At 42.5% G+C, this 288,358-nt stretch overlaps 2 protein-coding genes and 1 pseudogene across 15 annotated transcripts; 2 read left to right on the plus strand and 1 right to left on the minus strand.

Moving 5' to 3' along the window:
- Nucleotides 1-43,929: 43,929 nt before the first annotated feature.
- On the plus strand, nt 43,930-44,391 carry Gm8282 (annotated as a pseudogene).
- Nucleotides 44,392-61,079: 16,688 nt separating this feature from the next.
- Mrap2 (melanocortin 2 receptor accessory protein 2) lies at nt 61,080-100,895 on the plus strand. 11 transcript variants are annotated; one of them, XM_006511175.3, is made up of 7 exons: nt 61,080-61,241; nt 61,375-61,519; nt 61,821-62,001; nt 71,557-71,679; nt 86,369-86,502; nt 92,638-92,737; nt 99,285-100,895. In XM_006511175.3, the coding sequence occupies exons 5-7, from the start codon at nt 86,370-86,372 to the stop codon at nt 99,673-99,675; spliced, it is 624 nt and encodes a 207-aa protein (XP_006511238.1). In that variant the 5' UTR covers nt 61,080-61,241; nt 61,375-61,519; nt 61,821-62,001; nt 71,557-71,679; nt 86,369; the 3' UTR covers nt 99,676-100,895. The 11 variants fall into 11 exon arrangements, with proteins under 11 accessions (XP_006511238.1, XP_006511237.1, XP_006511239.1 ...); XM_006511174.3 differs by lacking the exon at nt 71,557-71,679; XM_006511176.3 differs by lacking the exon at nt 61,821-62,001.
- Nucleotides 100,896-106,416: 5,521 nt separating this feature from the next.
- On the minus strand, nt 106,417-172,380 carry Cep162 (centrosomal protein 162). 4 transcript variants are annotated; one of them, NM_199316.2, is made up of 27 exons: nt 172,107-172,376; nt 170,776-170,892; nt 165,219-165,342; nt 163,460-163,606; nt 162,993-163,176; nt 161,122-161,189; nt 156,659-156,777; nt 155,198-155,228; nt 154,677-154,793; nt 148,823-149,014; nt 148,222-148,303; nt 143,998-144,271; nt 142,523-142,784; nt 138,888-139,018; nt 137,942-138,169; nt 137,295-137,435; nt 135,349-135,461; nt 133,912-134,017; nt 129,696-129,822; nt 128,501-128,664; nt 127,641-127,745; nt 123,687-123,899; nt 120,485-121,128; nt 118,542-118,683; nt 116,825-116,923; nt 110,417-110,551; nt 108,807-109,766 (listed from the first exon to the last, which is right to left on the minus strand). In NM_199316.2, the coding sequence occupies exons 2-27, from the start codon at nt 170,830-170,832 to the stop codon at nt 109,560-109,562; spliced, it is 4,212 nt and encodes a 1,403-aa protein (NP_955020.2). In that variant the 5' UTR covers nt 170,833-170,892; nt 172,107-172,376; the 3' UTR covers nt 108,807-109,559. The 4 variants fall into 4 exon arrangements, with proteins under 4 accessions (XP_030100298.1, XP_006511326.1, NP_955020.2 ...); XM_030244438.1 differs by lacking the exon at nt 156,659-156,777 and having other exon boundaries at nt 106,417-109,766; nt 172,107-172,372; XM_006511264.1 differs by lacking the exons at nt 108,807-109,766; nt 110,417-110,551; nt 116,825-116,923; ... (4 more) ...; nt 128,501-128,664; nt 129,696-129,822 and having other exon boundaries at nt 133,912-133,979; nt 172,107-172,380.
- Nucleotides 172,381-288,358: the final 115,978 nt, after the last annotated feature.

Here is a 288,358-nt window from a genome sequence, read left to right on the forward strand (position 1 = left end):
AGGATGGCTCCCTACCCTGGGCAAACAGAAATGACAGTTTCCTTCAAACAGGAAAGACATCATCATATGCACAAGGCCTTCCAGAGATGTGGTGTAGCATTCCTGTGGGAGCAGGGTTCAGGCTAAACAGTCTCCTCTTGCTCCTCTTGTCTGGAATATTTAATAATAACAGCTAGTATTGGTGTAATACTTTTTGATTAGGAAAATAGTTTTCAACAGGCCTTCAGCAGCAGGCAGATGGGCAGGCGCTGGCAAGCAACTGTCTAACAGCAAAGGTAGGCAGACAACTGTGCTACTAACTGGATGACATCTTCAACCTACCAAGGAGGGTTTTCCTCTGTGTGTGTGTGTGTACTGAGCTCTTCCTCCTTTAAGAAGCTAATATGCTAATAAGTAAAACACATAAAGTTGATTGTTCTAAATCTGGCCATACCTGTACGTATGTATGTATGTGTATATGTGTATATGCATGTGTGTATATATATATATATACTCACATATACATACACATACATATATATCCAATATAATATATATTGGATAAACTCAGGTGAGTACAAATATTACCATGAACACTTTTTAATATTTGAAGTATTTACTAATATTTTTTCTTAATGTACATAAAAGTGGCCTGAATGTTATTTTCTTTCTTTTATCACCCCAACCCGATTTTGATACCAAAGTCATATCAGCCACATGACATGTATTTTGGGGTGTGCAATTGTCTACTTCTATTTATGATATAGTTCTTCCAACAGAGATCTACTTGTTCCTTCAGTAGCTAGTGGCTATCACCTAAATAACTTTTATCAATATTTTTTAAAACTTGATTCATTTTCTTTAATATTTTAAAGTCTGTCTGGTTTTGTGTTTTCCACTTTTGAGTCAGTTTTGCTAGGTATTATTTATTTAGAAAATTATTTGCTTCATCTAACTTTTCTAATGAACTGAGGGAAATTATTAAAAGTATTTTTTTTTTATTTTTTAGGACCAAGAATGTAACTCAGTAGTAGAGTTCTTACCTAACAAGGCAAAAGGCCCTGGTTCAACCCCCAGAATGACAGACACACATGTGTGCATACACACACAGACAGAGCAGTTGTGTTGTTGCTCCTTTTATGTCTGTTTGCTGATGTTTTGGCTGTAGTATGGCCTCCACGCAGCTGAGGCCATTTTGACCCATTCTCTCTCTTTTTAAAAAATCATTATTTTATTATTCTTTGATCGTTTTTTACAACCCAGTCGTTTTCCCCCTCCCAGTTCACCCTCTGACAGTTCCTCATTCCATTCCTCCTTCCACCTTGTCCCACCCCCCCAAGTCTCCCAAGAGGATATTGCCACCCTACCCCCTCTCTACCAGACCTCCCCACTCCCTGGGGCCTCAAGTCTCTTGAGGGTTAGGTCTGCCACAACAGGCAGGCCTCTGCTGTCTATGTGTCAGAGATCTTATATCAGCTGGTGTATGCTGCCTGGTTGGTGGCTCAGTGTCTGAAAGGATCTCGGGGGTCCAGGTTAGTTGAGATTGCTGGTCTTCCTATGGGGTCGCCCTCCTCCTCAGCTTCTTCCAGTCTTTCCCTAATTCAACTACAGGAGTTCCCAGCTTCTGTCTATTGGTTGGGTGTAAGTATCTGCATCTGGCTCTTTCTGCTGCTTGTTGGGCCTCTCGGAGGGCCACCATGCTCAGCTCCTGTCTGTAAACACACCATAACATCAGTAATAGTGTCAGGCCTTGGAGCCTCCCCTTGAGCTGGATCCCAATTTAGCTTTAAGAAGCTAACATTCAAAAAAAGCAAACAATGGCCGAGAAGCACTTAAAGAAATGTGCAAAGTCCTTAGTCATCAGGGAAATGCAAATCAAAATGACTTTGAGATTCTACCGTACACCAATCAGAATGGCTAAGATCAAAAACTCAGGTGACAGCATGTGTTGTCCAGAATGTGGGGAAGGAGGAACACTCCTCCATTGCTGGTGGGATTGCAAACTGGTACAACCACTCTGGAAATCAATCTGGAGGTTCCTCAGAAAATTGGAAATAGATCTACCAGGAGACCCAGCTATATCACTCTTGGGCGTATACCCAAAGATACCCCACCATGCCACAGGGGAACATGCTCCATTATGTTCATAGCGGCCTTATCTGTGATAGCAAGAAGCTGGAAACAACCCAGATGTCCCACAACAGAAGGATGGGTACAACAGAAGGATGGGTACAGAAAATGTGGTACATTTACACAATGGAGTACTACTCAGCTATTAAGAATTTGACCTGCCCTCTTTCCCATCTGCACTGATATCTTTCAAGGTTTAGCTACGTTAGTGGTTTTTGAAGACTGGATCTCTGGCTTTGTCAGTACTTTTCAGTTTTACTCTTTCCTTTGCTGTTATTCTCTACTGTGGCTGCTCAAAGGACTCCTGTTCTCCCAGAGAAGGATAGAAGAGGGAGAAAGAATGTATAATATATTTGAATTAAGATTAAGTTAAGGAAGCTGGCCAGTGGTGACACACGCCTTTAATCCCAGCACTTGGGCAGCAAAGGCAGGTGGATTTCTGAATTCAAGGCCAGCCTGGTCTACAGAGTGAGTTCCAGGACAGCCAGGGCTACACAGAGAAACCCTGTCTTGAAAAACAAAAACAAAAACAAACAAACAACAACAACAACAGATTAAGCTAAGGAAAACAGGCTGTCGCTCCCTCTGAGAAGGGCTAAACTCAAGCTGTTTTGTTATTTTTTCGATTTTTTTTTTCTCATTTTAGTTTACTTTCTCTGTGTGGGCTTTTTGCCTGTGTGTATTTCAGTGTGCTGTGTCCATATGGTATCCACAGAGGCCAGAAGAGGGTGTCAGATCCCCTGGGACTGGAGTTAGAGGTCACTGTGAGCTGCCCTATGGGTGCTGAGGGTCAAACCCCGATCCTCTGGAAGAACATCCAGTGCTCTAAACCTCTGAGCCGTCTCTCCTACCCCTCAAGAGGATGGTTTTCAATTTTCTTTTGTGCTGTTTGGAAAGCCCTATAAGCTATGTTCTAGGGGAATGTCTTAAGAAAATATTGCTTTTTTATTGCATAGCAAATTTCTATGCAACATCAGGGGCAAGAGGAAAAGGACTTTCTGTTTTCTTTAAATGCTCTGACTTACCTTGTGGATGCTACATCACAAGGGGCAGAGCAGGTGAAGGAGAAGAGAAGAAAGCTGAGTCATTTCTGTAGTAAATCACTTTTGGAAGGTAGAGGGGCTCATTTTGCATCTACCACACTCCCTAACTGTTCCCTAACAAGCCATTACGTGCTGTTGGCACATCTCACACAAGTGAGAGCAGGGTTTCTCGGGCTCCAGCGTCTGCAAAGCACAAGCAGACTGGAAGGACTTAGGAGAGTGTCTTGTCTTTACCATCACCCACCAATTTGTTCCCTTTAGTGACCAAACTCTGAGCTGGTGTCTCTATCCCTGTGTTAACCTCTCTGTTTTAATCAAGAATAAGGTTAAAATGGGTGATACACCTGTATGAAAATGTCTTTGTGAAGTCCATGCTCATGTACAATACCAATTCTACTTTAAAAGAAGCCCCTGGGCCAACCGGGCACATAAATAAGTAGAGCAACAGTTTAGGTGCAAGATAATAAATATTATAATAAATAAATACCCACAAAGAGGGCTGTGGGGGTAAAGCAGAACTGCACTCAGCATGTCTGCCAAGACCCCTGCAGGAGGAGTCGAAGCTTGGCTTATGAGGCAAATGGAAAACTTTCAGAACGTGCTGGAATGGGTGAGGGAAGCTTGGCCAGAAGGGAAAGATCCTGGTTACATTTCTGTGACGGTAGTGAGGCCAGGCCCATGCATGAACCAGAGTTCTCATTTGTGAGAACACTCCGCGGCAGGAGAGGATGGGAAGGAACGCCATGGTGAGTATTTTAATTAGAGGTCAGTGGTGCTCTTCAGCATAAAGATGCACAGCCAATTCTTAGCTCTTACCTCCATGCAAAGTCTCCTAGCATCCCTCAGCCAGACCTGTTGCCAGCAGTAGCACCTGCTCTCTCCTCTGCCTGGCCTCTTGCCCACCTGTGCTCACAAAGCAGCGATTTTGATTTCTCTCCACATCCAAACCATTTCCTTGGCTGACCTTTCCTCTTCATCATTTCTAGACAGGAACCCCAACTGGGATAGAGCAGGAGGCTGGAGATGGAGCTGGGCTGAGTGAGTCAGAAAAAGGACAGGCTCCAGGGCAGAGGTCCTCAGCCTCCTCAATGCTGCAGCCCTTCAGTGCAGTTCCTTATGTTGTGGTGACCTCCAAACACAAAATTATTTCCATTGCTACTTCCTAACTGTACTTTTGTTACTGTTATGAGTCTTACTGTAAATATCCATGTGTTTTTCAGAATTGTCTTAGATGACTCCTGTAAAAGAGCCATTCAGTTCTCAAGAGCCGAGGTTGAGAACCACAACTCTAGGACATGAAAGCTTGCTAGCTGATTAGCTCAGCGACCTGCCAGATGCTGAGTGCTTCAAAGCAGGAAGCCTACACATTCTACTGAAGGAACGTCCTATTTCAAAAGTAGCTTCTAGGCTAGAGTACCGTAGGACAAGAAAAACCCTATGCATATGGTGAGACCAGCTCCTTCAGTCTCTGTGACTCTGAGGCACTTTGGCTGCAGTGGCAGACAAGTGAAGTCGTCTCAAAAAGCACCGGAGAGCTGAATGAAGCCTGCGCTGCAAGCCATTTATCACCTATGCCCCACTAGTCCCCACAGCTGCACTGTACTACCAATGCAATTCTCACTCTATGTGCAGGTGAATAGATGCCTCGAGAGGCTGCCTGGGCTTCTGTGCTCAGGTGAGGCTAGCAGTCAGAACTCACAGCAGATCCTTGGGCTTGAGAGCCCACACTGCTTCCCCTGCCCACGGCTGTGACTCCTGAGCAACTAAGGGAAGCCTTAGAGGACTGAGGGAGATGCAGGAAAGCCGGCCCTCTAAGGTCTGCCCCACCTACTAATGGGCTCCGTCAGGGGCAAATGCCTTTGAAATTAAAACTTACTCTCCAAGCTGTTTGAAGTCAGTCTCTCTGGCTTCCCAGTTCCTGGGCCCTGTGACATTAGGACGTGTATTTGGCCTGCCCTGAGGATGCCCTAACTGTTCTCATCTGGAAGGCAGAGAGTGACTGTGAGAGCCACCTGTCTGGCAGGAGAGGCTTCTGAAGGTAGTGAGGAAACAGTTCTCTGAGTCGGGGAAGGTGGGATGGGGCGGGAGGTCAGTTTAGATTATGAGCATTGAAAAATATTTCTAGCAGGGTTAATATTTGAGATGACCTTTGTCAGAATGAAGGGTTTTGATTGTCAGAGCTTCGGGAAAACTGTGGAGCCCAGAGGGGTCTGGTGAACGTGGTGCTGTGAATGAAGAATCTCTCTCCCCCCTCTCCTCTCTCTCCCCTCTCTCCTCTCTGTGTCTGTCTCTCTCCTCTCTCTTCTCTTTCTCTCTCTGTCTCTGTCTCTCTCTGTGTCTCTCTGTCTCTGTCTCTGCCTGCCTGTCTGTCTCTCCCTTCCTTTCATCCTCCCTGTCCTACCTGCAGTCTTTCACTGATTGCGTTCTTCTAGATAAACCTAATTCAGACCCCAGCTGTTTCCCAGAGCTTTGAGATAACAAATCAGCCACATTCCGTAGTACACTTTTGCTTCACATCTTGTAGACTTAAGCAATTCCTTAATTTGGGGGTGGGAGGGGCAACAAATAGAATTAAGAGTATCTATGTTTGTTTCTTTCCACTGGGGAACTTTACAGCAAGGACATCAAGAGATTAGAAGTACAGGTTGGGATATGTAGCTCAGTGGACACACTGCCTCCCGGGACGCACAATGTCCTGAGCTCAACCTTAGTACATGTGTGTGACCTTAGCACTTGTGATGTGGAAGCAGGAAGGCCAGAATTTAAAGGTCATCTTCAGTGACCCAGCCAGCTGCATCCAGATAATCGGTTTCAGAAAAGAAGAGTCAACAACAGATTCGGCAGCACCGGTACACAAGAATCCGGAAATGAGATTTTTTTTTTTCCCCTCTGAAGTTGACACTAACAAGCACAGGCACAGATGTACCTCTGCCCTGAGACTTAGTCATGTGTCGTGGAAGAATGAGATGGCATTTCAGAAGGAAGCAGGGATCTTGCTGTGTGCCAGGGTAACAGCGGGCTGGATCCTGTGGTGAGATGTTCACAGCAGGGTTTGGTGAGGGAATAGGGAAAGGTGGAGAGTAAGAGATGGCCATTGTCATCATTGTCATCTGTCAAGGTCAGGACTCTTAAAAGTTCAACCTCACTCTGTCTCCCAGACAACCCTCACCCCCCACACATACCCATAAATCTATCTCTCTCTCTCTCTCTGTTTGTATGTGTGAGTCTCTCTCTCTCTCTCACACACACACTTACACAGACACATTCACAGTTTTTAATTTCCAGGACTGAGTCAGTACATCTCTCTCCCTGCTTCAGCTCTGGCCTTTCTATTCCTCTATAATTGCTTTACTCAAACTGTCTCTGTGATTTGCAAGAGAATTCAGTGATATGCCAGTGGACTATCATTGGTTCTTTCAGAAGATTAAATTGCAACAGTCATGCTTGGGCATTCATATCTGCCTTTGCAAGTTCTGATCAGAATGGGTAAGTCCTCCCTCCTCCCAAAAGACCTGCAGACAAGCTTATCCCATCTGCCTGGTCCTGCTCACCCTTACTATAGCACACCATAGTGCAACCTGTCTTTGTGTGGACATGACATTAGGGGGTGAGGGGCGTATGCATGCTAACCTTTGGGAATAGGCTCTACTCCTTCTACTCCTTCTGTAAACAAACAAAATGCTTTTAAATCCTATCAACAGTATAAATAAAAGTCACACGATACACAGAAGTAGAAATGGATAAACAATTTTCACTCAGAGATGAGCATGTTTAAGATGACAGTGATAATTTCTAACATATGTCCTATATTAGATACTCATATACATTTAATTTTGTGCAGTAATATTACAAGACTTACTCCATGTGGTGTTACAACATATAAGATGATTCTTTTATAATTTATAAAGTGTCTATTTTAAATGTTTACTTAAATTTATTTTAGAGTATTGATGTGAAATAATTTTTAAAAACTTTTTATTGAATCTTCGTGAATTTCACATCATATACCTCACCTGATCCCACTCATCTCTCCATCCCTTCATTTCTTCCCTCTCTTCTTGCAACCTCCGTCCCCCCAAAAAAAGAAAAAGAAAATCTCAGTGTGGAAGCTGTAGTATGTCACAGTGTGTCCTACAGCATGCCCTGTGTCTACTCATCTTTAGTTGCAAATGTTCATTGCAATGAGTCATTGGTCATGGGTACAATGCTCTCGTCTGGGCTCTATATGCAGTCGCATATGTGATATTTCACCACACATATGTACAAAATATGAAATGTTTGAAGGGGTGATTTTTAGTATATATGAATAAGGAGAACGTGATGTTATATTTATTAACATGAAATAAATTGAATAAACTGATAGATGTATCATCACCTTACCTATTTACCATTTTTGTTTTGAAAACAGTTGAAACTTACTCTGAACAATTTGTGTGTGTGTGTGCGCGCGCGCGTACGCATGCGTGTGCATGCACGCGCGCTCAGGGGTCTATGTGTATGAGTACACACAGGCATATGTGCATGTCCACATATACTCTCATAAAGGCCAAAGGTCAACAGTGGGTGTAATTCTCAATTGCTCTTCATCTCAATTTTGTCATCCATTGGCCCCCACTTAACCGAGAACTTGCCATTCTGGCGAGACTGTTTGGCCAGGGAGCCCTGGGAACTGCCCATCTCTGCTCTCCTAGTGCTGTGGTTCTAGGCATGCACTGCCACACTCAGCTTTCACATGGTGCTAGGGATCCAAACTCAGGTCAGAATGTATGTGATGCTGGCGCTAGCTTTGCCCACCACCCTGTGTGGTCCATATATTAAAAGCCAACTCATCCTACCCGCCGTTGGGCACTCTGACCATCACCCGAGCCTTCTCCCCATGCCTGGCCTCTGGAGATCAGCACTCTATTCTCTGCTCTATGTTTTGTTTGACATTCTCTATATAAGTAAGTACAGATGTGTGCATGTCTGGCTTATTTCTATTATGATAATGTTCTCTGCCCCTCTCCACATTGTCACAAGTGACAGAATTTCATCCAATGTGTATAACTACTTATTGTTTGCAGCCACTTATTTACAGTGGGCACCGAGTTGGATTGTGTAATTCAGCAGTTATGAATGATGCGGAGATGAGCCTAAGAGTCAAGAAATCTCTTCAGTAACAAGATGTCAAACCTTTTAGGTACATGCTAAGCTGTGGGATTGCTGGATCCTAGGGCAGGTTTATTCTCAGTCTTGAGGACTTTCCACAATGGCTGAAGTAGTTGGCAGCCAGCTAATAGTATAGATCCTCACCCTCTGGCAGCTATGAGACAGTAACTCCTTGGAGTTTTAATCCCTATTTCTAATGTGCTTGTCTTTTGGGGAACTTTTTAAAATCTCTTGGTCATTTGTATATATTCTTTTGAAAATGTTCTACTGAGAGTCCTGTCCATTTTTTTTTTTACATTGAGGTAATTTTTTGTTTGTTTGTTTGTTTGTTTGTTTTCAAGACAGGGTTGCTCTGTATAGCCCTGGATGTCCTGGAACTTATTCTGTAGACCAGGATGGCCTCGAACTCAGAAATACGACTGCCTCTGCCTCCCATGTGCTGGGATTAAAGGTGTATGGCACCACTGTCCAGCTTGAGTTAATTTTTTTAAAAACAGTTTAGACCTTAAATGTCCCCCCAAAGGCATGGAGTAAAGGCTTGGTCTCCAAGTCAGCACCATTTAGAGGCAGTGAAACCTGAATGTGACACCCATTAGGCACCTGCATTAGTCAGGGTTTTTTTGCCTGCACAAATACTGCAAGTCGGGGAGGAAAGGGTTTATTCACTTCCACATTGCTGTTCATCACCAAAGGAAGTCAGGACAGGAACTCACACAGGGCAGGAACTTGGAGTCAGGAGCTGATGCAGAGGCCATGGAGGGGTGCTGCTTACTGGCTTGCTTCCCCTGACTTGTTCAACTTGCTTTCTTATAGAACCCCAGGACTACCAGCCCAGGGATGGCACCACCAACAATGCCCTTCCTCCTTGATTACTAATTGAGAAATGTCTTACAGTTGGATCTCATGGAGACATTTCCTCAAGGGAGGCTCCTTTCTCTGTGGTAACTCCAGTTTGTGTAAAGTTGACACACAAAACCAGCCAGTATAGCACCCTAATGGGAGGTGTGCAGGTCATGGAAGCCTTGTCCCCAAGACTTGTGGGACACACCCTTCCCCTCCTTATTTTGGATCCTATCTCTGTGTGAGAGATTTTTCTCTACTACACACTACAACTAGGGTGTGTGGCTCCAGGTCTAAGCAGTAGGGCCAATTAATTAGGGATTAAAACCTCAGAAATCAGGGGGAATATGAACCCTTGTCTTTCTCATCTGATTGTCTTCATCACAGTGTCAGAACGCTGACTATCACACTTGCTATTGACTTACTCTGGCGCCTTGTTTATCTTCCTTATTAACATAAGGATTCATGGCTTAGAAACACTTCTTCCAGTCTTCACTCTCTTGCTCCCTTTGCTAAATAAAGTCTTTTTATTCTGATGCAATTCCGTTTGCTTAGTTTTTTCTTGTTTTCTATACTTTAGGAATCAACTCAAAAAATAAAACAAAACAAATTTTTGGTTGGAACCCCTGCTCCTCCCCTGCACAAGCTAAGAAACTCGTTTACTCTTCCCTCCCCTTCCTACTCCCCCCCCAAAAGAAAACTCGAGGCTAACATGTCATTTCTCCTGTTCTCCATGTTTCTGATTACCCACCCATGAGTGTCTGCCTATGGGGCCTTAGCTTCTTTACCTTATATGGGCATAATCCCAGCCCCTAGCTCATACATCATCACCCTGCACCCCAGACCCATAAAAACCCCTTGGCTTTAGCCCTGGCATGTGACTTCCCCGACCTCCACCTGTGAGATCAGTGAAGTTACCTGAGAGCTGCCTTTAAATAAACCTACCTTTTAACTTCTGATTTGACTTCAGTTGCTTCCTTTCCTCAGCAGAGAAACCTATCAACAAACAAACAACAACAGAAGAAAAGGAAGACAGAGAGAATTGCCTTGGACCAATGTCACATAATTTCTCTTTGTTTTCTTATAGCAAATGATGGTTTCTGGTCTGTGAAGCCTTTAGTTCATTTGGAGTGAATGTTTTTAATATAGTGATGGTAATAAGGTTGCAGTTTCATTCCCAGTGTATGAATATTGAGCCCCCCCAGCTCTGCTTATTGAAGTAACTGCCCTTTTGTTGCAAAGTGGTGACCAATCCTTCTGCTGAGATATCCCTTCTTCTTTGGGATTCTAACATACAGTGAAGACCAGATGAGGCATCTAAAATTATGAACTGAACCACTATTGAATTCTTGGTTGTTCCCCTGGGAGACAGGCATTTCAGGGCTAGCCATACCACAGTCTGCCAGCCACTCTAACAAATTCCCAATATATAGAGTTGTTCTATATGTTCTGTTCTGCTAGAGAACCATGACTAATATATACTGGACATCACAACTCCCCACAGTTTGATTTCTCATGAATGCTGAAGTGCATGATAACTGGCAAAACAGCATTTTCTAACTTACAAGAAGAAAAAAATCCTCACCAAAATACAAATGAGACGAAGAAGTAGTAGAAGCCATGTTCCCACTTTTAAGATTATAAGACGACGGCAAAGGATGATGCAGTTTGCCATGTTGGGTCTTATGTGGATGAACATTTTCAGATAATTTTAAATATGTTATGGCCAATTATTATTACTATTATTATTACCATTATTATTGAGAGGGGAAACATGGTCAAACTGAATTATGTGAAAAATTAATTAAAAGATATGTATATTGAACAACTAGCAATATACATGAAGAATAAGTGAGCACTTGGATTCTTTACTTAAAGGAACAAATTTTGCTACATACTTGTTAAATGATAAGTGACAAAGAGACTTTCAGCATGCACTGTGTCAGGAGCCATGTCTAGTTAGGTACATCATTCCTGACATGACACTGGGTTGCCTGCAGCCTACGCGTGGTCCCCTCCCACATACCTTTTGTTCTGCCCATCTTGACCTTCTGCATCTGATCTTCCCAGACTCTGCTTTGGTCCATGGTATGGCCCATCATGCCTTGAGGAAGTAGCATGAGGTAGAAGAAAGAAAGGAGGCTCATGGCTACTTCTCCCTACATGGGTGACCTTAAGGAAGGGTCTGAAGCTGTCTGGGTTATTATTGAGAGCTATGCCAGGGAGTCTTAGGACAGCGATTAGAATCGTACCTGCACATAGCAATGTCCTTATGAATGTCCATTTAATTCATAGATAAATTAGCAGAGCCCAGCTGGCTGACTTTTAGAAGCCTTTCAGACCCAGGCAGGGTAGGTGGGAGTCCAAGGCTGTAGCCTCTCTGCCAGGAACTGACTATGCCAGTGAGCAGCCCCTGGAACTGAATGGCAACCTGTCAGCTTCATCCTTGCCTACCGAGTCTAGCCTGCCTGCATCTTGACACAGTAAGCCTTCCTAGAAAACAATGTCTTCCACATCTGCATGAACAAAACAGCTACCTTACAAACAATTATTTGGCAATTGGTAGGCTAAAAATAAATTATCCTCCCGAGGGCAATATTAACAAAAACAAAACTGAGAAAGGTTAAACAAAAACAAAAAAAGGTAATACTGGGACTAAACGTCTCTGAATTACACTGTAAGTCATGTACTGCTGGGTAATTTACCCCGCCTAAGGTGACTAAAACGAATCCTTGCAGCCTCTTATACCCTCTCCTCAGGCACTGTGAGGGCCGTGTGACTGGGCTGTCTGTTGTTGGCCTATAATCTTGGGCTGTATAAGAGATGCAGGTGATCATTACACGTTTGAGCTGGTCACATTATCTCAGCAGACATTTCAGATCGTTTCTAATTCGGTTAATTGCAAACCTTTCTCTTTCCCCTCGAAGCGACAGAACCTGGAGTACAGAGGTGCTTAATTTCTTATGGGACGTTAATGAGGAGAATGTGCCTCTTCAGAGCAAGGAATAAAGGAACAATCATCTTATATAAGCACCAGCAGCCCAGGGAATCGCCAGAATTATTGTGCCCTAGAGATAGGACCCAGCCACTGCTGGGGGGGGGGGGATCAATAAGTCTCATATGTGGTTTTTCAATTTATTTTGTGCACCACTGACTCAAAAGTTACTAAGAATGGGCAACCATTAGCAAGACTGGGAAAGGATTACTGCATTTGCCAATGGATGGTGTACTGAGCAGTCCGCACATCTAAGCAACTGACTCTGCCTCTCTTCCTGGTGGAGTAACTACACAGAAGGCATTCAGTAATTTGTATATGGAGGGGCATGCTGCTGAGAGGAGTCTCTGGGGGCAGAGCAAAGAACCAATGCGTTTACCAACCAGGAGCATGGGTGGCTGGATTAGCAGAGCTATCAGGGTCAGAGTTTGGACTCTGGCAAGCTCTGATGGACACTCATCCAGTGTCCAACATCGTTTACTTATTGGCAAGCATCGCTTGGAGTGTTAGGGCAAGCCTGATGATCTTAGAGGGAGTGGTCATGATACAGTTGGGACCTCATGAATACGAGTGTTAGAACCTGATGATCTTAGAGGGAGTGGTCATGATACAGTTGGGACCTCATGAATACGAGTGTTAGAAACTGATGATCTTAGAGGGAGTGGTCATGATACAGTTGGGACCTCATGAATACGAGTGTTAGAACCTGATGATCTTAGAGGGAGTGGTCATGATACAGTTGGGATCCCAGGAACACAAGTATTAGAAAAGCTGACAGCAATGACAATCCTACTTTGTATGACATCATCTTGACAATGTGTCCTTCTAAGGAGCTCACTTGTATACTACAGAGAGGACACACATGCACTGAACACATGAGGAAGCCAGTAACTATTAGCAGCACTCCACCGCAGAACTGCACTGAAGGCCTTCACACAGCACCTCAGCTTCTACTTTTGATTTTTAAAAAAATGAGGCTTTTAGCTCAATATAACAATGAAACTACTGTACTGAAGAAACAAACATAACTGTAGCCCTCTTCAAAGCTATAGAATGGTACTCGTTACCATAAAGAGACTCGTTTCCTAACACAAGTACATCTCGTGGGCACAATAACAGGATGCTTCTTCAGTCATAGTGAATAGACACAGAGCAGAGGTTCACACAGCAGGACTGCCCACACATAAGGCTTCTCATCTGAATGATGAAGGATGCTGATTAGAGACAGCAGAAATGTCAAGAGAATTTCCTTGGCCGCTTTAGATGTCAAGAGTCCAGATACAATGCGTATTGGATCAAAGAGAGTGCTTTAGGCTACGTTGCATGTGTTGAACTTTAACTCACATGCCTTTTACTCTACAACTTTTGCACAACATTTAAAGTTTAGATACACACATACTTGAAACCACAATAGGGGCTTAAATGTGCTAAAAATTCATCTTACAATAGTTGTTTACAAAGACTCTGACGGAGGCAGAGGTGTTTCAAGAACCTTGACTTAGAAAGCAAATTTTGAAACAACCAGAGGCCTGACAGAAATCAAAAGAAAACATAAACAACTCCCCCACCACCCCCCGGTTCCACCACGTGCGTGGATACAGCTTACTCTAACTAGATCCAGTGTTCCAAGAAGTACCTAATCCAGAGAGACAGCAGATCTTAGAAAACATGGCTGACCACCTGAGCGGCCGAGGCTGGGCTCCAGGACAAATGGCCTTTAACCCCTCCTTGGAGAGCCGTTGGCTGAGGAGATGAGAGGGAAGGCAGAGCTGTTGCCGCTGTTGATTTGTATTTTAGATGCCTTCTGTGATTGGCAGCTCTTGATTTAAGGCACACTTTGATGATCCAACCCTGTGTCCCTTTGCTGAGTTTGTGGTCCAAGCAGTGTGAGCCAGAGCTTTCCAGACCTGTGTCTGCCCATTCTTAGAAGCCATGTCAGGCATCACCTTTCATAAAGTTCCGACGCAAAGCCCTGTAGCTCTCCCAATGCTCCTGCAGTGAGCATTTGTAAACTCTTCATCTCTGCAACTGCTCCTTTTAATCTATGAGATAGATAGACAACAGCTAGCCCGGCTTTACCTCCCTCAAGGGCTCACTGGGAGCTCAGATAAAGGACATGAGTCCAGATGACTGCAGGTTTCCCTCTTCCCAGTTCTCACTGGGAGGGTCCCAGAGAGTGATGTTCGCACCAGTCACTGTCTGTCCCTGTGATCCAGAGCCAGTCAGTGGGTGTGTCATGTGCACACAGCTCCTATTGGAAATGGAGATCACTTTGCCTTCCCAGGGCTCCAGGGGAGCCTAGTTACTAAATAATAAAAGAGGAAAAGTCATTTACATTTTCAGTTACAGGCAGTACTGGGGATTTTCAGAGTGTGTGTCTTCTCGCAGAAGTGGTAGGAGCCATAGTTCACTAAATTAAGGTGCTATCAGGCTGCTGTTTATTTTCTTCAGTCACCTTGGCAGACAGTAGAAAACAAGAAATCTCATTCAACTCCTCTCCTTCCCCCACAGTCCTGCTCCAAATAGCTTGGCAGCAAAGGAGAGGTTCATTTCCTTTGTTGCGCAGGAAGGGAGGTAGCCTGAAGATTAAACTGCGAGTCAGTTTGACAAAAAGACACCACCAGACTGACTACATCATTAGTTATCATTAGATACTATGTTCTTATATTTACACAGCCCCTGTATCTTATGGAACTCCAGCTAAATTATCTGCTTCATGTGAGACTTCCTTCCGAGTCTTCTGTCTCTCTGGACCTCCCATGTTATTCTATACATGCCATTTACATATGTATCTAAGCTATGGACACTTATGACCTAACTATCTTCAGGAAAGGACCTGTTGCCTCAGCTACAGGAGTCTTGTCAAGCTTACCACTAGAGGGCAGCCCCTACCAGAGGGCAGCTGGCTCCTCTCCCTGGGTGACTGCACCCAGGGGCTGACTGACTGGCTAAGCATTACTGTCCACGTGTTCCAGTCCCACAGGAAGTAACCCTGTGTGGTCCTGATTTCTTTTCCTCATAACCAAGGATGTTCCTTGGCTGTCTGACACCACTCTCTTGGAGCCTGCCTCCTAGTTGAATCAGACTATGTAGCCTTGGGAGGCCTAAAACTCACTATGTGGCCCAGGCTGGCCTGGAACCCACAGAGATACCCTTTGCTCTGGCTCTAAAGTGCCGGGATCAAAGATGACTAGCATCATATCTGGTGATATTTCTATTTTCTATTATTGCAGACACATCAAAGTATTACTTCTATTCTAGTTTTTGAGTGTTACATGAACAGTTCTCCTCATTGCTAAATAGCCTTTAAAAATCACCTTTTTAATTTTTTTAACTAGGCTGGTAGAATAAATAGGGCTTTTCATGTGCAAAGCCCTATGTTCAAATCACATTATTATAAGTAAATAAATTTGAAAGTAAATTGATGTAACCACTTCATACAGTGTTTACAAAAATGTAATAGAAAGCTACCCATAATCTTCTATAAAACAGTTGATTTCATGTGTGTGTGTGTGTGTATGTGTTATTAGACGCGTTCTCACGACCGGCCAGGAAGAACACCACAGACCAGAATCTTCTGCGGCAAAACTTTATTGCTTACATCTTCAGGAGCCAGAGTGCAAGAAGCAAGAGAGCAAGAAGCAAGAGAGAGAGAAGCAAGAGAGAGAGAGAACGAAACCCCGTCCCTATTAAAGAGAATTCTCCTTCGCCTAGGACGTGTCACTCCCTGATTGGCTGCAGCCCATCGGCCGAGTTGACGTCACGGGGAAGGCAGAGCACATGGAGTGAAGAACCACCCTCGGCACATGCGCAGATTATTTGTTTACCACTTAGAACACAGCTGTCAGCGCCATCTTGTAACGGCGAATGTGGGCGCGGCTCCCAACATCTCCCCCTTTTCTTTTAATAAGAGCAAATAGGCCACCCATATTAATGAGAGTGGAGATAGAGGTCAAATCCCCAGTGTGTAGGTAAAGGAGCCATGTACAGGATTAGCTCTTAGGCTCACAGGCTTTTACCCAGAGCAACCCTGACCTGTTCCCGTGTCGTTTTGCCTGGGGGAAGGGAACTAGGACACTGAACCTTCATGAAAGATGACATGTCTCCCTAGAATAGGCTCATATATGCCGCAGAGCCTTTCCATTGCAGTGCTTAGCCGTGCAACTCTCTCGGGCTGCTGAAGCACACTCACTCTATCCCGTGCAATGAGACTAGCCTCATGGGATATAAGAGCTGAGTGGCCAGCGACCTATTGCCTAAGCATAGATAACCATATATCAGGGGAAGCTCCATGTTCTAGTCCTGCAAGCGCCTGGGCAATAACCACCTTGTCTCTCCTAGTTTGGGCCTTAAGCTTACAGACCAATCAAAGAAGCAACACTAATCCACAGCAAAGTGTATCTCCAAATAATATTAATCCCACCCATTTTTTAAAGAAAGAAAATGCTGAGGAGATCCAATTGGGTAATCCTTTGGTCAGGGACAGGTCCAAGCGCGTGGAGTTGACCTGAAGTCTCAATTCCCGAAGGATCTGTTCAAATTCAGCCGTCCAATTCTGTAACATATACTGAAAAAGACTTTTTGACAAATTAGCTGCCCTAGTAAATTTAACATACTGAATGGAAATAACACACAATCCCGGAAACTTTTGTTCACATCCCAGCTGAGTTATTTGTCATAATACATCTAGTTGTATCTGGACAAGATCTATGAGTTGATTAACCAGCATGAGACCTCTCTGTATCTTGACATTAGCTGAGGCCTGTTCATCTATGACTGTAGTCACTGAGGCTGACAAAGTGTTAATGGTGTCAGTCGTCTGGACCTGTCCAGACAGAGCCAAGGCTGTCTGAATCAAGGCCAAACCCAGTTCCCAGTTAGTGGTAAAAAAGCAGGAGAATACTTGAGCATTATACATCACCGTCATTGGGAGTGGAAATGTCGACATTATCCCCCAACGCTGCTCTCTTTTTATTATTGACGCCCTGGACATCACCAAGACGAGGGACATCAGTATTCCCTTGGTCAGTCTGGATTTTTCGGGTGAGTCTTTCTGGTAACCAAAATGGGTTGTCTTCATTCTGTGGGAAAACACAGATAGCTCCCCTGGATCTTATCAAAATAGGATCCGGGCCATACCATTTATTATCAAGGACATTTTTCCATTTAACCATCTCATTGGGCCTATCTGGCTCTGAACAATGACGTTCAGCCGCAGTATGGCCATGAGCATCAATATTTAAAAAATTGAGTGTAAAGAGTGCCATAGACACCGACACTCTTGGTGCTCGGGGTACAGTCTCCTCAAAAGTTCCCCTCTTCTGTTTTATAAGATAGGCTTTGAGGGTGCGATGCGCACGCTCAACAATACCCTGTCCTTGAGGGTTGTATGGAAGTCCAGTCAGGTGGGTCACGTCCATCTGACGGCAGAACTGTTGGAATTTTTGAGACGTATAAGCTGGTCCATTATCAGTCTTAAGGAGTCTGGGTTTCCCCCAAGCACTCCATGCCTCAAGGCAATGTTGAATCACATGTGAGGCTTTTTCTCCGGTTAACGGAGAAGCAAACATGATGCCAGAACATGTGTCAATGGACACATGGAGATATTGAAGTTTTCCAAAGGAAGAAACATGTGTAACATCCATTTGCCAGACCTGTAGAGGTCGAATACCGCGTGGGTTAATTCCCACATGAGGAACTGGCAAGAACTCACAGCAGCTTTGACATTGAGTAACAATGTCACGGGCTTCTTTTCTTGTCAAGGAGAAACGACTGCGTAATGTTTCAGCCGTCACATGAAAATTGTTATGAAAATTTCTTGCAGCCTCTACCGGGGATGATAGGGCAGCAGCCACCACTTTAGTGGCCTTATCTGCCAAATCATTTCCCAGAGCCATGGGGCCAGGTAGGCCTGAATGGGCTCTAACATGAGTAATATAAACAGGAAACCTTCTAGATAACAAAACTAATTGTATCTGCTGAAAAATATTGGCAACTCTACTGGAAGGCTTAATCACTCCAGCCACTTCTAAAAGATTTACTGCATTAACCACATAACAGGAATCTGACACAATATTAAGGGGTTCTAAAAAGGTTTTTAAAACTTCTAAGACCACTAAACATTCTACCACTTGAGGTGAATTTTTATTATACTGTTTGGATACCACTTTACCATTAGCCACATAGGCACCTATGCCAGTTTTTGATCCATCAGTATATACCACAATCCCATTTTTAAGTGGGTTTCTTACTGTTATTTGTGGAAACACAACAGATTGATTTTGGGCAAACTGTAAGATTGGATGTTTTGGATAATGGTTATCTATTTTTCCTGAAAAGGAGGTAACTAAAACTGCCCAATCATTAGATGTGGCTGCCAAGGTTTGAACCTGTGCAGCGGTATAAGGTACAATTAAAAGATATGGACTTTGCCCAAAGTGGGTGATTGCTGCTTTTAGGCCTTTAAGGGCAAGCTGTGCAATTGCATCAGGATACCAATCTATTATTTTAGCTGGGGATACGTTTGGATGGATCCACAACAATGGCCCATTCTGCCACAAAACTGCAGTTGGCAATTGTGCTGTCTTAAAGACACACAAACTGAAAGGTTGCGAATCCTCAATACGTTGTAATTGTGCATTCTGTAAGGCATTTTCCACTTTTTGTAAGGCCTGGTTAGCAGCTAGAGTAAGAGTCCTAGGGGAGGAGATATGAGGATCTCCTTCTAAAATACCAAACAAAGGCCTTAACTCAGCGGAAGGAATCTTTAAAAAAGGTCTGAGCCAATTAATATCTCCCAACAGCTTTTGAAAATCATTTAAGGTATGGAGGTGATCTCTTCTTATCTCTACCTTTTGGGGCACAATCTTATCTGGGGACACCACAGAGCCCAAGAATTGTCCTGTATCAGAAATTTGGACCTTTTCTGTGGCTATCTGTAAACCCCACTGACTTAAAGTTTTAAGTAGAAAAGGATATGCCTTTTGTAGCATGGTAAGGTCTTTATGGCACAGGAGGATGTCATCCATGTAAAGGAGCAAAATTAAAGAGGGGAATTGTTTCCTCACTGGCAAAAGAGCTTCTTGCACATAAAGTTGGCACATTGTAGGACTATTGGACATTCCCTGTGGTAAGACCTTCCATTGATACCTCTTATCAGGTTCCATGTGATTAATAGAGGGGATGGTAAAGGCAAATCTGGGCCTATCCCTTGGACACAAAGGTATAGAAAAGAAACAATCTTTAATATCTATAATAATTAAATTCCAGCCACGTGGTAAGGCGGAAAGTACAGGGAGACCCCTCTGTACTGGGCCAAATAAGTTCATTTGCTCATTAATGGCTCTGAGGTCATGGAGTAGTCTCCACTTTCCTGACTTTTTCTTAATTACAAAAATTGGAGTATTCCAAGGTGAGGTAGATGGCTCAATATGGCCTAATTTTAATTGTTCCTCTACCAGTTGAATCACAGCTTCCAGTTTTTCAGAGGATAGGTGCCATTGAGGAACCCACACTGGGTCCCCTGTTTTCCATGGTATGGGTCGTGCTGCCCCAATGGCCGCTATGGAAAACCCAGACCCTGTCTGTCTTGGTTTCCATTAGGTGAGATGGGCTCTATCCTTCCCTGTTCTTGATGTCCTAACCCTTTTCCTTCTTTATAACCCATCTTTGCCATGATATTTTTTGCTTTAGCTGAATACCCTCCCGATGGGGCGTTTTCATTGGACAAAATAAGGCCCAAATGCTGCATAATATCCCTTCCCCAGAGGTTAACCGGGAGTGGGAGCACATAAGGTATGAATTTCCCTTGCTGTCCTTCAGAGGATTCCCACGTCAAGGCAACGGAGCTTATAGTGGGACATGATTGATATCCTAGGCCCTGTAATGAATGAGATGACTCTGTGGTGGGCCATGCTTTGGGCCACCAATGTGTAGAAATTATACTTTTATCTGCTCCGGTATCAAGGATGCCTTCAAACTCTTTTCTGTTGATCTTAAGGCAGAGCTTAGGTCTATTATTCAAAGATACAACCAAATAGGCAGAATCATTTCCTGAGGAGCCCATTTTCTTTATCTCAGGTCCTGCAGATTTTTCCCTGGTATTATCAGGGAGGAGCAGCAGCTGAGCTATCCTATCTCCTTTACTAATAGAAAAAACGCCTTTAGGGCTTGAGCACAGGACCTGTATTTCAGGGGAATGTTGACAATCCATAACTCCAGGGTGGACTACTAAGCCCTGCAAGGTGAGTGAACCCCGGCCGAGAATAAGGCCCATGGTTCCCGGGGGCAAGGATGGTATAGGCTCCACTGGCACCGGCTGAATACTCATTTGAGGCATTAATAGGAAGTCGGAGGCGGCACGCAGGTCCACCCTTGTGGGTCTTCCTGGGTCGCCTCTCTGACTGCTTCCTGGGTCCTGACAAACCGGTTCCCATATCTTTGAGGGCCCTGGGACCGAGGGCCCGATGACCCGTTTTTTGGCACATCAGTTGATTGACTATCAGGTGGGGGAAGGACTCTGCCTTTTATATCCCTCACAGAGCGACACTGGTCAGCTCTATGATAACCCTTGCCACACTTAGAGCAAAGAGTGAGAGTCCCTCCCTGTTTATCTGGAGCTCTGCAATCTTTCTTAAAATGCCCAGGCTTTCCGCAGTTAAAACATGTCCTCTGATTATTTCTGCCCATGGAGCGGTTCTGAGATTGGAGGATGGCGGCCGCTAAGCCTGCATTGGTGAGAGGTCCCCCAAGCTCTCGACAGACCCTGAGCCAGTCTTGTAAGCCTTTGTTCTTTCTTGGGGCTATGGCCGCTCGGCACTCCTTTGTGGCTTGCTCATAGATTAGCTGTTCTATCAGAGGCGCAGCTTGCTCTGACTCTCCAAAAATACGCTCTGCTGCCTCTATCATTCTGGCCACAAAATCTGAGAAGGATTCCTGAGGTCCCTGGATTATCTTTGTTAACTGACCAGTGGTTTCACCTGCTCGAGAGAGCGCCTTCCAGGCCCTAATAGCCGTGGAAGAAATCTGGGCATAAGCTCCCCAATGGTAGTTTGTCTGATCAGCAGAATAAGCTCCCTGACCCGTTAACAAGTCAAAAGTCCAATCTCTCTGCTCTGGAGTCAAAGCAGCTGCGTTTGCTCGGGCCTGCGCTTGTGCAGCTTCGTGCCAAAGCGCTCTCCATTCCATATATTTGCCCATACTAGGGAGAGCGGCTTTTACAACCGTTTGCCAGTCGGCAGGAGTTAGTGCCATGCCGGCGAGCCTGTCTAACTGCACCAAGGTAAAATTAGCATTGGTTCCGTATTTACGGACCGACTCGGCAATTTCTTTAATTTGTAAGTATTCTACCGGAGCGTGGACACGCCCACCCTCGGCTCCTTCAAAGACCGGAAATGCCTGTTGTATTTTCCTTTGTTCCTCTCTGGGAATGAATGAGTCTGCGCACTGCCTCTCTGCGCACTGCCTCTCTGCGCATCTCTCTGCGCATTGCTGACGCACTATGCAGGGCGGGGGCTCCGCATAGGGCGGACCTTGAAGCCGACTGCCCTGAGGTTGAACAGTACGCTGGCTTTCGCCAGCCGCTTTTGGCTTTTTTCTTGACCAATTAGCTGGCTGGTAATGGGCTGCTTCTTCCTCCCAGTCTGTTTCCTCAGAGGAGAATTCTTCATCTGCTTCAGAACTACTAAGAGCTGGCTTCCTGAGCTCATCTAGTGACGAGTATCTCCTAGAGACCTCCGCTAATCGATCTTTTTTCTTTTCTTTTTTCTTTTCCTTCCTTCTAATCTCTCCCCAGGTATTCTTACCTGACCTAAACTTTTCCTCGGGTTCAAGACCCTTGGAAAGGCCTGTATACTTATTTTGTGTACCATATTTTCTCTTTGCTCCTACTCTCTCTCCCCGCTTTACTTCTGATAGCTTGTCCTGAATTTCCTCTAGAATTTTCAGCCCTATCTTAATCACTTGATAACATGTGAAAAGGAGCAAAAGGGCTTCTAACACTAGAAAAAATTCAAGGCCAAACATATTCCACTTTACTTCTGATAGACTGTCTTGAATTTCCTTAGAAAGTTCAAGATCAGACTTACCTCGTAAAGCTGTACTCACTGGTACTCTCGTTCCCCAGCTGAAAAGTTCTGAATTCATACAGTTGAATCCTTCTTAACAGTCTGCTTTACGGGAACCTTTATTACCGCGACCCGCAGTTCTGGTTCTGGAATGAGGGATCTTCCTTGCGCCAGTCCCGAGTTTTTTCTCGTCCCGGAATTCGGCACCAATTGTTATTAGACGCGTTCTCACGACCGGCCAGGAAGAACACCACAGACCAGAATCTTCTGCGGCAAAACTTTATTGCTTACATCTTCAGGAGCCAGAGTGCAAGAAGCAAGAGAGCAAGAAGCAAGAGAGAGAGAAGCAAGAGAGAGAGAGAACGAAACCCCGTCCCTATTAAAGAGAATTCTCCTTCGCCTAGGACGTGTCACTCCCTGATTGGCTGCAGCCCATCGGCCGAGTTGACGTCACGGGGAAGGCAGAGCACATGGAGTGAAGAACCACCCTCGGCACATGCGCAGATTATTTGTTTACCACTTAGAACACAGCTGTCAGCGCCATCTTGTAACGGCGAATGTGGGCGCGGCTCCCAACATGTATGTGTTGACCTCAAGTCTGTTTTGTTCCTACCGAATATTTTTTATGATTGTAATCACAATGTTTGAGGGGTGTCCTTTTCACATTCCTTAACAATTACTTATTTTTGGCAGACAGTCGGCCACCGTCCGGACCAGAGGACAGGTGTCCGCCTGGCTTGGGAGGCGGCCTCAGCCTCAGCAGCAGCAGTCACCATCTTGGTTCTGGGACTCAGCAGAACTTAGGAAATTAGTCTGAACAGGTTAGAGGGTGCGCCAGAGAACCAGACAGCTTCTGGGACAGGCGGAAGCACAGAGCCGCTGAGGCAGTACCCTTTGCAGGCTGCAGACAGCCGGCCACCATCCGGACCAGAGGACAGGTGTCCGCCTGGCTCGGGAGGCGGCCTCAGCCTCAGGAGCAGCGGTCGCCATCTTGGTTCCAGGACTCCCTGGAGCTTAGGAATTTAGTCTGCACAGGTGAGAGTCTGCACCACAGAAGCTGACAGCTTCTGGGAACTGCCAAAGCAACACAGCTTCTGAGAAAGGCCCTGTTTTGGGCCTTCTTCTTCAACCAGGAGGAGGTCCAAAAACAAGATATCTGCGCACCTTCCCTGTAAGAGAGCTTGCCAGCAGAGAGTGCTCTGAGCACTGAAACTCAGAGGAGAGAATCTGTCTCCCAGGTCTGCTGAGAGACGGTAACAGAATCACCAGAAGAACAATCTCTAAACAGAGTCAACTATAACTACTAACTCCAGAGATTACCAGATGGCGAAAGGTAAACGTAGGAATCCTACTAACAGGAACCAAGACCACTCACCATCATCAGAACCCAGCACTCCCACTTCGCCCAGTCCAGGGCACCCCAACACACCCGAGAACCTAGACCTAGATTTAAAAGCATATCTCATGATGATGGTAGAGGACATCAAGAAGGACTTTAATAAATCACTTAAAGAAATACAGGAGAACACTGCTAAAGAGTTACAAGTCCTTAAAGAAAAACAGGAAAACACAATCAAACAGGTAGAAGTCCTTACAGAAAAAGAGGAAAAAACATACAAACAGGTGATGGAAATGAACAAAACCATACTAGACCTAAAAAGGGAAGTAGAAACAATAAAGAAAACTCAAAGTGAGGCAACACTGGAGATAGAAACCCTAGGAAAGAAATCTGGAACCATAGATTTGAGCATCAGCAACAGAATACAAGAGATGGAAGAGAGAATCTCAGGTGCAGAAGATTCCATAGAGAACATCGGCACAACAATCAAAGAAAATGGAAAATGCAAAAAGATCCTAACTCAAAATATCCAGGAAATCCAGGACACAATGAGAAGACCAAACCTACGGATAATAGGAGTGGATGAGAATGAAGATTTTCAACTCAAAGGACCAGCAAACATCTTCAACAAGATTATTGAAGAAAACTTCCCAAATATAAAGAAAGAGATACCTATGAACATACAAGAAGCCTACAGAACTCCAAATAGACTGGACCAGAAAAGAAATTCCTCCCGACACATAATAATCAGAACAACAAATGCACTAAATAAAGATAGAATACTAAAAGCAGTAAGGGAAAAAGGTCAAGTAACATACAAAGGCAAGCCTATCAGAATTACACCAGATTTTTCACCAGAGACTATGAAAGCCAGAAGAGCCTGGACGGATGTTATACAGACAATAAGAGAACAAAAATTCCAGCCCAGGCTACTATACCCAGCCAAACTCTCAATTACCATAGATGGAGAAACCAAAGTATTCCACAACAAAACCAAATTCACACATTATCTCTCCACGAATCCAGCCCTTCAAAGGTTAATAACAGAAAAAAACCAATACAAGAACGGGAACAATGCCCTAGAAAAAACAAGAAGGTAATCCCTCAACAAACCTAATAGAAGACAGCCACAAGAACAGAATGCCAACTTTAACAACAAAAATAACAGGAAGCAACAATTACTTTTCCTTAATATCTCTTAACATCAATGGTCTCAACTCCCCAATAAAAAGACATAGACTAACAAACTGGCTACACAAACAAGACCCAACATTTTGCTGTTTACAGGAGACACATCTCAGAGAAAAAGATAGACACTACCTCAGAATAAAAGGCTGGAAAACAATTTTCCAAGAAAATGGTATGAAGAAACAAGCAGGAGTAGCCATCCTAATATCTGATAAGATTGACTTCCAACCCAAAGTCATCAAAAAAGACAAGGAGGGGCACTTCGTTCTCATCAAAGGTAAAATCCTCCAAGAGGAACTCTCAATTCTGAATATCTACGCTCCAAATACAAGGGCAGCCACATTCATTAAAGAAACTTTAGTAAAGCTCAAAGCACACATTGCACCTCACACAATAATAGTGGGAGACTTCAACACACCACTTTCACCAATGGACAGATCATGGAAACAGAAACTAAACAGGGACACACTGAAACTAACAGAAGTGATGAAACAAATGGATCTGACAGATATCTACAGAACATTTTATCCTAAAACAAAAGGATATACCTTCTTCTCAGTACCTCATGGTACCTTCTCCAAAATTGACCACATAATAGGTCACAAAACAGGCCTCAACAGATTCAAAAATATTGAAATTGTCCCATGTATCGTATCAGATCACCATGCACTAAGGCTGATCTTCAATAACAAAAAAAATAACAGAAAGCCAACACTCACGTGGAAACTGAACAACACTCTTCTCAATAATACCTTGGTCAAGGAAGGAATAAAGAAAGAAATTAAAGACTTTTTAGAGTTTAATGAAAATGAAGCCACAACGTACCCAAACCTTTGGGACACAATGAAAGCATTTCTAAGAGGGAAACTCATAGCTCTGAGTGCCTCCAAGAAGAAACAGGAGAGAGCACATACTAGCAGCTTGACAACACATCTAAAAGCTCTAGAAAAAAAGGAAGCAAATTCACCCAAGAAGAGTAGACGGCAGGAAATAATCAAACTCAGGGTGAAATCAACCAAGTGGAAACAAGAAGAACTATTCAAAGAATTAACCAAACGAGGAGTTGGTTCTTTGAGAAAATCAACAAGATAGATAAACCCTTAGCTAGACTCACTAAAGGGCACAGGGACAAAATCCTAATTAACAAAATCAGAAATGAAAAGGGAGACATAACAACAGATCCTGAAGAAATCCAAAACACCATCAGATCCTTCTACAAAAGGCTATACTCAACAAAACTGGAAAACCTGGACGAAATGGACAAATTTCTGGACAGATACCAGGTACCAAAGTTGAATCAGGATCAAGTTGACCTTCTAAACAGTCCCATATCCCCTAAAGAAATAGAAGCAGTTAAAAATAGTCTCCCAGCCAAAAAAATCCCAGGACCAGAGGGGTTTAGTGCAGAGTTCTATCAGACCTTCAAAGAAGATCTAATTCCAGTTCTGCACAAACTTTTTCACAAAATAGAAGTAGAAGGTACTCTACCCAACTCATTTTATGAAGCCACTATTACTCTGATACCTAAACCACAGAAAGATCCAACAAAGATAGAGTACTTCAGACCAATTTCTCTTATGAATATCGATGCAAAAATCCTCAATAAAATTCTCGCTAACCGAATCCAAGAACACATTAAAGCAATCATCCATCCTGACCAAGTAGGTTTTATTCCAGGGATGCAGGGATGGTTTAATATACGAAAATCCATCAATGTAATCCATTATATAAACAAACTCAAAGACAAAAACCACATGATCATCTCGTTAGATGCAGAAAAAGCATTTGACAAGATCCAACACCCATTCATGATAAAAGTTTTGGAAAGATCAGGAATTCAAGGCCCATACCTAAACATGATAAAAGCAATCTACAGCAAACCAGTAGCCAACATCAAAGTAAATGGAGAGAAGCTGGAAGCAATCCCACTAAAATCAGGGACTAGACAAGGCTGCCCACTTTCTCCCTACCTTTTCAACATAGTACTTGAAGTATTAGCCAGAGCAATTCGACAACAAAAGGAGATCAAGGGGATACAAATTGGAAAAGAGGAAGTCAAAATATCACTTTTTGCAGATGATATGATAGTATATATAAGTGACCCTAAAAATTCCACCAGATAACTCCTAAACCTGATAAACAGCTTCGGTGAAGTAGCTGGATATAAAATAAACTCAAACAAGTCAATGGCCTTTCTCTACACAAAGAATAAACAGGCTGAGAAAGAAATTAGGGAAACAACACCCTTCTCAATAGTCACAAATAATATAAAATATCTCGGCGTGACTCTAACTAAGGAAGTGAAAGATCTGTATGATAAAAACTTCAAGTCTCTGAAGAAAGAAATTAAAGAAGATCTCAGAAGATGGAAAGATCTCCCATGCTCATGGATTGGCAGGATCAACATTGCAAAAATGGCTATCTTGCCAAAAGCAATCTACAGATTCAATGCAATCCCCATCAAAATCCCAACTCAATTCTTCAACGAATTAGAAGGAGCAATTTGCAAATTCATCTGCAATAACAAAAAACCTAGGATAGCAAAAACTCTTCTCAAGGATAAAAGAACCTCTGGTGGAATCACCATGCCTGACCTAAAGCTTTACTACAGAGCAATTGTGGTAAAAACTGCATGGTACTGGTATAGAGACAGACAAGTAGACCAATGGAATAGAATTGAAGACTCAGAAATGAACCCACACACCTATGGTCACTTGATCTTCGACAAGGGAGCTAAAACCATCCAGTGGAAGAAAGACAGTATTTTCAACAATTGGTGCTGGCACAACTGGTTGTTATCATGTAGAAGAATGCGAATCCATCCATACTTATCTCCTTGTACTAAGGTCAAATCTAAATGGATCAAAGAACTTCACATAAAACCAGAGACACTCAAACTTATAGAGGAGAAAGTGGGGAAAAGCCTTGAAGATATGGGCACAGGGGAAAAATTCCTGAACAGAACAGCAATGGCTTGTGCTGTAAGATCGAGAATTGACAAATGGGACCTAATGAAACTCCAAAGTTTCTGCAAGGCAAAAGACACCGTCAGTAAGACAAAAAGACCACCAACAGATTGGGAAAGGATCTTTACCTATCCTAAATCAGATAGGGGACTAATATCCAACATATATAAAGAACTCAAGAAGGTGGACTTCAGAAAAGCAAATAACCCCATTAAAAAATGGGGCTCAGAACTGAACAAAGAATTCTCACCTGAGGAATACCGAATGGCAGAGAAGCACCTGAAAAAATGTTCAACATCCTTAATCATCAGGGAAATGCAAATCAAAACAACCCTGAGATTCCACCTCACACCAGTCAGAATGGCTAAGATCAAAAATTCAGGTGACAGCAGATGCTGGCGAGGATGTGGAGAAAAAGGAACACTCCTCCATTGTTGGTGGGATTGCAGGCTTGTACAACCACTCTGGAAATCCGTCTGGCGGTTCCTCAGAAAATTGGACATAGTACTACCGGAGGATCCAGCAATACCTCTCCTGGGCATATATCCAGAAGATGCCCCAACTGGTAAGAAGGACACATGCTCCACTATGTTCATAGCAGCCTTATTTATAATAGCCAGAAGCTGGAAAGAACCCAGATGCCCCTCAACAGAGGAATGGATACAGAAAATGTGGTACATCTACACAATGGAGTACTACTCAGATATTAAAAAGAATGAATTTATGAAATTCCTAGCCAAATGGATGGACCTGGAGGGCATCATCCTGAGTGAGGTAACACATTCACAAAGGAACTCACACAATATGTACTCACTGATAAGTGGATATTAGCCCAAGACCTAGGATACCCAAGATATAAGATACAATTTCCTAAACACATGAAACTCAAGAAAAATGAAGACTGAAGTGTGGACACTATGCCCCTCCTTAGAAGTGGGAACAAAACACCCTTGGAAGGAGTTACAGAGACAAAGTTTGGAGCTGAGATGAAAGGATGGACCATGTAGAGACTGCCATATCCAGGGATCCACCCCATAATCAGCATCCAAACGCTGACACCATTGCATATACTAGCAAGATTTTATCGAAAGGACCCAGATGTTGCTGTCTCTTGTGAGACTATGCCGGGGCCTAGCAAACACAGAAGTGGATGCTCACAGTCAGCTAATGGATGGATCACAGGGCTCCCAATGGAGGAGCTAGAGAAAGTACCCAAGGAGCTAAAGGGATCTGCAACCCTATAGGTGGATCAACATTATGAACTAACCAGTACCCCGGAGCTCTTGACTCTAGCTGCATATGTATCAAAAGATGGCCTAGTTGGCCATCACTGGAAAGAGAGGCCCATTGGACACGCAAACTTTATATGCCCCAGAACAGGGGAACGCCAGGGCCAAAAAGGGGGAGTGGGCGGGTAGGGGAGTGGGGGTGGGTGGGTATGGGGGACTTTTGGTATAGCATTGGAAATGTAAATGAGCTAAATACCTAATTAAAAAAAATTAAAAAAAAACCAATTACTTATTTTTATGTTCTCACTTGGGTCAGAGAGGATTAAAGATATCCTGATAAATAATATAAATTCAATAAAACATCAGCTAGACAGCAGCCGGGGCCTCCTGTTCCTCCCTGACTTACATAGACATGTGTCAAACGTTTGCTCACGTGGGAAATGAGGCTTCAGAGCCATCTGAGATTGGGAGCGTTTCTACCTGATGTAACTTACTGTCTTCCCATCCCAGCTCCTTGTGCCAGTCTGGAGACAAGCACAACACTTGATGGGCATATGTACAACCTGCAAAATACATAAAAGAAAAAATGACCCACTTAAATGCAATCCTTTGTGACCTCCCTGCAGTAGTGTTCTGGAGACCTTGCCCTTCACCCTCCCAGCCTTCCCTCATTTGCTGATGAACAGACAAATTCTTCTCCTTCATCATGCAATAGCAGTTCCACACGTGTTCAGGCCTCTGGGTGAGTCTATTCTACTATATCTATATATTTATCTCTCTCTATATATACAATATTACACATATGTTATACATATATGTATACAACATATGTATTTTATATATTGTATACATATTCTATATTTACATATATGTTATATATACATACAACACATAAGTGTTATATGCATGTATACATACATATGCATATGTATATGAATATTATATATGAATATTTTCCGAACAAGAACAGGTTACATTCTATAAGGGGCACTCTGCTTTCAGTGTTTGGGAAAAGAACAATATTTTGATCCTGACATTAAAATAAGGGGGTATAGAAACTAGCTGGAGGTGGGTGCTAGGAGGGAGGCCAGCACAGAGTGGTAGCATGGCGCTTCTGGTATGGCTGTGGAGTGAGAGGAGAGGAGATCTACAACACTGCAGAAGGTGAGAACCACAGTTCCTGTTGTGCAGTTCCCACACCTGTGCTGAAGATTCAGGAGTGACTGATTAGACGTTCATACGATTGGATGTTATATATTTATAAGTCAAATTATCTTGGGCTCTCTTTAGCTCCCTTAATACCCACTTTTGTATCTGACCTAACTTCTTTATGATCACCACGAGAAACCTTTTGGAATGTTTTAATAGATCACTAGCTCCCACCGCCCCCAAACCTAAGGATGTCACAGGACAGCATCTGAGTCCTACAGCAGAGACATCAGGACTTCGCTAGAGCTCGGCTACCTGATGTTTCCACCAACATATTTGCAAGCTCCTGAATGTATGATGTCCTTTTGTTCTGTAACTATGAAAACCTCATGATTGTTGCTGTATTAGAACATAGAATTTGAAGCCAGGCGGTGGTGGCGCACGCCTTTAATCCCAGCACTTGGGAGGCAGAGACAGGAGGATTTCTGAGTTCAAGGCCAGCCTGGTCTAGAAAGTGAGTTCCAGGATAGCCAGGGATATACAGAGAAACCCTGTCTCGAAAAAAACAAAAAAAAACCCAAAACAACAACAACAACAACAACAATAACAACAACAAAGCATAGAATTTGGAACAAATATTTAAGTTTGTATTTCTCACCATAGCCACTCATGTTTGGCTCCAGAATAGCCCATGTCTCATTCCCTTTGAGGGGAGAACAACAATCAGTATATCTTAATAATTTAGGAGCTGTTGGAAAAGCAGAACAGAACAGCCAGGAAGGAAAATGAGTCCTTTAGAGATTACATCGAATTGTGCCAAAGGAGATAACAGATCCAGTGAACTGACAACTACTAGATAGGATCTTTGCTAGCTACACATCTAACAAAAGACAACTATTCAAAATATATAAGGAAAAAAAAATGCCAGGTGGTGGTGCCGCACACCTTTAATCCCAGCACTTGGGAGGCAGAGGCAGGTGGATTTCTGAGTTCGAGGCCAGCCTGGTCTATAGAGTGAGTTCCAGGACAGCCAGGGCTACACAGAGAAAACCTGTCTCAAGAAAACAAAACAAAACAAAACAAAACCTCCAAAACACAAAAAACAAAAACAAACAAACAATCAACAAAAAAACCCAAAATATATAAGGAACCTAAAAGAACAACTACCAAGAAATCAACCAATCAATCAATCAATCAATCAATCAGTCAGTGAGTCAGTCAATCAATGAGCCAGTGAGATAAACAGTTCTCAAAAGATGAGATACAAATGGCCAATAAGCATATGAAGACACTGTCAACACCCTTAGCTCTTAGGCAAACGGAACATAAAATAACATTGAGAATCCATCTCACCCCAGGTAGAATTGCTACACATCTTGATGTAGCTGTGTGGCAAAGTCCAGCCACTATGAAAATCAGTGCACCTCAAAAACTAAACATAAGATCACCATATGGCCAGTGCTAACATCCTGGATACTTACCTGAAGACTCTCCATTGAGATACATCAAAAATACTTGCACATCTGTGTTCACTGTGGACCTGTTTAAAACAGCCAGGTTGTAGAATTAGCCAGTCTGCCAACCGATGCATAGTGACAACGTGATGCAGTCAGAATGGAGCTACACTCAGCCATAAAGCAGGACAAGAGTCTGTTGTTTGTAGGAAGGCAGACACAAGGGGAGAGCATTGTATAAGTGAATGTAAATATTGTATTTTTTCTCATTTGCTCATTTTAGATTTTATCTAGATAAATAAAATAGTTTGTGTATAGCATATGAAAACATAAGCTAGATTGTGGCAATGCACGAAAATAAGGGAACTGGGGAGAAGGGAAAGATGGGAACAGGTAGATGTGGCCAAAATACAAGATGTACTTGTGTGAAAATGTTTCATGAACCCATGACTATTGATGAGAAGTGGACCTTTCTCCGGGGCTTGATGGGGAGATGATTCATACCTCAGAGCTCCGAGCCTTCCACCTCCATCCCACAGGGGAACTCACGTCATATCTGACATTGCAGCCATGGCTCCAGTCTCCCTACCCCACGTCTCCATTTAAATCACTGTGCACAAGTAAACACCAATACAAATATTTTTAAAAGGATCCCCAGATCTATGAATCCAGAACATTTAGGAATAGAGGACTTGCTGTGAAATGGAATCAACAACATAGGAAGGAGAGTGGATTTGACAAACAGGAAGGTCGGTGTGGTCAGTTTCCCCGGGGGAGGAATCCCACTGAGATTATTTGCAACTGGAGTTGGAGAGGGTATGAACAAATCATAAGGCTGATTATCCAGGCTGACCGGGCCACTGACTATCTGAACATCTGTGAAGAACCGGAGAGGATGATGTCATTGTCAAAATCCGTTCAAAGAGAAGGGGGTTGAGGAGGAGTGGCGAGCTGGATTTGTAAAGAAAGAATCTGTGAATTCTAGAGTGTCCATGGTTAGGGCTTTGTGTTATTTTGTCTGACTGAATGTAGCATTCTTTTTTTCAAAGAGGGGAAGGCATCTTGCTGGGGATGAAAAATGATTTTCTGTAGCTTGCTGCTGAGAACTCTGTTACCATAACAACCGATTTCTTCAGGCAGGAGGGAGGATTTGACTGTGCAGACAATCTACATGGGACTGTTGTGATTTCCAAGGGCAATCTTTACAGCCTTGTCAGCAGAGCTCCTGTGGTTGTGATTGTAATTGCGTGGCAGGTTACATTCTAGTTTAGGATCTCTAAAGGGCTTCTCCATTATTGACTCCTAGTAACCATACTGTTTCTGACCCATTATCAACAGCAAAGATCTGCAGGTGTTTATCCTATGGTGGCTGTGGTTAGTTCATCTTTCCCTTTGAGTTCTGTTTATGGTAAGAGTTAATGGCTCCCTTTAGGGTTTAAGTCAAACTAAGAGACTCACAGTGCCCTATGGCCAGCTATTATTGCACTCTGTACGGTGCTCCAAGGGTCTCCATATTCTCCCAGTGGAAAAATCTCTCCAGCAATCACTGGTGGGAAGTGAACATTTCACAGAGGTTTAGTGGGTGAGGTGGTTCAGAGCTCAGAGCTAAGCACCTTTGCCCTCCCTCCCACACACACACACCATTGCCTCAAGTGACTCATTGAATCCAGGACTGAGTCTTCTTTCCCCTCCACTCCGACCACCTTCTTTCTGCCCTTACTCCCTCCAAGTCTCCATCTCAGAAGACAGAATCACAGGCCACGATGAAGACCCCTCCATCTGGGGCTCCCTACAGCATCTGTCTTTTAAAAGTCCCAGTAAAGACAAGGCAGAGGTCATCATGTTGCAGATGGTAGTGGCTTCATCTGTGCTGTACAAACAAAATATTTGCTAGGATATTCCTTTCTTAGATGATAGAGGATATGTGTGTGTTTAATGAATTATTTCAGGCCTCTGCATGTCTGGTTTAAAGCCAGGTTTTATTGGTCTTTAATATGGAACACCTCTCCAGATTCAGGCCCTGAAAAAGCTGAGTATGGTTTTCGCATCAGGATCGTAAGTGCCGTGAAGGTAAGAGTCTTCCAGGGCTTTGTTCTCATCTTGCTGTAAGATTGTCTTTGCTGGGAGCAGCTCTAACTACTCTGTTATCTGCCATTAAGATGATTGTTTGGCTTAGTCCTCCCTCCATTCGACCGTGGTATTCAGACTTGAACGATGATCTTCCAAACTAAATTAATCATTTCTGGGAAAATATTTGCATAAAGAGAGATTGTAGAAGAGGAAATAGACAGGAAGAACTGATACATCTTCCATCTTCCATCTTCCACATCTTCCACAAGACCAGTGGTTCTCAAATTTGAGTCGTGACCCCTGGCAAATGTCTATCTCCAAAAAAATATTTACATTATGGTTCATAACAGCAAGAAAATTGCAGTTATGAAGTAGCAATGAAATCATTTATATGGTTGGGGGTCACTACAATGTAAGGAAGTATATTAAAGGGTAACAGCATTAGGAGGGTTGAGAAAAACTACACTAGATCTTATGTCCTGAACGTTCTACCACCATCCAATAGGATCACAGATTGAGACCCAACCCTTCAACATGTGGTTTTGGTAGGTGCTGAGCATCCAACTGACAGACCCCAGTAGTTATACATGTTTGAATGTGCCTGTGGCAGGGTTATATTTTGATGCATTTCTGAGAAAATTGAGAAAACCATTAGACTCAGAATCCGAGACTGTTTAGGCTAAAGGAAGCCTTTCTCTCCTCTTACTGTTTTTAAAAGAAGGACAGTGACTAAATTGGGTCTTGCATTATTAAATATTTTGGCACAATGAGAATTTTCCTCCAAAATTGCTTATCTTGAGCTGTGATTGGCCTTTCAAAAAGGTCTACATATGTTATGTTTAAAACTTGATGAGTTTAGAGATAATTATATGTCTCCCATAAATCTGCTCGCTACTTCCAAGGGTTTTTGCCCATTATTTAAAATGTCCTTATTATTTTTGTGCGTGTGACATGAATAATTAAGATCTGACCATTTAGCAGAATTATAAATATAGAAAAGAGTACTATTAGCTGTAGACACTTCAGTGCACAGAAGACCTCTGGGGCCAATTCATCTTGTGCGACTGAAGCTTTGTCCCCTGTAGCTGTCATCTCCACATTTCTCCCTCCCTCCTCACACCTGTTAACAGGTATCATTTTGCTTCCGTGAGTCAATTAAATTTGTTCTATACCTCCCATTACAAAGTTCTCCCATTACAAAGTTCTTGTTTTCTCATCTTAGTTTCATTTGTACTGTTAACAAATGGTGGGATGGATTTCCTTCTTTTTAAAGATTGAAGTCATATTTCATGAAATGTTTTTTCTCTACCTGTTGTCTGTCAATGGACATTTAAGTTGCTTCTATGTTATCTTAGTCCATTTTAACTGCTATAACAAAATACCAAACTGGGCAATTTGTAAACAATAGAAGTTTATTTCTCACAGTTTTGAAGGAGAGGGCAGTCAGGTGGACTTACCAGATCTGGCATCTGGTGAGGACTGCTCTTTGCTTCCAAGATTGTGCCCCCATGGCTATATCCTCTGGGGAAGGAGCAGAGACAGACAGCTGGATACGCTGTCTTCATGAAGTGGAAGAGGCAGAAGATAAAAGGAGAGGAAGGCAGCTCTCATGCATTGATTGCTTCCATAAAGTCACGAATCCCACTTGTGGGAGCCCCATTCTCATGGCTTGATGAAATCTTAAAGACTGTCTCTTAATACCTTCTCATCGACTGATTTTCAACATCTGCAATTTAGAGCAGACTTGCTCACTGGATTACACCACTCTTAGCTTTTGCGCACAGTCCTATATGAACAGAGCCCCCCTTTTTGAAGAAGATCAATGAATGAATCAGGGCTCTATATCTTTAAAATATTTGGCACAATCGTAAAAGAAGGAAGTATTTCAGTTCCTTTGGATGTGTGCCCAGAACAGGATTCTCTCCACGTTCTTAGTCAGATGCCATTAACAGGTAGAGTTTTAGTTCGTTTGAGCTGTCTGACATGGGAGCTTGCACACCAGTAAAACAGGGAGGAAAGCAGTATGCGGCCTTCTAATAAGGGGGATGGCTGAGGGATGAGAACTCAGGACGTGAAGGGGAAGGTGCATGTGTGCTTGTGCTTGTGTGTGTGTGTGGGGGGGGGGGGCTGGGGAAGAGAAAGGAAAACAGGAAGGACCAAATACCTAGTTAGGGTTGGAAGGTAGCAATAGATCAGTGCAATCCAAACCAAGAAAGCGAACAGCCATGAAGGGAAGCAGAATGTTGAGTAGCAGATGGACCATTGACTAAGATTGCCTTTTGAGACTGTAGTATTCTCCAGATACAGTGTGTTAGCAAGTTTCTTATTCAGAGCTGAAAACTCTCTCCTTTTGTGAGTGAGGAGGGAGGCTTTAGTGGATCGAGTTCTTTGCTGTGTTGCCATAGTTATGAAGGAATGGCAGGTGCAGCCCAGCTCTGACGATGCCCCTGGTCTGCTGCCACGTCCCTCACACAGGTGCAGAATCAACTACACTAAAAGAGCACAGGTGTTACTAGGTGACTCAATGTCCCAATAAATCATAATTAAAGCAAATGAACTGGTAGCCCAAGGGATTCAGGTGTTAGAACAAGGCTTTGGAGATAAAATATGAACCCAAAATTTGAATTTGTGGATGGAAATGGCAAATGAAGCATAAGATAAAATATCTTTTTCTGACATGGGAGGAACTCAGTATCCTAAATCAAGGCTTCATACAGAGCTGCCACTTCATTTAGTTTAAAATTGGAGATGCATAGTTTGGTGGTGGTGAGGAGGAGGAAGAAGAGGAAGAGGAGGTAGGAACATTTCAAGGTTTTTGTTGTTCCTTTTACTTCTTAATGACATAAACCAAAGTGCTAAGATAAATGAGCCATGAAGCCAGTTTGGAAGTTTTGAATATAAATGTAATCAGAAAACACCCACACACACCATCACCTTCAAGCAAGCATGTCAGATAGCCGAGGGGGCTATAATGTCAAAGCTGCTGACACTGTACTTCTGTGATAGATGAGTCCTATGTGTTCAGGACCTAGTCAGTCCACTCCAAGGCTTGCAGTGGATTCTATTCCTGAAGAAATACACACAGTTGAACTTCTGAGCTCGGCAAGGTAGACGACTCCCTTAATTAGCAGGGCTTCTTCCCTTACCTTGTCTGGGGAATTCTAAGCCCCCACACATGCTTCTGTCTGAGAAATGTCACGTAGCCTCAATTAGATTATAGGATCCATTTTCTTTCTCCTGATAAAACCTGTTCAGCTAGCACCAGAGACTCCTGAAATGCTTCCCCATGCTAACGAGGCCATTCCAGGTACCCTAACCCCCCAGCCAATGATCTTTGTCCATCCTGGATGGCCCTCCTCTCAGTCCCCAAAACTTTATAAGCCTTCAGTCACCCTAAGTAAAGTTGATCTGCCTACTGATGGTTGGTCCCGTGGTGGTTCATTCAAAGTAGGTACTCTCAGGGCTTCCGACTCCCCTCCCCCTTGCCGTCCCTGTGCCCACTGTCTTCATGGGTTATATCAGCCTGCATGATCCACGAGAGCAGGGAGACCCATAGAGCAGACCTTTTTTTTTTTTTAAAGATTTATTTATTTTATGTGTATGACTGTTTTGCTTGCATGTGTGTGCATATTTGTTAGATCCCTGAGAACTGGTGTTGCTGATAGTCGAGAACCACCATGTGGGTGCTGGGTATCGAACCCGAGTCTTCTGAAAAGGCCATGAGTGCTCTTAATGGCTGAGCTCCAGCTCCCCATTGAGCAGACTCTTACTTGTTCTGCTTCCTCACAGTGTTTGGATTATAGACAGAAGGAGCGCCCGGAGCTCCTCGCTCCCCACTCTGTAGGTACACTCTGCATGAAGCGAATGTAGCTGGAGACCAGGTACTAAGCAAGTTATGGGTCCCCTTGCCACATAGGCTTCAATGCATAAAAAGAACAACATTGGCATCTGTCAGAATTTAATGGGGGTACCAAACCTGTATTGCAGTAGACCAGGGACACAACCTGATGACAGGAGAAGGCTCAGACAGGCACAGAAATTTAGCTATGTTCCAGGAGGACCTCAAGGCATCTTGAAGAGATTGTGACCGACTGGGTTTCAAGGGTGAAGAGATGCTTTCTAGAGAGAGAAGCCAAGAGATGCTCCAGGAAGGGAGGCCAGCATCAGCTCGGCATGAGACAAATTTACAGTGGGCTTGAAAAATAAGAAGCCACAGCAGGCCAAGCTTTAGGTGCCTCGTGGGGAAGAAGGCAGAAACTGTCGATTGCTTAATCCACAACAATTTAATATATGTGAGTAAGCAGAAAACAACTTGTATTTCTGTCACCTGTCACCCCGCCTTCGTCTGAGCTACATAAAGGACTTGCTCCACTTACCTCTCAAGGCTTATTCTCAGGCCTCTTGATGCTGGCTTTGTAGCATCCCACTGAGGTTCTGATAACGTTGTTTACTCCCAACCACAAAATTCCCTTTAAATAACATCTCTCGTTCTTCACTAAGCAACACATGTATAACTCAAGCATAAAACCCGGTAGTATCAACTCTACCCTGCCTGCCACTGGGCTCTTTCCTACTGTACCTTTCCAAAGAGAAATGCTCCTGTGGGTTTCCTGCTTGCTGCTGCAGAATGGTTTGCATATAAAAGCCAATTCAGAGGCGGAGGGGATGGCTTGTTGGGGAAGACCTGAGTTTGGATCCCCAGCACCATGTAAAAGCTGAGCATGGCATGTGAGCCCCAGCTCATGCCTAGAACCTCAGCACTAGGAGAGCAGAGACGGGCAGTTCCCAGGGCTTCCTGGCCAAACAGCCTCTCCAGAATGGCAAGTTCTAGGTAAAGTAAGGGACACCGAGGCACATAATAGAGATGAATAGCAATAGAGAAACACATCCACTGTCGACTTTTGGCCTTTACAAGAATATGTGTGGATATACACATATGCCTGTGTGTACACATACATCCCTACATACACACAAGGCACTTTTAAACTTGTGTTCTTTTTCTTTTCTTCTTTTCTTTCTTTCTTTCTTTCTTTCTTTCTTTCTTTCTTTCTTTCTCTCTCTTTCTCTCTCTTTCTCTCTCTCTCTCTCTCTCTCTCTCTTTCTCTCTCTCTCTCTCTCTCTCTCTCTCTCTTTCTTTCTTATTTTCTTTCTCAGTCCTGCCTGTACCACGTAAGTGCTGGGATTAAAGGCATGTGCCAGGACCCTTGGCTTTTGTTTTGGGTACAGTGCCCTTAATCACTGGGCTATCTCTGTAGGCCACAGTATCCCACTGTGTAGGGCAATACAGTCATTTGTTTCATCTCTCTCCCAGCCTCCTAGCTCTGCGGATGAGCGCTTAAGAGTGTGCACAGGTGTTTGCAATTACAGTTCACACACAGGCACGAGTCTTGAAGCTAAATTTTGGAAGGGGAATTTCCACTTCAAGTGATATATGCATTTGTAGCTTTGGCTGATAATGCCAAATGCATTCTCTGCTGCACTGCTTTGAGAACTCCTGTTTTCTCACACACTCACCAGCAGAGTCGGGGAACACGGTATGATGTTTCCAGTCACATGACAAGTCTGGCATGCAGGCAAACTCTCAGTCTGCATTTCTACTACTGTGTGCGAATGTGAACAATTGTTTATATATTTTAGAGACCGTGAACACAAAAAGGCACCCTGCTTAGCGTGCCTTATTTGTATGTGCACTTACTTTTCTATGAAATATTTATAACCTTTGTCTAATCTCGTGTGTCTTTCTGACATCTTGTGAGCTTCATATATATTTTATATTTATGCTGCTTTTTTTTTTTTTTGGGCAATCAGCGTTCATTCTTACCTCGTCCCCCCCCCCCATTGTGGGAGTTGGAAGGCAGCAATAATTGTTTACAAGCCTTCCTTTCCTCTAGATGCATTTTACATTGTGTGAGTTAAACAGTGCATATGAGGCAAAAACAAACAGCAAAAAAAGATGAACATGTTGTCTCCACTCTCTTCCAACATATTGAATGGATGAGCGGGCTCAGCTCTGAGTCTGGAATCTCTGCAGGATTCCCCAGGTTCCTCTGCCAACCACGTCCCTCAGGATCGAGAGGTCCTGTGATAGTCATTGCAATTTCCTGGTAGGCAACAACGATAAACACCCCTGAAGTGTGTCTGCAGCTCCCGTAAGGGAGTGTAAGATTCAGAAAGCTTGTGTATGCAGGTGAAGTTCCTCTCTGTAGCATCAGCATAACAGAGTGGTGGAATAAAGGAACCTATTTATAAGATAAAATACCAGGAAATAACCAGAATCATGTAAAACCTGAATGATGATAAACCCCTGCAGAAGGGGAGGCTAGTCTTTAGACAAGGGAAAGCCATCTTCTGTCGTTTTGAGGGTTTTTTTGCTTTTTGGGTTTTTTGTTTTGTTTTGTTTTTATGTTTGTTTCTTTATCACATGCATGTGCACATGAATGTGTCATGGGTGCTTCTCTGGAGATCATAGGGCAACTTCTGGGAACCGATGCATGCTTTCCACCCTATGGGCTTCAGAAAATGGTACTCAGGTCAATTTTCTTTAGTTTGTTTTACATTATAGAGAATTCATGAGATACTTAGTAGGTTTACTGGGTTTCATGGTTATTTTTATTATATAGACTGACAGTGCCCTCAGAAGTTCACTTCACTAGAGTCAGACCTATGTTTCCTTCCTAAATAATGATAAACAGGCTATTTCCATCTCCTTGCCTAACTCCCTCTCCCACAACCTCCATGTTGGCCAGCAATGTATTATGCATTTTTCTTTGTCCCATTTCCATTTTCCAGTCTCTAACTGTATCCTTGTTGTGGAAACAGTATAGTTTGTTGTCCTTACACCTTCTGTCCTTCCCAGCTTCCTTCTCCAAATCTCAGATAGTTAATTCAACAGCTTATTTCCAGGCACACAACATTCTCAATTTCTTCATTGCCTGGGCTTGCAGTCACCACTGTTTTCTTTCTGATGTGTGTAGTAAGTTGTTTGTTTGTTGTTTGTTTTGTTTTTGTTGCCTACTGAGTAATTACAGCTTTGTTCTGGACTCACTCTATCCATCTCATTATTTTTTTATTGTTTATTTTAATGTTTTTTGGTAGTGGGTACATGTACAGAGTCCCCTGTACACCAGATTAGACTCAAGCTCTCCCTGCTGTGGAGGATGGTCTTGAACCTTGGTCCTTATGTTTTAGCCTCCTGAGTGCCTGGACTCCAATCCTGTAGCAGGACGGCAGTTTTACCTTTCCTTCCTTCAGATTCTTGGCTGGTTCCTACCAGGCACTGCTTCATTTCCTTCCGTCTTTGCCATCTCTTTCTTAAATTCTCCTAGTTTTATGAATTTCCTTTTTAAAATGTTATGGCCTGAACATGAAATGTCTCCCCACAGACTCACATGTTGAATGCTTGGTCCCTCTAAGTGAGACCACTGAACTACACCACTCTGTGGGTAGAAAGAAAGGTTTATTTTGGAAAATTCACAACTGCTGTTGCTATCTCTCAGGAGGCACACACACACACACACACAGATTGAGAGAGAGAGAGAGAGAGAGAGAGAGAGAGAGAGAGAGAGAGAGAGAGAGAGAGAGAGCCTTGCCAGCTTTAAAGAGACCAGGTAGCTGCCTGGGCAGAAGTCTGCAAGCAGAGCAGCCTTGGAGTTAGAGTAGATACTGGGGAGTTAACCTGGCCAGAAGAGGCTAGCAGCTAGTGTTGGGGCTCTGGTATGTGCTCATAGGGAACGAGATGCCCCATGTATGTACAGGAGATAGTCGGCTGTCAGGGGACGTGACAAACAGAAACCTACTCCACAAGTTTCTGAGAAATGCTGATTTTAGCCTTTTGTTTATCTGCCTGCAATTCTTCAGTTCACTCTGTCTGGAGTCCCACCTGAGAAGAGTCCAGAATGTCATTTCGGGGTCTGGGTGTCCACTTTTGATAAGTGGTAGAAACTTTAAAAAATGGGGGTTGATCATAGGTCAATAGGACAATAGGTCATTGGGGAGAGGGATGCTCTTTAAGGTTATAAGTATTTTCTGGTCCCTGCTCCCTTTCTAGTGATCTGTCTGCCCTGAGATAAATAACATCTGCCTCGGGTCTCACCACTGCACTTCCTCTCAATGCAGAATCGGGACCAGTGGAGTCAGGGGTGCTGGCCTGAGCCCTCTGACAACACGAGCCCAAACAAACCCTTTTCTCTTTAAGTTGTTTTTGCCAGGGAATTTTGTATTTTGTATTTTGTCAAAGGGAAGCAAAATCTGACTAATAGAGTTTGAGAATTCTTTGGCTACTTTTTATATTTCATGAATAGCTTCATATCCTTGTTCATTCTCTACATTTAATAAGTTAAGTTCCATTTTACCTAAACCTTTCCTTAGAACACTAATATAAAAACACAGATGAAGAATCACTGGCAGGTGCAGGGACTAATGTAAACCTGGCAAGGAATTCTGTGTATGAGTTTGGTTCTGTTGAGAAGATGCTTAGAGTTCCCAGGGTAACACTGTTCTCTCCTGCTACAAGAGCTCCTTCCTACAAGTGCAAAAGCTAGCAGGTCAAACCTCGCGGTAATGAAGCAGACAGAATTTACATCTGCTACTGGCTTATTTTTAATGAGTTTCTTTTCTTTCTCTATTTTCGTTCTCCACCCAGCTCACATCATCTCAGTCTTGAGCTTAGAATGGGAGCATGGAACACACATAAACTCATGATATTACAGAAATAAAGCATGAGATCGTTTTGTAATCACTTGGAACTGGGAACAGAATTTTGTTCAATTTGTGGTGATTTCTGTGGCCGGATCTTTAGACTCTGCCCTGACAAAAAGAGGAAATGGGAAGAATAAATCTCCGCAAAAGTAATTCGCCCATTGCATTTTCTTTCTTCTGAGATGCGAAGAGCAGGACACTGGCATTTCAGGGTATCTGGAATGAGATAACAGTCTTTGATCTTTCTGAGACTTTTAGGGTCACTCACTATTCATCAGGTTAAGTCAAATTACCAACCAGCTAAAAGGAAACAATTGGTATGACCTGACATTGTAAAACTGTGTAGCTCAGGACAAGTAGGGTCATTCTGATCAATAACAGAGCCAGAAATTGCTACCAAAAGAACATTGCAATAGTCCCTATTTTCAAGTTTCTATAATTGCTGTAAAGTATTTTTCTCTGTTGCCCACTAGACATATCTCTGAGACTCTCTACTTCTTTGTATTTTTGTGGCTTTCTCAAAAGAAATATAAGTCCTTTGAATCACAGCATCAAAACTCCTGATGACATTTTTGGCCTCCTTTTTGTTCTGAGAGCCTCACATTCCATTCTAATGGGACATGTGGAACCCAAGGGCTTAGAAAAACTAGTTAAAAAAATATATATGCCCATAAATGAACATTTCTGGCAGGGTAAGAAAATGCCACTGTTACAGCCCAAGGGGACTCTGATGACCACATTAGACAACATCAAAAAAACTATGGACATTTTTCATCTGTAGTCTCCATGAGCTATTAATATAAGGCCTTCTAGATCATAAATGCTTAAAGGCTATATAACCAATTGCAGCGTGGCAGTTAATTCAATAGTCAACTGATGAGCTCTAGAACCACCTGGGAGACAAGCCTCTAGGTATGCCTGGGAGGGGTATCTTGGTTACAATGTTTGCTGCATGAAGACTAGCCTACTGTGGGCAGCAGCATTCCCTAGGCTGAGACCCTGGCTTGTACACAGCTGTTCATTGCTCTTCTTCCTGTCTGCAGATGCAATGAGACCTGCTGCTTTAATTTCCTACTGCCTCCACTACACTGCCACAATGGACTACACTCTTTAACTGTGCATCAAAACACACTGTTTCTCTCAAAAGTAGCTTCTGTCACAATAACAGAGAAAGTAACAAAAGCATGTGGTTTTGGTTTTCTTTTCTAACTTTTATCCTGGATGAATACTGGGGTTGAAAAAAGTATTGGCTCGAATATTTACCCAAACTTCTGATTTCTTGAGCTGAACATAAAAAGCAAGGTGCTCTTGTTGAGATCTGTTCTCTCCAAAACCCTTACTAACTTGGTGCTGAATGAAGCTAAGTGCACAGAGCACAGGTCTAATCCAGGTATAAGCATCTCCTAGCGGCTCTACCTGTCCAGTTTGACTAATTCCAGTTAGGAAGGGACCACCATCCTCAGCTATGTACAGAGAGGTACATGAAATGACAGAAAGAAATGATAGTCCCTTCTCCCCAAGAAGAACATGCCGGTCCATTATGCCAAATAATACAATCTTCAAAGACTATAAGATTGGTCACAATCCTAAATCCTTAGAGCATACCTTCAAACACAACTGAAGTGAGCTACAGGCGAAATGGAAGCATCTCCACGTTCCCTGACCTCCTTGTACCCTGGGTCCCCTTGACCAGAAGTTCAGTTGGGAGCAGCTTTCAGAGCTGAAAGCATACTTCAAGGTGGAACCATACCCAGACCTCCAGGCTCGAAAGATCATGGCCACCAGACTGAAACTGAAAGAGGAACAAGTTGAGGCTTGGTTCATCCAGAGATCCTTGGAGGAGGAGATGCGGCCCCCCTTGGCCAGGCTGCAGCAGTCTGCCCGGGATGATACCTCTTCTCCTTCCCACAAAGCCCTCTGCTGCAGGCCACCAAGCTGGAAGTACAGGCTCATTCCCATCAATCCCCCTGAGTCCTCGACCAGCTGTAAGCACAGTTGCTGATCCTCCTTCCCCATGGGCCACTCCAACATGTACCACAAAAACTGTTTCCCCAATTCCCCACCCCCTATCAGAGGCCTGGCTGCACCAAACTCATCAAATGGTGGGTGCCTCCCAGAATCCTCAGGGTCAATGTTTGAATACCTAGGTGCCAGGACAGATGACATTGGACAGAAATGGTGCAGAAATGGTGTTGAGTCTCCACCTAGGGCCTCCACTTGAATGTCCAGGGCCAAACCCCACTGGTGTGGTTCCACTTCTTTTAACAGCCTCCCCTCAAAAGTGGCCTCTCCTTCAGGCTAGCTATCAACTCAATGTGCAGCACAGTATCACACTGACTTCTTGCCTCCTTTCCCAAGGCATGGTTACAGACTGACATATACTGCCAGAACAACCACTTCCCAAGAGATTGACTGGTTAACAAGGCTGGATTTTTATCCCCTCTGACCTTGATCACTCATGTTGTACCAATGAGTATTTTATTGGTTTGTGTGTGATTGGAATGTATTTTTTTTTGGTCTATTGGTGTTTCTGAGGCACCTGCTTGGGGATTTAGATCTTGGAGTGGCTCATTGATAACATGAAATTGTTGACAAATTGTTTTTTTTTAAAAAAGCTTGTGTTGTTTTCACAAAAAATACTTTGTGTGGAAGCTGGCTGTTGTATAGAAGTCAGGACAAAGGACAACATAGGATTAGGGTCTCCTGGTGCTGGAGTGGAGCTTAGCTCTTCAGGCTTCCTGCCAAAGGTCTTTCATCACAGTCGCCTCAATAGCTAGGTTTCTTATTTGTGCGTGATGCTCTTTGAGGTAAAAGTTTCACTGTGATACTTCTAGCTGGCCTGGACTTTGCACCATTAACCTTGAATCTGAATTAACTCCAGATCTGCCTAGCTCTGCCTCAAAGTGCTGGTATATAAGGCTCATACCACCACTGTGCTATCCCTGATCCCAAAGTCTTTAAGCTTAGTCTTGAAGTTGAGGAAACTACCTCCCGAGAGTTTGATTAACACCTGGACATAATGGTAAATCAGGAATTTATTGTATATGTATGGACTACACTAGTGAGACCATAAACAGGTTACAGCAGGACTAGAAGCCTCTGCATGGACCATCCCTGCCTATGGAGATCAGGCTGGCCTTGAACTCACAGAAATCTGCCTGCCTTTGCCTCTTGAGTAATGGAAGTGAAGGTCTGCTCCAGCATGCGCAGGCTGCAGATGACATTCCTTGGGTTTGGTGGAAGTTACTGTTGTGATCATACTTTAGAAAAGGTGAAGGATTTACCTTGTTATAGGTATGGCTACACTGCGGCCCCGACAGCCCAGGATGACTTTGCTTTAACCACACACAGTCTCCAAATGCTAACAAAGCAACCTCATTGTTTGGGTTTTGTTATTAAAACAGGGTCTCTAAGTAACACTGCCTGCTCTAGAATGCTCTATGCAGACCAGGTTGGCCCTCAAATCTCAGAGATCCACCTGTCTTCTTCCCACCACACCCCCAGTGCTGTCATCAAAGGCAATGGCCACCTGACTTGGTTCCCTGTAGAATCCTCCAAACAGACAAGGGTGACATGGAAATTTATATTCCTGATAACTTCAGTTCCTGAGACAGGGATTGATGTTGTGAATTCAGTCAGGGATGTTTCAATAAATTATCCAATGCCTATAAAAAAAAAAAAAAGATTGGTCACTAGTACAAGCTACTTCCTTCCACTCACCAAAAGATGATGCTGACTTACATAGAGCAGCCAGGAGCGACCTATGTGTTCCAGTGGCTCTATTCTTCACCCTTTGCACTCAATTAACTCTGGCTCTGGATCTCTGGTGTGTCCCTCTGTGATACATTGTCTACAGAATTGCCAAAGCCCTCCAGGAAATTGTCTGGAAATCACAATTCAATATCCTAGTGTCCAGTATTGTGTGTCTGAATAACCTCCGAAAATGAGGAATGGTCAGACTGGATAAGGAATGCCTGTAAAAGGTACTGCTGTGTCAGGGCGTTGTGGTGTTCAATACCATCCACCCTAGAAGTACAATGTAGAATATTAGTTCATTTATAATTGTACCTATAATTACCTCTTTATTGGCAGCCTTCCTGTAAAAGCTTGGTGAGGTGAACTTACCTTGTTTACATATACATAAAAACAAGTCCGGGACATAAGGACAGTAATATTCATTATGGTACATACTGTCACCATTTAGTATAGATGGGATACATCACTCTTCTTGGATCTGTCCAAGGTACTCAGGATTAGCGTTAACTTCGGGGTTTCCACTCCCTGCTTTACCATACTCTTCATCTACAGGAAGAGGCTCCAGTGTTCTTCATAGCAGTATAAGCCTGACACACAGAAGGCGTTCATGAGATGGATTAATGAATAAATCATCTCAGAAAAATTATTTAGTACTCAGTGGGCAACATGAATTCATGAACTTAAGCACAGGAAAAAGAACAAGGAAACAGTTGGGACCTTCCAGTCAGACTCAGCCCAGGAAGGGAGGACAGAGATGGCGGGAACTTTGTAAGTCTTTACAGGATAGTGAGCTCCAAGAAGTGGTTGACCACATGCTCCCCACCATCTTGTCTCGTGCATATATCTCTGCCCATTTTCTCCTGCAGAGCCCCCAAAATACATCAGGATATAAAGTGTGTACTTGTTGTTGTTACAGAAATAGTATTTTAAAACAGAGAAGGAATTAAATGCATTTAAGTCTTGTGAATAAGGGAGATGGCTCAATGTTTAAAGCCCTTGCCATATAAATGTGAGGACCAGAATTTGGATCCCCAGAACAACTATAAATGCCAGGTGTGTCAGGTGACATGCCTGTAGTTCCAGCACTGGGAAGGTGGAGAAAGAAGATGCCAAGTGCAAGCTCAGAGCTATATCAGCAAGCTCTGGATTCAACTGAAAGCCCTTTGTCCACGAATAAGGTGGGTAGCTGAGGAAGACTGCCAACATCAGTGTTGGGCCTCCACATGTACACTTGCATGTGCATGTGACTGCATACATGCAAGTACCCATCTACACACAGGTACACCACACATATGTATACATGAGAGAAATATGGTAAGACAGGAGAGTGAACCAGCACACAGGGATTGTGCTGGAGTTGAATCAGGTAGGTTGGATGACTGGGCAAGTTCCAACTCTCTGTGCTCAGTTTCCTGCAAAATGTTGAAACTAATGATAGTATCTGACTAAGTTCAAATGGTAGTTTGAACAAATTAATCTTTTTAAGGCACTTACAGCAAATGCCACATAAATGTGCATCAAATTTAAACAATCATCTTCAGGAGAAGGAAAATAAAGATGTTATGATGCGTGTCATCCACCAAGGTCTCTTATTTTGTTGCAAACAAGCATGCTATATTGTATAACGTTTGGGGGGGGGGTATGCAAAAGTCTACTGCCTCCATCTGAGATTTACAGAAGTCTGCTTTATTTGTCTGGTAGAGAAGGAACCTTCTCCCCACCAGAGAGACATATGAAAAGAAACCTGCAACTGATTACTCGTGGATGGCTAATTTTTAATCACAGCATTGGTGGAAGATCCATTAAGGATTGGAAGAATCTATTCTCCAAACTGCATGGCCAGCCATTTGTTGTCTTCTGAAGCTGGGGGGCAGGGGTTTGCTGGAGGAGTGAGAACTGCTTTTCTAACAACCTAATTGCAATCTATAGGCACAAATGGCTCAATTTGGCTTATGAGTTAAATGTTTTCAACTGCTCCAGGGAGGGAAATGACAGCTCATTCGTTTTCTCTTCTCCATTTTACAAACAACGGTTTCTGGTGGGTCAGCACCCCTATGTGTGCATTCCTATTCTGGAATAAACAGACTTCATGTTTCTTATGGATTCATTTGAGTTGCACAGGAGAAAACACAAGAGATCAGTGTGTGGGGGGGGGGGCAACCTTCCTTTTGTCACAAGGATATACTTTGTGAACTGAGCCAGTCATCCCAGAGATCCAGGGGTGTTTGACCCATGCTAACTCACAGAAACACAGAAGGCATCAAAACAATGTGCACCGCTCAGTGGACAGTTTGAGTCTTAAAATGTTTGAATTTTTGACTGAGCTAGCTGTATAACTTCCTGAATGATGACAAGAATCCTTCTCCTAGAATTCACAGATCCCAGGTTTATCCATTAAAAGCAATCCAAGACAGTCTGGTGAGCATAGCTCAAGTTTTCTGGGAACCTCTCCACAACAGCAATGCCATTTGTCCTTCAGCTGGAATCTGTTACCAGCATCGTGACACAGAGATTAAAGCAGGTTGTCCTGGTCTTGGTTACTTACATCTCTGTTTCTGTGATAAAACACCATGACCAAGGAAACTTATAAAACGAAGTGTTTAATTTGGGACTTACTGTTCTAGAGGGTAAGTCCATGACCATCATGGTAGGACACATGGCAGCAGGCAGGCAAACATGACAGGGGGAGCAATAGCTAAAAGCTCACATCTTGAGACACAACTGTGCATGAGGCTGAGAAAGGCATACTAAACCTCACATCGAAACCCCAGTGATGCACCTCCACCAACAAGGCCACACCTCCTAATCCTTCCCAAACAGTTCCACCAACCAGGGAGCAAGTATTCAAATATATGAGCCTACAAGATCAATCCCATTCAAACCACCATATCATGTTTTGCTTGATTTCCCTTAAAACAAAGCTCTGGGGTCTCCAAACAGCCAGAATGTCTTGTGAGAAGACACACTTCTTCTACTTCAAGTTGTACGTGGCTTTCTCAACCGGTGAGAACTTGAAGACAGTATGCTGTCATCTTTTCATTAACTTCTCTCTGAACAGAAACCTGCCAGAGAGCTGTCACAGAGACACGCATCACATCCCCTTTCTTAATGTCCCAGTGCTGAGAATGTCCTTAGTGTTGTAAGATGATTCATTGGCATAGTACAGTCTCATAATTTCATGAAGGCCTTGTGAGGTATTGGAAAACTAAGGAACAGAATTAAGCAGAAAATACTGAAATGTAATGGAAAAACAACAGAAACCTACACGATTCTCAAATGTTTTGGAAGACAAAACCAGACCTTTGCTTCCCTAAGGCATCAGTTCTGCACAATTTACCTAACATTTCTGTAGCCAATATACACAGCCTTGTCTAACTTGTCTTGCTCCTTTGATGGCACAATAAATACTGTGGCTCCCTATTTCTGTTGTTCTGTACTCCTGAGAACAGCATCCTTTAAAGACACTATATGAGAGTGGTATCTTATTTTTTTATACTTACCAATTAACAAACACATAAAATGTCCATTATCAGGCATGCTTTATGCACCAGACATGATGTTTTTAAGAACGCATAGGATACAGAATCTGCCTTTAAGAACCTCATGACTTAGTAACTAAAATACACTAGGCTTGTAGCCAGCATGGCTCTGAGGTTTAAGCTATTTGCAACATTTAAAGAAGTAGCAGTCTTTAGGAAAGCCAGGACTTGTTTCCCACTCTCCAGGTGTGAGGTTGCACCACGGGGATGATAACCTCTCACATGCAGGGGTTGCTGGTCAAGCCATGAGGCGGGCTGGAGCACTGGAGGCTTCTCTCCTTCTTCCCACACTCCTTGTGTGCTCTCATGAAGCTTCCACTTCTTCAGCCAGAGCATGGATGACCTGCTCATCTTACGCACCCATCACAGAACCAAGTGAGAAGTACTCTGGATGACTCTGAAGGGCATGCCAGATGTTAATTGGCTCCAAGAAGGGAGTCTGGTGTGTTTTGCTTAGCTCCCTGTCATCTAAAGGGATGCCTGGATCTTGATACACATATGGTACATAGTTACTGATTGACTGGCTACACGTGGTAACAGAAGCAATTGCCTTTTCACTTTAAACCATTCAAAATTATTGAAAATCGATTCTTGGCTATTTTACAAAAGAACATCTCTATGGTCAGCTCCATCATCTTCATCTCCATCATCTCTATCTCCATCATCTCCATCTCCATCTCCATCTCCATCTCCATCATCTCCATCTCCATCTCCATCTCCATCATCTCTATTTCCATCAATCTCTCTATTTCTTCTAGCATCACTGGGCTGGAAGTGATCTGGAAAAACACCATGTCCATCTTTGCAAGGTGACGTTAATGCCCTTGACTCTGCCCTTGCCGTGTGCTTGTGTATCCAGCTTGTTCCAGATCACGGCCACTGGGGAGGTGCTCTCTGGGCCACCTAGCAGAACTTTCTCTCACTCATGTGAAACCTACTAAAGCCACCGAACACTTCTCCCCAGGTCCTCAGCCTTCACGTGTTTGATGCAGTCACCGCCTTTCCCTGCCCACAGATTTCTTGTGTCTAGACTAAATGGAATGCCTTTCATAAATTTATGACACTAACTATATGTCTGGTTAATAAGATAGGGATGTATTGTTAAATGAATAAAAACTTATACTAGTATTGTCTTCTACTAGGCTGGCCACACATGTTGGCAGGCACGGAAATGCTGACAGGTATAAGATAACCATGAAGGGACAGAGAGAATAACTACTTGTCATGGTTTCTCTGCTGATGAGATGAATCAACCGAAGCTGAATCAGAAGTCTAAAGGCAAGTGTATTGAGACACAGCTCTCAGGTGAGTCCCTGATCTCACAGGTGGAACTCAGTGAAGTCACATGCCCAGGCTAAAGCAAGTGGGAAATTTATGGGTTTGGGGCTCAGGGTGATGACAAGTGAACTAGGCAACCGTGAAATTATGCCCGTGTTAGGTAAAAAGGTTAAGCCTCTGGACGGGCGTTTGTTGGTGAATAGCTGGAAACGCTGAGACGGGGAGAGATGATGTGTTAGCTCAGATTTTCTCCCTTTAGGCAGGGTTGGGGAAGAAGAGCAAACAGGCTTCTTAGCTTGCGCAGGGGATGAGCAGGGGTTCCAACCAAACACTTTGTATTTTGTCGAGTCCAGCATTACATAAGACAGATGCCATCTTAGCAATGCTTATGGTAGAAGACTCTGGCATCTTCCTAAAGCTCTACCAAGAAGGAGCTCAGTGAACTGTGGGACACACTCAGTGAGATATTAGCACTACTAAAAGGGTTTGTTTGCCTGGCATTAGCGTTGGACACCTACAATCCCTGAGGCAGGAGAGTTGACAGTTTGAGTCCAGCTTAAGCTACTTAGCATGACAGCTGCACTGTCTAGGCACTGTGGAAATGGCCTTGTCGCACATTTGTCTTAGACTAATGAGAATGCTGCCTGTCATTGGTGATGTGGCAGTGAAGGACAGGTGCTATCTTCCTCTATTATATGTTGATGCTCTCTTTAAAGTAGTAAACAATTTTAATGTCTGTATATTTAATGTTTCTGAGATTTTTGTGCACATATTTATACAACATGTATATATCACATCTATATAGAGGATGTGTCATCTCACCATTATCCATCTTCTTCAGCAAAGCCTGCTGGCATGCAGAAAAGAACTGGGACTTAAACACACACGACGCAACACCCATCTATCTAATCACCCATGTCAGCTAGAGTCATTGAAACTTCCATTTTTGGAACAGTTCCGGTGCATCTTATAATTGGCTGTGGTGCAATTTAAAGACTAATATGAAGGGAAGAGCCAGGAGAAGCCAGCCTGCTTGCCATTTGCTGTCAGAAAGTAGAGGAGCCCAGAGCTAATAAACCGAAGCTTCCTCATTACTATGTGACAGTAAATATTCAAACACAATCAGAGAAATGCACTTCAAAAAAACTCTCCCTCTCTTCCCCTCCCCCTCCCTCCCTGACCCTGAGTGTGTGCATATGTGTATTAAATGTATTCTATGTGTGTGTATTAAATATATTCTATTTGTGTGTGTGTGTGTATGTGTGTGTGTGTATGTATGTATGTATGTGTGTGTGTATGTATGTATGTATGTATGTATGTGTGTGTGTGTGTGTGTGTGTGTGTGTGTGTGTGTATGTATGTATGTATGTGTGTGTGTGTGTATTAAATATTCTCCTTGCCATTTGAAAGCTCCCAAAGCTCCACCTTCCTGACCGAATGCCACACATGAACTGAAGATGTTAGCTGCTTTGTCTGCCTGGTAACACATCCTGCGGGTGGATGTCTGTGAGGATGTCTAGTGGAGGAACAGGAGGACTAGATGCGAAATGGTTAGTTTGAGTCAACGCTCAAGCATCAGACAGGAAGGACTGGGATTCATAGGGCCTGCGTGTAAGAGCCTGCTGGATTATATCTTGTCCAGCTGTGTGAACCACAGAATACAAAGAAACAGCTTTCAAGTAAAAGCTAAGAATACAGACTTGGGGATGATTGTGCTAATTTGAAAAGACTCACAGAAAACCGAGGCTAAGCAAATTAAACCGGATTTTGGACAAAAATGGTAAGGAAAATATTATAATAAGCAATAACCTCCAAATTCGATCGGGAAAACTGGGAACTACTGCAGGGAGAGTGTGGGAGGGGCTTGATTGACAGGAGGGCGCTGAGCACGTGCTTCTCACAGTCTAGCCTGGGCTTCTGGGATGCTCGCCCTCCTGCTTGGCTTCTGAAAGTCCATAGACAGCAGGAGGAAACTGTCCTTGAGGAGTGACACTTTGTTCCCTTGGGTAACTTTTGCTGGCATCCTATGCAGATGTGTGTTTCTGCCTTTGGTTTAGCTAGATGATAGATTATCCTAGTCTAAAATGACAGTCCAGTCAGAGTAGTAAATGTATCATCTTATGCATTTTAAGATCTGAGAGCCATAGCAGTTTTTCTGTCTCACTCCTTCCTTTAGTTGGCTCTTGCCTTGCTGTTGAACACATTGGAACGTAGCCAGGTTTCCTGGGCCAGACATATTAAGTGTTTGTGGTGGATCCTCAGAGACCGGTCTTGGTTTACTGCTTCCTCCTGGGCTGGCTGGTCCTAATCAACTGGAAAACAATCCATGCCACCCCAAGTCTCCAGCCAACAGCGTCTCTGATTCTGGCATCCTAAGAGCTGCGAGCTGTTCCCTGCCAGCAGCCGGGAGGGGAGCCGAGCACATTTCATGCTGTTTCCTCTCTGCTTCCTTTCCTTATCTTCTCCCTACCTCTGCAGTGAAGCCTCTGGGTCTGCTCCAGGTTCATGCTGTCTCCAGACTGCGCTTGTTTACTCGGATGCTTAGGTCCATCCCTGATGGGCTTCATTGCTGGTTTCTATTCTCCTTAATCGATGGTGTCATCTCAAGCAAATGGAAAGGAACAAACTAGATGCTTTCTTTCATATCTGCCTCATCGATGAGAAAAAGTTCCTTATCTCCAGGAGGGCACTACATAATACCCACCCTGAACGAATAAATAAGTGGATGTTCAATTCTTCCCACAGAATTTTCTTGATTTATTTTCTTATCCTTTTGTCTAGTATATTTTTTTAATTTTATTTTTATTTATATGAGTACATTGTATCTGTCTTCAAACATATACCAGAAGAGTGTCTCATTACAGACAGTTGTGAGCCACCATGTGGTGGCTGGGAATTGAACTCAGGACCTCTGGCAGAGCAGTCATCACTTTTAACTGCTGAGCCATCTCTCCAGCCCCTTGTCTAGTATCTTAATTCAGCAATTATTTTCTCCCTCGACTCTGTCTTCAAGTTCCTTCTTCCATTGGAAAGAGATGCTATCCATCTTTTAAAATGTTTGTCTCTAACCTGAAGAGAAAAAACAAACAACAAAAACCAAACAACATATCCAAACAAGTGAAGGCTAAGCAAGAGCATCATAGCTGGACACTTTGCATCTCATTAATTGACTCTGTGTTGGCTGTACCTACTGTGTGTGTTTCCAGCACTGCTACTGGTACCCAGTTGGGTTAATGAGCCAACAAACACAAAGAGCTCCAACTATGACCATACATCAAGGCTAGGAGTTTAGTGTCTTTATTGGAAGGCCTGCCATTGGTCTTTCTAGTAAGACAACTTAGCTTTGATGACCAGCCCTCCGTATCTCATGGCTTTCCTTAGGCCTGTGGTACTGGTCCTCCTCTTTCTTTCCAGCTTCCTAGTAAGGACACCCTGTGATCAAATGACCAGTTTCTTACCAGCCACAGTCTAGCTCCAATTCCTATCATGTGACCCCTCTGCTAAGGCTCATGGCTATGATTGTCATCGTAGATCCTTGCCCTTAGACATTGTTACCCATCTCTCCCTACATTCTACCCCCTTTTGCTCACCTCCTATTTCCTTAGCTGCTCCTTCCAATATCAGCCTTCCTCTCACTTTTGTTTCCAAGAACCAGTTTCACTAATGCCTTGCTTCAACTACTCCATCTTCCCATTGTTGTGTAGGCTTAGATTTTCCAAAGCCTCCTTTAATTCAGGTTCTTAAATGCTTCAACTTCTCTTCTAGCCCACCAACCAGAGTAGCAAAGAAAGAAGGTTAACAGGAAAAGGGTTTTGTGGACCTGTTTAGAAGTAGTTCTTTGGAACAATTCCAGTCTTTATTGTCAGGACATCAGCAGTCCAGTCAATAGCAAACACCAAACAGGAGCCAGTAGCAGTGGCTAGATCTAGCAGGAACTGCAAGGCTCCATCAAATTTGAACGAGTCAATGGAAGTAGCAATTGTCAGCTGGAATACCGTGAGAAGCTCTTTGGTGCGTTGCTCTCTACAAAGTGAAGACCAGCAGAGACCGCTGAAGACCGGTGAAGTGTTGCAAGGTGTAGTAATGCAAGAGCATCCTTTCACTGTCTGTGAGGTTGATATTCTTTCAAAACGTCACACACCCTCTCAAGCATCCACTCCAGCAAAACACCATATACCCTCTCACATGTCTGCTTCAGCAAAACAGCCTCTCACAAGACAGCGTCCAGAAAAAAACATCACGTGACCCAACTGAGCTTCCAAAGAAACCAGAAATTTCTACTTCATTCCTGCATCTCAAGTTGTATTCAGATTTCCATTCCCATATTCCCACAACTGGGTTTTAGAGGCACATGAGCAATGTAATGGCAGAGGAGGAGTCCATGCCCACACAGGGCATTCCCTTGAGAGTTAAAGCTATTTGGCTGTCATCTTAAGTTTCTTAAGTGCATTTATCCTTGAGTTTTAAATTGATGTAATTTGTCTATTGGGTCTGACTATAACAAAATACCACAGTCTGGGTAACTTTAATAAGAGAAATTTATCTCTGCATGGAGACTAGAAGTTTCCTCAGTGGGCCACAGACAGAGCTCTGTTTCAGATAGCACTTCTTGACTTTGGATGGCTAGTCTATTCCTGTCACATGGTCATCCTTCTACGCTCATATCCACCCACTGTTTCTCTGTGTATTAATTTGCTCTTCTCATGAGAACATTGGTTGCATGGATTAAGACTGAATGACATGGCCTCATCCAACTTAATCAGCTCTTTAAAGGCCCTATTTCCAAACAGTCTCAAGCATTGGGGATCAGGATGTATGATTCTGGGATGACATAACTTAGCAGGGAATGATGTCAGATGGAGCACTGGAAGACTCAAGCACTCTAGGCTCACTGTCTCAGCAAACTGTGGTCTTACTCCCTGCTCCCTCCCCATGACATGCTCTTAGCTGTCAGCTCCCTGACTCTTGGCCTGCTAGCTGGCTAGCAGTGCCCTCCATTCCCACTTAGGGAGTATTGGTGAGAGGCTGGTGGGCCCTGCCATTCTTGTTTAGGGACGGCAGTACTGCTTCATGTTTGGAGGCATCTAGCAGGGCTGAGCCTTGTGTCCTTCCAAAATCCAGGTGCCCTGCATATTCTGATTGATGGTCCACAGATCAAGTTTCAAGAAAGGAACCTGATGTCCCCAGCTTCTGGCCCTGGGCCATTAAGCCTTTTGGAAAAGTTGAATAAAGCCCTGGAGCTTCTCCTCTGAGAGGACATGTGCAGATATGATGACTTTTCACACATGTTCAAGGATGATGGAGTCCATGAAAGTGTTTCCTAGACCTCTGGGAGTGGGACCCACTGGGCTTGCCGGGCGCATCTGCTGTTGCTCTCACCAACCGCATGTTGTCCCCTGTCCTCCACCCCCCATCTTCCACCTCTGCCCCATGCCCAGCAATCAAAGCCAGCCTCCAAGTTTATCACACTCATCCAGGCCCCGTGGATTGCTCCTCCTCAGGCTTCTGCAGTTTCCCTCAGTCAGTGCTTCGGGCTTTTATAACTCTGTCTTCTCAGCGAATCCTTACTGTCAGCTCCCCTTTCCAAACACTGTGGGTGAAACAAAGACATCCCTTCAGGCTCTCTCTCTCTGTGAGCCTCTTTTGTGAAGTTCAGAATATTGGGTTTTGATTACTTCTTTCCTCGCTCCTCTTTCCCTTTTATTAGGTTTTGAGGATAAGATCTGTGAGCCAGGCATTGCAATTTTCCTGGCAGCTGTTACAGAGCAGAGGCAAATAATTGCAAATATCTGTAGAAGGAACAAACGAACGAATGATTGGATAAGAGGAAGTATGAGTTCCTGATGACGATAATTTCTACATTCGGAGTGCAAATTCCAGCTGTGCCACTGAGTGGAATTGTGACATTAGGGAAACGACGCCCACGCCTTAGTTTTCCAATCGCAGAATGGGGCAAACAGATATCGCCTCAAGACAAACTGATGTCAACCTTTATGAATGGGCAACATCCATTTATGACAGGACAACCTTGATGACTGGGCAAATACATGGAGCTTAGCCTTGCCACCAGCTTTCCTTGAATTGGAAAAAACTTCACAGGTCAGTTTGCTGCTTGTAATGAAAGCACACCCATTAAACGCCCACTGGAGGCAAAAACGTGGTCTCCTACAGAAGCTGTGGAACAGGTCTCCGGGAGGGGTCAGGGTATGCACACCGAACTCTAAAGTAGAAACGGAGGAGTGCTATGTGAGAGGTTTCAGCTTTCAGGTTGAGAGTTCACTGACAGTGGGGGGGGGCAGGGGGGGCCCTCGGTGAAGTGCTTGTGTGAGCTTGTGGACCTGAGCTTGGATCCAGGAGCATGTGTCTGTATTTCTCCTCTTACAGTAAGAGAGAGCACAGTGCAGGTCTGTAGACCAATGACCCACGAAAGATCCTGTCTCAAAGAAGGTAGGAGGTGAGATCAGATGCCCGAGGCTGTCCCTCTCCCGTCTGCACACTCACTGTGGCACGCACGAGGCTGCAGTCACACAGGGACATGCACACTCCTGTGCTTGCACTTATCGTTCCAAGCAGAGCAGCGAGGAAGGGTTTCTAGAAGACGTGGTGCTTGAGATGGAGCTAGAGGGAAAGGAGGAAAGATGCCAGTGACTCTGGAGGAAAGACGGAGATAGGTACCAGTAGTGACAGACTGCTAGAGATGCTTAGGAGGGATATCTGAGCCTCGTTATCCTCCTGATGTTGCTTTCTGGGAGGCTGCAGTTTTGGCTTCTGAAACTCATGGTTAGCCACCTGTCTTTGCCCCCCAAGCACAGTGCTCTTGGACTATCCATCTTGTACAGTCCTAGCCCTCTAACTCGGGAAAGATTCCCCCCCTGCTGTCCATAGCTAAGGTGGATATTGACCTGTTCTGTAGCAGGCACTCAACGGTGGCAGCTCCGTCCTGTCACTGCTCTGTGTAGTGTCACCAGACTCTGACAGTGGTAGAGGTTCCATTGCTTGGGTGACAGATCACATCCCCAGAAACAGAATTCTGCAAAGGGAATAAGTCAATGTACAGTCTTGTGAACCATGGACCGCTCTCACTACAGATGTTAAAGTGTGTCATTTAGAATCAAGCCAATGAGGCAGGAGAACTCACAGAGATGCTATAAAAACAGTGAAAGTGCAGATTCATCTGGAATAACAAAAAAACCTAGGAGAGCAAAAACTCTTCTCAAGGATAAAAGAACCTCTGGTGGAATCACCATGCCTGACCTAAAGCTGTACTACAGAGCAATTGTGATAAAAACTGCATGGTACTGGTATAGTGACAGACAAGTAGACCAATGGAACAGAATTGAAGACCCAGAGATGAACCCACACACCTATGGTCACTTGATCTTTGACAAGGGAGCTAAAACCATCCAGTGGAAAAAAGACAGCATTTTCAACAAATGGTGCTGGCACAACTGGTGGTTATCATGTAGAAGAATGCGAATTGATCCATTCCTATCTCCTTGTACTAAGGTCAAATCTAAGTGGATTGAGGAACTCCACATAAAACCAGAGACACTGAAACTTATAGAGGAGAAAGTAGGGGAAAGCCTCGAAGATGTGGGTACAGGGGGAAAATTCCTGAATTGAACAGCAATGGCTTGTGCTGTAAGATCGAGAATCGATAAATTGGACCTCATAAAGTTGCAAAGCTTCTGCAAGGCAAAAGACACCGTCAATAAGAAAAAAAGACAACTAACAGATTGGGAAAGGATCTTTACCTATCCTAAATCAGATAGGGGACTAATATCCAATATATACAAAGAACTCAAGAAGGTGGACTCGAGAAAATCAAATAACCCCATTAAAAAATGGGGTACAGAGCTGAACAAAGAATTCTCACCTGAGGAATACCGAATGGCTGAGAAGCACCTGAAAAAATGTTCAACATCCTTAATCATCAGGGAAATGCAAATCAAAACAACCCTGAGATTCCACCTCACACCATTCAGAATGGCTAAGATCAAAAACTCAGGTGACAGCAGATGCTGGCGAGGATGTGGAGAAAGAGGAACGCTCCTTCATTGTTGGTGGGATTGCAAGCTTGTACAACCACTCTGGAAATCAGTCTGGTGGCTCCTCAGAAAATTAGACGTAGTACTACTGGAGGATCCCGCAATACCTCTCCTGGGCATATATCCAGAAGATGTTCCAACCGGTAAGAAGGACACATGCTCCACTATGTTCATAGCAGCCTTATTTATAATAGCCAGAAGCTGGAAAGAACCCAGATGCCCCTGAACAGAGGAATGGATACAGAAAATGTGGTACATTTACACAATGGAGTACTACTCAGCTATTAAAAAGAATGAATTTATGAAATCCCTAGGCAAATGGATGAACCTGGAGGGCATCATCCTGAGTGAGGTAACCCAGTCACAAAGGAACTCACACAATATGTACTCACTGATAAGTGGATATTAGCCCAGAAACTTAGGATACCCAAGATATAAGATACAATTTGCTAAACGCATGAAACTAAAGAAGAACGAAGACCAAAGTGTGGACACTTTGCCCCTTCTTAGAATTGGGAACAAAACACCCATGGAAGGAGTTACAGAGACAAAGTTTGGAGCTGAGGCGAAAGGATGGACCATCTAGAGACTGCCATATCTGGGGATCCATCTCATAATCAGCTTCCAAACGCTGACACCATTGCATACACTAGCAAGATTTTGCTGAAAGGACCCAGATAGAGCTGTCTCTTGTGAGACTATGCTGGGGCCTAGCAAACACAGAAGTGGATGCTCACAGTCAGCTATTGGTTGGACCACAAGGCCCCCAATGGAGGAGCTAGAGAAAGTACCCAAGGAGCTAAAGGGATCTGCAATCCTATAGGTGGAACAACAATATGAACTAACCAGTACCCCCCTGGAGCTCGTGTCTCTAGCTGCATATGAATCAAAAAAAAGGCCTAGTTGGCCATCAGTGGAAAGAGAGGCCCATTAGTCGTGCAAACTTTATATGCCTCAGTACAGGGGAACGCCAAGGCCAAGAAGTGGGAGTGGGTGGGTGGGGGAGTGGGTGGGGGAGTGTGTGTGGGACTTTTGGGATAGCATTGGAAATGTAAATGAAATAAATACCCAATAAAAAAAGAGAAAAAACAAAACAAAACAAAAATAGTGAAACTACTTAAAAAAAACTATGAATCAGCTTTCTCAGATATCATTTCCAGGAATCCTTTTCTGGCAGGGCCTTCCCATGCAGTTCTCTCAGCATCCCTCTCAGTTTCCCGCTTGGGTTTCTTTCTGTAGCTGTCCTGGAACTCTTTCTGTGGACCAGACTAGCCTCGAATTCAAAGAGTGCTGGAATTAAAGGTATTGCACCATTGCTGCTCAGTTTATGTTTTCTTATTTATAAAACCAATATGGCCGTGGATCTTCTCATGTGGCACACACACACACACACACACACACACACACACACACTAAGGGACATCTCAGAGACTGGCTCTAAGGCATTGTTCTTTCCCCATACACAAGCCTGGTTGTTCTCTCACCTCCGTGTTACAGAGTAACTCTAACTCTGAACCCCCCACTCCCACCCCCACCCCCACCCCACTCCCGCTCCCCAACTGCCCTATTTTCTTTTTGTATTTTTGCCCACACTTTACTCAAATAGCCCTAGTTGTATTTATTGGCAATGTTTATTGTCTGTCTCTTTACTAGATACATCCTTTGGAAAGCTGGTGTTTGGCACCGGATACAGATTGAATGAACAAACAGATGCAGAACTTCGTCTGTCTGTCAGGGAGCATGGCTGTTAACTTGAAGCCTGCTCCCAGCCCCCTGCTAACTCTTTGGGGTCAGTCTGAAGGGTGTTTGATGCCCCTTGGCATCTGTACCTATAGTATGGAGGAGGCACCCAAAATCCAAGATAGTAATTGAAGCAGTGCATTCTGTAGAACTCTAGCCTCGCTGAACTTGAACGCAAGGCTGAGAATAACTGGCCTCTCTGTTCATGTGGCCCCATTTCATCTTGATCAGCTCATGAGAGCTTGTACCCAAAGCTGACCTTAAGACACCCACTACAGAGCCGGAGAGGATAAAGTGTCCCTGGACATCTTTTCTTTCCTTTGCTCGTTGCAGGTTCTTACACACACTGGGTGGTGGTGGTTCATGTGGATCCCTAAGGTTGGGAAGGCGGCTCAGGAGCTCAGCTACAGCCTCTGTGCCCAGTGCCGCCTCCGCCGCTAGGTCGCGAGCGCGCGTCTCCACCGCACCGCGGCGCAGGGAGCGACTTGCACAGCTCTGTTCACTGGCGGCGGCGGCACGGCGGCGGTGAGGCTCGAGCACCGGAGGAGCTGAACCGTGTAAAGCCTGCGGTAACCCAGGACAGGACGGGGTGAGGGGCTAGCCTGGGGTCCGGGTGCCTTTCAGTCTGCATGCGTGTTGGGATTGGAGTGGGTGAAGATGAGAAGGGTGGGAAAGAGTTATATCGGGGTTCAGACCTAGAATAGCTTGCTGGTCTTTTGAAGGACTCCTAAGTTCGAAGCCTGCTTTGCTGCTGAGATCACCCCTTGCGGCCCAAGGAGTCAGGAAATCCTGCATATAGCTCCGCGGGCTGAGCTGAGCATCCAGGGGGCGCAGGGCACCACGACCCAGCCACACCCTCTGCCGCAGGTGAGAAACTTTCCCGCCGCCGCCAGGGTCTGGGGAACCTGCACCTTCAGACCAAGGGTGTGGTCCCCCGGCCCCAGGATGCGCGCCCCCTGCAGTGTGTCTGTTTCTCAGGATTAACCTGCGTAGATAGGTTTGTTCAGATTGGAGAGCCAGCGGGTGGTGGGTCACCTTACCCGTGAGGCTGCAGTTGCAAGTCCCTGCTGCGTCCTTCTCTGCCCCGTTCTGTGTACTGAACCGGGGAAGGCCTTCTGAGAGCAAGTGCGACAGAAAACTGTTCTGATGGATGCTTCGGTTCCCACAGCGCTTTAGATGACATGGAGCCCCGGATATTGTACTCGATTTAACCTGTCAACGATGAAGCAATCGGGCATGTTTTGAGAGCAAAAGAAGCTTGGAAGAAGGTGTCCCTGGCGATCCAGGGAAGAGAGAGAAAGGAACTGTCACACATAAATTAATCCTTAAGGAACTGTCCCCTCCCCCAAGTAAGTAGTAGTATTTCCAGCACACAGGTGAAAAAAGATGAGAGAGCTAAGTATATATTTTTTAACCCGACTCCACAAGCTAACCGTGGGGGCGGAGAGAGATCTGAAAACTAACGCTGCGATTCCAGGCAGGGAGCACAGCAGCATAAACAGGTACCAGAAAACGGCCCCGGGATGCGAGGATCCATCCAATCAGACCGGCTCTGATGTTAATAGCATGGTGGCAGTACTGACCTGACGGGGTAAGGGGGTGGGGCGAGGATAACTAGCTCCTTCCGGAAGGCAGAGTACTTGGAGAATACTTGGAGAGGTCTTGAAGTCCGAAAGGAGCAGTTTGAAGCCTGAGTAGCTAGCACCCTGGAACAGTGAAAGCGTTTTAGAGTCACCTCGCACAGGTGTGAGGGAGGGGAATAGAGCCAGGAGACTTTTCAAAAGATGGAAACAGTCTCCCAGAACAAACGCTTTTAAAAGATGGCTCAGGACTACCCAGGAAAGCATTCCCAGAGGGAATTTATAGCTAACTGGGCTGTGGATGAGGGCTTGCCATCTCCACACTTCTACAAACGTGAGTGATGAGTCATTAAGGTAATGATGCTAGCCTCGTAGGTGGCAACCAGCATTTTGAAAACATGGGGTTCAATAGAATAGACTTGTGCGCGCACTCTGTGTGCATGTGCATCGCGTGTTATTTCCGTGTTGTTCATCCTGCTCTCCTAGCCTCCCCTCTAGGCTGACCCGCCTCTGCTCACCCAGGGTCTTCTTTTACTTTGCAAATGACATCGGTTTCACATTCTCCCAGTTTCTATTGGCTAGCTGATGCTGGGGGCATTTGACCACTCAGAAGCCACTGAAATCTGAATGTTTGGGATCTGAAAGATCTGTAGAGTGACTCGCTGAGGCGCTTCCTCATCTATGGTCTGTCTCCTTTAGTCTCAGGCCAAAGTGACCGTTATCCCCATACAGCAGAGGACCTACAGATACATTGGAGTCACCAACCCTACCATGGTAGACAATATAAAGTGCATCTAGCTTTGTAGAATCTTGGACGGCAACCTCCTGCTATATCAAACAACAGGCCAGGCTAGGGTGGGGTGGGGGAGGGGCGGGGGCAAATCGAGTAAGTAGGGCTCTGTCTCTGTGCCTTTTCCTTCTTGGTACCACTTACTCTGACAGAGATATATGGTGGTGGGAGACACTGATTAAAGCTGCAGTGACTACAGATCTGAGGGGAACTGTATGGGCAAAAGATACTAATCCTAGAATTTTGGGCACACAGTCAGGTTGAAGTGCTAGCTCTACATCAAGGTTCAGAGACAGTTTTAAAATAGAGGACACAGGGCTGGAGAGATGACTAGGTGGTTAAGAGCACTGGCTGCCCTTCCAAAGGACCTGGGTTCAGTTCCCAGCATCCAAACTGTCCATAATGCCAGTCCTAGAGGATCTGACAGTTCTTCTGGCTTCCCTGGGCACTGCACACTCGTAGTTAGTAGAGTACTTGCCAGATAAGTGTGATGCCTGAACTCAGGTCCCTAGCATGCACATTAAAAATGCCAGATGCTGCGGCTGTGATTTAGCTGTTACAGAGGGAGAGACAGGGGGCTCGCTGGCCCGCTAGCCTTTAGAAATCACTGAGCTTCAGACTTGAGAAAGATTCTGTGTCCAAAAGGTGGAGTGCAATAGAAGAAGTCTCTTGCTTCCCCACACAAACATGCACACACATGCGTACACACACACACACACACACACAGAGAGAGAGAGAGAGAGAGAGAGAGAGAGAGAGAGAGAGAGAGTCAGATGAATTGCATAGATTTGTAAATTCCATTGCTTAAGAAACTGAAGTACAGGGATATGGTTGAGGCCATTGTGGGCTACACAGTGGGTCCTTGTCTCAAAGAGTTGGGGGTGGAGGCAGAGGTAGGAAGAGGAGAGGAGAGGAGAGGAGAGGCGAGGCGAGGCGAGGCGAGGCGAGGCGAGGCGAGGCGAGGCGAGGCGAGAAGAGAAGAGAAGAGAAGAGAAGAGAAGAGAAGAGAAAGACGAGAAAGAAGAGAAGAGAAGAGAAGAGAAGAGAAGAGAAGAGAAGAGAAGAGAAGAGAAGAGAAGAGAAGAGAAGAGAAGAGAAGAGAAAGACGAGAAAGAAGAGAAGAGAAGAGAAGAGAAGAGAAGAGAAGAGAGGAGAGGAGAGGAGAGGAGAGGAGAGGAGAGGAGAGGAGAGGAGAGGAGAGGAGAGGAGAGGAGAGAAGAGAAGAGAAGAGAAGAGAAGAGAAGAGAAGAGAAGAGAAGAGAAGAGAAGAGAAGAGAAGAGAAGAGAAGAGATTACAGCACAGTTCCTCCCTGATGAGCTACATTCATGTGGTAGACATCCTGGGGTTTCAGTAGGCTGCCAGCTAAGTGAGGCCTAGAGACAGTCTTGCATGTCACTGCTAAAGACATGCCATTCCTTATGTACATTTGTGAGGAGCTTTTCGGGTGTCAGGAAGAATGAGGAGACAGATGCAGAGGAGTGAGGTCCAGGTGCACAGTTACAGAACCAAGAGACAGGAGATCTGAAGTTAGAGCTCTGCACATAACCATCACCTATTCCTTCCCTGTGGTGTAGGATCAGAGGAACCCAGGGTCTACTCCACTCCATGTTCAATTCTGAGCAGAACCTACTTAGGGCATAGGGGCAACTTCAAAAAGTCTAGAGGAAGGAGGTTCGAGACAGGATCTGGAGGAACAGACAATAACCTGGCAAAGAGCCATGTGGGGCAGGTGGGGAGATGTGTTTTCCTTAGGAGGTAGAGCACAGTTAAGGTTTCATTTGGGGGGAATATTAGAATTAGCATCCATCTAAGGTCTAGGTGCCTCAGGTCTGGGTCAAGTTCATTTTTACTGCCAGGCAAAACCTGAAGCATAACAGGTGGCTGCAGAGAAATCTGAGAAATGTCCCGCCTCCTGCCCACTCAGGGTTGGTCAGTTGGAAGACAGGAGAGTTGACTGGTTAATAAGTGTTGAGTGACTTGTCCTAATCTAGCCTTGAACTTGTTGAACCAGTCCATCAGCAGGGAGGCTGCTGGTGGGACCCAAAAGCTGCCAAGGCTTTTGTCTTAAGTCAGGAGGCTGAGGAAATTTACCACCTTCCTTAGCTAGCCATGGTCCTGCTTCCTGCCTAGGAAGTCCGTCTAACTCCTAGCTCGCAATGCTGTTTTTTTTTTCTTTTTTTGATTTATGCAAAAAATATTTTTTGGTTTAAGGTACAAAGTGACCTTTTTCTTTCTCTCTTGGAGTATGAAATATATTTATTCCTACTAGAAAGAAAGAGAAAGCCTTCGAGGTGTTAACTGTTGCCCCCCTTCCTTGTGAACATGCTTGTTCAGTCCGTGATAATGCTGCTTAGATGTGAGGCGAAAAAGCGGAGGTTGAGAATCTCTTTGTGAGATGCTCACACTGTGCAAGTTAAACGTGGGTTTAATTGTGGCTTCTGCTTCTGCTACCAAGACCTATATCATTACTTCCCCGACTAGAGGACGTCGCGGAAATGGCATTGCCCTTCAGGTAAGAATGACTTACTTACAGGCTTCACATAATCATCTCCTCAAAGGTGTGTCTGCTCTCCTCACCCATGCCCCTGGTAACAACAAAACTACTGTCGTGGGAAGCAGAGGTGGCTGAGAGTGCCCACAGGTGGATCAAGAGACATGAGGTGACACATAAGAGAATGTGACCATAAACCTTTCCCATCTTTCCTTGAAACCCATACACATTAACACAATTCCACTGAAAAAGCAGACATTCAAGATGAAACTCTGGGCAGCATTATACAAGCTTGGGTCATATTTATGCCAGTATTTTCAAATTTCTACACATCCTAATGGTGCAGGAGAGTTAACCTGTATCCCTGGGAGTCTGAGGCTGAGCTCGGGGTACCAAAAGCAAGATGACAGTCTCCATGGACATCACATAGAAATTTATGTCTACTATCTACAGTTAACTATCATAGAAAGCAGACCACCGCCGCCGGACATGGTGGCACATGCCTTTAATCCCAGCACTTGGGAGGCAGAGGCAGGCGGATTTCTGAGTTCGAGACCAGCCTGGTCTACAGAGTGAGTTCCAGGACAGCCAGGGCTACACAGAGAGACCCTGTCTCGAAAAAACAAACAAACAAACAATAACAACAACAACAAAACAAAAAAAAAGAAAGAAAGCAGGCCACCAAGTCTGAGTCAAAGTGACACCCAAAGAAGATGAGCTATATATGCTTGGAGACTCAGGGACCCTCAGACAAGAGGTGGCAAGCACTACTTTGTATCCCTTATTTTGCAAGGCCCCATCTTGCTCCCTCCTGGCCAGGTCTTTCCTGCAAGATGAAGCAGTAGTGCTCCTTTGCTGCACAGTGTCGACCTCTTATTTTTACAAGATCTGATCCTTCCCCCTTGTCAACAGCACAGTTTGCCTCTGGGCTGTAGGTGTAGTGTGTGCCGCTTGGAGATGGATACCACTAAAGAAATATAAAGTAAGCTATTTTTGACAAGTCACCTAGCAAGTGATTTAAAATTCAGTCTATTCCACTTACTATAGTCTGTGCCAAATGTTTCAAAAACTCTAATAATTAAAACTTAACAGAGTGCTTCCCCAGGGCCACACAAATGCCCTGTGTTTAAAGTTTTATTTCACCTGGCCACAGTGTTTTAGAACTACAGCTATATAAATCAGCACAAGTATTGGGTAAGCACCAGGCTGATCTCTTGAGAGCTGAATTGTGCTGACCCTGTTAGCTATTTTGTTGTTGTTGTTGTTGTTGGTACAATAAAACACTATGACCAAAAGCAACTTGAAGAAGAAAGTTTATTTGGGCTTACAGTTCCAGAAAGATAAGAATCAATCATGAGAGGGAGCCAAGTGCTAGACATGGTGGCTGGAGTTCTATCTTTTTTTTTTTAATTTTTTTTTCTTATCTTAGGAGTTCCACCTTTAACAGAAGACATGAAGTAGAGAGAACAAACTTGCAGCTGAGTGAGGTAGTATATAACCAAGTGACACATACCTTCTAGTAAGACCATACCTGCCAGATCTCCCCAGTGAAAATATAAACTGGAGACCAAGTGTTCAAATACCTGCCTCTATGGTGGACATTCCTCACTCAAACTACTACACTCTCATGAGTAAGAAATTCAAGTAATTTATCATGGAATTTGAGAGAAGGAAAGCGATCCCATGTGCTAAGGTAGTTGGACAGGGTACCATGGTAGAGGAGACGTGGTGCATTGCCCCTGTTGTGTGACAAAACTCTTCCCAGGGAGATGGAACACATACACTACTCACCCCAGATAGGGGGCCCACAAAGTATGGGTACCACAAAAGTCCAACTTAGTAAACCAATGAGTTTTATTGGGGTTACTTACAGGAGTATGGGTGAGTGGTTACTTACAGGAGCAGAAATAACTCAAAGCTGCATCCTCAAGGCCTACCCCAGCATGGGTGACAGCTCACAAAGCTGGGGGCCTGGAGCACACTGCGCAGCCCGCAGGCATCTCAACAGGTTCCAGAGTGTCCTTTCCACACAACCCTGCTCTAAACCTCTTCGAGGCAGCTCAGGTGCTTTCTGCTTCTTCCAGTCTCTGCAGCTTAGCTTTCTAGGGTCTGAGGGTGACTCCTAGCTTTTATCGTTTACTCTGGAAAGCAGGGAGGGAAGCTGGTGACTCTGGTGAGTTTCAGGGACTTCCTGAAGCTATTTTGAGTTGTTTACCTTTCTGTTTAAGGAGCTTCCCTGTAAAATGAAATATTTCAATCCCAGAGGAGGAAACTTTTCATGTCAACCCCATTCTCTAGAGAAGGGAAGACCAGAGTCTGGAGAGCTGGGAGATAGAAGAAAATGGGCAGAAGCTTTGAGGACCATCTTTGTGTTCAGCTTGGGTTCCTATACCATACCGAGACTATTTTCTTTCTTTTAAAAATTATTTTTATTTTATGTACATTGCTATTTTGCCTACATGTATGTCTGTGTGAGGGAGTTGGAGCCTCTGGAATTAGAGCTACAGACAGTTGTGAGTTGACATATGGCTGCTAGGGATTGACCCTGGGTCCTCTGATAAAGCAGCCAGTGCTCTTTACCACTGAACCATTTCGCCAGCCCTGAGACTCTTTTCTTAAAGATACTTTTGCATCTGTTTTCTATGTCATCATGCTGTCATGATGCTCTTTACTACTGGTGTCTGTCTGTGTCTGCATATGCCTGTGTGTGTGTGTGTCTGCTGTCTGTGTCTGCATATGCCTGTGTGTGTGTCTGTCTGTCTGTCTTCCTCTGTGTGCCTGAGTGCATGTGTGTCTGTGTGTCTGAGGGCTGAAGGTCAGCAGGGGTGAGAACAATCCCAAATATAAGCCTGAAATCTAGAGTGTACAGGCCTGGACTTTTAAATCTCCACTAAGTCTCTCCCAGTGAAGCTTACAGTGTTTTGATTTGAACTTTCTCCTACTAATTTTAACTTGCTTAGAGCAGGCACTCCTTAGAACATTCTTGTGGGAACTTCGTGTACCTGTTGAAGGTGGCATGGAAGAGGGTGGATTAATGACAGATTGGAGATAGCTTTCTTTTCAAAAGTATATTTATTGTTTCATTGCCGTAAGAATAATTGGGATAAAGTAAGTCAGGAATAATGGACTTTCAAATTCAGTTTAATTCAGTTAAATGACAGTTTCGTTTCAAATGGCAGTTTAATTCATCAAAGAGAACAGTTTTTCCCTCAAATTAATTTAGCACTTACATGAGTTTGCTTGCACTATAAAATATTACAGGTGTGTGTGTGTGTGGGGGGGGAGCTTAAACAACGGACATGCATGGTCCACTGAGGACCTTAAGGGAAGGCCCTGTCACAGGCTCTCTGATGGTTGTCCTTCTGCTGTCTGCTCACAATTAGTCCCTCTGTGTGTGTACCCTTGTGTATTCCCATCTCTTTCAGGGATATCTATCAGATGGCCTCTATTCAACCAACACGGTTTCCAATGTAGTCACATTCAAGTGTTAGCAGTTAGGGCTTTGATGTACAAATTATAAGGTCTGTAAGTGTCATATCTTATTATTACATATATCTGTCTTTCCATGTCTATCTCTTTAATCTACCTGCTGATCAGGTTATCTGCTCAGCATCATCTATCAACTTACTATTAATCACTACCATCTATCTATTATGTATCCACTGTACACACACAAGTGTGTAGATGCTCACATACATACCCATAACTTTTGAAAACAGATGCACATGTAGAGTTAATGACATATGTAAGAAGTAAGTTAGTATTTTGTCATAGACTATTCATCTAGAAGGAATTTCACCAAAACCCCTCTAAGTCCTTTACGTCTGTTCTCAGCACAGGTGTGTACTTAGGCCATACATAGGAGGCTATCACATGGATGCAGTAGTAGCTTGAAAATAAAGAATTTAAGAATCCACATGTGTTTCCAGAATGGATCTGAACACAGTCTCCAGCTGTTCATGATTCTCCCAGATGGAAAAAGGGGATCTTCAAAGAGTCTCCAACCCCCAGCTGTGGATAGAAGCAAGATTGTGTGCATGTGGCTGGGAGGTTATACAAGGTACCTGGTTGGCTCAGTATTGTCCTCCATTCCCTAAGCTCCTCTTACTTTGGAAGGCCCTTCGCCCCTCCTCCAGAGCACTCAAGCCCTCCCCCAGAGCACTCAACCCCTCCCCCCAGAGTACTCAAGCCCTCCCCCAGAGCACTCAACTCCTCCCCCAGAGTACTCAAGCCCTCCCCCAGAGCACTCAACCCCTCCCCCACAGCCCTCAAGCCCTCCCCCAGAGCACTCAACCCCTCCCCCACAGCCCTCAAGCCCTCCCCCAGAGCACTGATTGAGAAGCACTTCTTACCAATACTACTATATTTATTTGTAAAAATTATTTGTTTTGTTTTGTTTCTTTAAGGAGGAAGGGACTTACTCACAGTTCAAGGTCATGCCTTCCACCCTGGAGGGGAAGGCTTGGCTACAGGAACCAAAGGTCACATTGCTTTGTCAGCAGCCAGGAAGCAGAGAGAACAGGGAATTGAGTCAGCTGTGTTAAATAATACACACACACACACACACACACACACACACACACACACAGAGAGAGAGAGAGAGAGAGAGAGAGAGAGAGAGAGAGGTGTATGGGGTGGGGAGAGATGGTAGAGATAGGCTGTCTGTCTTTGGTCCACTTCTTCCACCAAGGCTCCATCTCCTAAAGATTCTCCTCAGATAATGCCATGAGCTGGGCAGGAAATAATGCCATGAGCTGGGCAGGAAGTGTTCAGCCACACAAGCCTATGGGAGGGGCTGGAGCACTGTGCCTCTGATCCTTAGTGCACCTCAGGACTATGCCTCAGCACCTCCCGAGGAGTCCTCTCCAAATGCAGCTTCTGTGGTTTATGTTTGCTATAACCCCTGTGTGTGCGTGGCATCCCTCTTGCCGTGCACCGGAAGTCTCTAATAGGATGAAGGCTTATTGTTTACTCTCATGTTCAGGGTTGAAAGAAGTATAACTTTGTGAAGCATCAACATCATGAGATCCCATAGCGCAAACAGCATGTCTATGACCCAGGCCTACACATGGTGTGTGTGTGTGTGTATGTGTGTGTGTGTGTGTGTGTGTGTGTGTGTGTGTGTGTGTGTAGGTCAGAGGACAACTTAGTGGGGTTCTCTTCTTTTATCTTTATGTGGGTTCTAGGAATTGAACTCAGGTTTGTGCACCAAGTGCTTTAACCATTTAGCCATCTTACCCATGGCCTTTAGTCTGTTCTCGATGTCAGCACAAAATATCTTAGATTTAGAAACAATAGACATGTATTGCTCACAGTTCTGGAGGATGGGAAATTCAATGTGAAGACATCAACACACTTGGTGTCTGGCAGGGACCCTCAGCCTCATAGACCATGCTTCCTTGCTGTGTCTTCATACAATGGGGACAGGCAGTACACTTGGCAGCTTCTCTTAGGTTACCAATCCCCCTCATAAAGATTAAGCCCTAAAATTAGGTAATTGTGACCTAATTACCCCGTAAAAGGTCTACAAACTCTTACTATGACCCAAGGTCCAACACATGAGTTGGGGGAAACCAAAGTTCAGAACATGACTAGTAGGTGACTGGAACTCTGGCAGTGAGAAAAGTAGGAAAGGCCCTTGTCTGATGGCTTACAGAAGGAGCCAGGGGGAGAGAGAAGGTCAGGGGAGGACTTGTTAGCTCAGTGGCATCATAACCTTTCTTGTGGTATTCTGGAAAGGACTGTCACCATCTCCATAGGTCAAGGACAGTTATGTCCTAGAATTTAGTTGAGAATATTTTCTGGACTGAACTAGGGAGAATTACAGAGCCAGGAGACACTAACTCAAAGCATTATGATGTGGCCTATTTACTACCATTAAGGAGCACCAAGTCTAATTAGTGGAGGGATTTCAAGTCCTTTTTGAGGCACAGGTTATTAGAGGAAAGGATGCCTGCATGTTAATCAATTAACTCTCTCCATTTAATGTGCTTATTTAGTACCTATCTGGGTATAATTTTAAGCTCCATTTATTATTTGCAGGTTATTATATTGATCTGAATGTGGATCTTCAGGAGGACGTCATCCATCTCAGGGACACACTTTTTACTTTTTACTCTGAAACCAGTCTCAGCTGAACCCTGGCAAACAGGGGCAGAGCCTAAGGTACACTCTGAAACCCTGATTGCTGTCACAGTGTAAAGTGTTTTCTGTGAAACCGCAGGAGATGCCATAAAACTTGGCAGTGTAGCTCAGTGGTTCTTAACCTGAGAGTCCTGACCCCTTTGGAGTCAAATGACCGTTTCATAGGGGTCGCTTAAGACCATTGGAAAACATGGTTATTTGTATTAACATGGAAATGAAGGTTATCTAACTGGCCTCGTGGTGTGAGCATCTTCATGGTAGAAGGGTGGAGATAACGAGCCCTTTTTCTTGGTTTGATCCATCAGGGAAGTTGCATGTTTGGGAGATAGGGAGACGTGCTTGCTCTTAAGAAAGAAAGGAATGCCTGGGAGGAGCAAGGGGAGATAGTTTGGGGGCTGAAAGAGTCAGAGGCGATAATGGCAAAGTGTTACAGTGTGGGAGGGAGAAGAGGCGGGGGATGATTTGCACTGCATGCACTGAAAGGTGTCTGGAGCCTGCTAGTCACTGTTTCTCACCATGGGTTGTTCTGGAACTACCTGGGTGCACCTGAAAATCTTTTTTTTTTTTTTCCATTTTTTATTAGGTATTTAGCTCATTTACATTTCCAATGCTATACCAAAAGTCCCCCTTACCCACCCACCCCCACTCCCCTACCCGCCCACTCCCCCCCTTTGGCCCTGGCGTCCCCCTGTACCGGGGCACACAAAGTCTGCGTGTCCAATGGGCCTCTCTTTCCAGTGATGTCGGACTAGGCCATCTTTTGATACATATGCAGCTAGAGTCAAGAGCTCAGGGGTACTGGTTAGTTCATAATGTTGTTCCACCTATAGGGTTGAAGATCCCTTTAGCTCCTTGGGTACTTTCTCTAGCTCCTCCATTGGGAGCCCTGTGATCCATCCATTAGCTGACTGTGAGCATCCACTTCTGTGTTTGCTAGGCCCCGGCATAGTCTCACAAGAGACAGCTACATCTGGGTCCTTTCAGTAAAATCTTGCTAGTGTATGCAATGGTGTCAGCGTTTGGATGCTGATTATGGGGTGGATCCCTGGCTATGGCAGTCTCTACATGGTCCATCCTTTCATCTCAGCTCCATACTTTGTTTCTGTAACTCCTTCCATGGGTGTTTTGTTCCCACTTCTAAGGAGGGGCATAGTGTCCACACTTCAGTCTTCATTTTTCTTGAGTTTCATGTGTTTAGGAAATTGTATCTTATATCGTGGGTATCCTAGGTTTTGGGCTAGTATCCACTTATCAGTGAGTACATATTGTGTGAGTTCCTTTGTGATTGTGTTACCTCACTCAGGATGATGCTCTCCAGGTCCATCCATTTGGCTAGGAATTTCATAAATTCATTCTTTTTAATAGCTGAGTAGTACTCCATTGTGTAGATGTACCACATTTTCTGTATCCATTCCTCTGTTGAGGGGCATCTGGGTTCTTTCCAGTTTCTGGCTATTATAAATAAGGCTGCTATGAACATAGTGGAGCATGTGTCCTTCTTACCAGTTGGGGCTTCTTCTGGATATATGCCCAGGAGAGGTATTGCTGGATCCTCCGGTAGTACTATGTCCAATTTTCTGAGGAACCGCCAGACTGATTTCCAGAGTGGTTGTACAAGCCTGCAATCCCACCAACAATGGAGGAGTGTTCCTCTTTCTCCACATCCTCGCCAGCATCTGCTGTCACCTGAATTTTTGATCTTAGCCAATCTCACTGGTGTGAGGTGGAATCTCAGGGTTGTTTTGATTTGCATTTCCCTGATGATTAAGGATGTTGAACATTTTTTCAGGTGCTTCTCTGCCATTCGGTATTCCTCAGGTGAGAATTCTTTGTTCAGTTCTGAGCCCCATTTTTTAAGGGGGTTATTTGATTTTCTGAAGTCCACCTTCTTGAGTTCTTTATATATGTTGGATATTAGTCCCCTATCTGATTTAGGATAGGTAAAGATCCTTTCCCAGTCTGTTGGTGGTCTTTTTGTCTTATAGACAGTGTCTTTTGCCTTGCAGAAACTTTGGAGTTTCATTAGGTCCCATTTGTCAATTCTCGATCTTACAGCACAAGCCATTGCTGTTCTGTTCAGGAATTTTTCCCCTGTGCCCATATCTTCAAGGCTTTTCCCCACTTTCTCCTCTATAAGTTTCAGTGTCTCTGGTTTTATGTGAAGTTCCTTGATCCACTTAGATTTGACCTTAGTACAAGGAGATAAGTATGGATCGATTCCCATTCTTCTACATGATAACAACCAGTTGTGCCAGCACCAATTGTTGAAAATGCTGTCTTTCTTCCACTGGATGGTTTTGGCTCCCTTGTCGAAGATCAAGTGACCATAGGTGTGTGGGTTCATTTCTGGGTCTTCAATTCTATTCCATTGGTCCACTTGTCTGTCTCTATACCAGTACCATGCAGTTTTTATCACAATTGCTCTGTAGTAAAGCTTTAGGTCAGGCATGGTGATTCCACCAGAGGTTCTTTTATCCTTGAGAAGAGTTTTTGCTATCCTCGATTTTTTGTTATTCCAGATGAATTTGCAAATTGCTCCTTCTAATTCGTTGAAGAATTGAGTTGGAATTTTAATGGGGATTGCATGGAATCTGTAGATTGCTTTTGGCAAGATAGCCATTTTTACAATGTTGGTCCTGCCAATCCATGAGCATGGGAGATCTTTCCATCTTCTGAGATCTTCTTTAATTTCTTTCTTCAGGGACTTGAAGTTTTTATCATACAGATCTTTCACTTCCTTCGTTAGAGTCACGCCGAGATATTTTATATTATTTGTGGCTATTGAGAAGGGTGTTGTTTCCCTAATTTCTTTCTCAGCCTGTTTATTCTTTGTGTAGAGAAAGGCCATTGACTTGTTTGAGTTAATTTTATATCCAGCTACTTCACCGAAGCTGTTTATCAGGTTTAGGAGTTCTCTGTTGGAATTTTTAGGGTCACTTATATATACTATCATATCATCTGCAAAAAGTGATATTTTGACTTCCTCTTTTCCAATTTGTATCCCCTTGATCTCCTTTTGTTGTCGAATTGCTCTGGCTAATACTTCAAGTACTATGTTGAAAAGGTAGGGAGAAAGTGGGCAGCCTTGTCTAGTCCCTGATTTTAGTGGGATTGCTTCCAGCTTCTCTCCATTTACTTTGATGTTGGCTACTGGTTTGCTGTAGATTGCTTTTATCATGTTTAGGTATTGGCCTTGAATTCCTGATCTTTCCAGAACTTTTATCATGAATGGGTGTTGGATCTTGTCAAATGCTTTTTCTGCATCTAACGAGATGATCATGTGGTTTTTGTCTTTGAGTTTGTTTATATAATGGATTACATTGATGGATTTTCGTATATTAAACCATCCCTGCATCCCTGGAATAAAACCTACTTGGTCAGGATGGATGATTGCTTTAATGTGTTCTTGGATTCGGTTAGCGAGAATTTTATTAAGGATTTTTGCATCGATGTTCATAAGAGAAATTGGTCTGAAGTTCTCTATCTTTGTTGGATCTTTCTGTGGTTTAGGTATCAGAGTAATAGTGGCTTCATAAAATGAGTTGGGTAGAATACCTTCTACTTCTATCTTGTGAAAAAGTTTGTGCAGAACTGGAGTTAGATCTTCTTTGAAGGTCTGATAGAACTCTGCACTAAACCCATCTGGTCCTGGGCTTTTTTTGGCTGGGAGACTATTAATAACTGCTTCTATTTCTTTAGGGGATATGGGACTGTTTAGAAGGTCAACTTGATCCTGATTCAACTTTGGTACCTGGTATCTGTCCAGAAATTTGTCCATTTCGTCCAGGTTTTCCAGTTTTGTTGAGTATAGCCTTTTGTAGAAGGATCTGATGGTGTTTTGGATTTCTTCAGGATCTGTTGTTATGTCTCCCTTTTCATTTCTGATTTTGTTAATTAGGATTTTGTCCCTGTGCCCTTTAGTGAGTCTAGCTAAGGGTTTATCTATCTTGTTGATTTTCTCAAAGAACCAACTCCTCGTTTGGTTAATTCTTTGAATAGTTCTTCTTGTTTCCACTTGGTTGATTTCACCCCTGAGTTTGATTATTTCCTGCCGTCTACTCCTCTTGGGTGAATTTGCTTCCTTTTTTTCTAGAGCTTTTAGATGTGTTGTCAAGCTGCTAGTATGTGCTCTCTCCCGTTTTTTCTTGAAGGCACTCATAGCTATGAGTTTCCCTCTTAGAAATGCTTTCATTGTGTCCCAAAGGTTTGGGTACGTTGTGGCTTCATTTTCATTAAACTCTAAAAAGTCTTTAATTTCTTTCTTTATTCCTTCCTTGACCAAGGTATCATTGAGAAGAGTGTTGTTCAGTTTCCATGTGAATGTTGGCTTTCTGTTATTTATTTTGTTATTGAAGATCAGCCTTAGTGCATGGTGATCTGATAGGATACATGGGACAATTTCAATATTTTTGAATCTGTTGAGGCCTGATTTGTGACCTATTATGTGGTCAATTTTGGAGAAGGTACCATGAGGTGCTGAGAAGAAGGTATATCCTTTTGTTTTAGGATAAAATGTTCTGTAGATATCTGTCAGATCCATTTGTTTCATCACTTCTGTTAGTTTCAGTGTGTCCCTGTTTAGTTTCTGTTTCCATGATCTGTCCATTGGTGAAAGTGGTGTGTTGAAGTCTCCCACTATTATTGTGTGAGGCGCAATGTGTGCTTTGAGCTTTACTAAAGTTTCTTTAGTGAATGTGGCTGCTCTTGTATTTGGAGCATAGATATTCAGAATTGAGAGTTCCTCTTGGAGGATTTTACCTTTGATGAGAATGAAGTGTCCCTCCTTGTCTTTTTTGATGACTTTGGGTTGGAAGTCAATCTTATCAGATATTAGGATGGCTACTCCTGCTTGTTTCTTCATCCCATTTGCTTGGAAAATTGTTTTCCAGCCTTTCATTCTGAGGTAGTGTCTATCTTTTTCTCTGAGATGAGTTTCCTGTAAGCAGCAAAATGTTGGGTCTTGTTTGTGTAGCCAGTTTGTTAGTCTATGTCTTTTTATTGGCGAGTTGAGACCATTGATGTTAAGAGATATTAAGGAAAAGTAATTGTTGCTTCCTGTTATTTTAGTTGTTAAAGGTGGCATTCTGTTCTTGTGGCTGTCTTCTTTTAGGTTTGTTGAGGGATTACCTTCTTGTTTTTTCTAGGGCGTTGTTCCCGTTCTTGTATTGGTTTTTTTCTGTTATTATCCTTTGAAGGGCTGGATTCGTGGAGAGATAATGCGTGAATTTGGTTTTGTCGTGGAATACTTTGGTTTCTCCCTCTATGATAATTGAGAGTTTGGCTGGGTATAGTAGCCTGGGCTGCAGTTTGTGTTCTCTTAGTGTCTGTATAACATCTGTCCAGGCTCTTCTGGCTTTCATAGTCTCTGGTGAAAAATCTGGTGTAATTCTGATAGGCTTGCCTTTATATGTTACTTGACCTTTTTCCCTTACTGCTTTTAGTATTCTATCTTTATTTAGTGCATTTGATGTTCTGATTATTATGTGTCGGGAGGAATTTCTTTTCTGGTCCAGTCTATTTGGAGTTCTGTAGGCTTCTTGTATGTTCATATGCATCTCATTCTTTAGATTTGGGAAGTTTTCTTCAATAATTTTGTTGAAGATGTTTGCTGGACCTTTGAGTTGAAAATCTTCATTCTCATCCACTCCTATTATCCGTACGTTTGGTCTTCTTATTGTGTCCTGGATTTCCTGGATATTTTGAGTTAGGATCTTTTTGCATTTTCCATTTTCTTTGATTGTTGTGCCGATGTTCTCTATGGAATCTTCTGCACCTGAGATTCTCTCTTCCATCTCTTGTATTCTGTTGCTGATGCTCAAATCTATGGTTCCAGATTTCTTTCCTAGGGTTTCTATCTCTAGTGTTGCCTCGCTTTGAGTTTTCTTTATTGTGTCTACTTCCCTTTTTAGGTCTAGTATGGTTTTGTTCATTTCCATCACCTGTTTGTATGTTTTTTCCTCTTTTTCTGTAAGGACTTCTACCTGTTTGATTGTGTTTTCCTGTTTTTCTTTAAGGACTTGTAACTCTTTAGCAGTGTTCTCCTGTATTTCTTTAAGTGATTTATTAAAGTCCTTCTTGATGTCCTCTACCATCATCATGAGATATGCTTTTAAATCTAGGTCTAGGTTCTCAGGTGTGTTGGGGTTCCCTGGACTGGGCGAAGTGGGTGTGCTGGGTTCTGGTGATGGTGAGTGGTCTTGGTTCCTGTTAGTAAGATTCCTCCGTTTACCTTTCGCCATCTGGTAATCTCTGGAGTTAGTAGTTATAGTTGACTCTGTTTAGAGATTGTTCTTCTGGTGATTCTGTTACCGTCTCTCAGCAGACCTGGGAGACAGATTCTCTCCTCTGAGTTTCAGTGCTCAGAGCACTCTCTGCTGGCAAGCTCTCTTACAGGGAAGGTGCGCAGATATCTTGTATTTGGACCTCCTCCTGGCCGAAGAAGAAGGCCCAAAACAGGACCTTTCTCAGACACTGTGTTGCTTTGGCAGTTCCCAGGTGGTACAGACTCTCACCTAAGCAGACTAAATTCCTAAGTTCCTTGGAGTCCCGGGACCAAGATGGCGACCACTGCTGCTGTGGCTTAGGCCGCCTCCCCAGCCGGGCGGGCACCTGTCCTCCGGTCTGGAAGGTGGCCGGCTGTCCCCGGCCCACACAGGGTGCTGCCTCAGCGCCTCTGTGCTTCTGCCTGTTCCAGAAGCTGTCAGGTTCTCTGGCGCACCCTCTCACCTGTTCAGACTAATATCCTAAGTTCGGAGGGTCTCAGACCAAGATGGCGACCGCTGCTGCTGTGGCTTAGGCCGCCTCCCCAGCCGGGCGGGCACCTGTCCTCCGGTCCGGACGGTGGCTGGCTGTCCCCGGCCCACAAAGGGTGCTGCCTCAGCCCCTCTGTGCTTCCGCCTGTTCCAGAAGCTGTCAGGTTCTCTGGCGCACCCTCTCACCTGTTCAGACTAATTTCCTAAGTTCGGCGGGTCCCGGACCAAGATGGCGACCGCTGCTGCTGTGGCTTAGGTCGCCTCCCTAGCCGGGCGGGCACCTGTCCTCCGGTCCGGAAGGTGGCCGGCTGTCCCAGGCCCACACAGGGTGCTGCCTCAGCCCCTCTGTGCTTCTGCCTGTTCCAGAGGCTGTCAGGTTCTCTGGCGCACCCTCTCACCTGTTCAGACTAATTTCCTAAGTTCGGCGGGTCCCGGACCAAGATGGCGACCGCTGCTGCTGTGGCTTAGGCCGCCTCCCCAGCCGGGCGGGCACCTGTCCTCTGGTCCGGAAGGTGGCCGGCTGTCCCCGGCCCACACAGGGTGCTGCCTCAGCGCCTCTGTGCTTCTGCCTGTTCCAGAAGCTGTCAGGTTCTCTGGCGCACCCTCTCACCTGTTCAGACTATTTTCCTAAGTTCGGCGGGTCTCGGACCAAGATGGCGACCGCTGCTGCTGTGGCTTAGGCCGCCTCCCCAGCCGGGCGGGCACCTGTCCTCCGGTCCGGACGGTGGCTGGCTGTCCCCGGCCCACAAAGGGTGCTGCCTCAGCGCCTCTGTGCTTCTGCCTGTTCCAGAAGCTGTCAGGTTCTCTGGCGCACCCTCTCACCTGTTCAGACTATTTTCCTAAGTTCGGCGGGTCTCGGACCAAGATGGCGACCGCTGCTGCTGTGGCTTAGGCCGCCTCCCCGCACCTGAAAATCTAACCCCTTTTCCAGTGTAGTTTTAAGGTGTCGTCCTAATTGTTGTCACTGCCTTCGCTGGCAGCCATGCTTTCAGCGGCTTAAAAGAACAATTTGTCTCTCTGCCACCCCGGGAGGCTTGTTTGGGATGTGTTTTCCTGTCAGCAAGGTTATTTTTAAGAACTCTAATGATATGGGGGCAATCTGACCTACATTAAATACCTAGAGCAGCAGGGCACCCAGGTGCCCTGTTTGTAGATTCAGAGAGCACTACCAGCTTTTAGCTCCCTGGTGTGAGTCCTGGTGTCAGGGTGTCACTAGCCCTGAACCAGCCAGCTTTGCAGACAGACAGTCTCTAGGGAATGAGATTTCCAGACAGACAGGGCAGCAACTTCCAAACAGCCGACAGGTCCGGCTTCCTTTCAGCCTAGCTCAGAGACAGCCCTGGGCATCTATAGCAGGCAAATTAAAATGTTGCTTTACCTGTCTTCTACTTGCTAGTCCTCCCGTCCTAAACATCTACCCTGGGACATGGATGGAAAAGCGTTGCATGCTGGACCTTTCCTAGGGTACCAGATGGTTTTTTTAAAGATGAGACCACAAGTTCTGACATCAAGTTTACCTTTGGGAGTCAAAAGCAAAAGGGAAACCAACAGTGAAAACAAGACATCTCCTCTTCCCCCTCCTTTTTTTCCCCCCTGACAACTTCTAAAACTGTAGCTGGCTGGCTGGGAAGGGGCACCCGGCTTCTCCTTCTGCCTGACTGCAGAACCCCAGGGCTGGTTCTGGTATCATACACTACCTGGTTTGATATGCTAGGTCTCTGCTTTTCTCCTATCATAAATTCTTTCTTTTAGGACCATAGCTCATGGAAGTAACAAGGTTGGCTGGTCTATCCCTAAATAGCTTATGTAGGTTAAAGCAAACAGTGTACAGGAGAGAAGTCGCATTCGTGCAAAGATGTTGTCTGCAGTGGACTTTCTGACACCAGACAGCTTGCAGCCTGGGGCCCTGGGAGAGGACCAGGTGGCTGCTTTTCCTGTTGGTCTCTGCTGTGTGCTGCTGCTGGGCTGCCAAGCTGTGGGGAGGGCAGATGTGTGTTTGAGCTGTTCAGGTTAGAAGGGAGGACCAACATTCTCCACTTTTACTTTCTTTGTTTCATGTCCTTATCATTATCTTCTTGTCTCCCACCACTCTTCCCCCCGCCCCCCCCCCCCTTGGCTGCAGTGTCAATTTGCAGTAATCAAAGGATGTCGCAAAGTAGTGACCTTAAAAAGAAATGGTCATTACGGTATTTCTAAGTTGGTAAGTCAGTTGAGTAGCAGGAACCCTGAGATGTAAATGCTGAGTATTGCAGCCTTTAAATAAATGGCCATCATTTCAGGTTTTTTCCCCACATTATAAATACTTTCTCTCCAAATTGTCTTCCTTTTCTTCTTTTTTGCAGCTCTGGAGATTTGAGTCCAGGGCTTTCACACAGGGCAGGTGATTACAAAGCAACATCCCATATATGCTACCTTTAGGTTTCTTCCTTTGCCTAGAACACATAGATTGGTTAACCACAGGGTAAGTTTGGTAGGAATTAGCTGGCCAAGGAGTTGGTGATATCCAAAGAATAACACAGTGGCTTTTCTGTCCCAGAAGGGTTCTTAGCTAACAGTTTATGCTATTTAGTAATCTTATCCTGAATCTTCACTAGGGAGAGAGAGAGAGAGAGAGAGAGAGAGAGAGAGAGAGAGAGAGAGAGAGAGAGAGAGAGAGAGATTGTCCCTCTCAGGGCCTCTTTACAAGGAATCTGATCCTGCTATATTCTGCTGGACTTGGAAGCTTCCTGGAACTTTGGTGCAAGCCTCCACAACCCTGTTTCTCTTTTCTTTCCCAAGCCTGTCAGTCCATCCTGTGGAAGATGCTGCCATGTCCTGCTAACTCCAGATGTTGTCTGACTTCTCTTTAATTGCAATAACCTGCTTAATAATGCAGCCGTGCTGGCCACCCAGCCTACAATTTTGTCTGCGTTCACCCGCCTTACCTTGCCAAACTGCACATTTTCATACCGTGCTTGTTAAATAGAGAAGAGGACTTGATGACTGAAGCACTGGGTGTGTGAGAGAGACAGCCGCCTCAGGAAACAGGTTCCATACTGAATTTCTGAGAAAACACAGACTCTTTACTTGCTTGTATCTCTAGGAAGGAGCCCAGGTCCTAGAGTGAGCCATCCGGAGGCCCTCAACCCCAGGGACATAGAGAATGGTTGACTTTTATAATCTTTCCCAGGGGAGTCCATGGCTTAAAGGCATGAACCTGACATAACTCAGGGTCAAGGACTCCAGAGATGGAGGGAAACGACACTGCTCTGTCATTGCTACTGTCTGTTAGGGACCAGGGCTTCAGGGAGGTCAGGTCTCCTTGGGTTTGTGTTTTCCTGCTGAGACCTGTATGTTTCAATGTTCCCTGGAGACTGACAGGGCCTGATTTCTTTAGGCTGTGAGATCTGGCCTCTTAGAATGACCAGAGTCTTAAAGAAACAAGCCATAATCCAACATTGCCAGATTTTGTTGTAATTGTTTACAAATATGTAAAATGACTTGAGAGGACAGGAGGGGATGCAGGATATGGGGTTTATGGAAGTGAGGTGTAGACTCAAGTCTGAGTGCTTTAAGCTAAACAAGGACACAGATATGGGAGATTAGGTTGGGCTTCCCACCCTTTATCCCATGTTTACTTGGTTGTCCATCTCTGGTTGGCCCAGTATCTGTGCTCAGAGTCTAAGTCGCATAATTGACAGCATTCTGGATGGATCACTTGGCAGAACGGAGGGAGAGGCTGTGGGTTTGCGAATAAAAACATATTTAAGGAGTAACCTGGTGTAGATGAAGAGCTGTGAAACTTTTGGATTCAATTTGTTAAGAAGAGGGAGGGAAGTGGGTGGGGCGGCACTCAGAAGGGTGTGGTTTTGATATTTGAAGGTGGGTTAAGGGAGGCTGTCGGAAAGTCCTCAGAGGGTGAAGGTAAGTCTTAAAAGAAGTGGATTTTTATAAATGTCTCTGGAGCTAATTTCAGTGTGCAGTTTTAGACACAATAATGCCAAGAGAAGGTAATGGATTGACTATTAAAATGCTAATTAGCCCTAGATAATTTGAGTTTGGGATTTATAACTTCTTTCCTCTCTACACTTACACATGTCCGTGGTTGAAGGGCTACCAGGGCAGGGGCAGCTTGCTAAATCCCACCCCAGATGTAGCTTTCGGAGGCCTGTGGTTAAGAGCTTAACTTCCACTTGATAATGATGAGGTTTAATCAGGAAGACAGGCTTACAGGAGGGAGAAATAGCTATCAGAGGCTCAAGAAAGGAATTTCCGAGTATATGGATCTATTAGCCCCTGCAATCTGGTCTGAACCTTTCGGTTTTGTCCTTTGTGCTTGAAGTTAACACTTTCATATGTGACATACTGAAATTAAAATAATTAAAACACTGTATTTGAAAGACATGAAGGTGGTGGCTGAGAGAAAGGAATTTGAAGTTCAATTTAAAGACTGTGATTGAGGTAGTGATCATCCAGCAGTAGTTTTACCCAAAAGGAAAACACATAAAATACGTTATAGGGCTGGGCAGTGTTAATCCTAGCACTTGGGAGGCAGAGGCAGGCGGATTTCTGAGTTCGAGGCCAGCCTGGTCTACAAAGTGAGTTCCAGGACAGCCAGAGCTATACAGAGCAACCCTGCCTCCAAAAACCAACCAACCAACCAACCAAAACAACAACAACAACAACAACAACAACAACAACAACGTTATAAATGTTAGAATGAACAGGCCAATATTTATAAAAATCAATAGTTGTTTTTTATTTTATTTTTGTTTTGACATTTGGATATAGGGTAGGCACAAAGAACAGACAGTTTTAAACATGCCCCAATCTGCCAGCTGTTCATGTAGTCATTCTGATTGAGCACAATCTCTTTGGTCAGTGTTTGTAAATATTACCAGAAGCAAACCAAAGTAGCTGTGGATCATTGAACACATATCCGTCTGCACTGTTTCATCTCCCACCTCATGTAGCTTACTCAGACCCAGGAGCTCACTCAGGATTCCCAGCTTCGTCCCCAGCCATCTTAGCTTAGGGCAAGGTCTGAGCTCACAGAGAGTCCTTTAAGAAACGTCTTGTGACATCCTTTGGATACTTTCTTTTTTCTTACTATTTTTTTTTCAGTTTATCTTGTTTGTTAACATCATGAGACTTAGTAACATTAACAACTTAATTTGCCAACCTATTAAACAAAGATTTTCCCTTTGAAATTAGGTTAGTAGCAAGAGCTATAAGAGCAATGTTAATCAGCCTTGAATCATGAATTACTTTGTTATGAAGTAGAAAAGCTGGGGTTTTTTTGTTGGTCATTTTTGAAATCCTGAAAACTACTTTTTTTTGAACAAAATATTACACTAAATCAAAACACAGGATTTTTGATAAGGCACAAAATATGTGAAGCATATTATAAGAAAAATAAGTTATTAGAGACAATTTGGGAAGTTGGAAATGGCTGTTTGTAAGCATGCATGGTTGGCCTTGGCCTGGTGACTGGGAACTGTAGAGCTGTCTGGCAGGAGCCTGGGCCAGTCAGGACAGCACACAGCTCCGGAGACAGAAAAGAGTGGGGAGGGGGGAGGTTTCCATCAGAAAGAATCAGGCCCCTGAAAGTCAGCCTCCACCCTACCTTGGAGTCAGTCGACCCCACCTTGGGGTCAGTCAGCCTGACGGAAGGTAGCTGGTAGCAGCCAAAGCTGTAGTGACAGAGAAGGTAGAAGTAACCAGAGAGTATAGTGACAGTTTGGGGAGGGGGGACTGTGTTTGGAACTACCATTCTGGGTGAAGAGAGATATCCCAAAAAGGGGGGGGGCAGAGACAGAGACACAGATAGTCAGACAGAAAGACACACACACACACACACACACACACTATATCTAGGATTTTTCTAGCTGCTATTGCACACTCTTTCATGCCTCTCAGCAGTCCGATGCTGAACAACCACAAGGCCAGGTTTATGTCCTGCTGTGTGACAGCAGCTTTCTGCATCTGTTATTCTTCTTGGTTCTGTGACAGAAAACCTAAGGAAACAAAGTAAGGGCAGACAGCTTTATTCTGACTCAGAGTCTGAGGGTGGAAAAGGCACCGTGGCGGGAGCACGAGGCACCTACTCACACTGCATCCACAGCTAGAGAGCAGGGACAGAGCCATGCTGGTGCCTGGCTCTCTCTCTCTCTCTCCTTTTATTCTGTCTGCGACCCCACCCATGGCCCGACATCACCTAATTATGGATGGTTCATCCCTCCTTACTTAAGCCTGTCTGAAAAACATCTTCATAGATATACCCAGAATTGGGTTTCCATGGTGATTCTAAATCCAGTCAAGTTGATCAGATTAACCACCACATGTGGTAATGGTTTTACATTACTTTAAACTGACAGGGGATGGGTAATTGGACATTTAGCTTATGTGAAGGTCAGCAGTCCTTTTGGTTTGTGTAGCCTTTTTTTCTTATGTAAGCATTGACATCTCTATGTCTGTCTGTCTACCTTTAGGGGAGCGACTTAATTCCCGACCCTTGGCAGGTATCTGTGGGCCCCAGCACCTTTTTGGACATTGTGAAATTAGATGCTTTGTGAAGGGCTCTCTCACCGGCCTTGCAAACTAGACAGGTCTTGCCATTTCCTTTGCTAGACAGATTACATTCCTGAAGCTAGCCACCAAGGTCTGTTTCCCTATTTGGCTATTTCCTCATGCCTGTCTAAAACTCCAAGGTCCAGCTATCAAAACACCAAGGTCTAGAAATTAATTGTTTGGCCATACTGGCTATCACATTCAATCAGGACTTACCAATTCATCCTAGGGCAGTCTCCCCCTTTATCTTGTTAAAAACCACTCCTGCAGAGACACTGGCTGCTGTCTTTGCCTGATCCAGAGGCAGCCCCCAGCTTGTCCCCTCCGGAGTAATGAATCTCCTTTGCTGAGGATTTGGTGTTTGAGTGAGGCCTCAACACTGTGGGTCCCAGGTCGGGGGATTGGGAGAGAGGAGTCAATGAAAGGAGCGATAGTAGCCTTGAGGCAGAATGATGGTAATGGTTTTGCTTAGCTGTCCCTGTGGCTGTCCCCTAAAGTTGGCTGTGGATGACTCTAAGATCCTGGCAGGCAACCCAAGGTAAGTTCCAGAGAGTTATTTTAAAGACAGACATGCAGTGGTGGAGATTGCTCAGGGAGTCTTGATTTTGATTGGTTTTTTATCCAAAATTTCTCCTAAATGATCCCCGTTTATCTTTTGTTTGCAGGGTTCTGGTCTATGTAACTCTTGTGACTCTGCCCTAACAGGGAGTCTTGCTTACATTAGATGTAATTACACATGGAAATTACACATAGGCTGCACGGTCCATAATTATCCCAGGCACATACTCTAACATCTCCCAAAGAAGACATTTAAAATAACCCAATAAACAAACAAACAAAAAAAGGTATTTGGGGAATCCTGTGAGCACGGCTTCCTCTGGGAGTAAGCAAAGGCGAGGGGTGGGTCTCTCCTGAGGGACTTCCCCCACGGGGCAGTTGCCATTGCTCATGTCCTCATCTTACCCCATTCCCTGACATCTGGGCTTTTACGTCTGCATTGCTACAGTGTGCCCATGACAGACAGTCTAGTTCTGATGCCGATGTTACGAATTCCACACAGGACTAGGTGTCGAGGCGGATGTACAGTCTCAGAGAGGTTCCGATGTAGTCTCTTCTTTCTCTTCCCCTGTCCATCTCCCAGGAATTCACATTGATTGCATGCCAAGCATTCAGTACAGTTCACAGCACACACGAAGACAGAGTGTCTGATGTAATACATACTGTAGACTAGTGGGGAATGGAAGAAAACATAGGCTACGCGGTATGAGGCGTGGGCAGCTGGTGACCCAGTGGTAAGAGCTCAGGGTTTTTTGATCCGAATGCTTGAATGTATCCAAGATCAGTCGGGGTAGCTGCAAATCTGTGAATGGACTGACAAGTTCTGCGCTTGCCTTTCTCCATGTGTGCAGGATGGAGATGTCTGCCCAGAGGCTGGCTTCTAACAGGACATCCCCACAGTCACCATCGAACTCTGACTACACCTGGGAATACGAGTACTATGAGATCGGACCAGTTTCCTTTGAAGGACTGAAGGCTCATAAATGTAAGGCTTGCGCTGCTCCTCGGGGTGACTGTCATTTGTTTGTGACTGTGGAGTCACAGGGGTGTGACTGCTTTTCCTAACGTCCTATCTTCTTACAGAATACTCTTCTATATCTAAATACAAAGCACTGCTTTCACATAGGCTGGTTTCTGTGCAAGGGTAGGATATAGGGGCATTGGTAATTCTGATTTACAAAGGTCTTAAAGCAACACCTGCTTGGTGGAAGAGTGTGAAGATGCGTTTTAGCGTTAGGAAGAGGGTTTTTTTTGTTTGTTTGTTTTGTTTTTTTTTTTCTGTTGGTTTTGTTTGTTTGCTTGTTTGTTTGGCATTAACTATCCCAGGTCCTGCCAGGCAGTGGATCTGCCTATCTAATCCCAGCACTTGGGAGGCAGAGGCAGGCAATCTCTGAGTTTGAGGCCAGCCTGGTCTACAGAGCCTGATTCCAGGACAGGCAAGGCTACACAGAGAAACCCTGTCTCAGAAAAACAAACAAACAAACAAAAAACACAAAAAAATCAATATAAAAATAACAATAACAAATAAAAGACAAACAAAAGAAAAGAAAACCTCTCACAAAACAATAAAGATGTGTGTAGAAATAGGGTCTAGAGCCATTCCATGAAGATTCTTCATTTGTAATAGCCAGTAATACCATTTACAAACCCCCAGGAAGGAAGAAGAGAGGCCAGGTTGTATTCACAGCACCCACATGACTGCTCACAACCATCTGTAACCCCAGCTCCTAAGGATTCAATATCCTCTTCTTTCCTTTGTGGGCACTCTACACAGATGGTGCACATATATACATGTAGGCTAAACACCAGTGCACATAACATAAAAATAAATAGTCAAAAGCATTTCAAAAGTCCTGTTGAAATTCTAGATTTGTGAAGAGCAGTGTTGAACACTGGATAGCAGTCAAGCTTCCCTCCCTCCTTCCCTCCCCAGTTGGCAGCAACGATGCATTACAGTCATACGCAGCAGCACCCATTTGCTGCAGGAAGGGATCTCTACATTTGTTCCTTAAGCAAAGCCCCTAGCTGAATCACATATCCATCGCACTTGCAGCAATGGCGAAATGCTTGTCTCCTTCCTTTGTTGACATCTGCTCAGTATTTATGGGGATGAAGAGAGAGGGCACGAACCTCTTAGGATATGCTGTCATGAATTATCTGATGAAGGGTCTTGTGGTCTGAGTAAGAAATCACCCTCCTAAACTCAGTACGTTCTTTAATCTGTTTTTTTTTTTCCTTTTCCATTTTTTTATTAGGTATTTAGCTCATTTACATTTCCAATGCTATACCAAAAGTCCCCCATACCCACCCACCCCCATAATCTGTTGTTTTTAATGGGACAACCTCTAGGGAAGGAGACTTGTGTGTTCTGAATTTTGGCAGAGAGCAGAAAGACTGGCAGAGAGCCGTGCCATTCTCTGTAATGTGAACCTGTCCATCAGGGCTGTGTCCGCCTGCTCCTGCCTCTTTCCCTTGGTCTGATGATTGCCATCGGTATCCAGAGACAATCAAGGCAGCTCTCTTTTGACCATTTCCCTTTTGTTATAGAAATGATGATTATTGTTTGAAAAAAAAGAACTTCCTTTAAAAATGAAGGCAGAGCTGTGGCACATTGCATACTTAATTTAATGACTGTAATGTTAATGAGAATGCTTTTGTCTCAACACTAACATTGTGGAAATATTAAAAAGTCCAGATAAGTACTCACTGTTCCAGAGTTAGAAATCTGACCAAGGTGAAGGCTCTAGGCACAGGAACCTGACAGTGTGTGAGGCTGAGAGGGGACGGAACGTAAATACATAAATAGACACGCACCCTCCATATACAGGAAAGTAAAAGGCCCCAGCAGCATCAACCACGGGAATGTGAACAGCCGTACATTCTTTCCCTTTATTATTTTTATTTGATGTGTATTAGTGTTTTATCTGCTCACATGTCCATACAGCATGTGTGCCTAGTGACCACAGAGACCAGAGGAGGGCATCAAGTCATGTGTGATCAGAGTTACAGACAAATGTGAGCCATCATCTTATGGGTGGTGGGAAGTGAAACCTGGCTCTTCTGCAAGAACAACACGAGCTCTTAACTGCTGAGCCATCTCTCCAGCTCTTGCACTTCCACTTTAAAAAAGCTGTAACCCTTGCCTTTAATATGACACACTACTTTACTAGGTGGTCTATAGAGTTAGTTTGGCAAATAGAATGGCAACAGAACATTTTCAGAAGAAATGTATGTTGTAGGCAAGTCTGACCATTATGGGTAACTCCCCTTACTTGTACCATGTTTGGCAAGGGCCTCCTCAGATGAAGTTCTTCAACCTACAGAAATCATGGTTGCTACTTAGAGTGGAAATTATCCATTTATGACTTCAACATATTTCCTAGGCACCTATGATACATGGCATCATATTAAGTGCTGGAGAAACAGCAGTGAACCGAAAATTCAAAGTCACCTCCTCTGACAGTTTGAATTTGTGGCCATCCATGGAAGGCCTTACTGGAAAGGAGAGATCTGAGGGAAAGATCTGGAGGAACTGTGAGATTGACCCCGTGTCTGAGGGAAGAACATGGCAGGAAGTGTCTCATGGCTGGAACAAGCTGGAACGGGCAAGGAAACAGAGATCATCCTAGAACCAGGGGAGTGAATTCCATACAGAGTGGCCGAAACCAAGTGTAGAGATGCCAGGCCTGTAGGATGCCCATGAAGGGTAGTGGCAGTTTCTGCTCCTGAGTTCTATAGTTAATCTCAGCATCCCCTTCCTTCCCCTCCGTCTACTCCCTGCTTAGAAAGAAGGAAGCCAGCTGGGGACCAGTCCACCGTTCCCATGAAAGCTAAAAGCTGCTGTTGTAGATAGATTCTGAACAAAGAGACTGGGTACTGAGGCCTTTCTGGGAAATAAGCTTTTAATTACAGTAGCAATCCCAGGCAAATGCTTATTATACACAAACACCCAATACGGTAAAATGGGGCCTTTGAGCCAGGTAGTGGTGGCACATGCCTTTAATCCCAGCACTTGGGAGGCAGAGGCAGGCAGATTTCTGAGTTCAAGGCCAGCCTGGTCTACAGAGTGAGTTCCAGGACAGCCAGAGCTATACAGAGAAACCCTGTCTCGAAAGACCAAAAATAAATAAATAAATAAATAAATAAATAAATAAATAAATAAATATTGGGGCTGGTGAGATGACTCAGCGGTTAAGAGCAAGCACTGACTGCTCTTCCAAAGGTACTGAGTTCAAATCCCAGCAACCACGTGGTGGCTCACAACCATCCGTAACAAAATCTGATGCCGTCTTCTGGAGTGTCTGAAGACAGCTACAGTGTACTTACATATAATAAACAAACAAATAAATAAGTATTTTTAAAAAATGGGGCCTTTGACATGAATTTCGTTTTCTGTCTCTTATATACTCTAAAATATCATTTTATTGGTCATTTTAAATCCTTAAGGTGGGATTCAAAAGACAGCCTGAATGTGGAAGAAGAGAAGGGTGCTCTAAGATGTATCAGGGTCTCACAGAAGCATTTTAGTAGAGATGAAACCACACGGCAGCCTCTCAGCTCTTCCTTTCAAGTCTTTGGGGAGGTTTATTAAGCAAGGAGGGGCTTGCAGGGGAGACCTTCTCAATAAACAGATCTGGAAATGCCATTCATCACGATAGGACTGTATTCTAACCCTGGTACTGAAACGTGACACTGGCATATAGATTTGGAGTTGGCTTTTCCTATAAAGCAGTTGCTACAATACAGTGTGTAGACTCAGAGATAACTGTACACCATTTCATCATAGCACATGCCCAGATAACTGAGATTTATAACTTCAAGTCAGCTGTACTTGGATACATGTTTTGGGTGATTTCTCCACAGATGCTTCTCCTGCTGAGCCATCTTGAAGATCCCCCCTCCACGCCCCCCTTATTTCTATGGCTTATTTCCATTATATTAGAAGACAAGGCCTAAAGAAGTTCCTGTTTCTTTAACACTGGAATTAAGATATTAAGAATGAGACATTAATATTTGCCCACCCAGAGTGCTAAATATATGATCTCAAATGTCTATCTGTCTGTGTGTAGTCAGTAGTATATGTAATAGACAAGTATGAATTATTCAGAGTAGATTGTCCATTTTACTTTAAAAATGTGCTTCATATATACATATTGATAAGTTATTTCTTCACCAGTGGAATGAGCCAATTTAAGTCAGATTAGAGTCTTTTGGGAGACCACTCTTGGGTGAGTTCACTGGCCTCCAGGAACAAGGCCAGGAAAGTTGCTGTGTGGGGAGAAAGACAGAGGGGAGGAAGAGAAAGAAAAAAGGGGGAGGGAGTGGATGGAGGGGGGAGGGAGAAGAGAGAGGGGAGAGAGAGAGAGGAGAGGGAGGAGGAGGAGACGGAGGAAAAGGAGGAGGGGAGAGGAGGGGAAGGGGAGGGGAGGGTAGGGGAGGGGAGGGGAGGGGAGGGGAGGGGAGAGGAGAGGAGAGGAGAGGAGAGGAGAGGAGAGGAGAGGAGAGGAGAGGAGAGGAGAGGAGAGGAGAGGAGAGGAGAGGAGAGGAGAGGAGAGGAGAGGAAGCGAGCTCAAAATGTTTGGATTATATAGGAAAGAGCCTCTGGGGGAGGGGAGTCCCAGCCCCCGGGCTGGAGAGTTCAGTGCAGAGGAAGGAGGGTGGGTAAGATGCCAGGTAGGGACTGAAGGAAAACCTGGAGACCAGGTCCACCTCAGTATGTTAAACATGCACCTCAGCTGTTTGTCTGGGCTTCCTAAGAAAACTGGGATGCTGGTCCATTTCTGGGAGAAGTTGTTTAACTGTCATACAGGATTTAACCAGCATCCCAATTGCAATTATTCTTTGCATTTAAGCACATTCACTGTGCAATCTATGATCATTAAAAGAAAAAAAACAACTTCTATTAATACTCACTGTATTCTTGGGTGGGTAAACCTTTTAAAAGCCTAGGTAAGAAAGTCAGGTTGAAATACAGACTGACTCAGTGCTGTGGCCCCTTAACAATGTGTGACCCTAGTGTGTGTGTACTCTGCAACTGACTAATCCCTTTTGCCCCAGCCACATACAGAGACTGTTCAGCTTTGACTTACAATGGAATATATCCTGATAAACCTACTATAAATTGGAAATATGGAAGTTGAAAATGGTTTAACTCACCTAACCTAGCAAACATCTGACCTAGCTGAGTATCACGGTGTAGTATCGCTGTTCCTTCTGTAACAGAGTGGCCCTTTAGAAGAGGCAGCCTGCTGCCGCTGTTCTTTATCTAAAGACAGCATCACGCCTATGGTATCTTGCAAGCCTGGGAAAAAAGATTGAAGTTGAAAGTTTAAAGTACAGGCTTTTGGGGGTTCATATTGCTTTCAAACCTCCTGTAATGGAAGACTATTTAAGTTAGAAAACCATCTACACCCCTGACTACTGATCAAGACAAGATTAAGGAAAGAGCCATTCAGAGAGGAAAAAAAAAAAAAAAAAAAAAAAAAAGATGGGAGTGCTCTGATTTAAAGGAGGGAGGGTTATGTGAAGCGTGGACCAAAATGCTGAGAAAGTCTGCCCAAGTGTTGCGGTGAGGAAGCTGTAGCCAGCAGCTAAAGCAACACATGGGGACATGATGTCCCTAAACAAAAACGGGATTTAGAGTAGGAGTGAATTGGGAGACAAGGATGGCCACTGGTAATGATCAAAGCCAGCCCTGCAGGATACCTTCTCAGCCTCTGGCACCAAGTAAAGTGCCCTGGGTGGCACATTTCATCTGTCAGCCTCCGTGTCAGAGCTGGCATAAAGCAGCTTGTGGGGAGGGGGGCTGGGAGGTGGCGGGGAGCAGAAGGTATTCACTCATTAGTGGTGGTCAGGAGGCTATCTATACGGACTTTCCAAAAGGTGACCTAGACCTAAATTGTGTCAACATGAACATGAATGAAGTGGAGTAAATTCAATCAATTTTAACTGTCTCTGATTTTAATCCAAGGCAGCAAGGTCGAAGATTGAAGCGAGGAATGTCATCCGTTACACACTCATCGCGATGTTTCTTTAGCATATCTGCAAAGCTCAGAATCCTGAAATGTGTAAGTTAACTCCAACCCCGTGAAACACTAATGTCGCCTTACCTGTCTTGCAGATTCCATTGTGATTGGATTCTGGGTTGGTCTTGCGGTCTTTGTGATTTTCATGTTTTTTGTGCTGACTTTGCTGACGAAGACAGGTGCCCCACACCAAGAGTAAGTCTGGGCTGCTCTGTGCTTCAGGGAGAACTAGAACCCTCATCCAGTTCGGGGTGGGCTGATCCAGCCGCTGGGGAGGTGGGCGGGGCACCTGTGCTGGGGCTGGGCAGACCCAGGGGAAGGGAAGGTGGGCGGGGCATGGATTGCTACCCAGATGCAGGTGTTGTGTAGGAGAATCCTGGTTTTTGCCCTCGTGAAATTAGGTGTTTTGGTTCTTTCCAGCCATCTTTATGCTAATCCTAGATCTGATTTTTATATTGAAGTTAAGATGTAACAACTTTTTCCGAAAAATGTTTCTAGGGGAGAAATTGCATGCAAACGCTGACGTGTTTGCAGAGTTGAGCCTGGCAGCAATATTCTGCCTGTGTCTCACTACTCGGTTTCTCCTGACTGTTGTTGGCTCTTATTTTCATACTTCAGCTATAACAAAGATCCCAGCAAGAGGGAACTGTTTACCCCATCATGCAAGTGTGCTTGAGATGTCCGGAGCTAGAGAAATACTTTAAATACAAACAAATAAAAAAAGATGAGGGGCACTTTTCATAGATTATTCTAGGAAATCTAAACGTGTGGTGTGATTTTTAATAGTAAGAAAAGCCAAGGTAAAGCAAAAAAAAAACAAAAAAAAAAAAACAAAAAAACAAAACAAAAAAAAAACAAAAAAAACCAACAAACCAAATACGTTGGTGCGATGGCTCAGTGGTTAAGCGCATTGACTGCTCTTCCAGAAGGCCCTGCTTTGATTCCCAGCACCTACAATGGCTTCTGTCAACCATCTGTAACTCTAGTTCAAGAGGCTCTGATGCCTTCCTCTGACCTCATTGGGCAGTGGGCATATTAGATACATACAAGTTGGCGAAACATTGTACAGATACCTAGCTAGGCCACGATATCTAGCTATTTGGCTAAACACTACTCTAGGCGTTTCTGTACATGTGTTTGTTTTTTTGTTGTTGTTTTGTTTTGTTTTGTTTTTTTAGATGAAGTTAAATACTTACATCTACATACTTTAAGGTAGGTGAGGTAGGTGGGCTTCATTCACAGAGCTGAGTGTCTTTCTAGAATAACACTGACAGTCCAGACAAGGACTCCTCCCTGCAACTATAGCCTTTGAGCTTATAGAGAATGAATGCGCCAGTTTTGGAATGAAATTTCTCTATACACATACACAGGGGGCGGGGTACTGGGAAGAAACGGGGGAGGGGCAGAGGAGGAGAGAGTGGATATGTTTGCATTTTGTTGGTTGTTTTTTTGGAGATCACTGTCTAGTCTCCTTCCTTAAGGAGTCACTCTGAACAATGCTCAGCCACAGAGCAGGGCTTCCTGGGACCCTGCATGCTTCTGACAAAGTGAAGGGGGAGTGTCCTTCACTCAGGAAGGTAGTGGATCAAGTCTCAGAGACATCGCTTCAATACTGCTTCACAGGGTCTGGGACCATGTTAAGATTCGGCTGGGAAGGCCTCATGAATATAAGCTGGGTGATAGGACAGAGCAGTCACTGGGCTGGTTAGTAGAGCTCCACAGAGGCCGAGAGTCATACTCAAGTGATGTGACTTTCAGGGTTAGTAAGGGACAGAGGCGGCTTCCATTAGAGCAGGGGTTCTCGACCTGTGGGTCTCAACCCTTTTGGGGGTCTAAGGACCCCTTCCCAGGGGTAGCATATCAGATATTTACAATTCATAACAGTGCCACCACTACAGTTATGAAGTAGCAATGAGATAATTTTAAGGTTGGGGTCACCACAACATGAGGAACTGCATTAAAGGGTCACAGCATTAGGAAGGTTGAGAACCACCGCTGTAGAGCATTGCAGCCCCCACCCTTGGCCCTCTTGGTTCTGCTGACAGCATGCATGGGAATTCCCCCCTTTCTGTTCTTTAGATGGGGAGCAGAACCCACCCTTTCCTTCTGTGACTCATTTGTCAGAACTAGCTCTGCCCACCTGATCTTAGGGCTGGGAATGGTGGTCAGCTTCCTGTCTAGAAGAGAACCAGGTATGTATGGGCTCAAGAAAGCAAGGGTTTGGAGGCAGAGATCCAGGTCTAACGCTGGGATCTTCTTTCTTAAAAGCTTTTAGGCTGGAGAAGCAGCTTTGATGGTGATTATTTTTCCTGTGGAGTATTTGTGTGTGTGTGTGTGTGTGTGTGTTTGTGTAGCGGGAAAGCTCTTATCTGGGTGCGTACAGGCAGTGAAAAGCCATTTTGTCCTTCCTGTCTGCAGGGGAGACTGAGGAGTGTCTTGGTGGAACATTACAGCCCATTAGCACACATCTGTCAGAGAGAGGTCTTAGAGTCTTAGATTCATTTTCATGTTAGATATTTTGGATTTCTTAAAAAAAAAAACCCAAGCCTTGGAGATCTATGACAAATGGCTTTTTTTTTCTTTTGTAGCCATTGCTAAATGTCCTATATCCTGCTAAGGGTAGTTTTTATTTAAGGGTGAATACAGGCTTGCTTATGACCTTATAAAGCTGGAAATGACATTTTGCCTCAAATTGTAATTTAGCAGGATATAGCATTCACTACAGATCGGGGTGTGCAGCTAGAGCAGACAGCAGAAGAATGTTAGCGCTAGAACTTATTGGGGCCGACTGCCACCCCAGGTCTGGCAGGCAGGGTGCAGATGTGAGCGGTTGCTAAGGAACCCTGAGCTCCCAAGACACCGATGACCGCTGTCAACAGGTAGAAAAGCTGGGTGGGGTCCAACCCATAACCCTCGGCTGAATTGCCTTGGTTTCTTACCATCAATTAGGAGGTTTCTCTAAGTGCATAGTTAGTTCCTGCTTGCTGGGGGCCATGCTGAGAGGAGATCTAAAGAGATGGAGTTTCCTCTGCCCACACAGCCTAACATCTCCCTGCCAATCACCAAAACCTGTTAACTCGGAAGGGCTTTCATAGAAGTGTGTGCTTGATGCCTCTGTCAGGTTGATTTACAAATGTGTATGAACTCTCTGTGAGTGGTAGCGGTTATTTTCGCACAGAGTTTCATTCTGGGGATGACTTTTCTCAGCTTGTAAGAGCCCCGTGAAAGTGACTGCTAGAAATGACAGGTACCCTCTTTCAGCTCAGCCCCTCCCCCTGCCCTCACGTGAGTAGATGTGGAGAACAGTCAGTGTGCAGTGACCCAGACTGAGGGAAACAAACCCTCATGGACTGATTCGGGGCATAACCTGTATTGTGCTCTGCAGGTAGAGGTGTGTGTGTGTGTGTGTGTGTGTGTAGGGGTCTGTCTGCCTGACTACTTGGTTTTCTGTCACAAGAAGATGTATCTGGGGATGGCTGTGTGTCTCCTGGCAGTCAGGGTTTTGGACAAGCCAGTAGAGAACATCTTACTGTGTTCAGTGTTTCATACGGCATCCACTGAGACCCATGTCTTCACAAGACCCTTCAAAGGACGCACATATTTATCAGTGTGCACATCTGGGTAGAGGAACAAATGGCTAGAGGAAAATAGCTCCCACAGAAGGCAGAGAAGGTTTCCTAGGAAGGATACCAGAAAAGATGGCAGGAGTGGAGGGGGTCAACAGACACCTTCCTGTTGCTAGATTACAGTCTTGCCATGGAGACACTGACCACATGCTGGTGGACTGACACCTCAAACACAGGTGCAAAGGGGGTAATCAGGTCCTCTGTAGTTAGACTGTGAAGGGAGAAGGATATGAGGCACAGGCAGGAAATCAGGCTGGGGTGTGAGTAGGATGGGGTGGGGCATGGTGCGTACAGACAGTCACAGCACAGGCTAGAGGACTGGACAGGCTCTTCTGGGAGATGCTGTCTATCGTGGTGGTGATAACCCTGGGAGAATAGAGATGGTGCAGCCTGCAGTGAGAAAAAGCCAAAGATCAGAGCAGTCTGATCTAGCCTGGGCAACAGGATGTTGGAGATGATTAGTGAAATCCAAATTAAAAATATTGAATAAACATTCTCAAGTCAGAACGAGAAACTAGGTTCAGGTTTCCAGCAGGATGAACAGGCTTATTTCTCAGACTTAGGATGACGTGGGAGGACTTCTAAACACTCAAGCCAGATCTTGGCTGCAGAGCACACAGTAGGTACAAACTGTCAGAAACAGGGAAAGGTGCTAGGATTCTGGGTAACGGTTTCTGGTAAGTAGTCTTTGAGCGCGCTCTCTTCATGATGGTACCAACCTTTTTTTTTTGTTTTTGTTTTTTGTTTTTTTTCAAGACAGAATTTCTCTGTGTAGCCCTGGCTGTCCTGGAACTCACTCTGTAGACCAGGCTGGCCTTGAACTCAGAAATCCGCCTGTCTCTGCCTCCCAAGTGCTAGGATTAAAGGCATGCGCCACCACCGCCCGGCTCAAACATCTTTTTAACTGCTATTTAACTGCTATTATAGATATTGGGATCTTTAGTTTTCCCTAAGACATCCAAGTTTGAGAATTTAAAGGTACAGCTGGACTTCCTTTGTCACGAGAGCATAGAAGCTGTGTAGTGATTCCCAGGGCATCACAGGCACACATTTTATAAATCCTAGCAATAATGCATGTGTTTCTTTCCTGAAAATTGAAGGTAGGATTCAGCTGCAAGCTCTCCACAGCCTGTTAGAATCTTTTGACTGGTACTATGTTAACTACCTAAGAGCATTCACAGTTAGGACTCCGTGAGGGCCAAGCTGCTTTAAGACCCTCTAGCATGCCTCTGTGAATTGAGGCCTAAGGGTGTATGTGGCTGAAGACTGCTATGTATGTGGCCCACAATATGGTAAACTTACTTATAACATGTTTTTTTTTTAACTTGAAAGTTTTTAACATTGTGTGTGTGCGCGTGCGCATGTGCCATATGTGTACAGGTGCCCACAGAGGCCAGAAGAAGGGATCTGGAGTCACAGGTATCTCTAAGCACTCATGTTCTTCGGAAGAACAGTCAGTGCTTGCTTTTGGCTGCTGTATGATCTCTCTCACCTGTAACCCAAGGTTCTTGCACACAAACTTTGTAGACTGCAGTGCTGTGTGGTAATGTTGGACACAACAGCAAGGTCTTCATTATCTTCCTTGAGGGCCACTCTCACTAGTACTTAGCAGGAAGATAACCCAGCACTCCCATGGTATCTGAGCCTATGCAACTACCTGGGCTGGCCAGTTGTGGGAGGTGCAGAGTACCAAATGGTCTGTGTTTGCCAAGCACCCTGGGGAGGAAGTCCTGCGGCAGACGGCAGACGACTGAGCAGCTCAGAAGAGGGAGCAGAGACAAGGTGGTTTCCTGTAGCTAAATACAGGCAGAGGAGAGACCAGCATGGAACTGATTTGTTGGACTTCCCATATCACTGTCTTTGGAGTCTACACTTCCTGCCAGTCATCCCTCCATTCAGGTGCATCTGCTTCTAGTTTTGGGCCTTAGCTGAACACGTCTTTGAATTTATTTCCAGCATGTAGGATCCATAGAAGAGGCATCTTGCCAGGACACGATTTGCTTTAATTTCAGATCTCTTCATGACTGATGTGTTCACTCGTTCACTCGTCCAACAGAAACATGCTAAGTGACGAGCATATACCTACTGTTGTCCTTGGCACTGGGAACACAGGCAAGAAGCATACAGTTCTGGTCCTGGAGCTCTTGCCACCTGAAGTAGGTGGCGGAGAAGTGGGCTTAAGACAGAGAGAAAGACAAACGAGGAGAAGCCTCCCAGTGTCCCTGCAGAGCACCTAGCCTGGATCAAAAGTGTTGCAGAAGGTTTCTTGTAGAGATGGGGCCCAGAGGAAAGAAGTGACTAGGCTGATCCTGACAGGACTGTAGCTCTGTGCTGTATGAGGGGCTGGTGAGGTTGAACATCTTTATAGCAATGATCACTGGGGATTCTGTGAAAATGCTGATTACTGAGTCTTATCTCCAGAGATTCTAAAGGTTTGCAAGACAGGGCGTTGTTCAGAGGCATCTAACCTGACTCTGATGCAAGGCTGGGCGGTGGTCGAGTTTAAAGCGGTAGCCATGCAAGTTTGAGGACCTGAATTTTGGATCTTGGAAACTCACATAAAAACCAGTATATGGTTATGTGACTGTAATCCTAATATGGGGGAGGTGGAGGCAGGAGGATTCCCTGGTTCTTGCTGGACAGCAAGTCCAAGCTGAATCCGTGAGCTCCAGATTCAGTGAAAGATCCTGTTTCCCAAGAGGTATGAAATAAAGCAAAACCGACAAATACTGAAGAAGACACTGAATGTGGGCTTCTGGGCTCCACATACACCTGCACACACATCCACACACCCAAACACATGTAGCACACACGCATGAGCATGAAATAAAAGGCTAAAAACTGATTTCGATCCAGGAGATCCAAGAACCACTGGAGTGCTCACAGGATGCTGGGGGTTCTGCACCCTGTCTGCCTTCAGGAAAATCCAGGGGCTTCCATCTGGAGGTCTGTGTTCAGAAGTGATGTGCCTCACTGCTGATGCTGGTCTTCATAACCTAAGAGACACCAAGTAGATGCTTTCTGGGACTCTCCTGGCCTGGCCTCCACACAGGACAGCATGAGGCGGTAGGCGTGTAGGCTGGCAGATCTGTGACCTCTCCTTTTCTTCTTTACAGCAACGCGGAGTCCTCAGAGAGGAGGTTCCGCATGAACAGCTTTGTGTCAGACTTCGGGAAGCCGCTGGAGTCAGACAAGGTGTTTTCTCGTCAGGGCAACGAGGAGTCCAGGTCTCTGTTCCACTGTTACATCAATGAAGTAGAACACTTGGACAGGGTTAAAGTTTGCCACCAAACAACAGCCATCGACAGTGATGTCCACCTCCAGGAAGCCAGCAGAAGCAGTGGGAGGCCTGAGGAGGAGCTAGCCAGGTTCATGAAGTTTGACATCCCCAACTTTGTGAACACAGAGCAGAGCTCCTTTGGGGAGGATGATCTCCTGATTTCGGAAGCACCCGTTCTTCTAGAAAACAAGCCAGTTTCCCAGACATCACGCATAGACCTGGACTGAGAGACACTTGTGCCTTACTGAGGATGTGTTCTGTCTCTGTACAGCAAGAAACCGCAAGCTACCCACACTCGTGTGTGTGTGTGTGTGTGTGTGTGTGTGTGTGTGTGTAGAGAGAGAGAGAGAGAGAGAGAGAGAGAGAGAGAGAGAGAGGAGGTGAGGGAGGGGGAGAGGACTAGGCTAGGACTGGGATGTGATAGAGGGGCAGAATTTGGAGATGGAAGGCACCATTTTGGTTTGGGGGAGATGATATTTTTCTTTTTTGGATTAAAAAAATGCATTGACAGTATTAAGGCTTCTTTATTGAAACAATTAGCCACATATATGCAATTGAGCCCCCTCCTGGGTGAGGGTTAGGTTACTGCAGTCTGATCTAGCCCTTTCCCACCATTCTCTGCCTGTAACAAGTTGCTTTACCTCTCTGGACTGCCATGGTTTTACATGTAAGGTGGCCTGTCTGGAGTAGATGACCTATCCCAGCTCTAGAATTTTTGTGGCTTTCAGACTTAGCGTTTAAGACATGCTAAGAAACACATAAACAGTAGATAATAGAACATGGCACCCTGGCTTTCAGGGCAGGTTCTCCAGGGCTTGGTACCCTCCCTTTGCTCAGCCCTTCACAGAGTCTCACTTTAGCTAGGGAAACCTTTACCAGGAGCACAGGAGCCTCACATGCACTGTGGACAGTGTCTCTGCGAGTTTTGCCGCAGCAGTTTATGTGATGAACTCCACCCACCCCGGCTTTAAACTGGGGCAGCTTTGACTCCAGTGAGTACCAGCCTAAACTGTTTCACAAGCATCCGTGCTCTCAAAAACTGCTAGGGCAGATTGTCATCTGCCTGATGTGGGTCCCTTCTCGGTGTCTCCGAGTTTGCATCCTGTGCTCGCGCTTCTGAACTCTTTGGCTTCAGAACAAGACGCTCCTTGCCATGGTCTGCGTGGCAGATGTGTGGGTGTCGGCTGCCTGGCTTGGAGCTGAGAGGGTCAGTGGGTTGTTTGTGCCACAGTAGCAGATGTTCAGGATTGCGATGATAATTTGAGCAACATGATGTTCATTTCGTGGAGGAAGCAACCCTTTGCTGGTGTCGGAAAGAACTCAGCCTTGCACACAGAGAGTTGTATGCATGAGCAGCTGCTAATCGATGGGTGGCATCTACTTTACGAATTTGTTCACCCTTTGTCTTGCTTAAGTTGCATAATAAATGCATTTGATCGCACAGGAATTTTCTCTGCTTTGATTTTCACACAGGCAAGTTTCCATTCCTCTAAAAAGCTATCCTATGCTGTGCCTAAATATCTCCCTGATTTCTGAGAGAGTGTGTGTGCTGACGGCGTCTCAGAGCCACACAGGCGATTCGTTTGGGAACAAGTCCACCCAAGGAAATCCCTTTCCCATAATGTCTTCAAAAGGAAGTATGATTCTTTAAGAGAGTAACATGAAGTAGTAGAGCAGAACATGAACTAGTTACTATAGTATCATTAAAGCCACTTTGAGTTCTTACAGATAGAGACATGCTTCCTTCATGTATATTTTTACCCAATGCAACAATATTGATCTTACTAATCTGCCCGAGTATTAGCGTAATTCTTTCAACTATATATAAATACACATCGTGAACTACTTCTTAATTATTCATGAAAACTATTCAAGAGACACCATATTGTGAAGTTAATTAGCTAGAAGAAGACCTGGAGTCCTAAACAGAAGAAAGTCCCTGAGTTATCACAATTTTAAGTACTGAATGTTAAGGATCATGAAAAACCGAATACTTTACAACCTCTTACAAGTGAAGAGGCTAGGCTCTCTCAGTCCCCTAAATGCTTCCAGCAGACACAAGATTTCTGAGCAAGACCAAGAACTTCTGTTCAGCCAGTCCAGCAGGCTACAGGTGCATCACAGGGATGTTGGTTCTGAGTTAATTTTCCATTGCTGTTAATTTTTCATGCTGTTATATGTCTTTAAACAACATGAACTTCTTATCATCCTAGTACACAAGTCTAAAACCATTCCCAGATAGCTAAAAACAAAGTATTAACTTGGCTGTGTTCCATCTAGAAAAGTTCTGGTTTGGATGTGCCATATCCTCCCAGGGCTCCTGGGTTGGGGACTTGGTCCCCAGCATAGCAAAGACCATAGGTGGCAAGAATCCCAGAAGAATCTAATCCATGATTGGATCTAAAGGGCTCTGAGCTCATTATGGATTAGTTAATGGGTTCCTAGTTTAATGGACTAACAGAAGTGACAGAAACATAGAGGCAGAGAACCTAGTTGTTGGCATGCTTTGGGAAGCTGGGTCTCGTTGCTGACCCTTCTGTGCCCTGGTCACCATGAGGTGAGCAGTCTCCTTCTCTATACACTCTTGCAGTCATGCTGTACTTCCACTGGCCCAGAAAGGATGCACCAAATGACCATGGATTTGAGGTCTCTGAAACCATGAGCCCAAATACACTTTTCATTAATTTCTTTCAGAGAAAGCTAACATAGGAGGCTCTGGAAAAATCTATTTTCTTGCCTTCATCAGTTTCTACAGGTGGCTCAATCTGTGGATCGTGACCTCATGTCACTGTGAGCTCTTCTTTTGCTTTCTGCCTCTGACGGCCCTGTGTCCTCCTTGCCAAGACTCTGGTGGTTACATTGGATTACCGAGGATAACTCATGTCAGGTCTCTTCCTGATCTCATCTGCCAAAGTCCCCTTTGTCATGAAAGGTAACACAGAACTAGTTTCCAGAGACAAGATATGGACATATTGAGAGCCAGCAGCCTTTCTTCCCTGTCTTCCTTGGCCTAGCTCATCCTCCATGTAAAATAAAGTTATTTCAAAATGCTAGCGTTGCAATCCATTACAGTATCAACTCCAAGCTGCATATTGTCATTATTTTAGCCATCTAAGCCAGATGTTAGTGAGTCTTGGGGAAAGTCATCTCCATCTACAGACCTATAGAACTAGAAGACATTTTTTTTGGTCCCTTGATATTACAAGTCTAAGATACAGAATATAAAATTTCTGTTCATGGGTCACAAGGGACCAAAAAATTTCTAAACCCCAAGGGTGGCAATTCCACTAGGCTTCAAGGCTGTAGCTTGTGGTGATATTCCCTCCTCACCTAAGAATTAACCTAGCCTGATGCCAAGCTTCCAAGGTCAGACAAAACTGGGCACATTCATGGTAGCACAGCAGTGGACTCTATATTCTAAGCCTAGTACTCTACTTTTGGATTGGTCCTTTGTCGTTCAGTGGGTGAATGTGGCATTAGCTGAGTATTTACCAGTCTGTTTCTCCATGAAGAATTACCTTGTCTCTTTTCCACTTTGGCTTATTCAAGACAGCTAATTCCCTGTAGAGAGAATAGCTTGTGTATCGTATGGATGCATCACCTGTCAATTAAAAAACTGATGGCCTATGGTTCAGACAGGGAATGGAAGGTGGGACATCTGGGAGGAAAATGAATTCTGGCTTAGAGCCATGCACGGGAAGATCTGTTGGAGAAGTGAGGAGATGGAGGCATGGTACCTGAGCACAGGTAACCAGGCATGTGGCAGAATGTCAGTTAAAATAAATGGGTTATCTAGGTTATGATCTAGTCAAAGTAAAGCTTAGCCATTAGGCCAAGGTATTTGTAAATGTATTTGGAGTCTGAGTCGTATTTCTGGGAGCATGGGGCTGGGAGGAAGAACCGGACCTAACATCAATTTCCTGCATGTTAGGGACACAACATATTTAGCATTGTTTAGCTCACTGTTCAACTTATCTGCCTTTATTGCTACTACTGAAATTTCAGGAATAATGGGATATTGTTTGGGTATTGTGAAATACTCAAACTCTAACCAGCCTGTGATGATGACGATGTGTACAGGGCCATCCGGTCTCCTCACTGTACTCTTGAGGGAGGCTGATCCTTAACAATATCAATAGCATCTGCCTACAAGGGTAGTGGTCCCTGCCTCTGAGTTACTGTATTTCTTCCTAGCCCTGGTTTGGCCCTCCTTTGGGAGCAGCTGCAGGTGTGCCCCTGCCCTTGGAAGCCTGCTGCTGTTTGGAATTTTGTTTATCTTTCCCAGTGATGTGAAGCACGGGCATGTGCTGAAGTTGCCTTTTGTGGAGCTTAGACTATTTACACTGACTACTAGCACACGGGGTTCCATCACTGCATGCGAGTCGGGCTTCTCGCCTTGCTCTGTGACACTCACCTGGGTGATGACTTCTCCTGTGAGCATAAAGCCGGGCTCACGTACGAGCGCTTCTCTTGTCTTCCTTTCTACTCTCACTCCTTCTGGGGAGATTGTGAGAAGCCTATGTATTTGTATCACGTCACTAATCCTTAGAAAGCATCATGACTACTTACAGGCTGCTCTATTACGTGCCAGAAGAGAAAAGCACCCGCAGAACCTGCTCTAAATACAATCTATGTTAATGGCTTGAAAAACCCACAACATTTGGATTTTAAATCCAGAGCGGCATGCCTGTGATGGCAGCACTTGGGAGGCTGAGGTAGGGGGAATGCCAGGAGTTCAAGGCCATCGTGGATCACACAGTAAGATGCTGTTTCACAAAACCCAAATCTCAGATAGAGAAAGCTTAGTTAATGTAATTGTATAAAATGCTATGGCAGAGTAGTCACTGCCTTGAAGCCACTTACTTCTGGGGCACTTTTGCAATGCGTTTTCTCTTCAGAGTCGTGAAACTATTAGAGTTAGGAAATTATTAGGAGGCTTGAAGGTCATCCAGGATGACCTAATCGAGTGCCTATCTTCCATGTTCTGGGCTAACAGCAGGGCAAGGACTATAATTGCTTTTTATAATTTGCAATACTAAAGGGCAGAGAATAATTACAATGCCACTTCTTAAAACTTAAAATACCATACAGAAGGACAGTGGAGGCACAAGGACTTTGCCAAGGCTCTTCCTGGCAGAATGGCACTATTTTTACATATTCATATATATTTTTAATTCTTTGTAACACACCCTATCAGTATTACTTTTGGTCAGAAGAAGAGAATCTGCATTGTTTCTCAGGCACTGAATGGAGACAGGGTGCTATGAACTGATAAGGTGATTATTTGGAATTAATCCAAATGGGCCTGTCAGTTATCAAGATGAAAAAAATGACCCACCGGAAGTTGTCTATTTAAAAAACTCACAAAGTCCACCTAAATATGTAGGCTGGCATAGTGGTCTCCTGGACCCTTGCCATATGTTAATAGCTAACTGACAATTACATGGCAACAGCTCTTAAACATCTCCAATTTTCTTGATTGATCCATGTTTCAGTCAATCAAACTGTTAGGAGCCCTTTCTAACTCTTCAAAATGCAAAGTCAGTTTTAGACAGGATCTCATCTAGTCCAGCACTGGGATTTGAACCAGGGAGGGCTTTGTGCATACCAGACAAACACTCTGTTGACTGAGCTACATCCTCAGCCTTTTGTGGGTGTATATCAGTATGTTTGGTGTGGTATAACTCACTGTTCCTTCATATGTCATATGCTTTTTTTTTCTTTCAATATTAATCCCTTCGATTCTAGCTGTATAGATTAGAAAGCCCACACTTTGTAGGTTTGTGGATCACCTCTAGGAGCTTGCTAGGACTAAAATCCCAGTTGCAGGGGTAGAAGCTACCATGGTTGGTGGCTCTCTGCCTCAAGTTAAAGGAGCACTGTCTGGCTCAGCACCTGCCATACCTAGAAGACCTCACCTAGGAAAGGCCATTAATATTTCAGTCAATGCAAGGCTAATCCCATTCGCTAAGACCCTGAAAGGCTGACCCACTTTTGAATAGAGAGCTCAAAAAGTTAGGGATGTAGCTCAGTCACAGAGTGTGTGTCTAGCATGTGCAAAGTCTGGGTTCAAACAGCAGCACCAGATTAGATGAGATCCTGTCTCAAACCCATCACCATCACCACCAAGCACTCTTCTGAAAGCCATTTGGGTGATACACAGCCTTAGCAGTAAGGAGACTAAGGCAGGAGGATTTCAAGTTTGAGTTAAACCTGGGTCATGCAGCAAGACTGTCTCAAAACAAAAAAGGGCCCTTGCCTGGTATATATGGCATTCTGGATCATTTTCCTAGTATTGTCAAAAAGGAAGAAGGCTCACTGGAATCCAGCAGCTCCACTCTCAGCTCTGTCGCAGCCTTCACTCCATGTCATTCCAAGCTGGAGGGTCACATTCCTCCCAAGCAGCACCCCATCCTATTACTGTTACTAGAAAACTTCGTTCCATGCTTGTCACCAGTCCCTCACCCTCTTAGGCCATCTCAGTCTCCAAACCCATCTGCATCAGTAAAGCTCGGATGCCTCCACCCAACATGAGAGTTAGACCCTTATTAGAATAAGGACCACACAGGGAGCACACGGGGCTTTTTGAACCCCATCCCCTCACTAAGAGCCATCTGTGTTAGGCCACACCATCTCTCTTGCACACCCTCTAAACAGCTGCAGCAGCCCCAGCTCACAAGGCTAGAATGTTTAAGGTAGACAAGGCTGGCATGATGGCAACAGCTCCTGGATACACTCATTTCCATTCCTCAAGGCAAAGATGTTTGTGCAGGGCGCCCACCGAAGCCACAGACGATGCATTTGGATTCGGCTGAACCTAGTCAACACTGTGCTGTTCTGCAGGGTTCCCTTGTGTTTCAGAACCGGCTTTGTTCCTTTAATGGCTCATATATAGACTCAGTCAAAAGGATAAAGGGGGATGGAAACTATGGAGTCAGAGGCAAGTATACTGATAAACACAAAACTCCTAAATAATAAAATAAATTATTTGTATTACAACTTTGAAATGCTGTACATGGAAAGAAAACCTCTCAGAGAGAAAATGCATGATAAAACGTCGGCATTAGGATGATTACGCTTCTATTTAACAGGGGATTTACTTCACAACCTTTGCTCATGAGTTCACTAAGACTTGCCCACCCGTTCCTTAGGAAACATTCTACTTTGCAAGTATTATTTCAGGACTGCATTTGCTGGCACGGGCAGTTGGAATGTCATCTAACACAAGATGTGCTACTGATGTAAAATATACTCTAAAGTCTTAGTTCACAGTTTCGTTTTACATTTTAAACTAAAAGTTAAACCTCACTGTGCAGCTCTCGTCGTGCTGTCTGGAGCTCAGGCGTCTTCACATCACTGCTTCTTTCTTCCACACAGATCCAGGAGCACCCAGTGCAGGCACCAGGTGCATCTCCACACACAGCTTCATTTCCAGAGAGACATGAAAACAAACTGGCAGCAGCTTTCATTTACAGAAATCACACACATGCCTCATCTACTTTTATAAATGGGATTATAAAATAAACTAGCTACTTTTAAACACATTTTTATTTTTTCTAATGGACATTTCTTTTTCAACAGAAAAGGAAAAGCTTTGTGTATTGTTTGTATCTGATTGTCGTTTACTAGACCTGCCCTCCAGCAACAGACATGTCAAACTGTGCCACTGTCACTTTCTATCAGGTGCAAAAGGCCCCGGAGAACTTGTTTCCCTGAATGGAAGTTAAAACTGTCATTTAAACTGAGGACACTACACTCTGCTGACAGCTGATGAGACTTGTGGGAAGTGGGTGCGGCCGCATGGGCCAAGATGGTGCCCAGGCCCATTGCCAGGCCCCGTGAAACCCACATTTACTGCCTTGCTCAAACATTCACAGTGAAACTGCATGTGTAAGCTGCCTGCCAAGTTAGATTATTCCTCGTGATCCAGATCTGTCAGTCTATCTGTGACCGACCTGAGCTCGTTCCTGGAGCGTGTGTGATTTTGATTGGATGAGGTGGTGTGGAGCGAGATGAGGTCAGTTGCTGCTACTGTATAAATATATCTCTTGCCCTAAGTAAGAAAAGCCCCAAGTAAAGTGGAAAAAGCTGCTGCGGAAGCTGCGTAAACTTGTCTTGGTGTCTGTGTAGTTCTTGTCTCTGTGGGGTAGGAAACTGCGGCAAGTGGTGGCCTGTACGGGGAAATTTTGGTAAGCTGTGGCAAGTGGTGGCCCGTATGGGGAACTCATCGTGTTGGTAAGCAACGGTAAGTAAAGAAAGCACAGGCCTGTCAGGTTTCCTGGAAAAAAGGGGACGGAGCACTAAGGTTCTCAGGAATACAGATGAAGGGAAAAGCATAGGCCTGACAGGTTCCCCAGAAAAAAGGGGACGGAGCACTAAGGTTTTCAGGAATAGAGACGAAGGGAATTTCAGCAACATGGATTCAACTGTGTCTAAAATGAAAGTAAAAATGGTGTACGGAGAAATTTTGGTAAGCAGAGGTAAGAAAGCCAGCTAATTCTTAAGGGTATAAAGGTGGGGTGAGGAGCTTTTGGTAAACAACCTGATGTAAAACAGATTGAGGTACTTGCCTCCACTAATTGGCTTCAGTTGGTCATGAGAAATCCTATGATATACCCCAGAATTACCCGGACTGAGCCAATCCCAGGTGCTGTTAATATATTTACTGATGGATCTGAAGGTGGTGTGGGAGTAGTTTATGTTGAAGGAAATCAACCCCAAGCTCATGTATTTCCCTATCAACCTGCACAAGCTGTTGTTGGAACAGTTAATATTTGCTTCCTGCATTACTCATATGCCAGGAATGTGTGTAACCTCTGTTCAGTATCAGAATTTTTCCAGAGCTGCAAATCTGTCACATGCAATTGGTGCGATGCTGCTAGGATCTCGACACAAAGATGAAGGAATTGCGAGCATTAATTGTTGCCATGAACAACACCCGTGTGGAGATTACAACTGCAAAGCAATGGCTGGAGATCATCCAGGGAACTGTGTGATTCTTAAAAAAATTGGGGAGGGATGGCCTTTTGGGTCCTCCTGCTGACTTTTGTGTATGGAGGAATGCTTTGGTGGATGGCACATATGCGAAGGCGGCACAGGGCTGATAAACGAGCCTTAGTGCAGGCTATGGCAGCCTTGGAAGCTGGAACATCCCCCCAACGTTGGCTCAACATGCTGGATCAGTAATCAATGACGGGTAAGACCCTCACGTGCGCATACCAACCTAAGACAGGATGGCGAAAGTGAGTTCGTCACTCCCATGACGGGTAAGGATGTGGCACGGATGGGGGCAACCTAAGACAGATGCTGATCTCAGAGCTACTAATAAAACAAAAAGGGGGAGGTGTGGGAAGTGGGTGCGGCCGCATGGGCCAAGATGGCACCCTGGCCCATTGCCAGGCCCCGTGAAACCCACATGTTTATTACTGCCTTGCCTGGACATTCACAGTGAGACTGCATGTGTAAGCTGCCTGCCAAGTTAGATTATTCTTGTGATCCGGATCTGTCAGCCTATCTGTGACTGATCTGAGCTCGTGCCTGGAGTGTGTGTGATTCTGATTGGATGAGGTGGTGTGGAGCAAGATGAGGTCAGTTGCTGCTACTGTATAAATATAGCCCTTGTCCTAAGTAAAAAAAGTTGCAAGTATAAAAGAAGCTGAAGCTGTGTGAACCCCTCTTGGTGTCTGTGTCATTCTTGTCTCTGCGGGTTGGAGACTGCGGCAGAGACTGTCCTCAGCACGAGGCTCTCATCCATCTATCTGTTTCATGAGAAAGAGCTGATTTCCGGTCTGACAGAAAATGCAAAATAATTTAATCTACAAAGTGTGGCTGAGGGTGTGCGCGCTCCTCTTCCACTGTAGCCTGGGAGTGAGCCCTTTCACAGTAACCTTGCTAGTCACAGTCTTCTGACGTCATGGAACCTGCTCATTTCTCAAATGTTTAATGGTTTTCAGTAAGATAAATCAACATGTATGTTCTCTCCTGTTGGCTCATGGCAGTTTATTCTGATATGTTACTCTGGTGGTGGTCACGCATGGCTGTGTGGTGCCTGTCCCAACAGCAGCAGGTTTTCATCTGTCTTACAATGTGGTCACTCAGATCCAAGTTCCGACTAAAACTCTGCTGTGTTCTCTTCGCCTGCGAGAGCCATGGGGACCACAACCCCTTGTCGGTGCAGCTCCCTCAGAACGTCCAGTATGGAGTCCAGCTCTGTGCGGAACTTGTCCAGCTCCCGATTCTTTAACTGTGCAAGTCTTTTCCATTTCTCAACTTCCTTGTTTTGCTCTGTTTCTACTACTTGGCGTGTTTGCTGTATTATCTGAAAATGTGAAAATTCAAATTAATGTTCCAAGTCACAGTGGAAATGAGGAACATTTAATAGTGTTAAAGAGCAGGACATTAAATACTACCTAGGATCCTCAGGGCCTCTTGGGAAAGACTCAGACCAACCATGAAGCTTAATGTAATTTTTTTGTCTCCAAAGGTTTATGTAAATCTCTCACTATCTGTTATGGGTTGAATGTCCCACCATCTCTCAAAAGCACGATGTAGCTCTAACCCTTGGTGTGGCTGAATTTGGAGTGACGAAATAAGTTGGGCCCTGAGCTGATAGGATTACTGCCTTCTTAAGAAGATAATGAAGGGGTGGGTGCTGGAGAGGTAGCTCAGTGGTTAGAGCACTGGCTGTTCTTTCAGAGGCCCAGTCTCAGCACATGGCAGCTCACAGCCATTTATAACAACTGTAATCCCGTGGGATCTCATGTTTCTTCCAGAGTGCAGACATATATGAAGACAAAACATACATATATGTAAAATACATGAAAAAAAAAAAGACAATAGGAACACTGGAGGAAACTTTTGGTAGGGATGGAAAAGCCACAGCTAGGCAAGATGCTGCAGTAGTGCATGCGCCCCTGCTTTACCCACAAGGCGGCGCTTCGGTAAGTCACACACACACCCCTGCTTTACCTGTTGGAGCTCCTGCTCTCTCTGCCTATGCCTCATCTCCATCTGCTTGATCTTCCTTTCTAAGCCCATGAAATGCTTCATCTCTGGTGTGTGGTTTTCTTTGGCTTCTTTCAATTCTTCCAAGAGTTTTGTAATCTAAAATTAAAGTAGGAATTAAAAAGCCACAATCACAAGGAAACAATTATTTTCAAATAGATAACCTTGAAAATCAAGAATATTTGTATTATATTTTTCAAGTGGCACCTTAGATTTATCTAGAAATTAATAGCTTCCATTCTCATATCCAAGAAGTAAAGGGTAATTCTAGCTGTGCTGACCTTCCATTCTAATTGGTTCCAGATGGGGTCTACTTTTCTCTCATTACTGTTATGGGTTCAAGTGAGCTGGGTGCTGTCTTCGGCTTTAATGTGTTAGTCACTGCTTTGTGGTTAACATACAGTGCAGTCAGGCAGCACTGCAGTGTTCAATGCACAGAAAGAACTTGGTAATTTTATTTCTAATTTTCTGATGACCCCTATATCACTTTATAATGTTGGTAATTTGCTCCACAGATAGAGATCTGCTTGCCAGAAGAGAATGGCAGGGGTGGTGGTGGTGCATACGTGTGCATGTGTGTGTGTGTTAGTTGACTGCTTCCTCAGGACCCCTGGATGCAGACAGACGAATGCACAGTCCTTGCCTTCATGGGGTTAGTCATTGTAGCACCTGCATTTTCTCACCATAAAGAAAATGAAGCTATTTTTTTTTAGTACTAGGAATAAAATGGAGGGAGTTTGAGAGATTTTATGGGGAAGCAACTAACTGCATTTTTCCTATCATATAGTAGGAAGTTCTATTAGAAATCTGGTTTCGCTCATTGCTATAGCAAAGGGAATAATAAGAAAACAAAGATAGATAGATTGACACATTCAATCATGTTTTACACAAAATACTTATTATCTAATAATAACAATACCACTTCCTCCATCTTCCCTAAATTAGTAAGAAAAAGAGTGAGCACAAATGCATATTAAATCAGAGGCAACCTAAGTGTCCTGAGGGTGTCACAGTTACCATAGAAACAGGTGGTCCTGAACCACGGTGGTCTGAGGAAGCACAGGGAGGGGCTCATGCTGGGCACATACATGGTTATATACTATACAATGACTACTAAAACTTATTTAGGAAAAACATGCAGGCATGATGACTGAACATAAAGCTGATGGAGTTATAATTATATATAGAATGGATGGTCAAATATTCCAATTTTGTAAACTTATTTTTGGGGGTGTATGGGAGCCTCATGTATCCCAGTGTTTACCTCTGAGCTACATCACTAGTGTCTCACCAACTTTTTATGTTTGGAAATGAGTTTTCATCCTAAGTCATCATCATCTCATGCAATACAATACCTGTAGCCCATGCCTGGTCTTTGGAGGCCAAAGGTCAATGAGAATTCTAAGAGGACAAGGATCTGCAGGGTGGAGAGCTCCTCAGAGGTGGGTGTCAGGATTCCTCCAGCGGATGCACTGACTGGAATCTTAAAGAACACGGCTGACAATCCACTGCACATTAGTGCTAGACCTTCCAGACAGCAGCCTCAGCTTATTACATTTATACCTGCTTACTGTCTGAGCCACAAAATTAAGGTCCACACGAGACTTTCCTTTGTCCTCAGAATTTCTAGAACCTCGATTTTTCTACTACTGATGGGTTCCGAGCTAGCATTTCTTTCTGTATGCTGGCTAGTTAACAACTGTAAAATTATTTCATTTTATTGGCATAAATTTCATCTTTATAATGGGAAAAAACAGTGCTCACACCTTGGGTATGATTAGCATCAAGCAAACTAATCCATGTTCTTAGCACAGTTCATTCAGACTGAACAATACATCCTTGTTTCTATTATTGTCAGTCTGTTTAATGTGTAAGAAACAGCTAATGGAGCTGTACCAACAGCAACATCTGTCTAAATATACTCTTAGGTAAAGACAGACTTTTAAATTTAAAAATCACATTTGTTCACAAATAACTGCACCTCCAGTCTGTACCCTGTGGGAATAGAAGAGGGGGTAACAACAGTGGGGATATAGGTGATTTTATAGCTTCTAATTACTAACATCTAATATTAGCATATACTGATATGATATGATATGATATGCTCAGTAGCCATAAAATAATGTTAACCAAAGTCTCAGCTGTATTAATAATTAATAGTTACTCTACTTCAGGGTGAGGGTGCTTCACCCAGACTGTGTCACTGGAGGTAGAGTTACGGATTGCTGTGAGCCACCATGTGGTTACTGGGATTTGAACTGAGGTCAGGAAGAACAGCCAGTGTTCTTAACTGCTGAGTCATTTCTCTAGAGCCTGCATGCTTATTTTTATATCCTACAACTTTACTGAACTCTTTTAAATCACTTTAACATTTTTTTTTTTTTTTTTTTTTAGCGTTCACCAGAAATACTGACCACCAGAAATATTTCTATCTACTGGGATTTCTTTTAAATCCTGGTAATTTGTCTTGGAAAATTCAGAATTTTAGAATTTTTCATCTTTACTTTTATCAGATTGATTGTAATATGCCCTAGTAAAGGCATTTGATGTTGCTGAATCCAGTTGGGAGGCAGGGTCCTTTGATCTCTTAGAAGATTTGGGAAACAGCTAAATATTTTAATCAAACAGACTTTTAATGCTTGCGTCTTTTCCTTCTGCAGCTCCCACCATGCAAACCTTGGTTCACGAAATGGTTTTCCACTGGCTTCATAGACTACCTCCTATTTCATTTACAATCTCTTATTTCTTCGGTAAAATTCTCATTCATATTTGGAATTGTTCTCATTTTTGTTCTACTTTCCTATATTCTCTTGCATGAATTTCCTTACAGTCATTAGTTTGAATTATTTTCCAGGCATTTTATAAGTTTCTTTCAAATGGGAATTCTGGAAAATCATGTTTCTGTTTCATGTCTCTTAGGTTCTGGTATTGGTGCCACTGAACCCAATGTGGTTGTCTTCCTTAATTTTGGGGAGTAGCTTTTATAGGAAAGTCTCTTTTTCCTCCGGCTAGATGTGATACGGGGTAGATGATTTGGGTTCTGTTGTAGATGATCTTACAGTGCAATCTCTGTAATTTCCTCAGCAGTGACTGTGTCAGCACTGCCCATGAGCACCTCCACTGTCTAGACTGCAGATTCATGAAAGTAGCTGTAAGTTCTGTGAGGGCTTGTGTCTGTGCTGTTCATGGTCCTGAACTGCACAACATGGTTGGCGATGATCTCAGGTCCCAGGGAAAAAGTGCTGGTGGGGTTGGCCCTTGTGTTGGTAGTCACAGTCCTAATAAATGGAACACGGATGGGAATGTTGCCCGGTTCAGAGCTTGGGACGCACATGCTGTCTATAGAAAGCCCCTTCAGAGCCCTGGCATTAGCACCCTAAGTGGGGGAGGTAAGTTCCCAAGGACACTGCGGATATTTGCTTCAATTATACTTTGAAATCTACTAAGTCACAGCTTTCTGATGGTCCTGGTATTTTTACAAAAATAAACTAGCAAAAGATCTAATAGAATTGACTACTGTTTAAGGATGTACAGTGTACCTTCACTTGTGGCTATGAAAAATGACAGGGATTTAATTTTTCCCTGAGCACCTGGAATACAAAGTAAACTACATGAATGCGCTGCTTTCAGATGCTGGGCAACAGCTCACAGGACTGTGACTCCTGAGAGGAGCAGGGAAGCTGAGCTCTGTCACTGCCTAGTTTATCATGGCAATAGTTCAGCTTAGATAATTCCTGGAGTTTAGAGATGGAACAGTTCATTTCCCCTTCAAATTGAGATGGAATGCTTCAGATATTAGCAACGCTACAGCAGCTCGGGGAAATGATCTCCATAAGCAGCAGCAGGCATCCACCCTCAGAGCATATCACATCTCTGTCAGCAGACAGTGGCTGATGGAGTCCTACAGGGACAAGGCTTTAACACACACTGCAGCTGTTTAGCTTTCGGTGTGTCCTCCCTAGTTCATGAGTGGGCAGAAGTTGTTAGCAAAGGAGTGGGTGGGTTATTTTGGAAATAGGCTATTAAAAAAGTATGTCTGGCCCTCTCCTGCCCTTCTATCTTCTACCACGGGACATGTAGTCTAAAGGCTCCATGAGCTACTGGCATGATGTTTTGTATGTTTGTATTAACAATGCTTTTTGATAAATTATCGATCCTCAGGATGGTTTTATAACAACAGAAAATAGTAAAATAATACTTTCTATTTTCAAGTATCTTGGCTACTCTTAAACTAAGAACTGCCTTAATCATCACTGTGCCAATAAATTAACAAGATAGACTAACAGGAAGGAAAGATGGTTAAAACTGACCTTGCTTTTTTGGCCCTGCAAACATAAACAAATATTTCCTGCCATTATGTTCTAAAAGCTTTACTTCAATTTGGTGAGGTCTTATAAGCTTAAAGATTATGGCTAACAAGATTCTGTGCGCTTCTTGAGGGATGAAATGTAAGCATGTACACACACACACACACACACACACACACACACACACACACACTTAAATTTCCTAGAATCAAAGGGTTCTTCAACCAGTGAGCAGTGGTGGTTTTCCAGAGAAGCCAATGCCTAATAATATCGCACCTGGTGACACAGCATGATGACGGTCAGTGCTGCAGGAAGCCAAATCCTAACATATGCCTCTTTGACAGGTTTCTTCTCAGTGGATGATAATCACGATAACCACTACATAGCAAATAGAAAAGCTCTCTTCTGTTTAAGGTAGCATCTTTTACTGGCAACAGCTTGCTCCTATCAGCCCAGCGAAGAAGACGGCAGATGAGTCTGAAATCAAACCTCACTGTGAAAGTTTCTTCCATTTCTTCCTTCCTACTGTGCCCCACCTCTGAAATCCAGTGGCTTTTCTGTGTCCTGCTGTGTCCACACAGGTTTATCTGCTGAAGGCAGCGCTCTAAGTGTAAGCACTTTCTACTGGTTTCTCCTGCTTGCTCAGCACTGTGGGTGCCAATCAACTTGTTTGCTTTTCTTGAATCTAATTAATCTGCTGTTTGTTAGAGGAGCCTGTCCCAGCTAAGCACTCACAGAACTCATGGACATTATTTTCCTTGACAGTTTCTAGAGACTCAGACAAGGCTTCCTGGAAACCTAATTCTTCCTGGAACCTGTGGTTGGGATCTTAGGGAAGCCGGCAGCAGCCAGTATAACATACAAATTCTTACTAAAACCAATTTTCCCTATCTACCTATCCATCCATCCATCCATCCATCCATCCATCCATCCATCCATCCATCCATCCCTTCCATTCACCCCCTCCCCCCATCCATCCCTTTCTCTCTCTTGATTTTTGAAAAAGGCCTCCCTCTCTATGTAGCCTGGGATGGCCTCAGTCTACAGAGCACTAAGCTTACAGGCATGAGCCACATGGCTGGATTCTCAGATGACAGGGGATACGTCTTCCATTGTCCCTTCCTTTACAAATTCTGATCGTCAGAAGGAAAGCAAAATATAAAACTCACTTCTTTGATATCTGTTACATGTGGCTTGTGGCTGTGGATCTTGAGGCTCTTGAGAAGCCACAGTTTAGTTGTCTTTTTATTTATTTTTTATTTTTTATTATTGCCCTCTGCTGGAGGAGACTCACAAGGCAGAGGTCACTCCAGGTCTTATAAGCCTTGCTACTCAAGTCAGGGTAAAGGACTGGGGAGTTAACAAGTTTTACAAATGGATACATTTCTCCTTTTTATTCTCTAGTTCTGATAGCTTGGCTTTTGGGACTAGTGAGAATACTGGTTTCTGCCAGCTAGAGGGCCATGCTGGCTTGTGTCAGGCGGTTCATGAGAGGGAATAGGGATAGATTGATAAACAGCATTCTGTTTGTTGGGTTTGGGCCTACACTGGGGCTTTTAGCTTCTCAGTCTTTGTTGCTAGGTTGGTGCTGCTGAAGTCCCACCCAGGGACAGCCGTGACTGCATCTGTAGGTCTGTCTGGAGTCTGCCTACTTTTCACAGTAACTTGAAACAAGTCACCATAAACACCACCACTCTTAGCAGCCATGTAGTAACAGGTCTTTGGGGAAGGAACTCTGGATCTTGAGGGGGTGGGTGGCTTTGTTAGCAGTTTTGCTTAAGGACCCTATACTATGCATAGTAAAGCTACAAGACCTACCGATTTAAATCATATGGTGGTTACTGTGTAAGCCATATTAAAACAGGTTTGGGTTTTCATTTCTAAACTGATTACATTTTAGAAAGCAGACTTTATATTAAGTTACTAATGAACTTTCTATATGTGACAAAGACTTCTAGATTATGTTAATATGTGCATTTTTTTGAAAAAAATCTATACATAAATATGAACATAACTAATATCCATAAGAAAATTTATTTAATCCAGTATTTTGGCTATTTCTTACCTGTTTCTGTAGGATTTCTTCTCGAACTTGAGAAACTGCAAGGGATTCCTGTTTACCCTGCAGCTCATTAACTTGACCTTGGAAATGTTTTAGAAGTACCTAGGGAATTAGGACAAGTGGAGTTAGTCTCCAGCAGCCATACAACCCCGAATGCGCCTGACCTCATCTGATCTTGGAAACTAAGCAGGGTTGGAGAATTATTTGGCTAATAAGGCTCCTCCTTGAATACTACGTAGATCATATAAGAAAGCCAGCTCAGGACTGAAAACCGCTTTAGGAGTAAACCTCTGTCCGGTGTAAGCTTTGCAAATGCACAGGATTAGCTTCCTACTTTGTGAATAAGTAGGATTTTAGTTTTTTCTTAATTAAAAGGTTATTAACTCAGGATAACAGTTATAATATCTGTGAGCTAAAAATGTCAAGTTCATAGTTTAGATAAAGGAACTGGACTCCGTGAGCAGACCTCCATCAAAGATTCCAAGACTGCGGGGAGGCCCAGCTCTCTTCTCTGGGATACTCGACCTTCACTGTTATAATGAGGGGATGGTACCAACTTCCATGGAACTGTTTTACAGTATTACACCTATCATCTCAGGAAAATACATGTGTGTTACCCTCTCACTGTCCCAGACTGTCTCTGCAAATCACCTTGGTGCAATGCCAGCTGCCTTCTGACACCTGGAGAGGACCTGCAGGGCTACCTGGAGTGCTACTTGGAAAAATACTTGAGGAAAACATTTAAATTATGTCTCAGCGCATTAGGAGAACGGCCCTGACTCCCTTGCACTTCATCCCCTCAGTGCTTCCACATGGACCTCTTTGTAATGGGGCAGTTCCCAAAAGGTTTGTCCTTATTTAAATTTCCCCAATGAATTGATGAAGGTTTTTTGTTTTATTTTGTTTATTTTGTGTGTGTTTCTTTGGGTATGAAGGAAGGTAGGAAGTGGTTACAGGTGGGAGAGATGGCCGGAAGGCATGGACTTTCTGAAGCCTTCCTTCAGCTTGTCTTATCAACATATAAGCCTTGAGGAAGGCTGGGGAGCAGAAGAAACTCTTAGCTCCATTCGCCTACGTCTCCCTTCTTAGACACTGTTTTAAACTATGCTGTATAAAGTTCTATTTCTAGCCTAACAGTACAGAAAACAGTCCCCTGGCAGCTCTTTTCAGATATTCCAAGTTCTTGTCATCCAAGCAGGAGGACAGCGCTCTCAGGAAATGCTGATGATTTGACAGTATTCCCTATCTCAGCTCTTGAAGCTGTGCCTCCTATGGGCTGCAGCTGTGTGTCTCTGTTTAGTACTTTATCCCTAGTGCCTCACTGGGTGGAGTTATTATTTATTCTATGATGAATGGTAACGAGCAGGAAGAGTGCATTTGGAACTTTGGGACTTGGGGTGGAGGGAGGGAGGTCAATAGGCAAGCCCAAGTGATACGGTCCTAGTCAGCTAGACATGCCTCAGTCACCTGTGACCGCACACTAGAGGAAGATCTGAGAAATATCGGGGCCAGTCTGTATAAACACTTATTTAGAGGGCATAATTTTAAGGTAAAATGTTAAATAGATAGTATCCCTTCTATATGTATAAAAATTAAGTCAATAATTATTTTCCATTTGTATCATCAGTCTGAAAAAAATACAAAGTAAGAACATTTCTACAATAAGTCATATTCTGTCAACAGTCTTACAAATACACCATCAACGTCTTAGACCAGTTACCTCTTGAGTTGCGATTTTGCGATTCAGTTCAGCTACTTTGGAAGAGGAGTTTTCTATTGCATTTTGGCAAAGGAGTTTCTCTATTTCCCTCTCATGAGATGCTTTGAGGGACGCAATGTGCGCTGCAGCGTCGTCCTTGACCCTGTGGAACAAACACAAGGCAGCATGTGCAGTGGCTCTCACTCATGTAACGCAGGGAGCCCAGACATTATCCAAGGCCTGGAAGCAGCAGCAGAAGGGAGTTCCCCTTAAAATCCTCAGTGGTTTTTATTGGCAGCTCACAAATATTTGGGCATGCAAATGACTACACGAATAGTGTCATGTTGTGAGAATACAAACATTTTATGGCAATTCTCAGACAAGGAATTATTTACTTAATTCGTATTGTATATGTGATAATTCATTTGTCTCACTGACAAAGTACATGCATCCCAGGATAGTTAAATAAGTGTTGAGGCGACAAGTCACTGCGGCTAAGAACTAGAATGACAAGACAAGCATCAGTTGCTTAGTTGCTATTTCTCTAAGGAAGCAGTATAGTTAATGTTCTAGGAAAAGGAAAAAAAACTAAAAACACTGATAATAACCAGTTATAGTAAAGAACAATTTCAATCCAGGTCTGGGAAGACTTCTCATATTGGAGAAACAGACTAATAACATTAGCAAAAACTTAATGACAACTTTCCTATAAAAAACCTTATATGGCAAACGTGAATTTCAAATTGTTTCTAGGAAAGACTGCTATTCTCCCCCAATTCCTTTAAATTAGGTTCAGTACTGGAGAAACTGGGTTTATTATGTAGCTACCATGGTGACTCAGTCACCAATACTGCTGTCAATCAATCAATAAGCATCACGGCCGCTGTTTCCATGATCACCCTGCTTGAATGAAGCCAGGAAGCTGTACGCATGCAAAAGCAGCGCCATCTCCCATCTGTTCTTTGGGAGCTACAAGGCTGGCGATAGTCAAAGCTTGTGTAGAGTTGTGGGTGGGGTGAGCAATCTTCTGAGATTTGCCAAGAAATGTTTTGTGGAGGAAGCAGAATTCCAAACACAACTGAGCAAGAGAAACAAAGAAACATGGCAAGTTAGGCCCAGAGACTGATAGGAGAGTGGCCATGGAATCTGAGACGAAGCAGAGCAAGTTGGTACTGAAATTTAAGGAAGTTGGGAGTTACTGAAGCGCACAGTGACCAGATGACTATGAGGACATTTAAGGAATATTTTTATTTGTTATTATTATTTTTTAAAGCAAGATGATTGGAAGAGAAATGAAGGATGATGGGGTGGGGAAGTACGATGTACTGTTTAGTATAGAAAGGAAGGTGGTACAGGTGGGAACATTTATAGGCATATAGCATCTTCTAGACAGTAAACTCAAGCAATAAGGAGGTAAAACTGACTGGCAGTTGGAATCAGCAGCAGCAGGCAGGGAAGCAGGGCTGTGGGGAGGATGAGCATTGAGTAAAGGACAGGAATCCTGCTGGTTGCCCTGGAGACACGGCCTGGGCTGGCATAGCGTGTCAGGTCATCAGAATCTGGTGTTTTATCCAGTAGGAAAGTTACTACACAGGAAGTCCTCTATCTTCACATACTACTGCACATACAACAGAATAAACAGACCAGCCTCATGTATCTCAAGCTGGTCTCAACTTGCTTCACAGCTGAGAATGACTTGGGACTTCTGAGCCTCCTGCTTCTATCAAGTGCTTGACCACGAGGATGGCGTATATGCACTACACCCTGTTTCTGTAGAGCTGAGACCAAACTCAGGCTTCCACAGATAGGTGGTAAGCATTCTAGCAGGCAATCAACTGCAGTTTCTTAAAATGTAGTTTTGAATTTGTTTCAAGGTGAGCTATTATAGACAAAATATGCCTCATAATTTAAAAAAACCGAGCTTCTTTTGGTTCTCATGCATCTATGAACAATTTAACCTTTACCTTTTCATGGAGTTTTCAAGTTGGCATACTGCTGCCTCAGATTCCATCTTCAGCTTACTTCTCTCTAAAATTAAGCCCTCCAGCTCACTTCTCAATCTGTAGTTTTCTTCTAAGACCTCCGAAATATGAGAGTCAGTAAAGGTGTGTGGGTGATACAGTTTGCCATCCAGGGTTTCAGGGAAAGCATTCCCATGTCCTCTGTTTGGGTCTTTCTTCAGCCTTTTGGCAGCCGTCTCCTCTCTGCTCCTGGGGATCTGCCTCGACAGCATCATCCTTCTCTCCTTCTGGAGCCTCTCCACGGTCTTTGTAAGGTCTTGTATCTCTCTCCCCTTCGCTGCCAGCTCTTCATTGAGTCTCGCCAGTTTTGCCCTGGCCTGCGCCTGCTCCACCTGGAACTCTATGGACTGGAGGCCCTGATCTCCTTTGTCATTCTTCTTGTGTTCTAAGTCAGCATTTTGATGTTTGAGAACATCTATTTCAGCTTCCAGCTTTCTTACAGTGATCTGATGGGCTTCCTTTATGTCCCCAAGTTCTGTCTCAAGGGCCTTCAGCCTGGATGAGCTGTTACGCTGGCTCTGCGGAGCTTCCTTCTGCCTGTGGGCAAGCAGCTGTTCCTGCTCCTCTAGCCGCTGTTCGTACTGAATCTGAGGAAAGAGTTCAGACCCTATTAAAACCCTGTTACACACATCATTACTTAGTGAAGCCCTACGTTTTACTGTATTCCTATGAATCCTATGTCCAAACACTCACATATTCTTATGTGTTCAACTTTCTTTGAAAATCTAAAACTTCATACTAGGCACTGGGCTTTGTTCTCTTGATCTTTAGCTGTGCTTTCAAGCAGATAATGGTCTGCGGGAGGAAAGCAGCCCAACAGCTGCCACACCCGTGACACTCGCAGTAGAGACACAGGGCAGGGCGGAGGCTGCAGATACCTGCAAGACCTGAGGAGGTGGGAAGGCTGCATGGAGACAGGGCATTGACATTTGTCTTCATGGATGAGTCAAAAATGGGCCAAGCAGATACAGGGCTATCTAGGAACAGGAGGGTACACAAAGGTTATTGAATTTTAGTCTACCAAAAATCAGAAATGAGAGCAGGAAGTGGCAGGTAGTGTGAGGAAGGGCAGGAGAGGAATGGGGTAGGGGACTGTAAGGGAAGAAAAGTTAATGTATGTAGATTTATAGACTTCACACTAGAGTCCCTACGTGTTCAGTGAACTTTAAACAGTAATTATAATCATTCAGTTGAGTGTTTGTGTGGTATATACCTAGGTACATATGGTTAATTGATTAAAGTATTTATTAAATATCTAGATACTTAATGTAATCACACAGAAGTTGCTCAAGGGGTAGCAACAAACATGGAAGTGCATGGTGTAGCTGTGGCTCAGTGGTAGAGGACCTGTGTAGTACACACAAAACCCTTAATGTACCCCAGAATGACTACTTAAAGAATGTGCGTGTGAGGGTATGTGCACATGCATATAGACTGATATGTGTGTGTGAGGGTATGTGCACATGTATATAGACAGATATGTGTGTGTGAGGGTATGTGCACATGTATATAGACAAATATGTGTGTGTGAGGGTATGTGCACATGTATACAGACTGATATGTATGTGTGAGGGTATGTGCACATGTATACAGACTGATATGTGTGTGTGAGGGTATGTGTACATGTATATAGACAGATGTGTGTGTGTAGGGGAGGGTATGTGCACATGTATATAGACAGATATGTGTGTGTGAGGGTATGTGCACATGTATATAGACAGATGTGTGTGTGTAGGGAGGGTGTGTGCACATGTATATAGACAGATATGTGTGTGTGAGGGTATGTGCACATGTATATAGACAGATGTGTGTGTGTAGGGAGGGTGTGTGCACATGTATATAGATAGATATGTGTGTGTGAGGGTATGTGCACATGTATATAGACAGATGTGTGTGTGTAGGGAGGGTATGTGCACATGTATATAGACAGATGTGTGTGTGTAGGGAGGGTATGTGCACATGTATATAGACAGATGTGTGTGTGTAGGGAGGGTATGTGCACATGTATATAGACAGATGTGTGTGTGTAGGGAGGGTGTGTGCACATGTATATAGACAGATGTGTGTGTGTAGGGAGGGTATGTGCACATGTATATAGACAGATGTGTGTGTGTAGGGAGGGTGTGTGCACATGTATATAGACAGATGTGTGTGTGTAGGGAGGGTGTGTGCACATGTATACAGACTGATATGTATGTGTGAGGGTATGTGCACATGTATACAGACTGATATGTATGTGTGAGGGTATGTGCACATGTATACAGACTGATATGTGTGTGTGAGGGTATGTGCACATGTATATAGACAGATGTGTGTGTGTGGGAGGGTATGTGCACATGTATATAGACAGATGTGTGTGTGTAGGGAGGGTGTGTGCACATGTATATAGATAGATATGTGTGTGTGGGAGGGTACAGGCATATGCATATAGACAGAGATATGAGTTGGGGCAAGAGGAACTTGATAGAACTGGGGTAAATGCTTACACAAAATACAAGAAGGAACTAATCAGAGCTGGATGCACCAGGCTTACAAAGCAGCACTAAAGGAATTTAAAGTCTGAAGCCCACACACGTAGGGGATGCTGCTCTCACACAGCAGTGCCTGCCTTAGTCAAGTGGGCTGCAGAGGAAAAGAGCAGCTGATATGTCATGTCCTGTTTCATCCTTGGTCTGTTTTGGCATTTCAGTTTTGATTCATTTTTCTTCCACAGAAGAATGGAAAAATCTAGAAAGTAAGAATCTCCTAGGCAAAGATGCTCTTTAGTAGCCCCTCCCCCCTCTAAGGTGGGTGCCCCTGCCTTATCTCCTTAGCCACACCATGACTAGATGAACTGTAGTGAGATATGTTAATTACAACAGGGTCTTCTCTCCTTTGCTTCTGAACATATAGCTGAGTATGAAACTACTTTTCCTGACTTATTTTCTTCTGACTCTAATACCAACAGGGGTATCTTGTGCTTGACTAGCCTGTCTGGAACACAAAGGAGTTGATGGTGGAGCTCAAGAAGACCCACCCGATGGACTTAGGCTTCTTTTACATGGAATCACCCTGGTGGGCAAGGATGCTCAGAGCACTTTGCTAAAGTGAGGGCTGGGACCTCCCTGCTCCCATACTCGCTCCATCTCTGCTACCTCACACATACCTTCATTTTCTGAAACTGCTGTTCCATGGTGCGAAGGCTTTTCTTGGCTTCTTCATCTTTGCCCTCCAGATCAGCTTCTAGCTTTTTTATTCTTCTCTCCATAAACTCCACTGTATTTCTATCTACCGAATCACCAGCTGCCGAGGCAGCCAGTATCAAAGCAGGCAAAGAGTTGGGATACCTTCTCTTCAGAATCCCTTCCATTTCTTTAACCTAGGAAAGTGCGTTCAACATACGTAAGCTAACAAACATACATTTAAAGGTAAAGCAGTTTAATAAGCTACACCAGTCATGTTGTTTACAGCTTATTTCCATGCTGAATCAAAGGCACAGGATGCAGTCATTTCAAAAGATTACCTTCTATTTTTTTTATTAGATATTTTCTTTATATACATTTCAAATGCTATCCCGAAAGATCCCTAGAAGATTACCTTCTAATATCTAACCTACTCAGCTCACAGTGGTCAGCTCAGTCATTTGAAGCACATCTTCAGACTCTACTAGTAACTGCAGCTTGGTATTCCAGGTGCCAGTGCCTATGCCTGCTTTAAAATGTATTATGGCCATGGCATCCTATAAACTATACATTAAACCCAGCAGTCTTTGTTTAAACATTTCCCTCACTCATTAACATGCAATAATGCATATCTGATACACAGTATAGCACATGGCTAAGGGCATGCCTGGTTAGACTGTGATCCCCATTAATCTGGAGTACTCGTTCTTCCCACTGGCCCCTTTGTGTGACAGCATTCCTAACACGTATTGGCTGAAAGCGTACAGATCTGCGCAGAGACAGTAATGCATGTCACAGACACAGAGCTTCCTAAGCACCCTGCCAAGGACACTTAATAGTACCCTTTAAAAGAAGTACATGTATGAGTGTTTTCCTGAGTACCACATGCATGCAGGGGCCCACATGGGTCAGAAGAATGTACTGTATCCTCTGAGGCTAGAGTTATAGACTGTTGTGAACTAGCACATGGACGCTGGGAATTGAATCTGGGTCCTTTGCAAAAAGCAGCAGTGCTCTGAACCACAGAGCCATCTCTCCCTTCCCAAAAATGACCTCTTAAAGTCTTCATAAAAGACATAAAAACCAATGACATATTTTAAGACTGTTTTGTAAGAGAGTGTTGTGTCCCAGCACACAGAAACTGCAGCTTGGTATTCTGTGCCTGCTTTAAAATGGCATCATAGCCATGGCATCCTGTAAACTATATATTAAACCCAAGTCTTTGGTCAAATACTTCTCTAGCCCGTGAGCATGCAGTAACACATATCTGAGACACAGTATAGCACAGTGCTTAGGTCATGTGTGATAAGACTGTTCCCCAGTAGAGGACCTGCTCAATCCAAATGTCTGCTTTATGAGTTAAACGAAGATGTCACCAATATTAACTCACAGGATTTGTACAGGGAAGTACAATTTACTTCCATCTTGATAAGCAAGTACCAGCACAGAGTGAACACTGGTAAATGTCGGCTTATCTTACATGTTTGTAGAAAAAGAAAAGACTACCTTTCTTAATTGCTGGAGCTCAAAATCCTGTTTGTAGACAACCCATAGTAGAAATTTCAGAACATACTATCTACAAGGCCAGCACTGAGCATTTCTACTTCTAAAGCTGCCTGCACTCATGGCACACGACCAACTGAGACCTATCAAGGCACACATTACAAATGTATTTCCCTTGGACAATTTTCAGAGGCGTCTCCTCTGCTAATAATATAGTTATATTTGAGTAAATTATTAAGCATGAGAGCAGATATATATATATGTCACATATATTAAAAAGAGAATTAGATTAAAATATTTTAACATATTTTAATGTTAATATGTTAAAACAAATAAATTTATTTTAATGTTAAAATGTCATATCATGAAATAATGCATTTTTGGAGGAAAGTTAAATTCTATTTATACTTTCTTTAATTTTGGGTTAAAATTTTATTCTTTGGTCAATGATACCAATGACTGGTACACAAAGCCAATTTTAAAAAGGTCTCACTGACAAATTATGAAATAGTCCATTAAATAAAAGTATGAATAGAAACAATGTAAAATTTTCCTTATAAAATATATCCAATTAGCTTCATTCTTATGTTCTATTTAGAAAATGCACTTTATTTACACCGAATCTATTTCAGTAACGGCTCCAAAATGATTCTAACTATATTGTGATATACTCTGAGTATATAACATATTTAGGTATAAAATCATTACAAAAGAAATGCTCAAGAGTGCACATGTAGCAAACCTCACTAAAAGTATTTCTAATGAGTAGTTTATGAGGCTAAGACACATAATCAATAAATGTTCAGTGAAAGAACGTTATTTTTATAAAGAGTGTGTTTCTGGCCAACATGGAGCACCACTTGGGGATGAGAGAGAAAGAGAGAGAGAGAGAGAGAGAGAAAGAGAGAGAGAGAGAGAGAGAGAGAGAAAGAGAGACAGAGAGAGAGAAAAAATGAATGTGTACACCTGTGCTTGCAATCAGAAGTCGATGGAGGTCAACCTTGAGTGCTGTTCTCAGGAGTGGTCTTATGAGATGATTTTTATAGGGCTTTTACTAGAGCCAGGCTTTGTGGACTGGGCCTGTTGGCTAGCTGTCCAGTGAACCCCAGGTTTACTTCTGTTTCTACTTCCTCCAGAGTTGGGAGGACAAGCGCATGCTACTATGCCTGACATTTTCTGGAGGTACTAAGGACTGAACTTCACACTCTCATGGCAAGCACTTTGGTGACTGAGCTCTCTCCCCAGCCCATTAGGCACATGGTAAGCATCCCATTTCTTTACTCTCACACATCCACGCTGACATGACCTCTCTTAAAGAGATCATCCAGTGGCTTGCTCCTTTGTCTCTGTCCCCTCACAGTTCTGGACAGCTGCTTCTGCACTTGTCAAGGTAACCATTAAGCCTGAAGACACCGAGTACAATTCTGCACCACACTCACTACAGAGCATCTCTAGCTCTTCAAGTCACCACTGTCCTAGCCTTTTCTTGGCCCTGTAGTGAAATTACTAAGTCATACCTCTTAATACCAGAAAGGTCCTGTGAAAGTAACAAAGTTGAATTTCTACTTAGTTGTCCTCCTTATAAGACCAGCTGTCTCTGTGATGACCTCATAGTCTTAGATCTGTGATGAAATAATAGCTGTCTGTTTAAGAATCAGGAGATTACACAAGTCCTATTCTCTCATCAAAGCTGGAAAATTGTACTTTAATATTTAGCTATAAATATAAATGCTATATAGAATGCTTTAAAAACAGATGGAAAATTGACTGTATTCCTCAAAAACTACTTTAATAAAAAAATTCTTCATTTTAAGATGCTTTGCAGTGAGATTTGCATAGTCTTGCTACACAGACCATGAGATGAATACCTGTGATGTCCAGCATGAGCGAGTGTCTCAGGCTGACAGCCAGGGGACTGGGACACTGGACTGTCTCGGTGCAGAGTGGTTTCTTTGTAATACTGCCTAAGTTAGCAACATTGCCAATTCTAAAATCTTCTTGTACTCCCTTCTCACCTAATTTTTTCTTGGGATGGGGGGAGGGTTGGGTGGAGGAGTTCAGGATATGGACTACTTCTGTTCTTAAAAAAAAGAGAGAAAGAAAGGATTTTGCAATTTTGCCTGAGCTTGTCCTGAATTCCTGGATTTAAGTGATTTTACTGCTCTGGTCTTCCAAATAGCAGGAAATAAACTCAATGCCCAACACTTCCAATTTCTGCTTCCTTCTTTCTAAATGTTTACTAGATGTAGAAGGCAGAGGGATCTCTCATCAATAGGTTTCCATCTTCTGACTGAGAGATTCAGTCTAACATGCTGCAGGTTAAGCCCCTGGGCTATGCAACACACTTTAAGGATTTCATAAATAATTAATCCTGAAACATAGCATTGTATATAGTAAAAGTGCTTCAGTAATTTTTTCACATTTTTAACACTTACCTGCCGCTCCAGATCCTGAATTCTTTTGGCATCAAGAGCTCTTTCCTTTGAGCGCAGCCTCTGCTGAGTAGCTGGGCTCCCAGACTCAGTTTTCAGTTTTTCAATCTGTCCACAAAGGAAGAGTGTGGTGAAGGGTAAGTGTATTTACAACAACAGGAAAGCACCCAAAGTGTGCAGAGGTGGGGTATAATGCTAACTCACTCACTAACTCCATAACAGACACTGACTAAGCTATTCCTTTTCCAAGTGTCTGAGGTACAGCACTGGCTGCAGGAAATGTGGGCAAACAAGAGAAGCTGGGCCGGTGCACTTGTACAAACAGATGGTTGGCAAGCTAACCAAGTAGACCAACAAGGTATTCACCTGACAGAGAGCTAAGCTCTAGCAACGAAACGCTACTTACTGAAGCCAGAGCAGGGTAGGGCTGCGGGAGGAAGTTCCGAGAGGAGAAACTCGAGCTGCGTTTTGATGGAGGAGGACAGTGAGGCTTGTGAAAACTCAAGGGCAAGGCAGCAAGTGGCCCGAGTCTGGAGATGCTGTATCCTAGGGGGTCAACTCACCGCGCGGCTCAGAGGAGGTGCTCAGCAGGCCCCTGTGGGTCAGGCTGTGACAAGTAGCTGGCACTTATCTACAATCTACCTAAAAAGCCAAGTCACCTAAAGTCACACCAAAACCCAAACTAGCTATAAATCCAGACCTACAGAGCCAGGGTTGGAGCCAAGGACACAGCACAACGGCAGAGCAAGTGCACGGCCCTGGGTTCATCTCCAGAACAGGAGACAAGCACACGGCAGTGAGGGAGCCATGACAGGAAGGCCCACGAGTGTCACCACAGCAAGTTGGCTCCTGTGCAAACGCACCTCTAATCTCAGCTTCTCAGTCTCTTCATTGGCCTCTCGGAGGCGAGCTGCGTCTCTATCCAGAAGCTCCTGGTTTTCAGCGTACCACTGTAGTCGCTTTTGTAGACGACTCACTTCTTGTTTATGTGTTTCTTCTAAAATCTTTATTTCATATAATTTTTCACCTACATGATAAAATGGCTCAATAACCCGATTGTAAGTTTTCAAAATATGGTAATGACAAAATTGTACTTATTATAAATAAAAATGTCTACCTAGTAAAAGCATATGAAGAAACAAAAGGCAAAAGCAAATGATGTACAAATCAGTGTCTAGTTGAGTCTTTTACTAATGGAGCCAAGAGAATGTGTTAATTAAATAATCCAAACCTAGTTCATAGCAAGGATGGCTATCTTGAAATGTGTGACTGTTTTCCACTGACATATAATAAGGATTGTCTACAGTTACAAATAAAAATGTAATATTATAGCTAACACAAATTTACATGAAAAAGGTTTTTGAACTTTCAAAATTAATTCTTGGAAATAGCTTTTCTCTTCTGCTTTAGAGATCAGACAGGAACATCATATTCTCATAAGCACTCAAGAACGGGCTCTTTGTATAGTCTTTACACTGAAGCTGAAGGTACTGTAGATAGAAGACGAACTGGTGTAAACCTCTTGACCTTTCCAGCCTGTGCTCTGCTGCCCCATCACCTACCCAGCCATGGGCTATAGGCACACTGAGCCTCCCTCTGTCCTACTTCCAAATCTCACTGTCAGGGCGGGCTCCAAAGACAACATTCTTCTCCCAAACGCCCCCTCCTCCCCGGTCCCATTAATCTGTTCATTCTTCTCCTTCTCCTGGAATTTCTCCTGGTGGGTGCTATGCCATGTGTCCTTTTATTTCCTAGAAAATACTGCACAGTTGTCTGTCCATGTAGCAAATACTTCAGAGCACGTTTTAGTCCTGCCTTCAGGAAGCCTCAGTCAGGCTACGACCACAGGCTTCTAAACAATTCAAAACAAAGCTATACATTCAATTAATGTATGATTCTTGTTAAAAATAAGAACTGTAAATCATCTTAAGTTTAAAAATGTTTTAAAGACTACAAGCTATGTTCAGGGTAAGTATTTTAATGATACAATCTGGTTTCTATTACTTGTACTCATGCTTAAAACAACCAGAGAACACAGGCAGTCTTGGCCGTGCTCACCTGTGGCATAGGCGATTTGATCTTTGGCTTGGTCCCTCTCTCTCTTAACTTTTTCCAAGTCTACCTCCAGAGCTTGTTTGTCTTGCTTCAGTCTTTTGATGTCTTCCATGAGGTGGTTTTTTTCTTTCTTGATAGTTAAAGAAATACAAAAGCAGGTTACTTCCAAACCAACAAAGAAGTCATGGGATATTTTCTCCTTCACTCAACGCATCTGAAATACTGCTGTGAATGTTTCCTAAATTTCAGGTCATATTTTAATCTAAAAGGGACAGAAGGTGCTCTACCCCGGACCACCAGTAACTTCCCACAGCCTGTAGTGTTGGGTCCAGTCTTCCCAGCATTCCACTGGAGACACCACTCTATTATCCTCATCTATCAGTGTTCTTTTTCAAAGCACACTGATGGTCAGTAACCCCTCCCCTGACTGCTGCAAGAACCTCACATCTATGTAGGCACCTCCCCCACCTCAGCCTCTCCAGCCTGTTCTTACGCGGCTATCAGGACTAGTTGTACTCTTCAAGACGAACCCTCAGGTGGTTCTCCTCAGCCACAAACAAATCTTTAACCACAACTCTCAGAGCCAGACAACTCAGCCGTGACTATGGCTGAGCACACCATTAGAAATCTCCTGTTCCCTCTAGCCATGGATGCCTGCTTGCTGTTGTCTGAATAACCCCTACCCAGTGAGCATTCCTACCTCAAGAGTCTGTACTCCTTATTCTTCTGCTAGGCAGCCTGTCCCTTCATGTCATGGAAGTCCTTGCCTGGTCACTTTCTCTGAAAGCGAGCTTTCCCTCCCCTCCAGCACAGCTGTATTTTCTTTTCAGCACTCGATACCTGACCTATTACCTAGTCACCTAAAAGCAGAATTTTACTTTTATTTTTTGATGATGATAATTATTACTTTAAAGACAGGTTCTCGCTATGTAAGCCTGGCTGGCATAGAACTCACTAGGTAGAATAGGTTGGACTCCAACTCACAGAGATCAACTTACATATGCCTCCCAGGTGCTGGGATTAAAGTTGTATGCCACCATGGCTGGCTTATTTTGATAACTCTTGTATCATAATTACACAAAGGGGTAGGACATGAAAATAAAGGTTAAGGGGCTGAATAAATGGCTCAGTGGTTGAGAGTACTTGCTGCTCTTCCAGAGGACCCAGGTTTGACTCCTAGCACTCACAACTCACATCTATAACTCCAGCTCCAGGGGATCCGATGCCTTCTGCCTTCCACAGGCACCAGGCATGTGTGTGGTACATAGACACATGCAGACAAACACTCATGCACATATGAATAGTTTAAAAAACGAAATGAATCCCCAAATATCTTGTACTCCACAATTCTGTCAATACTTGAGCTATGTCCACTCCTTTGGTTTACAAAATTCATAACCTTCTGCGAGCAGAAAGTGGTCTCAACAAACTGAACCATCTCTTTAGCCCCTTAACCTTTATTTTAATGTTCAACCCTTTTATGTAATTATAATACAAGAGTTATCAAAATCAGCCAGGCATGGTGGCATATGGCTTTAATCCCAGAGTTCAGTTCATAGCAAGAAGGTATTACTGGGAATCCCTTCTAGGCCCACACCTCTTGCACCGCTCTCTGTTTTATACAGCACTGATCTGTGTACTGACTCTTCTCACTACTTACAGTATAAGCACATGGCGATCACTCTTGCTCTCTGTACGTATAATATTTTTGTGTACTATGTAAAGGTTATCCATGTGTTATTCAAATGGTGATTTCCTTGTCCTCACATCTTGTTTCACTATAGACATGGCATGGTAATGCTTATGACAAGAATCTCCTATCTCAAGTTTGTGTAAACAATTCTTGCCATTTATTCTCTGCCTTGCCAATAAAAGCTGATCACCCAATGGCTGGGCAGAAGACAGAATAAGGCAGGACTTCTGCCAGCCAGCGGAAGGAAAGAGAGAGGAAGAGAGGTGCATATTAAACAACAAGGAGGAACAAAAGGTGTTCCTAAGAGCTCAGCTTAAGTATGGGAGGCTCTATATGCAAGTATTATGGGGATTTTGGCTGGGAGCTAGTCACATCAGCTTAGGGGATTAAGATAGATCAACCGACTGCCCAGGCAGGTACTGAGGTGAAGCTTGAAAGTAAACCTTGGTCTCTGTGTCATTATTGGAGAACTGGCTAGGATAAAGAAAACAGCTGCCACATTAATTTAGTACATACATTTACATTAAAATTAACATTTACAACTCTCGCTCTCCCTCTCTCTACACACACACACACACACACACACACACACCCTAAAATTGCTGAAGAAGGACTTGGACTCAGTAATAGAACTACAACTTCTCACAAATGCTGTATTATACTATCTTATGATTTAAAGTTAAGTCTCACAAAAGAAAATAAATATATCCATAAAACATCATGTAATGGGACTTTCCAGATATCTTAGACTCATTTCATTAAACAATGTGTGATCTCTGGTCCATGGATGTCTTTTCAGTGGGATCATGAGCCTCAACATCCCAGTATCTTTCTGCAAATACCTTTTGTTTAACTACTTTGACTGAGACATGCTGTCTAGTGGTCTCTACTTCACTACAATTATTTCAGAATTTGAAGTATCACCGAATTCAGTCTCGCATTCAGTGGTTACATGGATGTCCATTCTTGGTGTGCATAGATGCAGGGACAGAGATCACTGCACATCCGCATGGTGTGTGAGGCATGGTACATGAGGGGGTTCTGCCCAGAAAACAGGACTTTCCCTCCCTTGTGAGTCACTGGGCACACAATGAAAACTTTTAACTTCTAAGAAAAGAGATAGACACTAGAAAATGGGAAGACACACCCATGGGTTGGTAGAATTAATATTTTGAAAATGGCCATTTTACCAAAGCTATTTACAGATGCAATGGGGTCCCACTCAAAATCTCCATGTCAATCTTTATGAAAATAGAAAAAAAAGTCCTAAAACTCATATGGAACCACAAATGATCCCAGACAGCGAAAGCAATTCTGTGCAAAAATAGCAATGCTGAAGGAAATACCTCTCCAGATTTCAAAACATACACAGAGCTATGGTGATGGAAACAGAACATTACTGGCACAAAGGCAGGCAGGTAGACCAGTGGCTCAAAATACAAGATCCAAATGTGAATACAGCTAATTAGGGCCTTCTAGTAATTGACAAAGATGTCAGAACACACACTATAGAAAGCCTTTTCAACAAATGAAACTGGGAAAACTGGATGTTCACATATAGAAGAATGAAAATAGACCCCTATCAACTGCCCTGTAAAAACTTAGGTTCAAATGGATCAAAGACTTCAATGAGAAACCCGAAACACTGAAACTGCTTGAGGAAAACACAGGCAATGTCCTTCTAGAAACAGATACAGGAAAGGACTGTATGGTCCAGGAACTGAAACCACCAATTGACAGATGGGTCCTCGCCTTTATCCTGGGTATCTAGGATACAAATATCTGTAATATGTAGTCTGCCATCTAGATGTGCACTGAGTGATGGGAGACAGGTAAAACGTTACTAACTTTAAAAGCTAACGGTTACCTCCATAGTGTTTTCCTATGATAGCATACAGGTATGTATTACAACTTGTTTTAAAAAAATGTTTATCCCAGCCGGGCAGTGGTAATCCCAGCACTTGGGAGGCAGAAGCAGGCGGATTTCTGAGTTCCAGGTCAGCCTGGTCTAAAAAGTGAGTTCCAGGACAGCTAGGACTGCACAGAGAAACCCTGTCTCGGAAAAAAAAAAAGTTTATTATTTTTAATTGTGCTAAGCATGAGTGCTTTTCCGTGTGTGTGTGTGTGTGTGTGTGTGTGTGTGTGTGTGTGTGTGTGCATGCGCGTGCACTTGTAAGCAAGCCCAAAAGTAGTAAATGCTCCTTACCAACAGCTGGGCCATCTTTTCAGCCCTGAAGCTTATTTGAAATAAAGTGTATGTGTGCCCCAATGCAGTGCCTCTAATGTGGCTCTGTATGATAAGTGCCTGAGGAGAGGTTGTACTGTAGAACAGAGTCCATTTAAACCAGTTTCCAATATTTCCTGCGTATCAAAGTCACAGGAATACCTAATACTAATCTTAGATACTTTTTAATTTTCAAATATATTTTATTTACATATTTGTTACAGATTTTTTTTTACACATTCTGAAATTTCTATGATAACTTCACTAATAACCAAAATAGTTAAAATCCTTTTTCAACTTACCTGTGCCGCCCGTAATTCTGCTAGAAGATCTGTAAAACTCTGGTTTTTTGTGGGTTCTGTATTTTCAACTGCTTGAGACAGAAAATGATTTTTGTGCATCTGTTCTCTGATTAAAAAAAATATTTTTTCTTAAAAAAAAACCAAGGTACCTCTTTTATTTAATACAACATACTGTTAATGAACTCAAATGACATGGATCTCTAGAAATGTTAAAGGGAAGGTAGTGGGAAATGCTGGTACTTTTCACTTTACAAGAACAAAAATCATTCCATTTTGGTTTAATTGAAATTTAAAACCATTGCTTCTAACTCTCAGAGAAATGAAGTGTCTCAGAAAATGTGCTGATTTTCTGGAGCTTTCTGTGCATTCCTGGTCTCACTGTTGCTGCCTATCTTCTGACAAACACAAACTCCAAGGTTATACACAGAAACAAATAAAACCAAAACCTAGCTGGACCTCAGATTAAATTCTTAGACACTCAAGAAATCTATATAAGATAACATAGCCTTAATGTTCTAAATAAATCATCTAAATAGATTATTTGATCGTGGAAGTTCATTTAGTTTGGGATTCTGGAGTCCCTTCTAGAAGGCAGGTGGTAAAGATATTTCTTTATCTAGTGTCTAGCACAGTCACATGGAGTTCAAGCTGCTCTCTAAACTGCTGTGCGGCTGAGGATGGCGTCCGGGGAGCTGTGAGTACAGGTGTGTGTCATCAGGCATGGCTGCTGCATGGATGACACTGAGGACTGAACCAGGACTTGCTAAAATCTCCAGTTCAGGTAGGATCTTTGCAGAGATCCTTATGAGGAACATTTGGAAAGAAGATGGAAGTATTTTCAAGAATCAAATCAGCACACCTGCAGGTGCGTTCCCACCAAGGCTGGCCTAGCCACTGCTCAGCTGGGCGAAAGCTGTGGAGCAACTGTCTACTCTTCAGAGCTCCCCGGTGGCACCAGAGTGAAGTTAGGCTCTGTGAGATCATACCCTTTATATCCTCTCCTTCCTCCTTTTCTTCTATTTTTCTACAATTATTGTTTATTTTTCTCTTTCCAGAATTACCCTAATGTTATTCTGTTTCTACATAACCTAAGGCCAAGGTGAAGCTGTGGTTCTTATTTTTAACTTCTGAATTGTTAGTCAAATCACTGCTTGGGGAATAATTAAGCATGTTAGGCTTATCTATGGACAAAGGCAAATGCTCTATTTTCAGTTTCTTAAAAGCAATGTCAAACTCACATGTGGATATACTAGCTATCAATTAGTAAAAGAAAAAATCATCTCAATATATAATGTGAGTTATGAGACTGGAAGTCAGTATCCAAATGAAAAAAGATAGATGCACTAGTGCCATTTTCAAGAAAACCCCACATTATTAATATACCATGCTTAGAAATCATTAAGTACATGTAAAGATAAAAACTTCAAAAGAACTTACTTTAAAGAGGCCAACTCACTAAATAAATTCTGATTTTCTTTAAACATTCGCTCTTCATTTTTCTTATTTTGTTCCTGAAGATCTTTTACTTGATTATACAACCTTTCATTTTCCTTTTTAAAAAACAGAAAAATGGATTTTAGTTAAGTATAACATAAAATGAAATGTTAATAGAAAAATCACTTAAGTGATCTTTAAAATTTCCTGTTTTTAATTTTATAAATTTAAAATCTTTTTCATACATCTATTATCTTAGACAGCAACTTAACTAGACACAACTCTTTTGGAAATGCCAAAAATGTTTACTTGAAAAAAAAAAAGTTGGAACAAAACACCCATGGAAGGAGTTACAGAGACAAAGTTTGGAGCTGAAACGAAAGGATGGACCATCTAGAGACTGCCATACCTGGGGATCCATCCCATAATCAGCCTCCAAACGCTAACACCATTGCATACACTAGCAAGATTTTGCTGAAAGGACCCAGATATAGCTGTCTCTTGTGAGACTATGCTGGGGCCTAGCAAACACAGAAGTGGATGCTCACAGTCAGCTATTGGATGGAGCACAGGGCCCCCAATGGAGGAGCTAGAGAAATTACCCAAGGAGCTAAAGGGATCTGCAACCCTATAGGTGGAACAACAATATGAACTAACCAGTACCCCGGAGCTCATGTCTCTAGCTGCATAAGTAGCAGAAGATGGCCTAGTCGGCCATCAGTGGAAAGAGAGGCGCCTTTGTCTTGCAAACTTTATATGCCTCAGTACAGGGCCAAGAAGTGGGAGTGGGTGGGTAGGGGATTGGGGGGAGGAGGGTATGGGGGACTTTTGGGATAGCATTGGAAATGTAAATGAAGAAAATACCTAATTAAAAAAACATAAAAAAAAAGTTACAGAATTTCCCTAAACTGAAGGGTCTAGTGGTTAAGGAGTGTAGTAAACTGCACTTCCTCAGGGTAAATGTATAAAGAAGAGTGGAGATGGAGTCACCACATCCTATCACCGATGTGCTGAGCGAAGGGTGAGAAAGCCCAGGGGGACTACAGACTCGATACTAGTTTGGGTCAGAGGGGCTTCTAACAGTGAGGTAATTAGATATGGAACAGATGGATCTATGATTAGATTTACTGACCTCACTTTACATTGAGAATTTGTTGAAAATTAGGAGCTTTTGAGGAGGTAGCAAAAACTCCGGATCACCTCAGCATGTGTGGACCATCGCCCAGCAGAAGGCACGTCAACACAACTTACGTATGTCTTCTGAGGCGACAGCAGACATACTTATGGGTGTATGAAATCTTAAAGTCCCTCTCTGTATGGCAAGATGAGACAGGGCATAAAGAACCTGAGTGGCTCTCACTACACTGGGGCAGCAGTGTGTGCTGGCAAAACACTCAGAGCAACTTATGTGACAATGCTTTCGCCAAATCCTCTCTGGGGGATAAAATACAGCTCAGAACTTAGGTTGCAGTTGTAAAAGACACTGCAATGAGGTGGAGGACACGAGAGGAGAAACAGGACAGAAAGGGAGGCAGAAGAGGAAGGTAAGTCTTAATTAAACCTGTCCAGGTTTTCGCTCCTCAGAGAGACTGAAGGATGATAGGATTGCACATGGTTTCACAGCAGACATTAGTTAATATTGAAAACTAGGTTTCTAATTAAATCAGAAATGATGCGCTTAGGTACTTTAATCTGGCTAATAAACGTTCATGACAACAGACAGTGCATGTCTATCCCTAGGACTTGGGAGGTGGATCGCAACCTTGAGGTCCTCCTGGAAAGTAAGTGAGTCCCAGGGCCCAGGAGGGAAGTGGGGGTTGGGGGGGGGGGTTGGAGAAAAGGTGTGTGTGGAGGAAGCCACTAGTCAAATTATTACCTTACTTATATCTGAATGCTACATGACCACAGCAGTATTTTAATATGCCTTATTTTTATAATTATTACTACACCTGCTGGTAGCCTTGAAGAAGTGTCTCTTGCTCTTGTATCTCTTTTTGAATTTGTTTCAGTTTCTCTCCAGTGAGGGGGTCAGATGTTTCTCCAAATTGTAGCCACCTCTGTTTTCTGCTTGTTTCTTCAAAGCTACTTAACTTTAAGAAAATGGAGGAATTGTTTTATTCACAGAGTAAAATGAAGTGAGGAAGATAAAGGGGTTGTTAGACACAAAGCATCTCCCTTGGTGACCATACTGGGAAGTGCTATGACCACGGTCAAGTCAGCACAGGGATTTTCTGGGGAGAGAAGAGACTCAGAAACTAATGGCAACACACTGATTCTACACCATCTCATGCTGTTTTTGCTAAAACTCTCACTTCTCTGAAGGCCATAATGAACTCCTTGATGTGTTTTTAAAAGGGCAGCTGATACAGGAAAATCATCCAAATGGGCCAGTTTCCCTTTTCCTCTTTCCAGTTCACTCTTTTGTAAGGAGAGAACCAAGAATGAAGTCTGCATTTTATGTGGCAATTACATCATCAACAGCTCCAGGCACCAAGGATGACAAGGAATTTAGTAGGAAGCATAGGGTTTTTGTTTTGTTTTGTTTGTTTTTAAATAAATAAAAAGGAAAATCAGAAGAGAGCGGTGTGTTTGTTACCTTGGCCTGGAGAATGTAGTTCTCTTGGTTCAGTCTGAAGAGCTCTCTCTCCTGTTGCCTCTTGAGGCTTTCCACTGTGTTCTCCAGTTCCTTCTCCTTCTCACAGAATGTCATTTTCATTTGCTCCATCAGTGCTTGTGCACCCGTCCATTTTTCCTCCGCATCCTGAGCTCTTTTCAACATTAGTAACTCTTTCTCTCTGTTCCCACCGTAGGATCCCAAAGGCTCCTTTCAAAAAAGAAGCATTGCCTCATTATACTAGCTGAACCTTTAAGACTAGAACACAAACAGAAAAATAAAGACTGGAAGCGACATGGTTAACAATGTTCCACTATATAGCTGTCTCTTGTGAGACTATGCCAGGGCCTGGCAAATACAGAAGTGGATGCTCACAGTCAGCTAATGGATGGATCACAGGGCCCCCAATGGAGGAGCTAGAGAAAGTAACCAAGGAGCTAAAGGGATCTGCAACCCTATAGGTGGGACAACAATATGAACTAACCAGTACCCCCAGAGCTCGTGTGTCTAGCTGCATATGTAGCAGAAGATGGCCTAGTTGGATGTCATTGGGAAGAGAGGCCCCTTGGTCTTGTAAACTTTATATGCCCCAGTACAGGGGAACACCAGGGCCAAGAAATGGGAGTGGGTGGGTAGGGAAGCAGGGCAGGGGGAGGGTATAGGGGACTTTTGGGATAGCATTTGAAATGTAAATGAAGAAAATATCTAATACAAGAAATTTGAAAAAAAGAAAAAAAAGTTCCACTACAAAGAAACTGTAAGAGCAATGCGAACACAGAAATTTCATATTTTATTTGTATATATTAATCAATTTCAATTGTGATATTTTCTTATATACAGTGTACAATTAACACATACTTTATAATCTAGACTTAAAATAATTTTAAGATATAAAATTAAAAATACTAAGATGAACTTCAATACCTACAGTCTGTAACTGAACAAAGGAATCATCTGAGGGGTCTTCAGGTCTCTTGGGTGTAGCTGGGCTACCTTCACGGTGAGGGGATGGTTTATTCGAAGCTGCAGGCTTGATGAGTTTTGTTCCAGATAGTATTTCTAAATATTGCAGAATATTTAGAACAGAACAACAGAACAACAGAAGAAAACATTACAAACACAAGACTGGAGGTGCATCTGGCAATGATGGACAGTAAGCCCGAGGACAGGCAAGGGAAGGTAAATGACCACACTGCCACAGTCCTTACACTATGGTCACTGCATCCCCACAAGTCACCCACAGTCAACATCTACTTTTGACCCAAGACACTTGAAATGACAGATGGAGCTAAATGAATGTGAGGAGACTGTGAAGCAGGGTGACTTTAAGGCTTTATCACCTTTGAACAAATTATTCTTTAAGATGGTTACAGTAAGGATATCCTTATGATGAATCAGAAAGAGCAAAGCTGGTAATCATCAGCAGTTTTAGTTGAGAGTCACTGTTACTTGAGCACTATTTTGATACTCGATGTGTGATGGTATTACACCATCAATGGAACAATTTAGAGACCACCATAACAGCTGACCTAGGTCTGAATTCAAAGGTTAATAGTACTGCTGTAATTCAAGAGCATCATTTAACAAATTAGAAAAGAATGTGACAAACCTATATTTTGGCCAGATTTTCTGATTTCACAGTAACTTCTAAATCTCCAAAGGTAGAGATAATTGTGAGGCTGGCACACCATTCAGTTAGTAATAAGGACTGTAGAGGAGATACCTCGCTGGGTCTTAAAGCCCACATTCAAATGCGACCAGGTCTGATCATTCAATAAGCATTATCCAGTTGCCTTAAAGGTAAAAGTCACTTCACATTTTGTATGTTTGTAGCAATTTCCTCAAGATCCAACTGTTTAAGAATAGTGTTTTTTAAATTAAAAATATCACCATGTATTTGAAAATATAGAAAAGCTAAAAGAAGAAGTAATTCAATACTTGCTCACAGAAAGATTTCATCTTTCTATTTTTTTGGGAGGGGCATATAAAGGTTTTCCTTATGGTCATTATTACATTCAGTGTGCTTCACATGTTTCTAAAAAAGTGACTGGCAATACCTAACACTGACAAGAAGCCAGGAAACACCAATTCGGCTTTAGCAATCTCTAACAGTGGTTCTCAATCTGTCCTTGTAATCCAAGGACACTGCCTTCCCTCTAACAGATATCTAGCTCTGTCATGAGCAGAGAGGTGTGCTTAGCTCAACATAACTGGCTTCTTAAACCATATGCAAGTTGTGGTGGCCACAGCTCTAGTCAAAAGATGGAAGCAAAAGGCTCCAGGTAAGTGTTCCAGGGAAGAAATCCTACTGAAAACACTGAGGATCTGGCTGCTCTACTGTCATTTCATGGACAGAATGTGGACACAGACATCATTTTGTAAGATTGGAGCTGGAGGGACTGGAGAATGGTCAGTGGTTATGAGCATGTATTTTTCTTGCAGAGGACCTCAAACCCACATCCACTCCAACTCCAGAGGGATCTGATGCCTCTGTGGACACCTGTACACATGTGCACATATTCACACACATACACACACACACACACACACACACACACACACACACACACACACACAAAATAAATCTTAAAAAAGTCAGAAGTCACACTGGATTCTTCTACATGAATGAAGGGATCTGGTTCCTTCCCTAGCTGTAGCTCTTAACTATCTCTGGATCAGTGCGAACATCGCAAAGAAAAGAGTTTTATTTGGGTAAGCAACAGGACTTTTTTTTTTTTATTCAAACCCAATGTTGATGTGAACCGAATTCTCAACACTTCCACATACCAGTTTCCTTCCCAAGGAACCCAACCTGTAACAATTAACCACTCTAAAAGAATTATAGTTCTGAGTAAGTATTGCTACTCTGGGTAAATTATCAATAAACACACACACACACACACACACACACACACACACACACACACACACACCAGTCTAAAGAGAGATCAAAGGTCAATGAAAGAACATATTTGTCCATAACTTCATTTTTTAGTATAAAAATGAGTAATGTGCTTTGATTCTGATACAAACACAGTGAGATTTTTAAATATGGGAAAACAAGTGTAGAATATTAGTTAACTTTACTCTGTCAACCCACTGTTCACCTTGATCCTTTCTCAATCACCGTGCCACATCTGCCTTCATGTGCAATGATTTCACCATCCTCAGGCTTTGGTTCCTTAATGGCCCCCTCCCTCAGCTGCTCACCCACACTGGCATGATCTAGGTTCTCACCAGCAATCACAAAATGACCTTCTAACTTGCACCTTAGTATCTGCTGGCTCCTGCTTCATCTTCACTGCTATCTGACAGTCCATGCCAGATTTCTGGGAAGGAAGCAAACACGAGGAGGATTCACATTTCCTCCCTGTAGCAGCATCTATCCAACTGGCAGCTTGTTCTCGCTTTCTGTGCCTCCACGTTTCTTAGAACTCAGGACTGTCCACACTGCCAGCTAATGAAGTCCTACTGTGCACCATTACAGTTTTTCTAAGGCAAGACCACCACCCTGGCACTTACTCCTCTACCTACTACACTGCCCACTCTTCTCCTTTTACTCAGTCTTTCCTAACAGCATACACAAATATAGTCACCACGGCCACCAAGAGCAAAACCAAAAGGTTCTTTTCTTAAAAAATAAAAGCAGACTTATTTATGTTATGTATTTGAGAGTTTTGTCTATATGTATGTCTGCACACTAGAAGAGGGCATCAGAGTCTATTTTAGACAGTTATGTACTGCCTTGTGAGTGCTAGAGCTTAGGACTCTGGAAGAGCAGCCAGTGCTCCTAGGTGCTGAGTCATCTCTCCAGTTACTCTTTTTTTTTTTTTTTTTTTTTTTTTTTAAAACTTAAAAATATTTACTTAATATTGTGGGTGCATGTGTGTGGTGTGTGTGGAGATGTAGAAGCCAGAGACGAACTTTAGGAGTTGGTTCTAGGACCAATGCTGGTTGCTAGGATGGAGTGGCACAGTGCTATTGCACTGACCCCCAAAGCATCTCTTAACTCCTCTCCCCCGGTCGGCTATGCCATCTTCTGTCTTTCACAGGCACTTTCCTCCAGCATGTTCTATTACTTGAAGCACTAACTCTACCTCCTCCTCTCCTCCTCCCATTCAATCTGCTTTGCCCGGTCAGCGATTCAAGGGAAATGACCTACATTGCTGATGGCTACCTGCTTGTTAAAACCAAAGGGCAGCTCTCAGTCCTGCTTCTTCCCCTGTGGGCAGCAAATGGCAGAACAGAGCCTCCTTGAGGTACAGCTTCCCTAGACTACAAATTCTGTCAAGGTTCCTCCTGCTTGCTCTGCCTGCTCTGCAGACCCTCGTTCTGTTTGATCTCCTATAGTGATTCTACCTTTACATATATTTTCAATATTCTCATCAACCGCTTTTCACTGTCTTTACTGCCACTGTCTTGGGTCAAAAGCTGTAAATGTAAAATGTAAACTGAAGTCAGCCCCAAAGGAATATACAGTTCTTTACTATTCCACAAAACCAAAGAAAATTAAAGAATGCACTCTATGTATCCAGTTCTGTCTTGATAAGAATATACTCTTACCTCTTTTTCTAAATTGATTTGAGGTGGGAATGGATCTCACACTTTTAGTTTTTGTATTATCCTTTGAAGTTTTCTTTTCAAGGGCTGAAAATAACTGGAGTGGTGAACTGGGTTTGCCGTAGCCTGAGCTCCGAGCTGATGCGTACAGTCCACTCTGTGGCTTTCTCTTAGGCAAAGAAGGTGTGCTTCTGGCCTTCTTACATGGAACCTGTTTACCAATGACAGGCACCTCTTCCCCAGCCCCGAGCTGGGACCTGGAAGTCTGCATATAACAAGGACAAGCCCGCTAGTATTAGAATGAACTTCAACCGCTATTACAAATGAAAATTAACAGATGGCAAGATTGTGATTAGCAAACAATGAGGTTTGTGAAGGGCAAACTACTCTAGCAAGGGTCTCTACTTCGTTAGAACTTCAGTGTTTTGAAACCTATCCTCAAAGTTAGCATTAGGACAAAGTACTTCAAACTAATATGCTTGTAACTGTGGCTACCAGTACAATGAAGACATCCAGGATGAAGAGATTTTGAAATGACAATCAAAATAGTATGCTTCTTTTCTCTGGATTTAAGTACATTAACAATAGCTACACTGGTGACGGTTAGTGAACTGTCAACCCGACAGTCCTGCTGCGGTTGGGACACTCTCCTGATGGTGGTGAGCAGGCTCACCGTCATTCCCTGACTGGGATCCCAGACGACACAGAAGGGGAAAGGAACTTTGCTGTACTGCATTCATTGCTCTCGTCTTCTTCATTTCTGCTGCCTTGACTTTCCCATCATGGTGGGCTATACCTTGAACTGTGAGCCAACAAACCCTTTCCTTTTCCCCCAAGTCACTTTTACCCCCAGAGTATTTTATCACAGTAACAATAAAGAAACTAATGCAACACCCTGCCTCACTTCACAGAATTGAGAAGCTTTATAGGAGAGAAAGTGAAAGTAAAATACTGGAACCTGGGACCTATAAAGAAAAAACATAAAAACAGAGAAAGAAGGAACAATGAGGTGTGAATTTTGCCACAGTTTCTAATCACAATCCTGTAAAATGCCAACTCTCCTGTGGGGCAGACCATGAGGGAGATGAGCCATGAGCAATGCGGTGATAAAGAGACGACTTCTGAAACTGTCCAAGTCTTACACTCATTATTAAAGGTAAGAGACAGAAAAGAAAAGGCAAGAGAGAACCACAAGGAATGGCGCACGCCTTTAATCCCAGCACTTGGGAGGCAGAGGCAGGCGGATTTCTGAGTTCAGCCTGGTCTACAAAGTGAGTTCTAGGACAGCCAGGGCTACACAGAGAAACCCTGTCTTGAAAACCAAAAAAAAAAAAAAAAAAAAAAAAAGAAAGTGAATGCTACTTTGGGGCTACTTTGAGCTTGAGACTGGACATTTTGGTAATAAGGCCCACCCACAGGAAAGACAGCACCCAAAGATGATGTCATCAGCCCCACTAATCCAAGCACACACATCTCACCTGGTTCATTTTGTCATCCTGAGGTAATAGTGAGGGGTTAACTGATGTTTTCTTCTTCAAAATCTCCAGATACATTTTGTCCAAATGCTCCTCTGTAGCTGGACAGCTGCTGCCCATGCCCTCATCTGCTGTCCTGTGTAGAACCACACTCTCATCGTGTTTGTGGGGAAATTGGATCGCATGTCTAGTGTCTTGAGACACAGTGTTTGTGTTTGTCTTCAGGGGTAAAGAGCCTACAGATTCAGCTTCTTTACTGTCCGTTGCTTTCTTAAGGCTACAGAATAAAACAGAGCACAGTATAAACTGAAGGTAGCATGAATTCCTCAGCTACCCACCCGCATTTGTACGTACGCATGAGCTGTTAACTACTGAGATGAAGCTACGATGCTAAATCTGTCGTTACGGCACAGCACAACAAAACCAATACCAACTGCGCAGGACACACAGGGTATGATGTACCTGCTTACATTTTTTCTGTTCTCTTGAGGCAGGGTCTAATGTAGCCCAGGCTGGCCTCTCGCTCCTATTTTAGTAGAGGATGATCCTCAACTCCTGACCCTTCTAACTCTGCGTGCTGAGATTACAAGCATGTGCAATTCTAATTTCAGATAATTTTAATGCAGCACAGTAATTTTTAGCCACAATTTCTTATTAAATCAATATGTACTTGAAGTATGGAAATTTTTTTAAAAATAAATCTCTGTAAGACTAAGGTTACTATAATTTATAACAAGAAACCATGGAGTATAAATACTAAAAAGCATAAAATAACCACAGCATAGAAAAAATTTAAAACAAAAAGAAAAAAAAATCACCAGAATTTTAAAATAAAGCATTTACCATTTAATGAACTGAAACAAATTAGGTAAGTATTAAAAAGTCAGAAATATGGGCTGCAGACAGCCTGCTGCTCTTATGAGGACCTGGTTTCAATTCTCAGCTCCCATAGACTGACTTACAACTGCCTGGATCTCTAGTTCCAGGGGTTTCAAATCCCTCTTCTGGCTCCCATGGGTACTAGGCAAGTATGTGGTGCACTGAGATATATGTAGGAAAAAATTCATATACATATTTTTTTTTTAAATCTAAGAAATATAACTCAAGGAATGTCCTATATTTGGTTAAATATCAGTAAACCACAAGGGTTCTAAAAATAGGAATATCTTATGATTTTTAATTGAAGAATAGTTTAAGAGGTTACAATTTCTATATTATGTAGACCAGTTACTCAGTAAATGTTGGAAATGCCTAAAGCACTTAAAACCAATGGGAGAAATATCAGGTTCTTTCTTGTTTGGGGCAGCAGAGGATGTGTAGATGCTAAGCCAAAGTGTTTCCTGTTCTTGCTGGGTACCAACTAGGCTGCATTCCTTGCTCTCTTGCATTGGGACGGGGTCATTTATTAATTCCTGCCATTAGAATGTGAGTGCTGGGATAGGTGGGCTTTAGGTATCAGGAAACTGATAGTAGAGGCTAGAGAAAGGTAATTATGTTTTCATGCAAAACATTTGCTAATCTTTTACCTACGACTTCACACGAGGCAGACTACATGACACATTTCTGGGGTAGTAAGAGAAATAGGAATAAGCAGGTGGCTAGAGAAGATATAATGATGGGAAGTGCTGGTTATTACTGGCTATGACTGGCTATTACAAGAAACCAGACGAACTCAGGACAAAATGGGCTCTTGTAGAGGACTGACAAGAAAAAAACCTATTGGGCTTTCTCTTCATGTCTAGACATCAGCAACAGGACTCACTCTGGGAAGATGATATGAGAAAGAGTTTCATTAGAATTTTCAGTTCAAAGACTGCCTAAGTGTCTCTCACAAGAGCCATATATCCTGTGTGGCCTTCGGGGTCATTGTTCCAGAGGGTCAAGAACCAAACACCTCAAGTAGATTTAAAATTTCATCTAGCAAAGACCTCTGAATCGAACATGGAATGTGGAGCTGACTAGAGCCAAACAGACCAGAAGCATCACTGACCCAGGTGTGACTGAGAGAGAAGTGATGGCCAATGGCTAAAGATTTAAAATGTGCTAACGGCTACACTGACATTTCTGAAATTATTGTTCCCTGGATCATGTACTTATATTTGTTTTCATTTTATTTGCTATCTGTTTATTCTATTATTTTTTGTGGTATACATATTTAACATAAGATTTACCATCTTTACTATTATAAGTGCTTATTTCAGTGGTAAAACATTAAGATTGTTATGTTGAACAAACGTTTCAGCACCCATGCCCATATTCTGATTTTGTGAAGCTGAAACTCTGCAAGCATCAAAGATCCCCTCACCAAGCTACTGCTGCAGCCCCTGCCTTTCTTCCTTTTGTCCTATGACTTTGAAGTATTTCATATAGTTCAAACACACAGGGGCATATGGTGTTTGTTTTCTTCTTGGCTGACTTACTCCCCTTAGTACCACATCTTTGTGATGTCATCTTTGCCAACTTGATACAAACTAAAATCATCCAAAAGGAAGAAACATCAGTTAAGAAAATGCTTCTGGAAGATGGGACTGTAGGCAAGCCTGTAGGGAATTTTCTTAATAATTGATGGTTGATATGATGCTGGCATCCCTGGGCTGGTGGCCCTGGGTTCTGTAAGGAGGCCGAGTAAGCCATGTTAGCAGCACTCCTCCATGACCTCTGCATTAGCTCCTGTCTCAAGGTTCTTGCCCTGTGTGAGTTCCTGTCCTGGCTTCCTTTAATAATGAACCGCAGAATGAAAGTGTAACGTGAATACACCCTTTCCTCCCCAAGTATCTTTTGGTCATGGTGCGTCATCACAGCAACAGTAACCCTAAACAAGATAATCCTCAAAAGTAGTGGTGAGGATGGAGGGACTGGAGCCTTTGTGCATTCCTGGTAGACATGCCAACCAGTACAGTTGCTGTGAAAGATACTGCATCACAAAGAGTAAAAACAGATCCAGCATGATCCAGCCATTCCCTTTACAGGCATGTACCAAAGCAGGGTCTGCTCTAGAAAAGGTATTGTCCTCAGGTTTTAAACAATATAGAAATGTATGTTTTAGAATTTGTAACATTAAAATAATTTTACAAGCTATCTAAGAAGAGCCTCTGTAACATCACTGAGTGGCAGGCTCTGCTCTGCATGCTGACTGGCACACAGCTCCGTGTGAGACCACACTTGCAATTTGAGGGGTAGATTTTAGCCTAAGCTTCTCTGTGTCATTTTCCTTTCAACTACCTAAGTAGGAACAAGGTCAAGAAATCACAAGCAGATTTACCCAATGAGAACATGGCAAAAGCTGGGGCTCAAAATGTATGTGGAAACACAAATTAGATGATGACTGGATGGTTTCATGGAAATGTTTCAAGGAATCAGAGACTGGACAATGCAGGTGGCTAGCATATGGACCTCCTGTGTTCTCACATTAGGGACATATGACCTTGAACAGTTATTTTAAACTTAGACCTCAGTTTTCTTGTCTGTGAACCATGGAAAGCAATGGAACTATATTCAGAGCTTCTGACGGGCTGAATTAACACACACAAAGAATATGTAGTTCTCGCTTACTGTTAGCATGTGATGTATGTTAAGTGTCATCACGCTGTGGTTAGAGCTCGTTAGCTCAGAGTTTTCTCTGAGAGAAGAGTCTGAAGGTGCCTGCTGGTATGTTCTAAGGATGTGAGGGAGAGGATATGATGCTGCAAATGCTACATGAATGCAAAGTTGTCTGCAACAGGTTCCTGTGACTGTTACTCTGCCCTGAGGTGTGACAGAGCCCTGCAAACTCTGCCACCAAACCCTGGAGCTGCAGGATTTCCACGAAGCCTACTTCTCCCATGACCTCAGAGCTCAGCCAGTGAGATGATGGCCAGCTGGTGACTAAGTCAGAACTGATTAATAAAACAGAAAACCAATGATTCACATAAAAATACAATTAATTTCCCCCTCACAATGATTCGACTATCCATGTGCCACTGAAAGACGAGGAATCATATTCTCAGTGAAAACATTAGAACTCATTAATGGCACCACCTTCTTAGTAGCTCTTTTTCTCTTGGTACCAGGAAAATTTTAATGGAGACAGCAGTGGCACATGGGTAGACACACGGAAGCCTGTGTTTTTCACTAATTCACTAGAACGATTCCACAGAATAAACGGCTATACGTCTCCCTGTGAAGTGAAACAGTAAACACTACTCAGCTAAGCAACCATCCTACACAGGCACTGCCCAAACCTCCCACCTGATAGGCTGCAAGTCAAAGGCCCTGATCCCATAGGAATCGATCCTGATAGGCTGCATCAGCTCCTCCACTGTGGGCAAATCTAAGAGAGAAGAACAGTTAAATGAAAAACCAAAATCGATGCCTAAATTGCTTAATTTACACACTGAATCTCACCCAAATCACAGCTTCTCTACTTCATATAGTTAACAAATGGCATATGTAATAACCTAAGTTTGTATAACAAAACTGCACCAGGAGCTTTTTCTTTGAACTTATAAAATACATCTCTATTATCCATACCCAGACCAGACACACGTTTGTTATGTATTTTCTTTTTAACCTCAATACTATTTTCTATTAATATATATATGTGTGTGTGTCAAGTTTGCTGCTTAGTTTGGTCAAGGCACATTAGAATGTGAGCTGTATTCTACATTTAGCTCTAACTGTGGAGTTGATCCAGGTGGGGTTTCATTTGATCACGCCCATTACATTCAAACACCGAGAAGTCATCACCACAAAAATTGTATGCAAAATAGTGGTCACTATTTAAAGATGGTAAATAGAGAAATTCTGTCTGTTCACCCATCATCCGTCCACTAAGTCTGTCAGCTTTTACCGGACTCGGTGGTAGAGACGTTCTTTGAAGACTCTTCGTTTTCTTGAAGACCATCTTTTATGGAGCTCCTGACAGTTTGCACAGTGCTAGCCTCAATTCTTGGTTCGCCTGTGTCTCCCAGAGAATGAGCTACATGACAGTAAGCTTGGTGCAGGGCTTCAGTGTCACCACTGCTTTGTCCATAAGGAACACCTGTGGAAATAAATACAACTCCTGTGCATCACCTCATACAGACAAAACAGAGTCATTCCGGAGTCTCTCAGGAATGGTGAACAAGGCGGCAGGACAATTGCATTACTACAAAAGCAGAGTCAAGCAAAACCTGGGTAAGCTATCAGAGTGAAGTCACAGCAAGGTGAGACCGGTCCTGATATAATTGTAAAGTCTAACTTTATCAACTGCTGCCTTCTCATGGTCCTCAACCAACGTCTCTGTGCTGGGTAAAACTATTCTTACGCTTTCTATATGGATGCATCCCTCTGAAGGACCCTGTCCTTGCCTTACACTAACATTTGCGCTCTGCTTGTGTGGTGGCACCTCAGTCTGTAGGCTCTACTATAAGCATGCTCCTCTAATTCTGCAAACCACCGAGTATTTCAACATCTTGTTAAAGCAGCGGTTACTCAAAGCTGCTTCTGAATGGCCAACTCCAGTCACGTGTCCGTTCTGGGCTTGTAAGACACCTGATATTAATTAATTACCCTTTACTTGGTCATTGTTTCCTCTTCACTTTTTCTTCTTGTAATTCCCACCACTCCAGCCAGCACATTTCCATTTTTCATTTGTCAATGGCCCATTGTCTTAGTGTCTCCAATTGCTATGAAGAGACACCACGACCAAGACAACTCTTATAGAGGCCAAATGTAATTGGGGCTGGCTTACAGTTCAGAGGTTAGTCCATTATGATCATGGCAGGAAGCATGGCAGCATCCAGGCAGACATGGTGCTAGAGAGGGAGCTGAGAGTTGTGCATCTTGATCTGACCGCAGCCAGGAGAAACTGACTCTTCTGCATTGGGCAGAGCTTCAAAGCCCACTCTGACAGTGATGCACTTCCTCCAACAAGGCCACACCTCTAAATAGTGCCACTACCCAAGGCCCAAGCATATTCAAACCACCAAACCCATCAAATGGTCTATCTCTAGTCCTCTTTTAAAACCCTCTGAATATTTTTAAAAGCCCAGTTAATTCTTCCCTTTTTCCTCCCCTTTGTCCTCTTTTTTTTTGTTTGTTTGTTTGCTTGTTTTTGTTTTTCCAGACAGGGTTTCTCTGTGTAGCCCTGGCTGTCCTGGAACTCACTCTGTAGACCAGGCTGGCCTCAAACTCAGAAATCCGCCTGCCTCTGCCTCCCGAGTGCTGGGATTAAAGGCGTGCGCCACCACGCCCGGTGCTTTTCTGTTTTAAATTATATATTATTATTAGATATGTATGGTATGCATATAAATACATGTGGGGGTTAAAGTACAACACTGGAGTTGGTTATGTCTATCTATTGGTTCTAGAGATTGGGCCACCAGGCTTGCAAGGCAAGAACCCTTGCCTGCTGAGCTATCTCTCTAGACCCTTTCCTTTCTTTTTTGAGGAAGGATCTTATGCAGCCCATGCTGGCCTCAGGCTGTTACACAGCTTGAGCTGACTTTGAACTTCTGATCAAGTGTTGGGATTATAGGCACAAACCATCATGCTTGTTGTACAAAGCACTGGAGTCTAAACCCAGAACCTTGTAAGTACCAAGCAAGTGTTCCAACAAACACAGTGGTATCTGAAGCCCCCAGCTAGTTTTATCAAGACGTGATAGATAATAACCTTATCTATATGCCTGTTTCATTATTCCCTAATCTATATTTCTGTCCTCTTTTTGGAACACCAAACTCTTTAAATTTGCAATGTCTTGTAAAGTCAATCATACAACATACTCCCAACTAAATTCCCTATAGTCCTCACCCAAGCCTGTTTTATTACAGTGTTCCCTAGTTTTAGCTAACAGGACCATTTATCTACTCAGCCACTCAGAACACAGAACCTTGACAGCCACCATTTACTCCTCCTGCCCTAGCGCCCTTCCTTTCAACAGCTGACACATTTTGGGAAAAACTAATGAGAATAATGACCTAATACTTTCATGAATATCTTCTTGATATTTTATTGTTTTAACAGTGTACTTTTCAGAATTGAGGAATAAGCCATATAATGGGAAAAATTTAAATAGGGTGACCAGTCTCCCTTTTTGACATCTATGGTTAATTAATGCTTAACAGTCACATCTAGGGGGGAACAACCAAGAAAATATTTTTTTTGAAAAAAAGAAAAGCCATAAAGTGCTTTCTTTTTTCTACAAAAGTAGGAGGACACTGGATGAGCTGCTACGTACATTACAGAAAGCCCTGCATGCTGAGTGGGTGGCATTGCAGCACAGAGCATCCATGCCATTCAGTAGGTATGAAGGGTCCGTAGGGGAGCTGCAGGTCTTGGAGAGCAGTAGCTCTCAACCTCTTTGGGGTCAAACAACCCTTTCACAGGAGTCGCATATCAGACATCCTGTATAATAGATATTTACACTCATAATAGCAAAATGACAGTTATGAAATAGCATGGAAACAATTTTATGGTTGGGATTACCACATCAGGAATTGTATTAAAGGGCTGCAGCATCAGGAAGGTTGAGAACTACTGCCTTAAAGCAATAAAGAACTAAACATGGGGAGAAAGAAATGACCTAAAGGTTAGGAACTAGATATATGAAGGCTGCTTCGATACGGAGCAGGAAAAGGTTCTCTGTCAACTCAAAGCATTTTAACAGTTAATGCAAATGACCTCCCTTCATGAGCTTTACGTCAGTAAAAAGGCTTATTTCTCTGCCTTACACTGAAAAAGACAGAACTCCAGACAGTTACTTTATACAAGTCCCAAGCTTCTTCTGCTTTCAACTATAGACAGTTACTCGTGGAACAACGATCATCCTGTGATGACTATTCCAGCCATGCATCCACGACACAACAACTTGTCTGGAATACAAATAAAAATGAAAATAATCTAGTCTCATTTAGGAAAACCTCACTTTTATATTTCCTAACCTTTTTAATACAGCCTAGCATAAAGAATTTCATGGTGCTAATGAGAGATCATTGACACGTTACCTATCTGGGCTGCTGATTACTAATGGAAACCTGGTTAAACAAAACAAAAAGCCATTGAGCCCTTCTGTTTTTATACCAAATTCAGATGCTCACCTACAGACTGTACTTTAGAAACCCTAAATAAACTCAACACCCCACCGATGCCAACTGTTTATTCTATATGCTTCATGTTCTGTATTACAGCTTGAGCTATTAACTGAAGATTATCAGTAATGATAGCCAGCATGCTACTGCTACATACTGCTTACTGAATTCTTTTAAATTTAAAAGTAATGTGCGAATTAGAGTGTGTGTGTGTGTGTGTGTGTGACATGCATGCCACATCCTGGATATAGAGGTCAAAGGACAACTGTGTGGAGTCAGTTCTTTCCTTCCACCCTTACAAGATTTTTGAGAACAAAGCTCAGGTCATCAGGCTTACACAGCAAGACGTTTTACCTGCTGAGCCATCTCACTGATCACTAACTCTTAAAATGTACATGCTATATCCACATTAGCTGACCATTACAACATCATCTTAAATAAGAGGAAATAGGCTTAAAGACACTAGTTGTTCAGAGTCACACTGCTCATAAGCAGCAAAACTGTGAACATGACTGCAAGGCTATGCAACAAAACCATACTGTACTACTAGTAGCTGACTAACAGAATCACCGCAGATTCAGAAACATTTCAACAAGAATAACAAATGCATTACCTTGAGCAATGCATTGTTGGTTTCTGAGTTTTCTGTATGGCCCACAGTAGTGGCTTTTCTATTGTCTTATACAGTGTTTCAGAGAAAACCACAAATCCCCCAGAAGTTTGGTTGAAATCTTGCTTTGAAACTTTAAGCTTGTAATAAAGTTAATCTGTGCAATCAGGTGTGTCACTTCCATAATTCTGCAGCACTCTGCAGAGATTATGCTGTAATTCTTGCCTTCTTTACTGTTCCATGCATGTGTAACCCTCCTCTGACCACTTCACACACATAAGCCTGGTGTATACCTTGATCAGAGCACCTGCTGTTCTACACTCCTCTTTTAAAAAGCTTATGGCTCCTCACTACAAACTAGGAGGAGACACAGACTGTACTCATGTGGTGGCCACACTATCACATAAAGAAATAGTAGTAAGACCAAGAGATGTGCTCGGCACACACCACCCTGGTAAAATACTAGCCTGAGGGACAAATCAAAACCATGTCCGAGAGAAAATATCTATCCTTTGTCCATTTGTCTTGAGACAGGTTCTCACTATGTAGCCCTGGATGTCCTGGGCTCTGTAGACCAGGTTGGCCGTGAACTCAGAAACTCTCCAGGCTCTGTCTCTGGAGTACTAAGATTAAAGGCAGGCTACCTTTATCCATAAAAACCATTGCCTGGCATGAAAATATCTTTTAGGTGGTTTTTATGTTTTTTTTTTCCCCTCTGTTTGTTTGAGATCTCAGCTTTTTTAAATTTAAAAACATTGTGTGTGTGTGTGTGTGTGTGTGTGTATGTGTGTATGTGTGTGTATACATGCCATGGTGCATGTGAGGAGGTCAGAGGACAACCTGCTGCAGTCATTTCTTCTACCATATTGGTCTTGGATAGAACTCAAGTACTCAGGCTTGGTAGCAAATATCTTTACTTGCTGAGTCATCTTGCCATCTCCAAGGTTGGGTCTTTTCATATACTATATAGCCCAGGTTGACCTTAAATTTGCCATCCTCCTGTCTTAGCCTTTTGCATGCTGGGACTACAAGCATGTACCACTATGCTCAGATTTTTTTAACTTTTATATTTGAAGATGAAACTATGTCAAACAAATCTAGATAGTGATGATCCTTGGAATATGTTGACCAAAAATAAAAGCTATGACAAGATAATGTAGCTTGAGTCTTCTTGATTTTTGATCTAGATGATGATTACACGGGAATGGCTTAGCAGGTGGAAGCTATGCTAGACAAGCCTTAGTATCTGAGTTTGGTTCTCAGAACCAATGGCAGAAGAGAGCTGACTCCTGAAAACTAAACTGTGATGTGTGCGCCATGTCACACATGCCTCCAGAGATACAAATCATAAACATATGCACACAATTCAAATATTAAAATAGATAAAGTACACTGAGCTATTTAGCAAGGTGCATGGGCTTTTCCATAGGTATCGTGTACTGCAACAAGAAACCAATTAGTTTAAACAAAATCTAAGATGCTTAGAGTTGGTATTTTCTACTGCTTTTTATCCAGGCATTATTACAGTTTACCTGACAAATTAATAAGTTCTCTGAGCCCTTCCCCCCGCCCCCCTCCCCCCGCAAAGCAAGATGGTTTAAAAGGTCCCAATGTGGGAAACAAGAATATATTATACTTTACATCAAAAACAAATATTCTGATGGGCACAATCTTAATTTCACATAATATTCAATTGGTAATGATAGATCTACTGCATTATCACAAAACTGTTACTAGCTGTAAGGAAACTAGTTCAGAATTTAAGGGCGTGACCTAGCCTGCTGCTAAGGAGAGAACTACAGAATGCATAGGGAGACCCATGTCCCATTTCCCCGACACATGGTGAGCATCGTGGGTAGCTAACTCTTAGCCACAGCACTCCCCTGTATTGCCAGACATTGCTATGAGAATGAGTGTCTCTAATGTCTAGATGGTTATTTCATCTATTTTTCTAGAAATGCAGCCAGTTGCTCACAGAGAATCCTGTAGTGATTAGAGAAGAGTCAAGGCCTCACATACTTTACCTGTTTCTGCTGGTCCGTCGTCTGTTATTTCTGGAGGGGCCTTTGCTTTAGGGGTTGCTTTCTCTTGACTGCTAAGGCCAACATCTTCAACAGAGTCAAAGGAATCAAGCAGCACAACTGCAGCAACATGAAAGAAAGACGTGAGGGGCGCAGAAAACTGTGTGTCAACAAACGAGTCATGTGCAACGCTTAAGAACAAATATTTACAGAAAAAAAGTGTAAGTGTATAACCACGTGTGTGCTTCTACAAACACTTTTTTCTGTACAAGAAAATGGACTGACAGCATGCACATAAGTGACCGTGTATCTACACATTTATGTAGAAGATAAAAGTCCCAAGAAAAACAGAAAAGGAAACATTTCAAACGTAACAGATTTGGCCAAGATAGGCACAGAGGACACATGACTGAGAAAGGCTATGAAATTTAGCTCCTTAGAGAGACACTTAAAATAAAGACATTTTATTCAAAATTATTTAGATGAGATATTTGAAGTCTAATTATTTGCTAATTAATATTTACCATTAGCCAGCATGCCAGTTTTCTCTTCCTCCTAAATTAAAAGAAGAAAATTACATGTTTTGAAAGCAAAATTACTTGAATGACCACAAAAATGACAGAGACCAGAGAAGCAGGAGCTCTGAGAGATCAGGAAGCACGTTTTCCAGGCTCCTTCACCAACGCTTACCTGAGCCACAGCTTTGTAGGAACTTAGTCGTGTCTCTTCTAAACCTGGGCAATTCCCAAAATTACTTTAGGCCTTAAAAAGATTTTCTAAACGTACCTAGAGGCCACCAGCTCATCTACTTTGCTAAAAAAATTCTGCTTTTCTTTCTTTTTTTAAAAGAAAAAAAATCAAAGAAATAAGGCAATTTTTATTGGATCCTAAAATTATAACATTATCAATAAATTGTTCAAAAATTAATTACCAAGAATAAATCCAAGTCCCCATTTCCTCTATAGTTTGAAAGACATAACTCCAGATAGGCATGCTACCAAATAACAAAAACCACCACATCTTTAAAGAGCAATGCCCTTGATTCCCTTCGTGGCTACATAGAATACAGTATTGCCCTATAGTTAGAACTTCATTTTCTTATTATTTTGATTTTTACTCAGCTCTTGGGAAGGTTCCATATTAGTATGCAGAGTACACTTTCTTGATAAATAGTACCATCATGCTTTTTATTGACTAATTTTCATAAAACACTGAGATTGCCAAATTTCAAACATAAATACCACTAAATTTCTAAAGATATTGTGAGGTCACACTTATTTTTCCGTTAATTTAAAAATCATCTTGTTTCTTGCAAACTGAGTGATACATATTCACTTAAGAAATTATAATAAATACATTAAAAATGAAAGCATTTATGTACAACCTCAGTGTTTCTATTTAGAGAATTTACAATTTTACATGTTTAAAACATTTTGTTCTAATAGTCCCCCCAAAAGACTGTCCAGATCAAGACCAAATAATAAACAGTGACAATCCCATGAACTACTACTGTATAGCTAAAGTGATAAATGATAGTGCACAGGCAGTATTTAATGGCAGCCCTAACACGTTCCGGTAAGAACTGAGGGACGGCAGAACTAGAGAGCAGCAGCCGATGTGCGCAGAACAGCTTGGCTCCTTATCTTAGCCACACTCTCCCTCTTACTGGTCCGGAGAAGGGGTATTTACAGCCTTTCATTTCATAAGAACACAACTCACAACAATGTCATTTTCAGAGACCAATCGAAAAGTAGCATTAACATTGTATTCAATTTCTAAGCTTACCTTAAGGAATCAATATAGCAAAGGCCATCTTATACAAAGAGAGCATCAACCATCATGATTGTGTAATTTATACTGACACCTGAGACTTGCTTAGTTAACAATGAGCAAGGGTATGAAGAACTCTACCTCGAGTTTTCATACAGCAAGTCAGCCGAGCTGATGAAAGCAGACAAAATGGTTGCAAGACAACTGGCATGTACCTGTTTGGGAAAGCTGTCTTTTCCTGACTCAGAGTTTTCTTTGGGATGGGTCTCTTCATCTTTAGTAATCAAAGGATCATCAGCATCCTCAGCATCTTCAAAATCATCACTGTACGTTTCTGAAGGTTATTGTTAGGAACAGAAGGATCACACTGTCAAGGCTAAATTTTAAGAAAGGATTGCGGGCTTGCACAGACGATAGCTCTAAGTACAATCCACTGAAGTGACAGCATGAAGGCACCTCTCTCTCTCTCTCTCTCTCTCTCTCTCTCTCTCTCGATGAATGAGTTCAATTTAAAATTAGGGTTATTTTAGTTTCTGTACTTTGTCATGTTCCTTACATAAATATTGGCACTACTGGACCTCTGCTGTTCTCCAGTCCTGGACAATTCTTGCTGTAAAGCTCCTAGATGTCTTTGTTCAGTGTCTTTGCAGTGGAAGGAAAAGGTGTCTCCAAGTCAACTGATTTCATCTGTGTACTCATGGGGAAGATGGGGCAGGAGTGATTTGGCCACCATCTCTTTCATCAGTTTTTAAGTTCTTTACTGTTTTTAAATCAAGAGACTGACTGTGATCAGTGGGCTGAAGGGAAGGAACCCTTTCTCAGCATGGAAAGAGTTATGGTGTGGGTGTACACAGTAGTATGTAAAAGTAGGATCAATAACAATGTTTAAGATTGTGACCTGGGTCCAGGAGCGGGGAGGTCTATATTCAATGCTTTACCCCACTATTTTCAGCTTCAGTATGGTGATCTATCATAAAACCTCGGGCCTTGAAGTTCTCATCTGTAGAGCTGACAACAGTACTTATCTCAAGGAACACAGATCTGAGAGCTAAGTAGTATTTAAGGAGCATTTCATGTACAACATGCACAATTTAAGGGCAAACATGATGTATCATAGTACCAACAGGATCAGAGCTGGTTTTGCTTCATCTGTATTAGAAGTTAATGAAGCCAGGCATCCCTTTTCTTTGTCTTTCTCTAGGGTATTGTGCAAGCTAAGCAAGTACTCAGCCTTTTCTTCTAAATGGGAAAATTGCTAATGTGCATTCTTCCAAACTACACTTTAGTATTTTCATTTAGTAACTGAAAAAGTTACAGGGAAATGTTACCATATAACATATGAAAGACCAGAGTCCTTCCTAGAACCTGTCATGAGGAGAGCTGCTGTGAAGTAAGGAGGAAATGCCATTGGTCAGTACCCAATCTCGCCAACTACGGATACACTGAGAGTGCGAGTCTGTAGGATTCTAACCACTTTGGCAGAAGGATATTACACATTCAAGATAGTCTCTTCTATTAACTTCAAAATTATAAATTTCAAAACAAGATATGTTCTTAAAATTCAGATAAAGTAAATCATAGACAATTAAAAGTCTAAATGTTCCTTTATTGGCAAATTTATCTGTAAACTGAGTAAAATATGATCTGAAAACCCTTCTTCTGTCATGCTAGAGTTAAAGAAACTGGATTTAAATTTTATTGTAAACAATTTGACAAAATATATGAAGTAACTGTTTTTAGACATCAAATAACTGTCAGGGAAAATGTGATTCTGAAGAAGCATAAACAGATGAGACGAGAGTCCATAATCACGGAAGGTGTGACAGTTTGGAGTATGGGGGACCGTGGAGAGTTTCCATGAGTTGGGAAGACAAAGAATTGAGAAAGGCTGAGAGGAGCAGAGGCTGTGTTACAGTCATGAGGTAAGGACATGGTAAGTAAAGAGTTCCAGAAGAGACCCACACGGGTGGGTCACTGGGTTGGGGGTCCTTCTGGGTGGTTACTAAATACTAAACCCTCAGTGTCAAGGCTGTGTTTGAACAGTTCCCGCAGGCCACACAAGTCAGGGAGACTTCAACAGTAACCTAAGCGAGTGGAAGGACCCCGTTTATCACTGTGGACTTTCAGATGAAACCTCAGAAGGCAATGCTGCCTGTGTAGCAGACAAATGGTTCTCACAGCAGCTCTTCCAGACGCCGCCGAGCCAAACAAGAAGTGCTTCAAATGGATCAAATTGCACAATTGAGTGTCTACCAGTGTTAACCCCAGAGGAGTGAAATCCAGGTAACATCATAAAACCTACAACATCCAACAAAAGAAAGCAAAGAACGGGACCCCACATCCACAGCAAGCAGCCAAGAGACTCAGAATAGAACAAATCATGTAATTTATAGGAAGGCTGACATTACAGAGATGACAAAAGTCAACATTATGAGGAGAGTGGAAAACTTAACCCCCAAAGAACTTCTAGGGGAAAAAAAGAACTGACTGCAAAGCGAGCAGACTGAAGAACGGAGAGGTGGCCATGAAGGCTTAGGACCAAGAGCTGGCATCTGAGAGCGAAGTCCTTCGAAGGCTCTCAGTGGCCTGAGGTGAAACTCACTGCTCAGCACCTGTGGTGAGGAGCACAGGATGGGCAACAAGCAGTCATGGGATCTGGACGAGGGATGAGGGATGACACAGCACAAAACGGCGACACAGTAAAGATGCTAAACATCTCCAAGCAGGATGAAGACGAGAAAAGCAGCCTGGATGGTCACAATCTGAAAGTTACAGTACGGAAGTAAAGAGAAGATCTTATAAACAAAACCAGGCAGCAGGCAGCACAGTGTGCCTGCACGTCCATGTTGTACATCTATGGATTCAACCAACTGTGGACAAAAGTGTGGAGACAACCCATGTGTGCACAAACATGCACCTTTTCCTCTCTGTCATCACTCTGCAAACAAAGCAGAGTAACACTATTTATGCTGCACTTACAGGTATAAAATAAGCAAACTAGAAGTGACACAGGGCACATGAGGGTGTGCATGGGTCAGATGCCAATGGTAACCATTTAGTTAAATGAACCTGGACATGCAGCACCTGCAGGGGACTAAAGCCAAGAGCTCCAGATCCCTAGGGATGGTGAACACGTAAAGGAACTACAGAAAGAGCTGAGCGACTTCATGAGAAATGTAGTCAGAGGAAAAACATTGAAAAAACCCAACTACCTAAAAAGCCTACACTGAGAAATTCTCCCTTCCTTTCCTGTTATTTGTTTTTCAACAGGGTCTCACTACAGAGTCTAATCCAGTCTTTAACTCAATTTCCCTGCCTCAGCTTCCCAAGCCTTGATGTGAGCCACCATACCTCGTATAAGACACTCTTTATAATGAGGTAAAGAATATTTTCAAGCAGTAGAGCTAGGAGACTTTGTTCTTAGCAGCAGCATGCACTTGGTGGCTTAAAGAGGGTTCCTCGTGCTGAGGAAAACAGTAGTGTAGAAACTATAATCCGTGTCCTGAAGTACAGAGTACAGGAGCTGACGGTAAGCGGGGAGCAAGGCAAGACTTCACAAGGACTCACTGCACTCCTTCAAAGACCAACAACAGAAACAACATAGGCTGTATTTTAAGACAAGTAGAACAAAAAATACCTAAAAGTAGGCATCATGAGGGGGTTATTTTGGTATTATTAAAATTCATATAAAGTAGAATATTATTGAGAATACTCTAATAAGGTAAAAAATATGTGTGATTTGTAGCAACTAAGACAAAAATACAACAAAAATGTTTAACTAAAAAAGCCAACAGAGGGAATGGAATAGAATTCTATAAGTAAACCAGGAGAATGCAGAAGAAAAACAATAAAAGAAAACAAGCTGACTGTGAAGTGAAATCCAGGACTCAAGAAACCAAGGCACAATGATTGATGTGAGTTCATGGTAGGCATAGGATATATAGCAACATTCTTATCTCAAAAGACTAACAGTGAAAACAATGCTCATGACTGTAAACAGCATCTGTAAAGGGCAGACGCTTACCAACTACACACCAGAGCCGACCATCTTAGTCAGAAAAGCAAAGCCCAGCTAGATCAAACCTTTTTTTTTTTTTTTGGTTTTTCGAGACAGGGTTTCTCTGTATAGCCCTGGCTGTCCTGGAACTCACTTTGTAGACCAGGCTGGCCTCAAACTCGGAAATCCACCTACCTCTGCCTCCTGAGTGCTGGGATTAAAGGTGTGTGCCACCACGCCCGGCCTAGATCAAACCATTTTAAATAAAACACATACACACACACTTTAATACCACACCTGGCAAAGACAGGAGGATCTCTGATTTTAGACCAGCCTGGCCTACTTAGTGAGTTTAGGGCTGGCCTGCTTTACAGAGTAAGTTCAAAGCCAGCCAATACTGCCAAGCAAGACTTTAACATAAAGTCAGAAGAGAGAAAAGGTATTGCCTCTTGGCACCATATATTGGAGGTTGCTCTGCCCTTGGATTCCCACAATCTCTGCATAAAACTTTGCCCAGCTTCAACACATGAGGCAGTTGTAATGCTTAGCTGCTGAGATAATACCACAGGCACTGTACACTCTGCTTCTCGGAGAATCTCCCTGGACAACGTGGTTTACCTTTGCAGTACTGTTCTCATCATGTCTGTGTTATATGTTGTATCATTTTCTCACGGCAGTTACCTGGCAGTTCCTCTTGTTCTGATTCATTCTCACATCCATCTTCAGCTGGCTCTGTATTACGTGGATATCTGGAATAATATTTAACATGTACTATTACAGGTTAATATATATTCATACAATACATGTTGTACCATATGTTTTAAATTTTTTAGAAATTTAAAATTCTAAATTATTTCTTTCCAAGTTCTACCAAATTTTTACCAAAACTAAAAATTGGGGTGATAGAAGGAAAAAAACTGTAAAAACAAAAAATTCTTAAGACAAAATTAAATTATAGAAGATAAATAACTAAAAGAAAATGCTATTTTCTTAAATACAAACCACATAACTTTATATGCGTGCATATGATGTATATGTATCATCCCATGACTCAGGTAACTCTTCTTCACAGAGATTAGGAACGATGAGATACGAGGAGAATTAAGTAAAGTTTACAGGAAGGACAAAACAACAAACGTCCACGAAATGAGATTAGCACTTATATGCTAGTAAGAACTTTAACTCTTAATGGAAGCTGAAATGCGGTTTGCAGTGGTTTGGATTACAGTGGCCCCCCACAGGATGATACACTTTACTACTGTCCCTCAGTTGGTACAACTGTTTGGAAGGATCAGGTGTGGCCTCAATGGAGAAGCTGTGTTACAGGAAGGAACAGTCTTTAAGGTTTCAAAAGCCCAGGGTTCCCAGTTAGCACTCGGGGCCTGGTGCTGTGGATCAAGATGTGAGCTCTCAGCTGTTCCTGCTGCCATGCCTTTGCTCTGTCATCATGGACTGTAGCCCTCTGGAATTACGAAGACCCATGTACACTCTCTCTTAGAAGTTGCCTTGGTCACAGCAACAGAATGTAACTAGGGCAGGGCTCTGACCTGGGTACTGGCATGGCTGTGAGAAATACAGTCCATTGCTTCTGACTGAGGGCTCCTGCTAACTGTCACAGCTACAACCCTGGAAGATTGTAAGCATACTGCTGTGTCGGAACCCACAGCCCACTTTCCTGGTACGACTTTATCTGCTGTATCAGAGACCAAGCATCTTTAGAGTTGGCTACAGTTACCCACAGATACTCCCAACTCTTTTAATTCTACCTTTGTGTTTTTAAAGTCCCAAACAAACTGATTTTCATTTATAAGAAGATACACAACTATATGGTTAGTTAAGCTAAGGAAGTTAAAGGCCTTAGCAAAGATTCAAGAATGGCAATATCAACTATGCACAAGAGTGGCCAGCTCAATCAACTAGGGTTTTTATATAAACGAGGTTCCTAATAACCAACAGAGTTACATGCACAAAGGTACAACACAAACCAAACCTGTCTTTGCTTCTTTTTTTAAATGCAAATTTATAATAGTATCCTGGATTTTTATTTTCTTTTGTTCACAGAAAGTAAATTTCTTTCCTAGCAAAGACTTGGCAGTGTACAACTATAGTTCTGATAGTATCTAATCTAGGTATGAAATTTCAGGTATCTAAAGGCAGAATGGAGATTCAACTACACCTTAACATACTCTGTCCATACATAAGAAAACCCATGACTATAACGAACACAGAACAGTTAAAAAGATAAAATTTGAGGTAGGGGAATGGCTGTTGGTAAAGTGCTTGCCGGATAAGCAAGATGACTTGAGTTCACGTCCCTGGAAACCATACTGTGTGCCTGTAATCCCAGTGGTGACAAGTTGGACACAGATGGATCCCTGAAGCTTGCTGGTCAGCCATTTTAGCTGAACTAGCAATCTCCAGGTTCATTGAAGGCATCATTTCCAAAAAAAAAAAAAAAGGCAGAGATGAGATTTAATTTGTCTGTTATGTTTATCTACCAGAATTCATGAACATATAGAAAAGCACAAAATTAATGTTTTTATTATATTTACCTATGTAAAGCTTTCAATTGTGCAGAGTCGTCAGAATCTAGTTCTTGATTTAATTTCGAATAATCAATAGAAGACGTCAAGCCTTTCTCAAGCCTGGCAAAGAACTGCTCTTTCTCCTCTTGTTCTTCTAACGTGTCCAAGCCCAAACCAAGAGTGCTATGATGGGGCTCAGAAACAACCAATTCTACAGAGAAATGAATGATAAATATTTTTGTTAATATGTACAACTTTGATAAAATTAAGTAATGCTTTTATGGATACTGTACTGGAACCTCCCCCCCACCAAGCAGAGGTACATAAGGCTGTAAGTTTGAATTTGTCTCTAAGTTATGATTCTGACTCTCTGGGGAGAGCATATGACCTGTCTGTATGACTGGTGATGTATGCTGCAGGACAGCTGAGCCCACCACTACCAAGTCTCTGAAGCCCAGTAGCAGTGACTTCCCGACTCGTACCCCACGTCTCACCATTAGCTTCTAAGCTGTCAACACTTAAGATGGAGGTTCCACTGCTCTTAAGAAACTGAACTTTTTCAGCAGATTCCTCCTCTGTGTCCATAACAGGCTGATATGTCTTCTTTGTCTTCAAATAGCTCACATTTGTTCCAAGCAATCCTGGGGACAAGACTTTGAGTTGGTATTCATATTTATAGTCAGGGAGATATATCCAGGGAGCTATTATACTCATAATGCCAACAGAAGAATACTGTCTTACTAATTTTGTGCATAATGTCTACAAAACAAATCTGTCATACTACACAAAAAAATAACTAGACCTAGAATTCACAAAAAAAACCCTGTAATTCTGTTTGATTACAGTACCCTTAATTTTAAAAAGAACATTTTTAAAATTTGCATAAGATTCCTTTATACAGTTTTGCTGTGTAAAGTAGGCTGTGAAGAGTATGAACCAGCACACAGAACTCAAGGTGGGGGTGCAGGACATAAACGAGGTCTAGACAAGATCCCTGTTGGTTTAAGTGTCATTTCAAGAAAACACCAAAACATGTTTGAAGTAATCACTCTTTAAATACTGGGAAAGTGTCACTCCTGGGTCTGTGCACTATTGCTGGGGGAGAGGGATGATTTCACAGTCTCTAACATTTGTGAATGTTTCCCTTTCTCGGAAACGGAGATAAAATGGTCATATTAAAAATGTTTCATGATTGACTCTGCTTATAGTTAGCTTCAGCTATCTACCTGACACAAATCCTTGGGTGGATTCCAGAATCAAGTTCTTTTATGGCTTTATGTGAGTAATAGTCTTACAAGGTCAGATTGTAATTTGTGTATAAAGTCAAGATCTGCCCACAGACACTACAGATGACTAAGTGGGAACCACAGTTGGGGTGCTGCTGTGGCAACTTCTCATTCTGGCTCAAGAGATGCGACCCAGACAAAAAAGACTCACCAGAGACAACAAACAGAAACTCACAGATAATGTAGTTACTGACCAGCAAGAGAATTATAGTTTCACTTACTAGGCAAAACCCATTAGCCTTATGACAATCAATCAAAAAAAAAATCCAATATCCAACAGAATTTGGTCAGCTTTAATGTTTAATGGTAGCTACTCAAGGCTGGTAACAGATGTGTCCCTCTCCTTAGGACAGGTAAACAAGTCTCTCTGACACTTCTTTGATCTGATGGCAGGACGCCCATCTTGTGAGAACAATAATGCCTGGTAAGAGAACACACTCTGAACTCACTAATTGCTTGTGACTGGGAACAGGGCAAGATACACTCTAGGTGGAGTATATTATATATGTAAGCAACACTTAAAGTCACATTGCATGTAACTGGGGACACATAAATGTGACTGGGGACATCTTGGGAAAGTATAAAGACATGTCAGAGAAGATGAATGCACTTCTTACAGTTGAGGAAGTAAGTTGCTTTTCATGACTTATTAGCAAACTGAGATTTCACATTATACTTGTTAATTGCTTACATGAATATGGTGGCAGATTATATACTTGATTTATCTCCTTAATTTGAATGTATATAAATGATCTTAATGCAAACGAATGCAAAAGGCATTCTCAGTTACATAATATAAAATAAAGTTCAATAATATGAAAATCAACTCAAGCCTCAGAAATCCACGACATTAGTATTATTTCCTTTATGGTGTAGTGGTGCAGTAATAGAGTCTAGACTGAAAAGTCTTGACTGACCTCTTGTGGTCAAATGATTTAACACAACAAAAAAATTTAGCAGGCTTTACCATCATCTTCAAAATCATCTTCGGCTATCCACCAAGGCACTGGGTCTTTCTTCTTCATTTCTTTGTTGTCTTCATTAGGTTGTCTAGGTGTTTTATTTGAATTTTCAAAAGAATCATCTGAAAGCTGAATTAAATACAAATTACTAACTTTTAAAATCCACTTCATATGACAAAGCCTCAGACATTACTACAATGTTTATTTTTCTTTATTCTCTCAGCTCAATTATCATGTGAACCTGAGTAACAATGTGTAAATCCCATCTCCAGATACTTGTGGCCAAACTTAAAACTCAAGCATGTGTCTTTGAATACCGATTTATATGTAGAATTAAGCAAGTAAGATGCTGTGGTGGTTTGAATGAAAATGGCCCCCATAGGCTCATTGGGAGTGGCACGATTAGGAGGTGTGGCCTTGTTGGAAGAAGTCACTGAGGGTGGCTTTGAAAGTTTCAAATGCTCAAGCCAGGTCCCAGGCCATCCTTTTCCTGTTGATCCAGATCCAGATGCAGATGCAGAACTCACAGCTACCTCTCTAGCACCAGGTCTCTCTGTGTGCCGCCATGTTTCCCAATGTGATGATAATGTTCTAGCCCTCTGAACCTGTAGGCCAGCCCCAATTAAGTATTTTTCTTTATAAGAGTTGCCGAGGTCATGGTGGTCTCTTCACAGCAACAGAAACACTAGCTAAAACAAGTACAACAACAAAAATAAGAAAATCTGATCAATATACTTGCTTAGAAAAGAAATAGAGGATAAAATCCTATATCCTGGACATTTTTCTAGGGCCTAAGAACAAGTGGCAACTGAGAAGACTTGTTACAATGACAGAGTTCTGGGTCTCAGTGGGTGAAGAGGTAGTAACCAGAGAAATAAGCATTTTGTCCCTGGTATTAATAAACAGGTATGTATTCGTCCCTTTCTGCTCCTTACCTATTATGTTACTTCAATTGTGAATCCCCCTTTCTAGCTTCAACAGCACTTTTCCTCGTAGCTAATAAGGTGGCCTCTTCTTCTGAGATAACAGAGAACTAAAGGACACACTCCTCCTCATCCCACCACCACTCTCAAACCCTGTGAGACTGCCTCCCCACCCAAGAGTCACCAGTTATTCCTCTGTTCCCAAGAGAACCCACTGAGGGGTCACTTTCCCTCTCCATCTCCTGGCTCCTTAGTCATGCACTCACTATCGTCACTTCCTTGGTCTCCTCTCTTCCTACTCCCCTCCCAGTTTCTCATTCCGCACCATATCTCTAGTACCCACTTTCTAAATGCCTGTCTCCCCGACCCCCCAAAATGGTCATTCATCCACTGACCACATATGAAAACTGACACCTCATGGGATGCTCTACCCACGAATTGAGCAGTGAGTGTTCTTCTAGGTTCCTCTTTAGCTCTGTGGCCTCGTACAAAGCTAGTTAACAGTTAGAGGCTCCTGAGTCCACTTCTCCAACACAAGAGTTCTTGTTGACTGTTGTTACAGGCTATTTGACCCTGTTTCTAGTCAGCCCTTAGTACACATCTTTAATTCCTCTGGCTAGAATTCAGATACACCCTTAGTACTCATCTTTAATCCCAAATAATGAAGGTAAGTTAGCAGAAGGAAGCACAGATGTTTAAAAGTGATGTCTAACTGAGTGGTAGAAAAAGTGACAAATCAAAGACAGATTTGAGAGAAGAGGATCTGCCCAACTCTCATGAGAGGCGAGAGGAAAGGGGAGGTACTTATGGGGCAAGACAGACAGTACAGGAGAAGAGAGTCCAGTACAGGAAAACAGTAGAGTCTGTGGAAAGCTGGACAGTAGAAGGGGAGAGTAGAGCAGCACAGAGCGGGGGAAGGAGGCAGTTTTGCCAGCAGAGTTTTAATGAGATGGGCTGAAGAGAGAATAAGCTACACAAAGGTGAAGGCAGAACAAGCCAGAGAGTGAGAGGGAGCCAGAAGATTAGAACAGATTGCTAGAGTTAGTCTGAGGCCGAGCAGAAGCCAAGAGAAAAGCCAGATTGAGGCAGGCAGCTGAGAGAGGAAGTTGATCCAGAACAGCTGAGTTGAACAAGCCAGAAAGTACAAGAGAGGGTGAGTAATATTCAGTAGCAAGTCTCAGAGGCTGCAAACATTCTAGGCCTACCTAGATTAGAGTGTATGGAGGCTAGAAGCTTCCAGGACTAGGCCTAGGTTAGCAGTAAGCCTCAGAGATGACAGTTACCTCAAGCAAATAAAAGCCACTCTTATTGCCTTCTTTATCCTTTTCCATTCTCCTTCTGTATGCCCTCACACATGCCTTCTCAGTGTCAGGATCTGCACCTGGCTTATCTCATTCTTTAAAAAAAGAAACCTCTGCATGATACTGGTACAGCGACAGACAAGTAGACCAATGGAACAGAATTGAAGACCCAGAGATGAACCCACACACCTATGGTCACTTGATCTTTGACAAGTGAGCTAAATCCATCCAGTGGAAAAAAGACATCATTTTCAATAAATGGTGCTGGCACAACTGGCGGTTATCATGTAGAAGAATGCGAATTGATCCATTCCTATCTCCTTGTACTAAGGTCAAATCTAAGTAGATTAAGGAACTCCACAAAAAAACAGAGACACTGAAACTTATAGAGGAGAAAGTAGGGAAAAGCCTCGAAGATATGGGTACAGGGGAAAAATTCCTGAATAGAACAGCAATGGCTTGTGCTGTAGGATCGAGAATTGACAAATGGGATCTCATAAAGTTGCAAAGCTTCTGCAAGGCAAAAGACACCGTCAATAAGACAAAAAGGCCACCAACAGATTGGGAAAGGATCTTTACCTATCCCAAATCGGATAGGGGACTAATATCCAATATATATAAAGAACTCAAGAAGGTGGACTCCAGAAAATCAAATAACCCCATTAAAAAATGGGGCTCAGAGCTGAACAAAGAATTCTCACCTGAGGAATATCGAATGGCAGAGAAGTACCTGAAAAAATGTTCAACATCCTTAATCATCAGGGAAATGCAACTCAAAACAACCCTGAGATTCCACCTCACACCAGTCAGAATGGCTAAGATCAAAAATTCAGGTGACAGCAGATGCTGGCGAGGATGTGGAGAAAGAGGAACACTCCTCCATTGTTGGTGGGATTGTAAGCTTGTACAACCACTCTGGAAATCAGTCTGGCGGGTCCTCAGAAAATTGGACATAGTACTATCGGAAGATCCCGAAATACCTCTCCTGGGCATATATCCAGATGTCCCAACTGGTAAGAAGGACACATGCTCCACTATGTTCATAGCAGCCTTATTTATAATAGCCAGAAGCTGGAAAGAACCCAGATGCCCCTCAACGGAGGAATGGATACAGAAAATGTGGTACATTTACACAATGGAGTATACTCAGCTATTAAAAAGAATGAATTTTTGAAATTCCTAGGCAAATGGATGGACCTGGAGGGCATCATCCTGAGTGAGGTAACACAATCACAAAGGAACTCACACAATATGTACTCACTGATAAGTGGATATTAGCCCAGAAACTTAGGATACCCAAGATATAAGATACAATTTGCTAAACGCATGAAACCCAAAAAGAACGAAGACCAAAGTGTGGACACTTTGCCCCTTCTTAGAATTGGGAACAAAACACCCATGGAAGGAGTTACAGAGACAAAGTTTGGAGCTGAGACAAAAGGATGGACCATCTAGAGACTGCCATAACCAGGGATCCACCCCATAATCAGCTTCCAAATGCTGACACCATTGCATACACTAGCAAGATTTTGCTGAAAGGACCCAGATAGAGCTGTCTCTTGAGAGACTATGCTGAGGCCTAGCAAACACAGAAGTAGATGCTCACAGTCAGCTATTGGATGGATCACACGGTCCCCAATGGAGGAGCTAGAGAAAGTACCCAAGGAGCTAAAGGGATCTGCAACCCTATAGGTGGAACAACATTATGAACTAACCAGTACCCCGGAGCTCTTGACTCTAGCTGCATATGTATCAAAAGATGGCCTAGTCGGCCATCACTGGAAAGAGAGGCCCATTGGACACACAAACTTTATATGCCCCAGTACAGGGGAACGCCAGGGCCAAAAAGGGGGAGTGGGTGGGTAGGGGAGTGGGGGGTGGGTATGGGGGACTTTTGGGATAGCATTGGAAATGTAAATGAGGAAAATACCTAATTAAAAAAAAAAAAAAAACCTCGAAGAGAACGCTTATGAGAACCTGAAACCCAGGGGGGAAATGACTCCCCCAAAGAGTGATAGCAAGTGGGATCCAAATCAACTGAGGACTGTCCGCTTTCCACTGCTGCATGCAGCCATCCAACTAGGAAGATACGAGGGCTGCCATCTAAACCTCTGAATTATCATCAGTCTGAATGTCCGGTATCTCTATCACTTTCCAGTCAGTCTTTAAACATACTACCTCATTGAAACATTCCATTTCTTGCTCCTGAACCCCAGTTTCTTTGTCTACATACAGGGATAGAACCACTGACCATTCCGTGTTATGGCAAAGATGAGAAAGACAAAGGATGAGTATCCGCCCTTCCAATCAAGATTTTCTTCACCGCTTTGCAGGTTATTATCATCCAACGGAACCAAATCCCTGGCCCTCAGATAGTAAAGACAATGAGAATCAAGGCCTTCATAAAGGAATACATGGTTGGTGGGAATAACAGAGCATACGACTAGCCAATTTCATGTGTAGGCAAATATTGAGAAGAGATTCACATACATCCACACTCACACTTGCGTGATTATTAAGAGCAACATTATTCATGACTGTCCAAAATGGAAGGATCCCAAATGCTGTCAACTGACAACATATAAGCATTATATCCACAAAATGGCAAACCACTCTCTGAAAACACCATGCTAAGTAAAAGAAGCCAGACTTCAGAGACCACACATCCTAAATGGTTCCATTTCTATGAATATCTGCAACAGCCAAACTTGGAGACAAAGCAGTAAGGGATAACCCAAGGCTGGAAGGACAAAGAGCCAAGAGTAATGGTTAAAGGATAAGGGTTTCCTTTTAGGAATGATACAGGCATTCTGCAACTGACTATGGTGAAGGTTATATAATTCTAAAACAGTTGTCATACAAACTTTAAGTGGGTGAACTGAATGGTTTATGAATTGTAACTGAAGAAAATTAACTTTAAAAAAAAATTAGGTTGAACCACTCCCTTATAACCAGAAATTGAGCAAAATATTTGTTCAACATGGTTCTCTTTCTCTCTCTCTCCGTCCCTTTCCCTCTCCCTCTCTCTCTCTCTGTGTGTGTGTGTGTGTGTGTGTGCATGTGTTTGTGTTTGCATGTGAGCGCGTGCACACATGCACCTTGGAGGGAATGCTGCATTCACTGGGACCGCTGGGTAGACTGGGTGAGAAGATGGCATTGAGCTAACAGGCAGCAGCATTTGAAATGAGTCGAACTGAGGACGGCTGGATAATTCTGTAGGTGCAGGTAGAAGGGATGAGCTGATGGGGTGGTTTATGTTTTCAGAAGAAAGCACTCAAGGATGGATCTTACAAGATGAATTTACAATAAATATTACAATAAATACAGCTTGAGCTTACCTCCTTCATAAACCGTTCAAATTCTTCATCAAGGTCTACTTTGAAATAGTGAGCCATGGTTAGTAATTTTCACGTCACAAAGCAAGTATCTTAAAATTATTCACAGCATTGGAAACACTAAATGACAGAAACAGATGGAAAAATAAACACCTCTGGAGGAAAACAATCATTAAACATCATTAAAACAACACTACTTTAAACTTCAACTTCTCAAGACAGTTTTATATATGTACACACATATATATGATGTAACTTGACAGTTATATTGCAATTACGAGACACCATTGGAGGTCTAATTCATTGAAGCTAACTGACTTGGGAAAGTAGCTTATGAAGTATGTCTTCTCAAGGTTGATCATTACATTTCATCCAGTCGCTAAGAGGTGGGCTCCAGGATCTTTTCCACTGTATATGTATTTGTCTCTGCTAATACCTCTCAGAATCCAGGTCCTCACAGAGAATATTAAAAAAAAAAAAATTAAAAGAGCAGGAGTGGAAAGACTAATATTTTTTCTTGTAAAGCACAGTATACAGGTTGTGCTTCCGGATTCACGTATTTTCAAATTAAGGGTTTTGCAAAATAGACTTTCTATAATCAGGATTTTTTTCCAGACATAAACTAAGTGAATTTATAAGACTCAGAATATAATAAAGAATTTAGTGGTGCATCCCAGAGATTTCTACACTTAGGAGACAGACAGCTCTTTAGTTGGGAGGTTAGCCTGAGTTACAAGCCTGAATTTCAGGTTAGTCTGAGCTATATAGTGCAATCCTGTCTTAAAACATCCCCAACGAGCACAGAATACCCTTGGAAGTTAATGACACACATTAACTACTATTTATGTTTCTCTTGAAGCAAAGGCAGGCTAAAAGAAACAATGCCGCGAGCACCTTTAATGGGATCTAGTCAAGTTGTCTCAAAGCTGGACTTCAGCTAGGAGAGGCCATCTTCAGATCTGTCCTAAACCTTTGGATTTAACTCTTTAGGGCAACACGAACAAACGCTAGTTTTCTTTTCTAAGGGACGGCAGCAGGTTTGCCCACCATCTTTCAGTGGAATACTTAGTGCTTTTATTTGCATTTTCGACTAAGAGGTCTTAGGGTCAGGATGAGGAGTTGGACAAACAGGTTAGTCAGAGGCAAACCCCACGAAAGGGCCCTCAGCTCAGTCCAGGCTGCAGGAAGCGCAGATTTGGGGGCTAGCTCGAAGCAAAGACTTGGAGTCCCGACAGAGGAGCGGAGTAATGCGCAAAACAAAGTTCGGAGACCCTGCCTGAGGTACAACCTGGAAACAACAACAGGGTCGCAGACAGCCACAACGCCTCACCTACCTGCTCCTGGGAGCCCGCGCTCTCCCGGAAAGTCCCGGCGAGCGGGCTGTTGTCAGGGCAACAGACCCCTACAGGCGGGCTCCCGGGTGTCACGTGATCCTGCCTGCCACGTGACCCAGGGAGCAGCCAGACAAGCTGTCAGTCTTCTGGTGACTCTCAAATAAAGATTGGAACCTTCACGGCTCTGCAGGATGTGGCGGCCGTAAGGGACGTGGGCGCGGCAGCAGTGTGCACATCCCGCTTTCTCTTACTCCCGGAAATCCCGAGCTCAGCTAGCCGGCCGGGAAGACCCAGGCGCAAGCGCACCATCTAGAGCCAGCGCGTGGCTTTCTGGGAGTTGTAGTTTAGTCCCTTTGTGCTCGTCCTTCCGCAGCGAGCTGCTCTTCTTTCCAGCCTTTCCCACCCTTTTCATTTGAAGGCTACTGTCCAGGTTGAAAGTTTTAAAAACGGTGTAAGAGGGTTGATTTCCTTCAAGTAATAAGCCTTGTGTGGGTGTTATGAGAAAAGTACAAATGCATTAGAAATAATTCCGGTGTTAGAAGAGATGTCCGCCACCCAGTGGACAAGCATTTGAAAATACACAATACCAAGATTCTCAGTGAGAGCCTTGCACTAGTTCAGCAGCTCTGGTTTTTCTGGTATCCTGCTTTTCAAAGCTCTCTTCTGCAGTGGTTTGCTTGAGTTTTTATTTTATTTTACTTTTTTACCCGCTCTCTCTCTCCTCTTTCTTTCGCTCTCTGGATACGTATACACAGGCACACCAAATCAGAAGACAACATTTTGGAATGAAAGTAAAATCTTCAAACAGTAAAGGTCTTTGCCTCTGGTATACATAGTTCTGTACCTCCTTTCTGGCCTGAACTTTTCACTCAACAATGCATATTGACATCTGAGTGTGTACAAGCCAGAAACTATCCGATTAAAATGCAATAATAGAGACCTGTTTTAAGCTACCATTTTAAGCTTGGTGAGAGCATTATGTACATTATTTAAATTTTACAATTTACAAGTCAACTTAATTCAGCTTATGGCTTTTCTTTTAGTACATACTGAATTGAGCACATTCCATGCCCTATAGACGTGGGTTCCGTGAAGCAGACAAGTAGCCCAGACAACTGTTAAAGGAGTGCGGCAAGAAGAGCTATGGTGGCTAGTCATGTACACAAGCTGAGAAAGTTGGGGGATTTTTTTCCACTTGAGGTCTCATTTCAGTCTCACTCACCATAGTTATTTTTTACCATCAACTTGTTAGGGTCCAAGATCTTGGGAGAATGATACCCTAAACTAAGTAGTATGCAAAAGCAAAGAATGTTTATTCAGCAGAATTTCCTGCAAGGAGGGGTCTCCTCATTCAGGAATGGACACATGTAGTGAGTGGGCTTGCAGGCCTAGCTTTTATATTTGTCAGTTAGGGGAATTCCAGGGAGGAATTTGTGCCATTTTGCCTTGATTGGTTAGCTCTATCTCTAGAAGTTTGACTGATTCTACAATTGGTTAGGGCTCTGGAGACTTCCCAGGTTTGGGGTGGGGAGGGATCTCTTATCCATTCTAGATACCTATTCTTACTTCAGGCCAGATGACAAGGTGTCCACAGATTGGCTGCCTGTGGCTTGGTTTGCTGACCACAGGTTCCTGGACTTAGGGTCTCATTTCTGGGAAACAGAAAGTTAGGCCTCGTCTCCCAAACTGTTAGTTTATTTTCACCTTATCCATCTTTCGTTAGATTTTCCAATTCAGCTTTACCCGCACCAGACTACTAAAACAATTCTTGGTGGGGGTTGCTAATTTTCTCATAGGGTGTTGCAAGATTGTAGAAAACAAATTTCTATGACATAACCTTAGTTAATATGAAAACCCTATTTGTGCTTGTTCTAGATTTCCCTTTGAGCTCTAGTGTTCTCTTACGCGCGTTTGCGACCGGCCAGGAAAGACGCAACAAGCCAGAATCTTCTGCGGCAAAGCTTTATTGCTTACTCAGGAGCAAGAGAGGAAGAGCGCGGCAGAGAGAGGCAGAGAGGAAGAGAGAGAGAGACGCAGAGAGAGGCAGAGAGAGGGGCAGAGAGAGAGAGGCAGAGAGCAGAGGAAGAGAGCAGAGGAAAAGACGAAGAGAAAGAGACAAAGAGACGAAGAGACGAAGAGAGGGAGTGCCAGAACCCCGTCCCTTTTAAGGAGAATTATCCTCCACCTAGGACGTGTCACTCCCTGATTGGCTGCAGCCCATCGGCCTAGTTGTCATCACGAGAAAGGCAGAGCACATGGCGGGAAAACTGCCCCTGCACATGTGCAGATTATTTACTACTTAGAACACAGCTGTCAGCGCCATCTTATAATGGCAAATGTGAGTGCGGCTCCCCACAGTGTTCTATGTATGATAACCTAATTCATATATATTCACATAATACCCTAGAAACATCTCTCTGTAGACCAAGCTGGCCTCCAACTCAGAGATCCATATGCCTCTACCTCTTCAGTGCATGCACTATGCCCACCACACACTAGAGCCATCTCTAAAGTAATAGAAGCCTTGCGTTTTTGCTTGTGTGTATGCATGTGTGTGAGAACACCTGAGTGTGCATGTATATGGAGGTCATAGGTTGACGATTGGATGTCTTCTTCAACTGTTTTCTACCTAATCCATTAAGGCAAGGTCTCTCACTAGAGCCCAGCGCTTACGATTGACTAGTCTAGCTATCCAGCTTGCTCTGAGGATCCCCTGTCTCTGCCCTGAATGCTCTGATTACAGCCATCTATTACTCCCCACCTAGCTTTTACATAGTGCTGTGGATCTTAACTCTGGTCCTCATTCTTGCACCACAAACACGTTACCCACTGAGCCATTCCTTTCAGCCACAGAAGCCTTGATTTTATTCTTTTCATATACTTATTTCTCTAATTCTCATGTGACATAGCAATTACTTGACATAAATCTTGCAGTTTTCTCTTCCCTATATGTACTCAATCATGCCAAACTACCTTTGAAATGTGTCTTCCTTCAATTCACTTCTCTAAATCTTAAGTGCTGATGTTTTGACCCACAACATTATTTCCTGAACTACTTCCCTAACCTCCTGCTTTTTCACTTGTTCCCCCTAGCATACTGTCTATACAATGACATTGTCTATATAAGAGGTCATTATTTGACAACATAAACTAGGTTAGTTCATTATTTAGGATCCTTCAAAGAATTCTTGCTAGATCAGGCATAGCGGTAGAAGAGACCATGTGACACAGTTGCTACCCCTGGAGCAGAGCCGGCAGGATGTGGGGCTCCTGGAGTGCTGATGGTTGCTGTAGGTGTAAGGTTTGTTTGCATAATAATAATATATATATATTCTCATACTTACACACACACACACACACACACATATGTATATGTATATGTATATATTTCATGTTCCTTCTTTGGGAATGTCCTTGCCAAGGTTATCAGGGACTGTTCTCTCTGCCAAGGTTAATGACTCCATGATAATCAGAAACAGCACAATTCCAGGAGGTGAAGGTGTGTTTGGTGTTTCTCAGCAGTTTGGTGGCTATGACTTTCAGGACAGCCCTTAAGTCTATGGGAAAGAACCCTGAAAACATGAGTTCAAGAATACATCAATCACTGTGAGAACTGGTTTTTTTTTTTTTACAGGATTTCTCAACTACAAAAATATAAGGATGCAATTATGAATTGTACAAGGGGCTTCATAGACTTGAAAGAACAGAGGCAGCTACACTAATGAGCCAGCTTAGAAAGATAGTAAGGAAGGAGACATGATTGGTCAATAGAGGGGAAAAAACCTGGATCATTGAAAGGCAAAGGAATAGCTTAAAAAACAAGAGCTTGCTAAACTAAAAAAACAAAATGTATGATTCAAGTAAAGAAGCTCCAGAAAGTGAAATGGAGCTGAATCCTGTGTTCACAGAGACAAACAGATTTAGGTAGTTGTGATCCCAGGCAAGATCCCACCCAGCTACACTTATTGTTTGTGTTTGCAGTTGAAGACGGAATGGTTTCGATTTTTAATCTGGAATGAACTACAATCCAGAAATGATCCAGATCTTGAGACTGGAAGACACAGGCTTTTGTTCTGGGTCTTGAGGAATAGTGACCATGAAAAACTTGGGCCTAGGCATGGTGGTACACTCCTTTAATCAGGAGACAAAGGCAAGCAGATTTCTGAGTTCAAGGCCAGCCTGGGACAGAATAAGTTTTAGGGGAAGAAAAGCTTAGGTCCAGGCATGGTGGTACACACCTTTAATCTCACCATTCAGGAGAAAGAGCCACGTAGATCTCTGAGTTCAGGGTCTGTCTAATAGAACAATGGGGCCATGTTCCACCTATAGAAAGCAGTGAATGCAGCTTTGGCCATGTGGCTCTGTCTTTAGAGTCAAAGGGGCTAAGGTCAGAGAATGCTGATTCATGGAATAATCAAGAGGGTACCTGGGGAAAACGATTGAATTAATATGCAATTCCTAAGGAAGTAGCTTATGCAAAATGAAAGAATGGGATTTGCTCTGCAAGAGAGAGCTATCTGAGGAGCCATCTCAGCAGACTGCTGACCTGTCAGCTTGCACCCATCATTGACTTTGAATCATTTCTTCCACCGCTCCCATTCACCTCTTCCTCAGGACCCTCTCTCAAGCTGAGGCAGGTCCTTGGCAATTTCTTATTGAGATAACACTAAACTTCAGATATTTATAAGACCCTGTATGATGCAGTTGGTGTAACTAATTCATGCAACCTCATCTCACCTGCACTCACCAAGGCTAACACAATTATTTACAGCTCAGCTGTGACATTTAGTCCTCTTGGTAGAGTAATAAGTCTATTAATAGTCCTGTAGAGGTAATAAATACAGCTGTGATGTAAAGGATGTATGATGAATAGCCTGTGTCTATACCCATGGATTCAAACCAAGGTCTGAATTTAAAAACATTTTGATAAGACTCAAAGTTTTCCACACTGAATTATATGGTATACCATTCACTAAATTTTTTGATAACTTGTTTAATTGTTAGACTTTGTTATTTTTTTTTTAGTTATATTTTTGAGAGTGTTTGCTGGGCATGGCTGCATAATTTTTCTGTTATTCAATTTTGCTAATTTTGCTACATTTTAAAGTAGATAGTAGTAGCTACACTGTGGAAAAGTTAATATCTAAAAAATAAATTTCTGAAGTTCATATAACTAAAAACAGCATATCCAAGATTTCTGCTCTGACATGCCGACTGAAAGACATCTAATTTCAAATACTGCATAATACTAGCTCTCATGTAAGTGTACATCTATCTAAAATGTCTATGAAACGGAAACTTAAGTAAGAAACACCATTAAATACTATTGAGATAGAACAAAGATTCCTATGTTAAAAGTTCTTCATAATTGTTATAGCCTTCATAGGAGTTATTCCTGGACTGCTGCAGACTTTGATCGATATTGTGCTTTGTTCAGCTCCAAGTGAGGCTCTCAGGGATAAGAACTATACCTGGCAAGTAGCCCTCATTTTGTTTTCTAACAGCGAGAGTTGCAGCGTGAGAATGTGGTCAACATCCAGAGCATAGCAGCTGTGAGACCTGAAACATCAGAGAGATGTAGACGCAGGGCATCCTGAGATTGAATTAAGAGCAGCAAATCTAGTTAAATTTAGTTAAAAAATAGTTAAACTTAACAAGGTACTGTTTCTTTACCTCTTCTTCAGATGTGGGTTCCCTTTACTTGGGTAGGTAATAGGAAAGACACTGAAAGCTTTGTGTTATCCTGGTCATAAGAAAATTAAGTTTAAAGGCCATATAGAGCTGTTTTTATATGTTATTGTTACTACTTACTTTTCTCCATTTGTTCATATCCTGATTCTCTTTGTTTTAATTAAAATTTTTCTTAATTCTTTTACATATAAAATTTAGTGTTCAAAGTTTTCACTGATGTTATAATTTTCCCTAAGAAAAATAAAAATAATTACACATAATAGAATTTTGAGAAATTGTGCAGTCATCTTTGTGATGATTTAAATGTTTCTGAAACACAGGCAGATGCTCTTTCCCTAGGGTATACAGAGCTGCCAGTTTACAATTATATTGTGACGACATGAATGATGATTCAGTTATGAAACTTTTAAAAATAATTCTCCAATAATTCTGTAAATGGCCACTGGGGGTACCAGTAACCATAACAATTTGACTATACTTCCAAATAAGATAATTAACAACACCGTTTTATATTTTTTATATAAATGGAAAATTACAAAGTTGATAAATTGGGATTCATCAAGTTAAAAAAGTATTATTTTATGAAAGCCCATATGAGAGGATAAGGCTATGCCAGTGCCTGGCAAATACAGAAGTGGATGCTCGCAGTCATCTATCAGATGGAACACAGGGCCCCCAATGAAGGAGCTAGAGAAAGTACCCAAGGAGCTAAAGGGGTCTGCAACCCTATAGGAGGATCAACAATATGAACTAACCAGTACCCCCCAGAACTATGTATCTAGTTGCATATGTAGCACAGGATTGCCTAGTTGGCCATCAATGGGAGGAGAGGCCCTGGCCTTGCAAAGATAATATGCCCCAGTACAGGGGAATGCCAGGGCCAGGCAGTGGGAGTGGGTGGGTTGGGGGAGGGTATAGGGGACTTTCGGGATAGCATTTGAAATGTAAATGAAGAAAATATCTAATAAAAAAGAGGATGGAAAGATAAGATAAAGAGAAAACACTTGAATATTAGACTATATAGAGAACCCTCAAGGCTCAATAGTTTAAAAAAGTAGAAAATGGGCCAAAAGCGGGAACAAGTGTTTCATGAAAGAGAATATGAGAATGGCTAAATGTACTTTTATTCCTAATTTGATTTATTTTACTGTGATAATCACCATGACCAAAAGCAACTTGGGGGAACAAGCTATTTAAATGGCTTACACTTTCATGTCACAGTCCATCATTGGGGAAAGCTAGCAGGGACACAAGCAGGAACCTGGAAGCAGGAACTAAAGCAGTGATTGTGGAGAAACATTGCTTCCTGCTTGCTCCCTGTGGCCTGCTCAGCTACCTTTCCTTTATAGTTCAGGCCAACTTCCTTAGGGAATGACACCTCCTACAGTGGGCTGATGCAATTAAGGAAATGCCTTAAAGATATGGCCATAGGTGGCAGTGGCACATATAGGGATTATAGCATGGCTAGATTATGTGCCTTTAAATAAAGAAAATGATCAGCCTATGTCAGTTAAAACCAACATAAGGGACCCTATAAAAATCAAGGCCTTTCCTGATGTCTTAGGGTATCATTTTCTGCAGCTGCAAGAGAGTGGTAAAAGTCTAGCCCAGTCTAATTGTAAGAGGAGCACAATTGCAAAAGATACTGAAGACATGGTCTCATTCAGATACAACCCTGGTGGATGATGGGAATCCCCTTGATTATGCAACATTTGATAATACTGAACTTGCAGATTTCCCTAAATTACCTGCTTGCCTGGAGTCCTCAAACAGACATATAAAGTCATGTGGAAAAACTCCGGTGAGATTTCAAAACACCTGGCAAAAGAAATATCATCCTTCCCATAGGAGGACATTGTTTCTTGGGATTTCAGGTCCTAGATTACAAACCAGAGGAACACATGCAGGAGTGGACCAACAGGGGAAATACAAGAGGGTGGGTAGAGAAGGATTTATTGACATTTGTAGATTTATGACTTAGATTTCAATATCAAAGACACCTGGAGATAAACCTAATGTTCTGCCAGGAAGTTCCTTTGAAACCTATAATGTGAAAATGACCAATAGAAACATGAGAGAGAAAGACATGTTGAAATTAGTTTAACCTAGGATTAAGGATGACTTGAGAAGGCTCAGAGAGACAATGAACAGAGGCAGGACAGATTTTGAGTAGGGCAGCAACCAAGTGCCTCTGTTATGGATGTCTAGAACCTCTCACCTGTGATCCCTGGGTAGACCCAAGGGGAGGTCTTTACCATGAGGGATATGTCAACATTTAAGTGTTTTGGTGACGTCTGTCTTCCATAGGTCAGAGTTTTTAATGAAAAATGATTCTGTGGAAGTAGTTACCTTAGTATCTGTTGCATTTTAGGTTTCCTGAATGGAAGAGTCTATTTTAGGAATACTGAACTGGTTCTAATTACAGCAACAGGCAAAACTGTTCGGAGAAATCAGGCTCCCTTGACCTTCAGAAGCTCGTAGCAATGAATACAGATCGTGTTATTCTGAAGGATGAGAGAGAGTGATTATTTGGTGTGTGTGTGTGTGTGTGTGTGTGTGTGTGTGTGTATGATAGAGAGAGAATTCATACACACACAGACACACAGACACACAGACACACAGACACACAGACACACAGACACACACACACACACACACACACACACAGAGAGAGAGAGAGAGAGAGAGAGAGAGAGAGAGAGAGAGAGAGAGAGAGAGAGAGAGAAACATGAACTATTGTAATGTTGTAATGGAAAATCCAGGCTAATACACAGTTTATAGAGTAGTACAATTTTACAGACCCAGACCACATCACCTAAAGGAAGAACAGTGGTTGAGTGAGGACTACTATTAGATCTCTGTATCTTCTCACAAGAGGCCACAACATGGCCACTTACCAAGACGATATCACACTGATGAAAGGGTGTTAGATCTTTTAAGGACTTTTGGATAAGGAGCCTGAGCTGACACTGAAGGTGACAAGAAGAATCCCCATGATTCTCTAGTTTGAGACAATATAGAGGTTGTGTAAAATTAAAGTTCAAGCCCAAGCACGAATATATCTCACAGATGCTACAATGATTCTTCAGTTCACCCTGTGACTATAAGTGAATAATTGGGATGTATAGAATTTCCAAATGTACTTTTTAACTGGAAAAGCTCCTTGGATCCTATATCCAAATAACCATTGTCTTAGGAAGGAAGGAATACAGGTTCCCCCAAATGCCCCATCACCATGCAAGCAAAGTGATTTGGTGTCAGGTGATGATTGTGAAAAGGAAGTTGCAGCAACCATAACCTGATGAAAAAGATTGTCTGAGTCACTCTAGCAGGCTATATAAGATCACTATGCCAGGGCCTAGCAAACACAGAAGTGGATGCTCACAGTCAGCTATTGAATGGACCACAGGGCCCCCAATGGAGGAGCTAGAGAAAGTACCCAAGGAACTAAAGGGATCTTCAACCCTATAGGTGGAACAACAATATGAACTAAGCAGTACCCCAGAGCTCTTGTCTCTAGCTGCATATGTATCAAAAGATGGCCTAGTCGGCCATCACTGCAAAGAGAGGCCCATTGGACTTGCAAACTTTATATGCCCCAGTACAGGGGAATGCCAGGGCCAAAAAGGGGGAGTGGGTGGGTAGGAGAGTGGGGGGGTATGGGGGACTTTTGGTATAGCATTGGAAATGTAAATGAGCTAAATACCTAATAAAAATGGAAAAAAAAGATCAGCAGTGTGCTTACCAATGGTGAGAGAACTTAGAATAGGCAGCACAAGAAAGAGATAATGGTGTCAGTAAGGCCTTATAACCATCAAGAGCAGCAGTGCCTGCCATAGCTAACGCCATGAAACCTCTTGCAGAGTTTGACTGGTCACCCCTTACAGGGGCCTCTGTGACAAACTGGATTTAATGAGCAGAAAAGGTGGATCTGAGAAGTGCAAAGGGTCTTTTGTCTCAGATGCCATTTTGTACATCACAAGTCCCCCATGCCCTACACAACAACCACTTTAACAATTTAACAAACATTGGCCAACTAACCTCAAGTGTAATTGGAAAATGCTTTACCTACAACCAGGGTAGAGACTTCTTTCCCTAGAATTTCTGACATTGACAGTAGCATGCCCATTGAATTACTACACACACGCAAATGACAAACAGTTATACTCTTAGTCAAAGTTGCAGGGGCTCTTTCACCATGGTGGGTGGCAGTCATGAAGAAATGATGCTCTCTCCATCCCTAGGCACTTCATTAATTCTTTGCAGGAGACTTGCAATTCCAGCATAGTTTGGCCAGAGAAGTTACCATCTGACAATGCGTTCTTACCTCAGTACTTTCATCTTTCCTGTTTATTTCCTGTTTTTCATTACTCCTGTTCTCTGGGATTAGAGTCCCAGATAAATTGAATAAGAGGAAGCTTTTAGTGGGGAGAGAAGCCCACGCTATAATAGTAATCTTACTAAGTTGAGATAATATATGAGATCAGACAATGTAATTCTTGATATATAATCATACTTTGCTATTGTTATTTATGCACACATAGATATAGACAGTGATTATTTTATTCTACACATCTATATTTTAATTTATAGCTTACAGCTTGTGGCCATAGTGGCTTATAAGCTGCTGTATTATTAAAATATCCATTCTTTTACCAATAGGCTTTGAGTAGGAGGGTTTCTTCCATACTTTAAAGTAATTTGAAATCACCTAATATTACTTCCACATCGATGAATAATTAGGGTTATCCCATTGCCAAGGCATGGGCACTTGGGAAAGAGTACAGTTTTCCTCTACCAAGATGAATGGGATTGGAGGTCTTTTTGTTGGTGGTATTTATAATGTCACTTTCCATCTTTGCCATCAGAGGTCATGAAAGGACAATGCAGAGCAGAAAGTTGGAGTTTTGTGAGAAATAAACTGAAGCTAAAACTGGAGCTGTTTTAGAACACTTGTAGAGAAAGCATCACAACCCAGTGTAAACAAAGACAGTTTATGTGAAAGGAATAATTTTAAAGGAATAGGGTCATTCTGTGAATTATAAGAATATCAGCTTGGTTGTTTTCGACAATACGTATGCAGTTTTATTTTTTAAAATAACATTTAAAATAAAAACTATCAAAAATCACTTTGGTTGGAAACATACATTTATTAATTAATTTCAGTTGGTATTGTAATTCTAAGATGGGCAAAAATATTTATTCTTGAAAACAAGAGAGGGCTGGAGAGATCACTCAGTGCTTAAGAGCACTGGCTGCTCTTCCAGAGGTCCTAAGTTCAATTCCCAGCAACCACATGGTGGCTCACAACCATCTGTAATGGGATCTGATGCCCTCTTCTGGTGTGTCTAAATACAGTGACAGTGTACTTACACAAAACAAATAAATAAATCTAAAAGAAAAAGAAAAAGAATTATTAAAAAAGAAAATACGAATCAAGCAAGTGAATAAAGTTAAGGCTTGGAAGTATCTTGGAATACATTTCCTCATAAGGCATGGTTAAACGTGCCTCAAGCTTTTCACTGGACAAACTGATGTTGCAATAAATTATAATTTAAAAACCATTTGTTGATAAGTGTTTTGGTTAAACTACAGGCAATATGTATTGGTTTAAAGCTTTTCTCTTTTGCTTTAGATAAATTATTAGAACTATAAAAACCAAAGCAAACTCAAAGAATTTGCACTTACGTTGTTTTAAGTCATAAGGTCATCCATGATGCTGCTCTTTTTTTATACAATAATTTAAGACCTTGTGAAATGATTATTAGTATAGACTTTTGTAGCTCAAAAGATACTGTATTGAAAGTTACCATGGTACAGAGAGCAAGTCACAAACAGCCTATTGTGTGATCCCACTTTTATGGAGTACATGGAGTAGACACAGAACTGAGAGCTGGAATGGAGAGCGCGTAGAGTTGTTATTTACGGAAGGTACACTTTCAGCTTTGCAAAATGAAACGATTTCCAATTGCATAGCCATGTGAATGTAGTTCCTATTTAACTGAAAACTTCAAAATAGTTAATATGGCAAAATACAGATGATAGGTGTTTTGCTCCATTAATACACTGCTGAACAGGATCTGGAGAGATGCCTCAGTTATTAGGAGCATTTTATGTTCTTCCAGAGAATCCCGTTCAGTTTCAGCACCAGCATATGGTTTACAACTACCTGTAGCTCTAGCTCTAGGGTACTAGATGCTCTCTTCTAGCTTCCTTGGGTACCATGCACACACATAGTACACATATGTGCATTCATGCAACACACACACACACACACACACACACACACACACACACACACACACACACAAAATCTAACAACAGCAACAGCAACAACAACAACACTCAAACTTTAATGAGTAGTTTGGCACATGAGTGGATATTGGGCAACCAAAACACTGTCTGAAGTTGTAAGATTGTTGCTACTACCTGTGATCTGCTTGTATCTTTCAGCAACATTGGTTCTGCTTATTTGGGCTCTGCCTACTCTAATGAGACACCAATGGACACAGGAGCCCCTGAAGGGATGAGGTCTGGTTGAAAGAAATTATGTTTGATCTATGTAAGATATTTAGATTGAAATTTGAGACCATTCCACATTCCTCATGGATTCAATAGGCAGAATGTTATCTACACCAAACTATTTGAGCATCAAAGGCCCTGAAACACATAGAAAATCTTGACAGAACAGTGAATTTAATAATACATTGTAGACAAAGTTACTTTTTATGAGGCACACCCCATGGTGTATGTGGTATCAATGACTTGATATCTACTGTCATTATTATTGTTTTATTATAATAAGGAGATATAGAAGATGTTTTATTTGTTTGTGTCTTGGAGTTCCAGGATAGCTCATGAGTATCAGAAGACCTTCATGACAACTCAGGGACACGTGGTCTGTACTGCCACCAGAGACCAAGCAGAGATTCTTGGCACATGCTGATGCTGGAGACAACGTGGATGTTCGAGGTCCAGGCTGTCTCCTGAAACTGTGTAGAAGTCCATGATCCATGCTCCTGCCTATTGTAAAGGGCAAGAAAACAACTTTTGCAGTGGAGTCGATGACTGCAGATATACAGTTGAGAAAGAGGGACATAGAAGGTTTCTGTGACAACCCCTATCCCTGCAGCCTCCCCCACTCAAAGTAACAGCCTAAAAAGGAAGCCATCAGAGAGAACTCTTAAAACTTGTGACAGGGATGCTGACCCTGTGTAGCTACCCACAGCTGATGGCTTCTGGTGGGGGTGCAGGTGGGGGAAAGACTCAGCTTTCTCTGGGGTGACCCCTGGAAGCTTGACCGTGCTCCAGTTATATGGGTAACACAAATTGGGTTTGATTTTCCTTCCTTCCTTCCTTCCTTCCTTCCTTCCTTCCTTCCTTCCTTCCTTCCTTCCTTCCCTCCCTCCCTCCCTCCCTCCCTCCCTCTTCTTTCTTTTTTAGTAGGGGGAACCTGAGGAATGAGTGTGATTGGAGTTTTTTTGTGAAATTCCCAAATAGTCAATAAACATATTATGTTGGGGGAAAAACAACTCAGAGATAAGCTTGTTGCTATAACAGACAAAATTCATTTTTATGGACAATGTAGATGTGTTGAAACAGTCAAGTCAGCCCTGGCAAACATCCAAGCCTTTACCCTCCACCCTGAGTTCTTCCCTTTCTCCAGCCAGCTCTATCTTGCTGGTCTTTCTATCCAAGCCCACAGTTCTCATGTTTGGGACGCCTTCATCTTGCTCCTAGGGACAGCCTCCTCATGTCTTTGCCTCAGATGGGTGAAGTAGGGGAGCCAATAACCTGCTTGCAGGATCTAGAGTTGAAAAATCCTGGCTGAAGGCTTTAATTTATGGCCTTTTCTTGAAAATAACAACTGTTCTTAATTCTTTGGGTACTTACAAAATAGCTTTAGGCCCATTTGCATATACCTGGTTTATTTTTATTTTTTCATTTTTGGTGTGTATAGAATCCTTCTGTTTGACACTAAAAGCATGGAATTTAGACATGAAAGCAGATTCTACCTACACCAATACTGATGCATTCAGTTGGTTGAAAACATTTTGCTTAGTTTTTTTTCTAGTTGTGCACTCAATTTTAACAGAAAAAGTATAAATAAATATTTCATATGGATTGGGAGAAAACTTAAAATTTTTTTCCATGAAGTCTTTGAAGAACTACTTCACGCAGAAAGCCAAAGTACACATATGTTCTCTAGCCACCATATAAATCTCATTGATGAAAAACAAGGTTTCTTTAAAAGAATAAGGAAATATAAAGCGGCTTGTTTCCACAATCCCAGCAAACCTTTCATCACTGCTTCTAACAAGTTCCAAAATGAATTTCATCTCTATCCTCCCCTTGCCCTCAGCAGGAGGTTTTAATGAGCACTGGTTCTCAGAGTGAGAGTTAAAGGAAGGAAAGTCCTGAATAATCCATCCCTCACATTATATTATATCCAAGAGTCAAATGCTGAGAGCAGCCATGGCTGTCCAGCACCTCTCCCTGTCAGAGGAGGCCAGACACTGGGAATGGGTCAGAAGTAACTGGAGAATAAATAGCTTAAAGGCCCACGGAGATAGCTCAATCCATAAAGTACTTGCCACGAGGGCACAAGGACCTGAATTCAACTCTCTAGCACTCACATAAAAAGCCAAGCACAGTGGTACCTGCTTATACTCTCAGTTCTGGGGGTGGGGGTGGGGAAGGGTCCCTAAGGCTCAATGGCCAGTTGATGTATCTAAATTGGTGAGCTTCAGGTCCCAGTAAGAGACTCTATCTCAAAAATTCAGGTCCCGAGGAGTGACACCCAAAGTTTCCTCATTTGCAAGTGAATATACACACTGACTAAACAACTACATGAACGATGCAGTTGCCATCATCCTGGGCTGCAGTAACCTAACATTTGACATTGGAGACAAGTCTTTCTTGCTTCTACCTCAGGTAGAAAAATTATTTCTTTTTTTCTCCCAGAATTTTATTTATGAAACTATTTTCTATTTCTCCTCATTTTTTTTAAAATCTGATCATAAACTCGTTGAGGGTGACATTATGTTATTAACCTCTGTATCTTACCAGTGTTCCGCATATGAAGAATTTTATTGGAACTGTTGACTCCATTGTCTATTGATCCAATTTTATTATTTAATGAGTTAAGTTATAAGTTAATACTTTAAAATATTCTTATATCTTGACCAAATGTCTTATTTAGAGAATAATTCTTCCCTTTTCCCCTCTGCCCTTCACTAATTACATCCAACATTGTGTGTAGGTGAAGACCTTGATCTTTGAAAGTCTGAGCTGTACTTTTGCTAAGTCCGTCTGATGACACTTTGAACTAGGCTCATGCTCCCTAATTTCAACGTTAACAGTGATGACTCTCTACAGTAGAATGATGAGAGATGAAGGGGTGATAGAATCTGTTTCCTGCTCAGTAGTTGCTTATGTCTCTGAACCCACAGGATGTTTTGCTTCCCAGTATCTAAAAAAAAAAAAATATGTGAACAAAGTTAATTCTTTTGTTCTGAGCAGTACTATAGCAATAGAAAGGTTCTCTAATTCTGGGCCTCAATTCTGAAGAACATAAGTGAAAAAACAAAACAGAACAAAACAAAACAACGACGACAACAACAAAACTTACTGATTCTCTACTATTCTTTTATAGAGTCCCTCGGGGTCAAATAAGAATAACTGTTGTTGATGGCCTTCAAGCTAAGGTCCTTGTGTCTTTGAAGAAGGTTCTTTGTGTCATGATTTTCTTATAAGTGAATGCAGCGTGAATGAAAGCAGATTTCTCCACCATATTCCTTTCTTTCCTCTCATTACTGGAAGCACGACTTAGTAAAGCACCTGCTCCTGTCTTCTGTAGAGCTGCAACCTGATGGGTCACACACTTCAGCCGCAGGTTGGTGGGAGTGGGGGCAGGATGCAGGGCGAGAGACAGGTTGGCAGAGTAGGGGGCAGGTTGGCAAGAGCTCACAGGAAATGGAATAGACAAACTAGGACCAGGCTACCAGGAACACTATTATCTGATTGTCAGAGAAAAGCCTTGGCCAGTTCTGCCTCAGGTCAACATCCTTTTAAGTTCTGAACGATACAACCAGAATATTGTGACTCTGAGTTCCACTTACATTTTTCAGTTAGAGAAGCTTCAGGTAAAGATGCAAAATGTATGCTCCACTCTCTTCATTTTTCGTTACAAACTAGAATAAAAAGACTGAGATTTGGATACCCCTAATTAGAAGTGGTTTCAGAATCTTGAAATGCTTATGCTTATGGTATCTATCATTAGAGTTTCTATTTAAAAATATGCAACAAAGCTACAGCAAAAATAGAGAAAAGAAATACAACTATGAGTTAACATTACAAACTTGAACCTTGGCTTTGAAACTCACTTCTTTGGGTAGCTCTACGAGAAACCAATGGTGGATTCAGAGGGAAAGCTTCTTAGGGGAGGGTGTTAGCTGTGGTTTGACTGTAGACACAGACCTCCTTTATAGAGCTTGGATGTGTCACCATCATGAATCTGCTTTGTTTGAACCTAAACATCCAGTAGGTTTGCTTTGGTACCAGTAGTGACAGACAGCGTACCAGTGATGTGGGATGTCGTGGAGGATTAAGTAGCAAGGTCTGAGATCTCCCAGCCCTGCCTGTTGAAGAACCACAGCCTGGTGGATGATGCGGGTAGAAAGCAAGTTGGCAGGAACTCTCAGGAAATGGAATGCAAGCCGATTAGGAGCAGGCTACCAGGAACAGTAGCCTCTTGAACTTTGGAGGACCAAATAGTGTTGGCTTAGATCAACAGCCTTTTAAAGCCTGGATAATAGCAACAACATACAGTAATCTGTGCTCATCTTACATTTTTTTAGGGATGGCAACTCTTCAAAAGAAGGAAAAATATTTTTTTATTTTTCAAAAAGTTCTTCAGGCTTGATGAAATGAAATTTTAGAATGAGGCAAATATTCAACACTCAAATATTAAATTTAGTAATATAATTCAAATTGTGTTAAGTATATACATTGATGGCATGGAAAAATGCATGGGGTATATATCAAGACTATCTGAGCTAGGAGACCATATTTTATTTATTTATATCTTATCATTTTTAAAAAAGTTATCTCTATTGAACAAGGAACCTTTTATGAAGCTTGAGCAAAGAAAATACTTAGACTAGTCTATAAATCACAAATGCATAGATAACCCTTACTTAACACTGTATTATTCTTTCTTGAGATTTATTGTTTTGGAGGCATAAATTATTAGAGACTTAAATAATAAAAAGATAAAAATGAAACTTTCTAATTTTATTTAAACTTATTTAAAAATATTTGTTTTACTTTTAAATTATGTGTGCCTGTGCGTGACTGTGTGTGACTGTGCGTGAATGTGTGCAGATGTCAGCACAGTGCAAAGAGGATATTGGATCCACTTGAATTATTTGACATGGATTCTAGAAGCAGAACTTGGTTCCTCTGTAGGAGCAGTGCATGGTTTTAACTGCGGAACCATTTAACTAGCCACTTAACTAGTCTTGTCAGAAAAATAAGGATGGCATTTCTTGAGATATGAGCAATAGGTCATATTTATGCCTACTCCTTAGAAATATCATAAATGTGATTATATTTTAAAATGAATAGGAATTATTAAGTAAATTTATAAATTTACTTTTAGGATGAATGAAGACAGAGTAAATTATTTGTGTTAGTGCTAAGAATTCCATGTTGTGGAAAGGATCTAAAGTAATAACAGTCTATAATAAAACAAATACAAGGATGAGAATGGTAAAGATATCAGTTGAGGATTGTAACAAAATTCTTCCCAGTGTTTCTTTATCTAGGTCATAGGGAATCAAAATATTGCTTCTTAAAGTGGAAACTTGAGTATTTTAATTTTGGTGTGTTGGGTTTAATTCAGGGAGCCCCATGTACTAAAGTAAACAATTTACTTTAGTAGTTTCATAGAAATACTATCTGCACTTCCATCAACAGGACACAGTTGGGCAGAACCGAGGCAGAATATATGCAGTACGAAGATGCTCAGAAAACAACGTTCAAAAATACTGTAATACATTTCCAGGCATGCTGATGAGAGCTATAATCCATACAAGAAAGCAGTACGTTCATGTGTGTAAAAGTGAGATAACATGGGACGCACAGCAGAACAATCACATCACCCTCCCACCCCGCAACCCCCACCCCCAGATTTAGGCATAATTATTGTCCACACAGTGCTCAAATTTCAACTGTTGTATCATTTCTGTCCCAATGTCAGTTAATTTTATTCTGGCAAGTTTGGAACCTGTAGGGAAAGAAAGTACCCAGTTTACTATTTATCACATGCTTAGAATTTTCTAAGCAATACTGACCATTCACAATCCTGTTAGTTGAAGAATTGTACTGCTTAAACATCTCACCCCTCAGAACAATGAATAGAACCGAGCATAGAGGTGTGTATGGTCTTGGCAGCACGATGGATCATCTGGGCTGCACAGCAAATTCCAGGCTCGCCTGGGATACCCAGAAATACTATGTCTCCAAAACACAAAACCCAGCACAAAAAAGATAAACATTATCCCCAAAGACCCATGAACATAATTCACAAATGCTGTCTAGTATCTCTTGGTTAATATTAGTAACATTATATATATGTATACAATTCATCTATTATTGATAAAATTTATTTTTCCTTTTTTTAAAATTGAAATTAGATTCTTTCCTCATAAAATATATCCTGATTATAGTTTTCCCCCCGAACTCTTCCCAGTTCCTTCCCACCTCCCCTCCTCTCCTTAAAAAAGAACAGGCTTCTAAGAGATAACAACCAAACTTGACAAAATAAGGAATAACAAAATAACGATCTTTCTGCCTCTTCTTCCACAGGATTCTGTACTCTGAGAGAAGAGATTTGATGGAGACCTCCAATTTAGACTCTCCCCATAATGTCTGGCTGTGGATTTCTGCATCTGTTTTAATTTGTTACTGGGTGAAGGCCCTCTGATGAAGAGTTGACAAGACACTGACCCATGAGTATAGAAGAGTATCATTAGGAATATTTTTAATTAATTAATTTTAGACCAGTAGTGTTTGGTTTTACCCTAGATCTCTGGACTCTGTAGTCTCTGGTTCTTGGTAACCCATTGTCAGGTGTGGGTCCCTTCTTGTAGAGTGGGCCTTGGATCAAGCCAGTCATTGGGTGATCACTCCCACGTATTCTGTGCCACCATTGCCCTGACATATTTTTTAGTCAGGACAGATTGTATGTCAAAGGTTTTGTAACTGGGCTGTGTTCATGTTTGTCTTTTGGTAGCATGCAGAGTACCTAGCAAAGAGACTAGAACATGGGGCGAGAGCTCCAAGCTAGACTTTTCTATGCTCAGTGTGTTGTGTGGGTGCTGACCTTGGCAATAGAGCCCTGCTCTCAGTTTGCAGAGAGCAACCTATTGTCTTAGCAACAGCCTGGCTTGTTTGAGGATTTCCATGGGACCTGCCTTGACCACCAACTCAACTGAATGCAGCCCAGTCCCAATACTGAAGCCTCACGTGGCTACGAGAGAAATCTATATGAGACTCCATAATCCCCATTACTAGGTGTCTTTACTAAGCTCATCTTCACAGATTCCAGGAAGTTTCCACTGTACTGTTTCACATCATCCTCCCAATGTTCCCCCATTCTAGCTGTCTCTCCCTGCACTCTCTCCCCCTACCTCATCTCCCTACCCCACTAACCTGATTCCCACTTCCTGACCCACCACACTCTGCCCATAAAGTCTACTTTATTTCCTTTTCCCACGGAGATCAAATAAACCACCCCTACACCCCTCCTCTTTACCCAATCTCCCTGGGTCTATGGATTCTAGCCTGATAATCATGTTCTTAGTGGCTGATATCCCCTTATAAGTAAACACATATCATATTTATCTCTCCAAGGCTATCTTTTCTTACTCAGGATGGATTTTTTTCTAGTTCTATCTAGTTGCCTCTAAATTTTATGATGTCATTTTTTTTTCGAGACAGGGTTTCTCTGTGTAGCCCTGGCTGTCCTGGAACTCACTCTGTAGACCAGGCTGGCCTTGAACTCGGAAATCCACCTGCCTCTGCCTCCCAAGTGCTGGGATTAAAGGCGTGTGCCCCCACTGCCCGGCTTTATGATGTCATTTTTAAAGAGGTGAATAATACTTCATTGTGGAAAGGTACCACATTTCTACATTTATCCTTTCTTCAGCTGAGGGATATCTAGGTTGTTTCTAGTTTCTGGCTATTATGAGTAAAGCCATAATGAACTAGGTTGGGCAAGTGTTTTGGTAGGATGTGATGTCCTTTGGGTGTAGGCCCAAGAGTTGTATAGGTCTTGCGGTAGGTCGATTTCCAATTCTCTGAGGGACTATCATACTGATTTCCAAAGTGGCCATACAAGTTTTCACTTCCATCAGCCATGGAGAAGTTCCCCTTGCTGGACATCCTCACTGAATGAGCTGCTACTTGTGTTATTGATCTTAGCTATTCTGACAGGTGTAAGATGGAGTCTCAAAGTACTTTTGATTTGTATTTCCCTAATGACTAAGGATGTTGAACATTTCTTTAGGTGTTTCTCAGCCATTTGAGTTTCCTCTATTGAAAATTCTCTGTTTATGTCTTTTCCTCATTTTTATGTTGGATTTTTTTGTTATCTAGTTTCTTGATTTCTTTATATATTTTGGATGTTAGACCTCTACTTGCTATGAAGTTGGTAAAAATCTTTCCTCATTCTTTAGGCTGTTACTTCATCCAATGCTTTGTCCTTTGCCTTACAGAAGCTTTTCAGTTTCATGAGGTCCTATTTATTAAATGTTGATCTTAGTGTCTGCAATATTGGTGTTTAGAAAGTTGTCTCCTGTGCCAATGTGTGGCAAGGATACTCCCCACTTTCTTTTCTATCAGGTTCAGTGTATGTGGTTTTATGTCGAGGTCTTTCATTCACTTGGACTTGAGTTTTCTGCAGGGTGATAAATATGGATCTATTCTACACACCAACATTTTAGCCAGCACTATCTGTTGAAGATACTTTCTTTTTTCCAGTATGTATTTATGGCTTCTTTATAAAAAAATCAGGTGTTCACATATGTACAGATTTATATTTGGGTCTTCAGTTTAATTTTACTGATCATCACGTCTGTTTTTATGCCAATACCATGTAGTTTTTATTGCTATATCTCTAGTACACCTTGAAACTGAGAATGGTGGGACCTCCAGCAGTTCTTTTTACTGTACAGCATTGTTTTAGCTAACTTTTTTTTCCATATAAAGTAGAGAATTGTCTTTTCAAGATCAGTAAAGAATTGTGTTGGAATTTTGATGGGGATTGCATTGAATACATAAATGGCTTTTGGTAGGATGGTCATTTTTACTATATATATCCATGAACAACTTTCCATCATCTGATTCTTTCTTTAATTTCTTCTTTCAGACACTTGAAGTTTTAAATATAAATTTTCCACTTGCTTGGTTAAAGTTTCCATGATATTTTATATTATTTGAAGCTATTGTGAAAGGCATCATTTCTTTGTTTTTTTTTTTGTTTTTTGTTTTTGTTTTTGTTTTTAGTTCATCTTGTATTCAGCCACTTTGCTGAAAGTGTTTATCAGCTATAGGGTTTCCCTGGTAGAATTTTTTTGAGACACGTATGCATATCATCGTATCATTGAAAAATAATAATACTTTGACTTCTTCCTTTCCAAATTGTATCTCCTTGATCTCATTCAGTTGTCTTATTGCTCTACCTAAAAATTCAAGTACTATATTGAGTAGATATGGAGAGAGTGAAAAACCTTGTCTTGTTCCTGTTTTTACTGGAATTGATTCAAATTTCTCTCCATTTAGTTTGATGTTGGCTATAGCCTTGCTGTAAATTGCCTATATTATGTTTATAATGAAGGAGTGTTGAATTTTGTCAGAGATCTTTTCTACATCTAATGAGATGACCAAGTGTTTTTTTTTCCCTTTCAGTTTGTTCATATGGTGGCTTACAGTTACTGATTTTCATATATTGAACCATCCTTGCATTTCTGGGATGAAGCCAACTTTATCATGATGGATGATCTTGGTGATATGTTCTTGGAATCTATTTACAAGTATTTTTATTGAGTCTTTTTTGTACAACCTTTTTCTATAATTTAGAATCTCATACACACACAAGTCCCTTCCGCTCGACTCGAGACTCGAGCCCCGGGCTACCTTGCCAGCAGAGTCTTGCCCAACACCCGCAAGGGTCCACACGGGACTCCCCACGGGACCCTAAGACCTCTGGTGAGTGGACCACAGTGCCTGCCCCAATCCAATCGCGCGGAACTTGAGACTGCGGTACATAGGGAAGCAGGCTACCCGGGCCTGATCTGGGGCACAAGTCCCTTCCGCTCGACTCGAGACTCGAGCCCCGGGCTACCTTGACAGCAGAGTCTTGCCCAACACCCGCAAGGGCCCACACGGGACTCCCCACGGGACCCTAAGACCTCTGGTGAGTGGAACACAGCGCCTACCCCAATCCAATCGCGTGGAACTTGAGACTGCGGTACATAGGGAAGCAGGCTACCCGGGCTTGATCTGGGGCACAAACCCCTTCCACTCCACTCGAGCCCCGGCTACCTTGCCAGCTGAGTCGCCTGACACCCGCAAGGGCCCACACAGGATTCCACACGTGATCCTAAGACCTCTAGTGAGTGGAACACAACTTCTGCCAGGAGTCTGGTTCGAACACCAGATATCTGGGTACCTGCCTTGCAAGAAGAGAGCTTGCCTGCAGAGAATACTCTGCCCACTGAAACTAAGGAGAGTGCTACCCTCCAGGTCTGCTCATAGAGGCTAACAGAGTCACCTGAAGAACAAGCTCTTAACAGTGACAACTAAAACAGCTAGCTTCAGAGATTACCAGATGGCGAAAGGCAAACGTAAGAATCCTACTAACAGAAATCAAGACCACTCACTATCATCAGAACGCAGCACTCCCACCCCACCTAGTCCTGGGCACCCCAACACAACCGAAAATCTAGACCCAGATTTAAAAACATTTCTCATGATGATGATAGAGGACATCAAGAAGGACTTTCATAAGTCACTTAAAGATTTACAGGAGAGCACTGCTAAAGAGTTACAGGCTCTTAAAGAAAAGCAGGAAAACACAGCCAAACAGGTGATGGAAATGAACAAAACCATACTAGAACTAAAAGGGGAAGTAGACACAATAAAGAAAACCCAGGGCGAGGCAACGCTGGAGATAGAAACCCTAGGAAAGAGATCTGGAACCATAGATGCGAACATCAGCAACAGAATACAAGAAATGGAAGAGAGAATCTCAGGTGCAGAAGATTCCATAGAGAACATCGACACAACAGTCAAAGAAAATACAAAATGCAAAAGGATCCTAACTCAAAACATCCAGGTAATCCAGGACACAATGAGAAGACCAAACCTACGGATAATAGGAATTGATGAGAATGAAGATTTTCAACTTAAAGGGCCAGCTAATATCTTCAACAAAATAATAGAAGAAAACTTCCCAAACATAAAAAAAGAGATGCCCATGATCATACAAGAAGCATACAGAACTCCAAATAGACTGGACCAGAAAAGAAATTCCTCCCGACACATAATAATCAGAACAACAAATGCACTAAATAAAGATAGAATATTAAAAGCAGTAAGGGAGAAAGGTCAAGTAACATATAAAGGAAGGCCTATCAGAATTACACCAGACTTTTCATCAGAGACTATGAAAGCCAGAAGAGCCTGGACAGATGTTATACAGACACTAAGAGAACACAAATGCCAGCCCAGGCTACTATACCCGGCCAAACTCTCAATTACCATAGATGGAGAAACCAAAGTATTCCACGACAAAACCAAGTTCACACAATATCTTTCCACGAATCCAGCCCTTCAAAGGATAATAACAGAAAAGAAGCAATACAAGGACGGAAATCACGCCCTAGAACAACCAAGAAAGTAATCATTCAACAAACCAAAAAGAAGACAGCCACAAGAACAGAATGCCAACTCTAACAACAAAAATAAAAGGGAGCAACAATTACTTTTCCTTAATATCTCTTAATATCAATGGACTCAATTCCCCAATAAAAAGACATAGACTAACAGACTGGCTACACAAACAGGACCCAACATTCTGCTGCTTACAGGAAACCCATCTCAGGGAAAAAGACAGACACTACCTCAGAGTGAAAGGCTGGAAAACAATTTTCCAAGCAAATGGACTGAAGAAACAAGCTGGAGTAGCCATTTTAATATCGGATAAAATCGACTTCCAACCCAAAGTTATCAAAAAAGACAAGGAGGGACACTTCATACTCATCAAAGGTAAAATCCTCCAAGAGGAACTCTCAATTCTGAATATCTACGCACCAAATGCAAGGGCAGCCACATTCATTAGAGACACTTTAGTAAAGCTCAAAGCATACATTGCACCTCACACAATAATAGTGGGAGACTTCAACACACCACTTTCTTCAAAGGACAGATCGTGGAAACAGAAACTAAACAGGGACACAGTGAAACTAACAGAAGTTATGAAACAAATGGACCTGACAGATATCTACAGAACATTTTATCCTAAAACAAAAGGATATACCTTCTTCTCAGCACCTCACGGGACCTTCTCCAAAATTGACCATATAATTGGTCACAAAACAGGCCTCAATAGATACAAAAATATTGAAATTGTCCCATGTATCCTATCAGACCACCATGGCCTAAGACTGATCTTCAATAACAACATAAATAATGGAAAGCCAACATTCACGTGGAAACTGAATAACACTCTTCTCAATGATACCTTGGTCAAGGAAGGAATAAAGAAAGAAATTAAAGACTTTTTAGAGTTTAATGAAAATGAAGCCACAACGTACCCAAACCTATGGGACACAATGAAAGCATTTCTAAGAGGGAAACTCATAGCGCTGAGTGCCTCCAAGAAGAAACGGGAGACAGCACATACTAGCAGCTTGACAACACATCTAAAAGCCCTAGAAAAAAAGGAAGCAAATTCACCCAAGAGGAGTAGACGGCAGGAAATAATCAAACTCAGGGGTGAAATCAACCAAGTGGAAACAAGAAGAACTATTCAAAGAATTAACCAAACGAGGAGTTGGTTCTTTGAGAAAATCAACAAGATAGATAAACCCTTAGCTAGACTCACTAAAGGGCACAGGGACAAAATCCTAATTAACAAAATCAGAAATGAAAAGGGAGACATAACAACAGATCCTGAAGAAATCCAAAACACCATCAGATCCTTCTACAAAAGGCTATACTCAACAAAACTGGAAAACCTGGACAAAATGGACAAATTTCTGGACAGATACCAGGTACCAAAGTTGAATCAGGATCAAGTTGACCATCTAAACAGTCCCATATCACCTAAAGAAATAGAAGCAGTTATTAATAGTCTCCCAACCAAAAAAAGCCCAGGACCAGATGGGTTTAGTGCAGAGTTCTATCAGACCTTCAAAGAAGATCTAATTCCAATTCTGCACAAACTATTTCACAAAATAGAAGTAGAAGGTACTCTACCCAACTCATTTTATGAAGCCACTATTACTCTGATACCTAAACCACAGAAAGATCCAACAAAGATAGAGAACTTCAGACCAATTTCTCTTATGAATATCGATGCAAAAATCCTCAATAAAATTCTCGCTAACCGAATCCAAGAACACATTAAAGCAATCATCCATCCTGACCAAGTAGGTTTTATTCCAGGGATGCAGGGATGGTTTAATATACGAAAATCCATCAATGTAATCCATTATATAAACAAACTCAAAGACAAAAACCACATGATCATCTCGTTAGATGCAGAAAAAGCATTTGACAAGATCCAACACCCATTCATGATAAAAGTTTTGGAAAGATCAGGAATTCAAGGCCCATACCTAAACATGATAAAAGCAATCTACAGCAAACCAGTAGCCAACATCAAAGTAAATGGAGAGAAGCTGGAAGCAATCCCACTAAAATCAGGGACTAGACAAGGCTGCCCACTTTCTCCCTACCTTTTCAACATAGTACTTGAAGTATTAGCCAGAGCAATTCGACAACAAAAGGAGATCAAGGGGATACAAATTGGAAAAGAGGAAGTCAAAATATCACTTTTTGCAGATGATATGATAGTATATATAAGTGACCCTAAAAATTCTACCAGAGAACTCCTAAACCTGATAAACAGCTTCGGTGAAGTAGCTGGATATAAAATAAACTCAAACAAGTCAATGGCCTTTCTCTATACAAAGAATAAACAGGCTGAGAAAGAAATTAGGGAAACAACACCCTTCTCAATAGTCACAAATAATATAAAATATCTTGGCGTGACTCTAACTAAGGAGGTGAAAGATCTGTATGATAAAAACTTCAAATCTCTGAAGAAAGAAATTAAAGAAGATCTCAGAAGATGGAAAGATCTCCCATGCTCATGGATTGGCAGGATCAACATTGTAAAAATGGCTATCTTGCCAAAAGCAATCTACAGATTCAATGCAATCCCCACCAAAATTCCAACTCAATTCTTCAACGAATTGGAAGGAGCAATTTGCAAATTTGTCTGGAATAACAAAAAACCTAGGATAGCAAAAAGTCTTCTCAAGGATAAAAGAACTTCTGGCGGAATCACCATGCCAGACCTAAAGCTTTACTACAGAGCAATTGTGATAAAAACTGCATGGTACTGGTATAGAGACAGACAAGTAGACCAATGGAATAGAATTGAAGATCCAGAAATGAACCCACACACCTATGGTCACTTGATCTTCTACAAGGGAGCTAAAACCATCCAGTGGAAGAAAGACAGCATTTTCAACAATTGGTGCTGGCACAACTGGTTGTTATCGTGTAGAAGAATGCGAATCGATCCATACTTATCTCCTTGTACTAAGGTCAAATCTAAGTGGATCAAGGAACTTCACATAAAACCAGAGACACTGAAACTTATAGAGGAGAAAGTGGGGAAAAGCCTTGAAGATATGGGCACAGGGGAAAAATTCCTGAACAGAACAGCAATGGCTTGTGCTGTAAGATCGAGAATCGACAAATGGGACCTAATGAAACTCCAAAGTTTCTGCAAGGCAAAAGACACCGTCAATAAGACAAAAAGACCACCAACAGATTGGGAAAGGATCTTTACCTATCCTAAATCAGATAGGGGACTAATATCCAACATATATAAAGAACTCAAGAAGGTGGACTTCAGAAAATCAAATAACCCCATTAAAAAATGGGGCTCAGAACTGAACAAAGAATTCTCACGTGAGGAATACTGAATGGCAGAGAAGCACTTGAAAAAATGTTCAACATCCTTAATCATCAGGGAAATGCAAATCAAAACAACCCTGAGATTCCACCTCACACCAGTCAGAATGGCTAAGATCAAAAATTCAGGTGACAGAAGATGCTGGCGAGGATGTGGAGAAAGAGGAACACTCCTCCATTGTTGGTGGGAGTGCAGGCTTGTACAACCACTCTGGAAATCAGTCTGGCGGTTCCTCAGAAAACTGGACATAGTACTACCGGAGGATCCAGCAATACCTCTCCTGGGCATATATCCAGAAGATGCCCCAACAGGTAAGAAGGACACATGCTCCACTATGTTCATAGCAGCCTTATTTATAATAGCCAGAAGCTGGAAAGAACCTAGATGCCCCTCAACAGAGGAATGGATACAGAAAATGTGGTACATCTACACAATGGAGTACTACTCAGCTATTAAAAAGAATGAATTTATGAAATTCCTAGCCAAATGGATGGACCTGGAGGGCATCATCCTGAGTGAGGTAACACATTCACAAAGAAACTCACACAATATGTATTCACTGATAAGTGGATATTAGCCCCAAACCTAGGATACCCAAGATATAAGATATAATTTGCTAAACACATGAAACTCAAGGAGAATGAAGACTGAAGTGTGGACACTATGCCCCTCCTTAGATTTGGGAACAAAACACCCATGGAAGGAGTTACAGAGACGGAGTTTGGAGCTGAGATGAAAGGATGGACCATGTAGAGACTGCCATAGCCAGGGATCCACCCCATAATCAGCATCCAAACGCTGACACCATTGCATACACTAGCAAGATTTTATTGAAAGGACGCAGATGTAGCTGTCTCTTGTGAGACTATGCCGGGGCCCAGCAAACACAGAAGTGGATGCTCACAGTCAGCTAATGGATGGATCATAGGGCTCCCAATGGAGGAGCTAGAGAAAGTAGCCAAGGAGCTAAAGGGATCTGCAACCCTATAGGTGGAACAACATTATGAGCTAACCAGTACCCCGGAGCTCTTGACTCTAGCTGCATATATATCAAAAGATGGCCTAGTCGGCCATCACTGGAAAGAGAGGCCCATTGGACTTGCAAACTTTATATGCCCCAGTACAGGGGAATACCAGGGCCAAAAAGGGGGAGTGGGTGGGCAGGGGAGTGGGGGTGGGTGGATATGGGGGACTTTTGGTATAGCATTGGAAATGTAAATGAGTTAAATACCTAATAAAAAATGGAAAAAAAAAAAAAAGAATCTCATACAGATTTTGAAACTTTTTTGTGGGTTGGGTTTCAGGGTAACTGTTTTCTCATAAAATGAAATGGACATTATTCCTTTTCTTTCTATTTTGTCGAATTATTTGAGGAGTATTGGTGTTAAACCTTCTTTGAAAATCTGGTAGAATTCTATGTTAAAACCTTTGGCCCCTGGGCTTCCTTTGGTTTGGAGACTTTTAATGATTGCTTCTACTTCACTAGGGATTGTAGTTCTGTTTAAATAGTTTATCTTATCTTGACTTAATGTAGGTAAGTGGTGCTTATAGAGAAAATTACCCATTTCTTTTAGATTTTTTTCAATTTTGTGGAATGTAGGTTTTTTAAAGTATGTCCTTAATGTCTGTTGTTGTTTCCCTTTTCATTTCTGATTTTGTTAATTTGGATATTCTCTCTCTGCCTTTTGGTTAGTTTGGGTAAAGATTTGAATATCTTGTGATTTTTCTCAAAGAATCAAGTGTTTGTTTCATTGGTTCTCTGTATTGTGTTGTTCTCTTTGTTTCTGTTTATTGATTTTAACCCTCATTTTGATTATTTATTACAGTTTAGTCCTCTTGTGTGTGATTACTCTTTTGTTCTAGAGCTTTCAGCTGTGCTGTTAAGTTCCTAGTATGAAATTGAGCATCTGAGTCCTCTTCCTATGACCAGCTTGTCAATGAGAATGAAATGCCTCCCTCTTGGTTTTGTACCTCTGAATCTCCTCCCTTGGCAAGGTGTGGATCTATAGCTAACTCTGCTAGTTCATCATGGGGATTGGGAGGAGAAAACACACTGTAGAGAAATAATCTTCTGCTGTTCAACAGCATCGTAGAGATTGTGCTTTCTTCTTACACGCGTTCTCGTGACCGGCCAGGAAGAACGCAACAAACCAGAATCTTCTGCGGCAAAAGCTTTATTGCTTACATCTTCAGGAGCCAGAGAGCAAGAGCGCAAGAGAGCAAGAGCAAGAGCAAGAGCAAAAGCAAGAGAGAGAATGGCGAAACCCCGTCCCTTTTAAGGAGAATTATTCTCCGCCTAGGACGTATTACTCCTTGATTGGCTGCAGCCCATCGGCCGAGTTGTCGTCACAGGGAAGGCAGAGCACATGGGGTGGAAAACTACCCTTGGCACATGCGCAGATTATTTGTTTACCACTTAGAACACAGGATGTCAGCGCCATCTTGCAACGGCGAATGTGAGGGCGGCTCCCCACACTTTCTGGTGCCAGTGATGGCAGTGTGAGTGGGTGGCACTAGACGACAGACTGACACTAGAGAGCACCGTAGTGCTGTCTCTGAAGCCCAAGATCATTGGTCCATGGTGGTTGGGATGGTGGGTTTTTTTCCCCCAATGTAAAAGCAAGAGGTTTAATTTTCAGTGTGTCAGGGTCGACCTACAATCAGTCCCTCAAGGCAAGTGATGAGAAGGTGACCCCAAATGGCTATTGCAAGCAGTTTTTATACTTTTTATGGGCATAGGTTATATCAGCAAGGCTACAGTTCAAACTTATTGGCTAAACATATTGACTTTTAAATCTATTGGTTAGCAAGCATGACACGCATTTGAACTCTACCTGGGACTTTCCAGAGGGCCAGGTGACTATCAATCAGTACATTCTGAGATTTTTTTTTTTTTACTCAAGAATGTTCCTGTGGGTGGAGAATGGAACTTGGCCTAGCCTTGACCCCAGGCAGGAGGGGGAAGACATAAGGAGGGTGTGTGTCTAGAAAACCACTTAGGGTCTCTCATTCCCCCATTTGTCTTGTACAAGCTCCAATCCTGGAGCTACGTTCAGGGGTCTTGAGTAACTAACTCATATTCTTCAGGTTCTCTCCTATTGCTGGCATAGGACCATCAGCTGCACTGCTCCTTTTCTCTCTTTTGTGAAGGCTATAAGCTTGTTCAATATGTAGGGTTCAAAGGTCAACAATAGCAGGAGAGCAAGTAGGGGACCTAAGAAGATAGATATGAGGGTGGTTAACCAAGGGAAGGAGTTAAACCAAGACTTGAACCCACTCTGACTCTGTTCTTTTTTCTTTCTTCTACTTAGCTAGCCCTTCTCTCACTGTGGCTATTGAATCCTTAACTATCCCCAGAATGGTCGCCACTAGGTGCTTCCTAAAGTTTCATATCCTCAGGTAGCTCAGACAAAGTGGTTGCCTCCCTAACACTGATGGGCCTGTTGCTGGCTTCTTCCTTCTTGGGGGCACACATATATGGGGGTTTTTCACAGGACACTCCTCAACTTTGGGTGTTTGTACTCTAAGCACTACCCTCCAAGGCTGCTTCTGGGACATGGTTTAGATTCACAAGTCCCTTGTCCCCCACATTTGGGTAATCCCTCCCCCTGTGTCTCTAGGGTGGGGATATCCCAAGAGTCAAGGCCTACCAATAACTTACAGAGGTCAAAGACAAGGTAGGGCCACCAGATATAAGGTGGGTGTTACTCTGTAGTGGACCAAGCTATATCCCCAGTGACTGAGGGTACTTGCCAAGTCTCTTTGATAGGGTTGTGGGGGTTGCTGAGACTCAGCACAGGAAGATGCTCTGCAGCCATCTCATTGTTTCTCTGGCCTTGCAGAAGGGGGTTGCTTGGGTGTCTGGCTGTTATCTAGTTGGTGTCAGGCTCAGGTGCTAGTCTGACATGAGTTATGTGTACCCAGACAGTTACTCCATCCACTTTAACAGAGGTTGGGGTGGTCAATAACAGCAGGGACGGCCCTTTCCACTTTGCTCCCAAGTTTTCAACATGATGTCTTTTAACATATACCCGGTCTCCAACTTGGTACTCCTATTGAACCTCTGGGGTACCTATGTTATACAGGGCACTAACTTCAGACCATAATTCCTGATCTGGAAAACTTGCAATCGAGCCATAAGATCCTTGTCAGCCTGAAAAGTCACTCTGGGGGGGGGGTAGGGGGTAGGGGGTAGGGTCAAGAGCCAGGGTCAAGGGGGTGGGGGTTCTATAAGGATCTCAAAAGGGGTCAGGTTAAAATGGTAGGGGGTGTTACAGGCTCAGAACAGGAACAGGGTCAAGGGAAGGAGTACCACCCAGTCAGTGCCAGTCTCCAAGGACAATTTAGTTAAGGTCACTTTTAGGGTTCTGTTCTTTCTCTCTGCCTGCCCAGAGCTTTGGGGATGGTACACACAATGGAGCTTCCAATTAGTTCAAAATATCTCTGCCAATCTCTGATTTACTTTAGAGATAAAAACAGGACCATTGACTGATCCAATTACCTTGCACATTCTGAACCTTGGGAAAATTTCCTCTAATATCTTCTTGGCTACCACGGTAGCTGTTTCCTGCTTGGAGGAGAAAGCCTCAACCCATCCAGAGAAAGTACCCACAAACACTAGAAGGGATTTGTAACCATATTTTCCTGGCTTAACTTCTGTAAAATCAACCTCCCAATATACTACAGGCCATTCTCCTCTAGGTCTTTTGCCTTGTTTACTCTTGGCTGCATAAGCATTCACTTGCTGGCATACTTTATTTACACTGTTCTACTATCTCTCTGTCCCAAAACCTGAGGTCCATTATATGTATTTTAGATTCCTTAGCTGCTTGGACAAGCTTTTCATCCCTTAAATGAATCCATCTGTGAATTTGGCCTAGTAAGTTTTTTGCTTGCTTTCTAGGGAGTGTAGCTTTTCCTTCTGTGTGCTACATTGCTTCCTTCTCTAGGTACTAGTTGGTAGGGTGGCTAGCAATCTGAGTCCTTTTTTTCTTTCATATATTTTAAGTGAGACCATTCCTTAGTCCAGTCCCATTCTCCACTGGGTGTCTCTTGCAGACCCATAACTGGGATAGGTTCCTGCATAGCCACTTCTTGAGCTACCTGATCTGCCTGGTTATTGCCCTGGGCCACTCTCTTCCCTACTGATGTCCTGGGCAATGACTAATACTCAGAGTTGCTGGCTTCATCAGGGCATACAGGAGATCTAAAATTTCCTGCTTGTTTTTTATTTCTTTTCCCTCTGATGTGAGCAGTCCTCTCTCTATTCCCATGAGTGTGGGCTGTAGCAAAGGCATACCTGCTATTTAATTTTCTTACCAGCCCCAAGTTCTAAGGCTTTGGTGAGGGCAATTATCTCTGCTTTCTGTGCTGATGTGCTGGGGTGGGGGTGGGGGTGGGGTACAGGTTCAGCTCAGATGACATTGTGCCATCCACCACTGCAGGACCCATTCATCTCTGACCTTCACAGAGAAACTGCTGTCTGTAAACCAGGGAGCCTCAGCTCCCAGCGTGGGTCAGTTAGAGAGCTCTTTCCTCCACCTATGGGCTCTCCTTTTGGGCCAGTTATTTGTGGCCTATCTGGCAGGAAGTGTATCTGGACCCCCATCTTGGAGAGTAAGTCTCACCCCAACAGATGGTAGAGACAGTGTGGGATTACCATGTATACCTGATCCATCCGTAGGTCCATGGTTCTTTGGATAGTCCGTGAATACATCTTGGTGCCAGTGGCTCCTTGGACCCAAGATTTTTTTTCCTTTGGAACAGGGCTATTGGCTTGGAGGAAGACCAAGTGTTGAGCCTCTGTGTTCACCAAGAATTGAGAGGGTTTCCCTTCCACTCTCAAAATTTACCCTGGGTTTGGGGAGGGGGTCCGAATTCCATCCTCCTGAGTCGCTATCTTCCCCCAGGGCTAACACCTTCACCATTTGGGGGTGCGTTCATAAGGCCTGAGATTTTCCACCCCCAGCTTTTTATTAGTGCACTCTCAGACCCAGTGGCCCTTCTCCTTGAAAAAAAGTGGTCCTTTTCAAGGGATTTTCTGTCTCTCTTTGGTTGGAATCTCTCTTCCCTGCTTTTCCTGACTACTGTAGCCAAGATTCTCTGGAAATTCCTTTCCTGTCACTTTTCTTTTCTTTTTTTCATTTCCCTTTTATCTTCTTTCTTTCTCTTTCTCTGCTCTTTCTCCTCCTCTGTCTCCCTGTCATGGTAGACTTTCTCAGCAACCTGCACTAAATCCCTCAACGACTTATCCCGTCATCCCTCTAGCCTCTGAAGCTTTTCCGTGATATCTCTACTAGCCTGGTCTATAAAAGCCATTGTCACAGTAGCTTTGGGTCCGTCACTGCTGGGGTCATAGGGTATATACTGACGGAATGTCTCCGTGAGTCACTCTAGAAAGGCAGCAGGTGACTCCTTGGATCCCTGTCTAACCTCATGTACCTTGGTCAAATTTGTGGGTTGTCCTGAGACCTGCCAATGGAGCCTGATGGTAGACCTTCTGGTGATCCTTACCTTCTGCCATATTGAAGTTCCAGTTTAGTCAGGGTAAACCTGCTGTTGATGACAGCCTGGTCAATGGATAGTGCCCCTATATCTGAGAGGGACATTCTTTCTGGCTTCCTGCATTATCCTCTTTCACTCTTTGGTCATGAAGATCACTCTCATGAGTTGTTGTATATCATCCCTGGTGGGCTGACGAGTAAATGAAACAGTCTCAAAGAGATTAATCAACCCCTTGGGGTTATCTGGAAAGGTGGGGGGGGGGCGGGTGGAGGTGTTGGGCCTTCCAGTTGTACAAGTTGGCCGAAGAGAAGGGCCAATATTGCATGGCCTGGTTGCCATCCTCATCTTTAGGCTATAGGCTAGGAGGGGGAGGGCTACTGTTATAACTGATGAAGGAACCCTTTTGCTCCAGGTCCCCATGGCCAGTTCTGGTTCTGAGGGTCCCTCTTCACCCTCCCCCATTGCTGGGACTGGAGGAAGGGGGGAGTAAAGAGATGCTGGATGAGGGATCAAGGTAGATTCTTTAGATTCTTGAGGAGTGGTCATGGGAACCGGGACCATGCTGGGTTATGGTAGGGGAGTAAAGGAGTGGAAAATCCATCAGCAGCAGATCCGCTGTGGAAGGGTCCTGGAGGATCTTCTTTACAGACTTGTTGGTCTCTGAGGGATTCTTCTCCTTCATGGCCAGGACCTACAAGAGTCTCAGAGACAAAAAAAGCTTTTATCCAAGGGGAGGGGATCCTCCACTAGCTCCTTCTAGGTAACTATATAGGGCACTTGGTCTGAGTGCCTGAGGGAGCCTGGCCTAAAGACTCTTTCTTCTACTGCTTTGATCACTTGCATGTCCAAGATCCCTATGGGTGGCCATCCTGCTCAGAAGGTGGGCCATTCGGAGGAGCAGAGAGGAACTAACTTGCCCTTCTTTACTACTACTGACAAGTTTTCTCTTTCCCTAACTTCCCTCCAGTGGTTAACTAGGATGTTTAATGGGGTAGATTCAGTCTGTCCAATGTCCAAAAATGTCATCAGTCCAAGTTCAAGAACACAGAAAGAGATAACCAACACCAACAAACACAGAGAAAGACAATCAACACACAGACAGTTTGCCCCTGCCACAGGCGCGATAACTATGTTATAGCAAGACTCTGTCAGCTCCCACCGATACTCTGTCTTGCCATTTCCAAAGGAGCAGAGTCTTCCTGATTCCCTGGGTGTGTGTGTGTGTGTGGGGGGGGGGGGGGGCTGAAGTGTCCTCCAGACTCCCCACCATCACAGCACTAAGGCATGTCTGCCCACAATTGACCACACCAGACCAGAGGCTTTCCAGCAGACACCATGCTCTTGAGTCAAAAGTGAAAACAAAGGACAGAGAGGCAAACAGTTACTTATGTTCCTGCTGCCATTGCTGAACACAGTCTTTTTCCCTCCAGCCAGCCTAGTTGGTGGTCACTTGGGGGGTCTCCTCAAATCCTGGGATGAGTGCAGAAATGTAAGACCCCGACCCTTGGTCAGTGGTACTTACTTCGAGATGACCCTGAGTGAGACACCAAGATGCAGATCGATGCAAAAGCAAGAGGTTTATTTTCTGGTGTGTTGGGGTCGACCTTCAATCAGTCCTTCGAGGTGAGTGATGAGAAGGCAACCAGAATGATGCTCTTTTTTCCTTGATGCTTGCTCTTTCTTTCTTTCTCTCCCTCTCTCTCTCCCTCCTTCCTTCCTTCCTTCCTTCCTTCCTTCCTTCCTTCCTTCCTTCCTTCCATTCTCCCTCTCCCTCTCTACCCCCCTCCTCGGATCATTTCCTTCCTCACTCCTGTCATTTCAATTTGGTTTCTCACCTTGAAAAAGATTTCTGTGAGCTACGTAGGATATATCTTGTCACAAATTAGTTTTCTACTATTTGGCTATGTTTCTTGCAATTAAAAGTCCTAAACAGACCCATGGATATTGGCATTTGATTGAAAAGGTCAAGGGCAGAATGTGGAAGGCTTCACATGCCTTGGTAATATTTTCCATGTAGAAATCTTTAACATAAATGAATTATAGGATTATATTTGTGTTTAAGAATTTTTGTGCTTGAATTGAGCTTGGTTAGGAAGAGGGGACTAATGACAAGAAACTACATTAGAGGTAACCATGATGGCCTGGGAAGAAATAAGAAGGTTAAAAGAATAGGGTACTGAAAAAGAGAGAGAAAAATCAGTTCACAGTCTTGACTAGAAGAAGCTATACTGGTCATAGTGGCCTGTGGGTTGGGGTACAGAGAGAAGTTAATGAAAACTTGAAGATTTATAGCTTGGATGAATGTGTGGATAGATGAGTGGAGGGAGGTATGGATGGGAGGTATGGATGGGAGGTATGGATGGGAGGTATGGATGGGAGGTATGGATGGGTATGGCTACATAACCCAACAAGTTTTACGTCTACTGAGTGGCTGAATATAAGGTGCAGTTCAAGCTCTTCATTGTGTAGGTGTGTGTGTGTGTGTAGCTGAATCTGAGCATCTTTGAAGGTAGCAGAGAGACAGATTAAGAAACCTCTGAGTACTATCAGTTAGCAAACACTCTCGAAAGCTATTCTGAAATTTCTACCATACATTATAAAGTATTTTGTGTTAGCTTGTGAAACTCAATTTTAACTGGTGAAAGAGATGTTATAGTTTAGTTCCATTAAGCAGCAGATTACTTTTTCAAATGATGTTTAATGGAGCCTTAGGTTATCAAACATTTTTAAATAGATGTGCTTTTGTAGAAACCGACACAGATACACTTATACATGCACAGAAAACCCACACTTCACCCCATCAACACCTAGAACAAATGCATACAAGTAAAGAAACTTTAAAAACAAACAGGCAAATTGACCTAGAGTATACCTGCTGATATCACCCCTGGCTCTCATTTAACCCTCAAGCACCTCCTAAATTGTCTAAGGTTCCAGGTATAAAATATCCTCTACCTACCCAGCAGATCCACACAGTTTCCCTTCAGTATGGTCCATCAATCCTTGCCTGTGGTCATCAGTGGAATCCCTTGTTTTCTCCCTGATGCCCTGGTACACACCTGCCTCTCATAGACTTCTGCACATATTTATAGATGTTTTATACAAGAATTGTGTACAAACACACAAAAGAAACAGGCTTTGAATATGTGAAGCTGTTTGATATATTTGGGGGACTATTTCTTCTGTTTACTATGGAGATTAAGTATACAAAGAATTTTATGCATGCAAGATTCTACTTCAAAAGCAAGATTTTAATTCAAAATGACGAGCTGCATAAAATCTTAGCTATATATGTATTTGAAATAAATATATTACTAGCAATAATATGTATATATTATTAATAAATAAATAATATATTGTCGCGTCTGCTCTCGACCAGCAAGAATGACACAACACAGTAGGATTCTTCTCAACAGCCTTTATTGCAGGAATGCCTCGATGCTTCTACAGGGACCCCAGGCGCCCAGGGAGCCCTGCTTATATGCACCCCAGCACAGGAGAAGGCTCCGTAGCCCCCTGGGATTGGTCAGTCTGCCGGCACCCAATTTGCATGCACCCGCTCAGGAGGGGTTGGTGCCAAATTCGAATTGACGCCTGCACAGTGGTGTTGTTTATGACAACAGCAACCGGAAACCGGCGCCATCTTGGAGTTGGCTTCCCACAATATATTATATAAAACCAAATATATATCAATATATTATTATCATATAATAATGTGTTAGCAATGATATTTATATATATATATATGCATACACACATATATAATTCTGTGAGCAAGTCTAGACCTATGGGAATACCTTTACAAAAATACTCATATTTTTTAATGTGTCAAACATCTAGCATGCTTCAGATAAATTTGTATGCTTTAATTTTTTTCCTTTCAGCAGAAGAAGCTTTTAGAATGAAAAGAACCACTGAACTACTGAAGCAGGAAAGAGAATGGAGATATTGATCATTTTGGTGGTTTTTTGTAAAATGTCCATGCTTGCATCTTATGGCCTCTTTGTACCACAGGCTCTTCTTCAGTGGATTTCCTGTACCTCTCTAAGCTGTTCAGCCTGTCTTTATTTCAAGGGGCTTCAGGTTTCTGCTTCATGCCTTTCAAAGTGTTTACATTGGAAAGATGTATTAACTAGAAGGAAAGCAAATGTATTCAATGCTCACAAAAAAATCTCATATTTCTCATCCAAAACATCATGGAAATGAGGCCACGTCTGCTCTGTCTACTCGCGTATTCATTCCTTTATCATTGGTGAGAAATTTTCAAATACCTCCTGTGTGCTGGTGAGAGCAGTCAGGACAGTGTCAAAGGTCATCCTTGCCCTAGTGCAGCTCAGAGATGGGCAGAACTGGGAAAACTTTTACAAAACCAGGTTAAGAGCACAGAATCTTGACCAAAGCATCAGTGACTCCGCATGGGAAGTTTCTTTTCTGTTCCCTTGCTGTGACAGTCTTACTCGTTGTTCTCCTACTTAAGTCAGGTTTATTATTCCAGCACACTGATTGGGACGTATCTCAGATACAGGGAAACAGCTGGCTGTGTATGGTGTGTGTGTGTGTGTGTGTGTGTGTGTGTGTGTGTGTGTGTGTGTGTGTTCATGGTCTACACAGCTGCAGAGATTGGCCTAACTGGAACAGCAAGGGAACTAAGAAAAGAAGACACATAGACATACCTACAGAACAAGCTGGAATTGGATGGTCTGGGATCTCAGATGGAGAAGTTGCAGCACCCAGATGCCCACTGTGCTTATGTTATATAGTTGAACAGGGTGCAGTTATTACATACATACAGACAAGGAGGTACAGTTATATACAGCTGGACAAAGAGACAGGTATAGTTGATCTCAGTAGTAGACAACCTCTGTAGGAGAGCCATTTTCAGGCCATATATATCTGGGTGTGATGGACATTTTCTGCACACACTATCAACATTCTCCTTAGGCCAAGAGAAATACTTTGCCACCCCTCTGTGCCTCCCCCAGCTCCAGGCTTTGCCACCACACCCATGGGTCTGAGGCATTGGAGTCCCTTACATGGCTGTGTTCATGTCAAACAATTATATTCAATAAGGACTTCATTTAGTCCCTACAAGAGGTTATTAATGCAGTATTTACAATGACTTATTAAGATTTCCATGTAGCGTTCCAATGCTTTTAATTTACTATTAATAATAATGGTGTTTAGTATTATCTTGGAGTGTCTTTAATCGTTTTTATTGCTTAGTTTTGTAAACCAGGATTTCCATAGTCAACAGGGAAGGCAGGTCCTGCAATGTTTGTTCCTTTTAATCCAGTCTGAAACTCTTTTTTTAATTACATATTTTCTTTATTTACATTTCAAATGTTATCCCCTTTCCTGGTTTCCTCTTGGAAAACCCACACCCACACCCCCTCCCCCATCCCCCCACCTCCTGCTCACCAACCCATCCTGCTTCTTGGTCTTGGAATTCCCCTATACTAGGGCATAGAGCCTTCACAGGACCAAGGGCCTCTCCTCCCATTGATGACTGACAAGGCAATCCTTTGCTACATATACGTCTGGAGTCATGGGTTCCTCCATGTTTACTCTTTGGTTGGTGGCTTAGTCCCTGGAAGCTCTGGGGGATACTGGTTAGTTCATATTGTTGTTCTTCCTATGGGGCTGCAAACCCCTTCAGCTCCTTGGGTCCTTTCTCCAGTTCCTCCATTGGGGACCTTGGGCTCAGTCCAATAGTTGGCTAAGAGCATCCACCTCTGTATTTGTCAGGCACTGGCAGAGCCTCTCAGGAGACAGCTATATCAGGCTCCTGTCAGCAAGCTCTTGTTGGCATCCACAAGTGTCTGGGTTTGGTGATTGTATATGGGATGGATCCCCAGATGGGGCAGTCTCTGGATGGCCTTTCCTTCAGTCTCTACTCCATACTTTGTCTGTGTAACTCCTCCCATGGATATTTTGTTCCTTCTGTTAAGAAGGACTGAAGTATTCACACTTTGGTCTTCCTTCTACTTGAGCTTCATGTGGTCTGTGAATTGTATCTTGGGTATTCTGAGCTTCTGGGCTAATATGAACTTATCAGTGAGTGCATACCATATGTGTTCTTTTGTGATTGAGTTTCCTCACTCAGGATAATATTTTCTAGTTACATACATTTGTCTAAGAATTTCATAAATTCATTGTTTTTAATAGCTGAGTAGTACTCCATTGTGTAAATGTACCACATTTTCTGTATCCATTCTTCTGTCGAGGATACAGAAAAATCATCTGGATTCTTTCCAGCTTCTGACTAAACTCTAAACAATCTTTAATTTCTTTCTTTATTTCTTCCTTGACCAAGTTATCATTGAATTTGGGTATGAAGAGCTGTGGTACAGGGTCAGCTCTGGGGTGCAGACAGAGACCAGAAGGAACCTGACCCCAGCTGACCCTTGGTTCCTGTGTCCTGATTACTCTGTGAGTGTCCCTCTTGTGCCAGGAATTGGAAGGGAGGTGGTGGTCTAACCTGTGCTCACTCCTGGGAGACCAGCTCTCTCCTTGTGGAATTTTGTGTCCTCTGTGGCACAGGATCAGCTCTGGGCACAGTCAGAGACTGGAAGACTCCTGTCCCAAGCAACCCCTTGGTTCCTCTGTCTAGAGGATTCTAGGCAGTTTCCTCTGAACAGCAGTGGTGGTCCTATCTGCACTCACAGCCTGTCCTCACTCCTGGGAGGCTAGCTCCCTCTGAGTGCTATTTTGGGTATCTGAAATGCCTAACCTTTACAAAAGTATAAGTAGGAATATGGCTAAATGTTTATTTTTCAAAATCTCTAGTTTCAGGTATTTCTTCAGAGCTAAAATTCTGTAACTTTCCTGATGCCCTAGCAGAGTTAATGTTACAAACATCATCCCCCCCTTTAACTTTACCCTGACTTAGTCTCTTTCATTTTTATTGCTCTAAAAAAATGAAATGTGAAAAAGTGGTTAGGTATGCTTTATGTGTCATGTATGACAGATGTTCCTTCATGTGTTCCATGGGCACAATCTATCTTTAGAAAACACAGAGATGGAAGTCCCAGCCAGCAGAGGCTTGTGTGAGGAATCCTGCTTGTGCTGATTAGCAGATCCTTCACAGTGAGTCTTAGGGGCACACACACGTTTCTTTGTGAGGTTCTACATTAAATAGGAAAAGAATTAACATGAGACTAGAATGTAGACAGTGGTTTTAGATGGCACTAATGATACCTCAGACAGGGACATTCATTCCATGGGCGACATTTAAGACTAGCTTTTCTTTTTGGGGTGGGGAAGGGGGAGTGCTTAGTGCTTATATGGAGAATGTCTTCTCTATCAACTCTAATGACTCAACTAGGGAAAGCATGGTGCATGGATATATATATTTTTAATTGTCTTTGAAGAATAGGTGCTAATATGAATACTTAAAAAAGATTCATTCTTATTTATGTGCACAAGTGTTTATATAAATGTATACCACATGGGTGCTGGTACTCAAAGCGGCCAGAACAGAGTGGCAGATCTCCCAGAGCTGGAGTTACAGGTGGTTGTGAGAAATGGACATGGATGGCAGGAACTGAACCCTAGTCCTTTAAAAAAGCAAGAAGCACTCTTCAACATCGAACCATCTCCCCAGCCCTTAATATGGATAATTTTAATGGGTGATTATAAAATATATTACATATGAGCATGAAATACACTGAGGTTCTAGCCACATAGGCTGATATGAGATACAAATTTTCATGGAACCGAGAGGGCCTCTCTGTTGGTTAAACCCAATTCCATCTCTTGATGATACTGGCAGATAGAACAGCTTTGCCTTTGAGATTTCCACTCAGTTATTTTTAGTTCTTCTGAAGCCTGGGAAATGAGAAATATAAGCTCTTTGCAAAGTCCAAGTGGGCCAACCCTCGCAGGACCTCTGAATCTGATTAGATAAAACAACAAAGATATTCTGTTGGAGCAGGGGCAGGAAGAGCCAAGGTGGGTGGCAATCTGCTGAACTCAGGGGAAATGGAGCCTCAAAGAATTCAAAAGTGGGTGAAAAAAATAACATAAGCAATAGACAACTTTCCCACATCTCAGATCACTCTCTAAATACAGCAAGAAAAAATTCCCCCACACTAAACTTTTTTTAATTCCTGAAGTATAATAAACAACATGTGAATGTGTGTTGACTCTCAGCGCCACCCTGGGAGAGATTCTCTCTCTAGTAACACCCCCCCTCTAAAAACTAAGCAGTTTTTATTTCTCTTATGGGCTCAAGAGGTGAAGTGGGACACACTTTATGTTATAAAAATGGTTATTTGTCTAAAATTTCCCAATATAATACTGGAGTGAAGTACCGCAAGCTTTCCCCTTACTTGTTAAGTTGGAAGGGGATCATGGGAATGAAGCCATGGGCTGACTCCCCTTCCTCCACCACAGTTAAGAGAGAAAGTCCATTCCAGTTCCGCCACTTGATCTTTGAGACTAGTGTACCAGACTTTCACTTGGCCAATAGCAGGCAGGGCCTAACTAAGAAGGTGAGAGCGGGCGATGTGCTGACACTTGTCATCTGTGGCTTTTGACAGAACTTAAATAATAGGATGTATCGCCAGCATCATCACGTTGTAAAAGAAAACAAATAAAAGGGGTCCCAGGTACTGAAATACAAGACAGTGGACATCTGGCATCTTTGTTCCTTTGGAAGTTGCTAGAATATACTGCATTTCAGCCACACTGTTTAAGACACAGGGATTGTCTTACATGTCACATTCATTTGCTAATGTGAAAAATCACTCCAAATTCCTACCCACTTCCTCCTATATTGACAACATTCATGTTTAGGTTTATTGTGAAACTACAAAGTAGTAAAAAAAAATCTAAGCAAGTTTTTAAATTTGTTTTTCAGGGCAGAGTAAAACCACCCTGCTAAACATCTTTCCTATTTTCTTTCAGAGTCTTTTGGCTTCTCTCCTTCTCCAACATCTGCTTTGAGAAGCTGAGAGCCAGGGTAGATGTGAGCAAAGCTTCTGGCACAGGGACTGTACTATGCTTGGGCCAGGCAGCCCTGCAGTCTGCAGAGAGGGCTGCAGGCATCCTGAGCACATAGGAGTGATGGAGAGGTAGGCTCAGACAACATCACGGCACATCTGTGATGCTATCAGATTCTTCTTGTGGGTACCTAGGCCTCTTTTATCTGTTCCCTGGGGCACAGCCAGTTTTGGTGCATAGCCCCAGTTCTGTAGCAGTGGAGAGTGCTGTGAACTTCAGAATGAATGAGCACGAATTTCCCTTAAATTCAAGAAGCCTGTGAGAGCCACTGCCAGGGCCTGGGGAAGAGGGGACCACACTTCTTGACATCCCTGCTGGAGAAGCTTCCCGCATCTCAGCTGAAACAAGGCAGTTCTCTGGAGCTTCCCCACGTGAAGTCACATGGGAGGGGAACCTGGTACTTGCTTCCCAGTACCACTGTCTGTCTGTCTGTCTGTCTGTCTGTCTGTCTGTCTGTCGGTCATCTGTCAGCCCTGGGACCTTTGAAGTCAGCATGGAAAAAGGGTAGGGCTGATGGACAGTCGCTTCTGCCTTTTTGCTTCTTGGAATACATCAGCTCCTAATGACACTGGGAGGCTTCTGGTATGAAAACATTACCCAGGATTTTACATCAAACTCTCACTATTTTTCCCTAAGGAAAACAACTTGGACTAAATGTGTGTATCTGTCCTGGGAGATTTGTGGTATTGGCTGTATGAACACCTGCCTATAACAGAGGAGTATTGGAATGAGAATCTTTTTGTTTGAAGTATCATATTTTTTTTGCTGGCCAGGTGAGCTATTTGCATGGAGTCTCTGAGCTCTTAATCCAAAACAGAAGGCACAGAACTCATGAACCCATTCAATCAATGTAGGAGCTTTGTAATTAAAACTTCTCAGCAAAGCATTAAGGTTGGTTATGTGTCTGTCTATCAACTGAAGGTATCACAGAAAAGTCAGAGCTTCCTAGTGGTCAGTTTCCCTATCTTTGAGATTAAAAACAAAACAAAACAATTACTTTTGGGGGGAAAAGTTATAAAATTATGAATTGTTTTCACACATATCTTTTTGTTCCCCTGAGAAGTCTGGGATAGATAGATGCTTTATAAGCCACACTCTCCCCTCTGCCGAGCTTTAAACTTGCATTAGTCAAGGTCTATGCATTCCAGAGTGGGAGGTGACTTCTCACAGGAACAACAGAAAATGCTGGCCACATGCAGCCTAGTGACATCCGAATGTGCTTCATAAAGTCCTCCGTATCATTAGATAGCACTCTTGAACGCCATATGGTGCTCAGGCTTTTCTGTTTAAAAGGGTCAGAGACTCATCACCCGGAGGATTCTGAAGTGGAGGAGACAGTCTGTCAGTGCCCCGGGAGCGAGAGCAGCTGAGTGTTTGAAGTGAGGCAGCCAGCCACCCACATAGTGCCAAATGTGCCACTGTGGGACTGCAGAACAAGAGCGCAGGGGCTGTGACACCTGTCGCTGTATTTACTTCCTTTCTTTCAGCATCGTCTTCGCTAATCATCTTTTAACCGCAATCAGTTCAAGAAATAAACACTGGCCGAGGCAAGTCTACAAGTCTGATGGAAGGCTCAAAGCGCTCAAAGCCTCTTTCCAAAGTGTGCCTTGAAAATAAAACTCAGATTAAACCTCTCAAACCAGACTTTGAGCTGTTTGTTGTGAGCTTTTTCCAAAGTGGATTTTAAAAAAATAATTCAGATAATTTTTCTCTTTTTATAAATTTTTAATTAATTATTTCATTTATTTACATCCTAAACGTTGCCCCCTCCTGGTTCCCTCTCCCAGAGGTCTTCACCTCCTTCCCATCACCTCTGAGAGGGTGCTTCCCCTCTCCCTCACTGGGCATCCCTTTCCCTGAGGCATCCAGTCTCTACAGGGTTAGGTGCATCTTATCTCACTGAGGCTGGCAAGGCAGTCCTCTGCTTCATATGTGCGGGGGTTGGGGATTGGGGAGGTCTGTGTATGCTCTTTGGTTTAGTTTCTGTCCTGTGTATGCTCTTTGGTTGGTGGCGTAGTCTCTGGGAGCTCTTATGGGTCCAGGTTAGTTGGCATTGTTGGTCTTCCTATGGGGTTGCCACCCCCTTCAGCTTCTTCAATCCTTCCACTTTTAAATGCAATTAATTAAATTTGTTGTGTGTTTATCCAGATTGGTAGAATCTTGACCAGGATCTTAGGAAATATTTTCATTGTAAGAAATTCTTTCAAAGTTCTTGGCTCTGACTTAGAAGACTATGTAAATGGTGTTTTGGAATGTTCCTATCCAAGGGGTGTTAAATGGCATGTACAAGGGGTCTCATTTGTTTAAAGAAAAGACCTTTGCAATCTGACAACATTTAAACTCCAGTAGAGTGGATACACACAAGGAAATTCTCCCTTAATTTGTCTAAGTCTTTAAAATTTTAGGCTTGTCCTTGTACTAGTATCCATGTTTTCAGGGTTGTAAAGCTGGTATGGGGTTCTCGTGAGTACCACAGCAAACACAGTGGTTGACTCATCCTTGGGCTTGCATTACATGTGGGAGGCTGTGTTTTAGATGGAGCGCTCTTGAATAGCAACACTCCATCAAAAACACAGTGGCACACCTGTGGCCCAAATGGCTGAATAAGGCAAAACATATGACATCAAAATGCTGGCAGTCAGACTAAAAAGAAAGGGAAGGAAAAAAATCCCCCCAAAACCTCAAGATGTGGCAGTGGCAAGACAGCACGAAGCCAATAACGCACATGAAAAATGGCTTGTTTTACGTACGCGGCGCAGGACATGATTTATCTATTATTTAACCCCTGCTTAGAAGCCATGTTTGCTCTGCCTGATGTTGACACGAACATCACATGCACAATGTGGGGAAAGTTGCTAAGATAGATGTCTTATCCTAAAAAGGAAATTATCTTCACTGATTGCACATTGAGAAGCGACTGCTGCTTATACTTCCAAAGATCCTAAAATGTCACCAAGAAGTAACCGAGGGGCTTTCAATGAGTTTCTCAGTGGTGCCTAACAGTGCAGAATAAATAGATGTTGCTGCTTCAAGGGAGGAAGGCAGACATTATTATTTAATATTTAAAGGGAAAATCCATATAATCACTTTTCATGCGAAACATCTAGGTACTACCTTCTCAGGCTGATGAATTCTTACCCAGATCTCTTAAAGCAACATGATGACACTGTCAGTCTGGTTGTGTACCTTCAGTTTCTGAAAATATAATTTTAAATATTATAATCGAGACTATTATGTTTGCACAGTTGTCTTTGCTTATTTAGTTGTTTGCAAGAAATATATTTTTCCCATGTAAAGAAATACTAGCAGGGATGTGTCTGCACAGGAATTCTGATAGAGAAAAAAAGTCTCTCCTCCTTTCAATAACACTGATTTTGAGTGATCGAATCCATAGGTTTGTTCACTGAAACTTACCTGTGTCTGTTCACTGGGACAAATCCATCGTGGTTCGCTCCTGACATAGATACCACTTAGCTTCTTGGTAATATTCCCATGTCATTGATTCAACAGAGAACAGTGGAGATGCAGTTGACTTTGATTGGGCAGCTGTCACCCCTTGGCCCTCATGGAACACCCAACACAGCAGCTCCAATGGTCAGTTCTGCCCCTGTGCCTAAACCTAGGGCAGTTTAGTGAAAGTAACAACAGGTGTTGGCAACTCTGCTTTCTAGAAACTGTATGCACATGTTGTGCAGTTCCCATGTAGGTGAAAGTGACTTAGTATTAAAAACCTACCCTTTTCTTTGTGGAAATATCACATGAGGATGTTTATTAAAAACTCTGCCTGGGGCTGGAGAGATGGCCCAGTTATTAAAAGCATATATTAAGCTGTTATGAGCCCTACTCTTGCAGTGGATCCAGTTCAGTTCCCAGTACCCACATGATAGCTCGCAGCAATCTGTAACTACAGTTCCAGGGGATCGAATGCCCTCTTCTGGCCTCTGACGGCACTAGGCACACACATGGTGCACATACATACTTGACAGCAGAACACTCATGCATGTCAAGTAAAAACAAATCTCTTAGAGATGCTGACCACTCACTTTTCTGTTGGGCACCGGGAGGCACATGCTTATGACAGGATTTGGAAGTTCGCTGGCACCCTCACCTTTATTGAGACACAGGCAATGGCAATCGAGAGCTGGGAAAATCAAGTGGATTAGAGGAAATAAATTGAAAGCTGAGTTCTCGAAAGCCTGAGGGTTGGTTGCTTCTGGAATCATTTTCATGGTAGTATGTGTGATTGGGTTTTCTCTTCCAATAACCTGGTGACAGAATGAAAAGTTTACATAAATCTTCCATCTGATGACCAAACTTAAAAACAATAACAACAAATCAAAAACACTAGTTGAGATGATATATTTTTTCCCCTCCCCTTCTCCCTCTTGCTCCATTGCTGGGACTTGAACTCATGACCTTTGGAAGAGCACTCAGTGCTCTTAACTGTTGAGCCACCTTACCAGCCCAAGATGATATTTTTTAAAGAAGTATGTAGATATGTTTTGGCTAAGATTTTCAAAATTTTCTGTGACACATAATTGATGCCAAACTGATATTTTCCTTGGGCGTTTCCTTTATGTTTCACAGCAGAATTTGTAAAATTCAGCTTCTTCTCTGTAGTTCTAGAAAATGTGTGGATTCAAAATATGCTAGCCGTTTTGAGAATATAGTTATTATGCAAAAAGGGCTAGGGCATGTAAAAGACAGTCTTGAGAACACTGAGTGTTCTGTTTTAAGTTTGTTTTTACATTTATTTATTATTTACTTGCTTGCTTTGTACATGTGTACCCCCCCCCCCCATGCCATAGCATGTTGGTAGAGGTCAGGTGACAACTTTCAGGAGTCAGTTCTTTACTTTAATCATGTGGGTTTTGGGAATTAAGTTCAAGGGAGTCAGGCTTTGGTGGCATGTGACCTTAGTCAGCTGGCCCCAAGAACACTAAATATTCTTAATTTGATCAGAGGACAGTAGAAACAATAGTTGTTTCTGTGTGCTGTGTGTAGAAGAACAATGGAAGGGAAGTTGTACTGCTATATTTGGGCTTCTGCTTTACTACAATGTTATGGTTAATATTTTATGCTGGCCCTTTACTGGATGTCCATGAGGGTCTCACTAAGAAAATATTCTGTTGTTGATATTTTACAGGTAGGGAAACTGAGGCTGACAGATCTTGATCTTGACACTAGATTGCTTCTCTGTATGTTTTGCTATTTTTACTTGGTATTTGTAGTATCCTATGACTTGGGTGTAAGCATCCCCTTTGATACATGTGAAGGTCTTTAAGGCTCATGAAGTCTTAAAGTCAATGCAGTGGAGATGTTCTGGTAGAGTTCTGGTAGGGCCAGAAGTCAATCCAGAGACAGGTAATGCCCAAACTCCTTAGGCTTCCCCATCATGAGAATTAGGCTCTTGCCACAATGCTGGTGTTTAGAGAGCATATCCCGCAAGTATGGAGCTGTGAAGTGTCTGAAGCTGGGACCATGACCAGGCAGTGGGGTAGGAGTCCTGAGTCTAACCTGATCTTGTTCTGTACACATGGTTTGAATTGGCTTCAGGCTGTCAGGTCAGTGGTCAGAGTGAACTGAGAAGTTCAAAGTGCTGTGCTTCCCAGAGTGGACATGCATCTTCAGAGAGGCTCTCTGTGGAAATCCTGCTGGGACTTCCACATAGCACACATATTTGCAATACCTCTTTATGCCTCAGGCTACAAGGGTGCTTTGTAGTGAGAGTCTAGTTCATTTTAGAATCCCATCTGGTCTTTGGTGGAACACATTGGAGAAAGTGAACTATAGATTAACCCCCAAGCTAGAAAATATTTTCATGGTTCCCATTTTGATAAGGTCACAGGGTGTATGAGAATAGAATGCTCCACAGGAAGTTACACCCCACACCCTCAGAACTTTCTTTTCTCTAGTCCTAACTATATCTCTTCAGATCTTGGGTGAATATAATCAAGCTATAAGCAAGGACCAGTACAGAAAACATCACATGGTTCTTGTGTAACAAAATTTCATCAGTTGTCTTTAGATAGTGATCTATCTATATTATTGAATTTCTACCAAAGTGGGGATTATAGTGATCAGAAATGCATTAAATACAACCTTATTAGGACTCTTCATATTGCTTTGTGAATAAAGATATATCTGTTACCAAATGGTTCTTATTAGCTTTTATTATTTTTCAAATTCATGGGCACTACATGGTTTCTGCCTGCAGTTGTTTTTCTCAGGAGATAGAAAGCATTTCGCCAATTAACTGTCTTTCTTACAACGTTATATACATGTTGAGTTCAGAAAAAGGTATAAGAGTTTTAAGTCTTTGGAATCTGATGCCATTGCCATAGAGGACCAGGAACTTGCCTTGGTCAGCCCTGAAATCCTTTAGGGCAGCGATGCTTAGCCTTGGCTTTACCTTACATCTATAGATTCTAAGGTTAATAATGCCCAGAAACTGACCACAAATTTTTGTGTCTGCTAACTGTGGGGGAAAAGAAGAGGAACAGTTCATCAGAGTCTGTGGCTCTAAAATAAAGACCAAGTGATGCACAATGCTCCTTTTGTGTCTCCATCTTTGTCTCACCAAAAATTACTGTTATCTGTCAAAGGATAGGAATCAACACAATAATAATGTAATTCATGTACAAAAAGATTCCTTTCAAAATGTTTCCCTCATGAATAATTATATTCTTTTTGCCTGCAGAGGGTACTATACACTAATGTGGAAATGGCTACTTTCTTTTGATGGGCAAAGATCAGCAAACTAAAATTCTGAGTGTACTTAAAATAAGAACCTAGCATCAGCTATTTCTTAACCAGTAAGGCAACAAGTTCAATGCTATTTCTAAAGAAAAAAAATTAAAATCATTCACGTATCATTCACAAACAGATTCTGCTATGATTTGGGTGTGGTTCATCTCTCACGAGTTCAGGCCAGGGCAGTTTGTTTCTTCTTATGGTGATATTATGATGGGGTAGAATCTTTAAGAGGTGCAGGCCTAATAAGGGTGAACCTACTCTCTTACTGTGATAATTAGACATAGTAACAGACCAGACTCTAAATTCACATCTCTACACTCACAGATCAGTGTGCAGCTCTCATCAGAGAAGTTTCTTTTGCAGTGGATGGTGGTTAACACAGAAACTCAGCCAAAGTATAGAAAATGTGTCAGCAGAGTGCTTAGCTCTCTATAGGACATCTATAACTCGCACTCCCTGACACACACATACACAGATCACAGTACAAGAAGAGATGAAAACATTCTAAAGGCGGGGCAGGGGGAGGTTGGTAGAGTAGGACCAGGGTGAAAAGTGTCTTTTGGAGAAGACAGGGATGCTGCAATTACAAATTCACAGCAGTTTAGTTTACTTACACAGGACCCATAGAAAGTTAAGCCAGTCAGTAGTCTAACATGGACAGGAGTGGGGCTCGGGAGGAGCCATTGACAATTGATGGCTTCTGGGGGAAGGAGAATCAGAAGGGTGTGGCATGTGGTACGTAGACCATGCTCCAGTGGATGGTCACATAGCCAGGGCTAAAATGGACTTGATGGGTTATCAAAAAAGAGAAAAAAAGAGGAGATGCATTTTTGGAGGGAAGGGAGATGGGGTGGACTTGAGAAGATTTAGGGAAAGTGACTATCGTCAAAATACATGGTATGGCATTCTCAAAGGATAAAAATATTTTTAAAAGGAAGATATACCTTAGCACAACTCTGAAGACACTATACACTACCACAAAAGTAGTATCTATGGTGACTTTCTTTGGTCTTCACATCCCTGCGTTGTATACACCATAACTGCTCCAGAAACAAAGGGACTCACACATGGCACTAGATAGGTCTTTGGAAAGAGAAGAAATTATTAAGAGGCAAATTATTTTCCATATATATGTGCGTATGTGTACATATATAGTTATACATACTTATACACATTCATGTATACACTATACACACACAATAAGAGGGCATTAGGTCATGGAAGGGATTAAGACTATTCTTGGAGAGTCTGGTTAGCCCTGGGGAAAGAGTTGCTATAAGCAAGTAAGACTGAGCCCTCCCCTGCTGTTGGCTCCCCTTATTTCCATGTGATGTCTTCTATGCAGCTCCAGCATAGCCATTTGTCACGAGACCCTCACCACAGCCAGTGCCACACCAGACTGTTTGGACTTCTCATTCTTTTTTTTTTCTATAACTCATCCAGATTCAAATTGTGGGTTATAGAAAATGATAATGGATAATTGCTTTGGAAGTCCTCAAAATTAAGTCTAAATGTGTACATGGTTCACCACTTGAGAGAAAGAAACACTATTGCTTTTCAGACAGGCACACAAGCCAGGCAGTATTAAAGACTGATCTGCAACAATTGCAACCCCTAAGTAAGAATACAACAAATCCCAACTCTGTCCCATACTATGACTTATCAGTTTTCAACTTGTGCACATACAGATGACCATACACTTAGCAGCCACAGCACTGCATATCGATCAACCAATGACTTTCCATTCTCTCTATGGCAAGAAGCCATGTGTTTCCTTCTCCTGTTACGGATGCTTATGACCACTTACATGGCACACCTGGTGTTTCAAGTTTTGCCTCCCTAGGGCAAGTGTCCATAATGATAATCCTAGCTGGCTCTCACTTCCTTTCAATCCCAGCTCCGGGGTTGTGGTTCTTCTCTTTTGTTCTTGTGCATAATATGCTCAGTTCTTCTGTTCTCTTACTCAGGAGTCTGCTCAAATGATTGGATCACATCGATTGGCCCGCCCATGACATCATCATTAAATACTTCTCAACTAAGTTCCTTGTTCTTCACAGTGCTTAGACTACATCACAATAATGCGTTTATATTTTTTTAAATCATTTATCTCCTTCATCAGAGTGACTTTAAGGGTTCTGTCTCCCCTGTTCTGCTCAAAGCCTAGGACAGTGCCTGACATGAAGCAGGCCCTTGGGAACACCCAATATCACTTTCAGGTGTCAGATACTTTCATTGAAGCTGCTCTGAAACCTTCTTCACTGTCTTTATCAGCAAAAAATACAATCATACAGTTGATTTTAGGGAAAAACTAATGAAGCCCTTGTGTTATAGGCAGAAGCAGAAAGTTAGGATGAGAACAATCATTGCCAAACAGCATTGCAGGAGGTTTCTGGAAGGGCTGGTCCTTCTCTCTCCTTCTCTTCCTCTCCCTCTTCTCTCCTGACTCTTGTTTTGAGACTGCATCTCATATACCCAGGCTGGTCTGGAACTCACTTTATAGTGGAGGGTGACCCTGAACTACTGATCTCTCAGACTCTACCTCGTGATTGCTATGGTAACCCTGGATGGTTTCCAGAAGAGCCCAACAGTAAAGAGGCATTGAAGTTAAAAAAGCACAGTTGTTTTCTTTCAGGGATTTGGCTAACGCCATTAGCAGTAGTTTGTATGAATAGTGACTCTGGCACTCTGGTGTACGGTGGGAAGCAGAGCAGTGCTTTGGAGTAGAGCATACACTTCTGGTCACAAATCCTTATAGTCTTTCTCAGTAGACATATTTTCAAGAGACATGATTTCTAAGTAATAGGTAAATGGCAAAAGGAAGGAGTATGAATTGAATAATTTTAACGACTGTTTCGAATAGTCAAGTATCTAATGACAATAATAGTCACCAATATCAAGCTTTGGTACTTAATTACATGAAATTATATTATGAAATTATGATGATCAGAGAGGTTCAGAAACTTCTGTAGACCACACAGCTAACACATGATGCAGTTAGCGTATAGCCAGGGGTCATTTTGAGTCTAATACTGGCATGCTTTACAAAGCTTTGCCTAGTGGTTATGCTCTTTCCAGGAGAGGTCTGTTCGTAGGATGGAGTAGTTTTCCTTTGAACAACAGTGCAGTCATTACATCATTGTCATCTTTCTGATTCTTTCTCAGGTCTACACTGAAAATCAGTATTTCTTCTGAACATAATGTCACTGTTTGGAAATAATCTTGTATGTGGTAAATATGTATGTGTGTGCTTGTGTGTGTGTGCGCGTGTTCACACTCACATATGCATGCCAAAGGTCAATGCTGGGTATAGGGGTTACTTCCAAAGGCAGAGTGGTCATTAGCTGATTTTCATTTTGAAGCAAGACATTTGTATTCTGATACCAAAGTTAGGTTGGACTTTGGATTTTGCTTTTGGATTAACTTCTAGAGGATATTGTTCTCATTTCTAAGCTTTCCATCTATCCTGCCTTTGTTATCTCTTAATAGAGAATGCTTCAGAAATTCTCAGCTTTGTCGGAACAGCATAAGCATCTTGGAAGCTCAGAAATTACTATTATGATGCTCAACGACGGGGTTGTTGGCCTCTGTATAAAACAAACATTTCCCTAGGCAATGAAAAATAAAATCCAGATTACTCCAATAAATATCAAGTCCAGGCACTAATGGGAATGGCCTCTGGACTCAGTAATTTGTCAGTAAGGGGAGTTTCACAAGATGTAGTTAAGTCTCGGGGTCAGATTCATCCTTAATTTTAATATATTAAAATAAAACTCAATATAAGTTATTGCTGTATCTTGGAGCATGTTATTATAATTATTGGGCCCTTGATTATGCAGGATGAATTCTGGAGCACTTATTTAATTAAGTATTTAGGAGAATATTGTTTTTATTAAGTTAAATTCAATCATATTGTAGATTTCTATCAAAAATGTATGTGTTATTTGAAGCTCAAATCCAAAGAATGAAAAGAAAGTTTCTGCTCTTGGTAACTTTTTTATTTATAGATTTATTCGTATGCCTTGTCTAAGGTGGACATAGAAAATAACAGTAGGGGGAATTCTGAGACATAGGTCAAAAGTTAACAGTATGCTGTGTATAGAGAATAGTAATGAGGCAAAGGCAGTAAGCCATGGCTTTCATGGAAGAAAGGAAGTAAAACATGAATTCAGAAAACTTGGGACCAACAAAATACCTCACTGAACAAGTACAGGCCTGACGCCCAGGACTGTCCTCTGGACGTAGAATAATGAATTGAGTTTTAGAAACTTGCAGATGAGTGGAAGGGATGATTTTATAGATATAATGCACAGGATGGTCTGGGGTGAGAGGATGGAATGTGCAAATATTATACAGCATGACAACTCTACATGGAAAAATCTCCAATAATCCCTCCCATCAGAGCTCAGGGGACCCTATGGAGGAGGAGGCAGAGAGCAAAGAGCCAGAGGGGATGGAGGCACCAGGAGAACAAGTCTCTCTAAATCAACTGAGTAAGGCACATATGAGCTCACAGAAACTGAAGCAGCAGGGACAGGGCCTACACCCATCTGCACCAGGACTTCTATGAATATTTCATAGTTTTCAGTTTAGTTTTTTTATGGGACTCCCGAGTGCATGGATGAGTGGGTCTCTGAGTTTCGTGCTGTCTCTCTAGCTCTTTTCCTTCTATTGGTTTGCCTTATCTAAATTTGATGTGATGATCTCTTTTTGTTATTTTACTATATTTTATTTTGTCATGTTTTGTTGTTATCACTTAGAAGCCTGTCTTTTTTTCTAATGAGAGACAGAAAGGGGATAGATACGAGGGAGCAGGTGGGAAGGAACTGAGAGGAGTAGAGGGAGGGGAAACCATAATCAGGATATGATATATGAGAAAAGAATCTATTTTCAACCAAAGGGGGAAATTAGTGGACATAAAACTGGCCAGACTATACTACGTGTTTGCACTGTTTGTTATTCATGCCAAGCACATTCACATGAACAGCTTGGTGGATCCCCGAGTTTGAGTGGAACCGATTATCTTCAAGGAGGAGATTTTCTCAGGATCACTCCATCCACATCCATGGCCTGTCTTCTCTCTGCAAATTCACTGTTTCCCACGACATCACCTCTTTTTCATGCAACTCAACAATACCACAGGTGTGAAGAGAGAATCTTGAAGTTTTCATTTTCCTTAAAAAGTTTAAATATTCAAGTATGTTGGGTAGGAACAAATATTTCATTCTTTGATGCCTTCTGTAACCCCTGCACAGTGTCAAGTTGGTCAGCACATTTTCCAGCTTTAGAAGCTAATGAGAGAAACCTTTGCCAATCAATGCTTACTCTGTTTGACAAGTACAATCTGTCTTATTTGGAAATATTATATATATATATATATATATATATATATATATATATATATATACCTTTTCATGGCTAAAAGTTAAAGTCTGTCTCACTGGCTTACTTAAAAATATGTTTTCCACCATTTCCACCATGTGTTATTATAACAAGTAAAAACATTATTAAGAGCCCTGGGTAAGCTTTTTCCCTTTAGATAAGTGTCATGCATGCCACCAGAACGTATGACATCATATTTGGCTCCAGTCATTGGAAGTGGAACAGTATAAAAGATGACAAGCTCTAGTAGCCACGTCACAACAGGGATGACAATTGAAATAAGACTGACAAATTTTGGGGAAATGACTGTTTTTTCAATTGTACATTTATCACCACACTTCAGAGTTAATCTCTGGAACTAGGGCGAGCATGCATGAGGTAATATTTGTTCATGTTATGCATAAGATAGCTAAGGGTGGGGTGTGCATTTCTAAGTTACTGAACACCTAAGATTATAAGTCAGGTGGCCGGAAACTGCTGTGTGAAAGCAGCCTTGCTAACATGCTGTGGGTGGAGGGAAAGCAGTCACTGTGGGTGTGGATGTTTCTGAATGGGGCCTGAAGAGAGGTGCTGGGGAAAGAGGCAGGCTGGAGCCTGCCACGACACGGATTAGAATACAGAAAGAAGTAAATCCCACCCTGACCCCAACCCACCACCGCAATGGTACCTTAAACGTTCCTACTATGAAATTGGATGATAAAGGCTAACTCCCTGTGGGCCACATGCACATTGGAGTATGAAAAGAGGTTGTAACACTGACGTCATTCCTCACTACCCACATGTTCTTACCATTAGAGAAATGTCTAGAGGTCTTCTGTGGATCCACTTTGTTTAAATTCTGTGGCTTCGAGGAAGGGGAATGAAAGCATCACGCAGGCTGTGTTGACTGAAACACACCATTAATTTCATGTCTTCTTTGTAGAACGCACTTTTAAAGTGTGCCAAGACATTTTAAGTGTTTCAACAACATGCTTCTGTGAGAATGGAGAAGTGCAGGTCCATTTAGATGGCACCAGTAAAAGTATCATAGTAATTTACAGGGCTCCATTGATCCTTAAATTGTATCCCAACAAGGCTTGCTCAGCACTTACAGCAACTCTGTTGTGTGCCTGCACCACAGATCACGGTCAAGGTCAACATGGTCTCTATGATCTGAAGTTTTGGCTGACGGAGGATTGGAGTTTTATAGAGGGCCTCCAGTTTTGGATCTCTCTCATTCCTACCCAACAGATCCCAGATTTACCAGCTTTGAGCTCTTAGAAGGAAAAGAAAAAGGCATATTTGTTTCTTTCTGACTGATGTAGGTTTCCAGATGGAATTAGAAGCTATTATGGGCTGAGAGGAAATACTTGTGTGTGTCTAAGTCTTGAAATTGGCAAATAGATCATTGAATATCTAAACAAATAAAGTGTTTCAGGGCTTGCGGACACACCATCATATTCTTCTCAGACTTTTCCAGATGCAAACACCAAGAGCCAATCATTCCATTTTCCGTTCAGTTCAGGATCTCTTAGGGAATGTCTTAGTCACTGTTTTATTGCTGTGAAGAGACACCTCAACAAAGACAACTCTTAAAAAGAAAGAATTTAATTGTGGGGCTGCTTACAGTTTCAGAGGATTAGTCCACTGCTGTTGTGGTAGGAGCATGGTGGGACTCAGACAAGTCAGAGCTACAAAGACGACTCTGAGACCAGCCAAGCTGCCTGGAAAGAGAATTAGAACAGACACCAAGAAAGGACATTCTGTAACCTGTTGAGCTGCCTGCAGGTTGTACAACGAGTTCTACATTCCGGCTTTTGTTATCCAGCTGTGGGCTTTGATGATGCAGATGTCTTTGAGTCATTTCTGATCCTGGGAATATCCCCTCAGCCATACACCTGTAAGTAAGTTAGATAAAATTCAATGGTTTGCCAAGTTGGACTTTGGTGATATCTGTAGATATCACTTTGGCCCATTGTAGGATTCCTATTTGGGGGTGAGTAGCTATGTGTGTTGTGTCTTCTGAGGAAAAGATTTGTCACAGAGCGGTATGGCGATATTCATGGCACTGGATCATTAACCGAGAGTTACATCTTGAGCTGCAGACAGAGAGAGCAACACTGGGCATTGTGTGGGCTTTTGAAACCTCAAAGCCCACCCACCAGTGACACACCTCCTCCAACAAGGCCATACAACTCCATCCTAATCTATCTCAATTAGTACCATTCACCAATTACTAAGTATTCAAATATATGGGTTGATGGGGGGGGCCATTCTTATTCAGATCACTACAGAGAATTAGACTGGTGAAATTCCCACGTCTGCTTCTTTCTGTGTATCTGTGGACACATTCATGGGTGCTTATGGATGAGAAAGTTGACTGTGACAATAATATAGAGGCTTTCTGACTTAATCCCCTCATTCAGGAACATTCTTGATGGCCCACACTCATCAACGCTACACTAAGTATCTGCTAGGCACAGCAGTAGAGCCTCTGTGTTGCAAAGATGGTTGAGATTCATCTTCTGACTTGACAGTATCCATAGACAGTATCATTGACAAGTACAGGCACAACATTCCAAGTCTTACTCTAAGAGAAATAGTGCGGGAGAGAGACTTGGCCTTTGTTGTCCAGTGTGCATCAGGTCAAATGCAGGCTTTCCTTTATCCTGACTTACAGCACACCCTTCACTTCTCAGTTTCCATATGTGAGCAGTTAGGAGACTGGCAGTCACGTTGTAGGGATGTTGTCAATGTTAAACAGAATTCTACATAAGCCTGTCATTGTGCCCAATGAAGAAAAGGGGTTTTGAAAACATTGCTTCTTTGTAGCCCCACAAAGTCAACAAAAGAACCACAGCTAAAGTAATATTGGTATGCTATGCAAGTCCATGGTCTTTGGAGAAAAATTAGACAAACTTGATTCATCCTGCTGTCTTGAGGAGCATCATTGAGGAAGACAGGATAGCAAAGGCATAAGGAGAAGAAGTCATCCAGAGAAGATCATGCAATTCAGTTTAATCCAGTTGAGCATATTCATAGGAGAGCTTTGCATAGAGGTGGATTTAGGCACAGACCTTGTGGGGGTTCCAAATGTAATGAAGAATTTTTCTGTGAGCAAATGGTGCCAATAAGAACAGTATGTGGCTTCTGTGTGAATACTGACCAGCTTCATTCTATTCTTTGTGTGTCAGGGGGAACCAAATGCTGTGAGATTGTTTAGGATTGTTTTAGGGTCATCAAGGTTTATACTGGTGTGGCATACAGCGGAGAGAAGAGTTCCTTAGACCCAGACCCTGACAGTTCGTTCAATCCCTGCAGAGAGTGTTTAATGACCACTGACTGAGTCAGTGCAGATGGCAGAGAGGAGGAGGAATGAGAAGAGGGAAATACAATAGAGCAAAGGATGAGTGAATGTGGGAGAAGGAAGTAAGGAGTAAGGATAGACGTGAAGAAGGAGAGGGATGGTTTGGAACAGTGGGGGCTCATTCACAAGCGAGCAAGGGAACTGTAGTCATCAAACAGACTAACACTTCCCTCATTTCCCACTTTAATCTGAAGCCTTCACCCAATACACTGCCCTCAATAAATAATGGCTGATGAGGATGGTGACAATGTGTGCTCTGTGTGATAACCCAGGCCATTCTCAGATTACTAATGGACAGCATCCCCAAACTGTGACGAGTCATTTGTTTGGGCTATTGGAATATATTTTTCCTTTGGGACAGTATAAAAACACTCAGTGGTTAAATTTTCAAACGACTTTGCAAAACCCTGCTTAATCTACAATGTGTCGGAATTACAGTGCTAATGTACTGTAGACTAGCAATTCCTTATAGTCATATTATATACTTCATGATGGTTTGCAAAGTGCTTTTGCACACAGTTTGAAAAATGGAACATCTCTGTATAATAATTTTCCATGGAAAAAAATGTGTTCCAAGTTATAAACGCAGAGGCCAGTTACACATCCTCCGCCCACTTCTCCTCTCAGTGAAAACACGTGGCTTCCAGGGAGGAGAGGCTCCCACATTGCCCATCCCAGAAGCTGTCACTTCAAGGAAATGTCTACCAGGGGAACAGCAAGTGGGATAGTGCAGGCAGTGCAGGAGGGCTCTTGATGAGCTGAACCATGCTGGGTTGACACAGTCAGAAGGGAGTTTTGAATGTTGATCTTGTTGTCTCGAAGCTGGTAATCTTATGCGTGTCTCCCTATATGCTGAAGGAGGTCAATGATCTTTCAGTCTCATGAGGTTCTCTTGCAGTGTTTGAGATAATATGTCATATGAAGGAGCACGTGACAGAGTGTGTGGAGGGCAAATGCTTGAAACCCCCCTTTCATCCTCTCACTTGCCCACACACCAAATAACTCTTAAAGCAAGTGGAAGCAAGGCAAGGTTGGGTATTATTACCACTACTGAGAGTCCCCCACTGACTCAGTGGCTCAGCAGAATGGAAGTCTTATGCTTGCTCACAGTCACACGAAGGGCTACCAGCTGCTTTCCTCAGGTGGAATTTCCTGGGTTCCCAACTTCCCCTCCTTGAAGCTCTATCTGTCTTCACATCTGGCCCATCAATCTGGTGGGGAAAAAGGGAAGAGGATGTGTTGCGATGGGATTGATGGAGGTGGGTCTGAACTGGAGGGGGATCCTTTCATTTCTACTCAGGGAACATTCCTCAGTTATCAGGTGAGAGCATCAGATTGCAAGTGACTGAAAAGTGTAGCCTTTAGGTGCTTCTCAGCCATTCAGTATTCCTCAGAGAATTCTTTGTTTAGCTCTGTACCCCATATTTTAATAGGATTATTTGGTTCTCTGGAGTCTAATGTCTTGAGTTCTTTGTATATATTGGATATTAGCCCTCTATCAGATTTAGGATTGGTAAAGATCTTTTTCCCAATCTGTTGGTTGCCTTTTTGTCTTATTGACAGTGTCCTTTGCCTTACAGAAGTTTTGTAATTTCATGAGGTCCCATTTGTTGCTTCTTGATCTTACAGCACAAGCCATTGGTGTTCTGTTCAGGATTTTTTTCCCCTGTGCCCATATCTTTGAGGCTCTTCCCTATTTTCTCCTCTGTAAGTTTCAGTGTCTCCGGTTTTATATGGAGGTCCTTGATCTACTTGGACTTGAGTTTTGTACAAGGAGATAAGAATGAATCGATTCGCATTATTCTACATGCTAACCACCGGTTGAAACAGCACCATTTGTTGAAAATGCTGTCCTTTTTTTGACTGGATAGTTTTAGCTCCTTTGTCAAAGAACAAGTGGCCATAGGTGTGTGGGTTCATTTCTGGGTCTTCAATTCTATTTCATTGATATACCTGCCTGTCATTGTACAAATACCGTGTAGTTTTTATCACAATTGCCCTGCAGTACAGCCTGAGGTCAGGAATGGTGATTCCACCAGAAGATGCTGGTGAGGATGTAGAGAAAGTACCCAAGGAGCTGAAGGGGTTTGCAGCCCCATCGGAGGAACAACAATATGAGCTAACCAGTACCCCCAGAGATACCTGGAACTAAACCACCAACCAAACACATGGGGGGACTCGTGGCTCTAGCTGCATATGTAGCAGAGAATGGTCTAGTTGGTCATCAATGGGTGGAGAGGCCCTTGGTCCTGTGAAGGTTCTATGCCCCAGTGTAGGGGAATGCCAGGGCCAGAAAGTCGGTGTGAGTGGGTTGGTGAGCAGGGGGAGAGGGGAGGGAATAGGAGGCTTTTGGAGGGGGAAACCAGGAAAGGGGATAACATTTGAAATGTAAATAAAAAAATATCTGATAAAAAAGGAAAAGAAAAAGTGTGGCCTTGTTGCTGTCCCAGAAGGAAAGGAAATAGTTTGGGTGGCCAGCTCCCAGGGTCTGTTGACACTGTCAGGTAGCTGATTGCTGATACGAATGATCCTTTAGTGTCCCTGAATGAAGAAAGTGCTTAAAATGATGCCAAATTTAATAATAATAAGAAAAACCTCAGCTATTTTAACATACAAGCGTGATCTAATGACACATTCATCACTTTTAATGTTCTTTTCTTTCCATGAATTATTTAACAAACACTCAACTTTGTTCAAATGTTGTCCTTTAAGAATAAAAGCTGTTACCATCTGGTTCGGAGCAGTTTGTGACTCCACCAAGAACTCAGAATCTACCTTGGGATTCTCTCAGATTAGACCTGGGAGGGGAGAGTTATTTGATGATCTACTGTGATCTCTGCCACTTTTACTTATCCTTCCCTATATCTACATGGTGCACATGGTCTTATGGTCCTGGTAGGTTCAAGAGTATATAGAGTTTGAAAGGGTAACTGGGGGGGGGGGGTTCTCTCTGTGCCACTATGGGGAAAATGCTTGCCAGACAGGGGTGAGTCTTTTCAGGGGCGCAGGTGATTTGGGGTTACTCATGCTCCTGATAGCAACCCCACATCCTTGCTGTGTAAATAAGGCCAATAAACTCCTAAGTCAGAATCATACTTTGGTCTGTCATTGCTGCTGTATCTGGGTTAAGCAGTCATTTGTTCATGTCTTCCTAGAAAAAGTTCACACGCAACTGGCCATGGTGGGAAGGGGCAGAAATCTATATCCTAACCCCCCCCCCCCCGGTTGGAAAAGAATCTAGAGATTAACAAGTAAGGGAATCTAATCAATTCTTTTGTTCCAAGTAACTGGAGAAAAGATACACGTGGTATGGAATCCATCACTAAACTGCAGTCAAGTGATAGCTTAGGGAGGCAAATGGGCAGTATGGCAGAGCAGGATATGATGGTGTCTCAGAGCACAGAGAGCTAGGAGGAACATGCAAGCCGGGAAACAGGATAGGAGTGGAGAAAGGAGTGCAGAGCCCAAAGGATCTTGGGTATTGGGGGGCCTGGCCAGCCTCTGGTGCTGATCAGAACTGACTTTATCCTGGTACATAAGCCCAGTGAACTCACAAAAGTGTTATCTATTGACTCAACAACTATACCAGTTTATCTGCCAAAGTGGCTTTGTAAAACATCTCTGTAAGACCTGTCTATTAAACTTCATTAGTCTGACTTGTTCTGAACTTTGGTGTGCATGTGTGTTATATTTTCTAGGGCACACAAACACTTTTCAGATTCCTGGCATGGAGGCCTTTCTGTATGAAAGGCGACAAGTGGCAGTTGTGGAAGACTTTCCCAGAATCCTCTAGGTCTGTAAAGAGATTGATTTTTACAGAAGGGTGCCAACTTCAAGTGCAATCTAAACAGCTCTGTTTTGAGGCGTTCCATGTTGCACTGATGCAAATTCTGGCTAGGCAGCTGGAATCTAAAGACCAGTTGCTTTAACTACTGCTTCTCATGAAGATGCTCAGAAACGATAATTTATTTCTTGGTAAAATTCATATGATGCAATTTATTTAAAACCTGTGGTCAAAAGAACATCAACTTGAGAAGATAAATCTTTTTGTCAAAACTCTTTATCGCCAAACAACTCCAGCTAGGCATCAGGGAAAGGTTTGAGGTAATACTCTATAGCATTTAAGAAACATTTTTAGATATATTTTAATTGATTTGTCTGAGTGGTATACACACACACACACACACACACACACACACACACACACACACACACACACGTATATATCCAATGCCCGGGGAGTCAGATTCCTGGCACTAGAGTTGCAGGTAGTTGTGAGCCATCATGTGTGTGCTAGGAATGGAACCTGAGCACTCTGTAAGAACAACCAGTGTTCTCTAAATGCTGAACTACCTCTCTAGCCCCAGGGCTCTAATCTAATATTGTGAAGACAGTAAGAGACGTATGATTTATATCTGAAAAACAGCTGATAAGCCACGTGGATTCTTACTTACTTTATGTTTCCTCCATGAGCTAGGCTCTCTTATGCCTTTTCCAAACTGGAATGTATTACTGTTTTCTTTTCTCTGTATTGCCTGCTTGGACGTCGTGGAGAGAGCTCAGGTGTTAAGACCAGCTTGGTTCAGGCTCTCTGGGCCCTGGGCATCTGTGTGTGAGCAAGACTGATAGCAAATGTTAGGTTTTGAGACTGGAGAATTTGGAAGATTAGTTCTAGCAAACAGGGAAGGGTCATACGCAAGTTTTACATTTATTAAATAAATGGTTAATGAATGTATGCTGAGAGCAGGCATAGCACCAGTCTCTAGCTTCTACAGCACATCTAGAATAATTATGTGATATTGTATGATGATTTTTCCAGATGAATATTGCTCAGATATCTTCTTTCACAACCTGAAGTGAGCTGGGGCCATGGCCAGTAAAACTGACATGACAATTCATGCAAGTTCCTGCAGTGCTGACGGTGGGTGGGTGGGTGGGGGGAAACGATGACAAATGCTAAACCAGAAAAGAATGTCACAGAAACGTACCATTTACACTTAAAACATGAGATAATTTTCATGATAGCTTACCAAACACAACTGGGTTCTCAGATACTGTCATGATTAATTTAAGCTAAAAGGTTCACGTGTCCCCCTTAAGTTTTACCTAATAAAATCTATTTATTTTGATCACATGTAGGTCAGCTAATAATAAAGGTATGAGGCAATGACTTTCAGGTATGAGCATGACAGGTAAACAATGTATGTGAATTTGCCACAATTTGGCCCAGGTTATAACAGTCCTTTCAACTGGAGCCCAGTGTTTTAAATTAAAACATCAAGTCAGTTTATACATCTGGCCTTACTTGGTGGGTTTCTAACTTGCCAATGTTATACCTTAAATGTACTTATATTAATCATAGTTCAAAATAGCCACATCATTAAATAATCATTTTTTGGAAAAAAAAGTTCTTAGAAACGGTGAATACACCCGTTTTGACTTTTGTTGCTGTGTGGGTGGGTGAGGACAGGAGACAGAGAAAGCAAAACCCAAATTTGGGCACCTCGCTCCAGGAGGGTTTCATGTGAGTTTCTGTGCCATTGGCAAAGAGAAGATGGAGACACATACGGCCACACTGTCACCCTCTCCTGCCAGCTGCAAACCTCATCACCGTCCCTGTGAAGTACATTTCCACAGATCGGGTTTCTGCCAGGGAAGACTTTAACAATCCCCTACTCTACTTTCAACCGACAACAATTAGTATTAGCAAATGGTCCAGGCCACTGCCTGGGTTACATATGATTTCTATTCAAAAGAGACAAACTTTTACTCAAACCAGACCCACATGCTGAACACTTGAGCTCCCCTCTTAGGTATAATGAAGTTGAGACAGTTTCTATCTTTCATTTAAATAAAGAAAAAAAAATCACTCTCACATTTGAAATCGAGTTGGCTGTTTTCCCTCGGCCGGGTTAACCATCTGGTAAGGGGACTTCTGGGAGACTTACACTCGGGCCAGGAGTTAGGGAGGAAAGTCACTATCCTTTGTCCCTTTGAGCCTCACTCTTTTAATGTGGTCAACCTTTTTAAACGTTTTCACAGCAGTTTTCCCCCCCTTCGTTTCGGATAACACGTGGTGAAGACGTTAAAGTCTTAATACATTTCACAGCCAGAATTTGCTTGGTCAGACTGTGCGTGACAAAAGCCCTTGACTGAGGATAAATAGCAAAGAGTCAATGTTCCTTTCGCATTCCGTAGGTCTACGGAACTGCTACCCTGTGTTTTAGGATAAGATATTCTTTATGATGATACAGGTGTCCTCCTTTTCACGTGTTGTCAGAACTTTAGGATTGTACGCCAGGGCGGCTACGTCACCCACTCTGTGAATATGTGTTTGTGAGCCGTATAAATTCTTCGTAGGTTAAAAAGTAGGTCTCCTCAGGAGGACCAAGAATAGTCAACTAACCTGGGCTCTTGGGGGCTATCATAGTTTGAGCCACCAACCAAAGAGCATACACAGACTGGACCGAGGCCCCATCGCATATATGTAGCAGCTTGCTCTTCATGAGGTCTCCCACCAACTGAAGCAGGGGCTGTCTCTAAAGCTGTTGCCTTTCTGTGGAATCCATTTCCCAACTGGGCTGCCTTGTCTAGCCTCACTGGGAGAGGATGCTCCTAACCCTGCAGAGACTTGTGCTGGGGGTGGGGTGGGGGTGGGGAGATGAGGAGGAGGGGAGGGGGGGTGGAGGCAGAGTATATGGGGGGCAGGGCACCCTCTCAGAGAAGAGGTAGGGACTCTGAGGCAGGGACGGGGGAGGGGGTGAGCAGCGATCGGGATGTAAAATTAATTAATTAATGAATGAAGACAAAAGTAGGTCTTAACGGCATTTGTGGACCCAGTCACATGGGTTGTTTTCCTTGTGGCATGAGCCAATTTTATCAGTTAGTTAAGAGTCCTGTTGACAACAACAGTCTCTTTAACAATTGCTTCCACACACTCCCTTTGGCTCCCAAAATTACAGACAATTCAGGTGATGATGGCCTGACTTGAAGGAAAAGATCAGTTCATTTCACTGGTAAGGCAACTGCAGGGCATAGGAATAAGACACTCTTTTCAAGCCCAACCATGGAGGGGTCTAAGCGAAGCATACTTCCTGCCTTTAAGATCGTTAATTGTTTTCCCATGCTGCAATAGACACACTGACCCTTTGAGTAATTCTTTTTCATGTTATAAGGACCATTTTCAGGAAACCATACGTGTTCATACTGCTCATTGTGAAACGATAAGGACTCCAGGAACTTATTGTTAGTTTAATAAAGATCCCCCCTTCTAAGCCACAAGTAAATGTGTATGTGAAATTAATATATGTTCTCAATACTCTAGTTATGAGAATTAATTTTTTTGGCTATTTTATACATGTATCCTAAAGAAAATGCTTTAAATACACTCAAACATTTTAAATATTAAGTGAAATTTCAACAGCCGTCAGTCTGGCGTTCATTTCCTAGAGAGAAGGAAGAGAATGAGATCAGATGTGAATTCCGCAGAGCTGGAAGCCTCTGTGGCTTTGGAACGCTTTAGCTTGGTGCAGCTGGACTGAAGTTTATACAGGTCTCTTTCTCAGAGTATGGGCCACAAGGGGCTTTTTAGAGTAGGGGCCCGATGGGGACGCAGCGATGCTTTTGTGGCCCACTGTATCCTTGTCTACGAAAAAGGGCTCCGCAGGGATGCAGCGATGCGTTCCTGGCTCACTGTATTGCTGCCTATGAATAGAGGCCCGACAGGGATGCAGTGATGCGTTCATGGCTCACTATATCGCTGCCTCTGAATAGGGCCCTGACAGGGATGCAGCAATGCTTTCCTGGCTCCCTGTATCACTGCCTATGAATAGGGTTCAACTGGGATGCAGCGATGCTTTCCTGGCTCACTGTATCACTGCCTATCTCCCAAGCCGTTCCATTCTTGCTGCAGAAGTTTGGTTTGAACGTGTCTCACCTCAGCTTGGATCCTCCTTCAGTTTCTTGGATATCTTGGCCTGCTGAGTATGCGCAGCTGTGATGGAGGCCCCATCAGCAGGCAGGACGTATTTAACGTTGAGACGCATCATGACAAATCACGTGACTTCAAGCACTTTGTCATCCTACAGTCCCAGTTTGACAAGTATCTCACTGGGAAAAACAGTCTAGCTGTCTGCAAGTCTACCTGCATATTTAGAAGGGGGTCCACCTCTTTGCCAGTCTCAGGTTCTACCGGGCTTCACTACTCTTTGGCTCAAGATTTCCTTCCTTGGCTTCCAGTGTTAACCATGGCTGGCGGATCTTCCCTGCAGTTCTTGATTCTGACACTCACTATTCTCCTTCTGGTTTTAAGGAGCTGTCTACATGGAATCCAGGGACACTAGGATAGACTCTTATCTTATGGTCAGTTGATTTCAGCAAAATCAGGCCGCAGCCTGGGACTACATGTGATTTCTATCCAAAGAGGACAAATTTACTCAAATCAGGCCCACATGCTGAACACATGAGCTCTCTCTTATGTATAATGAGGTTGAGACAGTTTCTATCTTTCATGGAAATAAAAAAAAATCACTCTCATGTTTGAAACCAACCTGACTGTTTCCAATTCCATTTGATGTCCTAACTCTCAGTTATGACATGTGGAGCATATTTGCAGGTCTCAGGGACTGGGCATCTTTGGGGGTTGTGATTCTACCTACCACAGTACCTTTGTAATCAAGGACAGAAGCAACGGGAGCTGACCTGGGCATCAGTCCTGTTTGGGGAGGCCAGCTTGTTCCTGTGATTCAGTGGGGCTTGCTCCTTTTCACTGTTATTTGTCTTCTTTTTCTGATTGTTCATCCTTTGCTCTGTAAGGTCCAACATCACACTGTAAACAGGAGCCCTTAAAAGACAGCTTCATCAGCTCCCATTGATGCTTAAGGCAAACTCATTGTAACAAATTCGTCCTTACCTGTATACATCTATGAATGAATGAATGAATGAATGAATGAATGAATGAATGAATGTATCTATCTCTCAACCTATTCATCTATCTATCTATCTATCTATCTGTCTGTCTGTCTGTCTGTCTATCTATCTATCTATCTATCTCTATATCTATCATCTACCTAATCTATATAATTTACCTATCACCCCTCCCTCCCTCCTTCCCTCCCTCCTTCCCTATCATTTCTATAGTACCTAATGGTTCTGCCTCTCTGGTTGAACTCCAACTGAGACAGTATCCAGTCTTTTACACTCTAGGTTGGAGGAAGTCCATTGGTCATGTTCTTAAAATGGGGTTAGCATAAAGTCTACGCTCAGAATAATTTTAGCTGCAGGGCCATCCCTTTCTTGGCCCCGAATCCCTTCTGTTCATATTGCCTTGGTCAGAACAAGTCACATGGATACACCTAATTTCCATGAGATAGGATGTGTAAGAGAAGTAGTCCTGTGTTGAAAAAAATAAAGATGTTGATATTGATGAATGCTAGTAATGTATACCATGAGAGGGTAGGAGAGGAATATGTGGAAAAGATGGACATGGTGTGTGTGGGGGCATTGGCTAGAAGATAAAGGGCATGGGTCCACAAATGAGCACTACTGGGTTCTCCTCTTTCAGTCCCAGGCAAAGACAAACTGCCAAATTAGCACCTTTAATTCAATTTTTTTTTTTTTTTTTTGGTTTTTCAAGACAGGGTTTCTCTGTGTAGCCCTGGCTGTCCTGGAACTCAATTTTTTGTCCCAGTGAGGAAAACTTTACATTACCAAGCCTGTGATGTCAGTATTATTGCTATAGAAAATTAAATAGTGGGAAGATTTTTTGTTGTTGTTGTTGTTTTCAAGATAGGGTTTCTCTGTGTAGCCCTGGCTGTCCTGAAACTCACTCTGTAGATCAGGCTGGCCTCGAACTCAGAAATCCACCTGCCTCTGCCTCCCAAGTGCTGGTATTAAAGGCGTGTGCTGCCACTGCCCAGCATGGAAGATTTTTATATAAATTTTTTAAATGATTTTCTTTTGCAAAATCTAGTTTGCAATGTGAAAGTCATAATGGATATTATGTGATTGAACACCTTAATATAAAAACACATTAATCATAGGCAAATGATACATTCCTTTATATCCATGTGTTAGGCAAATAGATCACCATGAGAAATGAGTTTGAATAGCTTTGGGTATAGAAAAATTGACAACTGTTTTTCATTAAACAATGAAGTTCTTTGTAAAAGAGGTGGGATTTAAGGCTCCTTTGTAATACATTAAGGGGAAAATTCACACTGCAAATCTAGGAGAAACATGTAGATTGTTTCCTCTTTCTATTTCCCTCCTTCCGTCTGACTGTAAGTGGAATGAAGTGGTAGTTTTGCAAGCACACCCAAATCACAAAGGCAGTTCGGAAAGCACAATAGTGTATGTGTAGTCAAAAATTCCGATGTATAATTGGTACAGACAGGTCTTTCCCATGTGCAGCTCATAGAGAAACACTGGTAGTTAGTCAGGATTGCCTAGAGATTTGACAGTCTGGAAAAATGTAAAAATTTGGTGAATGTCCACTCTTTGCTTATTGGAAAGAACATGGCTAATTTATCTTGTCTAACTTCATTCAAACATTCTGCATTTGCTCATCAAATGGTGTGATGATGGAGCTGCCAGCAGGTGGGTCCCTCCAAGAGCCCTGGTTTCACCAGCCACACCCCTGGCCCTGGCCGACTGGCACACTGGGTCCTTCCCCTTTGTGACTCAGAAGGAGTGTGTAAATAAGTTGGCTGCTCACATAAGGCCACATTTTTGGACTGTGGGTGTCTAGACCATTTCCTTCACACAGGGAAGGCTCATGGGTCTTTTAGGGAACAATTACTGGAGCGTTAAATTGCAAACAGTGGCTTTTTCAGCAGATTCCTTCCCAGTTTCCAGAGTGTGGAAGTTGCCTTCTTCACAGAACAGCCCCATGCCCATTAGCTTCACATTCTCTGGCTCAGATGCCCTTTGCCCATCACCTGATCTCTATCCAGAGAGGAGCCAAGTAACTCTAAATGTAAGGGCTTCAATTCCGAGAGAGAGAGAGAGAGAGAGAGAGAGAGAGAGAGAGAGAGAGAGAGAGAGAGAGAATGAGAATTAGAAATTGGTAAGGATGCCTAATGAGTCACAATGGCAAAGTATGTGTTGAGTGTTTGAGAGCTATTAAAAACAATGAATTTATGAAATTCTTGGACAAATGGATGTATCTGGAGGATATCATCCTTAGTGAGGTAACCCAATCACAAAAGAAGTCAGTAGATATGCACTCACTGATAAGTGGATATTAGCCCAGAAACATAGAACACCCAAGATACAATTTGCAAAACACAAGAAAATCAAGAAGAGGGAAGACCAATGGGTGGATACTCCATTCCTCCTTAGAATAGGGAACAAAATACCTATGAAAGGAGTTACAGAGACAAAGTTTGGAGCTAAGATGAAAGGAAGGACTATTCAGAGACTACCCCACCTGGGGATCCATCCCATAATCAGCCACCAAACCCAGACACTATTGCATATGCCAGCAAGATTTTGATGAAGGGACCTGGTATAGCTGTCTCATAAGAGGCTATGCCAGTGCCTGGCAAATACAGAAGTGGATGCTCACAGTCATCTATAAGATGGAACACAGGGCCCCCAATGAAAAAACTAGAGAAAGCATCCAAGGAGCTGAAGGGGGTCTGCAACCCTATAGGAGGAACAACAATATGAACTAACTTATAACAATATGAGCTCGTGTCTCTAGCTGCATATGTAGCAGAAGATGGCCTAGTCGGCCATCATTGGGAAGAGAGGCCCCTTGGTATTACAAACTTTATATGCCCCAGTACAGGGGAATGCCAGGGCCAAGAAGCGGGAGTGGGTGGGTAGGGGAGCAGGGCAGGGCGGGGGGAAGGTATAGTGAACTTTCGGGATAGCATTTGAAGTTTGAAATACATATAAAGAAAATATCTAATAAAAATAAAATAAAATAAAATAAAATAAAAGAGTAATTGAGAAATCAGAAATAAATGGGAGGAACACAAACATGTTAAATGAAATTGCATGATAATGTGTTCCTTTTGCTGGCTGGAGCTATGACTCATCTTTTAAAATTTAAAAATATTTTTATTGGTATACATTAATTATATGTAGTAATGAGTTTTAGTCATAACATTTTTTTCTTTTTTCAATTTTCCTTTTTTTTAAATTAGATATTTTCTTTATTTACATTTCAAATGTTATCCCCTTTCCTGGTTTCCCTCCAAAAAACCCCTATCCCCCCCCCCCACTTCCCCTGCTTACCAACCCACCCACTCCCGCTTCCTGGCCCAGGCATTCCCCCTACACTGGGGCATAGACCCGTCACAGGACCAAGGGCCTCTCCTCCCACTGATGACCGACTAGGCCATCCTCTGCTGCATATGCAGTCATGACATTTTTATACATGTACCTAATATATATTTGCTGTCCAATTCCCTTTTAGCCTCTCTCCTTCACAGCCCCTCCCACCAATCCCCTTCATCCTCCCAACTATGCGGCTCATTTTCTGTCTGGTTCGGGAACATTTACTTTCCCTAGAACGACCCAAATCCCGTCCTACACTTTTCCCTGTTGCTTTTATGATTTCCTTTGCTTAGATAGTTCCCCCAGCTATAACTTCTTGTTGGATAGGTCTTCAGAGAAGGATTTCACTGATTTTCTCAACATTTCTCATTTAATCTTCTCTCAATTAAGTTGCGGGATGCTTTTATCAATTCTGTCTCACTTGAAATACACGGGTCTGTTTCTGGCAACTTCACTTGGCTAGTGTTGTTGATATTTCAGTTACAGTAATTTTTCATCATGTTTGATATTCGATATATCAAACAAGATAACTCTTGCCTACTTCTTTAGATATGAGCTTAGCATCAACTTGTACTCATTAAGAAATCCAATTTGTTTCTGATTATGTCCTGTTTATATTTATGGATGTCTCTGGGACAATTGCCAATATTGCACCTTTGAGTCCTTTCTTATACAAGCAGGCTCTGTTGAAATCTTTCTTTGTGTCATTCCATTTTGCTCAGTTGTTGCACAGTCAGCTTGGACTACATTTTAAGAAGAACTTAAACAAACAAACAAAAATCAAAGTGAAACCCCTCCAAGACCTTAGAATTTAGTCAAACCTCATATCCTGTGGTGATAGTTGTTCTAGAAGATGGAAAATTATTAAATATATTAGTTTGAAAAAGTGACAAAATTAAGGTGTTTAGTTTGACCATTTGAATGCACAACCTCCTTGCTCTTGTTTCTCAGAACGTCTGCCAGTAACTGCTTGTTATTAGACACTAGGTGTACACGGGTGTTTCCAAGCTTGTCTCCAGTTCTAGTACTTCTCCTTATAGACAGTAGGGGGTGCTCCTGCAGCAACAGGCCCTCTTACCAACACCAAATCTGAACAAAGTTTGAGCCCTATTGGTTTATGAATTATCAGCTGCAGTTCTCACACATTCTAACAGTCTCACATCTGTGGCCATTTTATGTAGAAGACAGAGTAATGGGAGAAGGTGAGATCTTCAAAGCATCTGTAATGAAGGAGGCCTGTATTACAAACACACAGAAGGCAGGGGGATTACAGCAAGTTGTACTTGGGCTAAGAGTAGAGCCTCTGCTCTTAGGGGCTGCTCCTTTGAGCCCTTGTGCCAGCAAGCTGTTTTGTGAGCTGTCAGTTTCCTGATCTCAGTTCTTTAAGGGCAACAGTTTTAAAGAGGTGCTTTAAATAAGCAAGAGGAGCTTGGCAGAACAGTAAGCTGGGGGGGGGGGGGAGGAGGTGTGGAAAGAGACTGGTCTGGTTGTAGACAACGCTATGGAAAATGATTCATCCCACTTACTGGCCTTGGAGCAGTGTCTCCAACTGCCAATCACACTGATGTTCAGCGAAGTGTTCCTCTGATCTCCCCTTTCTTGGTTACATTCCAGAGCTATCTGCATATGTGTCTCCTTAGCAAATATCCCACGATGTACCGTTCCCTGGGGACTTTCTTATGACTCCTTCATGGTTCAGCATCATGAGGGAAAGGCTGCCTTGGTTGTATTGTAATAAAAATAGTTCTCTGTTCAATAGATGAAGGAAAGAGAAGGAGGGAGGGAGTCAAGGAGAGAGGGAGAGAGGGAGATAGAGAGGGAAAGGAGGAAGGAAGGAGGGAGAGAGGGAGGGAGGAAGGAGAAAGAAGGGAGGGAAGGAAGAAGGAGGGAAGGAAAGAGTGAGGAAGTCAGAGGGGAAGAAAGTAAGAAAAAGCAATCACAGTGTTAGACACTGATGTTTTGAGTCAAGTTAATTTCTAAAGAGACCACAGTAGCCAAATTCACGCAGAACTTTACTGGACAATTTTAGAATCCAGTGACAACTATAACAAAAAGCAATTGGTTTGTAATACATCTAGCCGCAATCTATGTAGTAGCAAGTATACGATGTAACCATTACTACCTCTCTGTGGAACTGGCCATTAGAGATTTCTACATTTAACTACATGAGGTTAAAGGATCCTTACCATCAGTGAGGTTCTGTATGGGAATGTGATAACGAAACACCTTTGTATAATTACCATGCGATAACAGAGGTTCTGAATGTAGTGTTCGTGTCCAATTTTACTTAAATGGTATGTTCTGCTGAAATCAAGACACTCAGCTCAGTAATTAGCTCCTGGCTCCTACTAGAGCAGAACTTTGCCTACTGCTTCTCCTCCCTTGTGACTTGCCAAGGCAAAGCATCAACTACTGAAATGTTATTACCCACTCCAGCAATACTGCTTGCCTTATCTTTAAGCAGCTACAAAGCAAGTTACGTTGGCAGCCTTCATTCCTGTTGGTAGCTTGTCATTCACAAAACTTACCTGTATGAATTGCTCTTGGAACATCTGTGGGTGAGTTGGGTAGGACAGTGTTGCATTGAATGGAAAATGGAAAACATTTTCTTGTTGAAATATTCTAGTTTTAAATTAAAATATAATCATGTCATCCCCCCTTCTTTCTTCTTCCAACCCCTCTCATGTCTTCCTTCTCTTTCTCTCTCTCCCTCTTTCTCTCTCTCTCTCAAATTTATGACCCAACTTTCTCTCATTGTTATTATTACATACACACAAACCATAAGTATATAAACACAACATGCTGGCTCCAGTTCTGACCACTTGGTATTGGATACCCAAATAAGGGGCTCACCCTGAAGACTAACCCTCCCACTCTCAGCATTCCTTAATTGTCACTAAATCTTTGTTCAGGGGCGAGACACCCACTAAGATCTTTCCGTCTGCCTTCTATGTTAGCATATCTAATGGTGTTGTCTTTGTTTAGGTTGTATTTGAACAGTTATGTTATTGAGGTGTCATAGGTTTGGCTTCCCTGTCATTTCTAAGAGACATAATATCACAATGGGTTTCCTGGTTCTCTAGCTCTTAAAATATATCCGTGCCCTCTTTTTGATATAGAACAACTTTTAAAGTCACTTCTGCTAAAAACAATTTGGGGGAATAGGGAGATGGTTCAGTGGGAAGTAACACTTAGTCCCCAGAACCCATGTAAAAACCCAGAGGTGGTAGCTTGAATCTGTAATCGCAGCACTTCAAAGGTGAGAGGGAGACAGAGACAGGAGAATCTTCTGGAAGCTAGCCGGGGGTTGAGGAGACATATAGTACAAAGAGACCATACCTCAACACAGTGACTGGAAGATGAGAAGAGACTCCTGAAAGTAATTGCCCTCTCACCTTTATATGTAAGCTACGGAACACATGTGCATTCTTGCTCTGTCTTGGACACACACACACACACACACACACACACACACGCACGCACACACACACACACACACACACTTTAAAGTGTTATAGTTATTAATTCAAACAACAATTAAGAACTGATCAACATGACCATGAATTTCTTTGAGCACCCTTGATTTGATATTGCCTATTTAGTTTTAATGTGAGAACTTCCAGGCATTTGAAGGGCATTCAAGAGGAAGCAGAGACTTTGAAGACATCTCTGGGGTTTAGAAGTTTAAGGATGGGCTTTTTTTTTTCTTTCTCTCATATATTTTATTTATATGAGTACACTATAGCTGTCTTTAGACACACCAGAAGAGGTGTGTCATCAGATCCCATTACAGATGGTTGTGAGCCACCATGTGGTTGCTGGGTATTGAACTTAGGACCTCTGGAAGAGCAGTCAGTGTTCTTAACCACTGAGCCATCTCTCCAGGCCCTGGCTTTCTTTTATTGTACCTCTAAGTTCAAGTACTATTCTCAAGACCACAATACTTAGATTTGAGATTGATGCATTGTTTGGTTAATGTGATACATAAGACACTGATTTCATTAAGGTGGTAAAATGTATTTAAGTTAAACACATATATAACTGTCTACTTTCTGTATCTAGAACAATGCAATGAATACAATATGAGAAAGCAAAATTATTTAATTAAAAAAAAACAGTTCACACTTATTGAAGATCAGCTTTAGGGGTTAATCTTCTCTCAAACCACATTTTCAGGGTTGAAATTCCAGCTGTCATTTGGAATTAGGGGACATTCAGACTGGTGAATTCTCAGTAAGTGGTGCCCATTTTAGTCTCACCATTATGCTAGGCTCATGGAATAACAAAAAAGGTTTAACATGTTATTTTTTTTTACTTGCACAATATTTTACCTGTTATATTAGAAACCTGAACTCTACGCAACAGATCAGAACACAATTCATTTAAAAATACTCCCACCTATAAAGTGTACCTTTCATGTACACATATAAATTATATCTGAAATAGTATATTGTAATATTTTATCTATCAACTTTTATTGCAAAATAAAACACCACTACAGAAAACCACCTTGTAAGTTCTGTCCTGCCTATTGAAAACTCTTGGCCCATCTGGGCCACTTTTAATTAGCACATTCTTCAGACATTCTTTTGTCTTATGAGATATTTATAAAGATACAAAATTGCATTATTGTATATAGTTTATGTAGTTTGTAAAGCAAAGTGCTATAAATGTTTGATTCTTTTGTTTGCCTAATTTCCAAGATTCTGAAGTAGTTCTCAGAATCTTGGATGTACAATAATTTTATCCTCCTCAACACTTGTACTGTCATGTCTTTGGCCAGTAAGATTGTCTTTCAGGTCAACTGTAAAGTCTTTTGACTTCACACAGAATGATTCCCCTACCCTTGAATTTGTGCCAAAATATTTCAAATTATCGTGAGCATTTTTTTAAATTACAGGTCTGGAGTTAGCCATTTCTTTGCGAAGCCATGGTGTCTTATTAGAAAGACATGATGAAGACCACAATTTGGGATCTAGGGCTTCTTAGTGAGCCTGCACTGCAAATGGTCGACTAGCTGTTTTGTTTTCCAGCAAACGCTAACATTTCTAAATCTATGTGGGGCTTTTACCCTCCTCTTTCAGAAGTTTATCTTCTCTCTTCTATGCTGAAATCTGGGTTCTCCAGGACTTAAGGGGTGATAGGATAGGCTCTCTCACCTTCTTTCCTGAGCACCTCTGAGTCTACAGAAGTTCAGTGTGATTCTGTATCTTTCCTCCAGTCCCCTGCCTCATTTTAAGGGTGTGTGTGTGTGTGTGTGTGTGTGTGTGTGTGTGTGTGTGTGGTGACATTATGCTTACCTTATCAGGTTAGTAGTCACAGAGCCTTTGATGCCTTTTTATTCAATTTGCATCCCATAGGACCAGTACATTAACGCTGACCCACAGTTGAATTGCAGTGTCCCTTAGTCATCCCAGCTGTTGAAAGCTAGTGAATTCCACAAGAAGCACAATGAGAACAACATTCGCCGAGCTCTTCTGTGCCGATAACTGTTGCTCTGTGGCATGTACATATTCTACCTCTTCTTACCTCGAGTGTCTTAAATGTGTTAGCTCCATCTGGGGACTTAGTGTGCTACCCTCAAAGGAGAAGGAGAAATCCTCTCATTTGTGATGGTAATGTGTACGAACTCGGAGGACATTCATGCTAAATGAAAGAAGCTAGCACAGAGGCCACCCCTCACAGAGAAAAAGAGAAGTCTTGCAACACTGTGTTCATCACAGTTAGCAGCACAACATGGTACTATGTTCTTACACAACACACTGCTAAGGCTTTAGACTTCAAACATGCATACAAAAAATAAGTGACTAGTGGGTTTGGTTAGAGATGAGCTAATGTTCTTGATTTGTTTTTTTTTTTTTTCCACAGTTTTCACGAATTCCATGGGATGTCTCTTTATGTTTGATTAGTTCCTTTGCTGTGTGTATGTATTTTAGTTCTATGTGATACAATTTATCTATTACTGCTGTGATTGCCTATGGTTTGGGGGATTTGACTTTAGAGCTTTTCTGTTGCTTATTTTACATGAATTTAGTTTGCAATAACTGTAGAAGGTGGCTTGGCTGAGAAGCACGTCATCATTTTACAGAGAAAGCTCTTCTATTGTTTTGCATAGTATTATAAACACATTGACTTGTCGTTTCGATCTCTTCTGCTCTCCTTCTTTCCAGTTTCTTCTCTTGAGCTGGCACTTCCTGCAGATACCTCATCCCTTTCTCATGTTTGCTGGGTGTCTGGTTGCAGCTCTCAAACACCAGAAGATGCTAACATGCTTGCTATGTGCCTATTGATGCTTTATCTCATGCCATGTTTTTTTGTTTTGTTTTGTTTTGGTTTTTTTTTTGGTGATGATACCTCTCCTAACTTGTTTATGGCTATTTTTCATGTGGTTTCTGGTTTTGCTATCTAATCTTTTCTTTCTCCTTCTCATCCATCTTCCATTCCTCCTCCATTTTTTCTGGGCACTTGGGAAGATCTAAAGCTATTGCTGGCACCAATTTCACAGTATCCTTATATATCCATTTGATCACATTTGAAAATTTAACTTTATTAAAAACTAAACTGAAAGTTCAAGTGACTTAAAATATATGCAACAATCTGCTTTTCTTTCTTTTTCTTTTTCTTCTGGTCCTTTTTGTAAAATATGGTTTATTTTTGTTACTTTCATACAATGCACGCCAATCCCACTCATCTTCCTGTCCCTTGTCCCTTTGTATCTGTCCACCACCCCTGCAACCTCCCGTGCCAGAGAAAACAAAAAATAAAAATAAAAAAGAGGAAATATAGAAGAAAAGAACATCTTGCTGTGGAAGCTGTGGTGTGTGCATGTCCCATAGTACACCCTTTTGTCCACACATATTTACTTGCAGATGTCCATTGCAATGAGTCATAGGTCTGGTTCGAGGCCTATGACTTCTGCTACACTGTCAATGCTGGATCCTTACCCAGACTCCTTTTGGATATCCCACTGTTGCCCTCTGCCATGGAGGTCCTGCAGCATTGTTTCTGCAGGACCAGCTCCTTCATGCTCTCTAGCAGTTCATAGATGGGGTAGATGTTGGGATGAACCAACTCAAAGCCCTGGATCTGGCCCTGGGTGGTAGCTGAAGTAGTCAACCTGCCAGCACTTCTGTGCCTGCATCATCAGGACCAGCTCTCCTGCTTTGCCCAGGCAAGAGACAGGAACAGGTCTCCTGCCTGCAACAACTAGCAAGCTGCTCATGCCCTCGAGGCCTGCTCTCTGAGGCACTGGCTGAGTCCCAGAAGTGGGGCCAACTCTGTGTAGTCCTTGGACATCAACATAGTCCCAGATGGCATCCCAGACCAGAGATACCTGCATGGCCTTTGGTGGTAACATTGGCTCCAGACATTGACACAGACCTCTGTTGCTGCAAAGCCATGGACCCAGACATGACTTTGAGCAGCAGCACGGGACAGCACGTCACCATGGTCTCAGGTGGCATCAGGCTGTTCCTCACCTTGCCTCTCCAGTTCCATCTTTCTACACAGTGCTGAAGCTGTTCTGCCTCTCTTTCTCTCCAATCTGTCCTCCACAGACTTGCTCATTGTAGTGGTGCCGGTGGTGAGTGGACCTTTGGGTATCTTCTGATTTTTTAGTTCTTAAATGGGGGGTAGGATCAATAGTCAGACAAAGACTTGCCATGTAGGTAGTTGATTTTTAAAGCAAATCTGGAGGCAGGGTTGCAGAATAGCAAGAGCAGTGAAATAGAAAGAGGGGAAACAAAGACAGAAGATTATGGTGGTGGCTGCATTGCAGACAACAGATAGAGTGGACATTTACAGAGCTGAATGAAAAGCCAAATCTTAGCAGAGTCTGCTGGGATAAGGTGGCTACTTCCATGCCTGCCTCAACCCTGACCAACCAGAGAGGCTCCACAGTGGAGTTCTCTAGCACTTGGGGCTGAGCATGTGCAAACCCATCTTGTATTCCTTTGGAAATCACAACCAGAACAACTGTAAAAGGTGGTAGTGTCTTGGGGGCATGTTTGCAAAAGTCAGAGTAAAGATTGGGAAAAACTTTAGGAATGGTATAAAGGAATTTCATAAGAATTTCTAATACCATAGGATTAGAGTCCAAACAATGAATGACTCCAAGCAATGGTCAGGTGACCATAATACAGTCAGTCCAACTAATCTGATATTTTGAAGTATCAATTGCAAATTATTTTTGGATGCTTATGAGCTTAAGTTCCCAGAGACCATTCTAGAATAATTCACATGAAAGTTCAGTTTATCTTAACTGTCTTGCATGATGGGCTATCTTAGAATATATATAGAATACTCTCCCATTGCTGGTGGGATTGCAAGCTGGTACAACCACTCTGGAAACCAGTCTGGTAGTTCCTCAGAACATTGGACATAGTACTACCTGAGTAGTACCCAGCAATACCACTCCTGGGCATATACCCAGAAGATGCTCCAACATGTAATAAGAACACATGCTGCATTATGTTCATAGCAGCCTTATTAATAATAGCCAGAAGCTGGATACTTAATTTTTTCCCCCAAAAGGTAAGAGATTCTCCTTTCTGGTTGAATGTCATCTTACCTAATTTACCTCCAGCATATTTGTGAAATGTCCAACCAGGCTAAGACCACATCTCATAACCAGATTAAATGATTCAAACAAGAAATAGCTCAGGATATTGACTTAATTGACATTGGTTCAAACTGCATCTTCAGAGTTGCTCAAAGGAAACAGCAAACAAACCTCTTGAGCCAACATTCTGCAGAGAGAGTTATGTAGCAATAAAATTAGAAAAGATGGCAACACAAATTAAATATGGAGTCAATTCTTTTTGTTTGTTTTTACTTGTATGTCAAACGCATGCTTTGGTTCTAAGCTAGGCACACACCAAACAATCCCAAAAGTATTTTTAGTATTATGGTATGTTGATTCTTCATTTATAGCATGTGTGCTGGGTAAGATAATCTCTATTTTTTTTTCTGGATTTTGTGTGTGTTTGTGTGTGTGTGTGTGTGTGTGTGTGTGTGTGTGAATTGCCACTTGTGTTGTGAAGACAGTTTGTCATTAGCCTGATGCTAGCTAAATAGGCCAGGCTGGCTGTCTAGCTAGCTCCAGGGACACTTCTACTTCTATCTCCCCAGTGCTAGACCTGGAAGCATGCTACCATGCCCAAGTTTTTATGTAGATTTTGAGGATAGAATTTAGGTACTGAGACTTGCAAAGGTAGAACTTTACAGACTGATCTATAGCCCCAGCCCAGTTTTTTAGGTTTTAAAGGTATAAACACACATTATGATTTATGTCTAAGCTATGGAATCTCTTCTCTGATTCTTTGGCAGTTAGCACGTACTAGATTTACAGTGTGTTTAATGGATGAGTAACCAACCCTAAGGTCCTCCTTAGCAGGTTGCTCTGGAAAAATGAAGTGAATTTAGTTTTTCATGCTATTAACTATCTGTGGGATTAAGTATCTGTGGTACTTGTATATTTAGCTGGAAACACAGTCAGAAACCATAGATATTCCCATGAACCCTGATTCTGGGAGTTAACTGGAGAGATCTAAAGTAGGTTGAGCAGTGAGTCTGGTAGCCATGTCCTTTGTATAGCATGTATTAACTATATTAATTCTTAATTTGTTTGATTTTCTTTGATTTTATGCCTAGACATTTGCTGGGCTGAATTAGTTCCTGGTCAAACAACTCTTTCTCAAGTGATTAATGTCATAAGCAGGATTTCTATGAAGTGTTTATACTATTTAAATTGTTTTCAAACATTAAAATTATTCCAGAAGGTCTCACTTATATGTGGGTAATAATAAACACACCAAGATAATATCATTGACATTCTTTTCCCAAAATATATTTGCTAGTAATTTCATTAGATTAAAAATCAGATGTCACTTCAAAAATTTAAATTAATTCAAATATATTTTCTTATAACTAATCTACACTGTAGTCATTCTGTTAATTTAAATTTATCCTCCTGTCTGAAAATTTTGAAACATTTGACCTATTTTCCCAGGGAAAAGATTGAAGAACGTAAGGGACAAACTCCATTTGGTCTGCAGAATCAAAGTTTTCATACAGAGAAATGGAAAATCTTCCATTTGAAGAGTAATGTTTTTTTTATAACTGAAATGCTGTCGATGGCTGATAAGAGCCATCTCACGTCCCCAGGAGCAAGAGCTGCAGAATGCCTGATCTCTAAGGCTTCTTCAAGAGGCATGTTAAGAAGGGAGAGCAGAGCGCAGTCTCTATGAGGCTCTTACAACCTGCCAGTACCCTCCAGGGCACTTCTATTGAACTAAGACAGGGAAGTCAGTGTAAAGGAGACAGGATATGTCAATACAAGATCTCAACTTTCTTTTTTCCTTTCCTTTCCTTTCCTTTCCTTTCCTTTCCTTTCCTTTCCTTTCCTTTCCTTTCCTTTCCTTTCCTTTCCTTCCCTTCCCTTCCCTTCCCTTCCCTTCTTCCTCTTCTTCCTCTTCTTCCTCTTCTTCCTCTTCTTCCTCTTCTTCCTCTTCTTCCTCTTCTTCCTCTTCTTCCTCTTCTTCCTCTTCTTCCTCTTCTTCCTCTTCTTCCTCTTCCTCTTCCTCTTCTTCTTCTTCTTTCAATGTGTTTCAAAACAGGTAAATATGTCTTGTACTTGTTATGTTTCTTTCTAATCTCAATTTAAGATACACTCTGAGATGTTTAGCTCTATTTTAACCTCATATCTTATTTACTGAAATAATAACTGGTGTGTGAGGTCTAATCATATTGGAGTATTTAGTGCAGAAACCACTCAAATGCAGGGGCACTTTGTAGAAATAAAAAGCGTATGCTACCAGTGACTGTTATTAAAAGATTGTCTTTTTAGATGTGACCTTCTCCTTAATATTAACATGGACTATTGATCCTCCATGGAAGCCTATAAAGTGGTTCAATTTGCCTATTTGTTTCAAAAGAAGTCTAAAATTTAGAACTTTTTGTTTCCTTAAATTAGAGCTACAGAGTATCTAATAGAGATACTGGTAGAGGAAAGAGTATCTGGGGTAGGCAAATACATGATAGTCGTTCCTCATAATGTATGCATGCAAAAAGAAAAGTCATATTATAAACATATTCAACACATAGCATAATTTACTATATTAGTTAATCCTAAATAATCCTTCCAAACAGATAAGTTGTCTCTGACTAAGGGTTATGCTGCAAACCGAAAAGCATATCTGCTTATTATGAGACATTGCCTATAACTTTAGGCATACACAACATGTAACCATTGAATTGAAAAGCATGGTTAGAGATCTCCAATAAAATATTACAATGGAAATTATATGCAGATGGTAATCTCTTCTTCTAAATTATAAGCTGTTTCTGTGTTACTTCTGAAGGGCAGCATGCATGCTCATAAATTGGAGGAATGTTCTCCTTTGAGAAGATGGATCAAACGATGACCAATTTTGGAACAGTTGGGAGCTCTGAGGTCTGGGTGTGAGGAGGTTTTAACTGTAGATGAGGGGACCTGGTTCTGTCCTGGGTCTGCAAAATGTCTTAAAACTGTTTTTCAGTGTTCTGGATTTGGCAAACCCAAAGTGTGTCTTGCTAAGCACTTTTTTTTTTCATTCTAAGCCCATGTGTATTATAAAGGAAATTTAATCCGTATGTTTTTGATTCCTTTACACTTAACTCATCAAAATGTTGTTTTGTAAGAGCTATTTGATGTCCAAGAAGTCTTTGAGTCTTTTTATAACTTTTAAAAGCTTTTTACCCCCTTAGAAACAGGAAGTGGTGTTTTACTAAGGCAAAGTAACTACAAAAATTAGAAGCTAGAGTTTGTTAGAAGACTTTAGACCCAGGATAAATATTAAAATTAATAATGCTAATAAAGCAAACACTATGTGCTTGGTTATGTCTTTCCCACAGTCTAGCTTACTATTTCAATTACCATTTTCAATAGGTCTGTTATGAAGTCTATTTAAAGAGAAACTGCTTGTGTACTGGTTGTACCCTCATGAGGCGAAGCTGGGCTTTGAAACTAGTCAGCATGCAAACCTCTAACCATTATCCTGCCTGCAACTTGAGAACTTTTGCTTAAAAGAAGTTGTGTACCAATAGTGGTCTGGCTTCCAAGATCATTGCAAACAAAAGTTACTTTGTTGTAGTTATAAATGACCCAAACAGACTGGGACCAAGAACAATGTATCAGCATCATTTATTTAAGACATTTACCCAGAATTTAGTAATGCTAGGCGTCATTCTGATACTACATTCCTCTCAATGAGTGGAGACTACTGAGAGAAATTGAATGACAAATGCCTAGGTTGCAGCTGGGGTGAACCTTACCTGCTCTTGGAAGAATGGGTTTCCCCGAGGAAGTCATAAACATTGGAGGTATCTAGTCTCCCACCTGGCAAGCCAGTCAGTATTTCCCTCTAAGCACAGCTCTTCCTTTCATGGGTGACTCAAGAAGGTGGAGTTCCTGTTTATATAAAGTAAGCTTTTTTATCCTTGAAAGGCTTGGCTAAGTTGAAGAATGAAATACTTCCAAGCCCCTCCTCAGGGACAGCCACACTCACTAACAGAAACTCACGTTTTACTGAGTCTGAACTAAGAACAAGAAATCACAGCAGAAAATGAAAGCAGAACAGGTTAGCCAGCAGGTTAACATTTATTTCAAAATGCTTTGGAGGTTTAACATTATCAAAGTAGGTCAAAATGCTACAGACGATTTAGAAAACAGGTACTGTTAAAAACGAAATTCTGCCCCCAAGATTAGGTGATTCTGTACTTGTTGGGTTTGCATATTTTAACATGGCTGTTTTGACTCTTCATTTATGGTTCACTTTAAAAAATAACATTTTCTTTCATCCAGAGAAGTGAATCCCATGTTTATCTTTTTCAAAATGAAAAAAAAAAAAGCAATAGAATTTTGAATCAAAATTGACTTTGCTATAGATTTGAAGATGTTTTCCTTGTCTTTGAGATAAGGGTATTTACAATCCAGGATTCTGTGACTCTTTCAACAGTGAGCAGTCACTCAGGAAGAGTGGGAGAGATTGGTGGAAAAGTTACGAGAGGTCATCGGAGCCATACATTTCATTGGGAAATAAGTCTTAGATTTCAAATCATCATTTCTTTATCATGGGCTGGAATAATTTAGAAGATGTGGATTCTACCAGTCTTCTCAGCTCGATAGAACCCCAGCCTCAGCTGGAACTAATTAAAATTTGTCGGGCCTGTTACAACTATAAGCTTTTCTTCCAAGCCTTCAAAACAAGCCCAAGGCTAATTATATTTCGTGAAAATTAATTTTTTCTTCAACATTGTAAGAACACCCAATAAACACGAGAAAGCCATCAGAGAAACACACATCAAGACTACAGTGAGATCCCATCTCACCCCAGTCAGGATGGCAATCATTAAGAAAATAAATAATAAGAGATGCTGGCAAGGATGCAGACGAAAGGGAACCTTTATGAGGATGGAGATGTAAGCTAGACCAGCCCCCTGTGGATGTCAATATGAAGATTCCTCAAAAATCAACAGTAACTCTACCATATGCCTCAGCTATAGCTCTGGTGAACACTCACCCAAAGGGTTCCAGGTCTGCCCGTGTTTGTGGCAAAACTGCTTACATTAGCAAGTCTATGGGGCCAACTCAAAAATCCAGCAACACAGGAATGGACCAGAGAAACGAGATGTACATACGCAATGCCATTTCTTTTCAGTTGTAAAAAAGGATGAAGTTACATTGCTTTAGGAGAATTGACATAATTGGAGATGATTACATTAAGTAAATTAAGTTGGCCCCACAAAAGCAAACGGCAAGTGTTTTCTCTCCTTTGTAGTTCCTAGGTTTTATTGATAAATGGAAATATGTATGTGTGTGTTATCTGAAAGTAGAAATGTAATGGTCTAGGGGAACAAAGTGAGGGAGGGGGAGGAGAAAGCATGGGAGCATGCTCAATTTATTCTATATGCTTTCATGACAAATGTAAAATATTTATTACAGAAATGATGTGTCCAACGGGAAAACAATTAAAAGACTCAGTCTTTAAAGCTCTCCAAAGTTCTTATATAAATTAAGTTTTAAAATGCAAATGTTTAAACACAAGCCTAAAGTGTTCAACACTGCAGATTACCCTCTCCCCCAAAGATAAAGCATAAGACTGCTTTTCTTTGTGTTCAAAATAAAGGCACACTACAATATATGTATTTTTTTAAAGTCAATACGTCGTTGAACAAAGGCATACGTTTCTAATCATTTCATTAAATACTTCTGACTATCCAGAATGTTCTCATTTCACATGATTTTCCTGGTCCTGCCAATAAGCCCTCCTTAGCTTTGATAGAACTTTATTCAAATGTTAAGGAATTAAGAAAAATAACCTTTCTTTGAAGCAATAAAAGGATATGGCTGAGCTCCGTGTATTTCAACCTTCGAATGCTCTTGTTTGAAGAAGTTCTCAATCTTTATCTGGCTTTATTTTTTAGTTGTTTCTGCTGTAACAGTGCTGGGGATTGAACTCAGGGCCTCAAACATGCTATGTAGGGACTCATGCTGAGTGGTACCCATAGGCCTTCGTTTGTTTTATTGGACTGCTTCCTCCTTAAGTGATTCCCTTGTTCCCTTTCCATCTTTACTGAAGATGTACTCATTTCTGTCAGCTTCTCAGCCCATCTTAGAGGTGGACAGATAGCTGCTGTGCCTCCAAAAATTGGAAGCCAGAGAAAAAGATGTTGTCTTATTTTGGCTTAATAATTGTGAGCTGTCATTTCATTCTTGGTCCTAGTTTCTTGTTTAATGAAGTGATGATGAACACTTATAATTCTCAGACAGATCTCACAAGAACGCACCCTACTATGTGCTGTCTATGTCCACAGGAAACAAAATTTAACTAAAAGCAGATAGCTCCCACCAAGACTTTTAAACCGATCCTAACTAACTAACATCACATTTTATTTCCTCTTGTATCCTTTCCTTAAAAGAAATGTGGTTTTAAGATTTATTTGTGTGTGTGTGTGTCTGTGTGTGTATGTGCATTTGTGTGTGTGGCGGGGGTGGGGGAGGACCAGGGCAGTGAAGAGGGCATTGGATTTGCTGAAGATATAGTTGTACATGATTATAAGCCAATGTAGGTGTTGGTAAATGAACTCTGAGCCTCCGTAAGAGCAAGAAGTGTTCTTAACTGTTGAGATTTGTCTCTAAACCACTAATTTTGCTAATTAGTTACTAATTTAAAAAAATATTATTAATGACAAATTATTTAAAAGAAATTTTATTTATATAATTTTAAGATTTATTTCTATTACTTTAAACTATGAGTGTGTGTGCATATTTGTGTGGTATTATCTCCACGTGGGTTCAGGAGCCTGGAGGCTAGAGGTGGATGTAATCTTATGGAGGAATGTTGCTTACTGTCTTGCTCCTCATAGTTTGCTCAGCCTGTTTTCTTATACAATCCAGAACTGACTGCTCAAGGTGGCAACCCACCCCCTCCCCAAACACAGTGACCTGGGTTCTCCTGCATCAGTCATTATTCAAGAAAATGCCTTCAGATGTGTCTAATGTCAGGCAAATTTTATGGCAGCCGCTTTGTAATTCAGAGTCCCTCTTCCAAAATGACACCAGCTTGTATCAAGTTGACAAAAAGAATGAACCAGGACACATAGCTAATCTAGGATGAGGAACTGGCTGACAGGGATGTGCCACCATGCCTGACTTCTGCTTAATTTAAATCCAAGCCAGAAATAATAAAATATCATCATTTTAACTTGTGGAAATTGAAGTTGTTTCCCTTCATTAATTCAAGTCCATCCTCCTTGGGTTACAGAAGCAACGATGTGGAGAACAAGAACAGGACTGGGAAGTCGTAACTAGAAATGGGACTAGTAACCAGGAAAGGAAACGGAGACCCCGGAAGTGATAGGCCAGTTAGGGAGCTAGGGAAACCTTCCTGATTGCAGTTCCGGCTCACCAGCCGTGCATTGGCTTTCATATCTTCCAAACCTCTTCTCTATGGGCAAGCTTTTAGCATTTTCCATTAGTTGCTTCAGTGCAATAAGGATAGGAAGATCCCCCCGCCCCCCTAGAAACTGAGTGGGAGGGGCTAAAGCAGTGACATCTCACACAGATTCTGAGAAAAACCACTTCCTGGTTATGCAGAAGCCGAGCACAGGATCTTCAAGCACGGTTCCCTTTCCCAAGCTCTTCTATTGGTCTGTGCTTTGCATAGACCTTTGACCCCCTGGACAAAGTATACCCAGCTCAGTAGCAGAAGGAAATGGCAGGCTAAGAAAAACTTAAAAAGAAAACTTTTTTAATAGTTTCTATTTTTCTATATCTCCAACTCTAGCTTTTTCTTCTACTGTGGCAAATTTGGTATAGACCTTCTTTTATCTCTGTTCCCAACACCGAAGTTCAATTTTGGTTTCCAATTTCCAAAGTTATTTTTCTTGTCTTTCCTAATTGTACTTACGTTTCTGTGACATATAGGATATGTTTACAATTTTCCCTACTAGTCCTTCTGTTTATGTAACTTATGAGCCTCTTCCTTTTTCTGAAGTTTATGCATACGTGGGTGTGCATTTGTGTGTGTGCGTGTGTGTGTGTGTGAGTGTGTGTGTGTGTGTGTGCATATGCACATGTGTATCATCCTCGGGCATGCCATCTACCTCCTTTTAGGACAGGCTCTCTCCATGGACTACCATTCACCAAATTAGACTAGACTGGCAGGCTGATTAGCCGCAGGAATCCTCCTGTCTCTGCTTCCCAGATTCAAGATTATAAGTGGGCACCACGGCACCCAGATGTCTATGTGAGTTGGGGATCAGGTCTTTATGCTCAGGAGTCAGGAACTTCTTTCAAATAAGCTATCTCCCTACTCATACACTTTTGAGTGTATTTTTATTTACTGATTTTTGTCTTTATGCTTTGAATCAAGCTGTTTTGCTTCTTTGTATCTCTCATAAATCTTTATGGTGTGCTGGACACTATAAATGTTAATTTTCGGATACTAGCTATTTCTCTATTTAAAAATGTTTCTTAATCTTTTTGGTAAGGTATGTTAAGTTGCTTGGAATTAGGTTGATGCTTTCAAGTTTGTTTAAGGTTTATTATGTAGTTAAGGTGGCACACGCCTTTAATCCCAGCACTTGGGAGGCAGAGGCAGGCGAATTTCTGAGTTTGAGGCCAGCCTGGTCTACAGGGTGAGTTCCAGAACAGCCAGGGCTACACAGAGAAACCCTGTCTCAAAACAAACAAACAAACAAACAAACAAGCAAGCAAAAAAACAAAAACAAACAAACAACAACAACAAAAGAATAGCAATGAATTTAGAGTTAACTTTTTTGAGGACCCTGCCTGATTCCTCTTAGATAATGGATATTCTTTTCATGGCTAATAAGCACAGGCTCTTCCCAGTGCTGTGTGAACTCTGAGGTTTTAGCCCTCTCTTTCCTGTGGTGTTTTCCTCAGCATCTTGCAGTCTCCTCACACATGCGTTGATGAGCATAGAAAGCTCCCTCTGTAGGCTCTGTGTGCAAGCATGGCTCCCTCTCTGCAGCAATAGTCTTTACAACATGCAAGGAGTCAGCAGCAGGCTCTTACTGACAAACCCTGAGCATCACAGTTGTGCACTGTTGATTGGTGTCTGTACGTCATTAGTTCGAATCTCTGTCCAGTTCCCTGTGTAACCAAGGGGATATCTGTCCCTCACTTTTCACCAGAGCTGTGGTTTATTTATATCTGTACTGTGTAGCTTCCCTGCCCCTTCCCATCTGTTTCTAGTACACACATATACTCTACTTCATGAATTCTCATAAAGCAGAAAAATTAAAGTATTCCCTTATCACATATTTACTATATGATTATTTAGAAAATAGAAAATGAGAAAAAAAAGAATTGTTAAGCTGATGGAAAATGCCTATAGGACCAACAGGATTCAGGACCATAATCTCAAGGTGATCTCAAGCTATACAATGAGACTCTGTCAAAAAAAAAAAAAAGACAAAGCAGAATAACATAAAGTATTTTATTCTGGGGCTATTGTTTTAGTGTTAAAAATTTCAGCTGTAGAGACATAAATAGCAGGAGAAAGTTACTCACAGGAAAGCAGGAAAGTCCTTACATCTGGGGCCAGGGAGATGGCTCAGTCAGTAAAGGGCTTGCTGTGCAAACATGAAGACCTGTGTAGATCCCTAGAACCCACATTGAATAGCCGGGCATAGTGCTACAGGCTTAGAATCTCAGTGCTGGGGAGGTGGAGACAGGATGATTCCCAGGGCTCCAACCAGCCTAACTTACATTTGTCAAAATCCAGGCTGAATGAGGACACTGTGTCAAAAACAAAGTGGACAGCCCCTGAGTAATGTCACTTGAGGTTGAGCTCTAGCCTCTGTACCCACAAAACACACATGTGCTGGATACATACATACATACAAACACACATACATCCACACGCACTGCATTCGTGCAGATTCACACACACCCACACATACATACCCTCCCTCCAACACAGACAAAAGTGGCAGTGTCATCTCAAAGTTAGGGGTCTTTATTTCAGAGGTATCATGGTATTTCTTGCTGGGCTCTTCTGGCTGATAAAGATAACATCTAGATTTGCCACAGCCAAATGGGTACCAGAAGACCAAATTGTTCCTTAGAAAAACTGGAACACTTAAGAGCTTTCCAAGAGTTTTCCTAAAGCAACGAAGAGGAAAAAAATAGAGAATAAATGAACTAAAGAAAAAAAGGCTGAGATGGTCCATGGAGGATAAAGGAAGGGAATTCCCTATACCTAGGAATCCTTAATGCTTTCCTTAATATGTTCCTAGACTCTATAGCAAATATTAAATCATAAACTTACTTATAATGTGCTCAAGTCTATGAAACCCAACGAATAGCCAGCTTCTGAAGCTCATGGTCTGTGTGAAAGTATCTGTCAGGTGTTTGCTTACAGGTTATCTACACATGAGCCACTCTTCGGGATGCTTGTGACAGCTCCAGAATGTCCCTCCTTTAGAGCATGCATTTGAAGGAACACCAGAAAATGCATAAAGTAATAAATAATTACATTTAGCATGTTTTAGAAAGCAACAAAGGCTACTGTGAAACACGGGAGTCGAGTAGAAGTACCATGTATGAGTAGCTCAGGACCAAGAATGCAGCTTCTAATCTTACCTGGGATGGCAGAATATGCAAAGACTTGGCAATGAGGGTTTAGGCACAAAGCTGTCAGAGGAGGGCAAGCCCTGCGGTGGGGGATGTCACTGTGTAGGCTCCTAGTCAGAGGATGTCTTTAATGTAAAGAACAAGCAAGGAGACCAGATTAAGGCTTCGTTATGCATAACAAGGAGCAGAAAGCAGGCATGTATAGTCAGTCTAGGGGTACTTTGATAAATTTATAAATTTTAATGGGAAAAAGTATTTGGATTTCGGGATGACATCAAACAATCCAAGCAGATGCTGCTTGAAGGACTGAAACAGTGTGGCCATTGCAAACAGTGCAGATGGAAAGAGAAATATAACATATATGGATTTTACGTGCGGTTAACCTTAGAATTGTTCATGTCAAACCCATAGTCTGTACAGTTCCCACTTTGAACATTTTTTGTCTTCCTTTTTAGTTCCTTGCGTTTGCCTCCTTTCTGGAAGTGAGTAGCGCTCCTCATCCCAAGCATTGTCAGCCAACAGACATTGAACATATCTCACCCCAAAGTATGTCTCACAAATGAGGGTAGGAAACCAGAGCACTTCAAATCCCTGGCCAGGAATGTGCAAACTGCATAGCTCAGGTGTGTGTGATGCCTGAGCTCTATGTCAAGAGGTTGTATTCTTGTCCCTAGGAACAACAGCTAAAAATGATGTGAGCCCATGAACCCACTGGATGTTTTACTCACATGGACTTCTTATTCTTGATAAGAAGGGAAAGAGAGGGAGGAGAGAGAGAGAGAGAGAGAGAGAGAGAGAGAGAGAGAGAGAGAGAGAGAGAGAGAACATTGATTGAATCTCTATATTCACCCACACATGAACTTAGCACCACCCCCTTTGGTTTCCCATAAGTTCATACATTTCTTTTACTATACCAAGCTTAGGTTCCTATTGCCTGAAACCCTAGAAGATCATATTATATGAGAACTTCACATTACCCAGGGCATTTCTGTGTCCCAAGAGTTGTTCTAAGATCATCCAGAATTGGTCTGTATCTTCCCTCTAGGCTGTCACTTTCCTGTCCAGGGCCCAGAGGAGCTTTTGCTGTTGACAGTGTGAGCTGGCAGGGGTGCCTTATGTCAGACGAGTGGAGTCCCTACCACTGGAAGAATGCCACTGCTTGCTGCTCTGGGAGGTTGCTATGCATGAAGAGAGGAAATCTTTGTGTCTTCATCCAGAAGTCCCCGAGCAAGTCTTGAACCACAAAACCTTTCTAAGTAAACATGAGACCATCCCAGTTGTAGACACATTTGCCCATCTTTAGGGAGGCTAAGCCAGTCTTTTAAAATGGGGATCCCTGATCCTTTTTTCTTCAGGCTCTGGGAGACAAATTTCTTTCCCTTATGTAAGGAATCACTACCCGTTCTCAGAGACTCAGCCACTCCTCCTCGCAACAATTTTTTTTTTCTCATGTGGCCTTTCCCAGTTCTCTAGACACATCTGCATATGTACAGTACTCCACACTGTCACTAACTCTATGCCTTAGCCCAAGAACTGTCCCATTTCTGTTGCAATCCTGATGTGGTGGCTTAGGGAAGAGGAAACAGTGGATGGGACTGGAGTAGTCACTTGCTTTTCAGGCACAGTTAAACCTGGACTCTGCTTCAATGATGTTAATCAGCTAAACATGCACAGTGTGGTGTGAAATTTCAGTGCTGAGCTTGAATGGCCTTGGAGGGATCTGCCTGCCATGTGGGCTTTATCATTGTTTTCAGCCAGTCCTGCAGAGTCCATTCCTAAGAGCACAGAGAATTCCACACACTGATGACTTTTCAAGCTACTCTGGCACCCTCCTAAAATGATCATAATGGTTAGCTAGTGGTGTGATGAGCATTGCCTGGATACTGTGATAGGAGCTTGTGATGGAGACCTGATCTGATTAAGAATGGAAATATGTACTCATTTGCAAGTGAAATCTAAGACTAATGACCAAACAAAATTCTTGGCAAGTCTTTGGAGCTGCCACAAACTTTACAGTCTATGAGGTTAGGTTGAGGGTTGTGCACCATTTGTGGGCCAGTCAAGCTGATCTCTGGAGGGTGGCTGGTAAATCAGTCATGCTCAGCGGTAGGAGCAGCTTGGCGGTGGAAAGTGTGATGGCTGTCAGGAGGGTTCCCTCATCTCTTGATCTGAAGCAGCGGTTTGCATGATTAGACACTAGGGCACACACTTAAGAAGTCTAGAGGTCAACAAGATAGGCTTGTTACACTTTTTATGCCCACACACTTGGAGGATTGTGTTGTTGAGTTGCCAGAGAAAGGCAGCCCCTCAGAAGCAATTTATAAACCCAAACATCTGAACTTCATCCTACCCATGGATCACCCCTGAAATGCAACTGTGATCCAGGATTTTTTTTTTTTAATCTGCCCTTTGACTTCCTATTCCTATTCCTTCTTTCTGGAGCCATCTTTGTGGATTTCAGAAGGGCCTTTTCTTCCTAATAAGACTTCTGCTACCACTTGCCAAGGTCATCATTCTCAGTGCTGGCTCTGGCACAGCCTAATGAGACGTGTTCCACATGCCTGCCCCTCTCCCCATCCTGTAGCTGACTCAGCAATAATTCATTCCAGCATCTATGGGAAGTCTCTGCCTCTTCCTCCTAATTCTGTCTCCCACTGACACCCCAAAACATATTGAAATTCTTAAAGAATATGAGGCAGCAAAGGAAAACTCCACATGAAAATGTTTTTCTCTTTTCAACACTGTTGAGGTGGAGATGATTCCCACGTCACTGATTACACTGGCACACTGAATAAGGAAAAAGCCGATGCTTTGTCAGCTATCTCCCTGGCCAAGGAGCTGCTTCTTGCCTCTGATGCCCAAGAGTCTGGAGCATCCAGTTGGATGCTTAGAGCTAATTTGTACTGATGTAATGATGCAGAATTTCAATAGTCCATTCATCAGTGCAGATCCAACTCCTAATTTAAAAGTGTATCTCATAGATAAAGTATGACCACTTTGGTAAAAAAAATTATCAAAAATTACCAATTTAAAAAACTTCTCATGTTGGATCTATTTAATTAAAAAAAAAACTTTAAAATTATGGGCTCAAGTAGCCCAAACTTCCCTGAACTTAGTATGAAGTTGAGGCTGTCCTTGAACTTATGTTCTGCTTGCCTCCACCTCTTTAGGGCATAAATTACACATGTATCTCACATGCTCTATTGTCTCGCCAGCAAGAACACACGTGTGAGAAACCGGATCCTTCTGCAGCAACTTTATTACACCAGTTTCAACATGAAGAGGAAGACCCCAAGCACCAAAAAGGCGCTGCTTATATACACCTTAGTGTGGTATGTCCACACCTGATTGGCTGCTCTCCCAGAGCCTCATCATCATGCCCCGGGATGGGCAGTGACTTGGCACGAATTTACTCTTGCACCTGCGCACATTACTTGTTTATTAGTTAGGCACAGCGGAGGCTCATGATGGCAATTGCTCACAGCTCTCCATATCTCCCCCTTTTTATTTTATTAAAACGAGGCTGGTCTAGGCCTCTGCAGTTACACCCATCTGCTGTGGTCCCTGTTTTAGGTCGTTCCTCTAATGTCACAGTCTTACCTATACACCTGCGCAGCTCTCCTGTCTGCATGTGGCAGGTGCATCAAAAGGCCAGGATGTTGATTAATCTATGGCCAGATTTTGATTGCTGCAAACAAGCCTCATGGGTGAAGGTAGAGGTCTGATCCCCAGTGTGCAAGCATAGGGGCCCTACACAAAATCATCCCTTGGGCTCATCACCCAGAGAGGTCTTGGACAGCTCCCGTGTCGTTTTTCCTGGGGGAAGGAAACTAGGACACTGAACCTTCATGCAATCAGACTTGCCTTCCACAGGATGCCAACAGCAAGCTATCCTCTGTGCAGTGCTTAGCCTCGCAACCCATGGCATAACGCAGCATTATAGGTTTGTCTGTGCACGAGGAAAGTTGCCCGTCTCTGGATACCACAGTGCTGTGTGACAATAACTGCTAGATGGCCTAGGGTGAACTCTACGAGCAAGGCCAGCCAGGTTTTAAGGAAAAATTTTAGTGGAGAAATCATGATCACCCTGTCATGTGCAATGAGGAAACGTCAGCAATGTGCAAGGGCTGATCAATGATCATCGAGTCTCTCTCATTTTCCGCAGAACCGAGGAGCGCAAGAGCAGAGAACTCAGATGCCAATTAAGTCTTAAGCATGGATAGCCAAATTTCAGGGGAGGCCCCTTATTCAATGGCTGCAAGTGCTTGAGCAATAACGACCTTGTCACAGTTTTATTGGGTTCTGAGCTTGCAGACCAACCAGAGCATGAACACAAGCCCACAGCAGATGGCAGTAGCAAACAAAATCACTCCCACCCATTCCTTAAAGTAAGAAAAAGCAGAGGTAAGCCAAGAGGTAAAATTGCCAACAATGATGGATTCTATTTGAGTTCCATTAAGGCTTAAAATCTGACGTTAGATGTAAAGAATTGAGGAAACACCCGAATTCGTCAATGGCATAGGTTTCAGGAACACAGAGCTCTTCAGTTCTCACTAGCGGGAGCACCTCCAGCCACAGGAACATCCACGTCCTCACAGCTCCACCTGCCCTGAATTGCTCTGGTCAGCCGTTCCAGGACCTGCAGCTGTTGTCGATGATCCTGAGGAAACAAACAAACAGACCCTCTCCTCCAAACCAATTGAGAGCGCTCCTCTCTCACCTGATTCAGCGCCTCATTGCCTCTCTAGAGTTCTGCGCCACATCTTTCTCTATCTTCTATGCAATTTCTCACTAACTTCCAGACCAACAAAACCCCTTTTAGTAAAACCCTCTGTTCCTCTGCAAACCTCAAGTCCCCATGGTGCTTGGTGCAACTTGTCCCAAAACCGTGAACCTTAACTTGTCCCATTTACCAGAGAACCTTATCGTCTCAATCCTTTCTTTCTTTCCTTCCTTTCCTTCGTTCCTTTCCTTCTTCCTTCCTTTCCTTCTTCCTTCCTTTCCTTTTTCCATTTTCCTTTCCTTTCCTTTTTCCATTTTCCTTTCCTTTCCTTACTTTCCTTTCCTTTTTCCGTTTTCCTTTCCTTTCCTTTTTTCCATTTTCCTTTCCTTTTCCTTTCCCCTTTATCGTTCCTCCTCTTTCTCTCTCCCTTCTCCTTTTTCTCTCCCAGGGCATCCTTTCCCTTTTCTCTCTCTTCCTTGGATCCAGAATCCTTGGAAGGGACTTGTTTCTTAGGTATACCTTTTTCTCTTTGAGCTCCCAATCTTTTACCCCGCTCTGTTTCTGACATGCTGTCTTGAACCTCCTCCAGCACTCCCTGTCCTGCTTTGACTATAAGGAAAAGGATAAGTGCTGCAAAAACAATTACAAAGGCTTCCATTGCCCCTTCTAATTGTAGAGAAAGACCAGAACCAAACATGCCTCTCAGAACCTTAAAAAACCAACCTGACTGCAGTTCTGAATCCGCCCCGCGAACGGAGGGTCTCCTCGGTGCCGGCGATGGTAAGGCAGTTCCCGGGTTTTGGCACCAATTCTCACATGCGCTATTGTCTCACCAGCAAGAACACACGCGTGAGAAACCAGATCCTTCTGCAGCAACTTTATTACACCAGTTTCAACATGAAGAGGAAGACCCCAAGCACCAAATAGGCGCTGCTTATATACACCTTAGTGTGGTGTGTCCACACCTGATTGGCTGCTCTCCCAGAGCCTCATCACCATGCCCCGGGATGGGCAGTGACTTGGCACGAATTTACTCTTGCACCTGCGCATATTACTTGTTTATCAGTTAAGCACAGCAGAGGCTCATGATGGCAATTGCTCACGGCTCTCCACACATGTATATTACCATTCCAGGTTTATTGGCTCTGAGGAGCAAACCCAGGGCTTTGTGAATGCCAAGTAGACATTTTGCCAATTGAGCTTTATCTGATCATGTTTTATTGTTTTTATGATACCCAGGCTGGCTTCAAACACTAAGACTCAAATATCCTCATGCTTAATCTCTAATACCTGAGATGATGATGATGATGATGATGATGATGATGATTATTTAACAGATGTTCTATTTTAAAAGCACGGCAGCAATGGGGAATGGAAACACTGCAGACATGAGAAGCTGTGAGGAAGCAGTACAGTTCTTCTAGTGGTGGCATGGGAGAGAGGGAAGCACTTTGTAAGACCAGAGAATTCCTTGCTTTCTTCTTTGTAGAATTTTCGACACAGGATACCATAAGCTGTTTCAGGCTTCTTGAGTTTAAACAACTAGAATATTACTCTTCTCTTACATTTCTTTCCCTTCCCACTAGTATACATGAGTAAGGATTTCTTTTTCCTTTTTAACTTAACATTCCTCTCCAGATATGCACCAAGTCAAAAGGTTTCTCCCCTCACCGCCTCTGAGCTCTTTCCAGCATTGAGGACACCCTTCAGTAGAATGGAGATCCTTAGTGTTTTTAAAATGTGGTGTAAATATTAAAATCCCATCTCTCCCCTAACTAGTAGAGTTTAGGGCATTTTTCAGAAGGTGATTTATAGGAAATTGAGACTTGCTGTGTGTAGCGTGGGCCCCCATCTTGCCCTGTCTACTCAATGCTTTGGGAGATACTCCACATCACTGAGGGTACAACTTCTCCTGCAGTTCGGGTGTTTAGATGCTTTCTGAGTGCTGTGCTGCATGGAGCAGTATGTGTTGCACAGAGAAGCGTCACTGACTAACATTGATAGCAACACAAATAAATGAGTATAAACTCAAATGTCTAGAAGGTGGCTGAACTGTGTGGTCAGTTGACATAAGCTCGCCTTGGCTATGATCTCCCACCTTAGGCCTGCCCTGCTCTTTACTTTTTCTGTTCTGATTTGGGGGTTTGTCTAATTCTTGCTCTTCTAAGGCTTTGAGATCTTATCAGTATATATTTGATTTGGGATTTCTCTGACTTTTAGTGTGGGCATCTGTAGCTATGACATTCTCTATTATAACAAATATATTCTGGTATATTGTGCTCTTGACTTTGTCTCCCTTTACTTTCATTGTAGTCTAGTACATTTTGTCCTCAATCTTATTTAATTTCAAAACGTTTTACATTTTCTTTCTGATTTCCTTATTGGCCCAATTATTATTCAATTGTTATTCTATCTCCATGAGTTTGTGTATTCTCTATGGTGACTCTTGCTGTTGGTTTCTAGTTTAATTCCAGGTAGAATACAGGAAATTATTTTAATGTTCCTTCAGCTATTAAGACTTGTATTTTCTTCCTGTTTGGATTTTATTTATCTTATTCTTTAATCTTTTTCTACAGTCCAGTATTTTTATACTTCCTGGTCTGTTCTCTGACTGTTTCACATCCCATACCTTCCCCCCATCTCTAAGAGGATGACCCCACCTCCACTCTCCACCCCCACTCCACTAGACCTCCCCACTCCCTGGGGCCTCTAGTCTCTTGAGGGTTAGTTGCATCTTCTCTCACTGAGGCCAGACCAGGTAGTCCTCTGCTGTATATGCGTTGGGAACCTCATATCAGCTGGTGTATGCTTATTGATTGATGGATCAGTGTCTGAGAGATCTTAGGGGTCTGTGCTAGTTGAGACTGCTGGTCTTCCTATAGGGTAAGACTTGTATTGTATCCTAATATAGGATCCACTTTTAGAGACAACTCCATGGGCTGCTGAGGAGAATGAATGTTCTGTGATGTTCAGATGGAATGTTCCATAGATACATTAGGTTCATTTGATATATGGTACAATTTAACTCAGTTGCTTCTCTGTTTACTTTTGGTTGGGATGCTCTTTGGTAAGAGTAGTGTATGGAAGTCACCTAGTATTCTCATCTTGGATTTAATTTGTCTTTCAACCTAGTAGTGTGTATAAAATTAGGTGTGTTATGTTCTCTTGGTATATAGGCAGAACTGTAACCTCTTCTTGAAGGATTGTTCCCCACCACTCTTTTTAAAATAAGTGAGTACACTGTAGCTGTCTTCAGACATACCAGAAAAGGATATCGTATGACATTACAGATGGTTGTGAGCTACCATGTAGTTGCTGGGAATTGAATTCTTGACCTCTGGAAGATCAGCCAGTGCACTTAACCACTGAGCCATCTCTCCAGCCCAGATTGTTTCCTTAATCAGCAGGAACTGACCTACCGCTCTTCTAAGTTTGGTCTGATATTAAAACAGTGAGGCTTGCCTCCTAGTTCACTTTTCTTGGGACAACTTCTCCTATGCTTTGACACTGAGATGGTGTCTTTCTCTGACAGTGACATGCGCTTGTGGGGTCAGCAAACAGATGCATCCTGATTTAAATCTGATCTGTTAGTCTGTGTCCTTTGGGCAATCGAGACCACTAGAATTATTATTTAAAGGTCTGGATTGATTCTGTTACTTTGCTGAGTTTGTATTTTCCTTATTTGATTAAATCCTGTTCTGATATGGCTTATTTCCTGTAAACATGTGGATCTTTCTTTTGCATGGAGGACTCCTGCTATAGTGGTCAAGACTTCCTTTAGTTTACAGTTATTATGGGAAGTTTTCTTTCTCTAGTTATATAGCAGTTGTTCCAGATATGGTAATCCAGATCGACAGTTATGTTTTCCCAGGGCTTGGAACCCATAGTTCTACACCCTTTTGGCCTTTAGGGTTTCCATGAAGAAATCTGTTGTTACTCCAGTCAGTTTGCTTGTATATTAAAGGGATGCTTCCTTCTCACAGCTGTCAATATACCTGCCTGCTTTGTATGTTTTGTATGTTCACTATGACATGGCATGGGAAAGGTTTTTTTTTTTTTTCTGACCTTGTTTGGGACTCAGAATGCTTTAGCCCAGGTGATGTGAATTTGCCTCTTCTGATCAAGGAGACAACACTGTGGACTGGCTGTTGGTAGCCCAGCTGCAGACGCTCATGTTGACTATCCTATTCTTTTTTATACACACACACACACACACACACACACACACACACATATGTATATATATAAAGATATTTTCTTTATTTACATTTCAAATGTTATCCCTTTTCCTAGTTCCCCCTCCCCAAACCCCCTATCCCCTTCCCCCTCCCTCTGCTCACCAACCCACCCTCTCCCACTTCCTGGCCTTGGCATTCCCCTACACTGTGGCATAGAGCCTTCATAGGACTAAGAGCCTCTCCTCCCACTGATGACCGACTAGGCCATCCTCTGTTTCATATGCAACTGAAATGAAACTCAAAAAGAAGGAAGACCAAAGTGTGGATACTTCGATCCTTCTTAGAAGGGGGAACAAAATACCCATGGAAGGAGTTACAGAGACTATCCTAGTCTTAGCTGGATTTTAAAGAGTCAGCTGGTTCTAGTTCCCTGACTTCATGTGTTCTCTGCTCGTGGGCTCCTTCACGGATACAGCATTGTTGTTCTTTAAGCATCTCAGCCCTTGTTTTCATTTCCCCACATCATGACACCCACTTAATACATCAAAGCACCACCAGGTCCAGCACATGCATCCCAAAGGCATCTTGTCTTACCTTGAAAATAAATAAAAAAAATCCACTTGTGGTCCAATATGATGAATGATCCTGGATACAGTTGGTTACTTTTTAAAATTATTCTCACAGAAGGACCTTGCTTTAAGCAAAGTTATAAATTTGGTATTTTTCTTTTTCATTTTAAAGTTTCATTTTACTTTTCTTGTGCCATAGTCCTAGTCTTTGTGTTCTCTCTCTCTCTCTCTCTCTCTCTCTCTCTCTCTCTCTCTCTCTCTTTCATACACACACACACACAGATCATCTTATATTGCTAGCTATCACTGAAATTTTCTTCATAAATGTTTGTACATGGTGATGATTGACAGATTCTACACAGGACTCGGAATATTTCCAGAGTCTTCTACTGTAGTTAAAATTTTATACTAAGGTTTATTCCTTTTCACTGTTTTCTATAATGTATCTTTGCTTTTTTATTATGGAAAAAAACTATCCTTGCTTTTCTTTACATAAAGACACAGAACTGTAAATTGCAGGACACAGACTTTAATTGTATATAAATAAAACACTTCTAGTGTAAGAAGGAACTCTTTCTGGCATCCCTGGGAGAGCTGAGGCACTTCGTTCTGAGACAATATGTCTCAGTCCTGGCATGATGAGGTAGTACTAACAATGCAACAATGAATTTTCTTCTTTGAGTATCTTAATGTTTCAAGCATTTGGCTCAAATGTATAAAGAGACACAATAAATTGAGCTCATGTTGAGTGAAAGTGTGTTCCAAAAAGTTTCCAAACTTTACTAATTATACTAAGTGCTCCATGACTTCTTAGTTTGGGTTTTATTGCTATGAAAAGACACCATGACAAGGTACCCCCCACTTTTTTTTAACAAGGTAACTTACAAGACAACATTTACTTGGGGCTAGCTTATAGGTTCAGAGGTTCATCCATTATCATCAAGGCAGGAAGCATGGCCCCGCATCCAGGCAGGCCAGGCAGGCATGCTGCTGGAGGAGCTGTGAGTTCTACATCTTGATCTGAAGGTGCCCAGAACACTTCCCTTCTGAAAGCAGCCAGGAGGAGGTTCTCTTCCGCAGTGGTGGAGTTTGAGCACCAGGAACCCTCAAAGCCTGCCAACACAGTGACATACTTCCTACAACAAAAGCCATACTCATTTTAACAAGGCCACATCTCTCCTGACAGTGCCACTTCCCATGGGCCAAGCATATTCAAACCACCACAACCTTTATTCCAGGAACTCACATCTGACTGTCCAGTCTAGACTGGGTTTCTGTTATACTCAGTATTTTGTATCATGGTCTCCTTGTTATGGCAACTATATGGCTAGTGTATTGGTTATTTATTTAATTTATTACTTTAATCTTTCATTGCCATAGACTTTACAAAGGAAGGGAACTTAACATTCTGTTTTTTTTTAATTATCACTGCATCTATCAGATAGTAAATGAACAATATATTTACATGCCACAACATGTAAGAGTAGCAGTTCATTTAATCTAGGTATGACTATGTTCTCAAAGGTATGTAGACTCATGGATAGCCTATAAAACACTGCTTGTGGGAGACTTACTCTTCACTGTGTGTACTGGCTAGTTTTGTGTCAACTTGACACAGCTGGAGTTATCACAGAGAAAGGAGCTTCAGTTGAGGAAATGCCTCCATGAGATCCAACTGTAAGGCATTTTCTCAATTAGTGATCAAGGGGGAGAGGCCCCTTGTGGGTGGGACCATCTCTGGGCTGGTAGCCTTAGTTCTATAAGAGAGCAGACTGAGCAAGCCAGGGGAAGCAAGCCAGTAAAGAACATCCCTCCATGGCCTCTGCATCAGCTCCTGCTCTCTGACATGCTTGAGTTCCAGTCCTGACTTCCTTGGTGATGAACAGCAGTATGGAAGTATAAGCCGAATAAACCCTTTCCTCCCCAACTTGTTCCTTGGTCATGATGTTTGTGCAGGAATAGAAACCCTGACTAAGACACTGTGCGTGCACATATATGTATGGAACTGTGAGTGTGTGTGAGTGCATATATGAGTGTGTGTGTGTCTGTGTATGTATATGTATATGTATGTGTTGCAGAAATAATGACTGAAAGCATTCCAGCTTTTCATCCAGACAAGAATCTTAAATTTAGACATATGATGAAATTAAAGTTCTTATTAGAAACCAAGCTGCCTGAGGGAACACCAATCACAGACCTCCTGCTGGGCAGTGTTAGTGGTGGCCTCTAGTCTTGCATCATGGCTATAGCCACACAACCAGAAATTAGGCTCACATTAATTGCAAAGTTTATTCCTGTAGTTGTAAAATGTCACTTAAAAACACATTTAACATGTATGTGTGAGTGTGTGAGTGTGTGTAGGCTGCAGGGAGGCCAGAAGAGGGTATTAGATCGCCTGACACTAGAGTTATGAGCAATTGTAAGCTGCACATCTGGGCACTGGGAACCAAGCACTGGGACTTCTGTAAGAGCAGCCAGTGTTCATAACCACAGCATCCCTGCAGCCCTCATGATGTCACTTTGAACCATGGAAGCACTGCAGAGCATGGGACAAATCTCCCTTCTTACACCCTGTGATAGGGTCACACTCTACAAGAGCATCTCTTGTATTTATTTTAAAACCCAAACAGTCATTTCTTTGATAGTCTGTGTATAATGGAAGTCCTGATGAAATCCACATGGCTTACAGTCAACTGAGGTGATGTTGATTGACAGGGTAAAGACTCTGTAACTGGCAAGAAATAAGAGTTCATTGTGGAGTGAGGAGACTGGGGGGAATGTTCTGCCCCTCACTCTCTCACTCTAGTCCTTCCCATTGCCTGCCTTCCTTTGACATCAGTGGCTGGATCAGTTTCCACCCTCACAAGCCAGAAAAGTATGCTAGAATCCTCTGGTCCCTCCCCATCTCTTGGATGGACCTCGGATTGGGGGTTTGGAGGTGGTGGGAGCACAAACGGTCAGAGCAGGCTGCTGTGGTTTCACTGTGCCACTTTGGGGACCAAGGTCCCTTGAGGCCATCCTGCATCTTTTCCTTTTTTACCTTTAATATTGCTGCTAACAATTTCCAGGGGATGATTGAAATGAATCAGCTACGGCAACTGTTTGGTACAATAAAGCCACTGTTTTCAGTGGCTTGGTTCCTTTAAAAGCCTCAGTAAGGCTCACTGTGAGCAAGGCTGTGTCTCTCTTTGCTCCCTGCATTCAGATGTCCCTGCCTGGCTCTGCCTTGGAACTGATGCACACAGATTTTATGTATATATTTATGTTTTCATATATATGTACACACACACACACACACACACACACACAAACACATATGCCAATTTCCCTTTATCAGAATAAAATCACGTGAAACAGAAGTATCTATTTGTCTTCCTCACCTCTAGATACTCCCATTCCTGGTGAAGTCTTGGTGCATAGTAGGTCTTTGGTAAATACTGTCAAAAGCTTTGTGCTCACGCCTCAGTTCTTTCAGTGAGAACAGCCTGATCTCATAGGAGTTATTTAACCCAGGTTTCAAAATCTTCCCCATGGAGAGCCGGCTGCACCTGCACAGAACTTAACAGGAGGCCTGGCATAGCGGGATCACATACTTTAGGAGCTAGCTGCTGGAGGCTGTTAGCACCATGCCACATGATTTCTCCTGGAAATTTGTGACAGGAGAGACTTTTCAAACCTGACATGTTGTGTGTCTAGCTTAGCTGGGGAAACGGTTTGATCTTTCACTCTTGAATGGGGCCTGATCTTTGATGCATGGTGGTTCAGTTTATAGTTCTTTCCCAGGCTGCTGCTAAGCAATATGATCCTCTTGATGCAGAGCTATAGGCGAACGGGAACAACAGTTCTAGTCTGCCCTGTGATCAGAGGGGAAATAGCGCACACTCCACAGTGCCAGCTCTTGCTAAGCCAACGTGGTCAGGAGAGAAGCTGGACTCAATATGGTTGTGACTTAAGATATTTTCCAAGCTAAGCATAGCCCCAACATAAGTAAGAGTACTTATACATCTATACATTGGCATGGCTGTGTTAACACCTTTGTCTCCAGCTCAAATTGTTTTTCTCTTCACCATTCAAAAGTGCTGTCCTATACATAAGATCTAGTGACTTTCTTGGTTCTTGAGTTATTATATAGCAATCGTCCACAGTGGTGGTTGATATAGTTCTAGAGAGCAGAGCCAGTCACAGTCTAATTTGTTAATACCTTTTTGTAACTTTAGATAAGTTACTGTCCTTGGGGCTAGAGAGATGAAACAGTGGTTAGGAACACTTACTGCCACTGAAGAGGACACAAGTTCAGTTCCCAGCACCCATGAAGCAGCTCTGAACTGCCTGTTTCTAGGCGATCCAATTCCTTTTTTGACTTCTACAGGCTTCTGTATGCACATGATGTTCATACATACACTCAGATGCACACATATAAAGTAAAATAAAATAAATACACAAACTTACCACTTTTTTATTTTATTTTTTATTAGGTATTTATTTCATTTACATTTCCAATGCTATCCCAAAAGTCCCCCACACACTCCCCCACCCATTCCCCCACCCACCCACTCCCACTTCTTGGCCCTGGCGTTCCCCTGTACTGAGGCATATAAAGTTTGCACGACCAATGGGTCTCTCTTTCCTCTGATGGCCGACTAGGCCATCTTCTGATACATATGCAGCTAGAGGCACGAGCTCTGGAGGGGTACTGGTTTGTTCATATTGTTGTTCCACCTATAGGGTTGCAGATCCCTTTAGCTCCTTGGGTACTTTCTCTAGCTCCTCCATTAGGGGCCCTGTGTTCCATCCAATAGCTGACTGTGAGCATCCATTTGTGTGTTTGCTAGGCCCCGGCTTAGTCTCACAAGAGACAGCTATATCAGGGTCCTTTCAGCAAAATCTTGCTAGTGTATACAATGGTGTCAGTGTTTGGAGGATGATTATGGGATGGATCCCTAGATATGGCAGTCTCTACATGGTCCATCCTTTCATCTCAGCTCCAAACTTTGTCTCTGTAACTCCTTCCATGGGTGTTTTTAAACTTACCACTGTAAGCTGTTAAATATTTGTGTTACACGGTGGGAGAATTTAGAGAGACTACTTTACCATTGAAAAGCCCAGGAACTGATTTCTGAAAATAAATAGACCAGAAATAACAGAAAACACATGGGAAATATAAACAAGGGACAAATGTGTACCTCACTTACTTCTTGCTGTAGTTCCAAAATTTTAAATCTTAACAAAAGATGATTTAGTGAATGCTGAGAGATGATAATGGATCTGATAAGTGGATTAGTACAGAAGATGTGGTCTGCATGTGCAATGCAATACTATTCAGCCATAGACAAGAAAGATGTTTTGCCTTTTGCAGCAGTGTGGGTGAACCTGGACCATGTTATACCAAATGAAGTAAGACAATAGCAGAAGAGCAAATAGAGCTAGGTCTCATTTACATGTGAAATGTGAATTAAACACACACACACACAAACACACACACCACAAAACAGATAGTACAATATGGTCACCAGGGCTGGAGCAATGAGGACAAGGAGACCATGACCAATGGAAGAGTTTGTACAGTGGGAAAGAGCATTATTAAGCCACTAGAATGAAGGCCTTAATAAATATGGTAGCAAATAAGATTTGATTCTGAAAAAAAAAACTTACTAAACAAAGAATACTTGAGGATAAATACAGGACTGGAGAGATGGCCCTGTGGTTAAGAGCACTGGCTGCTGCTCTTCTAGAGGCCATGAATATGGTTCCCAGCACTCACATGGTAGCTCACAACTCTCTGTAATTCCAGCTCTAAAGTTCCAGTGCTCTCTTTTGATCTCTGTGGGCACTAGACATATACATGGTACCACAGGTATACATGCAGGCAAAATACCCATATACATAATAATGAATAATTAAAAAAACTAAAAGAGGATATATCCAGTGACTCCTGAAATAGTCCAGAGGTGAAGGATAGTGGGAAAGAGTTTTAGAAGAGGAGAAGCTGACAAATGTCACAAAGTTTCAAGAAATGATGGTGGTAGACAGAACTTAATGATAACATGGGTGAAATATGGAAGGTGTCCAAGATGACTCCCTGGTTCGGAGCTAAGTAATTGAATGGGTAGACACTCAGGTAATTCACTGGGAAAAGGATAATGTGTATAAGGAGGAAGCTTGGGGCTTCCAGATCATAAATTCTGTTTGGCTTTCCCAATGTCTGAGAAGACATGCCAAGCACTCTAATATATGAGACAGAAGCTCTGATCAGATGCACCCATTTGAGAAATAAATTTGCAACTTACATCTATATTCTGAAGTCAGAAATCAAGCCACAGCACGGGCAATATTGCTTAAGGGGGAATCATATACTGGGAGAAAAGGGCATGAAACTGAGGTACTAGAAGCCTAGAACCCAATCTCCATGCGGGGAGAGATGAGCCTTCCTTCAACGCGACAGAGACAGAATGACCAAGGAGGGAAGAAAGAAATGAAATCGTCTTAAGGATTGGTTCCGTGGTGTGTGGGTGTTGCAAGTAGAAAGCAGACTCTAGTCTGCCATGTTTCTGTTACCCTGTGTGTGATAAGAATGGAAAGGTGCCCTTTCAGTTTAGTGCTGAGGAGACCAATGGGAGCAGATGAGAGGTTTTAATTTAAGACCCTCCTGTGCTTGCCTTTCAAGTGATAGCATTACAGAAATCTGCCATCACTGTGCCCAGCTTCTATACCACCTTTTCAAGAAATTTTACTACAAAGGAAAAGTTAGAAAAAATTTGGGGATTGGAGGAGTGTGTGTGCGCGCGCGTGTGTGTATGTGTGTATCAGTGGGAGGATTTGCCACCATTCACATCTATTTTCCACCATTTCACCTAACTAAATGAAGTTCTTGACTACATAAGGATGGGTAGCAGTTTAAAATGGAAATTGACTGACTCTAAAATATACTGGCAGAATTTCGAATAGGCAGATATGCAATACAAGATGTAAGAGACAGTAAGGCAGGTGTTGCTAGAGGCATGGTGAGTGAGGTTAAAAAAAATCTCTTCACTTTCTTGTGGGTAAGGGAGACACAATTATGGACTGAATGGGCACACACTCAAAGAACTGAAGAGCTTAACACAAGGTGATTTTATTTTAGTGGGCCCATACAGTGGGATCCTGCAAGGCTTCTTTCATTGTGACATATGAAGCTTGTTTAAGTACCTGAAGCTCTTTGTTGGGTATTGAGCTGGCAAGTCAAGAAAGAGAAATGGCATCAAGGATGAAATGGGAGCCTGATCTGCTTGAAGCCTTTGGGGGCAGCACAGAGTGTTGATCTTGTCTCATGGTGGAGAGACAAACACAGATTAGGAAGGAGGATTATATATATGGGCCATGATTCCCCTTGTAAGTTCTCAAACAAGAACCTGGTGTATCTTGAGTTTGGCTAGACAGTTAAAACATGTTTAGGTGTATCAAGAAACTGGGGCTGTGTATGCCCTAGTTGCTAAATGATGAGCTCTACCTGTTCCCTCAAGGTAGAAGATGGTTTAGAGTGGAGCACTCTCTTTTCTGCACACCCAAGCATACCATCGCAGGAAGAGGCTTTTATTTGTTAAAGCTACATACCCAGCAAAAATGGTTGCCAAGCCTCAAAGCAAGATACCTTTTCTCTCTTGTTTCTATGTCAGTTTTCCTGTCTACAGTTGGGGAGTAAGTCAAAAGAGCCTTTCCCTAAACTTCTTGATTTAAGGACAATGGGACAAAAACATAGAAACCTTATTTTAGCTAACCTCTGGGTGCCACCGGAAGTTTTGTTGGGGCATATTGGTCAGTGGCTTATGGTTATATAATTATTTTTCTCCTAATGTGGCTGTTTCTGGGAGCTTCACCAATCTGTGCCTCCAAGTGGCTAGCTCTTCAATTCAATACAAGAAATCCAATGACAGTTCCTTAGATAAAAAAAAAAAAAAAAAAAAAAAACAACAACAACAACAAACAAACAAAAATTCAGAGCTAGAAGGGAAAATAAAGCAATCCATTCAAATTGCCCCTGAGCTCCCTAGGTACTCTCTGCTTTCCCAAAGTCCAGAATTGGTAATTTGCAGGAACTTTAATTAATAGCCATCATATGCAGGGATTTCACAATGTCTGAAGCATGACTTTACCACTTAGTTGTAGAATCTTGGGAAATTTCCCTTTTTAAAAAATTGGCATTAAAAGTCTACCTCTTAGTGACTTGAATGTTTGTGTGCCCCCAGGGTTTATATGTTGAAGCCCTAACTTGCTAGGGTGATATTATGAGTGGTCGAGTTAACCGCGTGGAACCTTCACATAAGATATCAGTATCATTTTTTTTACATGATAAAAAAAAACCTGACACTTTGCACATATTCAACTATAGGAGCATATATTGAGATTGAGGTATTTTCTGTGGCCTAGTTAGTAAGGCACTTACTGTTGTAATAAATATTAATTGGGGATTTCAACCCTACCTTAGAACTTTTAGTTCCCAAATAAAAGACAAAAAAAAAAACCCTTTACATTTGTAATAAGCTCTAAAAGCATGGAGCTGGGCAGATATCAACCCTTGATACTATTTTGTCTACTCCTTTAACCTTGAGATATGACTTGCCATGTTCTTTCTGGGCTTCTCCTATTCCAACTGGCCATGCTTTCAGGATCCACCTCTCCTATGGCATCTTCTCTCTCTCTCCACTCTGCTCTCCCTCCTGGCCTCTGCCTCAGACCCCAAGCCCAGCAACTGAAACCCTACCTACCTCTTTCCTGCCCAGGTATAGGCTGTAGGCATCTTTATTCAACCAATAATTTTAAATTAAGGAGCAAGCTTACATAGTATCACTTTATTTACATGAGAATCTCCTCACCATTGAGGATCTCCCCATGGAGGGCAACCAGATCTTGGGGCTGCTATTTAGTATCACAAAACATAGCAACAGGCCAAACCTCAACACCTCACCAGGCACCAAATCTGAAGATGCTGTGATTCTGGACTCCTCAGCCCTCGGAGCAAATTCACACTGTTAATATGTTACCCGATTTGTTGTGTTTTTGTTATAGATCCTATATCATAGGATCATTAAGAAAAATAAATAAGGTGACATTCAAAATTGCAGACAACTCATAGCTTGTAGTCAGTTGCCACTTCCATTGGATACTGATGTCCAAAATGTCATCTGCATCCTCACTCCCCTCTCCTGACACCTCCAATCTCTTTCTACTACACTATTCTAATTAACAGGAGAATCACGTTGCAACCATGGTTTGTAGAAAAAGAGGTCAGAGGACACTGAGGTATGTAAAAGAAAAATTCTTTTCAAATTTACTCCTTTTCATTTTAACTTTTTTGGCTTTTACATGTAGAAAAATAAACTAGGATCTACTATTGCATGTATATTTCCACTGATGAGATAAAGAATATTAATTTGAAGCCGAGAGTGGTGGTGCATGCCTTTAATCCCAGCACTCAGGAGGCAGAGGCAGGTGGATTTCTGAGTTTGAGGCCAGCCTGGTCTACAAAGTGAGTTTCAGGACAGCCAGGGCTACACAGAGAAACCCTGTCTCGAAAAAACCAGAAAACAAACAAACAAACAAACAAACAACAAAAATAAAACCACAAAAAAAAACCCAAACGAATGTTAATTTGAATGACTAGCTCAATTCTATTGAGTTAGATTAATTCCAAATCTAAATTCTACAACTACAAATCTATAACTAAGTTGGCAATTGATTTTCGTTTTTTATCATTAACATTGTATTTCAGAACAGTTGTAGATTCACAGGAGTCTTATAAGGTAATACATTTAGCACATATGACACACCCAGTTCCCCTGGGAGTAATATCTTTCATATGTGCGTTTCCATAATTAGTAAGTCAGTACTGATATATTATAGGTTATTACTAATTAAAGTCACTACTTTTAAAAGTTCCTGATCTTTACTCCAGATCTCCTTCCTGTTCCAGGACTCTGTCTGGACACCATGTTACATTAGTCAACACATCTCTGTTGGCGTTTCCTGTCTGTGAGATTCTCAGACTTGCTTCTTGATTCTTTCCTTGCTTCTGATAACCTTGACATTTCTGATGCAGGAGAGCCCTTGTTTGGGATTTATTTCATATTTTCCTTACACGGTTATTAGGATTATGGGTTTAGGGGAGAAAGGTCACTGAATTAAAATCCTTCTTATATCATTGTATCCAGGGTGTACACAGTCAACCTGAGTTTTGATCTCCCGTGCAGTGCTAGCTGTCAAGGATCTTCACTGTAAAGTAAACCCTGCCCAGCCTTTGACATTGGATTCTTCAGAAAGAAGATGGGATGTGTACGTCATACCAGGGAGGGGGGCTTTTGCTCCATATCCTTGATGGAGAAGAATCTAGGTAAATTACTTAGAATTATTTTGATTTATTAATTTACTCAAGCATCTCTTTATGACACGTTGGATGCACAGATGTTTATTGTACACAATGGTTATAATCCAATGCTACTTTGCAACTTTCTTGCTTAAGTCATTTCAGATTGGGCTGTGAGGATGGTATTTAGCACATTCCCATCTTGGTTCATTTTTCTTCTCTGAGCAATTCCTTTCTTTTGGTACTAAGTGATATTCTAGACTCATCTTGGGTATTTCTAGGATTTATTGTCCTTCTACATTCCTACAGTTCTAACACTTTATTTTAAAATAATATTCTATCCCAGTACACTTTGAACTACTTATTACAATAAGGCCTTTATTAAAATTCCTAATAAATTCACATTTGGTAATTAATAGAATATATCAACACAATAAAACAATGATAACATGTTCATGACCCTCATCTAAAGATGTGCCAAGAACTGCCCAAGATGACAGACAGTGCAGGTTACCAGGGGCATTTGACAATGTGGGGTACCAGGGGCGTTTGATAATGTGGAGTACCAGGAGCAATGCAGGATACCATAGGTAGCAGACAGTGCAGGGTACCAAGAGCATCTGTTCTCAAAAAAAAAAAAAAAAAAAAGAAGATCCTGGTGCTTCTGTTGGCAACAAGGAGACATCTTGACAGACCCTTCTGCTAGCAGTGTAAAATGCAGGCTAAATATTAAAACTCATTGTATCATGTATGGGGGCAAAAGGGAAGGAAGGAGCTCAGAGTGATTGGCCAAGAGCTCAGAATAGTTTGTATTTAAAGACTGGTCCCAAGTTAACTAGCATTTCAGTTTTAAGGTGAGTCAGTTGGTTAGTTTTTGTCAACTTGACACACACTAATGTCACGTGGGAAGAGGGACATTCAATGGAGGAGTTGCCTCTATCTGAGCAGCCTGCAGGCACATATACGGGATGTTTTCCTGTCTCCTAATGATCCGTGTGGGAAGACCCAGACGACCGTGGGTGATGTTACCCCAGCAGGTTGCCCTGTGTTTTATAAAAAAGTAAAGGTGAGGGAGCCATGAGGGAACAAGTCAGTAAGCAACATTCTCCCACAGTCTCTGCTTCAGGTCCTGCCTGGAGTTCCTGTCCTGACTTCTCTCAGTGATGGACTATATGGCCTTTGGTCAGTATTTTATTAAAATACCAGAGAAGCAAACTAGGGCCTGTGACAAAAACTAGGGCTCACCTACTTCGATGAGCTATATAATCCATGCTATACTGATCTGGAAGTGAGCATGTAAATGTTCTGTCTTTCGAGAGGTTGCATGGAAAACTGGCTCCATGGTTGGTGCTGGGAGCAGGGAGAAATCTGTTTATAACAAGTGTGTTATAAGGAAGGCATATCTAGAATTTAATATGAAGTGACTCCAAGTTGGTAATGTACTCACTTGATGAAGAGAACACATGCAGTTTGTCCTTAGTGAGAAATCCAATTTCAGAGACATCCAAGAAAAACAAAACAAACAAACAAACAAGACAACTTGAGATGATGATCCAAGAAAATGAAACCATAATTCAATAAAACTTCTAAAACATACAAGAAAATAAGTTGTCACGAAATAGTTTCACAAACTATCAGCTATTGGTATCATCAGAGAAATTGGCTTGTAAGGACACCGGACACATACATGGTACACATAAATAGATGCAGGCAGACACATACACACATAAAATAAGAAATCATTCAATCTTAAAAATCTAGATGGTGCAACAGAAAGTCGGGTGTGGTGGTACCGGCCTGTAGTGGCAGCGTTCTGGGAGACCGAACATGAGGATTCAGAGATCGGAGTCTGAGCTGAATAGTGAGACATCATCTTCAGAAGAATCATGTTTGAAACGCTGCGCCAGTCTGCCAGTCTCTCAGTTCTGATGATGGGGTTCTCTTCCTCTTCACTTCTAGCCCGAGATGAGGTTTCTACTGTCAGGAGCTTTGGGGTGTTAGTATTCAGCCCCCTTGCTCTCCACAACTGCTTTTCTGGGCCTTCCTTCATCCTGGGCGCTGTTTCTGCCGAGATTCTTTCCTGAGATTCTCTACCTGAAATTGTTTCCTGTGAGCCTAGGGTATGAGGTAAGTAGACTCTTCTGACTCCTCTCTGTGATGGATTGTAACCTGGAAGTGTAAGATAAAATGAGGTCTTCCCTCCCCTAGTTGGTTTTGGTTATGATATTTTATCACAGTAATAAAAACCCTAGTGAAGCAGGAGATCTTATTCTTTTTTTTTTTTTTTTGTCCACCACTAGTGCCACAAAAGTCTGTAAAAACAATTTCCCTTTTGCCAAGTCACCAATTGGAATCTCAGAGTCTCTGCTGTTTTGGAGAATGAAATGGACCAGAGCGTTTGAATGAGAACAAGAAGTCATTTCTTCAGAGCCAGCTGTGCCACAGGAGCTACCCAATGTCCTGTGTTTTGTAGAGATCTAAAAGCAGGGAGAGAAGGAAAATCTTGCAATGGGGGAAAGGGAAACCTCTGAGCAAGCCCTGTTTGGTGGATGTTTAGTGTGGGGAAGCTGTAGGGACAGGCTGGCTTGAACCTGGGCATTCCAGGTGATTGACAGGCATGTATACTTGGCCTTTGCTAATGGGTTCTAACATGCAAATGGAACCCAAATTAGGAAAGCCAATCCTAGTCATTTGGAGCTGGCATTTATGGACTTTACTGTTTGACCTGCTTGATTGTTCCTAGTACTAAGGTTTGTCTTCTACCAGCCTGACCTATGCTGGACAGCTTGGCTGCTGGCAACTTACTAAGGCAAGAGGGTGGGGTTTGCTATATAGGCAGATGCAGGGTAACAGCATTGTTTGTTTGGTTTTGTAGGTTTAGAGCATCACCAAATTTGCTACTCTCAGAAGTAGCAAACGTCTCGGAGAGTAAAAGACATGCTCTTTCTTTTATGCTATCTTAGACATCTTAGACATCCAGAAAAGGCACAGATTTGGAGGACAGGAGATTAAAGGCAAGGTGCAGAGCATTGTAGACTCCTGCCCACAAACCTTGAAATTTCCCGCAAAGGATTCCCCCACTAAGTCAAGAAATGCAACGTGAAAGTACAGGGAACCACAAACAGTTTAAATTAAACACATGTGGAACCAACAGAAGGTTTCCCCGAGAGACCGAGTTCTGCAGGGAAACTCTGACACATTCATTTGTAGCACCTGGTGGTTGAAGACTGTGCCACGTGCCATAAATATATATGTGTGCCTATGGAAGAGAGGCAGAAAGGCCTGAGCATTGTGACTGGACACATCAGAGCTGTTATCGTTTAGCTATGGAAGGTAGCCCCTCCAACCCCCAAATGGCTCATATATTAGCTACATGGCTCTTAGCTGGTGGTGCTACTTTGGGGGTGTATGGAAAGCTGGGGAGGAGGTTGGACCTTGCTAGAGAATGTATGCTAATGGGAGTGTGCTCTTTGGGGATAGATCTTGCTCTGGACCTTTTCTGGCTCCCTCTTTCTGTTTCCCAGCTACTTTGGGTTGCACAGCCTCTGTCACACGCTACTGTTGCTATGGTATTCTGCCTCACCATAGGTTCAGAAATCTGAAGCCAAGTGGCCATGGGGTGAAACTTGTAAATCCGTGGATTGAGATGAATCTTTTCTTCCTTTAGGTTATTTATGTCTGATGTTTAGTTATAGAAAGGGTCACTGACTAACACAAGAACGGAGTATCCTCCAGAGGCAGTTGAGGCATACCTCTGCTAGGTTTGCCTCAGAAGCAGACTGCATTTGGTTCGGATGCAATCTCACAGCAATTCCAGTGATGGTCTAGCAAAACCGCCTAGCCTTTTAGTTGATTTGTGTGTCTGATCATTCTGTTGATGGGCCGGCTTTAGCAGAGTGTGCCTTGGTTACTATTCACTGTGACCAATGTTATAGTCTGATCTCAGTCTCACTGGGGGCTGATGGCAGGGGAAATGAAAGGTATTTTAGGAGACCAGCCAAAATATGTATACAGCGCTCATGAAAAATGGAAGCCCAAATGCCCTGATTCCCCACTCCAATTTGCCTGCTTTGCCTGGTGTTAATTGCTTCCTGGCCTTAGCCCTTCGAATGGACCTTTACATTTCATATCCTGCTCACTTGGAAGCCCAGTCTTTTAACCCTTTCCACTGTACGGAAGTGGACATGATTTCATTTGCTTTTGGGGGCTTTATTACAGACAGTTCAATTAACCTCTGAGCAGAGGGTTTGATAATTCTGACTTTGCATCCAGTCATTTCCTTGGATTTCTTCCTCTGTTGCTCTGTTGGTGACAAGACCAAGACACGGCCGGGATGATTCGTTTGTTTCCTAAATCAAATCAAGCAATGGGAGCCCCTGTAAGAACGATTTTTATGGTTTTATATTTCTAGAACTCCCTGTTAAAGGGGGTGATTTGGAAAGGGGAGTTTGTGCTGTTGTCTCTTTGCAGACTGACCCGACAACTTCCAATTCTCCTGGATCTCTATAGAAAATGTCGTAATAACTTGAAAAGAGAACGGTAAGGAAGCAAATTAGTCCGAGGGCCTTTGGACCACCCTTCTACGAGGCCGCTTGCTCCCCCAGAGCCCTGTTGAAATGGTTCTGCAGCCCTTCCCTGTATTTAATGAGACCTGTGGGCAAACACACGATTCTGTGGGACTGGAGGTAGCGTTTAAACGGGATGATGACAGCCAGCTCACTTGTGAGAGCCCTTGCAAATGAACTTTGCTAATGGCTCAAGCAGATGGACAGAGGGAAGAAAGCTGAATGCTAGAATGTGCGAGAGGCCAAAGGTCAAGGTGAATGAGCCTGGTGGTTTCCTGAGGTCTGTGGGTGTTTTGTGTGGCAGTGGAGATGGTGGGTTGCTTTTAATATGACACATTTTTCTAAACTTTAAGTAGGTTCATTCCATCAAGGGGGAGGGGTAGGCATGGGGAAAATAGTCCTGGCTGTTCATTTAATTCTCAGTTAAATTTGAACTTTTAACTTGGAATATCTTCCAGTATTTACATCTAAAATACAGACATTTAAAAACATTTTAAAAGATGGTTTATTTAACAAATATTTTCTTTTTAGGAAACATGCTTAAATATTTTTAATATTAACATAGTATGTATGCTATATACTATGCTCTTTAAAAATAAACTTAAAAATATGTTTATTTTTGCTGCTGGGACCGGTAAATCCTAAAGCAATTGAAATATACTATGTAAAAATCAACTACTATTGAGTTCTTTCTAGAAAATTCTACCTTCAAGGTACTTGTTGAGATTTAGGTTGAAATATCCAATACTACTTTTCTAAATTTTTCAACTGTTATATTTTTCAGCTTTAATCAAATTTTATTGAAACCAAGGTACTAATGAACATTCACCTTGATAATCAAGCTCTTTAAAGAAGGCTAGGAATTTGCAAGGAAGATTGTTTTGTTTCAGGAAAGAGGTTTTTTTGTTGTTGTTGTTTTGTTTTGTTTTAAAGCTGAGATATACGTACCATACAAGGAAAGGAAGAAAGCAAAGTTTCCTTTGCAAAGGTATACTCATTGTTTCTCTGTTCAGATGATGGGCCATAGTTTAGTGAGAGGTGCAGAGATGCCCTGTAGTTACCGGGGTGCCATGGCTCTCCTCACAGGTGACACTGCGATCTTGGGTCAATTGCTTATTTACTCAAATCTGAAATTTAAATGCTATGACATCCTTAGCCTAAGGATGTGTGAAACATTAGTGTAGTATTTGGGTGTATTGTTTATCATTTTGATTTCAAACTCTTTCAGACTGAAATCTATTTGGAAGTCATTAAAAAAATAATGGTCAGGATTGGTCATTACCTCAAACCACAATTAGAAGCCCTTTTCTTTGCAGTTGCTATGCACATGTGGAGGTGCAGTTTGTGTTGCTCTTATGTGAATAATTCAGTCCAGTCACTGTGTTTTAAAAATGAATGTACCAATATGGCTTGAGGTCACACACTTTTAACACATAGAGCCCTTCCATAAATGATTGATCTTTATTTTCCTTTTTAAATATTTGTCTCATAGTTTAGTTCCTTGTTATCTATAACGGTATGGGATTCTGAAATAGTAATTCATCATTAAAGGGGTTCTTTAAATGATACGGGGGTGAGTGTGTGTGGGGTCTTCCAAACAATTGAGAGAAATAGTCTCACCCCCAGAAGGGAAAAATCACATATGTTTCTTTACCATCAACCTCCTAGTAATAGACATTCTCTAGTTTTTTTTTTCCTTGAAAAGCGCATTTTCTAAGTGTCAGAAGTAGAGAAAAATCTCAGTTTCCTGAATTAGTAAAGTTTCCTAAGCCGATTTGATGTTCTGAACAAAGAGCTAAAGTAGCCTTGATGAGCGCACCAGGAAACAGGAAGGGGGAAGTTAGCTGATTGCCCTTTTGTCTCTCTGCGCCCTGGAGAAGGAAGTTTCTGATGCATGGTGACCAGCTCCCTCTTGGTCCTGTTACTGCACCATCTCTGCCCTGCACCTCCTCAGACCACAATACAACCCAAAGGAAACCTTCCTCCATTAAATTGTTTCTTTCCAGGAATTTGGTCACAACAGCAAGAAAAGTAAACTGCCACTGGAGAGAATTGTAATGCTTCTGGGAAAACACTGCATTTAAAGACTGCAACAGGAGCAAAGCTTTCTTTACATTTTACTTAGAGTGAAAGTCAGAGGCCCGCTATAGACTGTGGCCCTGCTTCCATATCCTGGAGTTTATCTGTTACTATCTCCCTTATCCACTTCACACTGGCCTCTCTACTGTGCTTCAGTGGCCCCTCCCACCTCAGCACATCATTCCCAGAGTGTGTTTCCTCCCTTCCTGACCTGAAGCAAATCTGTTCTCAGAGGGACCATCTCACCTTCCCAATTTAAGCCAGTTCCTTTCTGCACTGCATCCTCGTTCCCTGTGCACAGGACCATCTTCTATCCCCTAGTTATTGAGTTTGTTGATTCTCTGTCTTCAAAAGGATGTAAGATCCAAGAGGGCAGAAGATTTTTGTCTGGTTTGTGATTACTTCCTAATTTTTAAACAG

The sequence above is a fragment of the Mus musculus genome, chromosome 9 (assembly GCF_000001635.26).
Source record: "Mus musculus strain C57BL/6J chromosome 9, GRCm38.p6 C57BL/6J".
Classification (NCBI taxonomy): Eukaryota; Metazoa; Chordata; class Mammalia; order Rodentia; family Muridae; genus Mus; species Mus musculus.

Bases quoted from the DNA above. Each gene is read 5' to 3' on its own strand.
- Cep162 (NM_199316.2), bottom strand. From the start codon at position 170,832: ATGGCTCACTATTTCAAAGTAGACCTTGATGAAGAATTTGAACGGTTT. The intron at 128,665-129,695 runs GTGAGCACGGCC...TTTATCATGTAG, and splicing joins TCAAATCGCCTATGCCACAG to GTGAAAAATTATATGAAATA. The intron at 118,684-120,484 runs GTAAAGGTTAAA...TTTGTTCCACAG, and splicing joins CTTGAAAACTCCATGAAAAG to GGTCAAGGACGACGCTGCAG.
- Mrap2 (XM_006511173.4), top strand. The intron at 86,503-92,637 runs GTAAGGCTTGCG...CCTGTCTTGCAG, and splicing joins AGGACTGAAGGCTCATAAAT to ATTCCATTGTGATTGGATTC. The intron at 92,738-99,284 runs GTAAGTCTGGGC...TCTTCTTTACAG, and splicing joins ACAGGTGCCCCACACCAAGA to CAACGCGGAGTCCTCAGAGA.